The 288,358-nt window shown below is 38.3% G+C and overlaps 7 protein-coding genes across 22 annotated transcripts; 3 read left to right on the top strand and 4 right to left on the bottom strand.

Moving 5' to 3' along the window:
* The first annotated feature begins 60,304 nt into the window (after positions 1-60,304).
* On the top strand, positions 60,305-144,550 carry LCORL (ligand dependent nuclear receptor corepressor like). 12 transcript variants are annotated; one of them, XR_008576847.1, is made up of 8 exons: positions 60,305-60,535; positions 87,436-87,501; positions 94,317-94,396; positions 94,639-94,768; positions 104,039-104,293; positions 112,679-112,731; positions 113,681-113,771; positions 143,455-143,592. XR_008576847.1 is itself a non-coding variant. In XM_054823847.1 (8 exons), exons 1-8 carry the CDS (start codon positions 60,388-60,390, stop codon positions 143,512-143,514), a joined length of 5,709 nt encoding a protein of 1,902 aa, XP_054679822.1. In that variant the 5' UTR covers positions 60,305-60,387; the 3' UTR covers positions 143,515-144,550. The 12 variants fall into 12 exon arrangements, 8 of the variants coding, with proteins under 8 accessions (XP_054679822.1, XP_054679824.1, XP_054679826.1 ...); XR_008576845.1 differs by lacking the exon at positions 143,455-143,592 and adding an exon at positions 122,957-123,088; XR_008576846.1 differs by lacking the exon at positions 143,455-143,592 and adding an exon at positions 115,194-115,249.
* A 3,749-nt stretch (positions 144,551-148,299) lies between these two features.
* NCAPG (non-SMC condensin I complex subunit G) lies at positions 148,300-178,615 on the bottom strand. 3 transcript variants are annotated; one of them, XM_054825459.1, is made up of 21 exons: positions 178,212-178,615; positions 177,385-177,594; positions 176,330-176,558; positions 174,621-174,766; positions 173,600-173,684; positions 170,437-170,629; positions 169,069-169,218; positions 166,587-166,727; positions 165,462-165,585; positions 164,047-164,136; positions 163,718-163,897; positions 163,146-163,256; positions 160,833-160,952; positions 159,050-159,286; positions 158,546-158,727; positions 155,738-155,912; positions 155,171-155,332; positions 154,121-154,289; positions 149,945-150,007; positions 149,402-149,480; positions 148,300-148,698 (listed from the first exon to the last, which is right to left on the bottom strand). In XM_054825459.1, the coding sequence occupies exons 1-21, from the start codon at positions 178,320-178,322 to the stop codon at positions 148,572-148,574; spliced, it is 3,084 nt and encodes a 1,027-aa protein (XP_054681434.1). In that variant the 5' UTR covers positions 178,323-178,615; the 3' UTR covers positions 148,300-148,571. The 3 variants fall into 3 exon arrangements, with proteins under 3 accessions (XP_054681434.1, XP_054681433.1, XP_054681435.1); XM_054825458.1 differs by having other exon boundaries at positions 148,333-148,698; positions 149,945-150,037; XM_054825460.1 differs by lacking the exons at positions 148,300-148,698; positions 149,402-149,480; positions 149,945-150,007 and adding an exon at positions 154,908-154,960 and having other exon boundaries at positions 154,165-154,289.
* Positions 178,616-186,205: 7,590 nt separating this feature from the next.
* On the top strand, positions 186,206-233,687 carry FAM184B (family with sequence similarity 184 member B). 3 transcript variants are annotated; one of them, XM_054823193.1, is made up of 11 exons: positions 186,206-186,544; positions 205,901-206,665; positions 214,236-214,346; positions 222,599-222,811; positions 224,050-224,203; positions 225,372-225,484; positions 225,900-226,084; positions 230,533-230,650; positions 230,842-230,946; positions 231,661-231,863; positions 233,350-233,687. In XM_054823193.1, the coding sequence occupies exons 1-11, from the start codon at positions 186,410-186,412 to the stop codon at positions 233,438-233,440; spliced, it is 2,193 nt and encodes a 730-aa protein (XP_054679168.1). In that variant the 5' UTR covers positions 186,206-186,409; the 3' UTR covers positions 233,441-233,687. The 3 variants fall into 3 exon arrangements, 2 of the variants coding, with proteins under 2 accessions (XP_054679168.1, XP_054679167.1); XM_054823192.1 differs by having other exon boundaries at positions 231,658-231,863; XR_008576774.1 differs by lacking the exon at positions 233,350-233,687 and having other exon boundaries at positions 230,846-230,946; positions 231,661-231,798.
* A 1,475-nt stretch (positions 233,688-235,162) lies between these two features.
* On the bottom strand, positions 235,163-237,678 carry MED28 (mediator complex subunit 28). Its single transcript, XM_054823196.1, has 4 exons — positions 237,470-237,678; positions 237,306-237,372; positions 235,970-236,082; positions 235,163-235,505 (listed from the first exon to the last, which is right to left on the bottom strand). The coding sequence occupies exons 1-4, from the start codon at positions 237,629-237,631 to the stop codon at positions 235,308-235,310; spliced, it is 540 nt and encodes a 179-aa protein (XP_054679171.1). The 5' UTR covers positions 237,632-237,678; the 3' UTR covers positions 235,163-235,307.
* An 848-nt stretch (positions 237,679-238,526) lies between these two features.
* On the bottom strand, positions 238,527-256,854 carry LAP3 (leucine aminopeptidase 3). Its single transcript, XM_054823194.1, has 13 exons — positions 256,686-256,854; positions 255,925-256,040; positions 255,525-255,579; positions 252,548-252,653; positions 251,262-251,421; positions 247,665-247,826; positions 246,481-246,639; positions 245,607-245,731; positions 243,265-243,353; positions 241,769-241,871; positions 239,987-240,066; positions 239,145-239,257; positions 238,527-239,035 (listed from the first exon to the last, which is right to left on the bottom strand). The coding sequence occupies exons 1-13, from the start codon at positions 256,848-256,850 to the stop codon at positions 238,837-238,839; spliced, it is 1,632 nt and encodes a 543-aa protein (XP_054679169.1). The 5' UTR covers positions 256,851-256,854; the 3' UTR covers positions 238,527-238,836.
* Positions 256,855-260,747: 3,893 nt separating this feature from the next.
* On the bottom strand, positions 260,748-268,231 carry CLRN2 (clarin 2). Its single transcript, XM_054823191.1, has 3 exons — positions 266,800-268,231; positions 262,165-262,344; positions 260,748-261,729 (listed from the first exon to the last, which is right to left on the bottom strand). Exons 1-3 carry the CDS (start codon positions 267,050-267,052, stop codon positions 261,464-261,466), a joined length of 699 nt encoding a protein of 232 aa, XP_054679166.1. The 5' UTR covers positions 267,053-268,231; the 3' UTR covers positions 260,748-261,463.
* A 28-nt stretch (positions 268,232-268,259) lies between these two features.
* Positions 268,260-278,702, top strand: QDPR (quinoid dihydropteridine reductase). The gene is made up of 7 exons (XM_054823190.1): positions 268,260-268,434; positions 268,614-268,706; positions 270,137-270,233; positions 271,118-271,258; positions 273,640-273,748; positions 275,759-275,842; positions 277,839-278,702. Exons 1-7 carry the CDS (start codon positions 268,348-268,350, stop codon positions 277,945-277,947), a joined length of 720 nt encoding a protein of 239 aa, XP_054679165.1. The 5' UTR covers positions 268,260-268,347; the 3' UTR covers positions 277,948-278,702.
* The last annotated feature ends 9,656 nt before the right edge of the window (positions 278,703-288,358 follow it).

The following is a 288,358-nucleotide window of genomic DNA, read 5'->3' as shown; positions in this document are numbered from 1 at the left end:
AAGTATCTGGAGCAGTGGCTCCCAAACACTTTAATAACAGACCACTGCCTAAATATTTTTAAGGACTTTCATATACACTTTTCATATCCTCTACTGGAAACACTATAGACAGTAAGGTTGCCGTGGCCAGTGGTTGCATTAGTGGTCTGCAGAGGACACTGACATTCTATACTAAATCCTACTGGAAACATAACAAAATGAAGCTTTCCAAGAAACAAAAGATATTCGCTAGGAGGTCCCAAAATTCAACCGATAATGAAAACATTCTGCACTAATTACAGACACTAGAATACATGTAATATAGGTATCAAATAGTAATAGCTTTGTCCTCGTTGTACAAAGAGCCTTTAAAAACTGCAGTGGGAATCTTTCAGTTACATACATTTAATCAGAAAATGCCTATTCATTTAAATCAGGGAAGAACTGACCTTGGAAAATCTGGAAAATTACCTACAAAAAGTTCAGAACACATCAAAACACTTCGTCCTGGTGCTTTGAAATTTTAAAATTACTTTTCCTGAACTAAAAATAAGTTTAGAATATAATTACAATAAAACAAAAGGTTCAAAAAACCCACAGTCAAATAGAGAAGAAATATTTTAAGCTATTAAATAAAGCAGTTCAATTGACTTGAGCTGACTATTTTCCTTATTTTTGGTTGTGAAGACTTTTTGAGATTTTGATATTTCATTCCTTTCTTGAATAAGACAGATTTCAGGCTCCAAAAATTGCACAGGAAACAAGCAAAGGAACAAAACATCCTTCCTATCCTAAATGAAAATTTATTCTTTAGCGAAAAACCTTATAGCTGTGTCTCCTTGGCCCGGTGAAGGACTACCAAAATGGTCTGTGAAGCTCCGTTGTACTGCAGTGTTCAGAACAGTCCAGCTTTCCCTGACATTCATTGTTCTGCCTTCACAGTAAAAAGCTCTCCGCTTTCTTTGTTTAAGACTGCTTTAAAAAACCAATTATAAAGAATACTATTTTTGTGCTTCAAGTATCCTTCAGTCAATGAAGGTTACAATAACATTTTCTTTTTAACACGGATGCTGAGCAAAAGGCCTAACCTTGCTGCTTCACAGCTCTGGAAACAATTGATCTGCTAGTTCTTTCTGAAAGGATGAAGCTGGCTGAAGCGAATGCAGTATCACGTGGCTTAGAAGTACAATCGACCAGTACACACGCTATCTATGCGAATACTTCAGTGGTCCCTAGCCTTGTGATGCTTAACGTATTTATCTTGTGAACATGCTAACAAAGATGGATAAGTAAGGTTAAGAAACAGAATTACAAGATGCTAAATGACAGACTGACAGAGATAAAAATGCAGATGGACATTTAAGAAGGCCTCTAGGAAGGGGAAGTTCCTAATCTAGTTGATTTCAAAGGGAATTAGGTGCCTAAAATTTATGATCTATTAGTAGCTAGATCCACAAAAGTTTAATTATTATTTAAATGCCTAGGTCCCTCATCTTTGAAAGGGACTTAAAGATTGTGTAGTCTTTGCTGAGCTGCAGGTTTTTGATAGACACTAAAACAGGTTTAAGCAATTTGCCCAAGATCTATGCCCAAGTGCTTCCTTGATCCCATAAATTCCACATGGGAGTTCCCAGCATTGGCTCGCTCCCCTACAAGTTCCTTTCTGAGAGCTCTGTGGCACATTAGGTTAAGCTAAATTATTCAAAAAGGTTCACAAAAACAACATGGTCCTAGAATATCACTGTATTTGGTATGTGATTGCCTGGCTGTTCTATATAAAAGGAACAACAAGAGTTGCAGACCAGGGCAGCATTTGCAACAAGAGAAATCAGACTAAATTGACAGTAAGATTTAGATGATATGCCTACAATGTACACCTGTGTGCTTGCTGCATTTAGTATAAGACGGCATGGCTGATACTACACAGATCATTTAACGTGTCTATTTAGTTTGATTTTCACTGATTCATATAGAGATCAGCTCATTTTTTTTCTTAAAGAAAAAGAAGGGAGGTGATTTTTTTACTAATGTTATGTTCTGGCCAGCATATAACTTCTATATTTAACAAATTAAAGCACAGTCTCATTTACAGGTAGACACTATAACAGTTCCTTATTCAGGAATTTTCCACATCCATCAATGCTTATGTAAAACTGGAAGTTGTCTTGGATTCACTCTGTGAAATTAATCCAAAATACTAAATATATCATTTACTGTAATTATTACTCTTAAAAAAGACCCCTAGAACTGGGACTGAGAAGATTTCTTGTATCAGAGAGTCAAGAGCCACTGGGATTTTTGTTCATATGGAGTGGTTTTTTCTGGGTTCATCTGAAAAGGTCATTTAATAAACATCCTGCTAGTGCACTGACATGACCACGGTCTCTCTTGATCTCTTCCTATGGAACATTTTGACTAAGACTTTCATATTTTATTACAGAGCATGTGTTTTTAATGGGATGAAGAAGTGTTTTACGGCCCATGAGATGTACAGAGTTGTCCTGGTTCTGGCAAGGATCGAGTTAATTTCACAAAGAGCCAGGACAGGTGAGCCAAGCTGGCCGGGGGCTATTCCATGCCGTGTGACATCATGCTCCCCATAAAGGGGGCCGGTCGGGCAGGGGCGGGTGGGGGTGGCTCCGGGACAGGCTGAGCGTCGGGTCGGTCGGTCGTCGGATCGGTAAATTGTTCTTTGCTATCACCCATTGTGAATATCTGTTATCAGTACTGTTGTTGATTGTTTCCCTCTCCCTTGCTGTCCCAGTAACCTGCCCTTATCCCAACCCTCGAGGCTTTGCCGTTGTTTTTCCGTTCTCCTCCCCGTCCCGCCGGGGGAGGGGTGGGTGAGCGGTGCGTGGCACCCAGCTACCGGCTGGGGCTAAACCACGTCAAGAGCGTAGCACAGATGATAACTGTGGACCCTTCAAACAGTATGATTGCTGAGGATTACAGAGAATTAGATCTGATGGTGCAGGTGACCATTTCCAGCCCTGTGCTCTTCTTTTTTCATGTTTGATCTGTGTCTTCTCACATCTCTTACTTTTGTGGAAAAGACGGGTCCTTATACAGCACTTGGCTCAGTTTTAGGGCTAAAGCATTTATCAGTGAAGAAGGTCTTCATTACAACTGCTAGAGCTGCTGCTTCCCCCCCTCCCCGGCCAGTCCACAGGGACAGATCTCACAGCCATGCAAATTAAATCAGTAGCAGTTGATTCAGGACTTTTGAATGTGATTCTCCAAAACGCTGAACAGACTAGACTTTATCCAAGAAATCTTTACTTTGTATATGAATATAAACTATGGTTTTAATTTACTTTAGTGAAAGCTGCATAGTCTAGTGAGAGTACTCTTGTTGCACGATAAAAGCCTGCACTACTTTAAGCACAGATCTATAAATCTTTTGGTGATCATACAAAGCCAATCACTAATGTGGTGGTTTAATGGAAAAAGAAAAAAATCACTTAAACCAGTGAATCTCAGCCTTGGAGTTCAAGATCTAATGGGTTTTCTATATCCTGAACTCTATTAAATTATGTACTCTATATTTTTTAGATTTTCTGCCTTCTGGAAATAAAAAAAAAATTCATTTAAAATAGTATAGAAAATAAATGTAATATGTCAATATGTAAGCCATATTTACCTGCTACATCTGTGGCTGTTCCACCTAATTCTTGGCAAAAGAGGAAATTACTGGTCAAAATGTATTTTAACAATTCATTTATTAATTTTACCCTGAGAAGCATTTCATTTTGTATACATGTCTTCCCTAAATACAGATGGGAATTAATAGTAAGAACTTGGTAAGGTTTTTGTATAACATATGTAAGTATAAGGAGAAATATGCTGACGTTCCAGGGAAGCCTTTGGTGATGTAGCACTTCTCCCAGGGCACACATAATCTTTCCTATCCATCAGATTAAAAAATATGTGCTAGCTATACACAAAGAAAGCTTCCTCTGCATCCTAGAGAGAAAGCACTGCCAGAGAGGCTTTATCTTTTTTGACCCTTTAACCCAAACTTGTGTGAACTTCATGCTTCACAGTCTGTTTGAAAGTGTAGGAAATACGTTAGAGTGATGATCAGAAACTAGTAAAAGTTGTATATGCGTGGTTAGAGCAAATGTTATCATTGTCATGCAGGATATTTCGTTTGGTGTGTTCCCAAAGATTTGCATCACCATATTAAGTTTCTGGTCTAAACTGTATTATTAGCTTCCTTAAGAATGGAACTTGCTTGTTACCTATGAAACATCTTTGCAAATAATTCACGTCATTCTCAAGAGAACTACTTTTGACAGAAATATGTGGAATTTGTAACTGCAAGTTTCATGTTCAGCTCAATTATAACATAAAACATGTAAGAGAAAAATAAGTGTAAGCATATGTCATAAAAATTAAAATGCTTTTAAAAGGGAAAGTCCTCTGCATAAATTTATGTAACCCTTGAGAATAAAGCAATCCACCCTTTCTAAGTGAAATGACAGTAATAACTGTATAGCTCCAGAAATCTCCACTTGTGAATGATTTTTTGGTGAAAAAGAAAAGATGTCTCATAATATAGACACTCAATAATTTGGTATTAAATGTTCCATAAAATGCAACTGTAAAATATCTAATATAATACATTTACTTATTCCTTTTTTAAATCATAAGCCAAATCCTTCAAAAGTACTGAAGTCAGTATCTTAAAAGTCCTTCACACAAAGCCTTAAAAAGTTTATGGACCCAATTTCCAAAGAATTCTGGAACAGTCACATTCTTAGTCAAGTGTACACAAAGGCCAATATTTCTGCAGACATGACTACATAATAATTAAAAAAAATGAGAACCAACTGTCTTGTGTCAGGTGGAAAATTACTTCTTGTGTTTTTTTTAACACGTATAAAAGCTTTGAACAAACTTACTAACCTCAGAAAACACCACTGTCTTTAATGATATTCTTTCAGCTTCTCTGTTAAGCTTTATATAAAATTTTCTCTCATTCTCCTCCTACTTATCTTTTACAGAAATGACATATCTCTTCACACCTTTGCCTACTCATTTTACCACAAACACAGTTTTTAATAAAATTAGTCATTAAGTATTGTATTACAGACCCAAAGAAGTCATCAGCTTTACCATTCATCAAGATCCAGTTACGTGCAGGTCTTTGGTAGTTATACCAACTTTCACCTGATTCTTTTTAGATTTTTCCATTGTATTTATAAACTCCATAAGTAAACTTATGTTCAGCAGATTTAAGACTCCTCAACACAAATATATATCAAAAATTGTTCACGTCCACCTTCTCTCCTTTTAGACAACTAATTCATATTAGTTTGGACACAAGGGCGGAGCAGTTCAATAATTCTTTGAGCAATGATTTTCCTCATTGTCTGAGATGCATGTTGGTAGAGGGGTTGCAGGCACATTCTTGCAATCCTATCACAACCCAATGCTTAGTGTTTGGAACTGAAAAACTTATTTATCTTCTTCTTATGAATCTGAAATTGTCAGAAATCATTTCTTTCATAAATCGCAGAGAGTAAATGAATGCTTTCTAACTTTTCCATCCCCTTATCATACAGAAACATGAGGTAATATCATATCTTCATTCACACAGTTCTGCAGCTACTGTTTTTTAAAATCTGTTGATCAATGTACTCAACATAAAGTGTTTGAATTTTCTCCACAGCTTCTATGCTAGGCTGCAGAATCTGCATCAGTTTTCTCCAGGTCAGGTCTTTTTACAGATATTCATGGATTCTTTCCTTTTTTTACCTCCACCTCATTGTGTGTGGAACACCATCCACATAAGGGCTCACTGAAGCAATAAGTCCACTAATTAAATAGTCTGACATACAGTTCACATTCCCGTATGAGCCTTAGGCGATATTTCACTTACTGTGAACTTGGAGCCAAACCTGGCAGTATTTCAAGGTGGAACCCGCAAGTTTGTCTGCACTGAACCTCCAGACACTCTGAATGATTTTAATAATAGTGGCTTTATATAATCTGCAGCAGAGCAATGTCTTACCTTTCAGTCATCTTAAAAATCACAGAAGTTAAGAGCCACCCTACTGTGTGTCTCCTTTTTTTCATGGTTGCTTTCCCTTGCTGGAAATTATCAAGGCCTTGGGCCCATGTGGGGTATCCCTCAGAGCCCCATACCCTCACTGACCATCCCTCCTGCAGCTGAACATCCCTTGCAGCAAGAAGGGAAACAATTGGGAGCCAAACACTACCCTACCCCCGTGGCATCATCCATTTGTCTCTCAGGACCTGCACAATGTCCCACTGCCAGCACCTGCCAAAGCAACTTCAAACCTGGACATATTATAGAAAGCCAATATGGAGGATGCAGTCAATTAAAATGAAGCAAGGATATATCTGCTATTATATCTATCTGATATAGTTGGAAAAACCAAGAAGCTTTCAAGCACACAGATTGCTTTTCAATTAAAATTGAGATTCTGTGTTTATTATAAATCCGTGCAAACACTGTTTGCTGTAACCTGATAAAGACCTTGTCTTTATGAGGGTGGATACCATATTAATTTGCTCCTAACATTCAACATTTTTAAAAATTGAATCATTGACACTTCAACATTTTAACTGTCCTCTTTTTTTTTTTTTTTAATTTGCTGCACTTGCACATACATGATTCTTATAGACATAAAAGCCACAGTTATCTTCATGTAGCTCACATTTTCTTCTACAGAATTCTTAGGAAGTAACCTCAATTACTTTTGCAGTATGTCTTAAACTAGCATTCTGGTTTTCCTAAAACTTCTTATAGTATTAGACAGTCACCAGCTAAAAGGAATAATCAGAGGCAGCTGTAATTTGATAAGCAATTATTCTAATGTACTTGTTTTTAACAGATTTCAGTTAATTCAGGCAGAGGAGGATAGCTATGAAGCTGTGATTTTTAAATGTGAGAAGTTCTGCATTGTCACATTTAAAATAAAACAGAATTTATATGTTTTATATAACAGTTCAAAGAATGAGAAAACTGGTTTTTTGACCGATATAAAACTGAAAATCTAATATTGCAATTGTGGGAGATCGAGCTTCTGCTAAAGTAAAAAATCACAATTGGGATCTGGGATATAAAATCTGTGGAGTGGGGTTTATCCTGAAATAGGAATTAGAACTTGCCAAGCAGTCACCCAAATCAAAGTAAGGTTTACACAGGCTACATGATATTCTGATGTTATGGAGAACACAAAATACTACAAGAAAGGAACCTGAAAGCAGACAAGCAGACATACTTTAAATGAGTCTTCAAGAACTGCACTAAAGCCACTTGGTCAAACAATACAAACCAAATTATGATCCAATATTTGAAAGAAGATGTAAGGAAGCAAGGGCAAAGAGAAGACCCTTAGCTCAAAGATCACTTCATAGGCACGAGGCACAGAACTTCAGCAGCAGATGATAATACTAAGAGCCTTGTTGCAAAAGATGTGTTAGTTTTCAATTAGTGCATTGGTGATATGGTGCCAAAAGCAGTTACATTAGTTTCAAAAAAGCCTCATGTTTTAAAAATTATATTGATAGCACTCAGGGTTATGAAAAATATTGTCCAGGTTAACAAATAATGTGAACTTAATCTGAGAGCAAACAAACTGGAAAAGATGAAATTTGCAGCAGTACTTCAGGGGAAAGTATCTATTAGTATATTTTTAAATGAATGAGTATGTCTACTGAAGGAAAAGGGGGCTAAAACAACTGAGAGAGAGTTTAAGGTGACTTTCCAGGTGGGTATTTTTCTCATCAGAGTATTGAATATAGGTAATGGAGCCCAAACTTCTACTTTGTCCCAAAGGAAAGGATGAATTTCAGAAGAGACACATCACTCTGGGATCAAAGAGCAAACAAAAGAACTGGTAGATTAGTTGCATGTGCTGACCACTGCTAGAGAAAAAGGAAAAAAACCAAGACGATTCATTGTTTAGGTTAAATAGTAAAATGCATAAATTAGGGATATTTTCCAGCACTTCAAAGAGATTTTTTGAGAGGAGGCTATGGTTAATTTTTTTTTTAATGTAAGAAATACATTGCATATATGTTGGTAGCCGTCCTTCCAAAAACACTGTGTACACCTGTGTATGTTCAATTTAACTTTTAGGTGACCCTTGCACTTCTATTCCCATTACATTCCATAGCCAACATGCTGAAATTTCGAGAGGTGTGTGTGTGTGTGTGTGCACCTTTTATCATACAGATGATACTAAGATCCTCACGAGAAATATTTTCATGCATGAAAAGTGGAAGAAAAGCATGGGCAAAAGATCTGAACACCTATGAAAAGGACCAGAATTGCTGGGCTAGCTTATAGATACAGAAATGTAGACTGTGTTAGGGAAAAAAACACACAGCAAAAGACACAGGTAAGACTGAAACTATCACCTATATACACCATTTTCCAGGCTGAATTCTCCTAAAGTCTCGCCTGAAGTCTCAGTTCACTGATGAACACCTACTTACACTACTCCAGAATAGGAGTATTCCTTAAACAGGTCCAGCTAATCAAGCAATCCAGATTTCTCTAAATGACTGCCAAATTTTCAGCATTATTTACATCTCCATCCGCACATTTTATTATCACTGATTTCATATTTGCTTCCTCATATCATTGCTGAAATGTTGAAAAAACATCGAGCCTAATACCAATCTGAGTAGTACCTCACTAGGAAATCCACCATTTGATGATGATTCACCATTGCAAGCATTTGAAATCTGTTATATATCTAATCCTTAGTCCATTGACCAAGTGCTTTTTTGCTGTGCTATAAATCTAATTTTTCACCAGAATATTATTCACTGTACTTATTACAAAAAACTTTATATGCTCTGTATCTACAGGAAACTTCATACACCAAACTTCATATTCAATGCAATAAAAAAATCAGGCCTGTTTGAAATTATCTATTTCCTTAAAGTCACATTAACAACGATAAATTGTATTCCTATTCTTCAATGTTTTTATCAGATAACACTTTTCACATTATTTCACTTGGTTTTGATTTCAGGATAACCAGAATATATTTACATAGCTATCTATTTTGCCCTTTTGAATTACTGATACAAATGGGGTTGGTTTTCAACGGTATGGAACTTCCCCGGTATTCAAATGTTTATTAAAATTAACTCTAGCTGACTAGATCTCTTAGCCAACTCTTTTCAAACTCTAGACTCCAGTTATTGACGTCAGCAGTGGTATCAGCTCTACTTCTGTGAGTAGGCTAGAAAGTTCTTCCTTGTTCTTATGTAACTCCTGTACATCAACTTTTCCAAATAGGGAATAGGAACAGTTGTTGAACATTTCCTGAGTAATTATCTTCACTTTTAGGCATGTCCAGTTTCATAATGGTCTATCCCATTAGTAGAATCTCCTTTGTTCCCAACATAATTGAAAAAAAAATTAAATTCTATTATGCTTTTTACTGGCAGCTATGACTTTTTTGCAATTTTTATTTTATTACCAATTTTCTGTGCTGCAGGTTGAAGCTCATTTCTCTCTCTTTTGTGTTTCTTCTATTTCATAGACTGATTTTCTACTTCTGTTATCTTCATTGCATCACTGAATTAGAGTGAGCTTTTAAGCAAATTATTCTGTTTCCTGATATGGAATCATGACTTTGAAGATTTTCTGATAATTGTCTAGATTTAATCAGAACGCATACTTTCTAATAACTCTTTCTAAAGGAGTCAAATTTATTAAACTTCCAGTTCAGTCAAATTTAGCCATTATAATGAGGTTGAAAATATTGTTGTTTCATGGTGAATTCATGTGTTATAAAATTACTGCATTTGATTTTAAAACCTCTAACAGTGATTAGAGGTTCTTATAGAATCATAGAATCATAGAATGGTTTGGGTCTAGTTCCAACCCATCTGCCATGGGCAGGGACACCCTCCACTAGACCAGGTTGCCCAAAGCCTCATCCACCCTGGCCTTGAACACTTCCAGCATCCACAGCTTCTCTGGGCAACCTGTTCCAGTGCCTCACCACCCTCACAGTAAAGAATTTTTTCCTTGTATCTAATCTAAATCTACTCTCTTTTAGTTTAAACCCATTACCCCTTGTCCTATCACTACACTTCCTGATAAACAGTCCCTCTCCAGCTTTCCTGTAGGCCCCTTCAGGTACTGGAAGGCTGATATAAAGGTGTCCCTGCAGCCTTGTCTTCTCCAGGCTGAACAACCCCAACTCTCTCAGCCTGTCCTCATAGGAGAGGTGCTCCAGCCCTCTGATCATCTTCGTGGCCTCCTCTGGACTTGCTCCAACAGGTCCATGTCTCTCTTGTACTGTCTCCTAGACTTGCTTTTAAAAGTAATTATACTTTCTCCACTCCACACTTTACAGTTGGATGTTTTCTATTTTTATTAAATGGTCTTTAATAGATTCCCTTTTGTGGCTGTATTTGTTAGCCCTCACATGGAGTTCTCAATACTATGCTAGAGATACACCAAAGTGTGCCTATTTGAATTAAAAAAGTGGAGGGAAAGGGATTGTATGCAGAACTCAGCAGACACTCTTGCAAGTGTCTATTACTGAAAACTGTGTTACCATACAACAGTTTTCAGACATGGATGCCTGAAGTTAAGCACCAGAATAAAGGATGTAAAATGAGCTAAGCACAAGCAATATGATTTTCTTGGAGGCACTAATCAGTAACAGAGGGGTTTTATTTTTTCAGGTGCCTAAGTATAGTTTTCAATGCTTATTTTTTAGAATATTAGATTGAAAATTGTAAGCAATTATTATTAAACTGTTCACTTCAAGACTCTAAAATTTGACAAGGGCTTGTAAATATTGCATGTTGTTTCCTAAGGGAAAATAAAAACTCATAATGTTGATGTACTGAAAATTCCACATCATTCCACATGCTGTCCCACATCCATTTCAAAAGGATTGCCTTTGTCAGGTTTTGACCTCAACTCTAATTATTCTGGTTTCTTAATGGAGGGAGAACTTACGTCTATGGAGTCCAAAAAAGGAATTTTAAAGGAAAAAATATCTGTAATCAGAAAAGGGGTAAATATATTTTTAATTGGGCAATGCCCCTTCCTCACATCTGGGGGATGGAGGCAGTGGTTCCATATTTTTAAATACATTTTTGATACAGTTGAGGAAGCTTTATCATATTTTGTGTCTATTCAATGGCTAGTTGTCATTAACTTTAAATATAACTTAATTCACAAAACTTGTACAGAATAACAACTCACAAGAACTATGTTCCTTCTTAGGCAGAGAAAAGCAAGAAAAACATATTCGGTGTCACTCTACTGACCGTAAAACTGATGTAAAATAAGTATAAGAAGAATCAGATACCCTATTAACAGATCTTGTACAAAAATAGAATATACCAATGTTCATTACACTTTTATTTCTGGTTTGTATTTTTGAGAAATCTTTCTGAGAGCTCATACCAAGGTAAGAGTTTGTTCATCATTTGCAGGAGAGTACAGAGGTTTTATTCTTTCTTCACCTTTTGGCCTCTTCCAAAAAGGATGATCTCATGGAGGACCAGAAACTCAATTTGTTTTTAATAAAAGTGGATATTGTGCACAGTTTTCTTCTTAGTTGTTTATTAAAAACTGAATGCCCTGATAAAAGGCACGATGAAGGCCCCACATGTACTTGTTTTCACCTGCCTGATTTCAGCTATTAATTTGATCTCAATGAAACAGCATGTCTTTGGCAAATACAGCACACAATTAAACTCTATGATCTGGTTCTAATGTTTCTCTGCTCTTGCATACTCACATTTTATTTCAATTAGTTATTTAGATTTATAAATAAATGGCATGTCTTCTCCTCTCACTCCAGGCAATCAGGTAAACAAAATCTAAGCTTAATTATGCTGTGCTTTCCTCTCTCTGCAAACTCTTTTAATCATTCCCATTCCAAACTCTTGTGTTATAAGAACCTGGGTAATAAGAAAAATTGGGGTTGTTGTCATATTTTCTGAACTTTTTATCAGCTTTTTATTACGGATCCTTGTAAGCATATTAAAGGTTGTAGTTGATTGAAAAAAAAGGCTGACCATATTGAGAGGGACCCAAAAATATAAACTTCTGTACTTCACATTTTAAACATGATTATACAAATTCTGTTTACACTATTTGATGTTAAAGAAGGGTGGGATCATGCTATGGTTTAATATAATATAGTTAAAAAGTCAGTTAAATACAAGATATAAAGTTGTAACAAACCGGCCTTCATTAGTTCCACTGTTCATAGAACTATTTATTTAAACATACAGTCAACTGACATTTACCAAGGTTGTGAATTATTCTTGCTACGGATGCAGAACTTGCTGTCAGAAATTACAACAAAGAGATACATTAATCCCAGGACAACTCTTGCCCAGAAACAATTCAACTTCTTTCATGTGATACAAAGCCTGACATTGTAAACTCAGCAGCCCTAATTTTGCTCCTGGAGAATCATCTCAGTGCCTCAGTATTGCACTTCTCAGCACCTTAATTCCAGGAGAGCTTCTTAGATGGGCAAAGCAGCATGTGAACAGCAGAATGTGAGCAGACTTAAGCCCAGCACCCAAGTTACCCAGGGATATGATGAAACGATACCCAATGCACAAACCTAGCACGTATCTGGAAAAGCCAATGTTGACCTTTGGAGATAAATAAGCTTTACTGAGCCCAAAGTAAGTTCCAAGTAACTACAAAAACATTTAGCTTTTCAGCCGGATTCATAATATTCATAACATCCAGATTTTTCCACTAGCCTGGAGCTTCCTAGTCACCTTTCTCCAACATAATCCAGAGTTGATTACGGCCAAAACACCAAAAAAAAAGCAAAGAAGTCCATTACTATGTTTGTTGCTAGATGTAGATATTAAAGTCACAAGTAGTGATGTGTATTTGTCAGAACTATCCACTATTTATTTCTATTCTGTATTTGTAATGAAGCAGAAGGAGATGTTACATCCCATATGATGTTAAGGATGCAATAAAAGTTTACCATCTGTTGACAAAGAAAGATGCGAAGGAGCATTTGCTAAAATTAATTATTTCAGTTAAAGCTGTGTAACTAGCTGGGGAGCTCACTGGAACAGTCTAGGGCTATTCTGAAGGATTGGGGGACTCTCGGTGTAGTTCCAATGTCAGACAAGCTCGAGGGTGAATCAGGGAGTCCAGGCCAGCAATCACCCCCTGCGGCACAGAAGCTCTCCCATGCCCAGCTGTGCAATGGCTCACATTGCCAGCGATGTGTAAGCAGGGGTCCGCGGGTACGGGCTGCCCCGGGAGTGGTACAGATGCCTCTGTTGGGATGCTGTGCTCCAGCTTCTTACGTGCTCCAGGAGCTCTCACCAGCAAGGGAGCAGCAGCAGGCACGTTCGTCCACAAAGTCAGTGTCCCAGGAGACAGAAAAAAGCCAAAGCAGCATGCATGGATACGTGATGGGAACAATTGGGAGAAAGAGTGATCTCAATGGGGGCCTGGGGTTACTTTAGCTGCTGGTAAATACCCACCTGCCAATTTTAATAAGAACTGGAGAACAGTAATGCTGGTTTGGCCTTCATGTAGTATTTTATTTATCAAAATTCATGCTTCAGGGATTCAGTCAGTTCCTTAATTACATTAGGAAGATTTCCCTTCCTTTCCTCTGCAAGGAATGCATCTGAGAGATGCATTCTGAGGGAGACAAAGCTTTTCTTAAAGATATGATATTGGTCAACAACAGAGAAGGTCAATCTGCTTTCTTTGCTTTCATTCCTGCAGTCCATTTTCTTAGCATGTCTGACTGAAGTATTCAGCTCACATGAGCATACCTCCACCACTAGATTTGGAAAGTGTGATCTGCTGCTGCTGCTTGCAACAGATCATCCAGGACAAGGAAGACACCACTGTTTAGTCTCCTGACATTTGGAATCACTTTCGCTAACAGAAATCTTCGGATTATAGGGGAAGATCAGTATGCAACGTAACAGCCTTTGACATACAGAAAGTCACGCTAAGTGGTTAAATGCTATTCTTTGGCAAGCAGATCTGCTGAAAAATCTGACTTGCATATTCCTACTTAAAAAGCCAAGAACTTGAACACAGAAGAAAAATGAAACAGAAATACAGACCCAGCTGTGATGGAGTCAGGGGCTCAGAGGCAGAATGAGTGCTCTATAGAATGAATTTCATGGACCACTGGATCTCTAACAATGGATATTCAATAGAAAAACTAATTCAACAGATAAGCTTTATTCTGTATAGTAGGCAGATTGAGAAGGTTTCAGTCACCTAAACATAGGTGAAAACTTTAGATGCACCAGAAACTGGAGTTATCCACCTTTGACTGGCTGGTAGACTCATCACTTTCTGTAGTTGTAGCCAGAAGCAATAGAGAATCTAAAGTGAAAAATATGTCTGGACACATGAATACCAATAGGTACCAAAAGTCCATTTAACAGTCATAAATTGTTTCGGCTCTTCAATCTTCCTGTTATTCCTCAGGAAAGAGACTGGATTTTCTGTATGCTAGAAATGAAAACAGTGTGCACATCCTCGACATCAGTTTTTATTTGCCTCCACCTCCCCATTTTTTTGTTCAAAGTTTCATATTGAAAATCAAATGGCTAAATTTAGAAGATGAAATCTATGTATTGAAAAACTGCAATGGACCATCTAAATTATGGCAAGGAGTTAGGGAATAGGCTTGGTTTAAAATATTGAGATAAATCAATCAGACATCAAAGGGAATGCAATTAAAGTGGACTGATACAGCCAAAACAAGGAATCCAGCAATGATTTTATTTTTTGGCATGGACTTATATCTGCTTATAGAGCCAAATTTGTTATGAAAATGTGGTGATGCCATACTAATAAGCTGGATTAAAGCAAAAGACAGCATTGCCTTTATTTTCAATCATATAATATGTCCCTACAACCAATCATTCTTCACTACTCATGGAAGTTTAACGTACTGGGTTAGTCATAAGGCAACAAGAGCAAGCCTCCAGCAGTAAGTTATGCTCCTCCTTTTTTTCAGATTAGCTACTCTAACAATTTGCCCTGAGAAAATACAGCTACCATGTATGACAGAACAAAAGCACAATACCATAAACCCTGATTAAGACAGAGCCAGAAGGTATGGTTAACATCGGTCATAATAGGTAACGAAGCTTAAGCAGGACTTGCAGGTCCTATCATGCTGCTGTGGGAGACATACAGTATAACAGTAGAGGGGTTTGATAAGGAAGGAAGATATAAGGAAACCCATTATTTTCTGTATCTCTTATCTTGTTTCTTCCCTTCCACTTACAAGGAAGAGTACAGATAAGTGAGTCAAGCCCGACAAGTCATCAAGCAGACTATTAGCCGCTTTTCTACAGCTCTGTCTGCAGGTTTGTGAGCAGGTGGGGAAAGAGCACTAACTATTTCCCTTCATGCCTCCATTCCTCACATCTCTCCCTCTACAGATCTGCTGAGTAGCAAAGCAAGTTTCCTTCCTCTCTGGAGCCCTCAAGTGAGACTTCCCTCCTTCTTTGGTGCATAGGGATTCTGGAGGAGAGAAATGTTCCTGCTTTTAATTTGCTTTCTCCACTTTCTGCTCTCTGTCTTTAATGTTGCTTCTATCAAGACCTGTGGGCTCCCCAGGGAAGAGGAGTTTGTGGGGTTTCTGCAGTGCTTCCAAGAACAAAAACTGAGCAACATCTCCTTTGTAATCTGTGCCCCACAGTTGCATGAACAACAGTTTTAACCTGCAAATGGAAACAGGGAGTGACACTGTTGATTCAAATGGTCCATATTAGCATATCATGTGTAGTACAAATGGACCTAGCATAAAATCATTTGTTCTAGCCAATATATGCATTAGCTTGCTTTTTTTTTTTTTTCCTCCAGTCAAAGTATTTGTCAAAGCAAGAATAACATTCATCTAAATTGTGATTATGGAAAACAGTTCTCCATATGATATGGTCAACCCTCCCATTAAAATATTAATTAGCAAATGATAGCAGTAAAATTTCAGGTATGTTTTTAATACCTAATTCACACATTTCATGTCCTCTGAACCGTAGTTTACTTTGTAAATATTTGCTAATCTAACAAAATATGTACTGCCAGCCTCAGGTCATAATTCATGCAGATAGCAAAGAGGACTTCGTGCCATTTTATAATGTGACTTCGCCATTTAATTAACTCCTTTAATCTGTTAGTATCAGACTTTTTTTTACCCCTAGGTCTTGTGTTTTTGCTTGTGTGACTAAAAAGCTCTGTGTACCATTCAGCACAGGTCAGCTTCCTCCCTCTCTCATAGCAACAAAATCCTGGCTACCTCTGAAGTGGATATGCTAAATGGGAGGGATTTCACATCATCTCTTGTTTCTCTAGCTTACATGCACAAAATGCCACAGTTATGCTCCGAATGGTTTTTTTCAGCAACAACCATTTTATGTGTGATGCTAATCAGTTTGTTATTGATTGCCACATCCACTCAGTAATAAAAATATATCAATAATATAGCTAGTCTGTTTCATGTTCTTTCCTAATTCGGTAATGTTAGGTATATACAGACATTCTTTTCCCAATTTTTTTGATTTTTCAGAAGCCATGATCAAAGAGCATGAACCTTTACAAATCTACTTGCTATTCTTGCTTAAATGAGAAAGCCACATTCTTCTCTGGATGCTTCACTTCGAAAAATACTTGATGTTAGCAATTTCTTGCACCAATACATTAAGCACCATGTTGAACACAGTAGCCAATTTTTTCTGACACAACTTACACAGGGTCCAGTCCCGTAACCCTGATTCAAATGACCTCATGGGAATAATCTCACTAATTTCAGTAAATCTATTTGCATTGGTGCTGTTCAATATTCTGCTGCGGCTTGCTGAATCAGACCATTAGCAAAGATATACAAATGTATTCAGCCATAGGCAACTTGTATTTCCCTGTTTCTAAATTAATGAGCTTATCCTGCAGCATAAACAACTCTTATTTTCCACAAAGCTTTAAAGGAATGAGCATGGTCAAGACTAAACTCTTCCTTTATTATGACATCCATTATTTTGTTGGGTGCCCTGCAATCAGAGAATGTTTTGTTGCCGAGTTCAGTGGTAAAAGCAATTTTTCTACAAGGCACAACTGAAATATCTCCTGACCAGTTTGATGAGCTTCTGAGCTCCTTTCACTTCTAATGAAGTACCATTACTTAGCAATGATAGAGCATTTACTAGCTCTCAATAGCTTTTATTCAGTGAGACTATTTATGACAGCAGAACTAAAAGTGAGTATAAGCATGTGCAGGGCTTTGACAAGAGGTTCTGCAAAGAGTATTGCTAACACAACACCTTACTCTTGAGAGCAAAGGCAGGTAATGTGGTGCATTGCTGACCAAGCTGCTGTTAATGCTAGAAGAATAATTGAAGTTAGAGGGGGTTTTGACCTAATGGCAAAAGGAAAAATTAAATACATGCACCATTTTGGTGTAGTGATACTGCCCAAATCCAATTAGCCTCATTTACGTTCACCTACATTACTACAGCGATGTTTCTCTCCTTTTATCTAAGTCAAAATTCTGGTTTGACAGCTTTGCTGGAAGGGGAATATAAGAAACAGAGGTCTGCTGCAGCTGAAGAGAAAAGGAAAGATCAGGACCTTCAGTGTGACTGCAGTTTGCATTGCCTGAATTTTCTTTTCCCTCTCCTTGGACAAATAAGAGTGCTTCTAGTCTAGGTTACCATAGTTTCTGGTTTCCTTAGAAACCCCTTTGAGAGCATTCATGTGTTTGTGTCAGTAGGAAAAGGTGTGAGGGGGTCTAAAATGGAATACAAACCTCTCAAACTAGGAGTGAAAAAATTCCAAATTTTCTCCTCAACAAAACAAAATCAAACTTTAAACAAGCAAAGCCTCACTGGAAATCAACTGAAATAATTATAACCGGGTATAATTTAAATCATGATGTGACAAAAGGGCCAATTTGTTCTCAAGCCAGAACCATTTAGGGTCTCCAGGGTAAACCGGGACAGAAGAAAAGTACACTTATCATCCTTGGGATGGGATTTGGAGTTACAAACTCTGACTTGCAAGAATGCTTCCTTTCTAGAGCCTTGCTGCATGGTAGTTATAAAGAAAGTGGTTACCCACTTGAGATGTAATATTAGCAACCAAAACCAAGGCCAATAAGGTGTATGTGTTTTCTAGTAACTTTGTGTAAGTATAATGGAAATGCTGTCATAATAATACACCCAGTAATATTTTGTGTAGTACTTCCTCCTCGCTTAACCCAGTTGGTATTAAATACCAAAATAATGTGGTTTATGAGTTAATGGCTTGATCTTGCTTTTTTTTAACCTGAAGTAAAAGATATGCTCCTTAACTACTTGAGAACTTAAATTTATATTGAGATTTAGAAATCTATTCGTGTTTAAAGAAGACTATTTTTTACTAGTAGCCTTCACTGACCCTTATTGCTGTGCATCTGTCTTGCCCTAGAAAGAAACCTGTAACTAGATTTGCTCTTTTGCTCTTGTTCTTGAAGAGCCCTTTTGTGTTTGGAAGCTATACAGACACTTAACTGAAGCAGGTCTTAGGTAAACAGCATAAAAAATGAATACAAGAAAAAACATTTTTACTGTGAGGATGGTTGAACACTGGAACAGATTGCCCAGAGAGGTTGGAGAGTTTCCATCCCTGAAGATATTCAAAACCCAACTGGAGACAGTGCTGGGCAACCTGCTCTGAGCAAGGGGGTTGCCTAGATCTCCAATTGGAAGTCCTATCCAATTTCTGCTGCTCTGTGACTCTGGGATTCTATGAAGTGTGTAATGGTTCGGAAACTGCCTAAATGCAGATTACTGAGAGAACTAGAAGAAGTCTTCGATTCCTGTAAGGAGGCACCAGCACATGTAAAAATGCTGTTTCACAGATGTAATACTTTTCTAAGTTAATTTATAGCATTTGAGAGTTTGAAGTGTAAGTGCTTTTGAGGATATTTCCATATAAACAATAGAGAATAGTAACTATAACATTGGTATTAAATAGATCTAATGTCCTAACAACAATTTTGGTAATAATAGAATTTTGAATTATAGGACTTTGGGGAAGTTAGACGAATTAGAAGTTAGAGTTGGAAGAGTTTCATTTTTATATGACAAAAGGTACAGCTCTTGTCACATACAACTGGGAGAAAGATGGAAAACGAGTGCATAGACAACTTAAGAGTAATATGAAGGATGAAATGCTGTTAGAAAGACAGCAACATAAACATTTATCAGGTTTTTTGTTCATATTTCCCATTCTTGTCCCTAAGCTGTCATTACCCTGTACTGATGATGGCTTGCTGTGTTTCTGAAGGCAGTAATGGCAAAGCTGTTGATACCACTTTTCTAATTTTTGGCTCCTGTGCCAATGTTTTTTAACTTATAGTAACAGATTGCAAAATACATTTGTTGATCTTTGTCTAACTGATTTTCTAAAATGAAAATAAAAAAGAATGACATAGGTCAGCAATGAATGGTCTAGTTTGTATGAGCTTCTCCTCAGAAGCGGTTTGAAAAGAAATTGAAGGTTTCATATACTGTACATGAATGGAGCATTAGTAATGGCCTCATTCTATATACAACACATTCCATATACGTCTTTAATAAGGTAAGCAGTTTCAGTAGGTGGCTCCTAATGAGCTATTTGCTACATTTCAGAGGTGATTTATTGATTTGGTTTCCATTAATTATCAGTAAGAGCTCTGCCCTTCAGTAGATATCTCCATTGCCCAGCTTATTGTCCTTAAACTATTCTCTGATCTTACCTTTGTCTGATGTTTCATTGCCTTGAATCTTGCAGAATATTTACTTCAGTACAAAGAGAAGAATCAGAACAGTAATGTTTTGCATCTGTTTTGCTGAGATGAAAGTAATTACCTATTGTCCTGTCCTGATTTTGGCAAGGATAGAGGTAATTTTCTTCCTAGCAGTTGGTATAGTGCTGTGGTTTGGATTTAAGGTGAGACTAATGTTGATAACACACTGATGTTTTTAGTTGTTGCTAAGCAGTCAAGGACTTTTCAGCTTCTCATACTGCCCTGCCAACGAGAAGGTGGAGGGTGCCCAAGAAGCTGGGAGGGGACACAGCCACGACAGCTCACCCCAACTGGCCAAAGCAATATTCCATACCATGTGATATCATGCTCTGTATATAACTGGGGGTTGGCCGGGAGGCGGGGCAGCTAAGGAACTAGCTGAGCATCGGCTTGGGGTGGTGAGAAATTGTGTTGTTCATCATTTGTTTTGTATAGTCTATTATTATTATTGTTATCATTATTAATCATAATCTTCCTACTCTGTCCTATTAAACTGTCTTTATCTCAACCCATGAGTCTTACCTTTTTTTTCTTCTTTTTCAATTCTCTCCCTCATCCCACTGGAAGGGTGAGGGGTGAGTGAAAGGCTGTGTGGTTGTTCTAGCTGCCAGCCAGGTTAAACCACAACATGTCCACATCAAAAAACAGTCAGGACCTTTTCCTTTAGATAAATGCCACTAAAAACACATGGGATCACAGCGCACCACTTAAAAGTCTGTCCCAAACCTCAGTAAAATCAGTGGGAATCTTTCTATTCAATTGAATAAACTTAAGATCAGATCCTGAATAGCCCTGGTTTATATTATAGTCAAAGAAATCTCTTTCCTCTAAGAGGCAGAAGTGACTCCCTAGTGACTTCTAATGCTGTTTTTGTAAAGTATAAAACCATAAAGATGAGACTGCAGAATAACAAAGAAATAATTTAAAATAGCATTACCACAGTTTACTACTTAGTTGCTGACCACAAAATTCAAGATTCAGCTCAACTAAAAAAAAACCCAACAAACAAACAAAAAAAGAAAAAAAAAAGAAAAAAAGGAAAAAAAAGGGAAAAAAAAAGAACCTACAGTGAGGACTGTAGTTCGTACGTGTCCAGACTCCTGGGAGGAGAATTTCTCTCCTCATGATTAAACAGTCTGGACCGTAGGGGCTATTTGTAATTTGGCCATCATTCTTGGTTCGCAGACTGAAAATACGTGTTAAGTAGAATGCTTTTAACATAAAATACTAGTATAACATGTTAGTGCACTAGCTATGACTAATATTTTGAGAAAGATACATATTATTGCATATTAATAAATTTTCTTCTTAGTAAAGTGGGTTCCTTCTGGATCTTGATGTTTACTATTCAATAAAATGAAACAAACAAGTATTACTATTTTCTTTCATCTTCTCATTCCTTCTTTTACTACTGGCTTTCAGGTTTCATATGAAAAAAATAATGAACATTCTTCAATAGACAAAAGGAAAAAAAACCACTGAAGTCCTATTCATCGATTAGCAACTAGCTCTCATAATAAAAATAAGTCTTTTCTAGCCCAGAAACATGCATAAATATGATAGTAAGGAATCATGAATTGGATAGCATGCTTGTTACAATACCATATATTTTACTCATCACAGCCACAGAATCATATATGAAGTATCCAGTACAGTATTTTACTAAAATGCCTTTTTTATGCAGATAAGGTTATACTTCAAATATCTCTCTTAAAATACATTTCCATAAAACCTGCAATCAGATGTCTGAGAGGATTAGCAAATCGATGTCTCTACTTTCAGTTTCAGGTACACGATTCAAGTGTCAAAAGGTTGTGGTTATCAGAACTTGTTACCATCTGATGGTGTTTAATAGCTCATATAATGCAGGTCATACTCCACTTTCTTGCAGCAAGTGATGTTCCCCCCTACAACAAGAAGAGATACTAACTGGCACATTGGGTACAACCTCAAGCTAAGGGTCTTGAATAATACAGGCTTAAATCATCTCTCAACACTCGGGGTGCTACCCCAAACCAGGATTTAGGCAAAATGATACAGGGACTTTTCATTAACACTGTCTGGTACTGAAACTTGATCACAAAAATATTACATTACCATGAAAAAGAGCCCAGGGGATAGTCTGTTTTGTACACGATGGCTATTTTTAGCAGTTCTTATTCTTGAGTACCGTATGATACTGATTTCAGCAGAGGCTGTCTAGTAAAGTTGTTAAAGAACCAGTCAGAAAAGCGCCTCATTCTGATTAGACTACTTGTTTCTAGTAACTTTGTAATTTGCTCAGGTTCAGAGGCAAAGAAAGAAATTCATGTTCCTTATTTTCACCCCCAGTAACCCACTGGCTTTGTGTACTTTTCTTTTAGAATGAGAAGCACTGAATTTCCAAGGTAGTATTAAATAGATGCATTGTCAGCAACGCTAAGAAAATCCCTACTCTTATACAGTTAATTAGTCTTGTTACATTAATTGAAAACCATTCAGAACTCAGATCTGAATGGAGGGCGATCTGGGAAAGCGGCCAAGAGGGGTTTTAGAGAGCGATGCATAATGCGCCTCTCCACAGCCCGCTGGAGGCAGCGGACGTCGCCTTCGCAGGGCAGCGGATCAGGCTACGCTCCTATTCAAAAATGTTGCTGAGGAGCCGTGTATTTATTTTAAGTAATCGCATTTAGTAGCGGTTATAATAATGAAAAAGGTGGAAAGGGAAAGCCTTTTAAAGGGCTTTCAGCAATTAAGAAGCAAGGAAGGTATCTTCTTCCAATGACCGTAAGGGTGTACAGAGGGCAGATTGATAATGGCTAAATCCTCTTCAGGAAATAGCTGTGCCCTCTTGCAGGTGTTTGTAATGCTCACAACACATTTTTGCCCCTTTTTCTTTTGTTCCCAGTTTGGTTCTTTGAAAAACAGAATGTTAATAAAATAATGATGGATCATAAATAAAAAAAACTAGATCAAATATTCTGTTTACACATGGAAACTGAACTCTGCAGTGTAGCAAATAGGAAAAATAGGACTAGGATGGAAACATTTTAAAGAACTGGATCACCAAATGTGAAGACATGTTTCCTCAGCTCTTTCTGAGGTTCCACTCTAGAAGAAAAGATAAAATACAGTAACAAGGTATTTTATGATGGCTTTCTCTTACTAAAAGGCAAAAATAGACAAAATTGGAAATTATATGTACATTTTGATTCAAGTTTATTGGAAATTGAATTGCAGTGCATTTGTCTTAAGTAAATTAAATGTGTTTGTATTGGGTCGCCCTTGGCCAAGGACCAAACTCCCACCTGGCCACTCTGTCACTCCCCCTCTTCAACAGGACAGGGGGAGAAAATAAGATGGAAATACTCATGGGCTGGGAAAAAGAGAGGGAGATTGCTACCACTTATCATCATGGGCAAAACAGACACGACTTGGGAAAAATTTAATACCAATTAAAATAGATTTGGGTAGTGAGAAACAAAGACAAAAATCGAAACAACACCTTTTTCCCTCTTTTTCCCGGGCTCGACTTCGTTCCTGCCTCTTCTTACCTTCCCCCAACCCTGAATGGTGCAAACTGCGGAGGGGAATGGGGGGTTGTGGTCAGGCCATAACGGTTCCTCCCTGTCTCTCCTTCCTCCTCACACTTTTCCCCTGCTCCAGCGTGGGTCCCCCACAGGCCCCAGTTCCTCCAGGGAACATCCACCTCCTCTGGCGTGGGGTCCTCCACAGGCTGCAGGGAAGTACCTGCTCCAGCACCTTCTCTGGCTTTGGTGTTCGCAGGGCTGTCCCTCACACTCTTCCCCACACAAATCTATTCTTTACTTTCATAAATACATTTATCTAGTATTTAATTATTATTTTATTTATTAGCCATGCCCTGCGGGGGGTTGGCTGGAACCAGTTGTGTCTGGCATGAGGCAGCCCCGGCCTCTCCTCACAGAGGCCTCCCTGCTGCCCACCCGCTGCCGACACCTCACCGAGTAAACCTGGTACAGTCTTGCATTCAGAAATTTGATTAAATTTAAATATGAGGGAACATGAATATATTATGCAAGGCTCTTGGTAAGGAAAGCCTCTTGTATTACCTTTGGAGGTAATAAAATACTCCTGAATAGTTGTAGGATATTTTTTATATTCTTGTGATACAAGCTGATCCAAATTAAATCCAATTGCACATTGAAAGTTAGTAGTAGCACTTGATTTTCTGACAAGCATATAGTTTTTCAAAGAGGCAGATCTTTTGCTTTCTGGAATATGTTGACAAACTGCTGGAAAAGATTCGTCTCTTAAGGGAAATAACACTTCAAAACAGAGAATGGTGTTGAAAGTATGCGTGGAAAATGCACCTGAAGGCTCTCCTCTTTTGATCGTACTGTGGTTGGACTAGAAAAGGTATCTTAAAAATATTGCCTTTTTATATCACTAGAGTTCATTCCAATGTCCTGTCCAATACCATCAGGTTTGTAAGATGCTTTAGTAATCAAGACTGTTGTTAAATGCTGTTATTCATTGCTGTAGTGTATTTGCTGTTTTCCTCTCCTTTTTCCTCCCATATGTATGTCATAAATTACTCTAATTCCAGATCTCTTATTATAGCCATCCTTATTCATTCGTGTGCATCGTCTTTGACTTTTTGCTACTATGACTTTTTTTCTTTTTAACTGCAGATCACTTTGTGACCTGAGCTCTTTTTGTAATAATGGAAAAAAACTGGGATCAGGGCATGCATTTTGCAAAAATTGATGCTTGAATTATTAAATATAACTCTATTCCCATGTGCTGTGAGAGACAAGTAGAAAATGGAAGCTGTCTATAATTTAATTATAGTACATACAGTAATAATCAGTTGTCATTAGGACCCTGATTTTCACTGTGATGTGCAAATAGAGAAATGCCCAATTCACAACAGTGAGGTGTTATGTGGCTTGCAGAGCAGGACTAGGTCCTTTTTTGTGCAAAACTGGACTTTTTATTTGTTTCTAGTATTTACTTCTGGTGACAACACGTCACCCTAAACTTTTAATTGCATACACGGCACTAACAGGTATTATAACTTAAAGAATCCCTGCCTTGGAAATAAATTTTTTTTTATGCAAATCACAATAGATGGACATATTCTAAGAAAAGGAATCAGAAACAGTATTCTTATTTCTAAGTGATTCCTGTTTAAATTGTGAGCCCGTGGTGCTATTTTGAAATTAAATGCCTTAGTCTCAGCTCTCTAATGATAGAAATTTGTTGATTATTACAGATCTTTAAACAGCACTCAGGCACATACCAAAACAGATTGATAATGCCAACTGGATACAAACTGGAAGTGTTAAATTCTGCTGCCAGTTTCAGATGCTTTGAAATACTTCAAGAGTAGAGTTCTGGTGGCTCCAGATTGAGGACTGTGCTAAGCACTGCACACATATGTAACACAAGGTCCTTATCTCAGCCAGCTTACATCCCAGCGTAAAAAGATTGCCATTGACCAGATGAATGCTCAGGTGACCCTGGACAAAGGTCATTAGCACAATGATATGAAGATATGAAAAATTCAAAGTCTAATTATCATAGCTGTGCAACTGAAGTAAAGACTGGCAGAAAAGATGTCCATAGTCCATTGAATGACAAGGGAAAGTCTACTTGTGGCACTGTGTGGAGAAAGACATGCAGCCTGGGAAATACCAGAAATGGCTTTCAAATATATATCATTTGTCCTGAACATGCGGTGCTATTAATGACTAGGGTTTGTGTACATGTTTTGCATAATAATTAATAAACCAATTAAAAATGCAATTGATGAAAATTATAATCTATAGGATTTTGTGCAAGGAACTGATTAGACATCTATGAAGGAGAGGTATAAGTTTGATTCAAGTTCCTGGACAATTGCCACTATGGTGCCGGTGACGATTAAGCAGCAAACATTCTCATTGCTCTTCAGTTGCCATACAGCCTGAATAAAGAAATTGAAGAGGTGAACCAGGTCATTTTTAAGCCACTTCAGTCAGTCTTTGTGGCTGGGAAAGGCTGAGCAAATCTGGTCCCTATGAGAGCAGACCCTGGAGCAGTGAGTCTGGAAGAGCCCATGAACCCGTAGCACCTGGCAGGTCAGGGTAACCAGCTGTAATGGCTTTTTTAGTGGCAGCTGCGGACATATTTAACTCCTCTTTTCCACCCAGCACCAAACACAAGGAATTTCTTTAAGAAACATCTTAATGTTCTATATTGCATGTTTTGGGAGGTTGGAGGCTTTTTTTTTTTTTTTTAGTTTTCCCCTCAGTAGAGTGCCCAAACCCACACACTGAAAATGGCTACTAGCTCCCACTGAAATTAAGAGATATTACTTTTCAGACCAGTTGAGTTATCCCATTCAGTTGAAAAACCCTATTCAAGACTACCTGAAAAACATACAAAAAACAAACACCAGATTCAAGACTGCATCCCACTGCTAATATACAATGGAAATCACAATACACTGCTTGCACAGAAGCTCGGTTGCTGACAATTTCACAGCCACAAGTCACAAACTTTTAGTACAAAAGAGTTTTTTAAGGCCTTAGCTCTCAAACTACTGTCATGAAATGAGTTTTCAGGTAATCATAATAATGATTTCAGGCTGTCATAGTTGCAAGCACATTCTTGAACATGACTCAGGTGTTCCTTGTGGGCTTAGAAACCAAAATGTATACCAGTTATTTACAGATCTGCTCTGCAGCTGCAGAGTGCTTGGAACTGCCTACCCCAGTGCCAGTGTCATATACCTGAATGCCTTTTCTCTCCCTTACTAAATAAAACTTCAGTCTGAATTCTTAATAGCACCTTGATCCAGCACTAAAATACAGAATTGCATACTGGTGAGACTAAACCCGCCAAGCCCAGTGTCTAAGAGGGACCAGCACACTCCACTCAAGTGTGCCACGAGGAAGGCTTTTACCTCAAGTAAATCACAAAAATGATCCCATGCCTGCTCCTTTTTTATATAATGGCTTTTCCACAGTATTTCCCTACAGAATTATACATTTAAGCCATGCTACCACATATTTTTTTGAGTTACAATTTTTTCTATGTGCTTGCTTTCTTCCCTTATAAGGGCTATCTAATGCTTTTGGTAATATGGAAGTTTTGAAGTAGCTTCAGTAACAGCACAGTTAAACCCTGTAGGCAAAGACTGAGCTCTGTATCACCACAGAATTTCTCTGCTTGTAAGGAAGAAAATTTTCACTAGCCAAGAGACAAATCCACAAGCATTTCACATCTGGGAACATAGACGTTTCAGGATATGGTATCAATAAAAAGCCCATCCCTTTTCATCTAAACATTTGTTTTTACACCTGTCATACAGGACTAAATATAGCCTGATTCTGTGCTCCACCACCATATGTTGCCAGTTTCTGAGTGCAGCAAAAGTGGTTTTAGATTTAAAGGGTTCTATGCAAATTCCAGCTGCTAATGGCACTCATTTTTATGTTCAAAAGGGGTTTACTGCTTTATGTAGATGTTTAATTTCTACTTGTAGTTACTTAAGGTATATTCAGACATCAGATGGCACTTATCTAAATTTTATATGGTATATTCATCCTGTACACCTGCGAAAGATTTTTGAGAAGAATAAAGTACAGCCAACTACTCACAGAAAAGTTAATTCATGTTAATCAGCACATTATGAAAACACGTAAGTCACTGCTTAAGCTCATAGCCTCCATGTATTCAGTCCTTACAGATTACATCTTCTCAAATAGAATTAGAATTATGGCCTCGTTATTACACACTTCTGCAAGCAAAATAGGGTGTTCTGGAAGCGGGTTGAGGGAAGCATGCCTCCCAATGTTTGGGACAGGACTCTTGCTCATAACCTGTATGTGGAAACACCTTTAGGTCGGGCACACAGTAAATCCTTAAGCAAACACCACTCTGCACATAAAGTGATAACTTTTTCCAACATAACTGAAAACTGAAGTTATTGTAATAAGTTCAGCAGAACAAGCCTCCAATGAGTCCCACAGAGTGGCAGCAACAGAAGAGAGCATCCGTGGATGATTAAATATGCCAAACCCAAACACCAGAGCACTAACACAATGTTTAAGGGCACCTCATCTCACTGTTCCCTGCAGGAGAAGAATTGGCCCTTTCATACCCTTAGTCCTACTCCAGGAATGTTACAAACTCATGAAAGGGCTGAATCCCTAGTTCAGTCATCCGTATCACTTGTATTCATCCTGATTCAGCTCAGCTGTTCCCTGGGTGAAGCATTTTCACTGGAGCTCTCACCTCATCCAGATGTTGCCTAATCACAGCTTTTCAGATCTGCCCTGCACCACCTCGCAGACCTTCCTCAGCAGCAATTCTGCCCTTTTTTCCTCGAAAGTTTAGGCCAGGTGGAAAAGCCTGGCTGTTGTTTTGTTCATAGAAAAAGAGGGTAGAAGAACAGTTGTCACTACTACATCCCTTAATGAGTATTTCATTTTTTGGCTTCCAGTTGTCTCTAGTAAGTCTTTACAACACCTTTAATACCTGATGACCTCTCAGAGAATTATCTTTTCATTAGTCTGTAGACCCTGAACCAGGAAAACTTTTATATGCAATCCAAATCCATGTTTATTTTAAACTGTTCAGAGCAGGGAAGAGGATTTGGAAAACCAGTATGACCATCTGACAGCTTATAATCTATAGTCTTTATAAACTGACAAGCAACACCTGAAACATGGCAATTCAAAGTCAAAATGTTGCTTAATATTTCAAAATACTGATTCATCATTTTCTTCAATGATGTGGAATTCCCTCGTGCAAAACAGCAGCTTCGACACCTTCTGGAACCCACACCTGTTTTGTCCTGCAACAGACAGAGAAAACAGGAGAAATGCAAACAGCTTAGAAAACTAAAGGAAAACTCAAAAAAACAAAACAAAACAAGTTCAAAAACTGTTTGAGTGTACTTTATCTTCAGGTTCCCAACTTGAAATGTATCAAGTGCTTCTGATTTTCAGGAAGCCTTAAATATTCTTGCTGAAGACCAGCTCCTGTAGGACAAGGCACATTGGGAATTCCTTGTTCATTCAAATTCCTGTAAAAAGTATTGGCCAAAGTCGGTTTGAGTTTTCTTAGCTCTTCAGCTAAGCTGCAATTTGTCAGTTGCTCTTCTGAAGAGATAAATTATAGGATGATTTGAGATATTGACTTTTTTTGAAACTCAAATCAGGCTCCAGCAAGGAATTATATAAAACTGTTAATCCAGAGCTTGTATAACTAGCGTGTAACTATTAACTTGTGGAACAGTTACATCATCCTATTTTGCATCTGCCTTCTTCTATTTTATGCTATTAAAGACAATGACATGAAAAGACCATCAAATAGGTACAGGACACATAATGATAAAAGGTTTTACAGCCGTGATTCTGGGAAGAGTACATTCCTCACAAAGAAGTTACACAACTCATTCTTACAAGTGCCAATAAAATGTTTAGTCCTCTCCTTTCCCACCCTTTCCCATCCACACACATGCTAGCACAAATTTTTATGCTAGATTTTTGTATTTTATTACATTTTCAGAGTTTGAGCCTGTTTGTCACCTAGTTTATTCACTAATCTGTATCTGTGTGAGGTTTTCAACAGCTTCATATCCATACCATAAATATATTTATATATCTAAATTCCTCCTTTATCCTATCCCTTCATTAGGTATCAGAAAAAAGATTTTTAAATATTTTAGGTCAGGTCTGGAAATATTCACTGCTAGGTCATGCTGTCCTGAACATACTGTCCTGCATAAAACCACAACTGGAAACTTGTAGATTATTGTATTGGACTACTGGGATTCCAGTCTCTCCCAAAACTTTCAAGGCATTTGCAATAAACCTCCTAGTTAGAGAGTCATCAGTCATATAATCAAAACATGCATTTTTAGAGCTAATCCTTTTAATCCATTTTGAAGTTTTGCATTTCACAACAGAGAGCACAGGATGATCTAGTACGGCAGAACATAAACAGCCAAACTGTACTGCAGATCTTGCTAGGGATTTCTTGGGTCAGAACAGGCAAGCAGATTCCTGACTGTCGCACACTGTGTCTTCCTCTGAAGTAATGAATCATGGTTTCTCTCTTTCACAGAGCATTTCAGATTTACAGGGTGCTTTTTACTTTCTCCCCCCACTCTACATCACCCTCTCAAAAATAAAAGGGGGTTTCTAAATCAGAACAATGATAAAACCAAAACTGACAGAATAAAGTCAGACATTCCCATGAAGTTCATTACAACAGCAGGTACAATTTAGCAAAATCCAAAAAAGGATTAGATATTTGGGGACAGAGTTTCTAATATACGTTAATTAAAGTTACCGTAAAACTTTTGACTAAAAGACCTAGGAAAAAACCTAAACTCATGGTTTAAACCAGTCACTGTGTATTAGAAGTTAGGATGACATTTAATGTATGGCAAATTTTTTTACTATAGCTGCTCATTGGAGTTTTTGGTACTGTCTTCTTCAATCTATACTACTGGTCACAGGCTATGGGAAAAGTCTGGCTATGGGTTTGACCCACTGTGTCAATTCCAGTATATGTATTCTGTCGTTTATTACATTGATAAAGTACTATAGCTTCACAGACTGAAAAGATAAAAGTGCTACCTAAGCAAATTAATAACTCTGAAAAAAGCTTAAACTGTATTTCTTAGTTACACTGCTAGATTATGTGCAATACAGGTGAATTCCTCTGAGGTCGCTTATAAATTGGAGACAAAGACTTTGCCTCCTATAAAGTCTGAAAGTTGTAGGTGCCGCCTTCTGCAAATATTAATAATGGCACCGGAGCAAGTGCCACAAGCAAAGGGCACTCGGCCACCCAGAGCCTTCCCAACAAAACCCTCACTACCACATAGACTCCGTATCGCTTGTTCTCGAAGCTTCCTATAAGATTGCAAATGTAAAGAAATTTTTCTATATAGACCACAACAACATGTGGATTAAAGACCGCAGTTACTCCTCCACTGCTACTTGCATTCTGGATGTAGTATTTAAATATTGTTCACAGCAGTCAGGAAAGCTTCAGTGTGCTTTTGAGATCTTGCAGTGACTGACCCAACCCAAACTACATCCGTCCCCCAGCCCTCTCTAAGTGCACTCCAAAATGTACTCTTCAACCACAAACTACTTGAAAGCAGCCGCATTTAATCTCTTTTACAGATTAAGAAAAATAAATAAATTATGGAGCTTTTCAATCACTTTTAGAAGTGATTTTATAAGACAACACCCTAAATTCTGCTGACAACCTGACAGCCGGAGCGGGTGCCCGGCAGAGATGCCTTGTGCCTCGGTTCCCTGAGTAACGAGGACACAGGCTCGGGAATGGAGCACTAACCTGCCAGGAACCACACCGGAGCCATTCCACTTTTTTGCTGCTCTGTCATTTTAAAATATCTCACAAGCGTTCACTGTCTCAAAAGGCGACTTGAAAGAGGCAGAAATTGCCTTGTGTGCATTCTCCTTTTGAATCCAGGGCAGATCAATGATTGCTTGTTTATCCTGAGTGAAGCAAGTGATGGTTTTTCTCCAAATTCTAGCAGACAACGCTCCCATCACTGAACCTGGCACGACACGTGTCACACAGAGCTGGGAAGGGGCACAGGACTGGAGCAGGTTAGAAACTGGCTGCCTTGGTCACACAGAGAGCACAATTACTTAATGACAGCAATTTACCAGTTTTACAGTTTGCAGTGCCAAGGAAATATCGCTTGTGACAGTGCAAACAAATCAAGCCTGAAGTGGTTATTCAGCACAGAAAATCAGAGCTACTTCTTCTAACACTGAAAATCATGGAATTTATTTCAGTGCTTAATTAATGCTTTGGATACCCAGTTCTAAGTAGATTTTCTAGAAAGTTTGGGGCACTGGTCCTTTTGAAGAACTAGAAGTTAGGGATTATGCTGTCTTTGCTTCTTGCGGTTATTAACTTGCCACTGGATTTTTTTCTAATGATTGTTCACTGTATGCCATTAGTCTTCCAACTGTGAGAGTTATTTATTTGTGCTGTTTTCCTAAGCAACCCTGCTAATTCCCTACTGAAAGATCATGCATAAGAATAGGGCTACCGAAGCCAGCTGAAGTCATTCAGTTCACAAGGAGAGGACATTAAGGAAGAAAAGGGTTGTTGAAACCTCTCAAGGCTAGATTAATATCTTCACCTTTCCACATTAAACGAGTGCTTTTCAAATTTGTGTCATCATCAGATGTAACAGGAGTTCATAGAAAAATTATGACTTTTTAATATTTAAAATCGCTTAAAGGGAAAAGACGGAAAGGGATTTGATTTAACAGGTAACGAACTCACAACAGTCTCTCAGGAATAACGTCATCAGTACACAGGAGGGGAAATCCCAGCTATATGTATTTTTCCTGTTGTTTATATACAGCTGCACTGATGATTTCTTAGAGTTACAGGAAATGAATGAGAGTCACAAAGTGAACGAATTGGTAACTAAATTAGGGGGTTGATTTTTGACTAAAAAGTTAATTAGCCCAAAAACTAATACGCAAAGGTTTTTACAGTCGAATAGCTTTCAGACCGAAAAACACTAGAAATCTATCGCTGCTTTCTGACCTACTTTCCATGGTCATCGCTAATTCGATCTTCTTGCCTTTCATATTTCTCTGTCTCTGCCAACAGACAGATGAGCAGTGGAAGAACAGAAGAGGCAGGTTGGGTTAAGAGGCCAGAGCAAGGCAAACCAGAGCAAACAAGAGATTGGAAGATTTCAGAGACCTAATCCCTAAATAAACAGCCAATTACTCTTATTAGCATGAAGTCAAAGGAAATTATTATCACAAATATAGTATTTCTCATAAATCAACAAAAAGTGTCCAAGTAAATGATCTATGCATGGATAATGTAATGTCTGAAACAATTATTATACCACTTACAGTATCAAATCTAAATTCTACATAATGTTAATCAAGACAATTGAATATAAATGGATCCATTGAAAAACGAAACATCAGAAATAGGTGGGGAAATTGACAACATCAGACATTTTCTAAAAGAATTATTGTTATTTTTGTTTAAAAACTATGTATTTGTTTTGAAACAGAAGCAATTTATAAGATGTGATATAACCCCAAAATCAAACATTTCATTTCAATTCAGCTATTCTACCTGACCTGAACAATATAAAAGAATGCTTTTCAAGCATTTCAATTTGCTTTTTTCCCCCCCTAAGAAACTTTCCATATGTCCCAATTTCTATTCTGAGCCCTCCCACATCAATTTTATTCCTGTTTCCTAAGTAAATGAGGTTTATGTAACAGCACTGCCAGTTGTCATCTGTACCCCATGTCTTCCAATAGCTTTTCATCCCACCGGCCACTTTAAAATAGCTTATATGAAGATACAAATTTCTCCAAATGTGTCTGAGAATTGACAGCTGTTTGGAGAAGATAGACTGAAATTCATTCTCTATTTGAAGCAAGACAGTGTAACTCCAGCAGTTTTCTGTTAGCCAGGCAGCATATACATGGACTAAGCCAGCCTCTGCATGAGCTGCTATATGCCCAGCCAAACATGGAAGTGATTTAAGAGCTAGGGAAAAAAAAAAAAAAAAGACGGGGAGAGGACAGAGGCATCAGTACATCAGGATGTTCTGTGAGACGAGAGAGAGAGATTTAAGACACAGATCAACTGAAAGCTAGCCTCCACTAGTTTTACTGCTGACATGACTTTTTTTTCCCCTCAAATTTTTCAATTTAGCCCCCAAAATGAAGTAGTCATTATTTGCACACTCCTAATTAAATACTAATAAACTCTTACATACAAGCTACATGAAAGAGATCCAGAATCTAAACTTCAAATAATTAGGAGGGTTTAGAAGAGAGGTACCTGACATCTAATTACACTGCCTTGATTCTGAGGATCTGCACCCTGTGACCCTGGCCCAAGTGTAAAATAAGCCACCGACTGCACTGATCCATGTCTACAGTTCCTAAAAGCAACTATCATGACTTTCGATGTTTGGTTCTAATAAACACAAAACACCTTGTTTATGGGAGATTTATTGTCTTTCTGAGATGAACAGTTTATTCCTCATTGAAAATTATATTAGGACTGAGACAGATGTAAAACTGGTAGGAGTTTCAAGTCTGTCAAAGAACATGCAGATGTCTTCCCAGTCCCATGTTGTGTATACACCTATGTAATTCTGTTTTAAGGAATGCATTGATTTTTTTCCAACCTTAGAAGAGCTAACTGGATTTTGTGCATTTCAGTTATGACCCTAGGAACCTACGGGACAAATTTCAACCAACCGTCCTAAGCTCTACCCTCTTGTGCTGAGTTTTCGGAGGGAGCTGTGTGGTCCCCACCACCATGAAGTAACAACACCTGTACTATTGTTCTTTATAGTTTTGCAGAAATTAATGTGTATGTTTGTTCTTGTCTACAAATTTCCCTTTTAGAAAGCCGTCAATATTGGAAATGACAAATATTCCCAAAATGCTGTTCAGCTCCATGGTTAAGGTTGTATGGACTATTAGATTTTCGTCTAGATTAAACACACTTGGTTTCACAATTTAATAATCACAAATTTGAAAAAAATTAATTCTTCAGAAGATGACAGAATAAGATACACAATTTTTAATTTAATCTATAATTTTAAAATACAGATGCTTTATTCTGAAATGTTCTGGCCACACAGAGAAAAGGCAAAGGGGGAGTTAACTTCGCTGCAACTTTCAGTATCAAGATTGCTGATAAAATGTATTTCTTTGAATTCAAGAACTGGAGCCATTGTTTGTATTGTCTAATGTTGCTATAGTTTTTAATAGATAAAGTAAAAATAACTGCAAATAATTTGGGAAATTTATATGACAAATAATTAAGAGGAAGTGAACATTTTAGTATAAAACCTTTTTAGGACTGTTTTAATTTTTTTAAAATATTATTTCCTTATACCATATAAGATTAATACACCTAAAAAGGTAGTAAAGTACCAATCATTCAGGTAGTGAAACTCCCTAAGGCACGTAAATCTAATTTAATGTTTTTGGCCTTTATTTTTTCTTTTTTTTTTTTTTTTTTTTTTTTTACTTTACAGCCACTTCAACTGAGAGGTAAAAGTATGTGGGATATTGATGAAATATTATTATAGCCTAATGGCTATAATTTTATCTATATTGAGTAACCCAGCTGTAACTAAATGGGCTTTAGTTACTGTGAGTATAGTCATTCATACACATACGCAGAATACCAGCTTGCAGCATGGGGCTCTACTTCAAATGTGTTTTAGAAAAGCAGGTTCAACTAGGGAAAAATATTAAACAAATATAAAGGAAAGAAAGTTCACTTTTGAAAAACCAAAATCTTTCACAGTGCTTCTAAAATCAAAGAGGCAATAATTTTTTACTGTTATTCAGAAACAATGATTATTTTATAGTTTTCTGCCTCCGTAGGTTTGTTTTTTGGTTTTTGGGGGGGGGTTAACATCTTTGAAGCTGTGCTTTTGTAAGAAAAGAAAACATTTTTCTTTCCTCAGGACAACAGGAAGAAAGTTCTGTTGTGTAGCAAAAGTACAAAGTTCAAGCTCAGAAACATATGATAGATGTTTACTTATTTATAATATTTTACCTTCTATCTTATATGGACTAAAAATATCCTCAGAGTTCTTTCACCTTTTTAAACAATAGAAATTGTTCATGTATTATGATATTGCTTCAATGGTCTTCTAAAAATTGTTTTAGAACTTCTTTTTATATAAAGTATGTGTCATTTTTAACTATAAGAATGTAATAAAACATTTAGTACAAAATTCTATAGTTCTCCACTGAAAGGAATTATGAATCTTCAAAGGTCAGCTATAAATACCTTTTCTAATGCCTTTGAGACTGAAAAGAGTTTCATAATAATGAGTATAATCTTTGTCTGTCCTGATTTTCTTTTTCAAGGAAATCACAAATTGGTAATTTCTACCTGTTAAATTGGTTTCTTTAACTCTCTTCTTTACAGGTGCTCTGCAAGATTCATCCTTTCATAGAAAAGGAGGAAAACAATAAACCTGTTTAAAAGGAGTAGCTGGTATCATTGCTAAGTAGACTGAAAGACTGTCTTCAGCGGGGGGAAAAAAAAAAAAGGCTTCAGGAAGACAAGCTTCAGGGGGGGAAAATCCAGTTCTGCTTCAGTGTGTGAAACAAAAAGTGAAATATTTCTTGATTAATATAGAGAAACACAGGAAAACCAGATTAACAGGTAGGATTGCTGTTTTCATTGTTTCCTTAGAAGGACCTCACCCATCATTGTTCCCAACACCAGAACAGATCTAAAATAAGTCCTGAAGAGCAAAAGAAGCTGCTGATGTACCCTTCAAAATTACAGCCTTCAGCGGGTTTTACATGAAAACAATAGTAACAGGTAGTGAAGTTGAAGACATTGCAGAGTTCTTGCGCATCTTGTCTGCTGTTTCAAGAGATCTCATGGAATGTGTCTTTCTCTGTTTACTTAGTGCTCTCCTCCATGCAATAAACCAAACAAGACACTGAAATATGGAGCTGAGTAAACCAGAGTAAGATCCATGCTAAATACAAGAATTCCCAACATCTAGGGTTAGGAGTTGTTTGGAGTTTTTTAATTATAATTCCTTTCTTAATCTGGAGTGTAAAAATGTTATTTATTTCATGGCAGCTAGTAGAGAGAGAAATATATTGACCTTTGTGGAACAAAAAGTTGTACTGGGAATGGAACTAACCAGTAAGACTACTGGCTATCTAAATCTACATCAACTTTCCTGTGAAGCAAAAATGCTTTGAGATATATGTGTATAAATATCTCTGAGCATTTTCTAGATATCTCAGATAAGTAAGGACATGGGAGGTAGTTATCATATATATATAACTATCACCAGAAGACAAACTGCTCCTAGACCTTTCTTGATGGCTCAAAAAAACACTCCTGAAGGTGTTTATAACAAAAAAAAAAAAAAGGACCTATACAGATAGAAGCAACAGAATTAGGATCCTCAGTTTTATTTGAGCTGACACACTGAAAATAGTTCATTTAGTCTGTATGTGAAGACATGGAAGAACGTAATTTTTTATGCCTCAGCTACTAAGCCTTTAGACCCCCAGGGTACTGGGGTCTCTTTCAGGGCACTGGGTCGGACTTCAGTGAGAATAGGAGTCATCCTTCAGGTAGGTGTGATACGTACACTCATCTAACAGCAACCAAATGAGGAAGGACAAGATTTCGATCCCTTCCCTTCAGTCTGACTCTAAACAGAAGAGTAGGGTTGGTTTTTTTCCAGAAGTAGTAGCACAGGTAATCAGCTGGCCCAAAAATGTTGCTTTTGAAGGCCTGCCAGCAACAAGTAGTGCTCAAAGGCTGTGTAATGAGCCAGATATTAGCTCTCAGCAACCTGCCCCAGGAATGACATGAAAATAGAGCCAGAAGCAAAATAACACACCTCAAAATAACACACAATGCAAGCGTTGTAAGGGCTGAGTGATCACTGACCACCACGTGATGCTAGACACAAAAAGGAAACTCAGCTACAAATGGATCATCCCCAAGCAGAGCCAAAACTTTGGACATGTAAAAAGCAACCAAGGAAGTGAAAATACTCCTTAAGTTTTTAAGTACAAGGAGTGGGGGCTACAAAGAACAGATTAACTGTTACTCTTTTTCCTGAGATAGCTTTGAGGCATTCAGTGTATGGAGCTCTATGACAGAAATCTGAGGATTATTTCACATCAAGGAACTGTAAAAGCGTACTAATTTTAAAAGAGTGCTAAATACTGACATTTCCAGTGCTCAGGTCAATGCGGCAATAATTCATTCTGTCTGAACTGTTGCAAATGGGAATGCAGCATGACGCTTTATGTCATGATTCCCCAATTAGTTTAATTCATTGTATCGAGCCGGTCTCCTTTCCCCCTTCCCAAGTCCTCTCCTCTCTCTTGTACTAGCACTAGCACTCAGGAAGACACGTGGTGAACCAGCGACCTCATCTCCATGAAAATTACATTTGGGGGGTTAGTTTCTAACCAGATCACTGCCAGATCCAGTTCACCTTGCAACTGCATGAATGCTCACGTCTGCTCAAGGGAAGGGGCAGGAAAAAACAAGTAAGGCTGTGCCCTTCAGTAGTAACGATGATTTATGCCGGATAAATTGCTATTGGATCCCCAGGTAATGGTTGCCACAGAAAACCTTAACGTGGAGCAAACAGACTGTTGCCTACTGCAGCTTTGTGTAGGATCAGTGACGGTGATTCCTCAGCCACCTCTTGCAGTTTCTTTTTCTGCCTGACACTTCATATATTTTTCTGTTATTTAAGCTATTCATTTGCAGTAATAATAGTTATTCCAGCCTCATTAACTAATGAGAATAATTGCCTATTGTCATCTTTATTAAATCCCTCCTTTTTCTTTTTTTTTTCCTTTTAAACAGTCATGCTTCTTACAGTACTTTTTCCCCTTAAGTTGAATAGGACAAGTTGATTTCCATAGTATCTGCTAGAATAGGATGTTGGCTTAATTATGGATTAAATCCCTGTCCAAATTAAATCAAAAGCATCTCTCTCTTATTGCATTGCCTCTTCGATTAACCCATTGCCATTCAAATGCAAGGATTCTGCCAGAAGAACTCCAAGCCTCTATTGTTTTCTGTCTAGGAATCAGCATCCTTACTTGTGCTGTAACTTCCCTGAGTCAATGCAGATTTTACAGTGCCTCTGACCTACTGCGAAGGGAGTTGTATTTTCCACCCTGCAAGCACGCAAGTCTTCCCTAGCTGCCCTTACACTAATTTAAGGACACGTGGAGAATTTGGCAGAGACTATTACAGTGCAGTGAATGGAACCACTGTAGTTAGTAAGGGCTTCATGAGCAAGCCCATATTACAGTGTCATAATACAAACATACAACTAATTAACTAAATAATGAAGGGGACACATAAAAACAGTTTCTTATGCCTGGAGAATTATAGAGCCTAAGGCTCAAACGGCAGCTTTAAATAAATATTTCTTTGCTTTTGTTAAGACAGGTTGGTTTATTTTAATATACATTTTATATTAAAATTAATTATAATGTATATTGGATTCTGTGGTTATAATTTGTATTTTCTGCTTTATGTGTCACTCACTCATTAGTTTCCTAAATAACAGAGAACACACTTAGTCAGTTGGCATTTTCCAGTGTTTTAATTGCCTGCTGTGATATAATTATTGTGACATTTTGGGATGTTTTTAACATCCTGAATTAAATATTCTGACATCCCACAGAGCACTTCATGAAAACAGTCAAACTGTATTCAAGTCATTAGGAGTCTACAGTTGTCCTTTAGCATTAATTTTTTTTTTTGACACAAAAAATGCAGATAAAATTAAAGTATTTAACGACTTATATTTTACGTCAGTTTTCATCTTTAAAATTGTAAAATGGTATTAGAATATGAGTAACTATAGAGCTCAAAATACTGCATTATTTTGTATTTTTTCTTTTTTTTTAAGTACCTATCAAAGAATTCTACCTATGCATCTTATCTACAAAGCTTAATTTTCAGTGAATTCTCAGAGTAAAATATGCTACACTTATTTTAAAAAATGAAATATTTTTTCTGATTCTTCTTTCACAATGGTTGTGAAATACTGTACATCTTTAAAAGTGGTTTCACTTACCACAAAAATAGTTTATGACACAACATAAAATGCTTTGACTTCCAGATTAGACTTCATTTCTGCAAACATTCATTGTTTAATGGATCAAACAATGAGAATGACTTATGTCAAATAAAATTTTGTGAATTACCTCCTAACAAGGTGCAAGAATACCTAAGAATAAGATAAATTTACATAATAAACAGCCATTTCCCTGTCTTGGTCTTTTCAGCCCTGTTTTACAAATGGATTGGAAGTTTCCTGGTATGTGCTCGGAGAGCGTGGAAGAGGTTTTGGGACCCACAGAGCCAACAAGGTCAGCTCCGTTCAGCCTTCCACTCCAGTCCAGCCCCTTCTGTCCCTACCAGCACTGATGCAGAAATGCGTGAGTCTTGTCAGGGACAGAAAGAGAAGTCAGGACACTGATGGAGAGTGATATTGCGCACTGGCAATCTCCAGTAATACCTGGTCCCTAAAGGCTCATGTGCTGGCTTGTGCTCAGTGCTATATTAAATGGCACTACGGTCAAATTGGAAAACCAGACAGACATAGCCTGCCATTTAACTTCCCCATGTGACACTATGGCTCTAAGACACAAATTGTGCCTGTTTATTAAATATACTTTTAAAGAGCATGTCAATGTTTTAATATATACATAATGTTTCATTTATACTTAGCACTGATACCCCAAAAACTCAAACAAAATCCTCAATTCATATTTTCACATTTTAAGGCCTAAATAATGATTCTTTTAACTGCAAATTTAGTTAGTCTATAACATTGTTCAAATAAATTTTGAAAGATTGCCTGAATTTTCTTGTAATGAAATTGAGAAATAAGTGCAACCCTGTAACACTGAAGTAATATTCCACAAGTCTTAAACATAATTATGTATGTTTATACAAAAATGTATTGGGCTATTGAGTGACAAAGACATGGTCCATGCAAGACGAGTGACAAGACTTTATAGCTTGTGTGGAAAGACAGTAGTTGCTAGTTATCAGAACTGAAACTAGAAGTGAGGAAGCAACAGTAAACAGCCCTCTACTACATTGGCATCAGTTTGACAGCAAGAATATAGAAAGTGATGCTCTTTCTATTTCTTAGGCACAATACAGCAAAAATCTTCTAAATCAAATCAATTATCTGATACAAGTGAAGAAAATGACAGTATTACTGAGCACAGTGTGTGCAAAATTAACGTCCGTCATAACTTTAGCAAGAACCTGGAGAGAGAGATAATGGAGTTACGACTAGGGGACAAATCTGCAGCAAGAATGTTACTTTTATATATGCGATTACCTGTCTCTTCTATGAGTTATGGCTTTACTTATATGAGTACTTATTTACTTTATACCTTTCTGAAAGTACACTGATGATTCATATTGACTTGAGCATGCCCTAGCGTATTTACTGCAATAAAATGCACTGAAACAATTCCAATTATATGATCAAAATCTTCAATAACCCAGCTGACATTTAGTGCTGACACTCTATCCTCACATCAAACTTCTATGCAGACATGAGAATCTTCTTTTGTTGAAATCATATCTCCACTTTTTATATATCTTTAAAACACTTTAAATGAGTTAATTACAATTCCGAACAGCAGATGTGGGGGTTAACAGCCATAGGGTTTGCACTAACAGGATATTCGAGCAAATATCCGGTTAACAAAGTGAAACTAGCACTCTTGCAGAGCAGCTAGAATACAGAACCAAGAAATAAGAGATTCAAATAACATGGTTAAAATTAAGCTCACAAACTCTGTCTGCCTTTATAGCCAGGAGCAGATCAGCACTGGTCTTATTTTACTCCAGTTCTGAATCATTGTTGAATATAAGATCAGTGCAAGTGACTTCAACCCTACTGACTCTGTTGAAGTCAAAAGTCCTACTACTTGATTTTAGTTGCTGTTTGGCCAGCCATCTAAACTAACCATGCTAAATGCATTCCCATTCAACAGAGTATTTAAGTAAATGCTTCGTGTAGCTGAACCCAAGGTAGTCTTAAGCACCCACTTACAATGAGCATGGTAATACATGGCCCTGAATTTACTTTCCCTTCTACTTGTAAGTATTGCCAAGCATGAAGATGGTGACACATCACTGGAATTGGGAAAAGATTATCCGGAAGAGTTTATTCAACTGTTCATTTTCAGGCACAAAAATCAGAGGGGATGGATTTTTTTAATTTGAAATATAATCAGCTGACATTGTACTCCATTGTGGTGTATTAAAAACCAAAGAATAAACCAAAGAATGGTTAAACACCAGAAGCAACCTTTTAAATAGACTTTCCAAAAGTTTTATGAGATTTTTGGGTTTTTTGCAGAAATATCTACTAGAAAAAAATATGTTTGTGTTTGTCTGTTGAAAGATGCTAAAAGACCATCTCTTCACTTTGTTAGAAAATAAGCACCCATCTAACAGAAAAACCTTAATGCTCTAGTAATTTAATTCATTACTCGCTCTGAGATAGTGTGGAGTTACCATCATATATTTACTTACATAGTACTTTCAGATATATCAAAGCGATACCTGAGGTCATGAGTAAAATCATGCTCATGTTTCAACACTGCCAGATAACCTATTTTGCTATTAATAAATTGGAATTGGATTATTATCTTTACTGAAGGAAAATTATATTGGGACCACCTACACTAGCATTTTAGTTCAATCAAAAGTTAGTGTTTTCAAGCATGTCTCCCATTCATCACCACGTACTATGCACCACTTCATGTTACAGAGCTGGTTTAGAGTGCAAAAGCTGCATTATTTTCAGATGAAACTGAGCTAGAAGTTATGTTCCAGAAGCACACCTAATAGTGTCCACTGCTGGCCAGAAAACTAGTCCATGGGGCCAGATTATGGCAAGTCCAAAGTAAGTCTCCAAAAATATAAAGAACGGGGACATAAGACCTGATCACCAGCGCATAACTCTACAGGTTCAATGGGTGAAGCCACTTGCTGATGCAAACATTTGATGTTTAAATCTACAAATCACTCAAACCCAAGATTTTTAGGAGAAATCATAAACGCTACGATGACTAAAACAGATGGCAGGAAGTATTTCTCTTCTTATGAGGTATGTAATCATTCAGTGGAACATCACGTCCTCCCTTGCCAATGGTTCACCTTCTAACTCTATGAGTTTCCCAAAATATCCAGTGATAAGCCATCCTTGGGACTTAAGCTTCCAGGTTATCTCTGACAAATCCTTCCTGTCAATGCATCTTCACCTCTTAAATAAGAAAACCAACAAGGTGATCGAGACTCCACTCTTGGCTTCATCTGTAGGGATTTAAACCTCTCCCTCTCAAGAAATATCTATAACCACAAACCTGTGGGTAATTTGGGGAAAAGGTGCTCTCTATCCATCCTACTGACACTGTGACATCATGCAGAAAGGAATTTGTGATAAATCGGATAGGAAAGAGAGAGCTCAACTCTACCTTTCTGTTAAAGAGGGCAATACTTGGTAACAGTCTGCAGGCAGTTGTAGCTGCCATTACAGAGAGTGATCCCCAGCATTGGTTTCAAAAAAATATTACCACTGCATTTTCCCAGGGCCCTAATCCTGTAGTAAGTATTAGGTATGCTCTGAGAATGCCTCCCAGATCAAGCTGCTTAGAGGATTTGGTAGAGAAACAGTTCCCAGATTCCTGCCAGACTGAGGTAGAACATAGACAAGCTCAAAGCAGCCTTGGACGTGCACAGAAAAAAAAGTCTAGACACATTTGCACCTTTAAAGGCAAAGAAACAAAAACATTCAAGTGCATCTAGAATGAAGCTGCTACCGAGCAAGGTCTTTTTGGATCATAAGCCCTTTATTCGAGCTACTATCTAATTCCTCTGATTCTGAGGTCTATTAGTACATTCCCTACAAAAGAAATAGCAGGACCTTGGGAAAATAGAGAGAGGCAACTGCTCTGCAGAAACTAGAGCAGACTAACAGAAGGAAGCGTACATATACTGCAAGCTGCGTAACTTAACAGTCTTTACCAAGGCAGCTTGAGCACTGGAAGCAAGTCAGTGAAATCACCCTGAGCGCCAGGCAGCTGTGGTTATAGGCTGTTTCCAGCCCCTGAGCAAGCTGCTTTCAAACTAGCTCAGATAGCTCTGTGCTTTGCTGCAGTCAACAGGCATAGCATGAAAAACAATCCAGGAAAGAACTTTTGGTATGCGCTTAAGTTCATAATTAGGAAAGTGGGTAAGTGGATGCTTGAAGTTAATCACCTGCTTAAGTGCTTTCCTGAATTACAGCCATACACTGGTATAACCGATAACTATATCTTTACACTTTATACTTCTATACAGAAACAGAGAAGGAAAGTATTCAGATTAAAGGAAGGGGAATGAAGCTGAGTAAATTCTGTTCATGCTAGTTTTGTTGGCTTTCTTAATGCTGTCATACCAGTTTGACCTTTATTTAGAAACCTGTTTGATTTTTGTCATTTGAGATTGATATGTTTCTAAGCAATAGACTATTTCTGGAGAGGAAAAATATTTCTTCCCTTCCCCTTTGTTTTTTGTTTTTCTTCATATTATAATAATTTGTGCCATTTCTTACTTCTATTGCTAAATACAAACAGTTGTTATGTTTGCAGTAATTCCAACCATAACTGTTCAGTGTATATGGCAGAGAGCTGTTTCCTGTCCCTCACACTGGTGCAGCATCTTTCTGAGTAAATATTTACAAAGAAATAATTTCAGTGCATTTTAATTAAAATGTTAACTTTTAAAGAATGAGAAATACATAAAGTTGACATGATTAAATCAAATGAAAAAATCAAAATGAGAAAACATGAGCTAGAGTCAGTATAATCCTATTGATTATTGTAAACAACATATTTATTCTTGAAAATGATCATGCAGCACAGAATATTTTAAGTTCACTGAATTCATACAAAAGCCCTTCCACACCTTTGTGTTTACTAAATTTTCTCCAACATACTTCATACAAAGTTGAAACAATAGTTAGCTATTCTGAAAAAACTCCCAGGTTTCAGTAAATGCAGTTTATTCTGCTAACACCAGAATCGAGCCAGATGCAGTTATAACATCAGCAAGGGCAGCTATTAGTCCACAGTTTGATCTTCATTCTCTGAAAGTGTTGTTCAGGTTGTTAAATACTCACTGCATTTCATTTCAGGGGTAGGAAAACCATCTCTGTGCAGATTATATTTCAGGTTTGGTGTTACTCTTTTCTCCAGAACAAAAGATACCATACATAGCCTCAGTCTTACATATTTTAAGCTAAACTTTACTAAAAATTCACCTGTGAAAGGGTGACAAAAATGCCTACAGGATGACAAAGGAAATAATTATTTTGCAGATATAGATCTGAGTAATGAAACAAGAACATGTATATATATATAGCTATATATCTCTCTCCATTTATTTGCAATCAGGTAAGCTAGGATGAAATTTTTGGAAGATTGCTATAAGAGCAAACACTTACTTGTTCACATAAAATTTCCCGCAGGATCAAGGCCTAAACTTACTCAAAAAAGAACCCAAATTCAGCCAGAAGCTTGACGTTAGCCCAGTTTCACCTTTATTAAAGACAAGTTCACCCAAAGATGCTATAGATTTATAATCCCTAAAAAGAGGTTCCATTAGACAAATAATAACATAGTAGAACAAACTAATCCTGTAACTAGAACAAAGTCAGAAACATTGAGACATATGCTTAAAAAATGGCTTGAGAACAAATCTGTCCCCTACCTACTGAGCCCCTAGAGGCTATGACCTTCTTTGCAGCCCGTTTTTCTTACCTGGACCTTTCCCAAACTGAACGCACTCTGCATAATCTTCTCAAGAAAGCCAACTTCTTTCTATTCCATCTGAGACTTAACCCTTTGAGTGTTCACGCTACTGTAATTTAACCGTAACTCTTTTACAAATTTGTTTCCTGTTGCAAATTCACTATATCCTTTTCCTTAGGCTCTTTCTCACACCTCCTAAAAAGGCAAGATTTTTTTTCTCATCATGTAGTAAAGAGATCACTTATTGTAATGATCCTATTGTTTCACTCCTAAACCTTCTCCCAGGTGAATGTGGTTAACTACTCACAGGGGATCTACCTCCCTCTCCCCCATGCACTTCACCTGACTAGAGTGCAACAGCCAGAGCAGTACAGATAGGCAGCTCTTCTCTCTGTGTCCAGTCGTGGATTTGTTAACAAAACATAACATAGAGTAAACTGTGTATAAAAAGTTCACTTGACTATCACAATAGGACTGGTTATAACTCTAAGCTTGGGTGATCAGGTTAGGCAAAAATAACCTTTCTGTCTGACTTTTGAATCTGAAATGTATCTCTTTTAGGAAGAAAGAAAAAAAAAATTGGCTGATGTATAGCCCCCATTTGGGGAGTGATTAGCTTACGGTTTGCATTATTCAGTGCTTGTACTGGGTGAGTATTTGAATATTTTTGTCCTTTGGCCTGATTCTTCTGAAGATGGCATATTAAAGTGTTTTTATTCTGTTTTGGGGTTGTTTAAAAAAAATAAAAATTGCTGATATTGCCTACCAAGCCCACAGTATGTGATGGAGATAGGAGCATTGGTTATGTTAGAGGCAAGTTAGCAGATCCTCAGACAACCATTCTGTAAACTCCAGGATCCTCCTCATGGAGACAAGCAAGATGACTGCCAGATCACTTAATATTTTGAGGAAAGTTGATCTCTAAGTCATCATTTCTCAAGCAAGCTATATCAAAATGAAATGAAAAGCTCACTAAAATGAAACCTAAAAAAACTTATGTAGCTTGGAGGTTTGTGTAGCTTGTACCAAGAGGGTTTCCTTATAACCTTTTCCTCTAGCTGCTCTTGCCTGTCATTTATAAAAGAAGCAAAATTTGTTCTCAATATACAGTAGAAAAAAAATTGTTATAATGACCCTTTCTTTATTTGCCTTTGCTGAATTGGTAAGACCATACTCACCTGTCTCTCTAATTTTGTCATATTTAGAAGCAGCAATGTGAAGGAGAAAAAAAAAATTTTAATAATATGTTTCAATAGTCCTTTCTTTTGACTTTCATTTTCATACTGAGCTTTGCTTGCATAATGAGGGATTGTTACTGGTTTATGTGTATGTACATAGGGATTTGTGTGTGTATGTGTGTATATATATGGCTTTGTTTCTGAGAGAGAAAAATCTGTTGCAGGTCATCCAGATTCTACATGGAGTTGAACTAATTCTTCACCTTTAAGGTTTGTTTGTTTGTTTGTCTTTTATATTACAAATCAGCATTTTAAGGACGCATATTGGCTCCGGAAGACTTGTTTTAAATGCATTTCCCTGCTCCAAGGCATGTTATTGCTTGACCGAATATCTCTGTAACTAAGAGGAATTGTCACTCCGGATGACCAAAAGGGTAAGCATTTTCCCACGTCTAGAATCACTGCCATCACTTAAGTTTGTATCTTTAGATAGATCTACTACATCATCTTTTCTGCTTCTAGTAGGTGCACAGCTGTGCTTCCAAGAGTAAATTCTATCTGTAGATGGTACAGCCAATTCCCATGTTGGCTAGAACAGTTGCATCAGACACTGTATGAAAGGTCACTGTGAAGCGTACAAGAGAAAAACAAAATCAAATTAGATGTGATGCCTTAAACATCTCAAGTATATCAAAAGTTTTTGGCAAGTGAGAGATGAAATAAAGGGGAGAAGGTCTTAACAGATATTGAATTTATTTACCTCATAGTATTATTAAGTCCAGAAGCCCAGGCTTTCAGTGGTGAGTGAAATTTCATGTGTTTTACACTAAAGCATTTTTTACCTGTCTTTTAGATTTTGGAAATTATTTAATGCTCTACTTAATTACCATTCTCTCTACATTAAACCACATATATAGTTACTGACTGTTGAAATAAGGAGAGAAAAAATTATAAATTGTGACATTCTGTACTTTAGTATTTAACTTTGTCTTGAGTGACACTATTTTATTAGAAATACAGCACAATATTTGTAATCCTCATTTGAAGATGTGAAGCTTCTGACAATGTAGTAGTTAATAGGGAATTTTTACTGGATAATTTTGTTTAGTGGACCTGAGTAAAGGTTGACAGAGAGCTCTGACAATATTTGATAACTTCAAAATAGCAATCAATTTTTTAAAGTTTCTTTAATGATTTGAAAGTAAACAGAAAATCCCAAAGATGAAAACTTGCATCTGATGCAAAAATTGTTGCATTTGTCGAGAGCAGTGAGAAAGAACTTATTGCATTGCACCAAGCTTATTAAATAAAATGTAGATCACAGTATAACCAAGTGGAAGACTAAACATTTGTAGGAAAAAAGAAACATAGGCATTTCCTACAAAATGGGGAACCATATTCTAGGCAACAATGGTCAAAAAAAATCCAGGGACAATATCACAGCCCCAGTGAGTTCCTCTAGAAAGGCTAATGTGATTCAGACAGTTCTATTGTAGCAGGGAAGTAATGAGTATCCCTTAACTGAAGTAATTTTACTTCCGGTATCTCAATGTTGGGATTTTTTTTTTTTTTAATTCTGCTGCCTGTTTTTATTCTTCCTTTTTAAGTGCATTGAAAATCTAGAAAACAGGTCAGCAAGGATCATAAAAAAATAAAATAAAATTGAACTCTACAATATAGCTTGCTTTGTGACTGAAATGTAGAAATACCTCTTTGCTTCCTCTCTCACTTATGAGAGGCTTATTATTATACTCAAAATATTTCTGAGGCACCATATCAAACCTGATGTTTTTCCTCTCATCCACTTAATAAACATGACTCTAAAATATAAATCAACATATTTCATAGTGAAGTGTATTTCTTAAAAGAAAATTGCCATTGTTTACTTATTTAAAAATACAATTTTGAGGACTATCTGAAAAATCTGGCAGATGTTGATCATATCCATCAAGTATTTTTGGTCTGAGAGTCATGATGTTCCTGAAATGCTGCCCTCATGCACTTTTAACAAAGGCTGGGGTATGGGGGTAGGAGGGGAAAGAGCAGCTCTGCTATTTGGTCGTTTTCCTTTCAAAATAGTCTATGATGTTCACCCAGATCATGGAAGATGCAAAACACATTATCTTCTGCCCTAGGAAGTTAGAACAGACATCTCTCAGTACTGAGAAGAGCCTGATAAGCTATCATATCATGGAGGGCTTGTCTGCTGGCTCACGTGCTCTTTCTTTTTACAGCTGTCCACTTTGTACAGATTAGCTAAATAGTCGCATTGCCTATTGGTGACTAGCTGTATATCCACGTAGGGTCCTATCATGAGGGCTCATCTTAGTTCAAGCTTCTGCTTCAGCTGTTTCTCCAGCTCGGTTTTGTTTCATACCTTCACCTCGGCTTTTTGTCCTCTACTGAGCATATGTTTATCATCTTATCCTAGACATGGTTCTCGTATCATCTATTACATCACTAACAGCCGCACTGTTATTTTTTTAGAAAACTCCAGGGTTTCACTTCTGTGAAACAAATAAAATTCATCCCAAATAATATACGCTGTACAAATCGGTGATAGAAGCAGTATAATAATAATATTTAAAATTAACATTGAAGTCTCTTCATATCAAGATGTCCTTGGGCAACATTGATTTGTCACTGAGTCACATGCTGTATAAGACTTTGTTTATGACAATTTTGATCAGAAGTACTCAAATTTAACAAACAATCAGGCCACAGATGGCAGTTAATCTAGTCTTTGACTAAATTAATTGCTTTTATAATTGGGTACACATGGAGCTCTTTAAACATTGAGCACAGTGCTCTTAGGTATCTTTAACAAGAGAAAGTATGGCTGTTTTAACCAAATGCTTTGAGCAGCTGAGAATAAGAGGAGAATGCATGTCATAGGAAAAAAACAGAATGCTGTGACTGCATTTAGCTCTGCAGAGACAAGAAACAGCAAGATTAGAATTAGAATGTTTGGTTAAATTTGAAAAATGTTTTGTAATTGCACAAAGGTAGGAAACTTATTACTGTTATCCCCTCACTGGGCACAGAATTAGCGTAAATGCTTGGGAGATAACGTTTTATCAGTTTTCCCTATGCTTAACCCAATTGCCCGCATATGAAAATAAGGGGAGAGGAGTTTGAGTTACTACTTGCACAACACTTCCAGGGCTGGGGTGTGCAAATCCTGTTGAAGCTCTGACATATCTAGCCAGGGACCCTTTATGGGGAGGATGATGATAACCAGGGTGAAAACATGATAACTGTGATAAGGGAAATCTAATAAGCACTAGAATACCAGGGAGTGGGGATTCTGCGCTGGTGAATGTGTACACTTACGTAGCACTCTACACGTAAAGTTACTTGTGCATCATAGCAAGTTGTGCTGACCTTGTCTGGTTGCTACCTGACAGGCCGAGTTCTTTGCTAGGTCACTGGGTAGTTTTGGGGAAATAAATAATTTTTCACATATGCACAAGCTCCTGTCTAGCAACCTCCAGATCTACACAGAGCTTCAGAGGCATTCCCTAGCAGCAGACCAAGCTCCTGTCTTGCAGGTCACACCTGGTAAGGCTACACCAAACACTAAAAGTCCTAATACCCCTGAAAGTACAGTGAAAATTCTGTCACTTAGACTCTATTTATATTCCAGCTAGTATGCACTTCCTATTCTTTCCTTTTCTACAACGGAAATGCAATATGTTTTCAAATATATTATTTTCACTGATAAGATATTGATCCTAGCAGTGAAAAGATGCTATTTCCAATAATATGTTGCCAATAAACATGCAAAACAGTTGTACAAGGTCAGTGTGGAGATGGAGCTGAGATTTATTTTAGAAGTAGCGCTCCATGTATAAAAGGAGCACTCACAGGGGACAAGGCCACTGCTGAGGAGCTTAATGAGTTCTTTGCATCAGTGTTGGAGGTGGGAGAAGCTAGGGAGATCCTTATGCTGAACCCTTTATTTCTGGGAGGAGGGAACTTGGCAGAGGAGTTGTCTGAAATCAAAGTGGCTATGCAAGAGCTGTGGAACAAGCTGCTAAAATAAACACTAAAAATAAATCACCGAGATTTGAGTATTCACTTGAGTTCTAAAAGAATTCCAGATTGAAATAGCTGAATTACTAGTGGCAGCGTATGACCTCTTAGAGCTTTTTTGAATCTGAGGACCAGAGACAGCATTCCTAGAGATTTGCCATCTTGAAAATAAAAACAATATTTTAAAAAGATCAAAATCAAGATAAAAATTGCTTTGGATTTTAAAAGCTTATTTGCTTTCTACAATGAGTTTGTAGCTAAATCTATGCCCGTTTCATAGTCCTGTAGATATAATAATCAAAGATTAGAGCCCACTTTGATCATCAGCAACTGATGCTGTTGGTTTAAGTCATTCCTAGCACCTCCTTTGATTCTCCAGTCTGAATGATGAGTTGAATCACACTGGAATCTATTTTATGGCAGTAACACCTGGTTCATAAATGTTGAGAAAAGCTGATTGTGAGAATGCCTAAAAGCCTAAGAATATGAGAAATAATCTAAATGGAGAGGGCTTGTTACAAGGGTATGAAAAGTACTCAGCATGAAACCTTGTCAACCAAAACTGATGAAGCGGTGGTACAGCCTTGGCTTGTAAAAATATTTGTGTAACGCTTAAGTCTATGGTTAATTTTTTGTTTTTAATAGTAAAACACTACAGTTAAGATAGAGCCCCTACCTTAAAGAACAAAACATTGCCAGCTCTCACACTCATATTACAAATTTGGTTATTTCTTTAAGCTCAAGACTGTAGAATCAATGAAGGCAGGAGCCTCTTGGCTTCGCTTTGAAAGAAATTACATACATAATAGTGCAGAAAAGGTTGAAAACATACCTTGATTCAACCCTAAGCAGAAAGGCAAGAAAAATTGCACAATGGAAAGTAATACAATAGAGAGACTGGATGGAGAAGGAATATATCTGAATCACTGTGGCACTGTGCCCAAATTTGAAGGAGCAGGATCCCAGCATTGCTCTGAAGTGGTTATAGCCCTTTTAGATCCACACGAGCTTCTTGACCATCTTGCTCTGCACTGTGGGGAGGCTTTGCCAGGGAATATAGATATCTAGCTGTGAAAACATCCGTCAAGGCAAATGGTAGGAACTTTAACGCATTTTAAACAAGAGGAGGAAAGGGAAGAAGCAAAGGTTTGGTGTTTTAGGGGAAGTGGACTTGCTTAAGATAGAGAAGGAAAAGATTAATTCTGATTGCATCTGCACCCATGAATACTTGGAATGAAAAAGACCTTTCCAGGGATGATCAAATTACAGGAAAGGACAACAGCAATGTTACACTTTTTCTTACGATGATCTGCAGTAAATCTACTCCGCTGTCTGCTTTTCTCAGCAGGAATCCAATGAAGAACTGTTCAGTCTGTCATATTCAGCCTACTCTGACTTCATTTTTCTATTAGCTGAGGGGATTACTTCATGTAGTCCCAAAAAGGAATACTTAATGTGAATCTATAATTGTTCTGTTAACTTGTTTGAATTAACCTAATACAAAAACAAGCTTTAAAAATTAATGTGAAATGGTCAGACAATGTAAGAAAATCATAAAATCAAGTTTATAAAAAGCTACTTGAGAAATAACATGAAAAAAAAATCATTCCATGCATTTGATTTTAAAATCTAAGTATGAAAAAAGGTACAATAAGAAAATATCTTGGTTATGTTGAATTAACTGCCTTTGCAAAATAGAAATGTTATTTTCAGCCCTTTTGCAGCACTACTGAGATTGATTAAAACCACATGAAAAGATACCTATTGAGAACCAACTGAAAAACCCCCAAACATTTCAAGAATGCAGTTATGTGAAGCAATATAAAGCCATAGCAAACTAAACCCCACGGCACTGATCTAGCTAGTGAAATAGTTGCATTTCAAGAATAACCAGGTCCTTATTTTCAAATTATTTTGGGTCTGAGAAATCATGTTGCTTTCTGTTTATTTTTCTAAACAAATGCTGAATTTCATCCACAGTATTCCTCCTTTCTTTTTCTTCTACTTTTTTTCAATTCAAGATATTTAATTTGAAAATGAAAGGGATGGAATTGGTGGGAAAAGAGTGAGAAGGGTGTTAAGTGGGGGATTCAGAAGATAACATAACCTAAACCACAGACAATTCAGCTAAAAGAAAGGTTATACCTAAAATTGATAAAATAAAGCTTAAAGATGTAATAAAAATAGTTGTTCTAAATCAAACCATGAAGAGCTCTACTTCAGGAGGCAATAACTCTGCAAGTGATGTTACAGGAAATAAACTGCTTTACTCAAGTGACCAATGAGCCATTCAGTGTCATTTCCTACCACCTCCCATGCTGGAAGCTGGTTAGATTGGCTATAAAATTCTAGCCTATGCTGGAAACCACAGCTGGAAACAGTTGCAAAGGACTGCAAAATATGAATTTCTACAGTAAAAACACCTTCCTCCTCCCAGAATCACACACATCCACTCCTGGGGCGTGTGCTGGAGACCTAGGCAGTGGTACCCTACACTCTGCTCCCCGGGCAATGACTCTATTGGAGCAGCCAGCTTGTGTGCAATACTCTCTTCCCTCTATTTAGATTGCAATCCTTCTGGGAGAAGGAACCACGTCCTCTGATACTCCCTGTGTGCTGTATCTTGTCACATGCTCTCTTGGCGCTACTGTCATCCAGGTAAACCCACTCAGTGTGATGTTCCACACAAGGAGGAGAAGCATTGGGGGGATAAAAATTCCTCCTTAGCTTAAATGATAATTAACCTATGGTCTGCAGCAGAACTAGCAGCCCCTGTATTACTCAGCTTCAGTGAGGACTTAGTGTAATTGTAAAAGTCATTCACAAAGACAGTAAACAGTTCTTTGTCTTTTCAATAATAGCCTAAGTTTGGATTACCAGCGCATGCTCTGATGGCTGGCTCAGTATTTCATGTCTATCTCTAATATTAAGCTGCAATTAGTGATCTATTCTCTCTGGGTTTAATAGCAGTATATTTTCAGCTGCAGAGTTGCTCTGGTGATGGCATACTTAAATTACTTGGCCACTTGGGAAACTTTAGAGAGAGTGAGTGACATTACTCAGCTATGTGGAACATAGGATAACAGTTTAAATGGAAGGAAAACCCAGCCATGTTTGATAGATAGTGCTATGGAGACATCACTTAGGAGTATATATTGGATTTTACCTTCCCTCTAAATTTAATTTTAATAGTCAAATAATGACATGTTAAAACAGCAGTCTAATCTATAGAAGACTAATTTGTTATTTTTTGGCATTTCAAGCTGGCTCCTTTCACTTACACACCTTTTTTCTGCCAGGCTAGTATCGGAACATAGGATATATCATCCTCAAAAGAACACTTTAAGAATAATAAATGTTTTTAAATTGTACTGAACAAAAGTTGCTATATTTATAGTTGTAAAGTATTCTAATTGTTTTTTATCAGATAAAACCATAGAGTTTTTCCTGTAGTTTGCATATTAGCATGTGATATCACCTTACAAGCCTGTATTGTTTAAACCCCTATTTTTTCTATCTTACTGTGCGCTGAAATGTAGCTCTGCTTTGAGGAATGATTCTATAAAGTAACATTTTGAATTCCACTCTGATCAAATGTGCTCAGCTCACCATAAAAGTTGTGTGATTGGGTTGTTTTTTTTTTTTCTAGTTCTAGGGGTTTGTCTAAACTTAATGCAGCCTTCATACACATGTGCTCTTGCGTAGCAGATGTGTGTGATGAGACCATGGCCCTTTGGCCACAGTAAGACCAGACCCTTAGCCTCTAAAGAGGAGTGATAAACAAAGAACTGGAAATAACCTATGAAAATTTCACTGTGGATTCTAAAATGGTATAATCTGAAAGCTCTATTCATGTTTTAGTTACCCACGTAAAACCCAGTGTATCTATTTAATAAACGTTTACTGTAGAGTTTTATTACAATGCTTGCTTGTTACAAACAAGGCTAGTTTGATACACGGAAGTGACATCTCTATTAAATCAGCTAGTATAGTTACAGTAGACAGGACATGAAGAATATTGGTGTTCTTGAAAGCTTGGCTGCTTTTTGCTAAGTTAATTAGATGGTCTGATAAGAAAACATCCGCTCAACTTTGTTTTACCTGTTTAGATTCTCACAGCTTTAAGAGCACTACTGCTAGAACATATGATAAGAAGCATTTCCCCATTTTTTACCTTCCTATCCAAGGGATAAAGATGTTTGTGGAAAATGGTCATCTGCCTGCAATAATCATGTTTCATGTACTTAAAGTTAGGTCAATAACGGGCACAAATATAGCACTGACTTGATTGGCTTAGTGCTGCCTTTCTTCTTGAGGAAAGCTGCTTCACTTCATCAATTTCCCAGTACTTTTCTCTAGGTAGAGATTCAAGGAGCAGGTTTTGGCTAAAAAATGATATTGTACACTTAGAAATTCACCTTGGCTAGCTCTCTGTTAACCTGTGCATAGATACAGTTGTGCACGTATGTTGAAAGACAGTGATATCAACTAATGCTGATGAAATCCACAAGCGTAGACCCTGTAATTAAGAGACAGCAGTGCCTGTCATTGCATATATTGCTGAAAGACGCAGTCACCGAACAACAAATATTATACCCCGAGATTTCAGATGTAAACAAGTGCCATTTCTTTCTTCCTCTGTAAGATATTTGGTATTAAATTATAGCCTCTTCACACATCACCATTTGTAAAATATTTGAATTTTATAGGAGCACAAGGAGATAAAAGGCCTAAAACTCAGGAGCCTGGAACGTTTGCAGATCTTCTTCCCAGTGATCCAAAAGCCAGTGAGTAGACCTGAAGTTGCCCGACTTGTCTGCCCTGTTAGAAAGACAATTCTTTCACCTGTGTGTGAAATGGAACCTTCTACAATTGTTCTTATTAGAGTTTGAGCTTTCATTTTCCCTACTAGAACTGATGACAACGCAAGGAAATGTTTTGGGTTTAAGTTTCAAGGCTCACAGAGCCTGTAACCCAGATGTCTGCAACTAACCATGAAGGATTTTAGCCATTTTTAAAATAATTCTGTTTTTTAAAGATATTTTTGTGTAACATCACACTGATTGAGGTTGTTATGAAAATTCAAAGTCTAAACTATTTGATTAGGTATAATCTTTTCAGCTGGGTTGCATTGCTTGCTACCGCAGGCAGGGCAGAGGTGGGTAATGGGACAGCCCCTCTCTCACAGCATTCTTCCTGTACCGCACTACAGCTGCTGGTCCAGCTTCTGCTAGAGGTTACCTTCCTCCTCCACTGGAGGAAAAAGAATAGGCTGTATATCAAACTTGGAATAGTGGAGGTATCTGCTGGCAGTAGGTGAAATAGTAGGTGGAGCAGTAACACCTCAAACCATACAAATCCAGCTGCAGTAGCAAAATAATTATCTCTCCCTAGCTGTCTGTGCTTACCTCTCTTCTGGAGGTTGCCAAGCTATTCAGCCACAGCGTTTTACAGTACAGTGTATCAATTTAAATCTCTGAAATCCACACTATTCTAGCTGATGAGATTGCACTCTTTTGCATCTTGCCAGACTCTCACAAAACCAGCACAAAATCTGTGCTGGCTGTCCACTCATCACAGCCTGAATCTAAGGATGAGATTGTGCCTGAAAATCCTGTTGCTTTTGAACAGGTGTACTTTTCCAGCTCCTGACTTTGAACTCCGCTTTATGCAGGCAACTCTAGAGCAACTTAAATACTTTGTATGAATGTGCCTTTAAGAGTGACCACAGGGATTCTGCCTTCAAAGCGTGAATAACAAGCATATGCAGATCGCTGAACGGAACTGGAGGGTTTGCTTCTCAGAACTTCTCCTATGGAAGCTATGTGCTAAGTTGCCTAGCATTTTTTAAGATTAAGTCCTCAATGATCAGTGGGGAAAAAATGAGAATTTAACAAAAAATGGGAAAATGGCCTATATAATTGATTGCTTAAAATGACATTTTTTCCTACATCTGACACTGCAAAAGAAAGTAGTATATCTTATGAGCATCTCTGAATTGTTTATAATGTGCTAAACTGTTTGATAACAGGTATTGCAAATAGGTTTAAGTAGTCATGTATTGGCAGTCTAATATTCACACTGATTACTAAATAATTCTTACTCAATTTGGCTAGATCCTGTATCAGAATGATCATGTTAGTGTTTATGGTGAAATCTCCTCTAGTCTGTTGTTTTGTTGGGGTTTTTTTACCCTTCTATTTTCTGCTGTGGTATATCTTTCAAGTATGAATGATTTTCTGCAATACTCATTCATAAAGCTATCACACAAGCCATCATTTAACTCTTTCTGTTTTACCAAGAACACTGACAATTTCCAGGTTTACAAATTGCATTCATGTGAGACAGGGAGCTCACCACTTCAGGATGTATTCACTTCAAGAGAGCATCTGTAAAAGGCTTACTACAGGGTTTTGACTGTTCGAGTTAGACTGTTTTAATTACACTTCATCCTTACCCCCAGTTTCCACAAAGCAGTGCTTATGTGACAAAGAGCCATGCAAAGCTGTCTGCACAGGAGTGAATTTCACCTTTGGGGATTAATTATAAAGAGGTTTTGGTGATGAACAATTTTGTGATGTTTCAATAAGATAGTTAAATCTCCCCAATGTCTGTTCAAAAAAAAATTAATTCAAAATGTCAGATTTTGATGGGGTTGTGGTATCAAACCGTAAGCATCTGTGACTATTTTAATTTCTCTTTACCCCAAAATTAGTATGAGATGAAACACACAGAAAGAGCTGCAGTAATAATTCCTGTAGCTTCAAACAAAATTGTACTGGACTTTGCCTCCAGAGCCATTTCAAAGTAACTGATTCTGATCCCATAAAAGTTAGCTAGGATAGGCAGCTAAAATTAACTAAATGGAAGTTATCCCTCACTGCTCCAGCTTCTGCTCTGCATCAGCCTTGGAGTTTTGATCCAACCGTTGCTCAGAAAAGTGAAATCACTTCTGTAAAATCAAGTACAAACCCACGTTAGAAGTGACCTCTTGGCTGGAAAGTCATTTTCATAGAGAAGAGAAACCAGTACAGCTGATGTAAAACTAACACCCTTGACGGTTTGACAGAGCAGTATCCTTGGGTTTCCTGGTTCAGTTTTAAGTTTGGGAGAATAAAAAAATCTCAGAGGGAGGGAATGGTTCAAAACCTGGTCTCTACAGCATTTCTGATGTCTAGGCAGTATTTTCAGAAGCCTTAGGAGTTCAAAATCCAGGCAACTATAAAAATTCAGTTTGAAATTCTTTCTTTCCCCTTCCCTCCTCCTGCTCCCTGAAATCCGCCCACCAACTTCGTTAGCCACATTTACTTCTCTTTTTTTCATGCATGGAGAGGTCTTTCGAATGGGAGGAACCTTGAAACTGCAACAAAAAGTGTGTCAAATGAACAAACAGGGCCGGGGGGGGTGTTGTAGTTTCTTCTCTACTCTTTATGTAATCATGGACAACTCAAAACTCTTCAGATGCAAGGAGGCATTTTTGTCCCTACGAAACCGATTCATGCCAGATAACCTCAGGGATTCAGTTAAATGAATAGTGTTTAAAATTCCTGTGTGTTGAATTTATTAAGCTCGATTAGCTGTTTTACAGAAGAGACAAACTTTATTTTTATGAAAATTCTTTACAAAAAAAGATGTGGCCTGTCATCTGTTACCAAAGTTTTGTTCATTCCAGTGGAAGCAGAACTGATCTTCAGGGCTGTGCTCTACAGACAATCCCTGAATATGTCCTTTACCCACAAAAAAGAACATCTTTAAGAAGTTCATAAGGAAATATCCACCATGGAAGGTTTTCAGGAGAAGCAAATGCACAACAGGGGGTTTTTTTTAAAGCTTATTTTGTGGCAAAAAAAATATTTTTAATGGAGGTTATTACTAGTTCAACACAGATGTATTCTATCCAAATAAGGTTCCATTTTAGTTTGTGTGGGCTTTGACAACACCTTACTGGAGTTGCCTTGGTTTTTGCTGTTTCTCTGAGATACGGCTGGTAATTTTTGTCGCTCGTTGGAAGTCCAGTGCAAATGAGAGAACCAAGGTACTCTCAACAGATCTGAGGTGAAGGAGAAGGAAGCCAGGAGACTGCAAAGCTGCTGCTTGCTATGTAATGCTGGCTGCTGTGATGAAAAGCTGGAGGAAGCAATAGGTTGCCTTTTCGCCTGCACTTCCAGTCTTGTCATTCTCCTGAAATGTTCCACTGAAAGGCGGTAAGGGCTCTGTCCCCAAATAGCCCTGCTTTTGGTTGCACTGACACTCTACGCAGATAGGTAGAGGGATCAATGAGTAGGGAACGGTTTCCCGTTCTTTGTTCCAAGTTGAAGCCCCTCTGCAGCTTTTGATGCAGTATCTCTGGTATTAACTCTGCTCATCCTCTAGCACAAGAAAAAAAAATGTGTCTAGATAGGGGTAACACGATTCTTTCCAGCATTGCTCATTCAACCCTTGTGGGGGAGGAAAGGGAGAAACAAGGGTGTCTCTTCTATGGCCTTATTAAATGCTGTTTTCTATCACAACCTGCAAATAGGCACAGAAAATGCCATTTCTTACAGAAGTAACGCTGCATACAAAGACTGTTCAGAGGAGGGGAGCGTGGGGGAGGAGGAGGCACTCAAAGATGCACCAGGATCTGAGAAAACAGCGAGATTTTGATTTTTCTCTCTGGGGAATTCAAGACTGCTAATTGCTCTCTTGCAAGGCACGGGTAGCAATTGTCACGTTAGGCTGGTGCTGAGGGATGTGTCTTGTGCTGGAGTCCAGAGGTACAGCGTGAGGGTTACTGTGTGTGCAGAGCAGTGAAACTGGCTGTCCCAGTGGCTGTCAAATGCTCCAAGTAATCCAATCTGACGTTTGTGCGTTAACTTTCTTGCCGTTATCTTAATATGAGTTTAGTTCTGAAGTCATTCCTAGGTTGATAGTAAGCTTTCTCAGGCGTGCTCCTAGATACTGAACTAAACTGACTTGCTTCTAGTTTCCGTGCCAGTCTGTTCCAAAGGGGGGGTGGGAGATAATGCTGTGGTTTTGTGATGCCGGCTCCCAGCTCACCCCCCTGTCCGACTCCGTGTGATCAACACCCTTCTAAAAAGTAGGCTGAAAGCAAAGCTGTTAAAAACAGTCTGCTGAACCGAGCAGTAGTTTAGAAAACTTTGAAAATCTCCCTACGGAGTGAATTTGGCAAGCTAATTAGGAAGGTACAGCGATGTGCCTTCCCTCGTGTGACAGCCACGTCCGAGCCGGTGGTAGAATAAGGGATGGAAGGGGGAACAGGCTGCCATGATGGGCAGCAGCCCCGGAGGGTCGGGTGTGAGCACGGAGGTGGAAGCGGCTGCGGGGGGACCGTGGGCCGTGAGCGAGCCCTGCTCCACGCAGCACGCCAGGCAGACCGTGGGATGAGGGCGAGACCTGCGCTGGTGTTTGAAATCCTCTTAACCCAGAGCCGCCTTCGACCGAGCTGCGGTGCTGGGAGGCGTAGAGCGAGGGTCGCCCGGCGGCGCTGGGGCTCAGGCAGCGCGGAGCCGTTGGGAGGACCGTTCGGGGTGCCTTCCCGGTGGGGAAAGCTTCGGGGGTGGGTGCCATTCCCCCTCCTTCTAGAACTACAACTCCCGGCGTGCATTGCTGCTGCCTGCCCTGGCTGGGCTGGAGCAGGTGGCGCGCTGCCCTGCGGGATTTGTAGGCCAGGGGGACATCGATGGGAAACGGGGCGGTGGTGGGGAGAGAGGGCGGGCGGGGGGGGGTTGTCCGTTTTCGGCCCGGTTACCGAACCGGCCCGCTGCCTGCGGGGGAAGGCTGCAGCCCGGGGGGCCCGCGGCGAGGACACGTGTCAATCACCCCGCCAGGCGGCGCGCGCTCCCCGCCCCGGATGCTGAGCGCGGGAGGGGGGGGCGGGGAGGGGGGCGCGCGGGCACGCGCTCGACAAGGCAAGGGGGGGGGCAAGGGAGAGGAGCCGGGGGAGCGCGCGGCTCTTCTGGGTGGCGCGCGCGCTCGTATGTAAATGAGCGGGCGTGAGGTCAGAGGCAGATGGAAAAGGGAACAGACAGAATGGCCGCCGCGGCTCCCGCTCCTCCTGCCGCCGCCTCCCAGTGCCGGAGCCCCCGCTGCACGGCGGAGCGCAGGGGAGTCCGCCGAGAACTCGACTCCTGGCGGCACCGGCTCATGCACTGTGTGGGTAAGAGAGGGGGGGACGGCGGGGCATCCCGGCCGTAGTGGGGGGACCGAGGGGCGGGGGAGGGGGCAGCGGGGTCCTTGAGGGGAACGGGTCGGCGGACGGGGGCTCTGCGGGCGGAGCGGGCGAGGCGCCCTGAGCCTGGGTCTCTCGGGTGGGCGGAGGAGGGGAGCGGGGATGGAGGAGCGGCTCCAGCGGCTTTCTTGGAGGGCGGAAGCGGAGACGGGGTCTGTGGGGGAGAGCGAAGGTCCTAAGCCGCCTCCAGGCAGCAGAGGGTGGGTGGTACGGCTTCGGTTGGGGCCGCTCGGTCCCTCCCTTCGCCGCCGACCGAGACCCTTCCTCGGCTCGGGTCCTTTTGTCTCGGCTTCTCGTCGTTCGCGCGGTGAGTGCCGGTGGCTGCCCCCCTCCTCTCCTCCTCTCCTCCTCCATCGCCAGTGCCTGGGGGGCGGAGGGGGGTGGGGGGGAAGGGAGCCCGCCTGTGTATGTGTGTGTGTGCGCCTTTAAGAGGGAGCCGCTCCTGCACTGACGGTTGGGATTTGAAGTTTTCCCTCCCCCCTGGAAGTTGTCATGGCGACGGCAGTTCTCCCCCAGTTCTTCCACCCCCCCCCCCCGTCCCCGGGGCTGCCCCGGTGGCTCTCGTGCCGTGAGGTTCCCCCCCAGGTCACGTGACTTCCCCGCGTGTCTGGGCGGGGGAGCACGGTCCCTGGCGGCCGCCTCGGCGGCGTTCCCGCGCGGGGAGAGCCCTGCCGAGGGGACGGACAGACGGACGGAGCCGCTCCGCCCGGGCGGGTACCTGAGCCGCGGCGGCCTGCCGGGCTAACGGCTCGCGCTCTGCCCTCGCTTCTCTGCCCCTTTCCTGCGGGCGGGCTGCCCGCTTTGAGTGCTGGCATCTGTTACGTGTGCCGCTGCCGCCTCAAGGCGGGGGACGCTCCGGTTTACGGGGGGGGGGAAGCTGTGTGAACACTTTGATGCCAGGAACTGCTTATTTGTGTCGTTTCAACAGACGTTTCCCTTCTTAGGGAAATAGATAAAATCCTTGATCTTCAAGTAGTATGCTAGTGTCAGTACTGATCCTCCCTGATGGCTGAGCGGTGGAAACACATCTAGATGTAACTGGGAGGGTAAGCAGCAATTCATTCAGTGTTTCTGCGTGTGCTTGAGACGAGATCAAAGAAAGAAGTAAATATCTAACAAGTAGGTACACTTATAATTGCAAGGTGATTAGCTTTGTCCGGATTTGTGAGGTATTTACATATTTTTAAGTAGCATGGTAGCTTCTTCATGCTTCTTGTTCTTGCCGTGTTGTCCCAATAACACTTTTCAACACCTGTTATAACACCTGTGTATATATTATGATACCTGTGTATGCTTGCACTGTCTTTTTAATCCTTCAGGTTATAATATTCTTTAGGAAAACAATGTTTATGTATTTCCGTACATGAGTACGTTAATAATGCTTCTTGTGGAAGGAATGCAGTTTAATTAGAATATATTGGGAGAGCTAGTTCGTTGGTATAGATGCTGTGATAAACTGTTCAATCTGATGGACTGAGATCTCCCACAATATAAAAGTGGCTGCTTCTCTGGTCACCTGTTATTTAATGGCATTTCAGTTTTAAATTTAAAATCATAAAAGTCTGTTTGACAATTAATGACTGAAGTGACGTACGGGTGGTAATGGTTTGCTGCCAGATGTGTTCAAGGAACGCAATTGCACGGCATGACCAACACTGACAAGAACTGCAAAGAAATGTAATGAATGCTGTGTAAGACAAAATTTCACCATAGGTTGGATCCTGTGCTGGGCAGATGTGCTGTGTCTGGGCAACTTCCAAAAAACAAATTTGAAGATTGCTTTTTCACTGAGATTTGCAAAGTGTAAAATCATAACATAATTACTTTAGATTTTTACACTGAATGCACTGTGGTGTTGCTTCATGCTCAGTTTTCTTTTCCTTGGAATAAAAGTTATTTAGGATATGATTTCTTTGTGTGTTCATGATGCAAAATTCCGTTAATAGAAGGGAGCCCCAAAATGATTAGCAACTGCTAAGGAGGAAGGACATTGGTTATGGTTTAGTAGTTAGTCAAGAGCTATCTCGGTTAAGAACTGTTACTTAGTGTGCCTGTTGAGCAGCCCTTATCTGAGAGAAAGTGTAAACAAAATGGCAAGAGTAGTCAGGATAATGGCAGCAGAGTACACTTAACTGGTTTGGGTTGTTGGGGTGGTTTTTTTTCTTCACTCTTGAAATTTTGTAGCTTTAACTTCTGTAAAGTAACCTCCTACATTAGCTCAAATTAACTTCCAAAGTAACAATGGCTAATTGTTCTCACTCAACAAAGTATTCCTAAGGATTTGAAGAGCCTAATAAAGTTAGTATTAACTGGAAGATCTGGGCTGATGGTTGAAACAGCAACATGGTGGGGGGAGGAGTGGTAAACATGATGGATTTGGCATAATTTATTTTTTCTTTTTCCACCTTTCTCAAGAATCATACGTTTGTAGCAAAGTGAGGAAAATGATGTGGTAAAGTAGTAGTCCCCCCAGTTCTTGAACAAGCTTACTGGCTATCCTAAAACAAACAAAAAACCCCACCACCAACAGAAAACTCAGATCATTCTACCTGTACTACTTAATTTAAAAAAAAAAAATGTTGAAAGATGATATGGTTCTGTGGACTATCACTTATCATGCATTATGTTCAGAGAATGAAGCAAGAAAGTAGAGAGTCCTTCAACATGTCATACTGTTTCTGCTAAACCCTTTGGATGATTGACTTTATTTTGATGTCTTATGTCACTTACCATATTGATACTGGATTTGATATTTGCATTTCTGCAGTATAATCACTTTGAAATCCTTTATCTATAAAGGATTCCTCATCCATTTACTTTATGGAAATGGTAAACTGAGCCAGAGATAATACCTCCAAGATTGTGATTGCCCAGCTTGAGGCTCATAGTCAACAGATTGTTCATGTCTGCAACAGTGAGACAGAAATAGTAGTTGCCTGCAGTGTACTGTTTGCCTGAGGGTCAGTGATGGTTAGGGACCTCTGTTCCAAGGGCTGATTGCTGAATTGTTTGTCAAAACCTGGTTGTGGACTTGAATATTTGCATGGGCTTTAGAATTAAAAGCTTGGGTTTTGCCTGCCTATTATGTTAATTCATGACCTGCGGAATATGATTTAAACGTTCAGGTCAAAAATGTTTAAGCACTTAAAGAATTTGAAAAGAAAAACAGTGATAAAATTTCACTGACATTACTAAGAATTCTCTTATTTGGTATCTAAACATATTTGAAGGTACAAAAGACTTCACATTGTAAATGAATGGAATATATTCACAGAAATTCTAAGTAGATGTTCAGTACAAAATGGCTGTTCAGATGGTAATCTTTGTGTGCGTTATGTTGAGCACTAACATTCCTAAGATGCCTAGACTTGTGCTTATGGATGTACCTAACTCTTGCATGATTCTAGCACAGTTCAAAACTAATGCTTTTAGAAGGCACCTGAAGATCTTGATTCTGTTAGTGTTCTTACAGCATGCAGAATATGTGTGAAGAAGTACTGTTTACAGCAGCACTCACTGATATGTTTTGTCCTAGGTACAGTCTTTGTGACATAACTAACAAACAAAATATCCTAATTCTAAATTCTGTGTTTATGGAAAACTGCTGGAAAGCTCGGAGTTGAAGTACCTAGCTTAAGCCAGCAACTGAGTTCCATGGTGGTTTAAATTGCGAAATATAGAGGTGAATACTGGAATGGTTAAAAATTGCTCTTAGGTGCTTTTTGATCAAAACTTTGTAATGTGACTTGGTTAAATGCATTCCATTGGATTGAGAGGCTTTTGTAGTATGGAGCTATAAAAGTGTAGATTCATACTGTGGTCAGCCTTAAGAAACAGGATCTATGCAGTTTTTTCCAAGCAGTCATTGACCCCACTGACCAATTTCATTTGAACTTGACAGGTAGAGTCTTGGCAAGTACATTGAGTCCCCATAACTTTCATGAATAGGCACAGAGGACAGTCCTAGTAATTGCCAGGGTGCAAGAAAAAGCTTGGACATGAGGTGGTGCTTTTTACTATGTTATCACAGTATCCTGTGGGTAAAGTTTGGAGCAGTAACTTGAGGATTTTTAATGGAAAGTGCCAGATAACTCTAGTTGTGGAAGTTGAAATCTTCTTGCTAGGGCCTTATATTCTATTGTGCAAATATAAAAGACTCTGACTGATCTTTTATTGTGAAAATGAAAGTTTAAAATATTATCTCAACTACTTAAAAAAATACATTGGTATTGGGTGGAGGGGAAGGGTAGAAGTTTTACTGTTCCTCTGCTGCAGCTCAAGGGCACACATCTGAACAGAAATAGCCTTGGTATTGCTTTCTTATGAAAACTGAAATTTGATCAAAGTGAAAATCCATTTTTGTATGCTTGTGAAATCTAGCATACAAATACTCCTTTACTCTTGTTACATTTTTTAGACTTTTTTCCCCTCTGAACTAGGATACATTGATGCATCTAATTCTGTTCTGACGGATCTAGACTTTTTTTCTTAATATTTGAACTTCTGCTCCAGCTTACTATTTTTGAACAAGCTATCTCTCAAGTGCACTTTCCAGGAAGAGGAATTCCCCCCCAAATAAAAGATTTGTAGCTACTGCATTTGATATTATCCCCATTCTTGCAACACTCCCTCATTAACTACTTTGTATCTTTATTCCCACTAGTCACAGAAGTGTTTTCACTTTCACTGTGGCTGCAAGCACTTTGCTGCAGGTTAGTGTCACTTTTTTGTAATACTACTGCAGCTGTAGGTGATTTTCTGTAGTTGCCACAGCAGTAGTGGCAGAACTAGTTATTTTACGATATATCTATAGTGTCCTTGTCTATCTGCCAGTGATTGTTCTGATGGCTCGATGCTCTATTACCTGTCAAGCCACTAACAGACTGTATGCGCAAATGATTTCAAAATGATGCCTGCTTTGAACTCTTTTGCTTCCTTGGCACTCCAGCTTCTTTGAACAGCAAACAAACTTGCTATGGCCTTAGTCTCATCATGCAGTATGATGGGCAGTAATACTGGTGTAAGGTATTCTTGTGGATCTGTCATGCTCTGAGCTGTGATTTGAAACTCTTGGTGTGATTCCAGTGTAAAATAGATCAGGGAAGTAATCTCAGTGTTACTGCAAATGTTAGAAGAACAACAGGAATTAAATCTAGATCAGAATCATAGCACAGGTTCACAGGGAGTTTTTGATGCAACAGGGGAAGATGGTATCATGTAAGGAAATAGCTCAAACTAGTATTACAGAGGCAGGTGTTCAAGTCAGCATCAGTGTTGAACACTTATTATGAAACCACAATCTAAGAATACAGTAAAGTGTGATCTTGCATCATCAAGTCTCACAGAACTATTCCCTGAATGGAGAAATCGCAGCCTAGTGCTCCTGCTGCTCGTATGCTTGCATCAGCACTCTGACCCCTGCCTGATCTGATTTAACTCAGTAGCTGGTCAGGTCTCTGTTGAGAGGAGTTCAGGTCTTGCGGGGGGGGGGGGGGACGGGGACGGGGACCAAAAAACAATCTGATGGATGCTGGCGCTAGCACAAGGACAGGGGTGGGACTGTGTGACAGAAGCAGGATGGGTAATAGCAGAAATCAGCCAGTGGATTGGTTTAGCTGCCTATGGCACTGTCAGCTGCCAGGAATGGAACGCAGCCCTGAATGTACCATCCCAATTTTCCCTGAACTGTGCGGGTTAACAAAAGAGGAGAAAAATGGTCAGTGTGTATATGTATGTCATAGAAAGTTGCTGTGGTGTATGTATCACATCTTTAGATTGAAATAAGAGCAAACAAATGGGGTTTGTTTTGCTTGTGTTGGACTATCTTTGTTTCAAAAATGTAGTGTTAAATCAGCTTCTTTTCCGTGTCCTCTCACAATCCGTTTCAACTCATCAGCTTTTCTCTCAGAAAAAAGTAATTGTCTACTGCTGTCATTATGTGTTTTTTGAGGGATATCTTATGTTTGACTCCTGAGAGAAATTTTTACTTGGGAACACAGTACAAGAAAAGTTAGAGTAATGACACCCAGAGGGTTAGTTTAAAAGGCAGGAAGAGGAAGTTCTGTGTGTCTATCAGTAGACACAGTACTAGTTCACTGATCCCTTGTGACCCTGCAATTGTAAGGGTGTATGGAGCATAACTTTTTGTGAAAGACAAAACTGTATCTGCTGCACAGACTAATCCATGGACCATGCAGGGTGCAAGCAATACTTTGTTTTAATTCTTTGCACTCAGAACAGAAATGTGTTGCAGAGCATACAAATAGATATACATATCTTCAGTAGTGTTGATAAAACCTGTGGTGGTGGTTTTGGTGTTCCTTATGTCTGGTATATGGAAGCAGTTCAATTTTTAAGTGTCTCAGGAACTACTGTAATCTTTGTCAATGTTTTTAGGCATGGCTTGAACTTTCTTACTGTATGTTCTTATATAGTAGCTGTTTACTTTTTATGTGGCTGATAGTGAGCTGAGAAATTTAAACTCGGATAGCCTTATGCATTGTAGGCACTAAGAGTTTCTTAAGCTGGAACTTGCGTAAACCAAAAACACAGAGTACAGATATTGTCACTGCAACTCAGTCTCAGTTCTTCCCTTGAATTGGCATTCAGTAACTGTGTACTAATGCTTGAGGTTGGTAATTTTCTGGGTTTCTTTGATGCATAACACAATTTTATTGTTTTTCTTTCTGGACTCACTGTACCTACCTTCATGACTTATGTCAACTGGTATGAGTATTCATTTATTAAACAGTACAACAAACTGGCCTGTAAAGCTAATCTAGCTTAACACCAACCTAGATAACAGAAGGGGAAAAGTGGCAGGAGGAAGAATAGGAAAGAAAAGGTCAGATCAGTTTCCTAATCAGGTTTACCACATACCTGCTTTCTCTCCTGAGTCAAGTATAAGTAGCTTTACTGGAGACGACAAGGCTTCTGATTTTTAGTAACTGCCTATTTTAGCAACAGTTTTTTTGGGGTTTAAAGTGAACTGGAAACTAAGTTGGCTGAACAGCATCCTAATAAACAAGATTGTTGACAAGTCCAAGAATACAGTACTGCTAACAATAACATCTTTCCACTTGTTCTCCCTTTGTAGTGGAACTTGTCTAATGTAACAGTGAACTGCCCTTCTGTTTTAAGTTAGTCTAAGGAGCCTACTGTGATTTTTTTTTTTTTCCCTTGTTGTGCTCTGGATTGGTTTTCTGTTAATTGAGTCTCCTGAACTGTCTTGCTATGGTAATAAGTACTAGCAGTTGTGTAAGAGAAATAAATTGATCAGCAGGACACATTCCTATTATTATCAGATCATTGTATGCTATTGAGGAGCTGTATTCCAGCTACTGGCAAGCAGCCAGGGCTTGTACTGCCTACAGCTAAAATGGGAAAAATTAGTACCTCTTCCCCTTATCCACCGTTGCCTTTTTTATTTTTCAACTGTATTATATGGGTGTTTTGAATAGACAGTTACAATGGATCCCTTCTTCTTGAATATGACTCAAGTAGCAGGGCCTCAAACAAGGTTGTTGTTCTAACCTTTAGAGTTCAGTGTGTTTATGTAAAGTGTAGAGGTCAGCCAGAGATTTATAGACTTTACTAACTTAAAATTCTTCATTCCAGTTAGGACCACTGTCTTTTATGTTATTCTCGAACCTTGCTCTCTTCCATGTGCTTAGAGGGAACTTTGATAAGATAGGTTGAAACACTGATAGAGGTTGGAACAAAACTGAATTTATGTGATTCACATGTATCAACTTCTGAAAACAAGGATGGCATTAAAATCTAGCTACCATACATTTAAAAAAAAACCCCAAAAACCAACAAAAAAGCACACCTTGTTTGAGAGTGTAAAATTGTGTCATATATCTTTTTTTCCCCACTGCTAATCTACCACTTTATCCTTCCATCCACTAAAGGCATAGAAAAGCCAGGAAGAAGGAAGGAGAGAGGAGGTGAAGGGAAGGTGGATGGTAGTGGCTCATCTGTTTGAGCCTGTAAGAGGGTAGAAGATGTATTACAAAGAGTAGGGGACTCTGATTCTGCAGAAATGCATCGAGCAGTAGAGGTTTAATCCCTTTTTATGGGGTGTGGTCAGCAGCATGTGACTCTGCAGATCAAAGACCTGTGTGTCAGGCCATCATCTTTCTTTTTGTCTCTACTTCTGGCACAGACCAGGTTCCTGTGTAATATCTTGAGAAGCTGGATTAACCCTTTCTTAGGCAAACATTTTATTCTTTGAAAAATTCTTCTGGAGTCTCAGCTACCACTTTTAATTGTGTTTGGTTCTGAACATCCATCCAGGCTTGCATCTCTATGGCAGCATGTGCTGTATTGTAGGTAAGAGTGAGAGTTGGGTAAATGTCACTAGACAGGGAAATAACTTTTTAAAGTCTGTTGGTAGACGAAAGCTCACTGAATTTGTGACCTCTTTAACTGTTCCTCAGCTTTTTAGTTTCTGTATAACTTGGTAGGGTCTTGCTTTCCACTTATGAGACAGCTTTTGTGGCACCTGGGAATTGATTACTTGTGTTTAAAGAGTTGTTCAGTGGAAAAAATTGTTGTTTTGCAATGTGTTTTATTCTAAAATGCTACTGACTGATTTTAAAAATGCTTAATTTTCAGATTATAAATGTTTCTCTTCCTCATTCCACAGTTCCCAGCTTCTTCAAATCATCTTAAGTAAAGGCTAGTTAAAATCTTACATATGAATAGTAGTTCTCACCATCATAATTCCACTGCTTGATAAACTAGTTTTAGTGCATTTCTAGTCTGTTGAGCCACTAATAGGTCAGAGGGCAGTGTAATTAATCTAGGGTTAAATAAGATGCTGCTTTTTGTAACTACTGTCAAAAAGCTTGCACATCTTATTTAAAAGTTTTTATTTTCCAGTCTAAAAGCACTACACCATTTTATAATGCCAGGTTAAAATACTACTGGTGCAAAACTAGTGGACATCTTTTGATTAACAGTGAACTAATGCTGCTGCCATATATGATGTAGATTACAGAAGACTGCATTAAAGGACTCCAGCTTGTGATTGCAGCTGTCAGTTTGGCTCAGAGCAGAGAGTGTGTCACAGCAAGGCCCCATTAAATGTGAAGATTTGAATTCACCTAAGTGTGGCTATTAAGCTTCCTAATCTGAGTATGGGGGGAGGATTATCAAATGGTTACTGCTTCGTGACCCGTAGTTCAGATGAAGGTCATCCTGGTGTTTCTTCCCTCTGTGAAGGGGAAGAAAAATAGGATCTACTTAGGATCCACTGCTGCCTTAGACTGCTCTGTATAAGGGCTCTAGTGCTAACTGTGCCAAACTGTCTCAAAAGTTTGCAGTGACCGTAGACTTACCTGTGATTCTGGTTTGTGCTCTTTCAGTTCTCTTATTCTTCCTAGACCACCCTATTTCTCTATCCTTCAACTTTCATAAGCAGTCATTTCCTATCTTTGACTTCTCCTTAAAACCACCCATTTGTCTTTGCTTCCAAACCTTTCCTTTTATTTACTGTCAGTGACATTAAAGTAATTTTGACAGCTTTATCTGTGTCTGCAGTAGTTTTCTCTCAGCTTTTGATTTTTATGTGTTTTTGTATGGAGTATCTTCACAGTTGACTTGCACTACACCACAAACATGCTCACCAAGGCAAATTATACTTTCCATCTTTCAGTCCAGGAGACTTATGTCTTCTTCTAAGTGTCTTAATTCCATTTCTTTCTTTCTATATATATTGCTGCTAGATAGCCCATCTGATAGTGCTTTAGGAAAAGGGGTGTATGCTTCTTCCTACCACCTTACTCGGGAAATGTCAGTCTCTGGCAATCTTGCCAGGTCAAGAAGTCTGCTACCTTGTTATCAGACTTCCACATACTAGTCAGTAGTTGTTTGGAAGGACTTAATTGTTCTTTTTTTTTTTTTTTTTTTAAATGTATCCCAAACTCCTTCTGGCTAGAAGTTAGGACACTTCTAGCCTTAGTTTAGAGTTTTCCCTTAAGTTTTTCCCCTTTCCCCTTCTGTATTTATTCCAATTCAGATGATATCACTTATTTAACCTAGTAAAAACTGAGTGTTAATGGATAATGAGCACTAATGACTCAAAAGCAGCTGTAGTGGATTTGAATTTTAAGCAAGTAATTAACAGACAAGTGAAAAATGTAGCTACAAATGTACAAGCTAGTGCAAACTGTTAATAGCGGATATTGTCCAAAGTTTACTGTCTGCACTGTAGTACAATCCCATTTGCTATAATGAGCTCTCTGTTCTTGTGATCTGTTTGAGTATTTTCCTTTCCTCCTGTTCCAGTTTGAATAGGTTCTACAGAGTCATGCTAAACAGTATTTCAAACAAAGCATAGTCCAGACCATGTTGAATGTGGGTTGTCATAATCTGTCTCTGCATCATCAGATAAGAACAGCTCTACTAGTTCAGAGCAAATCTGTGTAGTCTAGTATCTGTTGTCTGCAGCCAGTGGTGGACTGTTAGGGAAAAAATTATTAATATATGATGAAATTTCTGAAATATCTTCCAGCCTTCAATGATGCTTGTCTTGATCCTTAGAAGAAAAACAGGGGTTTCTTTTTTATAACTGATTTACTACATTTTTCTACCATAAGTTATTGTTGATTTTGTGTGGGTGTGTGATTTTGAAGCAACATAAAACTTCAGTGGATCACTGGTGCCCCCTGGTTATATTGTGTTAAGTGACTCTCCTGTTTGTCCTAAACAGGAAGTGGAAGCACCATATGAAACTATTAATTAAAAAAAGCAAGGGATGACAAAGGTGTTTCCTATTCATGCAGTTTGGGGTTTTTTCCAATTTTCTTTTTTTCTGAAGGCCTGACCCATCTTCCCTTGGCCATCTCTTACATCCCCCAAGCTGAAGAATTCTTACATGTTCCTTGTAGAGAAGCTGTTTATTAAATTTGATTGTTCTTCCCTCCTTTCTTGTTTTTTCTTAGTTCTGCTCTCTTTTTGAGATTGGGAAACTAGAACTACATGTATTCAAGATCACATCACTGTGAAGTTATGTGGTAACAAACCAGGGAACACTGCAGAAGATCTTCCTTTAAGAAGTCAAAGCATTTGATGATATGCCCTTTACAGAGTTCATCCTTTCACAGAACTGTGTATTTGAACCCCAAGATAAAACTTGAGTGCTAAGTCAGTTCAGAGCCCATTACTGTCTATGTAATATGAAGATTTGCTTTCTTCCGCTATTTAGCTTAATACGTACTTGGTTTTGGTAATCATCTTCAATTTTACCACCTCGATACCTCAATATTTTGAAGTTCCCATGATGTTCTCTTGATGATTTTTTTTTTTTTTGCTGCTAATACTAGACTGTACTAGTCAGTAGATTGTTGCTTTATTAGATCATCTATTTGGGTGGAAGAGCAAAGGGAACCCTGTGACACCCTTGTTTGACTTTGTCTTTTAACCAGGTACTTATCTATGCAAGGTCTTCACCTCTGTTGCTTGTGAAGTTTTTAAAGCTTTTGGAGAAGGATATCAATAGATGTCTTTTTGAAATCTTGATTTACTCTTGGTGTCCCATGTCTACATGCCTACTGACATCTTCAGATAACTCAGTCATGTTTGAACTATGACTTCCCTTCACAGAAGCTGTATTGAGTCTTCAGCAATACATTATAATTCTTTATGCATCTGATAATTCTGTTCTTTGGATATTATTTGCCCAGTTATGAACATTTGACTTGCTGGTTTATGAAATGGCCTCAAGTTACACCAAGGGAAGTTTAGACTGGATATTAGGAAAAATTTCTTCGCCAAATGGGTTGTCAAGCACTGGAAATCGTTGAGTTGCCATCCCTGGAGGTATTTAAAAGACATGTAGATGTGGTGCTTAGGGACACAGATAGCGGTGGACTTGGCAGTGTTAGATTTACAGTTGGGCTCAATGATCTCCCAGGGTCTTTTCCAACCTAAATGATTCTATGATTCTATGCATCCTGTTGCTGGCATATAGTCTAAGCAGGTGTCTGTCTGGTAGAAGTATACAGGCCAGTACAAGATAAGCATACACAGTTGCTGGTTGGTTTTTGTTCATTGGTGTTTTGCCCCTTTCCTGTCCTCTGGTGTTGAGGTAATTAGCTCGCTGATTTCTTCATAGTAAGTACTAATTCAGGTGTATTATCCTCAAGTTCCTCTCAATTTTTCTTGTTGTTGTCACTTTCTTTTCCTGTCAATGAGAGGCTGCTATTACAAGAAGCATATTTTATTTACTCCTTAGACAGTCATAGTATGATTGGGTCAGGTAGGCCCTCTGAGGAGCAGGAGAGGCCGCTCCTTCACTGGCATCAACTGAGCTTGCTTGGCAGACGGAAAGTCCTAGAGACTATAGGATGTAACAGACCATCAGGGCAACAAGCTGGGAGCTTGCAGCTTAAGCTGTGAGTTAAATGGGGAGGGTGGAAAAAGGGATGGAGAGAAAGAAGGGTTAGCTGCTTCACCTGAAGACTTGAAAACGATCTGCAGACCAGGCTGTACAGAACTCACAGGTAGTATTTAGCTGACTAAAAACAAGCTTGGAAGTGATATAGTACAACGGCTGTTGGGGAAATAGGGTTTATAAACTCACTTTTACTATCTTCCGTATTTACTTTGGAATTGTGCCACCTGTTGTGTTCCACTCTGTTGTGGCACCTGGCCTTTGAGGCCAGAGACCTTCTGGTGATGCTAGAAAGTTTTGCCAAAAGGCAGATGTTCAGGAGGCTTTGTTCCAAACCTCTCCTGACTGAGCTCTTGCCACACCTTTTTCTGTTGATGCCTAAATCTGAGGAATTGTTCGGTTAATGGCTTACAGTTGTCCGGTGATCTATCAGGAAACAAGATCCTTTGGTCATACTGATTTCAACTGTGCAACTCTTAGAGGGTTCTTTACTTGTTTCCAGGTGTATGTTCCTGCACTTTGAATAATCAGATGTGAAATGAAATGTCATAGGTCTTTATCTTTGAGGCCTACATCGTATTCTGTGCTGATGCAGTAAGTCAGAACTTCAGGTACACTTGTACGCTTCTCTTGATTGTCAGTAAAATGTATTTAGCTGAATATGCCTCTTAATTGGTGACTTTAAGAATGCTTGTCCAGTGGTTCAGGAAGGGGTTTTGCTGGCCCAAGCCCAACTTTGTAAGGCCTTTGCTTCAGGTTATCACATAGAGTAGCATTTTGAGAGCTGGTACTTGATGTAACTTGAAGTCATTTCTAGCACTCTCGTATTGTCTGAGGAGATCTTGGCATCTTTTCAGAATGAGGAATCAAATGACTTTTTGAGGAAACTGATATTAACAGAGCATCTTAAAGGCAGTAGAGTGACTGCTTGTTTTCTCAAGGCTGCCTTATTAATATCCTAGCTAGGAACAATGGATTGCACACCTTCTGCTCACCTTGTCTGCCTCATTCAGCCACTAGTATCACAAACTTAGAGTCAGAGCAGCCTAGGCTGCAAGAGTAGCTACTTGATAGTGATTTGGATGGCATACTAGAAAAGTTAACTGTCCTTGATTCTCTGTGGTGCTGTACTTCTCCACCTGCCCTTTAACAACCAGCTGACCTGATTATGTGGCATACAGAACAATTACAAAGTGGATACTCAACAGCTTTGTCAGTTGTACATCTCTAGTGGTACTCTGGAATTTTCTCTTCCTTCATTCTCAACCTTGCTGATTAGTAATAAAGGCTGTTTTGCTCTTTGTGTGGGGTATGAGTGACCTTGACCTATGAGACTGATTAAGAAGTTTGGTACCAGCTAAGTAACTTCATATGAAGTTTTCCAGAATGCTGGAACTGAGATTTATCTGGTTCCTGCAGGAGTTTCCCTCTTGCTGGAAGTACAGACTGTAATCACACCTTTATTTTAAGAAATCCTATTCCTGTATTCTTGACCTTACAGTTCAGTTGGCTTCCCTAAGTGGCTGCTGTTGTCTTTCTAAATTGTTTCATTAAGAGGGAAAAGTACTCTACTTCCAGATCAGCTCAAAGTGCTGAAGTTTCCTGTTTTCCCTTGCTTGAAACTTGTGGGATATGGCTGTCTTGGGTCCAAGAAACTCACTAGATTGTGAATGGAACAGTAATATCTAGTAAAGGTTCTACCTTTTCTATTTATCTTAAAATTCATGGTCCTTCTGGAAAAAAACCAAAAACAAACAAACAAAACTCCCAAACCACGAAACTAGTAGCTGTTTTGCTTAAAGCTTCTGATTCAAATGCATTTTTTTAGCTGCTTAAATTTAGTACAGAATTTGTGTTGAGTTTTTGTTTGGACATAACTTTTTTCCTTTTTTGCACAGCATAAAATGAAGGTTTATCTCTTCTCATTATTTTTAAAGCAGAGTAACAAATTTAGAACTGGAAATCAATGTCTGTCTGGAAATAATGAATGTTTGCTTCTGCTAAGGAAGAGCCAGTGCTGGAATACAGAAGGAACAGAGTGTTTCTAAGACAGGATAGTCAGCTGTTTAAATGCATCCGCCTTCTGTAAGAGCTCTTGTCTGTTCTCCACATCAGTAAAGTATTCAGAATCTTGCCCCTAGGTACTTGAAATATATATCTCTGTTTTTCCTTTGTGATGTTCCACCCCCTCTCCCCAAGTCAGGTTGGACAATTGTTATTAATGTGTAATTAACTTCTGATTACAGAATTGTTACAAAATTGGTGATGTTGCAGTAAATCTTCAGAGCTGGTATATGGTTTCATTTGAGTACTATGTCAATTCTATTCCATAGTAGATGAGAGTCAGAGTTGCACGCTTTGAATCTTACCTTTTCATGCTTGTTATTGTGCCATTTAATGATTGGGAGGAAGTTTAACAAAAGTTTGTACAGATGTGTGCTAATTGCTTTAAAAAACTCAACAAACAAACAAAAAACCCCCCACCCAAACATGCCTGCTTAATCTTTGAATTGTGTCAAATGCTACAAGCAAAACCAAGAGAATAAATAACTTGTTCCTGTTCTCTTCTTATATCTGAAATCTTTTATCTGATGAGAGTGCTTAATGTGAAGCTAAAATTTGTATTTGAAGTCTCCATTTCTGTATTTCTACTTTCTTCAATCTCTAGTGGGAAATGAGGGAATCTGGCCCTTTTAATCAAATGTTAAACAATTAGAAACTTGTGTGTATTCTTTTTGGTATGTTATGCAAGTTCTACAGAAGTATGCTTAGATGATATGCGTTACAGGTTGGTTGTCCATGACATGTAAGTTGAGGTATGTTACCTATCTACTTTGAACAATGTCATCTTTTCTTTTATGCACTAAGCATATTTAAAAACTGATTTGAAATCACAGTTCTTCTAATCTAACTGGAGCATCTAAGACACTTGCAATTTTAACCTTGAATTCCAGAAAATCCTTTAGAGAAAGGAGGCATGGTTACTACTTTCTTTCAAGTGAACTTTTTACATAGATAAGTGTCTAATTCTTGTTGACATATTGCCAGCTCTAAACTTTGTCTAATTTGCCATAGCAAGTTTTGGCTGGATACAACAATGATGACTGGCTGGGAGTTCCTTGGTTTTTTGTTTGTTTCTTGTTGATTTATTTTTTCAAAACTAGATATAAGTAAAAATAAGCTGTAAGCGAAAGGTGAAAATACATGGTATAGGTATTATAAAATGCAGAAAAGTAAACTTATCAATTAACTGCTAGTTTAGTTTGTCATGTTGCACTCATTTCTTGGTAAACTGGTATGTATAGGATTATTAAAAATACTTTTTAATAAACTGGTTTCAGCATTTGTGTTTAATAACATTTGGAAATACTTTGAAGAATGCAGCACTGAGATTCATAGGGTTGATAGTTCACTTACTGTGTTATAATTTGGCATCTCGATACAAGGTACCTTTCATTTTGTAGAATAGACTATTGTTGCTTCAGCAGATAAGAGATAAGTGTGCTTGTTAAACTTACTGTCAGGCATCAGTTTCATGGAATGCTCGTGAAGACTCACAACTTCGTTAGCTTGCAGTAGATCCACAACGTAGTACAGAATCTTAAGCTTCAGTTTCTTAAAAGCCTAGCAGGCTAGCAATGTTTTGAATTAAACATTTTTTTTGGCTCAGTGAACTGGCATTTTCCGATAACTGTATTTTTCTCTAACAGCTTTCAGCTAGCTCTCCCTTCTTAGCAAAAAGCTTCGTGTTCTTTGGTTCTGATAATCCAGGAAGTGTGCCAGACCTATTTATTCATTAATTGACTGCTAGACTTTCTCCGAGATGCTGGTTAGATGGGTGATACTGCATAGTAGTAAAGCAATGTTGTGACCTATTCATTGTTACGGTTTTGCTGTGGACTTCACTTTTCTGTGATGATTTAGTGAACATCTGACTAAGCCTTCACCTGGAAAAGAAGCCTTTGTCTGGCAATCCTAAACTTTTTGGGTGAAATAGCCAAGCTTTTCAGTTCTCTTGTACATCTTAAAATCATGGTTAAGAAACAAGAACATGCTTCAGGCACATAGTCTCCTGAAAGTAACAGTTGTTTCTATGTTTTAGTCTTGGGCATTATTCTCCTCATGTTGTAAAATGGTTAAATTGATACCAAATGAGGAGGCTGCAAGCATTTTTCCAAGCTGGATGTTATCTTCTTTTACAGTTGCTTATTCCCTCTGAATTTTCTTTCCTAAGTATACAAAGTATAAACTTTTAACCAGCCCAAATTATCACTAGCATGGTTCTGAGTAACAGTTGGTATTTAGATAACTTTTTGATGGAGTGTCTTGAACAAAGAAAGGTAGTAGGGTTAGCTTCACTGTCTGAAGAACACCGATATTTGCACCAAGTCCATATCTAAATGTCCCTGTGTGACAGCTGGGATTATATCATTGTTCAAAGAAGGTGTTTTTGGAACAGAAATTAAGTTCTAGTAACTGTGACTTAGAAGCATTTTCCTCTCCCCCATCCACAGAACAGCACAATCACTTCTGAACTGTTTTCCTTATGCCTTTATAATATTCAGTTATAAATAACACAAATCTCTCAATATCTCGCTACTACATTAGAAATTAAATCTAATTTTAATTTTGCAAGTGTCTGGAAACTACAGTAAAAGGTGTCATGTGGACACAGAGACACAATCTTACTGGCATGAGAGATTACTTTGGCGTGTGCAGATGTTTCCTTTTTTATGGAACCTCATTTTTCTTACTGTGACTTATAAGAACCTGAAAAATAGGCCTGAACTCAGAACTGATGCTAATCTTGGTCTTCACTTAACCTACAACTTTTTTTTTTTTTTCTGTTGGCTGCCACCCTTTTCTTTAATATTATTGAACAATTGAGGGGGAGGCAGGACATTTCCTCCTCTTGTTTTGCCTCTGAGGTATGGCCAATGTCGGTCTCCCTAGCACTGGAATATTACTCCCTCTTTGTATTCTGTTCAACTGCTTAAAGTTATCGCTAGTTCTTTTGATGTATATACTGTTTCTGGAAACTATATTCCATCATTGTCTGTATCTCTTTAATAAAGCATAGCATAGAGAGTTGAAAGCAAGGATTTTTATCTGAAGTGAGAAGTGGCCAGTTAGAACTGAAGCTGTTCTGTAGTCTCATTTCAACTTTTGGTTCCCCTCAGTCTTCTGAGTGGCAGCAGCGGTGTCCTCAACTACATTAATTCTTGGAGTCCTTAGATTTGCATTAGAGAAGGACAAGTATCTTTTTTAGCTATGGTTGGAAATTTGTATTGGAGTCTAAATAGAGGATTTCCTCCCTTTCACATTGGAATTTCTGGTATGTTGGTTCCTGTTTGCTCAGGGATCTGAATCAATATGGTAAAGAAAATGAGTGTATTAAAATATTCTTACAATAGAAAATTCTAAACATTTAAGTTAAGTGTTATAAGCAAAAAAAGTGGATTCAAGCTAGACAAGGTATTCAACAGAAGCCCCCTCCCTATCCCATCCCTACGTGAAATCTGTCCTAAATTATGTCCCAAAAATTTCTCTGTGAGAAAAATGAGCTGTTTTTTACCTGAGAATCTGGCCAGCATTTCATCAAATAATGGATTTTACTGAACAGATAGTCTATACTGACACTACAACCAGGAAAAAGATAACATTTGAATATAGATTTATTAATTTTTGCTTTTGTCATGCTCTATATCTTGAATATTCTGCCCAGCAAGCTAGTTTATTTTTTCCTTACCACTTGTATAAATGGCAAAAAGATGATCGTTTGAGTATTTCCTTGTTGTTGAGGTTTTTTGGTGAGTTTGTTTGTTTTTAAATCAATGTTTCAGTGGTCTCATGATCTGGTTGATCCTTCCAAATTGTTGTTGTAGTAGACTTAACAACAACAACAAAAAAACTAACCTGTGACTTTGAGAATGATGTAAATATATAAACAAGACTAAGATTATGGATGCATCTATGGCTGGGGGAGGAGTGGGGGACAGAGGACAGCTGCTGACCTGTGGAAGGAAGGGAGAGGCAGGAGAAACAGATGGGATGTTAACATCTAATTTAAGTTACTCTGTTAAACACTCTACTCTTATGAACATAACTGTCTTCTCTACAGACTATTTTCCTTTAACAAGTTGTAAGGGAGCTGCTGCTTGTATCCTAATGATGGGGTAAATGTAGCTAGTTGTAATAAAGAAAAAGAGTACAATAACTATTTAATGGTTTTCAAAATTTTGAATTAGTGCTACGGAAAACAAAAAAAATGCAAAACTTACAAGCAGATAACCATTTTTCAGGGGAACCAGTGACCTTCTGCAATGTCAAATATGGTGGAACACAGAGTGCAAGCAGCACCTCTAAAATGGGGACACGTACTTCAGAAGGCTGTAAATTTATAGGATTAGAAACGAAAAGATGACTGAACATGAGCTCCAAATCCCTTTCATAAGAAAGGGACAACTTGTAAGAAAGGCTGATGACTAAGAAGTCATCTTTGCCTTTAAGTAAGCCAAAATAAAATACTACTTCCTGCTCTTGCACCTGTATTTTAAAATAAATATTGAAACACTATTGAGACAGAATTTGAAGAGAAGCAGAAGGTTTTTCTTTCAGAGAAACTGAAAGACTTGGTGCTTTGTCTGCTTGGGTTCCTTGTAAAAAAAAAAAAAAAAAATGGTTCTAATGCTGGATGAAACTAATGGAGCTGAGTTCTGCCTGTGGTATGATTGTTTAAATCCAAGATAGCGAACTTAGTAATGCAAACCACAAAACTTCCTTCAGATATAGTCCTGTACTGAGCCAGACTAAATAATGCAGTCATGAAACTGAGTGGAATGGGGAGAAGTAGAGCTCAAGTTTGTCATTGATACATAATACTTCAAATTACATGTAGTTTTCAGAAGGGATCACTTTTTAGTTGAGTGAAAGAGGGAAAGGAAAAAAATCTTTTAAGTCATTGCTCTGGTGTGGAAGAACCAAGCTTAATATTTTTTAACTGCTTATATATTTTCCACATACAAAGGGAAATCTTTACTTCTCATGGTTACGTCAGTGACTTTTAGCTCAGAACTGCATGTTTGTGTGTTGTACTTTGCCATGAACTTACTGCTATTTAAATAAAAGAGTATGGTGCAAAGGAGGCTAGTAGTCAAGGAGGTTAGCCTATTGGTTAGGGCAATAAACTGGGGTGTGCAGGATCTGTCTTTTGGTCCTTGTCTATAGTTTATTTCCAATGTGATTTTAGTTTCTGAGACTCCTCATATAATTTATGTAATAGTCATCATAGGATAAGAAATACCACCTCAAAATATGGGTTGTATGACTTCAGAATGGTAACAGAATCTATATGAGAACTAGATAACAGTGTTCCTGTGGTCAATGGAAAATGCAGAAGCAGAAATTGAACTCTTAGTTCTAATCAAGTCTCTTTAACAACTAGGTAAAGTAACACTAACCACTATTACAGAACACCAAAAAATGAAAGAAGGAAGTTTCATTTTAATGCTGTGTCTGGCAATACTGTGCCCAATCTCATTAAATGTAATCCTATTCTTTGGATTTTCCTAATTACATTTTAAAGACTATTTGTTAAATTTTACAGTCCTCTAAGAATTGAAATAAGCAATTCTGAACCTACTTTCACATTAGTTTTGATTTTAAAAGCAGCATTAATGGGGTAAACTCCATAATGCTTAGAATGTGCATTTTTTTTTTCCTACTTTAACTTTTCATTCTATTTACTCTGCTTAGAAAATTGAATAAAGGCAAAAAACCAAGGAGGAGACTTGAATCTGGAGATTAATCTTCCTTGCTGATGCATGTGACTTAACAGCATATTTTTCTTTGATAGGAGGAGGGGTGAGGTCTGATTTTACTTAAGAAGCTAAATAGCAAGTGGTTTGGAATTTAGTAAAACAACTTGAACAACCATAATTCAAATGTGATTCTTAGTATAGTAAGCCACAAAGCGCGAGGTGATGGAAGTTCCTGTGATAAGTTAATTTTTAGACATGCAGAAGTTGTGAAGATTCCAACATATGATTCTGCTGACTTTGTTAGGTGGGTTAACAAAGATGTATTTTACAGAGCCTCAAGATCCTTTTTCCTGTGGTGCCTCCAGAGGCTGTAGTACTTTAAGCTGTAAGTCTCATTTCATTGCAGTAAAAATACACGTGCATGTCCTGTCCTTCAAAGCAGTGTGCAGCAGCAGTCTTACCCTATGCCTAACTGCGAATATGCTGGAGAAGAAGGGAAAAAGCAGAACTTAATTTGTACGCACCCAGTATTTTCCAAATTCCTTAACACACAGTTAGAGAGAACCATATGATCTCTTCTAGTGGGTAACCTTTCTGCATTAAGATGAAAAATAGAGCAGTAAATAGCAATCAGATGATCAGTATTGTTAAGCATCTCCCTCTTCCATTTGAATTTTTTCTATCTATGTAAGGAAAATTCATCTACCATTTCTCATATGCATCCAGAGATATGAATAAAACAGTCATTATGGCTTGGAAAAATATCAAACCAAAAAAGCAAATTTATTTAGAAATATCTTCACTGAAAACTTTTTATCAGTTCATCTGCTTGTACCTTCCTAAGCTGGAAGAAGCTGCAGCAGATCAGGGAGGGGGAAGCAGGTATAAGTTAAGGGGTTTTCTGGGTAGCTTATCATGTAGTCCTTGGTGTGATGAGAATTTGAATTAGAGGGTGACTAGGCAGATACCTCAATATGCCCCTGCATCAATTGTAGTTATTGCAGTTTGCTTAAGTCTTGTGAAGGCCGCTCCTTGAGATTTAGTATTATTGTGTTCTAGCACTCAATAAAAAGGTTTTATTTGTTTTTTTTTTTAACTAAAAGGATTAAATTTTAGTAAAAATCTCAAATAGTGACTTAAAAAAAAAACCCACAAGCCCTGTAGCTAAAGCCCTCCAATTGGATTACTTGTGAAACAGAAACATGTAAATGGGAAAAAAAAAAAGCTACTTGTGAAGGAATGAAGAGTCAAGGGTGAATGAAAATATATCTGCTTTTGTGAAATGGACTTTCTTTTGGAAAGAAGATACAAATGCTGGAGTTAATATGGCCATAAGCAAGACTAGGGGAATCAAGAAATTAGTATGATGTACAGTGTACCAAACCTATCAAAAACATTTTAACATACCCTGTGCATATACTACTGTTTTCTTTCCTAACTGTATAGTAATCTCTCCTATCCACCCACCAAGTGGCACATTGAAAAGCAGTACTCAAATGTCAGCTTCCATTTATTACATGATATTTATTCTTTTTGGGCTGTTCTCCTAACAGATAGTCTAAGTCATTCAAACAAATTTGATGAAAACATACTTGTAGTCTCAGTTGTGAACACCTAGAGGATGTGGGAAGGGAAAGAGGAGAGGGGTGGTTTGAGAAGGTGTTGAACTGGGATCAACTGTGAGGCTAAAATAACTATTTCCTCTCAGAAACATTATGGAGGCGCAGCTTTTGGAAAAGCAACAGCCAATGTATGACTAAATCTGCTTGACCTCAATTTGTATTGTAGAGTTGTTCAATTAAGATGTCTGTAGTGGTAATTGCTCTTACCTTTGCAATTTCTTTGACTTTATAAAGAGTTGGTAGGATAGCTCACTAAAAACCTTGCCGTAGGCCCTTGGCCCACTTAAGACTTGTCTGGTTCAGACAAGACAGTACAGCAGTCCTGCTTCTAGCTTCACTGCACTTCCCCTCTCCTGGGGAAGGGGTGTAAATCAGTGACTGCTTAAGCCCAGGGCCGTTATTCAGCTACTCAAGTTCTTCACTTTCCTTGGGATCTTAAATTCTATTGCATGGCTGCTGTGGCCAAAGCCGCTGTTAACTGTCACATCACTCATCAGTTCTTCCTTAATAATGACTAGCAAGTCTAGCAGAGTGCCTCCCCTGTTGAGCTTGTCCACCGCCTGAATCAGGTTTGTCCTCCAAGCACCATAGAGATCTCCTGTGTCGTTTGTGCGCTACCATGTTGCATGGTGATATGATGTTTTTCATGAGAGCTAAGGCCTGTGAATGTGCAGCATTTTTTTTCTTGTGTTTTTTTGAAGATTTCATCTACTTACCCTTGATTGGGCAGACTGTAACATGTTTGCCATTATGTTCCCTGGTTGAATCCTGACCCATGGATTTTCAACTATCTTGTAGCCCGTTGCACGCTAAAGCTCCATTTGTTCAAGTTCTTTGCATAAAGTGTAAGCACTGTTGTCCTTGACTTTCTCACTTCTCCTTTCTTAAAAGCTGGTATCCATCCACTGCAGTTCTCCAGTTGTGTGAACTATCTCACCATACTGTGTACTCCCAGGGAGTGTTACGTGCTGTGGTTTCTAATCCCTTGTGCTTGCTTCCTGTGCTGAATGCATTCATGTACAGCTACTTAAGATGTGTCCCTGCTCGTGCCACTCCTTTGGGGGACTGTAAGATCCTCGCTGTTGTGTTGTTCTGAACAGTTGCCCTGTCTGCTATTCTCCCATTTTCTGAGCTTCAATCTCTACTTCCCTGGCAAACCTAGTTTGAAGCCTTCCTTATGAGGCAAGCCTGTTGGCAATGATGATTTGTGTTATCAAATGGATCCTGTCTCTCTCAAGCACTCTTTGTTTCTCAGAGGATCTTAATGTCTTAAGAGCTGAAGTCCTGCCTGCAGTCATGTAGTCAGATGTTGATCTACAGGATGTGTTTGCTCCTGTCAAAGCCTTTCCCCGGCTTAATACCTGGGCTCTGGTGTTATTCGCTGTTGTCCCTGGGCTCCTGTAGTTAGCTTTGATCTGCTGAAGATTTCCTTTGGCAGTATCATGACAGCCGTGTAGATGGACAACAAATGATAATATTGCAATGGCCAGATGAGCTGTAAGAGTTTCTTTGCAACATCCCAGATCTGGACCATGGGCAAGCAGCAGAGCTTTTAGGACAGCCGATCTGGCTGCTGAGCAGAAGCTTTCATCCCCCTGGGAGTCTGCAATTACTGTCAGTCACCCAGTGCTTCCTTTTAGTGACACTGCTGTGACCCATGGATCAGGCTTAGATCCCAAACCTGACAGAATTTGTTCCACCTCTCCTGTTTCCTGGGCCTTTTCAGCACCTGAATAGCTACTGATGGAAAAAGAGAGCCCCCTTCCACTTGTTGGAGGTCACAACTTCCAGCCTCCTTGGTCCTGGGAATCTTCATCCTAGCCCTGAGTGTCAAAAGCAATAGATTTGGTAGAGGGTGGTCATGGGATGGGGGGAGAGCAAATGTGAGGAAAAGAGCTATTTACAACTTTATTCAGGAAAGCAAACTGTGGAAACTTTTAACTGGGTTTAGAGACTTAGCTGTATCTTAAATTTCTGCTTATGAAGACTGTTGGAGGAACCTGACTTGGATCATACAGGTTGTCAGGTAATGAAGAAAGCCAATAATCTTTTTACATTGCAGATGCAAGAAGACAGACAAATAACTAGAAGGAATTTATTAGAAGTAAAGGGAGTTTGACAAATGGAGGCATTGCAAGAAGTTAATAGAGCCAATGATGTTTCTTTTCAATTTGGAGCTAGAAAGTGTCAGGGCTCAAGTAACAGTAGTTTTGAAAGGTAGCTTGGAATCAAGGAGGCAATTAGCCACCAACAGACATGAAAAATTATGTAAAATTAGTTTAGAGCAGATTTTTTTTTTATTGGTGAATCACAAGAGGTATAAGCAAAGTATATTTCTGACTGGCACCTGTAGGCTCCTCAGGTTCTGAAGAATTCCAAAACTGCTACAATTATTTTCTTATGCATACTGTCTCATGAAGTAAAACAAAGGTTTACTGAAATCCTGGGTTCAGGGGGTTACATTGAATGGACCAGTGCCAACATGTGTTCATCACTAGCTGTACAAGAAAATAAAATGTATCTTCCTGTTTAGGTTAAATTAAAATTGTATCAATCCTGCTGAAAAGCAGAACAACAACTTTGTAGGAAACTCCACAAAGTGGAAGTAGCGCACAGCTTCTGTGGGAAAACTTTACAGCATGGGCTGGAAAAAGATTCTATCTATGTTGTTAGGTTGTACAAGTAAACTTTCTTTTAAAAGATCTAAAAATGAGGAAGCAGATGATCACACTGAGTAAGTCTAAATTGTGGCTCCATGGGGAAATTCTGGAAGGACTTGTAAGAGAAGCGTTGCCTTGGGTGGGAAGGAACTAAGCTTGGTGAACTAGCAGAGAAGGGAGTTGGTGTGCCCTTTGTTCAGGGGGAAAAAACCCACAGTGTGCTAATTGCTATCTTTAATATAAGCTGTATGGAAGCCTGTTTGGAAATTGCATTCTTCTGAAACAAACTGCTGTTTCACAGAGCTGGATTTTCTGCGCTTATGTTTTTGCATAGGCAGGGGCAGGCAGTAGGGCAAGAAAATATGTTTAAGTACAACAGTAAAGGCAGAAACAAGTAACACCCTCCATGGTGGTGATGGTGGTGGGGAGGTGTGTGGAGAAGGGAGGTGTCCAAAAAACAGAGAGGTTTTGGGTGCTGACTGGAATGGTAAACAAGTTTCCTGTTTGATTTACAAAGTGCTAAGGAATGGGAGTTAGCGTTTGTTCTTTCGGAATAAGTACAGCTGTCTCCAAGAGACACTTCATTCATGTCTTTATTCAGTGACAATAACTTGCAAGAACCGAAGTATTGGCTAGCTGCTGAGCTAAACTGGCTTGCAGTTTATAACATGAATGATCACAATAATACACAGCGTGTTTTATATTTCCAGACTGTTGTGCTTGGGGAATTGCTATCTTAACTTCAGACTTCATCTCTCTTGCTTTTTTTGTCCATAACCCTTTGAAGCCAGAAGAACTGGGAATTTATGCAATGCTAATATGTGGCTTTATATTACATTGAATCTAAGAGTCGGTGGATAATGCTTTAAGGTAATTTTTAGTGTCTGTTTGGGACTTGGATTTTTGCTTTCTAGTTCTTGTAGATTGTGTTTAAAATGTGTGTGTATATGTATTTGTGAGAGGACAGTGGGTTTGTCAATTTATGTTCTCACATAGGACTATTACAAAGAAAAGTGGAAAATTAAAATAGAAATAAATACATTTATAGCTGAAATCATAGATTTGTAGAAAGTATAATTATAATCAATTTAATAATATACATATAATTCATATATTAAAATTATAAAAATAATACAAAATTGTTAAAATTTACCTTCCAATGTGACCTGTCAAGCTGATCAGCTCCTATGTGTTAAGATAGCTTCTCTTATCTATGTTAGGATTTTAATATATTATTTAATGTGCTACCTAAGATATGATACATATTTATTCTTCCTTATACCAGCGTACATACACTCTAAACCAAAAAGTAAATGTCATTTTTTTATGAGAACAGTATATTGTGTTGTCTTAGAAGACATCACAGCTGATGAGCAATTTTTATGATTCTAAATGGTCTTTATTGATGGTAGTTAGTTGTTTCCTGAAGATATTAGTATATTTTATGTGGTGTGCTGATAAAATAGTCTTGCAAAGTACTGGAAAATAGCTATATCTATAATATAGACAGGTCTTGAGTATGAAGAATGAGAACCTTCAAATGCTGCTTTGAATTATCCTCTTAGTTGAAAATAAGCTTATTATTTGGAAGGAGAAAAGAGGGGGCACTTGCAAACTGTTTCTATATTGACCAAAACTTCTGTTACATTGATGATGAGGTAAATTCTCACCATATTTCATCAGCTGTCATGCATCTCCCCTTCTGATTTTTTTGTTGGGGTTTTTTGGTTTTTTTTAATCATTTGGTTTGCTCTGTGTCTCTTCTCCCTTGTTACAGTATGTTGTTTTACCAAATACCTGAACAGACTAGCTGTTAAATCTGGAAAATAACTGGATTTATCTAATCCTTAATTTTAAAACGTTTTTGTACATATACAGAGGACTAGAGAGAACTGTTACCAGGCAAAAAAAAGCTTTCTTTTTTATATTTGTAGAAATATTAGCATGCTCAGATTATGTAATTTCAGGTGATCATAAATGAGAAGTTTCTGATTTTGAAGATTTCCTCCATTTTTCTTCTATTTTCCCTCCCTTGATACATGATTCTAATTCTCAGTGTAAGAGAAAGACTACTTCATTTGTGTAGAGCTATGAGGCTAACTAATCCTCCCACCTTTAAGATTCTGTGGTAGTTTATTTTAAGTCTAATGAGGTTGTTGGGGCATGGCTTAATAGGCTGATTGTGTGCAGATGGCAGTTGCCTTATTTTTATCTTCTAATTCTGTTGAATAGTACTAGAGTGGAAGGAGTAAATATTTGTGTGATAAATGTAACAATTTTTGGAATTGCTCTCAGAATTTGAGAATACTTGTTGCTGGTGTTCTGGAATTTGCTTTCTTTTAAGAAACTTTTTATTTACTGTTTTAAACGTTTCTTTTGTCTCCAGGTTTTGAAAGTATTTTAGAAGGGCTTTATGGACCAAGGCTACGAAGAGACCTCAGTTTATTTGAAGGTAAATGAGACAGATTTTAGTGCAATGACCTTAATTTATTAGTTGTTCTTTTAGTTAAAGATAGTTTAAAGTATATATTGAATTTAAAAAAGGAAATCTTCAATTGTTTTTCTTTCTAATGTTTATTTCATCATGTTCTTGTCAATACTGTGCATAGGCAAAATGTATTTAAAGTGGTACCTAGGTTTTGTTCCTATGCAGGGAAATTTTGGGTTAGCTAAGCTTTTCAGAGAAGCTCTTGTGAGAAAGATTTATTTTTTTTGGAATACTGCATCTCCTACTTCATTTTTTGGACAGCTTTTAGAAAGGGAAGACAAGCTGCTCAGCTTCCTATTGACCTTAATTGGGAAAAGGAAGGTAATGAATGCTAATTTGGTTTTCTTGTAGTGATCAAGAAAATTTAAGCTTTTTTTAATATTTAAGTGTGTGTATATAAATATATACATATAAATATTTTTTTTTCTATTACCACTATAAGACCTAGCAGTATTCCAAATGGGTTTGGTTTTGCTGGAATAGCTGTCAATAACACCTGAGTCTTTAGTTAGTTAAGTATTTAGTATTAGTATTTAGTCTTTAGTTAGTTAAGTATGAAATTATTTGTCTTTAACAAAAGCAGAGGAGGAAAATCCAGCACAGAACTGCTTTGAAGTGTTGAAAGAAGTGTCTGTCAAGTTCATTTTCATGGCTTTAAAAAATATTGTTATCGAGCCTTCAAAATGTTTCATTTCACTTCTTTACAATTTATTATCTGATAGTGTAATTTGTAAACCATGTAACATATATAGTGCTAGTACATGAGGCAGAGTGGCCTATACTATTTACTTTGCTTAGAACAGGTTTGGAATGATTGTGTTAATTGGTTATGGTTTTGTCCTCTTCATGTTGTGCAAGTTCCTGGGACTGTATCATATGTATAACACAATATTTTCAAAGGAAAGGGGACGAACTTGAAATGCTACTTTACTGATGTTTTAAAACTATATTTTTTGCCACTTATAAAGCTAAGCATGCCACTAGTCAGACTTAAAAACGTTTAAGAAATGTGCGAATTTGGGTTAAGGTTTATTTTCATGAGTAGTACCCTCATCTAGGTCTTTTCCAACCAAAATGATTCTATCTGCTGTGATAAGCAAGCACATTAATAATGCCCTGTTCCCTTTTCAAAGTAGTATAGTAGTGTACAGTATTGTTTTTCTTTTGGGTTTTTTTTCTGGTTGTATTTCCAATGGGTTGCTATGTATTGGGCTTCACACTGATTAGTGATTAAAGCTTTATTATTATTCTGCATCAAAAGGTTTATGGTTTGAAAGAAAATTCAGGACACTTTTTGCTTTTGTGTAAGACGACAGAAGTACTGAGGTAATGACCAGAATTACAAGTGTTACAGTTAAAGGAGCCTGATAGTACACAGTAAGGTATTATATTGCTCCTTTAGAGTTCCTGCATGTATATATTTGAGCTGTCTTATGGGAAAAGTTTTAGGTTATTTGCCTGATGCTGTTGAAGACTTCTTTTAACCTATTTCAGATCTGCTATTTCCATTGCTTGCAGAGGACCTTTTGATATTTGATGTCCCAGTGACTTTGTCCTGCAAATTAAATTCATGTTTATCTAAAATGTAAAGTTTTAAAAAACTAATTTTTTTCCAATTTGCAAGAATGTATGTCAGTAATGTGCCTGAATTTTTCAGTGGTTAAAACCTGTTTCCATGTTTGACACATCTGTAAAATTGATTTTACTTCTGGAGCAACTGCAGAAGAGATGAAGGAGCGTTAGGTTGGGATGCCCACCTTATCTTGCTATCTTTGGTTCATTTTTATGGATATAGTATCTGTAACTTCAATAATCCCATTTTGAAATTGCCATGTTTGATACAAACGTAGTAGAGGTAGACCTTACAGTACAGGATGCAAGGCTATTTCTGTTTTGAGGCCTGAATTGCATTATAAAGATTAATACAGAACTCTTGACTAAAATTTGTGATAAATCTTTCCACTGTCAATTTCACTTTGTATCTTAGTTTCATTATCTGTAAAGTAAATAATCTGCCTTAGTTAACAAAATACACAGTTGGTAGAATCAGAACCCAAGTTTTTAGACTCTTAGTAACATGCCTAAATCACTGCATCTTGTAAGATGTCCATTTTTGTCATCATAACCACTGAACCAGTACTGTCAACGTGCAGCATTATGCCTCATTAGCAAAAGCATATGTTTCTTTGAACAAACCTCAAGAAATTACATGGCATTCTTATCCAGAAATGTGTGGGAATCTGCTGAAATACATGCTGCTTAGCTACAATAACATTTTTTTCTTTTTACATTGTTGGATTTATGTATTGTTTGTAACATAGAAAAAAAGTTAATAATGTGCATAAAATGTAACATGAGTGTGTCAATTCATATATTTCCTCCTTAGTTCTGTCTTGAAATAGTATTTAATCTATAGATTAAATTATTGTATTGCATTAGCTCGAAGTTGCTTGAGAGAATAATAAATTCCAATGACAAATTTAAATGGTAGAAGATACGCTTCTGTTTTAATAAGTTTTTCAAAGAAAATATCTTGTAAGCCTCAGAAATTATCTTGCTGAGAAGCCAAACCAATTAAATTGAAATAGCCACCTGTAACAACAGATAGTTACATGAAGATGGCAAGATTTTTCATTATCTTGAAATTCTTGTATATGTAGGATTTACCTTGGGCTTGCTTAAATGGTTCTTATCACCTTTGTGACAAGTCAGGTTTTTTTGCTAACTGCTTTGATAATGCAGCCTCAGATAGCAAAGGTGTCAAGTTCTGTATCTTGGCATCTGACCTTGGTCATGTTCTAAACGAGCTCAAGACTTCTTGTGTTATTGAATCCTTAGGGCTTTCTAATCCCTTGCTTATACCCATTTTCAGCTAAGTAGATTCACATGGAAATTGTTGTTCTTTACATTCTACTTACAGATATTTAGTTAAACTGTTAGGAAGCTTTTCCTCTAATTGTCTGGTATGTGTGTGCTTTCTTTTTTGGGATTATTTGCTGGGGTTCTGGTCTCTTATGGACAGAGGAAAAACGGTGCCTTGTGGGAGAACAGCAGCTCTCATCATTCTTTCTCTGCCAGGAAAAAACCTCTTTATACTGGATGAAAGCTTTATTTGAGGGTGTGTTGTTTTCTCCTTAGGTTGTTCTGAAATGTTTATTCATCTATACAGTAGTGGGGTGAAAAATTATATTAGGAACATGAATCTCTACTATCGTTCAAGTTTTTATGAAATGAAAAAGACGAAGGAACATGATAAACACCTCAGATATTCTAAAGTACTTACTAGGAAGTAGTAGTGCCATATAAAAAGGAAGGAGATAATTTGTTCAGAATTGTGACAAATAGCTGGAAAACTTATTGGAATGTTATAATAATGCGGAAAATACTGGAAAGTAAGGGCTGAATTTTTTAAGCTGTCTCATTTAGATTTACTAGACAATTATTTCACATTTTAAGAGGTAAACATGGAATCCGTTCGGTACTACAGATGTCTGTATTAATTTGTTTATTTCAGCATGGCTCCTTAGGAAAAATGGTTTGGGGAAACAAAGATTTGAATGGCTTAAGAAATTAAAAAGGTAGTACTTTTTGTCAAAGTTCACCTTTTATTCTTACATAGAAACAGGTTTAACAGTGTTGTAGTAAATTACTTAGGTTTCAAGTAATAATCTGTACCATACGTTGTGCAGGAGCATTTTAATACTATCTTAGCAACTTTTTCTCATGAGCTGGCTAGTGCAGGTTGTCAGCAAATCTTTCATCAGCTGATCCCAAGCAAGAGAAAATGGGGAGGGGAGATGATCATGATTCTAAATTGAGTGCAGCTAAGAGAAAGTTTGTTCTGCTTAAAGTGCAATCTGTGCCTCTGATCCTTCTGAGAGTATGGTTGTCTATCTGTAGTTAAAAACTAACACTGGTCTCAGTATGTTCCTGTGGTAGTGACCCGAGACAGTTGGATGCCGGGCATTTGATATATCTGGTATATATCTGCTGTCTGACAGCAGTTTTGTTTAGCTCACTGGCATACTTTAATGTGTCATGTTGTATGTGGTTTATACTTCTTTGAATAAATTTAGTGTTAGATAAAGCTGAGGTTTCTCAAGGTTTGCTTTTTCAGCGACACACAAGGATTGCTCTCTAGTTAGAATTTTAGCAGCGGAACTTCAGGATTCCAAGGCAGAATTTCTCTGAAAATATAAAACCTGTCTTGGAGTTATGCACACAATTCCAACATTCATAAGTAGATCTATTGTGGTTGCATGGAAAACTATGAAAACATGAGCTTGTTATGAAAGAATAGTGCAGGTTTTTTTCATCTGTGGACATCTTAAACAAACAGCTCTAACAGGCTGGGACAGCTAGATTAATTCAGCAAAAATAACTCATTTTCTTTTGTTACTGGCCAGTCAAGAAAAATCCCTTGTCTGTTTTTGATCATCAGCTGTCCAACCTGTCAAAACTGCTGGTTTGCATCCCTGGAAGCATATGACACATTAATACAGAATTCTGTTCTAAATTAGCATTTTAAAGCTGAGTAAATGAGATTTAAATAATAATACAGAGTTACTTGTGTTATGTTCACACTCAAGAACCTCATTCTTTTCAGATTCATTTTATTTCTGATGGTGCCTCTGTGATAATATATTTAAGAAAGAGTGAAAGCTCAGTAGTTGCAGGGGGGAGTGGAAAACAACCCTGCAGACAGCAAGGTCAGAGAAGGAAGAGGGAAGAGGAAGTGCGCCGGGCACCGGAGCAGAGATTCCCCTGCAGTCCATGGAGAGGACCATGGTAAAGCAGGTAGAACCTTCAGCCTGTGGAGGACCATGTCAGAACAGATATCCACACTACAGCCCATGGAGAACCCCACACTGGAGCAGGTGGAGATGCCCTGGAGGAAGCTACAGCCCATGCTGGAGCAGGCTCCTGGCAGAAACTGCGGCCCCTAGAGAGGAGCGCACACAGGAGCAGGTTTTCTGGCAGGAACTGTGGGCCTGTGGAGCAGTCTCTTCCTGAAGGACTGCACCCTGTGGAAAAGACACGTGCTGGAGCAGTTTGTGAAGGCCTGTAGCCAGTGGGAAGGCCCCCATGCTGGAGCAGGGGAAAAATGTGAGGAGGAAGGAGTGGCAGAGAGGAACTGTTATGGACTGAGGACAGCCCGTGTTCCCCATCCTCTTTGTGCTGTTTGGGGTTGGGGAGGAGGTAGAAGAGTCGGGAATGAAGGCGTGAAGTTGAAGCCTGGGAAGAAGGGGGGTGGTAAGGTGGTTTTAGTTTTGCCTTTCTCATTATGCAAATCTATTTTTATTGGCAATAAATGAACTAAATTTTCCCCAAGTTAAGTCTGGCTTGCCTGTGATGGTAACTGGTAAGTGATCTCCCTGTCCTTATCTTGACTGGCAAGGTTTTCCATTTTATTTTCTACCCCTGCCTGTTGAGGCTGGGTGAGGGTCAGCAACAAGCCAAGGTCAACCCACCACAGTGTGTTATTGAAAGTTGATAACCTCAAGAACCTTCCTAACAGAACTGTGATTGTAACTTAGTGGTACAGAGAAAAAGAGGAAACATATTTGGTAATTCATAAGGAGGTGGTGGGGAGGGAGAGTTGTTTAGGTTGCAAGTGCATGAACTGGAAATGAATGGGATGGAGAGGACCTTGGTGTTGTAGTGAATCAGGTTCATATTTGCCTGCCAAAATGCTGCAGCTGTGTTAGATGCATGCACAGCTAGGATACTGTAGGAAAAGTACCATCTACAGTTTAAGGAAGTCTGATGTAAATGTAAAAGAAAGGCACCATCTTGAGATCTTGGTCACCTGTGTTCAGGGAACAGGTGCTCAAGTGAGAGTGGTGCAGAAAAGATGGGGTTGAATCTCATGACAGAAAACTGGGTAGACTAGCCTAGCAAAATGAAGTGTAAAGGGGATAATGATACTCTGTAAATACATCAAGGTGCTCAATACCCATGAACAATAACTGTTTAGGTATAAGAACAATGTTGCCACAAAAGCAAACTGGAATAACTTTCCATGAGTAAATTTAAACAAGAAATTAGAAGATTAATTTTAATTATTAGCACAGTCAGTTTGGGGAAAGCTTTAAAGCATTTGGTGGCTCAGGAACAGAAGAGTATGTGGTGGAAAACTCTTAACTTTTAAAATGGAGCTTAAAAACTTGTTTAAAGAAAATACATGGCATGTCTCTCTTCAGTAGGAGAAGACTGGACTTGATATAGGCAATCTATTTAACTCCTATATTCCCTCAAGACCAAAGTATGTTTTCTGATAAAACTTATAAAGTTATTTTAAAGTCTTCTGAATAAATCAAGTGCTACAAGTGAGTATAGGGGTTTACTTGTAGCGATGGTATAAAATAAAATATTGTAAGTACAACACATGTAGCTCAAATGACGAGGAGTTCATATCCTCATTCCTAGCTTAGTTTGCTACAAGTTTGCACACTTTTGTTAAAAGGAATGATGACTGGAATTCAGAGCTTTATTACAGTATTCAGATGCCTCCAGTAACTGAGATAGGTAATCAACTGAAATGTATGAGTTTACCTTTCCTTTTTAAGAAAGATGTCCTCTGCTGTTCAAAAGTTGAGCCATGTAAGCCAGATAAGACTTTGGAAATATCTGAAGAATTGAATACTACTGATTACATTGTACCAATAAATGCATATTATATTATGATGGAATTTATTTGAGAATTGTGGGATGTATATTTTGTTCTCAAAATCTATTTTTACTTGTTTAAAACATCTAGCTTTTTTTCTTCTTTTAAGACTGTGAGCCAGAAGAGCTGACTGACTGGTCTATGGATGAGAAATGTTCCTTTTGTAATTTACACAAAGAAACAGTCAGTGTAAGTATGAACATGGTATCAAGCGTGACTCCTCAACGCCCAGTTTTTGGTATGAAAGTGAGAATCAGAGAATTGAATTTTGCAAAAGACAGTTTGGCTATGAGAGGGAGTGAGGTGGTTTGGCTTCATAGTAAATACCTTTTCAGTGGTTTTTTTTTTTTTCACTCAATAGCTCAATTTAATTGCATATTGTACTACCAGTAGACTAACTTCTAAAAGATATAATCTTCATACTCTTCTAGGATCGTGCATCAGTTATCGGTTCTTCACAGTCAACGCCTACAGAGGAACTGTCATCTCAGGGCCAGTCCAACACTGATAAGATTGAATGCCAAGCAGAAAACTATCTAAATGCACTCTTTCGAAAGAAAGGTAATAAAAGCCTGTCTTCTGCATTAAGAGATATGACACAAATCCAGAAGAATCAAATTATTTAGGTTTGGTTTTGATTCTTAAGTAGTCTTTATTTATTTACTGAATGCTGTTTCTCTTCTTTATTCCTTTGGTTTTCCTTAATCTTTTTCTTTGCTTACGTGAATCACGAAATGAAGCACAAGGCTTCTTACTTGCCATTGCTTTTAGTCCTATAGTATTGTGCGTTATTCTCCTGAATCCCTGTTCATTATGTCTGTTTGGGTTTTTACCATGAGCTGCTACTTTGTTTTCATGCCAACCTCAGGTGCTGTTCTCTGGAAATTTAAGCATTTAAAAATTTTCTGTTCCTAAACTCTCACCTCTGTTCCTAAACTCTCACCTCTGTTCCTAAACTCTCACCTCTGTTCCTAAACTCTCACCTCTGTTCCTAAACTCTCACCTCTGTTCCTAAACTCTCACCTCTGTTCCTAAACTCTCACCTCTGTTCCTAAACTCTCACCTCTGTTCCTAAACTCTCACCTCTGTTCCTAAACTCTCACCTCTGTTCCTAAACTCTCACCTCTGTTCCTAAACTCTCACCTCTAGTTTTCAGCAGAAGACTATTTTAGGTGAGAGATTCTGTCTTACAGACTACACAATGGTATTTGAGATCTTCTTGCACAAAAGCTGCTACTTCAAATACATCCAAGTCAGAGGTTGAAACTTCTTGTCAAAACATAGTATTTAGTAGTAACTCATTAATTCTTTCACTATCGTTGCTCTTTGGCACTCAGCAAATTATAGCAGTACATGAGTGACTGACAAGTCAGTTTGGTTCATGTAAGTTACTTAGCTAGTCACTGTCAACAGCAGCAAAAATACTCATTTTCTGCCTTAAATGTCTAAGGAATGTGAATGCAGCTCTACTCAGTAACTTCAACTTTCACAGGTTTTTCTTGGGTTTAGTAGGTGTCCTTGGATGTCAAAATAGCTGAGCATGACTAGAGGCAGCCCTCTCTTGTTCTAACAACGAATTAGTCAGACACATTCTCTTTCTTCACGTAGGTGGGAGAAAAAAACAAAGTTAATTTTCTCACCTTTACCTTAGTGTAGCAGGAAGAGATTACTATGCCCTTGAACGTGGTGTGGGTGGAATTATTTTCTGTACAAGTCATGTGTCTCTTCAGCCTATGGGCTTTAAAGGTTTAGGGCTTTAAAGAACTTTGAATGGAGTGCAATAGTATTTTGAGTCCGTCTTTGTTCCTTGACTTTCTTTAAAACCAACTATTTTCCATTTGAAATAAAATGTCCAGTGAAGTTGCCACCTCCTTACTTCTGAAATTCTTATATTTTCATCACAGGCCCAGTTGCATGGCATCTCCTTAGGCAGGTATTTTTATTCCTTCAAATTTCTACTTTCTCAGATAGTTTTGTGGTCTTGATGTACAGTGTTTTTCCACATTCACTTGCTTTATGCTTCTGCTGGAGATGCTGTCTCTTGATTCTCCTTGAGAGGAACTTTTATCATGGGAGAAGTAAAACTTGGCGTGACCTCACCTTACCGGACAAAGGGACTTTTGTGAAGTTTTTCACAAAGAGCATTTGGCTTTTAGCATCTTCCTTATGTTTTTTTAATCTGTCAGATCAGTAATGCTAGGTTAAAAAGGTTTTGTCTATTGAAAAAACAAAACCAAAGTATTTTCTGATTGTTTTTTGTGATTGGCTGAAGGACTTGTGTATTCTTGGGTAAGTGGTACTTTGCTGAAGAGTTTTTTTAAGAATATTGCTTCAGTTTAGGTTCCAACAAAATCTCTTAAGTTGTTCAAATTATAGGAAGTTGAAAGGAGATAAAATTTTGCATTTGCAAAGGGCATGTGAAACCAATCTTAGTTATTTAAGTAATTGTCTTGGCTTTGTAGGCGGAAGGTGAAGACTTTTACTAGGGAAATTCCAAGTCTGCTTTCTGAACTCTTGTAGGTTTTTGAGATCAGTTATCAACTTAAGGAAAAAAATAAAATCAATTTCAAGTAATTGTTTAGCTAAGGAATGGTTCTTATACCTGGTACTGAAACAGATGCCCTTTCAATGTCAAAAAAAAAAATGACTTGGTTGACTGTCTTTAAAATGGAAGTAATGCTTGTTTCATTTGTTTGGATTGCAGACTCCTCAAGATCATATACTGTCTCTTACTATCGTAATGTTTCATTTAGGGCCTCTGTGAACAACTTCTGAGACTAGTGAGCAAATTTGAGAGTTGTGTTTATTGGTCTCATCCTTTTTTTTTAGAACAAGTTAGTATATGGCTGGGTTTTTTAATGTGCAGGCTGGTTTTTGGGTTTGGGGGGGGTGGAAACTAGTTCAGAAGATCTCAAAACATGCAGCCATGCTATATCATTGTCTACAGCACACAACCTTCAGGCATTCATAGATGAAGATTTGTCTGTAGAATCCCAGACAAAGATGATTCCTCTTTTCTTTTAAGAGGATGATAGAATTATTGCCAAGATGGGTGAACTCTTGAAAGGCTATAAGTAACAAAGTCTTCCTATTAGGAATCTATCTTCACTATGTGTTAGTGAAAGACCAGTTTGGTAGGTGGTTATCTGTAGGAAAGGCCTATTCTTGGCAGACACCTCAGTAAAGCTAAAGTAATTTTTGTCATCAAACATTGATTGTTTCCATTAAACAATATATCTGAAAACTAGATGTTTTCTTCCTAGGTATGACATCTCTCTTTACCCATTTGGTGTTGTAAGCAGAGTAGACTGTGATACTTTTCCACTTAGATAACATTAAAATACATCTATTTTCTTTTGTCAGAGAAGCAGTTACAAGGAAAAAACATGATGTGCTCTAAGAACTACATATTAGGTTTTGGGGGGTTTTTTACTATTATAGAATGTGGCATATGTGATCAACATTTCATGGCAGAACCATAGTTTAAGAGGTTGATCAGATATTTTGATCATGGCTTATTAACTTTCTGGGTTTCTATTGATCCACATTAATATTCCATGTGGGGAAAAAAATCTTCCAAGAATATACAATGTGACCTCTTTAAACAAAACAAACAAGTCATTTTAAAAAAGAAAAGGTCATTTAAATGCATTCACAGTTGTGAATCAGGTTCTATCTTCAGTACATGATCCACCGTGAAAAGGTAGAAACCTGAAAAACTTTTGCAGAAATTAAGAGATGGAAGTACAAAATTAGAGGGAGTAAAATGGTTGGGATGTCTTGAATCTTGCCAGATTCTCTAGGCAGCTCTGTCAGTCATCTTCAGTGCTATGTTTTCCATACCAAAATAATTTCCCTGTAAGCTTTTTGAAGTTCTTCCTTGTTCCTAGGTATACGTCTCTTCCTAAAATAATTTCAGTCATAACTATGGCTTTCTTACACCATACCCTATACCTGCATTTAACTCTCTGTGTTCTCCCATTCTTTGCTTAGTTATATCTCAGATGCATAGATGTCACAAGCTGATTATGCGTCTTGGACAGTGTATATATAATTTGGCAAACCTATGAAATGTCATCTTGCATACATAATCTCAGACTACAGAAAAAAGTGTTTCTTTCTGAGGTGTAGTTTTGAGATGTACATGCTACTTGATCCAATATCTGCAGTTCCTTATTAAGAATTTTATGAAATCTGATTTGTCCTTTCTAAGTCTGAAAGGTTTTCTGTAAGAACTGAGAAAGATCTCTGTCACAGCGTGTGCAGTAAGCTTATACGACATCCTTGCTATCCCTCTTCCTCCAGTTCATCAGGAAAGAGTGTTGAGCAGGGTGTCAGCTATTTTCTTAAGGAAGTAAAACATACTGATTGCATTGACTGACTGACTGCCAGTGTTGCTACCTTGACTGACTTCTGAATTTCTTGATCATTTTCAACTACGTTTAAGAAAATTCTTAGAGATATGACCATATATAGAATAATGAAAACTACCACCTGAGTAGAGGAAGGAAAAACATTGAATGTTTAGAAGAACAGAAAACTAGAGTGAACTTGACCCTTATTCCTTCTGTTTGATCAGTCAATTTAACTAAACTAATGATACATGGCTCAGAATAAATTGCTGTATTCTCTTTTAAACTTGCTGGTGATCTAACAGCTGGACAAGTTCACGTGTAGAGCTAAAAATATTGCTGGGACAGTTTGGTGGCTGTTGAGGTGGGGTAGTTCTAGAAAACATGGCCTTTTTGTGAAAAGGAGAGAGCAGGAATGAATACAGGAAGCATGCTGATAAGCAACCAGGTGCTCTTAGTCCAGCTACTCACACAACAGGATTGTAAGGTACAAGGGGGCCTGTGATTCCCTGCTGATGTCCACTGCTTTTTGGTATTGTATTAGAGGAGAAATTAAGTCACTATTCTGACTTTTTAATGAAAAAATACTGTTTTTCAAGAACTAGAATACTATTGTGGAGCACTACTTTGGGAGCTTCTAACTCTTTGTCCATTGTCCTGCTAACTACACATGTAAGTCTGAACTGTCAGTTAAATCGGTCGTTACTTGGTATGTTGCAGTCTAATGGTCACACATAGTATTAATGTACAGAATAGTTAAGAGTATGGATTTGAATAGTTACAAGGTGGTACAGTACATAAACCGAGGAAGTCTGAAACCTAAATGTGAGCTTTGAATTAAAATAAATCATTGCAATTAGTCATAATTACACATCATCTTTATTACTGCCTTCTCTTGCATTCTGACTGTAATTTTGACAATCCGAAGCAGAAAATATCAGATTGTATCATACAAATGTGTCATTTAGCCTTCGCTTTTTCTAATAATATCAGGAGATCTACAGTGATCTGAGAGAAACTGTAGGTACCTTTTCAACCAAATCCTTAGAGACTGTTCTGCTGGGTTTAAAGTAGTATGTATGTACATACATGATCCATGGAGTAAATACAGCTCCCTTGTGTTGTAAATCAACTATGTGAAAAAATAGAAGTTTAAACAGATACATGCATGTAGATTTAAAACTTTGTAAGTAGTTATAACCGTGACTCCTAATAAAACATCTTAGAATAAAAACTTTTTAGGTCATACAAAGTATATCTGGTGCCATCTGCTGATAATAATTAAGAAATATTTGCTAGTGATACTAAGCTCAGAGACCTAATACTTTTCTTACCCCAAAATACATAAAATGGATTTAAAAATTTTATATGACTAATTACAAATTTCCTATATGTAGTGAAACTTTGCTACTGCGAACTTAAAATTACAGGTCTCTACATGTTTTCATTGCATACTTGTATAATAATACAGACTTAGAGCCATTGAATGTAAGTGATTAGACTTTATATAATACAATTCAAGTGCATGTACCCGATTCTGATCACTCAGGAGTCTCATATTCATAAAACACTATATAAAAGTTGCATTTACCCTTAAAAAATCTCTTTTCTTTCAAAATTCTAATGTGTAAAAAGAAAATAGTATATGAAACTACATCACTTTTTCTTCTTTCCTGTGAATGTCTAACACCTCTCTCATTTCTGTCCTATATCATTTGGACAGCTGTGGGAAATTATTTCTAACTTCAAAATAATCTAAAATGCTACTTCCTCATAATACAAGTTATGAATCCACAGCTTCGTTCTCCACTAGGAAGCAAAGCAGCATTAATAGGAATGGATCAAGAGCAGTTTTCCAGTACCTCTGTGAAGGGGCTGCTGAGAAGACAGGGTCAAACTCTTTACAGTGGTGCATAGCAGAACAATGGAAGGTTACAGACAAATTGAAACAAGAGGTTCTTTTTTATGTAAGAAAAAATGAGGACAGGCAAGGAGTGGAACAGGCTACCCAGAAAGATTGTACAGTCTCCATCCATGGAAGTATTCAAGACTTTACTAGATAAAACCCAGAGCAACCTGATTTGATCTCATAGTTGACCATGCTTTGAGCAGGCAGTTTTACTAGAGACCTCCCAAGGTCCTTCCAACATGAATTACAATTTAATGACTTGCACCATAGAACAGTTGATACTGAAGATGTGATAGCGACACTATTTGCATTTATGACAGTGAAGCTTAGACTAACTGTGGGCTAGCCCTGTAGATTGAATATGTGTTAGCAGTAAGAGCACTTCATGTGCCCTCCTGGAGCACGTCTTCCAGATTATATGCTCCCCCCCCCCCGCTTTATTACTGTTTTAGAGTAAATAAACTGAAAATCTGTAAACTGCCAGTAGCTGTAGCAGTTGAATATATGAGAAATTCTGCTTCATTTATTCTTCCATAGGGAGTATTTGGAAAATATTAGAAAAAAATAAAACTAATACTAAAGAAAATATTATAAAAGGAAAAAAAAATCCTTTGTTATTCCAGCTAGGTGAAAAGATTACTTTGCTCGTAATGGAAAAGCAGGCTTCTCCTGCAAGTGCCTAAAAGCAATTCATGCTTGGATATTACCAGCGTGAAGAGTCTAAAATGGGATAGGAAGGCAATAGAAACTTGGCAGTTCTGAAGGAATTTTGTCTTGCAGTTTTGTAATAATTGGTGATGGTGATTAATAAGCAGAAATTTATTCCAGACTGCTGTGTCTTCCAGTCAATGGTAGGTATCCCCTGTGCTCTATGATCTTTTGCTTTTTAAAGGTGCAGATCATACCAGAATGTAAAATAACTATCTTTCCCATTTGCACTGATGATCACCTGTTCTAAGAAAAACTTCTTAGAAGATTTTTTGAGGTGCATGCCACAAATTAATTTCCTCTATATAAGCAGAGTCATGCCAGACCATTTATATGGTAGACTATTCAGTGTTGATGATGTTTCATGTATTTCATTTTGTCAGAGTTTCTTGATTACTGACTGTCAGATTTTTGTTTGCTTGGGTTTGGGTTTTGTTTTGGTTTGTTTTTTTAAGCTAAGCTAGTAGTTTTCATTGTCTAGAGCTACAATTCACCTCTCATGCAGAAACTTCCTTTTGTTCCTAGATAATTCAGTTTTTCAATTCTATCTCTGAACTTCCATTGTTCTTTTGTTATTTCTGCATATATGTTAGCATTTTTACACCTGTTGTCTTACTGCTTCCATATCTTTTGTTGAATTTTTTTCTTTCCTTGTAAGTGTGTCTCTAAGATGATAAAATTTCAGTTGAACATTTATTGGATTCGTTGTTTAGGAATCAGGAAATATCAATAAACAAAGAATACCTGTGCCTGGGTGTTACATCATGGGGAGAGATCTTTTTCTTTGTAGGTATCCTCCATCGTTTAGAATTTGACCCTATACCTCTCCTTCAGAAACTCCTATCAATTTTAGACATTTTTCATAGAGATCTGGTTGAAAGATTGTCAGAAGATAGAGCTCCAACCATAAGCAGACTTGTTTTGTCATGCCTCACATAAAATCTCTTGAAGCCAAGATGTCTAGCATATACTGTCTTTGAAAATGGTGGAGCTTTACCTTATCTCATAAAGTATTGCTGAAAGGCAAACCAAAAGGTACTGACAACAAGCATCTGAACAGTCAGCTGCTCTCTCATATACTTTAGACAGCAGATCACATACATGCATGTTTGTAAGTCCTTGTAATGCTCTGTTGGTGAAAATGAATTCTCAAAATGGAATGTTTTGAATAAACCTGAAAGAGGGAAAAAAAAAATCTTCTACACGTTCATCTTAAACTTGAGCAGCATTCTTTTATCTCAGTGGTCACTCTCTTGCTAGTAGATGGATAAAGCTTCATTGGCACAAAATACTTAAGCATATATGCTGTGTGATCCTCCAGACTACCTATTAGGAAATTTACACTTTGCATGCAAATGCCTTCCTGATCCAGTCATCTCGGTTTCTCCACTTGCATGAAAACAAAACTCAATTTATTGTCTGGCTTCTCTGTTTCAGACAAGTTTAAGTATCCCAGTAACTGCCAACATGTCCTTTGGCATTTCTTTCAGGGAATCAAGGCTGACCTAAAAGCTAGTTCTCCTGTATCACATTCACACTTGCTTTAAATCTTTAAATCCCTGTCCCTTCTTGATGAAATCTGTTTCACTCATTACCTATAAATTCAAGGATGAACAGCGGTTAAAATGTTGAAAAGGTTACTTTTGCTTTGTGTGTATGTAGAGTTGAAGGAAAGACAGACCAGTGGGATAGTGAAATTATTACTAGTACTGCCACTTTAAGGAAGAGCATAGATCTTTGGGCAATGGTGCTTGTCTTGTGAAATGAAGTATTGCAGTCATCAATGCAGTATTGCATTGATGAGTAACACAGCTTTAAGTGAGTTTCTTAATTACATTGTTATCTATGCTGTTACATATCTTTATTGATCTTTTGCATACTTCTGTTTATTAGGATTATTTTTCAGTGATTCACAAATGTGATTTCAACTATGCTTTTAATAAGAGGTTTAACTTTTTTCTAGCAGCCAGATAATATTGAAATAAAATCATAAGTATCTCATGTTTAATCCTTTTTTATTTTTGTATTTTTAAAATAAAACACTTCCTTCCATGGGACTGTTACATACACAAACAAAAAATACGGTACATGCAGTTTAGACTAAGAAATAAAGTTTTCTCCCAAATGTTTTCATTGGTAGCACTTTGAAAATGTCCTGAAAATCCTGTAAGATTTTACAATAAAAATTTACAACTTTATTGTAAAATTCAATTGCTTGTATTACTACAGTTTGTGTGGGACATTGCAAGTAGCATCATAGCAGTTTTGACTCTGCAATCCTGAATCAACAATGAGGATTATAATCTAATGTGTATATGAAACAATTTTTTTCTTTTTTTAAGATAAACTCCTCGAAAGTCCAACTGTTCTGTGTTATGAAAACGACTAATCTGTAGAACTGCACTTTACAATTAATTATTTTTGTCATAGTTATTCTTTGAAAGTAACTTCTTTATGTATTAATTCATAGCTTTATTTAACTTCACTGTTTTTATTCAAAATTCTTTATTTTCAAAACTTAAAATTAACAATCTGCAAATGAAAATTCAACTCATTTAACAACAATAAATACAGATTCTGACTCCCCAGACTTGCATTATTTCCTCTACCCACCTAGTTTGACTTGCATGCTATGACAGAGGAATAAGATAAAAATTACTGAAGTGTGCTAAACACGTACTTCCAAGTGACCTCCAGTTAAGAATGCTCAAGAAAAACTGACTAGACATCTGAATTAATGTGTTAATTATACATGTACCTATTACACACATTTATTGTGCTTATAGGAAGTATTTAAAGAAAAATCATTTTGGTTTTTTTAATACATCTGTTGCCTGTGTTGTTGTTGGTTTTTATTCCTAGATCTTCCTCAGAACTGTGATCCTAACATTCCCCTAGTTGCTCAGGAATTAATGAAAAAAATGATCCGTCAGTTTGCGATTGAGTACATTTCAAAAAGTAGCAAAATTCAAGAGAACAGAAATGGTTCATCGTTTGAACCAAGTCTGATATGTAAAAGTATCCAAATGAACCAAACGGAAAACTCCCTTCAGGAAGAACAGGATAGCCCTCTAGACCTCACTGTGAATCGAACTCAAGAACAGAATACTCAGCAAGGTAAATTTCTCTATCTGCTTATCTGTGTTTTGCTGTCATTTATTACTTTATTATATCTTATTCCCTTCAAAAATAAATATGTCTGTCAAATATATATATGTTTTGTCTTTCCAAAGTAGTAATCAGTATATAGGGGGGAAAAAAAATTATCCTATGTGATTAATATACGGTTGAAGGAAAATTGGCATTACATCAACTTAGCACTTAAAGAAAACGAATACATTTTTCTTTAAATGCCAGGAAAACTGTTATAAGATAACTGTTAAAAAACATATTCTTTCTGAAAACATTTTTCATATTGGGTGTTAGTAGATAAATATTCTCATTTCTGAGTGCCTGCATTAAATAAGTGGTATTGGAATTTCTCAGCTTTAGAATACTGAATCTAAGTCAGCTCACCTGTGGCTGTCAGAGGTAACAGTGGTTCCAAGATTTTGTTGAAGAAATGACTGTTAAGCCTTCTGAGAAAAAAGGGAAAGATACCAGAATTTTGGAAAGCAAAGGTCATTCTGTCTATGTCAGTCCTTGGACACTTTGATTCTTTAAATACAGGCTGGTTAGAATGATGGAAAGATTAATTTGGGAGGAAATTTCCATACTGCATGTCTTAATCATTATAGATCAGTGCAACTTTCTTAATTGAGAGTAAAGCTAGAAAAAGAAAAATAGTCTGTCTCTCTATCATTTACAAAAAGGAAATAATTTCTTTGCCTTGAGCAATATTGCTGTCCAAAACTGATAACAATATAATCACAAGAGTGTTTTGGACTTTGAACTTGATTTGGATTAGCAGCAATTTTCAGGAAGGGTTGTGACTGTCATGTGTAACTGAAAGCAGTGGCAAAAGTAGCTTTTGTTTTTTACAGACACAAGAGTCCATGTTAATCCTAGAATACTGCTGACCAAGGGGAAAAGTTTACCTGTATGTCATGTATCATATTAAAAAAGTTAAAAGAAGGTAGAATTGCAGAATTAAGTTGTGCTTTTTTTTAGATGTACAATGGTCAGAATGAATGCAAGTTTTGTATATGTGTACTTAATGCAGTCTTTAATTAGATGATGCATCCTGGGATGGGGCGCGGGGGGGATTCTGACATGGATTTACCTTGCTAAACTTACCTATTCTAGATTAAATTTTAAGCATCCTTTCTCTTTGACAACAGAAACATTAAGAAATTGTGGAATTCCTGCTTTTATTCTGTGTGGTTAGCAGAAACCAGTTCATGCTTTGGTTTAGTGAATACCTTGTGGAGATTAAATCCTGAGAAAATGTCTGTTGTGCTTTGACATACCTCTGCTATGGATGAATTACAGATTTTAGAGATTTACAATTGGCCAGGTTGAAGCAGGTTTCTTTTGCGAGGGTAATAAAAAGTACTTTCCTGATATCAAAACTATAGCCTTTTGCTTACTTCAACAGCTGGTTATAAAGAATAACTAGTTCAAAATGTCCATGAGGGAGCAAAGTCCTTAAAAACAGGTTCTGGTCCTTACTGAACCCAAGTAAATCTTTTAAGGAGTGAATGGGAAGGCAAAGGGTGAATGAGGCAGGGACACGAAGAAAGTTCTGCCACCCTCAGCTATTTGATAATTCATTGATCTTTTGTCAAAAAAAAAAACCCTTAAAGTATTGAGAGATTGAGGTATTTCAGTCTTTTTTTATATCATTTCAATTGCTCCTCTAATGAGGGTAAACAGCAAGTTTAGAATTGTGTGTCTTCAGCAAAACATCTGCAGCTAAAACAGTTGCTCAGCGTACGTAGTTTACTATGTAAAACTTGTATACTGTGTAAGATATTGTCAGTTCTCAGAACTTGCACTTCCATGTTTGCTGGAGTGCTTTGCAGATGTTAAAGATACCAATCCTGCTGTGAAGTTTAGAGCTACTGAAGTGACAGGAAGTATTGAAACAAGACTGTAGCTTCAGAGAGGTTTCAAGCCATTTTATCTTATCTACCAGGGAAGTTGTCTTGCACTTCCTGTTTCCCACAAACATATAAATTTTGAGCTATCTTAGCTTTCCACCATAGTGGTAGCAACACAAGCAAATACAATCAAGATGGAAAAAGTCAGCCTGCTCTTTTTATTTGCATTGTGTTCTAGGTACAATGATTCATTAAAAGTTCTTTCCATTAGCTATTGTCAGGGACTATGTATTATTATTCTACCTACCCCTCATCTCTGTCCTTTTCCTGAAGAAAGCTTGTATATATTGGAGTGTCACGTGGTTACAGTAGGGAATTGTGACATTTTTAAATTGGATTAATTTTTAAAATATGTTATTCTGTATCTAACATAGTATACTACTTCAGTCTGGAGACTTGTAAAAGCTATGCCACGGTTCCCTTCTTAGTAGCATCTTTTAATTGTTGTGCAACTCTTTGCTTTTTGTAATTCCTTTTACGATTTCCAAATGAAGTGGCAGTAACAGACTAGGAAGTTCAAATTTGTACATTGGCCTGTACATTATCTAAATAATAAAACAGCCTTGTTCCTTTACTATGGAATGATTCTTGGACTTAAGTTGAGAGGAAGGAGTAAGCTTTATTTTCCGGATCACTAGAAGCATTTTTTTGCATTGAGCAGATCCAAGCGAAGTGCTACCTCAATACTGAAAAAAGATTCTGCCACTGAAGATGTCTGGATGATCTTATCTCATTTAAGAAAGCTTCTTATTTTCCTCCAGTATCTGCAGGCCATCTCTGTGAAGTACTCCCAAGATACTCATGTCTGACACTTGCAGGTCTGATAGCCCTGTGTATTGGGTTTACATGGCAAGGTTTTGGTACTTGAGGAGGGCTGCAGGGGTGGCTTCTGTGAGAAGAGGTCAGGGACTGCACTGTGCTAGGCACAGCCAGCTCTGCAAAAGACCTACAACAGGCCAAAGTGGAGCACGTCTGTGAGGTTTGTGGTGCCTCTGTGAAAACATTTTTAAGAAAGAGCAAAAATGCTGGACAGGCCAAGGAGTGTGAAACAGCAGGGTAAACAACAAGGTCAGAGGTGCTCCAGGCACCACAGCAGGTATTTCCCTACAGGACATGGAGAGGACCACAGTGGAGCAGATATTCACACTGCACCCTGTGGAAGACCCCACATTGGAGCAGCTGGATATTTCCTGAAGGAGCTGCGGCCTGTGGAGAGCCCACAATGGAGCAGGGGAAAAGTGACAGGAGGAAGGAGCTGTAGAGAGGAATTGTACTGACTGTAACCCCCATTCCCAGTCCTGCCTTTGCCACCTGAGAATGGAGGGAAGAGGTAGAGGAGTTAGGAGTGAAGTTGAGCCAGGGAAAAGGGGAAGGGGGATGAGGTAATTTTTGTATTTTTCTCATTATCCAAATCTATTTTAGTTTGCAATAAATTAATTTTCCCTAAGTTTGTTTTGCCTGTGATGGTAATTGGCAAGTGATCTCCCTGTATTTATCTTGATGACCTTTTTCATCATCATCTCCCCACCTCCCTGTTGAGGAGGGGGAGTGAGAGAGGGGCTGAGTGGGGGGTCTAGCTAATGGCCAAGGTCAATCCATTGCACCCCTGGTACTGAATCATTCAGTACTGAGTATTTAAGCACTGGCATCTAAGTATGTCCAGGTGGCACCTGACTGATAGCAGTCCCAAATTATGCTTTGCTTTCTTCTACATGTGGAAGTGTGGTAACTTAGCAGGATGCTTTAATTCCCATGTATCAGGCAGTTACTTCACTGTCAGTCAATTAGAAGGGACTGCCTCCAGAAATACCTGGTCAACTTGCTCTTTTTTCCTAATCCGTGTAACTCTAAGACTGTCTAGGCCTTGAAAAGAAAACTCTGTATAGTGAAAGAAAATTTGTGTGCACTACATCTAATAAAAGTAGGCTGATATTATGTATTTTTGCAATATTACTCCAAACTAAGCCAGGGGAAGAGCAGCATCCTTGCAGAATAAAACACTGAGTGAGGAACAGTCTTGGAATATCCTGCAGAACTTATTATTTTCTTGTGCAGTATGATGCTGAGCTCTTTGGGGAGTGTTTCCCAGCAGGAGCTAACTAATGCAGAGGCTTCTTTCTCTTGTTAGATACAGGAGAGATGATCGCTTTCAAGCTGCTAAGCAAAGTGACTTACAAGAGGCAGAAGTATAATCTGTACAAATAAAATAATTTGAGAAGACTGTTAGTTTAGCTACATAAGCTTATTCGTGTTGCTGTATCTTCTAGGAACAAGGGTAGTGTGTAAACATAGCAGAAAAATGCAAGAGAATTTGCATAAATTTCCTTGTTTCATTGATCCATCATAGATTGGAAGACATCAGAAGGTAGCTGCCAATGTGTGACACTTTGCTGCATGAACTTTTTACAGCTGTCCTGTAGCTTTCTTGTTGTTGGCTATTATTGAAGTAGGGAAAAGGATAACCCAAGTCAAAAATTCTGTTTAAAAGATTTAACATAAAATTTTATTATCCAGTTTAACAATGTGCATGTGATTTCACCAAAATTTGTAGCAAAATAAAGATTTCTGAATAATGGTTCAGAATTTGGAAACAAGTCTTAATTTTTGAAAAGTGGTTTCATATCTCTTGAAAAGCCACACTGTGGTTAGTATGGCAAACTGGGATCACAGCATGTGTGCTCTCTTGATTGCTATGTTCATGGCTATTGAAAGAATTTCAAACGCTGACAAAAATAACTTTTTTATTTTTTAATATACTGTTCTTATATGTATTGGGGAAAATACTACACTTATTGAAGGTACGCATGCTCTGTTCCTAAAGACAAATTGTATAAGTTGTAAAAATATTCAAGAAATGGTTTGTTTAATACTTCTGCATGAGAAGGTCACTCTAAAAAGGTACATTTTTTGAAGGGAGTAGGTGTTTGTTTTTTTTTTTTTTTTCTTGACTGTCATAGTGGCTAACAGTCAAGATCCTTGTCAGATGCTTGCTTGCTTTCCTCTCAATGGCACAGGGGAGAAAACAGGAAGAACAAGGAGAGCTCATGAGTTGAGCTGATGACATGGTCATTGCTTACCACTCGCTGTCATGGGCAAACCAGACTCGGGGGAAATTTAAGTTAATTTTTGCCTATTAGAATAAACAATTATAAATGTGAGTAGCAGGAAACAAAAAGACACATTACAACATCACCTTTCCCTCCCCCCTTTCCCAGGCTCAGCTTCACTCCAGGTTGTCTTGTGACCACCACCCCCCCTTTCTTAAATATGTGTTCCCAGAGGCTCCCCACAAGTGGCTGTAGGGCTCAGCGGTGCCCTGCAGTGGGTCTGGTGGAAGCAGCTGGAACCAGCTGTGTCTGGCACAGGGCAGCCCCTGGTCTCTCCTTACAGGTGCTGCCAAGACCTTGCCATGGACACCCAATATGTAGCCATAGACTTTTCATCTGCAAGTCTTCATTTTACAAAACACCACGTCTGGTCAGCAAAAATGGGCTAGTCAAAGCGGTAGTGAAGAATTAATAAAAGGCTCTGGCGTTCTTATGGTTCTTTGAAAACATTGTTTCTATATGCTGCAGCACAGAAAGCAGCCAGCAGAATGCAAGGCATCATCAGGAAAGGTACTGAAGGCAAGACAGTGTCATTTTGTTGCTATGAAATGCTTTATTGAGGTTTACCACAGCATGTTAGATAAGGAAAGGGAGAGTTGTTATTTACTAAATCTCATAGTATTAGAACTAGACAGGGCTTGATGAAATGTCTTATAAGGGAAAAACAGATAAAGGGCACAGCAGTTTGTGAACATCAGGAACTGCTGTGACAGGAGGTTGTGGAGATGAACAGTGTTGCTGGCTTCAAAAAAGGCCTTGGACAACTCCTAGCTAACAGAACTAAGGCCAGAAACTGAAGCAAGAGTAGGCGGGGATGTATCCGAGATCCCTAATGCAATGATAGCAGGTACTGGGGGAGCAGGAGAGAAATGAGCTGCAGGTAGTGGCCAGGCTGATGTGCTCTCCCACACTAGGAGTGGAATCTCCCATGCCTGGAAACTGAGGACTGAGTAGGTTGTCTGACTTAGTAAGGCAGCTCATAATAGCTTGTGAGAGGTTTCCTGCAATCTAGACAAAAAAAACCCAAAAAAACAACAGAGAAGTTTGCTAGAATCAGTACAGAAATACCAACTGTAGGAACTCAAGGGTGATCCATACAGTTTCTGTTACTTGCTCTCCTTGCGCGTGCCCCCCCCCCGGTTTCTCTAACATCACTAGTCTGGAGGAGTTTCAAGTAATTGTGGTCCTGATTATTTTGAAGATGACCTTTGATCACACTTAGTTACGTCTTGGTATTGCTGCACCTGATGATCTGGTGCTGAGAAGCAAAGGCCAGAGGGCGAGCTATTTCTTTGAAGGTTGAAATAATTTAATTTGCACAGAAATAACTTCATTAGAAGACCATGAGCAGTAGACCTGAAAACCTTATAATTTTTTTCTATATTATCCAGTGTTACATAGTATTGTTTATGAAGACTGTTGTCTTAGTAGTCATGGCTTCAGCTAAAGAGTGGAAGTAATTCCATGTCTCTTGTTAAAACCATGTTACAGAGTGTTTTTTCTATTCCTGATGTCATTCAGTTCCTGTCCAGAATTCTTGCTTAAATACCTGTTTTGAGTGATTTGATAGAAATAATGGAGAGTTCTGGCTCGGTTTAAAAAAAAACTTGTTCCTGCCTTGCAAGTAACAGGCTTTTAAGGTTCATTGTCCACCTACCTGTAGGATGCGTCTTTGCAAACTTTTTGGTCTTGTACCTAATGAATCAAAGTGAACATCTTTACTGTGTATATATACATATATTCATTTCATTAGGTAGCATTTCATTACATCCTAAAGCTTTATAGCAAATGCTGTCGCTTTCCTACTAATTATAGGTTCTACTTTGTTATAATAATTGATACTACTACAAAACAGGAAGATCTACCAAAATGAGGAGCTATTGTGGTTTTTTAATGAATCTTTTTGACTTCTCAACCCTTTCTGCATCAATTTTGGGGGTTTTATGTTGTTTGGTTTGTTGGGGTTTGGGTTTTTTGTTTGGTTTTTTTTTTTAATTTGAGTGAAATCACTGAATAAAAGCCTGGTGTATGGTGACTTTATCTGGTATTTTGTATGTATATCAAATTTCTTGCATGGTTCTCTTTCACTATTTTTACTGAGGATCATCTTCCCGTAAAGCATTGTCTTCAGGGAAGTATGATAATGATACATTTGCTGTGTTGAAGGAACCAACTGTCTTGAACCTGAAATGACTCTTCAGTTCTGCGTACCCTTTAGAAGCCCAAAATGTATCTAATTTTTTTGTTTCAGGAGCCTGCATTTTTAGTACTGTGTTCTTTTTAGTCAAGTTTTTTTTCAAGTTATTGGTGACCTTGTGTTGTCAAAGCTGATTCTGAAAGATTGGAAATGAAAATTATTTTGGTTAGATTTTGTTATGGAATCTTGTGAGAGTCCTTGGGTTTTGTTTGTTGGGTGGTTGGGTTTTTTCCCCTAAAACTCTATTTAGCTTCATTTTTTTTTTTTTTGTAGATTGAATAGAGATTAGCTCTTCATAACTTGATGGGTTGTGAAATTTGAAGTAATTTTTTCTCCAGTGACTTTGTCCAGTGATCTCTTCTAAACTTTTTTTATCATAGTGCCTATGAATATCAACTGAAGATGGAGAAAACTGTTGTGAAAGGGAACACACAAACACTTAAGAAAGGGATATGTACTTTGTATGGCTGACAGAACACAACAGATGGAATCTGTCTGTTGCACAGGACTTGGGGACATTGTGAGCTTAGGTATTCGGGATACTTTACAGCTGGGTAGGCCAAATAGTCCCTGTGGAATATTTCTGTAGTGGTTTTTTATTGGCTTTTCCTTCTGGAATATCACTGCAGCAGAACGGTTGATCAGCATTAATTCATCCTTCATTTAACTTTCTTAAGATAAGGAAGACTTTGAAAGGAACGCATTCAGGAGAAAAAGGAGCATCTTTGACAAGTGGAATAATTCTAAATATTTATTCTATTTATGCTGACTTATGATGCTACTTGTTATCTCTTTACCATTCTTCAAATAATACAAAATAGTTGAGGCAAAACAGTCAAAAACTGTTAAAAACAGTCCAAAACAAATAACTGGATTTTATTATTGGACAAAACTATTTCTTTGCAGTATTGGTATAAAGGAGTTAGCCTAACAATTTTTCTAACTTCTTATTCGAGTGTTGTTGGCATTTGGACTACTCAGCCAACGCTTCGTGTCTGCATCTGAGTATGTGTGAAAATATATACAGTTGATTGATGTTTTAGAAATAATACATAGTAACATGAAAATGACATTGATGTAAAAAGGGGCTAGCATAAGGTTGCTTTGTAGAGTTGAATGTTGAACTACATGTTGAAACTCAAAATTGGATTCACAGAGCTCAGGCACACAAAACAGCCCAAGTTTGACACAGAGAACCAAGGAAGAAAGGTATGAAATTAAATATATTTAGGGGATTTATCTATAATTTAAATGTGATTTAAAAAAAAAAAAATGAACTAAAAGGAGTATTTCAGGTGCTAATTAGTTTCTTTTATTTTCAATGTTCTTAAATATTGATTTTTTTTTTTAAAAAAAAAAAGGATTTTGTATTTCAGTACTTCATAGACTTCAACAGCCAACTATAAATCTTGAATTTAACATTTGCCAGTGACTTAACAGAGCAGACCCCAGTTTAGGTCTAGGTCTTTCCATTTCTCTGGTTTCATCATTACGTATACGTGGGGATGGCAGGGGGAATATGTATAAACAATCTGTTAGAACCTTTAATGACATAGGTCTCATATGCTTAAAAGTGTATATTGGGCTCGAGCTCTCTTCCCAGTTACTGTGGTACTACTTTCTCATCCAGTAACCTGGTCTGATCTCATAGCTGACCCTGCTCTAAGCAGGAGGTTGGTCTAGAGACCTCCTGAGATCCCTGGTAGCCTGAATTCTCCTGTAAGCCAATGATTTAGTTATGTCAATTTTAACTTGTCTTTCAGGCTTGTTTGTTTAGAGTATGTAAACATGAATACATGAAGAAGAATAATAATAAAAGTGCATTGCTTTGGTTGCCTTGAAAGTAAACAGTGCAATATAGATGCATATGTGGTTTTTAAAAAAGCAGTCACATGTTTCTGTTTAAGACAGATTCTTTTAAATTTTATTATTTCTGAATGGGTTTTGGGTTTTTTTCCTTAATTTTAAAAAGTTTTGTTGCAAATCAGATTTATAAAACCATTTTCTGACAGCTGACATTGTTAAAGGAATAAGATGTCGGAAATTTTACAAGATAAAGTAACTACTTAAAAATTGTGCCATAGGTACAAACATTTGCTAACAAAATTTCTGAGATTGTCCTTAAACAACTGCTATCATCACTACTCATTCTTTGCAGGGGATGGAGTGCTAGATCTCTCTACAAAGAAAAGCGCAAGGTTGGAAGAACCAAAATATGATCCATTGTGTTCTGAAAACTCAGTGTCTGGGTAAGCAATGTTTAGGACTCTCTTTGGCTTATGTAAAAGACAATCCAGGTTTCTCTTCTCTGAAGTCAGGTTTTATGTTCATAACCTATTTGTATATACTGACACACACACGTGGTTCCTATTTTGCTTTCAGAAGAATTTTTGTCACTCATAAGTGTGTGTCTATGTATATATCATATGTTTCATTTGTCTTTTTCTTTTTTTCTGTTTAAAGAAAAGTTATCAGAACAATCACCAAACTTTAGTTCATGTTACTAAAAATGAACTGAAAATTGATTACATAACACCTGAAAAAGTAATAGGATAGTAGAAGAAAATGTAAATATATTCTTTCAGAGTTTATTTAGGAAACTTCAATTTTGGACAAAAATGACCATTTTAATATTTAGATTTAAAATATTCTTCAACTAACATGAACGAGTTAAATGACTACTATCTATAATATTCCTTAATATGAGAGAGAGAGCAAGCGTGTGAGAGAGAGAGCTCTTAATGATCATACTTATACTTACATCATGGTTCTGACTATGGTGTGTGGTGGCAAATGGTTAAATTTCTTTATTCAGCAAGAAAAACGTTACTGCATCTGCTGAAAGCTACCACAAAACTAGTGAAACGCATTGTTTTGTTGGATTTTGTTATGATCTTGGCATCTTCCCATCCACTAGCCATAGCAGGACCCTTTTTGTCACCTGTATGTCTTACCAAATAACTTATTACAAAGAGGACTACAATAGCAACATTTGTTGAATGATGTAAAATTGCATTTTATTAATTTGCTGATATGAAGAAGTTTTAAAGTGAATATGACTTTGTAATTAGAGAGCTGTAAATAGTGGGTAGAAGTTTTTAAAACTGTGTTCTATTTTGCCAAAATGGACTTGATTGTTAACTACAGCACTTTATCTTATTGTTGTAGAAAGCCTAGTTTTGTGTAAGTCTGGGACGTTTGTGTGTAGTTATGTACTTATTGCTGCAAGTTTTCTATGAGGGGGTTGACTCTTTTATTACTTGTTTAGCGGTAACGTCACGTTTCTACTAACAAAAACTCCTTCAGGATTTGGGAATTTAACGGAACGTTAATTGTATAATTAAAATTATAACAGTGTTGCTCTGCAAGCATGTGAACAAGGGAATATAGCAAGCAGATGAGAATATTATCAAATACTGAGCTAGGATATAAAGTTCTTGGAAGGGCTGCTGTAGAAGCCACCGTATGATTTTTTGACGCACTGTCCTACCAGAACTGTAACATTTTGCTAGGATAATCATTTAACTACCACATCTCAAAGGCTTAAAAGTATCAGAAGCAGTGATGTTACCGAAGCAAGGAGTATAATAAAGGAGTGGACCCTTCCCTTCCATAGCTGTGTGAGAGTCTCTCATACATCAGTTTACCATCGTTTCATTCCATCCATCCAGGAGACTACACAGACACAGAGAGGACTATGTGGAAAGAAGTGCTGAGTTTGCAGATGGTTTGCTCTCAAAAGCTTTGAAAGACATTCAGTCTGGAGCACTGGACATAAATAAAGCAGGCATACTTTATGGCATACCTCAAAAAACTTTACTTCTCCACTTAGAAGCCTTACCAGCAGGAAAGCCTGCACCTTTTAAAAACAAAACTCGAGATTTCAATGATAGTTATTCATTTAAAGACAGTAAAGAAACTTGTGCAGTCCTACAAAAAGTAGCCTTGTGGGCAAGAGCTCAAGCAGAGCGCACAGAAAAAAGTAAACTCAGTCTACTTGAAACCTCAGAATTAAAATTCCCAACAGCTTCCAGTTACCTCCACCAGTTAACTCTACAGAGAATGGTCACTCAATTTAAAGAAAAAAGTGAAAATCTACAATATGAAACTTCAAGTCCTACTGTACAATTAAAAATTCCTCAGCTAAGAATAAGTTCTGTGTCCAAACCACAGTCTGATACTGCTGGTCTTCTGGATGTTATGTACCACGTTTCTAAAACCTCCTCAGTCTTAGAAGGATCAGCTCTTCAAAAATTGAAAAATATACTCCCTAAACAGAACAAAATTGAATGTTCTGGACCTGTAACTCACTCAAGTGTTGACTCCTACTTTCTGCATGGGGACCTCTCTCCTTTGTGTCTTAATGCTAAGAATGGGACAGTAGATGGAACCTCAGAAAATACAGAAGATAGTTTGGATCGTAAAGATAATAAGCAACCAAGAAAAAAACGTGGCCGCTATCGGCAGTATGATCATGAAATAATGGAAGAAGCTATTGCAATGGTAATGAGTGGGAAAATGAGTGTTTCCAAAGCACAAGGAATTTATGGGGTACCTCACAGCACTTTAGAATATAAAGTAAAAGAAAGATCTGGAACATTGAAGACTCCGCCGAAGAAGAAACTCCGATTACCAGATACTGGCTTATTTAATATGACAGATTCAGGGACTGGCAGCTGCAAAAATAGTAGCAAGCCTGTGTAGAATAATTGTTAGCAAATTGTTTTGTGTGTGTGTATGTATGTCTGTATACACACACTGTGTGAGAAATACATATGCTCACTCTGACAGAAGACGTGAAATTATACAGTTCAAAAACCACATACATGCCTTTTGAAAAATAGTTTTATTCAGGGTTTTCACTGTGGACAGAATTATAGAGTTGCTCACTTAATTCTGATAGTGTGTATTTAATATAATCCTTGTATAAATAGGTGAAAAGATTCAGGTTTTATTTAGTAGTCAATAGCATAAAGATGTTTTGGGAAAACAAGTATTTGTCATGTGAAGCATAATTTTTAATTGGTGAAGAACCACTCTACCCATTCAATAATCCATCTTATTATGGAAATACACGACCAAGGGTTAGCAGACTTTTATACTTCACAGAATACTTGCAATAAATTGTAAGTAACTCAGATTATACAAATCAAGGGATTTTTTTAAAAAGCTAGTTCCTTACAAGGAAGTGGATTTGTGAAGTATTGGTAGGATATAGTACATTCTGTGAAAGAAAAAAAAGTTCATTGTTACTTAAATATCCAATACAAGTAAGAAAAACATTTCATTACTAAAAATGTGTGTTTAGCAGGCATAAACTGCATTTTTTATCATTTTAAGAAAATTTTGTTGTTGGTTTAGAAAGAAATTGGTGTTTACAAAGTGTACACTTATAAAACCTGAGAAATTACTGTAGTTATAGAATTATTAAATATGAAATAAGATGGAATACTAAGAGCATAAAATAATTTAAACTTTAACATAATTTTCCTTTTTAGTTTGACAAATAAGGTAACTTGTAAGGTTTAAAAAGAAAGTTGGAATGCAACTTAGAGCATGTTCATAATGTGCACAGAATGAGCTTGAGAACGGTTTGGGTTTGTTTGGTTTTTTTGTTTAAACGTGCTGGCTAGTTGATGTTATGACTACTTAAAATTTATTTAAGGATAGTGTCACACTCCTATTGAAAAACCTCACTGTAACTGTAACGTATTTGCTGCTGTGACATTTCGAAACATTTTCAGTTTATCAAAATGAATACCAAGTTACATTATCATTTTGCTAATAACCAAATTTGCAGTTCAGGGTCTTGATAGAAATACAAATATTAAACAGTGAAGCTGTTTTGAACTTTCAATAATATAAATTCTTTATAAATTTGGTAGTTAGAAGTTAGGCAGTTCACTTTAAATACGTAACTTTTAATAGAATTTAAGGGAGACCAATTACCTTCATATTGCAGTTTTTACATGAATTTTGAAGTATTCACATTGGACTTTATATCATAGTTAATTTTTTTGTGTAATATCACAAAGTATATGTCTACATATGAAGAATGGGGGCTTGCTTCATACATTCAATATTGAACATCAATGCCCTTTTCCTCTCAAAATGTAATTTTTTTCTTTATGCATCTAATTTGGCATAGAAAAAGACTTTTCTCCAACTTTCATACATCTGCACATGCATACTTTTTTTCCCCACTTAAATTTGCATGTGTATAGGCTAATTATGAAACTAAAAATAAAATCAAATGGGACATTAGATACATATGGGCCACATCAGATGATCTGATTTATAGATCAACTTGCCATTACATTCAGTAGAGAGCATACTGCAATACTGATGGCAAAATCTAGCCCATATTTATTAATGCTACTAAAAAATAACAATTTCCACTTTAAAACAGAATAATCCTTTGAAACTGTACAACCAATGTCTCAGTTCTTTGGTCTCTCAGATCTATACTGAATCTTCTTCAGTGATTAAGGTTTACTTGCATATTACAAATGAATCCTTTTTTTACGCAGAACTGTACCTGTTAACAAGGAGGTCACAAAACAGCAGATGTCAGGGTCATCTTTCATTTTAAAAGAATTAAGCCATATTTTGTGAGGGCCAGAAGGGTTAATTTCTGAATATATCCCCAGTGAAAAATGAAGTTGAAAGAACCTTAAATGTTTCAAGATCTGTCTTTATACAGTTATACTTGCAAAAATTTTGGGCTTCAATACATTGCCTAATATTTGTACCATACTGATGTTTTTCTACTCCTCAGACAACGTTATAAATTTGGGTCAGAAGTTTATATTGAAGGCAAGTTACTCTTTTTATATCATTTAAAAGATGACCTGACCAAAAAATTAACAGGATTCATAAAATCAGGGATCATTTTACTATTGACTTAACAGTACTCAGTAGTTTTGTATGTAATATTATAATTAATTTTCAACATTTTAGTACTTGTATTTATTTTTTGGTCAGAAATAGTATATTAAAATATTTTTTGATAGTTTATAGATGATACTCAACCTGTAAGTGTTTAAAGGAACAGAATTATTTGTTTCTAATTATTAGGCTAACCTTTGATTACACAACTAAGGAAAGGCAGGGAAACGTGTAGATTCTCCTTCCCCAACCCCTGTGTATTCATTAAATGTCATTTAAATTACACATTTTGAACTGTTTTGTAAATTCAGTTACCAGTCACTACTTAGTAATTGACAATTTCTGAAAATTCCTGTTTCAGCAGAATTTTAAATGAAGGCGAAAGCAAGCCCTACATGCTTTCTACTTATTTGAATGTTTCTCAAGTATTTTATATTAAAAAACAGTGCCTCTGTTTTTAGAACTACTGCTCAGTAAAGCTGTTTAAACCATTTCTGGTAGCTAATGACAATTTTATATTAAATTGTATATTAACTTTAGTGAGACTGATTTTTTTAGTTGTTTACAGTACAAATACTTGTATTTGTTTTTTAATTGCAGTATTTCCATTGTCGCAGTAATTTAGTAAAACTCTGTGGCTGCCTTGATTTTTGACAGATTTTTGTTAACAACTGATTTTTAGGTAATTAGTTATATTTATGCATAAATCAATTGCACTATAATTCATGAATTATTTATTACAATATTTTCTAATGAATTCCATGTATTTGTCTTGTGTTGTAAATGTACTGTAATTCTGTTTCTTCTTTGTGTTGTTATATTCCTAAATCTGATTGTATGAATTTAATTGTTTAGTTAACGTGTTTCTACGTTGTAATTTGTAGTAAAGCACTTCAATGCTTTTGCACATAAATTTACAACACTGATGTGTGATTGATTTGCTCATTCAGTAAAAAAGAAAGAAAGAAACAAAAACCTGTACACTGACTCATTTGACTTACTCCTGAGGCACAAGTTTATTAGCAGTGGCTTAAGATCAAGAACTGTACAAATTAAGCATATAATGGCTAATTTACTAGAAGAACTTTATATATCAGAAATAGTAGCTTTAAGGAAGGATGACTTCTCAGAATTGTGCATTACTGAAAAATGAGAGGAAATTCAGAAAATTAATTTTGTAACAGTTACATACTTTAGTTTGCAGCTGAAAATTATCTATTATATATTACAGATAATATATAGCTTTTTTTGAGGGATTTATTTACTTAGTAAAGGCAAACATTTATATAAGACAAATTTATATTTCTATAACAGTTCTATGCTGTTCATACAAGTACTTGAAAGTTCTGTTCCCAGTTTTGTTCCTGTTCCCAGTCTGCAAAGAAGTTGCTAGATTGATCTATTTTGTCTGTGGCTGAGACAACAGAGGTTAGAACACTAGGGAAGGAAATCTTTTGGCAGTCCTCTGATAGAGCTCTTTCCTGATAGTTTTTTGGATTGGTGGAGGAGGCGAAAGTTTACTTTTTTATACATAACACGCTGAAAGGCTAGTATGTAACCTTATCACATCTCTGCCTTTGTGCCAGTTTTGGACTCCAGTCAGTCCCCACTCCATGGTATTAACTGTCCCTGCCCTCCAGCAGGGAAATAGTGTCATTCCATGCTTAACTTTTGTCTTCAGAGAGATTGTGCACAAAGGTACTGGGGGAGCAGCGCATGTTGATCTCAACCCTCTGTTTCCAATCCACTCTCTAGCCATCTTTTTGTGTGTGATTTGTAGGAAGTGTAAGACACTTGTGTGAAGGAAGTATGCAATTGTGGAAGTGATAGCTCTTCCTTCTATGAAATTATTGTTTAAGTCTTTTATCTTGAGGATAGTCTAAACTATTATGTGACAACACAAATTTAAAGGACTGTAGGAAGGAGTTACAGGAAACTGAAATACAATTCCATAATTGTATTGAAAAGCTACTAAAAAATTAGTTTGTTTAAATATATGGACATCTCTACAGACACGTGAAAGAAAATGCATTGCTTTAATGCTTTAATTTGTGTGCATAGTAAGCTTTGCTCCCAAATGGCAACCGTAAGGGGTGATGTGTCTTCACCAACTTTGGAGTGCAGTACTATTACAACAGAATAGATGAAGTTGTCCATCAACTTTAGAAACTAACATACGCTAAGGGAAATCAGATTATAGATGTTACACAATGGTAGATAACCAGGAAATAAATCATATTAGAAGAATGTCCAGTATGTCTGTCATAACCAGGATATTACTTTATACAACAGGTTGATATCCACATAGCAAATTCCAAGCAGTTTTTGAGGCCTTTGGAAATTTTGGTTACTGACTTTGAGAAGGCTTTAGGGCTCTGGAATTTTCTTCCACCAGTGAGCATATTTTAAATAGCAGTTATGGGTACAGGTCCTGTCCAGTGAAACTCCTTTAGATGTACCTTGCAAGTCTAGACAGACAGAAAGGTATCTGTATAGAGATGCAGCCTAAAGACTGTACTGTAGCCAGCTTTTTAGCAAACTGGTACTTAACAAATTAACTGTGATGTACAAACAAAATATTGAAGACCTAGTGCCATGATCGTTTTTTTTAATATATAGCCTTTCAAAACATTATTTAATTAAAGTAATGGTGGTGGGGAGGGCAATTAGTTTTTATCTTGAATTGTATTACTGGAATAAGCTTTGTTTTCACAAGTGTAGTAATACATTTCAACACCTTGTGACTCCTGAATTTGTCAGATTGAATAACACTCAGACTCTTCTCAGTGTAGTGGCATTTCAGAGAGTTACATCCTGACAATGCCATGACCTTGAATAATGCTGGTTTTACTTTAGAAGTTCAAAGAGAGTTTGTTTTCTTTGTTTAAACTGAAGTCTTAAAATCACAATTTCAACTAGTACCATCACAATTATCTTATGCTTTTATGAGTTAGTGTCATGAGATGCTTGATTTTTGAATATATACTGTTTCATACTAAATATTACAGAAGGAAAAAACATGAGGAATTATTAAGCATAGTTGGCTGGTTTTAAGCTCTAAACTTTAAAATCTATGTGGGACAATAAAAGTACAAATTTGTATGTATAACTTCCAGTACAAAACCTGAAGCTTAAAGTTATTAATGATGTTAATAACATTGGGTATGAGCTAATTACAGAATATGTAGCTTTATATTAATACAGCACATTAAACTTTAAATATGCTTGTTCCTTGATCAATACTGTTGTAAACCCAATCAAAATGAATTTTTTTTCCAAAGTACAGGCCTAAACGCAAAAAATTACAGGAGGTAATAGCAGGGCAAAAAGTTAGTGTCATGTTCAGAGTTTGGTGATATGTTTAAACAATACATACTTTTCTAAAACAGAATTCTTCTAACATTTTCTGCTTATGCAATTGGTTTAAGTAAAACATTTGAATTAGGTGTTAACTATCTGTTGATAGTTGCTATCCAGCATAAGGATTTTGTATTTAATTGAAGAAGTATCTGTATTAATTTCTACCATGGAAAATTTTCAGCTTTTCAATATAAATGATTGATTAGGTAAGTGGTGACATTAGTTTTAATAATTTATAAGAAATTAATTAAATAGTTAAGGTAGTATTTTATAAGTGATTTTATTTTGAGTTAATATCTTTAAGAAAAACTGCTCAAAAGCCTTATTTAGATATAGGCCTACCCTATATTGGAGATTTAAAGGATACTAACCTTTGTCACAGAAGTTATTTATTCCAGTGGTGATTATCTCTGTTTCTGTTTAATGAAGGAATCCGTGTGTGTGTGTGCGCGCGTGCACGCACGTGTGTGTGTATGTATGTGTGTGTAACATATTGCAATGAAGAGTCTATGATGCACCACTGCAATTTATTTAAAAACTAGAAGGGAAACATCTGTCTGCAAAGAACAGTAACAGTAGCAATTGGCTATTTTTTCCATTTTCTGTTGGCCTACTAAGCATTCTTTTAAAATAAATATATAAATAAAAATGTCTTTAGAAGGATCTTTAAGAGTATCCTGAAAAGCATTCAATACACTTTGGTGTATGAATGTCTTAGGGTGGCGATCAGGAGAGATGGATCCATTCTTGCCTCTGCCGCAACCTTGAATTGTGACCGTAGGCAAGTCACTTCCCCTCTCTGGGCCTCAGTTGGTGAAATGGGAGTAATACTAAGCTCCCCAGGTTCATGGTGAGGTTTTCCTTCATTAACGATTAAGGTAGTTTGAAATATTAGAATGTTGACATCATTGTAATTACACTTAGATATGAGAAGCTATGTTCCAAACTATTCTTTTTGTCACTTAATTTATTCCTGATTATTTTTCTTATGGTAGGACTATCACTACTAAAGATAAGATGCACATCATTGCTAGTAACACTTGCAAGTATGATTGAATAGCGCAAATAGAACAGAACTGTCGTGCAAACTTCAGGTTTTTAGGTTTGAGTTTAACCATTATAACAAACATTAGATATGGTGTTTTACTGTAATTTATATTTTGTTTTGATTTGTTTTCATTTTCAGTTCAAGCTCAACAGCTGATGCAAATTCAGAGGAAACAGCTAATTTGGAAAAAGGAAAATCAACATTAAACAAAGTTTTGGAGTCTTTTTGTTCATATCACTGGCAACAGACTTTGGCTATGTTAAAATTTTTAATACAAGAGGAAAATGTTCCTATAGTTTGCAGTTGCAAGCAAACACATTTGGTCCACTCTGAAACTCCCAGTTCCCTTGCTGAAGAGGATGTTCATGTTTCATTTTGCAATTGCAATGGACATATGCTGACAAAAAGGTGCTGTTTACAAAATCAAAGACCAAACACTTGTTTACCACCTCTGTCTGTTTGTATTAAAGATTTCCATTCTTTGTCATGCCAAGCTGTAGCGATTGGATGTATTAAGACAATGGTGAACAAAGCATGTAGTTCTCATAAGTATTGTGCTGAACAATTGCAAAATTATAACAGGCATTCTGGGAAAGCAGCAGCATGTACATATTCAACTAAGGATTGTGATCTCTTGAACAGCATTAAAAATTTGAGTAGATCTCGCAGCCCATCACCACCTCCACTATCACCTGTACAGAGTAAAGAATTTGAATCATCGGAAGGATTGGTTATAGATTTTCCAACTTTAGACAATAACAAGCTTGAAATATCCATCAACCAGCCTCCATCCCTCTTGCCAGCTGAAGGAAGCAAAGGAGAATTTGAATATGAAGGTAAAACAGGCAGAGGAAAAGAGGCCGAATATTCAGATGGAACGTTGCTATCAACAGACCAAGAAAGCAATGATTATTATGTAAATTCTGAGAAGGCTGAGAAAGGTGAACATTCTGCCATTTTTCAAGATTTAATGGACCGTATTAATGAAAAGTTAAAATCAATAGATACTACAGATATTGCAACAAATCTTGTAAAGCTTTCTAGCAGTGACAGGGCACCAGAAAATGATATCAAATTGGGAGACTTCATAACCTCTCTCTTGCATAATGCTAAAGCAAGTGATTACAGCTTTATGGAATTACTTCACCAACATGATAAACAAATGGAAAATAAAATTATACAAACACGATTTCGCAAGCGTCAGGAAACTTTATTTGCAATGTATAATTCGCCTGATTCACCATTCATTCGACGACAGTCTTTGCAAATCAAGAGGGAGCTTGCAAGCCTTGATGGAACTCTTGTAAGAAAAAGGTCAATTTCAGAGAGAAATGCAAAGAAATCTACAAAAAAAATCGATAAAATATATCCAAATAAAAGACACAGTTTTACTGTGATAGAAGATGAGACTTTGCAACATCTTGAAAGTAATCCGTGTGTGAATTGCCAAACCAAACCGATGTGCTTTCCTGTACACCAAACAGAGCCTTTCAAACTACCTCTTACTAATTTTCAAACCAGCTCCGGCTTTCTAGTTCTTTCAGAAAACAGTCCTATTGCAGCCAGCCAGCCAAAACTCACAAAAACACAAGGAGATTGCGCATCCTTAGGAGAGACTGATCAGATTCCTCTAAAGGATGAGAGTAATGGAATCTTGGGCAGAACTAAACGTAACATTGTGCCTCCTGGATGGTACTCGGTGTATGTAACGAACAATATTGTGTTTAGAAAGTCATCCAATGCAAAAAAGTCTTTAGAAAGTTTGGAAAAAATGAAAATAAAGAAAGATGGTCATGCTGAAAGATGCAGTGACATAAATATAAGCAAAATTGTGAGAGACACAAATCTGCAAGTTGTTGTAGAGCGTTTAGAAGATACAATAAGCTTAGCCAGAAAGACTAACAACTCATTGCTGGACAGTTACAAAATAAGCCAAAAATTAAAAGATAATGTTTATGAACAAGTTATGAACCCAGCTGCTAGAAGAGGCTTACCCTTCACTCTGAGTGAAATGGGATGCACAGGACAAAGCTTCCTTCCACACTCACATGTGCCAAGCAGCAGTAAAACCAAAACTCTGAGTGTGACAACAAACAAACGAGAAATGGTTATAGATCAAGAAATTAATGATAGCCTTTTGAAAACTCTGACCTTTGATTCATCCAGTTCGACTTCTAATAATGAGGATATGCATACAACTTCTGTAGCTGGGGAGATCTCATCTCCCTTAAACTACTCTAGTCCTATTAAGCTTATGTTTGTCTCAGAGGTTAATAGTAGTGAAGGAGTCAAATATACATTGACATCTGCAGCTGCATCTTCTAAAGGAAGCACAGATATTTGTTTGTTTCAGGGGCACGTAAACACTTTGTTAGACAAACAGGCCGCAGGAGATCTTTCTCATGCAATCTGTGTCAAGGATCGTGATTACAATGAAAATGATACGAAGGAAGAGTCAAGTTGTGTTTATGCAGAAGCAATTACAAGCTCTTGTCCAGTTGGTCAAACTAACTTAAATGACTCAAAACAAAATGACGAAGTTGTGGAGAAATCAAGCAGTAGCAGTGAATCAGTTTTAAAAAGAAAACCTGGCAGACCAAAGAAAATAGGTCCTCAAGTTGTTAAGCAGGTTAAGAGACCTATTGGACGGCCCCCAAAACCAAAAATAGATGTGACTGAAAGCACAGAACGTAGACCTGAACTGAGCAGTGACGGTAAAAGTACCAAATCTGGTGCAGCAGTAATAGAAGAAGTTAACAGCAACAAAAATATTACTGTGACAGTTGTTTTCGGAAGGTCAAGAAGAACTAAGAGACATGTTTCTGAAGGTAATCTAAATGTAATCGGTATTCTGCCCACACAACACATTGATTCTAATTTTGCTAATCACCACAGCAAAGCGAGGCACGATGCAGAAAGTGAAAATGCTCTGACTGAAATAGTAAAAGCCTTACAGAATTCTTCTACTGAAAATGAGGTGTCTGGTTATGACTATGTCAGACCTATCAAGAGTAACCTAGCATCACCACATCCTTGCAGCAATATTATACGGCCAATTAAGAAACCGTTAACCACCATTCGAAAACCTGGTAGGCCAGCAAAAGTAAAAATCTCCGGCATATCAGTGACTGTTAATAGAGTTTCACCTCAGGAAAGAAAAGTGAGTATTAGTAACTGTTTGCCTCCTTTGCAACAGCAGACCGTGTTAGAAAAAAACATACCACAGGAGAGAAAAAATCAACTGTGCAATAACATAGGTCAAGTAAAGAGCATGCAGAAAGATTCTAGAGAGGATGGATCAAACAATGTCATTGCAACAGTGTCAAGAAAACGTGAAATTCCGTTGAGACATTCTGCTAGAGACAGAAAACCCTCACTGCATTTTTTACATTCATTAGCATCTTCTAGTGCGTTTACTTGTAGAAGTGCCTTACTACATAAATCTTACAAACTCCATCTGAAAAAAGCTAAAGATCGCAAGGAAAAACATAGGCAATCAAATCAGAGCAGAGCATCAAAAGATACCTCAGAACTGAGAAATTCAGGAAATGCAAAAAAGGATCTTAAGGATGGTGGTGAATTTGGGCCCATTAATGAAGTATCATCGGATCCCATTTTTTCATCAAATCCCTCTCTCAGGTGGTGGGCTACTTCCACTTCAAGTGACACTTTATTGGAAGAACTAAATAATAGATTTGAACAGATAACTAATACCTGGTTGCGAGTGGGGGGAAATGAGTTTGATAAATGTGTATGTGAAAAAAGGGATCCCATTGAACAAGAGTGTAATACTGAAATGTCAAACCATTTAGACTCCTGCCTTGTAGAATTTGAAACATCACCTATAAAAATGCTTTTTCAGAAAAAGTGTGATATGAATGAACTCTGCACCTGGTTTATGCAAACTACAGAAACACAGTCGCTCTCTCTAGTGAGGAAGGCAAATGCTCGCAATCCTTTAGAAGTAGTTAGTACTAGAGAGATAAAGATGGAAACTAAACAATCTGATCTTAGTAGCTGCCCTTTCAGAAAGCACTTTAAAAAGTTTGCACTATCCTCTCCTTCAAAACCAGCAGGGAAATTACAAATATTACATAACATGGTGAGGTCTCCAGTCTTAAGCATGAAAAATAATTTCATGTTAGCCAGATTAAAAAGAAATGAATTTAAGAAGTTACAGTGTGATAGGTGGGGGCAAACAAAAAAACTATATAATCAGGCTCCCGGAGGCTGGAAATCAAAAAAGAAAAATTTACCGTTCTTTTGCCAAAGCCAGTTGTTTAAAAGTCCAAGTGGGGAAACCAATGATGAAATGCCCAAGCTCCAGGAAAAAAATACGGTAGAAATCCAGCCCACTCAGACTTTGGTAGACTCTCACAGTATCCTCTTGCCAACTGAAAATGAAGCCAGAGATGTTCAACAGATGATGGGATCTTCTGACTTTAACCAACATCCTGGTTTAGCAAATATACTTAAGTCACATGCAGAGACAAATGGAACAATTTGTTGCCAACAAAACATTAGAAAAGAACAAAGCCAAGATAAACTGTTTCAAAATACTTGGAAAGCCAAAACCTTTAAAGATTGTAGAATATTTCTGAGAAAAATCAACCATATTGAGCAGCACAATTCATTTAAGTTAAATAATGTCATTTATTCTCCTGAAGCTGTTGAAAGTAAGAGCAATCAGGCCTATATGGAAGAAAAAAGACATCCTCTTTTAAGATCCTATTCTACTAAGCAAAATGCATTAAAGAAACAAGAAAATGAAATGGAAACAACTAAAGGATCTAATTCTTCTAAAGTGACTGAAAGGCTGGATGACCAATTTCACAGCAGAAAATTTAGTGGTGGTGTAAACCATGATGATAATCCTGCTGGTAGTTCTGAAGTCCTTATCAGAATAAACAAAAGAAAAAGTCCACAATGGGATACCACTGACACAAATATAAGAAAAAGGCATAAGAGACAATCATGCAGTAGTGGACAAATGGCAACTTATTACCCAAAGTACCAAGTAGGTAAGTTCCTGTTCCCCCCTTCATCTTAAAATTGCAATCTTAAAGAATTGGAGAAGTCAAACAACTAAGCACTTTGGATTTATTTTTTTTATTGCATGATACTCAGATACTAATTTCAGCGAAGTCATGAAATTAAACATTGTATAGCATCAGAATAATGCCAAAAGTGCAATTTTAAAATGTATATGATATTTTACACAAATCGTTTAGCTACGGTAGGTGTGTTACATTCTATTACAGCTGTAACACACCAAGATAAAAGAGAAAGAGGTAACTAATACAGTTCAGACAGACAACAAATCAAATTCTGACATATCTGAAGTCAGTCGCAACTGGTTATTAATTTCAAAAGGAATAGAATTTTATTCCACTGCGTAGTTTCTCATATTGTGAGGAAGGGTAAATTCTAAAATGAAGCAGAAATTCAGTGTATTAACATATAGCTGTTTAAAAAAATTGTTATTGAATGATTTCTAATGTAAATCTGTAATGGTTTTATAATTATACAGCAAAAGATAGTAGTATGTACTTCTAAGAAGTATTAATTCAGAGATCCGTTTTAGTATCCATTCAGCGCTGACTCGAAAGGATTTGCGCATTGAATCCTTAGAGAACAATTTAAAATGCAAAATTATTCTACACAAATACAATATACAGTTACTATGCTAAAGGCATTGGCTTGGAATCTTTTTAGGCTAGTGTGAAATTAAATCCCTTTTTAAAGCTAGATATTTATAATACATTGTAATACAACTGTGATCTCAGAAAGGCCATTATATTACAAAGAGGGTACACTTGTGAAATTATTTCTTTTGTTGGGTGAAGAGATCTCTTGAAACAGAAGTCTCAACTCATTTCAGTAAAATACCTAAGGTGTGAAATACTCACCAAGTTAAAAAAAAAAAAGTTCTACAATGGGAATTAAATTACTGCAGAAGCAAGAAGCATTCATTTGTAGAAACAATATTGTATTAGCTAATCTGATTATATTGCCCGAAGAATAAAAAAAACTATTCAAAATATTAGAGCGAAATCTAATGTCCCCCTTTGTATTCCACATTGTAGAAAACTGTCCCTGATAATAAACTGAAAAGTTAATTTAAATTGTAATATAAACAATATTATGGCTCTTGTATACTTTATTTCTTTTGTGCTTTATGTCATATCTAAAATTCTTCATATTAGGCTCATTCAGTGTAACCCTGCTTTTCCAAAGACGAGCTTTTCCTATCTTTAGATTATTATTTTGTATTTTAATTCACTGATTTGGGGCCAACCTCAACATAAAAAACTTGGTTTTAAGAAGTTCAAACCTTCACACAAGATTGCTGTAAAAAAGCCGGAACTAGAAAAGGAAAGGGTAACATCTGTCTGGTTTGGGGGTTTATTTTACAAATTAAGAAAGAGCTCTCTCGTACTTTTATGTCATAATTTTGACAGTAGTTGAGAAAATTTTGCATTCAAATTATATTTATCTTTAAACATTTTCTTGCTATGGCAATGTAAGAGCTATTGCTGTGATACGGTCTCATGTTAGTTTTAATTGGGACTCAGTTTTATTTACCTGATAACTTTCCTCCTTTAGTTTTGGATCTTTAGGAAATCTGATAACTGTTTTAATATTTTACATTATTTCATTTACAGTTTTTGTTGTTTTCCCTTTTACTCATAGTTCCTCATATCAATCGTTGTCCTTAGAAGGGATATGACAAAACATTCATTGATTAAGTAAATGTTAAAAGACAAAGATTCTGGCATTTTCTCCACACCTGTAACCTCAAACCTTTTTTAGGGGTACTGTTGCAGTATTAGGGGATTGTCCGATACAGAAAAGGATGTTGTGTTTCAGCATGTTGATTCAACATTGTGTACTGTCTGCACTAGCAAAGGAAATCATACAAACATTTTTAGTCTAGAGTATAGCTACTGACTAAAAAGAAATAACATGATTTCTAGCTGTGCATGCATGTGTTTTCAAACATATTTCCTGCATCTGGAAGTTTAATGCACATGAAAACATCATCATTCATTCGTATGTTCTTTCAACTGTATTTTTGTTGATGTGGTATGCTGAACTTTATCATTGTTCTGTTGTCATGCTTGAAATGTTCTTATATACACATTTATGGTCAATATTTAAAGTTTTTCTTCAAGTTTTACTGATCTTGGTGTCTTACCAAATACTCTTGAAAGACAGAGGTGTTATGATGCTGTTTTATTGTGAAGCATTGTGGCAGGTAGGCAGAATGTTGTTACTGAATTTTCATGTATACTCAATTTTTGTTAGAATGTGCAAGTGAAGATAAAGCAATTGAGTTGTTACAGCTCAAGGTAGTCTTGAGCAACTAGAACTATCCATGTACTCATTGTAGTAGCAGAAGAGAGTCCATCACGTTTTTGTATTGCCTTTTTTACTCAGCATAATGTGGGTGATAGATACGTTGGTCCATATGCTGTTTGTTACTACTTGACTTCTGAACTGTTGCTTCAACAATGCATTTGATGTGTTGAGGGGCAGTTCCCTTTTTACTGTAAATCTGTGTGCTGACAGTTTTAATTTCTTTAGCAACACTGAAACATTATTACTGTCTGTGGTGGCAATGAAAATTACATAATTATGTTTTCAGGAAAGCATTTATGTTTCTTTCTGTGAGGGTGGTTCAGTGTGTTTCCTTATAATGCTGAAGACCACATTCACATGCTTTGGACTTGGCCAAACTAGATCCAAAAATGCTTCAAGAGAGCCAAGCTAAAATAAGAGAAACTATTATCCAACAATAAAACGGGACACAATATGAAACTCCATTTTAGGAACTTATAATCTACTGAATATTTTAAAAATCTGCTTTAGAGGATGTGGATTTATCACAGGTGCCAAGGAGGCTGTGGACCTACTACAGTAGCAGGCAGTACTGCATGCTGTGATGACAGGGCATACCTGTCTACTTACCCTTTGTGTCAAGGTGGGAGTTCACATAGAAAAGCTTTTAAAAATCAATTCCAATCACTTGAAGCTAGGATCTTTTCTTCATCTAAAATGAACTTTTTCATTTTCTCCCTTATAATATGGCTTTTCTTCAAGTAGTCTGGAAGTTTTAGAAGAAAATCTATTGTATTTCTTCGCAGAGAATATAAATTTTCCATTTTAATTTTTCCTTTTATTTGAATGCTGTTTTTAAATGCTATCTTAATGAGATCAAGTTAGTGTAGTACTTAAAATGAGAATTTGCTAATCTTTGTAATTATTTCAAAGTTGACTACAAGAGTTAGGAGTCTAACTATGAAAATGGTATTTTTATGAGTCTAATTGGTATCTTGATTCTGCATGTAAAATAATACCTGTTTTAATCTGACAACAGACAAACTTTTCATAAACTTTCTATTACCGTAAATTTTCTTAAAATTGGGAGGGAAAATTGTATGAACTCTTTACACATCTATATTAGTATAGCATTAATGCTCCAGTATTGTTGCTTATTTGCCTGATGGTAGGGCAATCCAGTAGCGATAAGGCTACACAATGTGAATCGCTTTCTTACTACTGCAGAAGACGTTAGTCTCACACCAATGATCCAGTGACAAGAAAGATTGTTTTTACCAAGTCCCTTCAGCTTTCTCTTTCATGAAGGAGCACATTCTACACTCCTAACGTGGAACAAATTTAAAACACTGACTTAGGTCAAATGCAAGAGGGACATAGTGTAACAGTCATTCTGTCTGTTGATTTTGAGAAATCCTTTTCAACCACCATCTCTTAGCTCTTTTCACAAAGGCTTTTCCTCACAAGGTTACTTGGCTTCAGAATAAGTTTCACCTGTGATGCAGAGTAAGCAGATACAAATTTTCATCACTCTAATTGCCAGACAAGAAGTCGCTTTTTCCACAGCCAACCATAAAACAAAGTAAGAAAATTAATAGAAAATGTAGAAACAATATTGAAATGAATGACTATTCTCAGTAAGTGGGCCATTTTTAATGGCAGAATTATAAAAGCAGAAAGGTAGACTTGATATATAGTTGTCTATACAGGTATAATAAATCCTGACTCATTTAATGAACTTAATGGTCTCTGCCTCATTCCCCTTAATGCAACAACAGCAGCTCCGATACCACACTCTAATACACTCTGGAATTCCACTTGCCAAATGCAGTTATATAGTCTGTCCTTCCCTTGTCTTTCTCTCCCATCATATGATCTAGTATGAGGTGTAAAAATTTTGGGTGGTGTTTTCCTTTTAAACTGTGGTCATTCACATATTGCCTTGTGGTACGCTGTTCCTCATGTTCTTTTGAGGATTCTGAGCTAAGGATTTTTACTTTTCCTTATTTGAATAGTAGGCGTCTTTTGAAGAACTCCACCCTGAAGTCTTTCATTTCCTTTACCTGCAAGGAAATTTCTGTAGTTCAGTGTCATGATCATTAAGCTTTTGTGTAGGATTTATATACCTAGTTTTATACCTAAGTGGGGGGTTATTCTCATCATTTTATTCAGTATTGTTTTGTTATCTCTTTGTAATTTGATTTCCTCAAAAACAGAGAATATCATATTCATGCTTTCCTATTTGTTCTCAGTCCTGAGGAAGTGGTTAAATTTTTCAGCTTTCTTTAGGGAACTGATAAAACTATATAAATATAGATATGCTTCTGTCTTTCTGCTTAAGCCTTTCTCCAGAAGACAAAATAGTAGTTTTCCTAGGCTTGCCTAGCACTTTTGAAAAGATGACAAGTACATATCGTTTTTAAAATCCTCTCTTCTGTTAAGAGTTTACTGCCTTAAAGTGGAGCTTTGGTTGATGTTAGATAGAAAAGTACACAGCTTGCGACGATGTTACTTGTAAATGAAGTATTTATGTAGGCAAATCATCACAAAGTAGGGTAATTATACTGAAACAATTCCACATGTTGGTATTGAGCTCAGGGAAAATAGTCCTGCTCAAGAAAGATGCTTTCATTCATAGAGGTATGTGTATTGTGCCTTCATTTGCATTCCTCTATCATGTATATGCTAAAGCTAGTGGTGGTTTTTTTCTCTCACCAAATTTTTGTAGTGTCTTATACCAGAATCTTCAGTTGGTTACATTCCAAGTGCTGATTCTAGTCCCAGACTCAAGGGGAAGATTTACAGTGGTGTGAGATGACTGGGCTGTTCTTTGCATGTACTCTTGGGTAGATTTTCCTTCCCTAATTCCTCTTCAGTCAATCAAAAGATAGTTGTAGTCTGTCCTTTGGTGATTCGACACCTTCTTCAGATTTTCAAGCCAAATATAATGCCACAGTTATTCACTGTTTATCCTTTTGCTAGCAGTGTCCTTTCGTTTTGCTATAATGACACAGCTGTGCCTTAAAGACATTGTTTAAATTTGAGACTAGTAGAAATATGTTCATTATTTTAAAGTATTTCAGGAGAAACTCTAAACATTTGTTTGCAGGGCTTTACAAAGTTATGCTAAATATTATTAACTTACTGAAATTTTGTTTCAATTCTAGGGAAACATTGGGTAGCTGTTAGAAATTACATTTCATTTTTTATGTTCCTTCCTTGTCTTCATTTTGTAACTGCATATTAATTTAATACAAATGATATTTTTGCCCTATTTTAAGGACAGCATTTTTTATCATAAGACCTTTTTTCTCTGGTGTTTCCTACGTCAACACGAAAAAGACAGACTCTCTGCCCTTTAAAATGGCCTTGAATCTTGAGCATTACCAGTGTACTGAGTGTTTCTGAAAGCTCTTGACAGCCTTCAGATCCTAATTAAGCCAGACATTTTTACAACTATCAACAACTCATTAGATGGACATATCTGAATGGAAATTGTTTTATATGGGAAGCCCAAGATTTTAAGAGCAGCATTTTGCATTCACATGCACACACCACTACGACGTCATAGCTTGACGGTTTTGCCCTGAGTGGTAATGGAGGTAGTGCCATGCGTCGTGGTCTCAATGTAATATGAAACATGACGGTGTTTTGGGTGCGTAATCTGGCAAAGAAAGTTTATGGAGGCCTCATTGACAAAGTTTACTTCCTAGTTATTTAAAAGATATTATGAGATAGTTTAAAATAAATCAGAAGAAAATGTTTGGAAACCCAATTTATGTTTTTTAACAAATACAAGTTTATAGAAATGTACCATTTACAGACCTGTACCTATATATATTTCTATAGGGATATGTGCTACCTATGAACTGAGAACATTTCTAATGTACCATTTTAAGAGAAAATCAGTTCTTTGAAATACTGCAAATAAAACTAGATTGAGGTCTCCATTTAGAAGTTAATTGGCATTTTTAATTACTTTGTTGTTTGCAAGAATTTTTTTAATAGTGCTTTATTAAAAAGTAGAAAAGAAAATAGAAATTATTTCACTTAGTCAAATAAAATATTAAAGTTATTGTAACTGAGCAATAATTAAAATGGACTCCGCACATCTCTATCATGTTCCTAACTAGATTATGACTCAAAATAATGTTTAGATTGGTTGCAGTGTACTTCTTTGACAAAATAATGCTGCTGTTGAGACACATCTCTCTCCATCTTCTTCTGTCGTCTTGAATTACTTCAGTTTTCATATCTCCTCCGTTACTTCTTTTTCCTCCTTAACGGATTGCCAGCTTTCAGCTGCCTGACTTGTTTTCTCATCTAAATGCTCGTTTTATTTCTTTTTTCTCAAGGTGTGATTTTTGTCAACATGATTTTTAATATTACTTGCTTTAATAAGTCAGACTAGCTATGTTTTCCCTGCAGCATTCTACCTTTTCTCCTCTCTCACAGAAGCATAGGAAGTGTGCACACTTTTTCAGGGAGGCTGAGGAGCCCAGACAGGATATCTCACCACTTCCCATAATGGTTTAGCTTGCATAATGAAAATTACACCACCTTCATTGACTATCTCTTCCAATGTTAGCTATTCCACTGCTTTTTATATATCATGGTACGTACTTGTATATCCTTGTATTTTTACAGCAATCTAGCATTGACTTGTGCTTCATATGTGATGCACAATAGCCGCCTGCACCTTTGTTAAAGAACTGCCTAACCTGCGTTGGTACTTTGCCGTGCTTCCTGCTGACCTGTGGTTTATTTCACACCATTGCTTTTATTCATTTATTTTATTCAGATCCATGTCCAAACCACTGTTTGGATCATTCAGAGCCTTACACTCTGGTTGTTCCACATTCATCTGCATCTGCTCTTCATACTTTGCCCTCCTTTAGTGCCAAACTTTAATTGATTCTCAGATCACGCATGAGCTCTCTTTTTTTCCAAGCTGTATCTTTGTGCGTACCAAAGAATACTCTCAGGAGCACTGCAGAATGACTGCAGCCCAATTTTGTTCTCTTTTTTGTTTTTTACTGCGTATTTGTCGTTGTGTACTTCCACTGGTCCATCCTGTCTCTTAGACCTGAGAAGAGATTTATAGTATCATATGAGCAAGAAAGATGTCAGTCAGCTTTTGTCATAGATTTCTTCAAATCCAGGTATGGAAAATCTTTTCTAAATAGCCATGCCTACTTTTTAATCCACTGTTTCTTATTGAAGACCAGGTAACTTTTAATTTTTTTCCTACAGTGTAAAGATACATGTATTTTCCAAAATCAGGATGTATAAACAGACTTTGTCTTCCTAGCTCCATGCTTTTGGACCAAAAGCTCTACACGTTATAATTCTAGAAAAACTGCTGTCTCTGCTCCCATTCTTGTGGCAAATTGCACATTCTGTTCTTGTGGAACAGGTCTAGCAATTCCTATTTCTCTTTCCATTTTTTCATAACTGAAGGAAGGGGACCTTTTCCTGATGCTGATTTCTCATGTTCTAGACATCAGTAAAGGCTGCTTAGATTATTCTTCGGTGTTCTTTGGAGTACAAATAAAGCTAACTATTGCTTTATTGAGAGGATGTAAATCTTTAGTGAGAAACTTGATGCTTTACAAAGACCTACGCTTTTTTTCTGTATTCTTTTCTTTGCTTTTGTCAATCTGACAGATTTTACTGTCTGATTTGTTCTTTCAGCAGCAGAAATTCACCTGACTTATGTCTGCATTCAGCTTTATCAGTTCCTTACCACAAATTAAATTTAGACAGCAGTTTCAAAACTTCTCTTTCGATGGCTGTGCCAGCTCACCTCCTCTCCATCCTCTCCTTACAGGCCTGTGCTCCTTTCTGTCTCCACTTCCAGGTATATGTAAAAGGAATCTGTGCTTCTGTCTTTTATTGTGGTTTATCCATAGGTGGGGCAGGTAGCTTAACTTGGCTGTAGCTCTTTCTTCAATGATGATCGACTTTAGACCTGCTTTTCTTATTGTGTGCCTGCCAGTAGAAATGGCCTTAATTTAACATTGGCTTAGGACTTAAAATCCTTTCAAAAGCATAAGCCTATGCATTTCTCCTTGGTTTTGAATGTTTTATATCAGTTGTCAAGCCATTAGTGAGTAATGTGACTACAGTCTTCATGGTTTTCCAAGCAGGTCTTAGGCAGGTGTTCCTATTCTGTTTTCACTTTGCAGCTCAGGGTAGAATATTTCTAAATTCTAGTCCTACTAAGAATCAGAATAATAAGATTTTCACATTTCATATTGAAATACTTGCATACACAAAAATTAAGATGCTTAGGGAAATCAGTCTTCTCAGATAGATCTTGTCACAGGTTCCTCTTATCTAAGGTGTGAATTTCACAAATAGGCAGAGATTATACTTGGTATTTTACTGACACAGGCTTGCCCTCAAAGTTGTGTATTTCAAACTATTGACATTTTTATTATTTGCTTCAAAGAATGAATTTGCTTCCTATACATGAAATGGCAGTCTAGCTGAAATTCTTGTCTAGAAGCTGTAAGAATAACATATTTTTCTTAATCAAAAAAAATATTGTCTTATTTTCACTTAGATGGTGCTTTTTTATCTGTGTCATGTTTTCCATTTGGAATGGAGCCCAAATTCGGGGGGGATTACTTAAAGTTAGGTTTCGGTGTTCTTATTGGGGGACTTAGTATACATTTCAAAATACTGAGCAACAATCTTTTTAAGAAATTTATTTACAATACAAATATAAATTTAAAGGCTATATTTAAGGTGTCCATTCTTAAAACTGTGGCAGTGTTTCTTACCTGCCTTTCTAGTTTAAAGTTCCAGACATGCGTGTTTGAAGAAATTCTTCTTTTGTATATATTTGTTCCCGAGACATTTCATATTTATCAGTTTACTACTCACAGCTGTTTTTAAATTATATTTAAGTAGTAGAAATCTCAGAAAAGGAAATGACTTATTTGCAAATTATTGTTTGACCTTCCTTAATTCAGAAGTCTGGTGGCTTATAAACCACCCTGGGACTGTCTCCTCATATTTCTGAGAAGATCTCCCTCCATAATATGATTGCATTTGTAATGTCAAAAAATTATTGTGAATTAAAGATTTGAGATTAATCTAGCTCAAATGACAAGATTTACATAGCTGCATTCATCGCAGTATTGAGATGGTGGCAGAACAGCCCGAACCAGCACACTCTGTTCTGACCCTCCAAGCCTTATTGTACCTTGTTCGAGAGCATTTTTAATTATGAATAAGTAGAATAAAAAACCTTTTTCTGTTACAGTAGGTTTCTAAGGCCACGCAACAGTACTCATCTGCACAACAGGTGTTTAGGGTTTTTTTCATTTATTTGCATGCTTCTAGCTTCTAATAATTCATAGAAATCAGGTAGCTTACCTTCATGGAACTGATGATCAGTGGCAGACTTGTTTCACGGCAGTGCCTAGATGCTAAGAATTAATTATGTTCATCATAAAATTAGTGGTGCTTCCTTTCAACTGTTAGATTCTTAGCTCGTTTTTGTTTCCAAGATCTTTGAAGACAGTATGCTATGAACGATTTGAGATCATAGGACTATTTTTTTCCTTAACAGGGTTAATACTATCATCACTAGTAAATTATGCCCTCAAATTTTATCACTTCATACCCATTTCAGTGACAGCTTCCTTGTTCTTTAAGAACCCTGTGCCTTCTGTGGACTGCTAAATAATCTGTATTACCACAAAACATAGTGATTCCTGTCAAAAAGATCACAGTTCTAAATAAGTTTCTAAGTCAGGCTGCTTTAATTAATTCTGACTTAAAAAGAGGACAGGAATGGTGCCTGGACTTAAACTTGTCAAAAATGACAAGAATGCATAGTGTATGCTGTATGGTCTTACTGTTGTGCCGTGTTCTTTGGAGACGAATTACTGATGTAAAAAGTGCAACAAAGATCCACTGCTATATAATTTTGTCTCTCTGCAAGTTAAACTTAAAGCTTGAACAGTGTATGGATGTTTCAATATATAGTTTCAGGAAATAGCTACCAGTAAGTAACCCTCTTTCGCTGATGTGCCACAAGTGCTCAGCAAATCCCTACTAGCCTCTCTTAGCTGTATTTCTCATGCATTTCATATGTATTTCATTCCTAGTTCTTCTTTCCACCCTTACTTTTTTTCCCTTCAAACCAAGAAAACATTTTTGAGTTAGTGTGAAGAGCAAAAGAAACTTTTCCACCATAATTTCAGCCTGGGACTATGCCTGGTTCTGACTTCTCACCCCATCTTTTTGTCTCCATTCAGTTCTCCTCTTGTCTTGGGTTCTGTCTTGCATACTGTTTTATTTGTCTTAGTGTTCCAGCTGTGTTTGTTAAACCCAGCTCTTACATCTCATTTTTAAAAGACTCCCTGAATATTGCTTATCATCCCCCCGCTTGCTTTGATCTAGTTGAGTATGCCATCTATTTCCAGTACATTTCTTTCTCAGATTCCCAAATGGGATTCCATCCACTCAGCTGAAAAACAATATTTCTTATTGCAATGAGAATGCACTTGATAAATGGAAATGAGACATTTCTTTGTAGATTTCTTTGTTGTTGCATTTTGCCATTGTGGAAAGATGAGTTCAGATTTTAGAGACAATAAATCTGCCTGTGTGTGCTTGGTTTACTTTAATTTCAATGTATGTTGCATTATCAAATCAATCTCTGTTTGAAAGCATGCCGAGGCTGCTGTATTCATTGCGGATTTTAACCTAATATATTCCACTATTTCCTTGTCTGGGAAATGTTCGAGTAGTTTGTACAGAGAAAAAATTTCTATGCTGCTAAAGGTTTACTATTTACAGTATTTTTGATACCTCTCTCTAAAAGCCTCAGCTCCGTGCTATATATCACAAATGCTTTTATGCTTTCTGGGCTATAAATTTGCACATTGGTGATGGTGCAGTTTAACAGGTTCAGTTTGTACAATTTTTATCAGACAGGAGGGTAAAAACGCAGTTTGACCAGCTCTCAGCTACTTGTGCAGGAGACATGTTCATTCTATTGAGCAAGTGTTGCAAACGATTTGGAGAAACATAACCCTACAGTGATACTTTCATCGTCATTTTAGAGCATACAAACACACATGTGATGGTAATCTCTTTGAGAGGAAATGCTGAGGAGCACCTAATAGATAGCAAACATTTATCCCTATTGGTACTTTTTCTGTGTGGCCTTGACATGTCGTAGGCACAGATAAACTCAGCAAATCTATGGACTTGAGCTAGCCAGATTCTTTTTAACTTTGTCATTTTCGTACAACAGGTATCAAATTCCTTTTTTACCTGAAGAACGCAGTTCCAAACTGAAAACAAGAAGCTCAAAGAATATTATTTTCTTTTTGTGCTTGGCAGCCTATCAACTTACGTAGTGAGCTGACATAGCTCTCACGTCCTATTAAAAATCAGTATTTCTGTTATCATAACAATAAGTTGAGTAAAACTAAAGAAGGAAAAGCAAAATTTCAGAAAAACTATTTGTATTCAATTAGTTTCAACTGGAAGTATATAAAAGAACAGGGTTTTCTTTAGCTTTTAGGAGCATGGGAAGGCCTGTTGTTTGCTCTAGTGGAGGGTTGAATTCAAAGACCTTTCTATTTAATTCCTTTTGCTTTAATGACAGGAGGAAGATTTCTTCTGAGAGAGACAATTCTTTTAGGTCCTAGCAGGCCTGGAGACATAACCACGCACAGGGTTGGCTGCTCAGCCAGGGGAGACCAGATAGGGCTTCAGAGTCCGTTGGCGTTGCTGTGCTTTGTTACAGTAACGTGGGCAATTACCTCTGTTTTCCAATACTGTTGAAAGAGTGAAATCAGAGATGATTTAGTAATGGTGACTTGGGCACTGAGAGTTACAATACCTGGAAAAAAATATCTAGGAGTCAGCACTTAACAACCAACTGACCTGTTGGTTGCCTGTGAGGGCATCCTCAGCTTGCATTGGCAAAACAGGGTGTGATGTCACTGTACATGCATGACCTTCGTGTGACCACATTCTCGCTGCTCTGTGCAGCACCCAGTGCCTCCTGCCATTCCACTAATTCACAAATGCTCACTCACAGAGAAGAGTCAAAGATCTTTGTAAGACTGAACATGGTCCTTATGCAGAGCAGTGATATAACACATGCTAAAGGACTGCAGAAACACACAGTTTACATCTCAGGGAGTTATTTTTTTTAAATTGCTATTGTTTCAGGTCAAAAAGGTATAGTTTGTTTTTTTTTTTACCGTCTAAGAAGAGACAAGAATGATCAGGATCCAGTTATTGTACACTCTGAAATATGAAATCTTTCAAATTAAGCAGTAAATATGTTACCAGCACTTCAAGAGTAGTTAGAGGATAAGGGTTGGTAGAGGGTAGTGTAATGAAAGATGAAAAAAAGCATTTGAATTTGCAAGAAATATCACTAGTTTATTATACATTATTAATAAAAAAATAAAGACTGTTTTCATCTTTTTGACTGAGCTTTTACCACTGTTGGCCTGTCTTTGAATTCACTACTGAAAGCAGAACTATTGAATGTGCCACAGCTGGAGTTCATGTTCCATCTTACAGCAGCACCTGTAGCTGACTTCCAAAAAGCTGACTGAGTCAATCCCAAATGAATAAAAACAAAACATGATAATTGCTGGACTAGTAAACAGATGGCTTCAGGTTTGGAAATGCCAACCTTTTTAGAGACCATGATGTAAGATCAGGAACTGCCTGTTGTCCAGGAAGTTAGAGGGACCTCCACCCTCTTACCGGGGGTGGAGAACTCCAGGAGGATGTAGAGTAGAGATACTCTACAGCCTAACTCCAAGCTTTACCCAAATACGCTGCATGGCTTCTGGTAACTTCAGTCTGTAACCTGCAGCTCTTCCTGCCAGGAGGGTTCTGTAGGAAACATCACTTTCTTTTGCTAGGCATGCTTAACACACAGTGCACCTTTTGTAAGCAGAGCAGAATAAAACTTAAGAGTAGAATCTGTTGATGGATCTGGCTGGAGAAATTCAACGGCTTCTATTTAATTTTACACCTTAATTATATTCTTTGCTTTAAAATTACTATTTAAATACACCATTTTCATACCTTATTACATCAACAGCTAGAAAATAAATTACTATAGGTAAAAGAATGAAGAGTGACATGAAAGACTAGGTGGTTAACAAATACATTCATGCAGATTTCTAACTGTATTCTTTTCCACTTTATTTTTACAAAGGTCAAATTTCCTAAAATACTTGAGCTTTTTATGTTGATGTTACCCATACTGGGGAACTGAAAAAAACATTAATTTTTTTCTATTCCTGTTTTTATGCCTTCTCGTAAAGTGCCACACTATCAAGTTTCCTAGAGTTCTTTTCTAAGAGGTAAATTACTGCATGACAATTACCAGCATATGCTTCAGTTCTAGTTTTGCAAATTCAGTCCTGCCTTTTACATCTTGTACAGAAATCTACAAAACCTGAGAGAGTAGGACAGTCCCTCCAAGAGGGAAACCATTATAGTCAACTACTTGGAAAGCGCTGGTTGGTAGTAGTGCAGCACGCCGCATTTTGATTTGCAGTGCAAGCACTGGGGAAGGATTTATGGTCACAACGACACCAAATCCAAGTATGCAGGATAGATAGATAACAGCAGTCTGTTACCGCTAGCAGTGGTGGTTGGAAAACAGGCCGTACCAATTTAGTACAACAACTAGTTTATCTACAGAAGTAACATGCCAAATTGTTGGAGAAGCCTGAAGCTTTAGCTTTTTCTGTCTGGCAGTTGCCTAGCATTAAATAAGTTTTATGTATCTACTGCTTTAAAAAATCAGTAGAAATACTGCTCTTTAAAGCCCTTTCCAGGTATATACTACTTCCTAGTTTGCAATTTCCTGATCCCCAAAGCATTTTTGTTCCTTTCAGATAACAAAAACCACCAAAAAAAAAACCCCAAAAAAACCAAACCCAACCACCAAACTCCAAAACAATATTCCAGGCCTCTCTCTTCATTTAGCTGTTGATTATTTCTGTTAAGAGTTTAAGTTTTGCTCCCTGGCCATGCCTGGAAAGCAGATAATCAGCAGGGGTGAGCAAAGCTGCAAGGTGGCAGAACTCAGCCCTAGCCCCATCTCATCTACACACTTAATCCCATGGTCATAAGGAAAGGCTTTGACTTGCCTCACAGCAAGCGAGAACAAAGGTTCAAGTCTGAAGAGGTGGTAAATTCAAGAAAGTAACCTTGCTGACTAAAGTCTGCTGTCACCTACCTTGCGCTCCGGGTTTCCTATGGGAAGCAAAAGATCAGAGCAACATGACTGTGTGCAAACCAGGAAAGAACCAAGGAAAAAGGCACAAGGCAAAACCAAGACAAAAAGAGGCAGAATAACAAGGACACAAGGAAATGCAGGGCACGGGAGCAGCACCACAGTTATGGAGGGTTAGGAACTAGGGTTAGTAAATTAGAAATGCCTGTTTCACTCCTGTGTCAGGCACACAGCTTTCGAGAGAGCATGCACAGAACTGTAAAAGAAAAAAAAAAAATTGTGTTTCAGATGATCTGTGAAAAATAACAATGACTTGTCACTTTAGCTGTTACATAAGCTGTCTTTCCCTCGTGCAATGACACAGGAAAAAGTTTAATCGGTCAATAGTATTTCAGTAGCACAAGCTAATACATTTTAGGTTATAGTTTTATAATTACTGAATGTCCTCAGCCAGACTGTTCACCCATGTGCACACTACACTTCAGGAGATTCAGGTCTTGATAATTTGCACCTGGTTTCCTGAAACACAGCAAGAAAGAGCCATGAAGAGCTATTGTTGTTGCTTAAACACTTCTTTGATAGGAGAAACGGTGTGCGGGTAGCTTATAGCATGATCATTACCTCCTACCCTTAATTACAATACAGAGAACTTTAGTATCTCAGTAATTGGAAGTATTTCCACCTTTGTATCAGTTTTGGAGTTCTTGAAATCTTTGAAGAGGATGGTGAGAAAGCATGAATTGCAGGTAGGAGACAGATCTCTGCAGGAGGTAGGCAGTAAAAAAGAAAAAAATAGTAGGGATGGAGCCTGTGAATTAACTCAGCCATTCCACTACAAAAGCCCAACTACAACATGGTGAGCACAGCACAGTCAAGTTCTGCTCTCAGAACGTAGTGCAGTAAAACAAACAACCAAACCAACTGTGTACACAATCTGCCACCACCTCATCTCGCCTCTTATCAGTTTGCTTGTTTGCAGGGGAAGAGGAAAGCGTACTAAACTTTTTCTCATTTTTTTTCCCCTCTCCCACCCCCACTTCTTTTCTCACAGCACGCTACAAGTGAAAGTCTCGGAGCCGCAGAATTCAATAGACATGAACACAGAAAATGAACATTTGAAGTCCATAAAGATGTGCCTTAATCAGCCCACTGAGTGGAATCTGAGTTTTTCAGCAGCATCTCTCGCCAGCTGTAAAGTTTTTAACCAAAATCTCAAAACTGATGAGAACAAATAGATTGCAGCTGTTCTTGCACTATTATTTTGTACATTGTCCTGATTTTTTTTCTGCTGAATAATAAGCATTTATTACATTGATCTTGAAATGATCTTGTGTGATTTGGCTTTATATTACTACTAGCATTATTCATTTTGATGTACTTTTTCTTTTTTTAAAGTTTCACATCTGACCATCATGAAATTCTTGCAGTACAAATTTATATCAGAATCAGATGTTCCCCTTTAATGGTATTGTGATTTTTCTATGTTAAGTTTAATTATTATTTCCCAATTTTATTTTTGTGCACGAAAGTTAATATATTATGTAATTTGTGGCATAGGTCACCATGTAAAGATTTATGGTAATGACAATTCAAACAAATCTGTAACAGGTGGAGACCGACTACCTCGAAGCAAAGCAGTAAAAAGGAAATTATCTGAGGAGATCTCCTTCACAAGTGGATTGAAATGTATCGAAGCACCAGTTTGTTTCTGCAGTATGCTTTCATCTTCATTTATCTTGAGAACTTTTGTGTGACAGTGTTTAATGACTGTAATATCTAAAAGAAAGGCCAAGCCTGCAGGAGAATCTCTTGAAAGATTGTCATTCAACGCATCTGTATCTGCACTTTTTGAGGTTTCTGCTAAATGGTCCTTCTTCCCCTTTTGTTTTTATGAATTTATGCCTGCCACCAATTAAAATGGATGTAAATGCTCTTCCTATTTCATTTTTTCCCCCCATGTACTTTGGAAACTCAATGTAAACATCAAAATTTTAAACTCTACTCAATGAAGTAGTAAATGGTTGTAGCTGACAACATTGTAGATGATCCATGCTTAGATCAGCTTTAGCAAGGTTCATGTACTTCATTCATCACAACTAGAGCTATAACAGCAGTTAGCATAAAACCATATATTTCTCTTTCCTACAGTCATACATTCAATAGCTAGAATAGAGGTTTCTTAATTCAGCTTCTTAAGATTCTATCTGTCCTGTACTTGCCAAGAACTAATTTTCCAGAAGGAAATTTCCTTAAAGACACTGTATTTTATAAAACAAAAGTTTTAAGGATTCACTTAAAATTACCATCTTACTTAACAAAAATGAAGATGCAATTCTTCTTTACAGAAGCTTGTTGGTTTGCAGGTGCAATCCAGTAACCAAAATAAACAGAGTCCTGTGAATGCTGGTATGTCTCACAAGATCCCACAAGGATTTTGAGTCACTGAAGTGTCAGACAGTGCAGAACATGATTAAAGAATGAACATTCATTATCACACAAAGCCCCTCTAGACAGTATGGTAGCTTGACTAGTTAATGCATTTGGGTTCTATGGGGCAAGAAAGCCAAAGAGAACATTAAACTTCCTGGGGAAGAGACGCTGAAGTTGGCTTCAGCAGAGCCCCACCAAGGCACTGTAAGGAGTCAAGGGCTATCCAAAAAGGGACACAACAGTCCTGCCAACAGCGGAGCTAATACAGCTGCTATCTTGTTCAGGTGCCCAGAGGAGGAGATGCCATGTGGATTTTCTCATTTCAAAGGCAGAGTTCAACCAGAACTCTTCTGTTGCAGACATGTCTCACCTCCAAGCAGCTGTTTTCATTAACTTTTAGCAATTAGGATGTCTTCTTTTATGTCATACTGAGTTTCAGTTGGCTGATGTGTTCAAAGGTTTTCAGATGGGAGTCAGATACAGGCATAACCCAACCTCACTACCACTTCTCTAAGTCACACGATAAACCAAACTATAAAAAGAAATGTTCTTGGTGCAGCACTCTTCATCTTGAGATAGCAACCAGCCAAAGGAGGTTCTTAGCAAGAGAAAAATCTTTTAGATTGTAGTCTGAAGAGACTGATGAGGCAAGCAAACAAAAACAATCACAAAACTGGTTCTAAGAAACAAAAACTAGTGTAGGAATAAACATCGGATCATTTTAAGTTTGACAACAAATGACCCCTGCTCTTTTATCATTATTTAATATGGAATTGAGTCTTCTAGTCTAGGTCTAGTTTGGCTCGTGCGCTCTGGATACCTTGTTGTGTTTAGCCAGCAAAAAAGAGAGAGGATGCACAGTAATTGCTTCAGAGCAACAAAGAGGCTGGTTTTAAGTCAATTAGAATATTTTAGGGATTCACATTTTATTCCCTAATTAAGCAGCCAAGAAGTTATAATTAAAGTAAATAAAAATCAGCACCATATTAGCCAGAAGTAGTAACGCATATTAAGTCAAGAGTTGTCACTGCAGGTAGTAAGATACTTTGAGACTTGGCTCCTTATCACCTTTGGCTCTACTCTATTGCTACCATATATGACTTGCTGAGAAAGTCAGCTACATACATTTAAACCTTGATTATTGCTAACAATCAGCGCTGAAAAATACAACACGTATTTGATGATCCTACCCTGCAATTAAGCAACCATCCCTCCTCAAAAGATGAAGTAATTTTGTAAGAGCATACCAAATTTTCTATCACACAGAAAACCCTTCCCTTGACAGTGAGCAGGGCAAGGGAAGAGCCCAGAGGGGCTGGAAATTACCTGCCAGTTGCTGGTCAAGTTTCTAGCCTGAAAGAGAATCACAGAGTAATTGAGGTACCAGAGGACCTCAGGAGGTCCACAGTTCTACACCCCACCCCAAGGCAGGCCAGCTCTGAGGGCAAAGCAGCTGGTTCAGGACTTTACCTAGTCAGGTCTTAAAAACCTCCTAGGACAAAGCCTGCACAGCCTCTCAGGGCAACCTGTTCCAACTGTTCCCAACCTGTTCCACTGCCTCTTTCTCCTTACAGTCTGGTCCAAGTTTCAACTTACGCCCACTGATTTTTATCTTCCCATCACGTGCAACAACAAAAAGCCTGTCCCATCTCCTCAAGACACTCCTTGTAGGTAACTGGGGGTCCTCTCAACACGCGCAGGCTGAACAAGTCCAGCTTCCCTCAGCCTCTCCACACAGGGCAAGCACTCCAGCCCCCTGACCAGCGTGGGGGCCTCCACTGAACTCGCTCACATTTGTCAGGGTCTGTCTTCTATTCATACACACCCATGAAACCATCCCACAGCAGAGACATCCACCGACTGAGAGGTGACTTCAGGGAAAGCTGATCTTTCCAGTACAGTGTTCCCGGAGAGATGCCAGAGGCAGAACCTGCACGTGTAGCAAGGCAGAACCTGCACGTGTAGCAAGGCAGAACCTGCACGTGTAGCAAGGCAAGGCACAACAGAACAGCAAGGCAGCAAAACTGAAGGTCTTTGATTTATTCAGGAAGGCATTCCCAGAGAAGCCTTTATAAATTTCTATTGCTCCTGCTCCAAAAGTAAGAGTGGACTAGGCAGCAGTTGTTGAAAGTGTATTAGTGGTAGAACAGCAAACCACTCACGAGAGTGAAGTTGTAACTGAAATAATTTTTAAAAACCCCTAAACTTTAAAGCACAAGGGAAGCTCTGATTGACAATCAGCTGAGAAAAACTGAAATCTATACTTCACCTTTTCGAACTACATTCAGGCAGCATTCAAGGGGACAGACAGTGTCTGTGGTCTCAAGTGGTCACATATACACAAACTCACACTAGAACACAAGTTGGGGATTTGAAGAAAAGAATTATCAAAAGAGGGAGCCCAGGACTTCTAAATTCTGTTTAAAGCGATGAATAAAAGTAATTCAGAGTTACATAAGTTTCTGAATAGCAAATATCAGCAGAAAAGTGTGCCATAGCATTTTGCGGTTTGACAAGTTTCCAACGAAAACTGAAAGGAAGGAAAAGCAATACAATCCTGTCTGATTTCTATATGCAAGCTTGAAAATAGCATAATAGTTTGGGCATTACACTTTGGGAACGCTGCTTTTCACTTGTGGCCCTAAGCCATTTCTGAGAATTACCAAAGATCATTTACAGTATATTTACCTTTTTTAAATGCAAGTTCCTTACAAAGCTACATTCGGCACCAGTAGTCGAGATGCACGTGTCAAGCAATCAACAGGACTTTTCTACGACTGCCTTGGAAATTCCCGCTATTGTAACCAAGACAGACATGACTGACAAGAGTGTTGCCAAACCACAACGCTAGCATTTCCAGGGTGAATCTGCTCAACCACCAGTGACTACTACATGCAGCTTAATTGTCTGCTGTCTCTGTAAAACTTAGACTATTCCTAGATATGTCATTAGAAAAAGGTTTGTGAACTTCAAAGCTACAAAGAAATCACAGTTGTACGCCACTTTCAAGACAGTACGCAGACCTTATAAAGTATTTCATTCTTCTGTACTGAAGTATTCCTTTCCTTATTGGATCTTATTTTGTACCACAAATATTTTTATGCTTTTCTAAAAGCACATTACTGATTTTATGTAACAAGGTCAAGATCAGTAGCAGACTTCCAGGCTTAGGTTTGTAAAATCAGTAACTCAGTTTTAGCATTTTGACATTATTTAAAATAAAATGGACACATATCTGCAGGAAGCAGAATTCACAAGATGAATTCTAGTTTACATTAATGCGAACAATAAAATCTGGTCAGCAGATGCACAGGCTAATAAATGAAGAAAGTAGGTGTGTGAAAGGTAGGTACATTTAAAACTGCTGCCATCACAAGCAGCCACTCCAGGTCAAACATTCTCTCTGAATAATGTTAAATATCAAACCAGCTTTAACTATTAAGTACTTACCACCAACAGCAATATTTGTAGCTAAAAAGAATTCTTCTCTATAAAGTTAAAAAAAAAAGCCAAGTTTTGTTCAGGTAATACTTTAATATGTTTTCATTACATGATGGACTTCATATCAAGAAAATCATCTAAAGCATCTATTTTAAGAAAAAGAGTTCCTAGAAAAATATAGAATTATAAATGATCATAACATAAGAAAGAGTTAAATATGATTAACAACAAAGCAGATCTTATTTTTCAAGTCTGAGGTTAACTACTAGCACTAACAAACTTTTTCTCCTTTTGTCTTCATTGATCTGCTTCCCTGTTAAAAACTCTTGAAAGATTCATTCTTGTTTTTTCAAGGGCCACTGTTTTTGCTCGTCTTGAAGGCCTTGAACTTGACATTGGTACTGATTCTGGAATTTCATCAGCACTGAAATGTAAAATATTTTAAAGTAAGGCCAAAAAGACCAAGGAAACTGAAGAGTTTTTATATTAGCAAACTTGAAACATGATCTTAAAGAAGAAAAGTACTTCTTACTAATGGTAAACTTTTTAGAGAAGAATATATTAATGTTTTCCAAGTGATAAAGCAGTATCAGTAAAGATAACCAAGTGTTAGCAGTTGCAAAATAAGCAAAAACCCCAAAAGATTAGCCAGTATCAAAGTAAACCCGCCAAATAGGCAAAAGGCAACTACCTGTTGACAACCAAGCAACAAAAGTGTGAAGGGGGGGGGGGGAAGAATTTAAATTAAAAAATAAAAAATCTGATTCGTCCATAGAACAGTTACTAAAAAAATGCAGAAAAAGTGACTGGACAAAGAATAATAATGCAAACCAAAAACCTAACTTTTGTTGACTAGAATGTATGTTAACTCTACGCACAAGAGGTATGTTAAAAAAAAAATATTACAGGCTTTTAGGCAATGATAATCAAATGTGCAGCTGTCAAACTTGCTATTGTTTCGAAAGTACCGGTTTGAAGAAATTCTTTTTCTTAAATATTTATTAGGAAATATGTATTAGAAATAGAGGATGTTAAAGATGGAGGTTTGGGGAAAGAAAAACATTGCAATTAAATTTCCTTGCTAGAACAGACATCACAGTTTTGATGGTGGAGAGAAAAGGATTTACCTTTCACCACCGCCTTTTACAGTTGTGCCAGTTTTTCTTCTGCTCACAGACCTCACTTCTGCTGCTGCTTTCTGTTGTCCTAAGTATAAGCAAAAGTCTCTTTTCATATGATGATAGCATCTCTTGTCTTAAACTAGCTTTGTATCTTTCTTCAATGTTTGATATTGCATTGAAACGTACAAATATTCAGTCACCACAGATAGAATGTGGTGGCAAAACAAAACCAACAACAAGAAACCCGCAGCATACCACTTCTCCCATGAACACCTGTATGTTACTGTAAATGACTGTGACTAAATTATCTTGAAATCCCGTAGTTGGACTTTTTTTTCTTTTTTAAATCTGTGTTGTTGGGAGAGGCTAACATCACAAAAAAATTCCACAAAACAGACTACTTTAATCCTTTAACAAATAAAATTTTAAAAACTACAGCAGAGTATGAAGACCGAATGTTTTTTATATCTATACGTTCACAAAAAGTTAGTGTAAATTTATTTTACTACAAACAACTAGTATTGTAGCCAGCAAGAAAATAGTGCATACCTTTGCCAGCTTTGTTTCTTGTGGATTTCAGTTTTGCAGTTGATTTACTTTTAACTTCATTAACTGGAATATGAAGTGCATCTTTACTATTTTCTGTTAAACAGAATAGCACATGCAGAAGTCACAAATAATCAACTTTTAATTTAAGTACCGATATTTTAAGTTTTGACTGTTATATAAAAAAGCCATGCAATTTTAACCCCACTTTTTCCCTAAACTAGAAATTGGATGGAAGCTTAAAACATCACTCAGCTATAGTCCTGCCCTAACATAGGTCAATCACATGTCAACTATTCCTGATAACTGTTTAGCCCCTTCCATTGCGTTGGAAGTCAAGCAAGGGGGCAGAAGACCACCTCGACTGAACAGGAAACTCCTGGTGGAGCTCAAGAGGAAAAAAAGAAATGGTATGACCTCTGGAAGCAAGGTCAGGCTTCGCAGGAAGATTACAGAGCTGTGGTTCATATATGCAGGGAGAAGACACAAAAGGCAAAAAAGCTCAGTTAGAGCTGAAACTGGCCAGTGTTGTGTCAGATAGCAAAAAGGGCTTTTTTAAGTACATTAATAGCAAGAGGAGAGCTACAGAAAACATTGGACTGATACTTGTTGAAGATGGTCACCTGACTAATAGGGACGAAGAAAAAGCGGAGGCATTCAATGCTTCTTTTGCTTCAGTCTTTAATAATATTGATGGACCTCAGGCTGCCTGGTCCCCCGAGTCAGAGGGCCACAAGCGTGGTAACAGTAACATTCCATTTGAGGACACTGAAATTCTAAGAGACTAGTTGTATCAGCTGAATGTCCGTAAGCTGAGTATGAGCCAGCAGTGTGCCCAAGGGGCCAAGGAAGCCAACAGCATCCTGGCTTGTATCAGGAATAGTCTGGCCAGCAGGACTAGGGAAGTGATTGTCCCCCTGTACTTGGCACTGGTGAGGCCACATCTCAAGTACTGTGTTCAGTTTTGAGCCCCTCACTACAAGAAAGACGTTGAGGTGCTGGAGCACGTCCAAAGAAGAGCAAGGGAACTGGTGAAGGGTCTAGAGCACAAGTCTGATGAGGAGCGGCTGAGGGAACTGGGGTTGTTTACCCTGGCAAAAAGGAGGCTGAGGGGAGACCTTCTTGCTCTCTGCAACTACCTGAAAGGAGGTTGTAGCCAGGTGAGTGTCAGTCTGTCTTCCCAACTAACAAGCGACAGGACAAGAGGAAATGGCCTCAGGTTGTGCCAAGGGAGGTTTAGATTGGGTATTAGGAAAATTTTTTTCACCAAAAGGGCTATCAAGCACTGGAACAGGCTGCCCAGGGAAGTGGTTGAGTCACTATCTCTGGAAGTATTTAAAAGATGGGTGGATGTGGTGCTTAGGGACATGGAAATGATTCCATGATTCTAAGTCCATGCAGCCTGAGAGGATTCATCCCAGAATACTGAAGGAGCTAGCGGATGTTATGGCAGGACCTCTCTCAATCATCTAACAAAAGTCTTAGGAGTCTGGGGAGGTCCCTGCTGACTGGAAGCTTGACAATATTATTCCCATCTACAAGAAGGGCATGAGGGAAGAGCCAGGAAACTACAGACCTGTTAGTCAGACCTCAGTTCCTGGGAAAATTATTGAAAAGATCATACTGGGTATTACTGAAAGGCATTTAAAGAATAATGCAGTCATCAGGCACAGTCAACATGGGTTCACAAAGGGAAAGTCCTGTTTAAGCAATTTGATATCCTTCTATGATAAAGTCACCCATCTAGTGGATTAACAGAAGGTGGGGGATGTAGGTTTTCTGGATTTTAGTAAGGCTTTTGATACTGGCCCTCACAGCATCCTTCTGGACAGTGTCCAACTGTGGGATGAGAGGGTTCATGGCGTACTGAGCGAAGAACTGGCTGAAGGGCAGAGCTCAAAGGGTTGTAGTGAATGGGGCTACATCTGGCTGGTGACCGGTTACCAGCAGTGTTCCTCACAGGGTTCAATTCTAGGGCCAGTTCTGGTCAATACATCTGTCAAGGATCTGGATGCAGGAGTTGAATGCACCATTAGCAACTTTGCTGACGATATCAAACCGGGAGGTGCTGCTGTTTCTTGAGGGACAAGATGCCTTGCAAAGGGATCTAGATAGATTGGAGCATTGGGTAATCATCAATGGGATGAAATTTAGCAAGTCCAAGTGCCAGATTCCACACCTGGGATGGAGTAACTCTGGGCACAAGTATAAATTGGGAGAGGAGTGTCTGGAGAGCAGCCCTGCAGAAAGGGATGTGGGGGTGCTGGTTGACGGCAGGCTCAATACGAGTCAGCAGTGGACCCTGGCAGCCAAGAGAACAACCCTCACGCTGGGATGCATTTGACCAGCTGGTCAAAAAAGGTGACTGTTCTGCTGTAGTCAGCATTGGTGTGGCCTCACCTTGAGTACTGCATGCAGTTCTGGGCCCCACAATTTAAGAAGGATATTCAGGTACTCGGATGCGTCCAGAGCAGGGCAACAAAGCTGGTGAAAGGTCTGGAAGGAATGTCCTGTGATGAGCGGCGGAGGACTCTGCGTTTGACTAGTTTGGAGAAAAAGAGGCTGAGGGGCGACCTCATGGCTCTCTACAGCTTCCTGAGGAGGGGAAGCGGAGAGGGAGGTGCTGATTTCTTCTTCCTGGGATCCAGTGACAGGACACGTGGGAATCATTCAAAGCTGCACCAGGGGAGGTTTAGACTGGACTTTGGGAAGCATTTCTTTACTGAGAGGGTGTTCAAACAGTGAAACAGGCTTCCTAGAGAGGTGGTCCATGCCCCAAGTCTGTCAGTGTTTAAGAGGCATTGGAACAATGCCCTTAATTATGTGCTTTAACTTTTGGTCAGCCCTGAATTGGTCAGGCAGTTGGACTAGATGATCATTGTAGAACCTTTCCAACTGAAATATTCTATTCTAGTCTTAAAATTTCTACCAATTGTAGGAAATCTTTCTTCAGCAATCTGTTATTGCTAGGAAGCTTTTTTCCTAATGTCAAATCTCAATCTCCCGTGCGGCAATTGAAGGACAAAAATAGCGTCTGTTGCCCTTTTTGCCCACAGCTATCATTTATAAGTTTGAAGTAGTAAACAGTGCTTTATTTTTAATGATCCCAAATGTATTTGGGGAGGTGTGGGAGAGGGGAAGGGAACAATGTTTTTCTCCTACAGCCTGCTTTTAGAAGTGCTCAAAAATCCTCTTTCATGAGAAATTTGTACCAAAAAGTATTATCAGATTAGCAGAAAACAGTACAACTATTTTCTCAAAAGCGTACTTCCAACTTCCCATCCAATAAATATTTGAAGAAATAAACATAGAAGATTATAAAAAAATCAAAGTATTTGACACTTACAGAAACAACAGATTAAAGCCCTGAAATAATCCACTAAAAATAAATATAAACAAATAATTAGAAGAAATGTTAAAAGAAAATATGATCTGCTTAAAACAGTTGCATGTCAATATCTTTGCAAGCAAACCTAAACAAGCTTTTCTGCTGAAAAATGCTAGACTTTCTGTGCCACCAGCACAATGTACGCTGCTAACACACATGCAGCTGCATAAGCTGTGCAGGCCATGGAAAGTCTACCAGCTACTAACCCTGCAAGCTCTTAAACAGCAATAAAAACCAAATCTGGCTGTGACATAGAAGCTCGTAACAAGGACGGAGTGGTGTCAACACCAAAGATATCAGCTACATACTGCTGTAATATAGTCTGCAAGAAGCACAGGCGTGATAACTCCAAAGTCTAAAAACTCCACAGAGTACTTGTTTCTTCCTCCAAGTTAGCAAGTCACATTCTAAAGAGGAGTTAGTTGGCACTAGGATTTAACAGGCACATGAGTGTGCCAAGCAGCTAAAAAAAAAAAAAAGCCCATTTTAATACTGTCTTTGTTAAAAAGAGTGAGCTGCAGGGCAGAGCTTAGGACTCAAAATACAGCACTGGTTATACTAGAGTAATATGGAGAATTAGAGAACATAGAATCTGATCAAAAAAGCAATAAAAATGGAAAGTACTTCAGTACAAATATTTTAAACTGTAAGCATATTTACCAGATGTTAACTTTTCCCACATTTTCCAAAAAGTAGTTTAATTTAATGGATGAAAGAGAAAACATATTTTCATATACATCTAAACAAGTCAGTTATATACCTACTACTAAACTACACCTGTGCTGAATTACCTTCTTCATTTTGAATAGTATTTTCAGATGTGATGTCAGTTTCCTGCGTCCTTTCAGAGAGGCCTGTTTCCTCAGTCCTTTCAGAGTGGTCTTTGCCCACATTAGAATCTTTGGTCAAGTTCATCTTCATCTTCTCAATAGCTCTTTGACAAAGTTTATCTTTCACTTTCTGGGGAACAGACATTTAATGTTAAATGCTACTTAATTTTACAACTATTTCTTTTATCCATTAAATTTACCCACTAATAGGATTAGTTACATTTACTGTACGAAGGATACAATGTGCGACATGAAGATGATTAGTCAAGTTGAAAGGAGAAACACTTTCTCCATCAACACCAGGCACTGAAATCCCCCAATTTTTTTTTTTTTTTTTTTTTTGAAGGAAACCTAAAACACATTAAAAAGCAACTGGAACTTTCCATCTCAGTCCTCTGGATGATATGCCCATAGTGGATCAGCATTCTTTTTAACATTTCTATATACCACTGTCTTCCTCTGTCACACCCTCAAATTTTTACTTTATTTTTTCCATTTTAATTAAAGCGTCAACGTAAAAACTTTCACATCACTCTTGTAATCCCTTCCCATTTCATCTTAAATCAAGCACCCTTTTCATGTTGCCTAATGATCTCACAGTTACATTATAAGTTTAGGCATAAAATTTCAGCTGTTAATAATTAAAGGTAAGCCATCCAAACTGTAAGAGACTTAATATTGCATTTTATTTTAATGTAAAAAAACCCCACCCAAACAAAACTACACCACAGTTATCAAAAGAACTTACTGTACTGACGTGTATCAAGTTGAGCACACTGTTTCACACTGGTTTTACTCTCCCTGATAGCCAAAATATGTAAATTATACAGTGATACCAGCTCAGATTTTTATGAATGACTCATCAAAAATTAATTTTCAAAGACTAGTTAAAAGAGAAATTGCAGTCACATTGTCATAGTAAACAAAAGGCACTTCATTTTTAAGCATATCAGAATATTAGATTGCTAACAATTGAAAAAAAAAGTAAGAACCATGTTATTTATGTACTACCTCTAGAATCTCATTGAGCAGGACCAGAAGATTCTCTGTGGAAGAACTACTGAGTTCTAGTGAATTTAAAGCTTTTGCATAAATACGAACATCTGGTGCAGTTGGGTCCATCAAGATTTCATTGCAAATTTTCATTGCTAAACTGTCATGCACTGTTAAGTCCTGTAAAGGAAAGGAATCAGCTATCAAAAATTTCGCTGTGATTTATTTACAAGAGACAGCAATGAGATCATTCTGATTTAAGCAGCTAATGACTAATTTTACATAGTAAACATTTTCCTAAAATACAGTATTTTGAATACACACACCGACTGATTTTTATAATTAGTTGTCCCAATATAGACAGTCAGGCATGATGCAAGTTCCTACCAGCATTTTTTAATTGTCGGGGGGGTGGGGGGGTGGAGGTCAAGCTAAAATATTTAATTACCTGAACAGTCACGCATTAAATCCAGCTTCTGACACTAGGAGTCTCAGAGAGGCCCAGACAGCTAGCAGTAAGTGAAGGGGGTCAGTTTGTAAACTCTAGACACAAATACTGCTTTCCTCCAGTTTAACACACTGTACCTGATAGTCCTGAGACTTTTTAGACTGAGGTTTCAGTCCACTTGGTCTGGTCAGGTCCACTAACAGTTCAGAAACATTACCAATATCTATTTCAGCCAAAGGTGAAGTTGCAGGAGCATTTAACAGCGTTTGCAGAGTTGGAAGATAAGCTTCTTCAAAGCATTCCTGGTTAGACCTGTTTCAATTGAGTCAAGCATCAGTAGCATAATGAGACAAAATTAAACCTTCATTCACCCCTAAATTTTCTCTTCTATAATGAAAGTTCACAGACCCATTACAATACATCAATCAAAGCAAAGTGGGAGCAGCCACCTTGGTAGAGACAGCTTCTGCTTCAAAGAACCTACTTCTTTTAAGTTTTAGCACACAGTATTTCAAGTAAGTTTTAAGTAACACTTCCTGCCTCTGAATAGTTTGAAAGTTCATCCTTACTACTGAAAACGTGACTGATGTGTACAGACATATTTTCACTTAAGAGACGGAAATACATTTCTCTAGATCTTATTTAGATTAATCTGTCTTCTGCTCATTCCTCCTTCCTGCTATCATTTTTCTCTGGGGATATTTCCCATTGTGTAAGAACACAAGGAAGCCTGGCAAAAAAATGCAATGGTTAACAAGATTTTTGGAAGAATTACTTGTGCTTTCTTTTCTCAGAAGAGTTAATAACTCCTGCTCAAGCAAGCCTAAAAATCACGTTGCACTTGGTTCTGCAGCAAGTTGTCCAAAAGTGTAGTTCCACAAGACAGGTCAAAACAATTTAAAAGGTAAGGTGTGAAAAAGTACAAGGTACTAGTTAGTAAAGTGAAGCCTTTTTTGTTTGTGATACTTGCTAACCTCCTACTTGAACCCAAATAACTACAGGAGAAAACCAAAAAAGTAAATAGTTTTAAAAAAGCAGATTGTTTGCTGCTGGGTTATTGAGCCAAATCAGCTGACCAAAAGACCTTTTGAGCACTAAAACTGGGGCAAGAAAGAATGGGAGGAAGAACTCTCCCCTTCAGCAGCTTTAAGGCTTTAGATTGGCTTCAAGCATAACTGAAGTATCATTCACATCACTTCCCATAAAATCAAATCAATAAAAAGTCGAGCAGCATATAGGCACAAAGCAGAACTTTCTCCTCTTAGGCTGCCAGTGTTTATTACTCTTTAGAAAACATTACAGGATCCTGTCCCTGTTATTAGCGTGCCATGTCACTCTATCAACATAACAGAATATTTATAGAAGTCAATATCAACAATTTTGCTCACACAGAGTTCAAATATTTAATTCTAAAAAGTCTCTTGATTATATCTGTGACCAGATGGAAAGGTTAACAGAGCAACACCCAGAAAACAAACGGAGTTTTAAAATTCAGTGAGAGATCAGTACCAAAATTAGGTTTGAACCTCAGCCAAACTCTGCAGACAGTTCTGAATTACACATGATAATTAATAATTCTTTTCTGAAAATACAGTATTGGTAACTGAAGACATTCCATGATTAATCTTAAAATGAATGGTTTGTGCTGCAGAATGCAGATAATGTTTTGAGACAGAAAATTAATGAGGTTTCCTAACTAAACAGAGATTCCAAATCAATAAGCCAGATTAAGATTTAGAATTTTCTCCACTGATTTTTCTGATTTTTGCTTAAAGCATACACCACATTTTTCTTTTCATGAAAAAGATCATCTATGGGATGCCAGAAGGAGTTGCCTCTTTGCAAGTGACTTTGAGATACACAGAATTACTCAGGTGGGCAATCATTAGGAGTCATAATAATAATTTAAAAAAAAAAAAAGATTCAGAGGGTCAGAAGATGATATTCACAGGTAAAAGATTATCAATGTTAAAAGCTTAAATTCATTACTCAATATCAGAGATACTGGAAGCATATGAAATTAGTTCCTGTTACTTATTTTCAAAATAATTTAAGTAGGGAAAACCCCATTCTAGAGACTGGGTGGTGGGTTTTTTCCCCTTGACAACAGCAAAAATACATTTGTTTGGGTTTTTTCCTCTCCAGACGAATGAACTACTCCTCTTAATGTGCTAATTTGTAGGCCACAAAAAAATTAATTCTATTTGTTTTGAAAAAATAGGTAAGGGAATACATAATATGCCTAAATTAAATCGTAACCATAAAAAAAAAGGCAGATAAAAATTCAGCTAGTTCAGACTGGCTAAAACCACTAAGAACAACTGAAAAGTCAGTTAAACTTACTTTTTTTAGTTTGAGCAAGTGAAAGGAGATGAGAATTACTATTTAAGCTCCTATCCCCTTACATAAGCTCTCTACCTCCTTTGTCCACTACCAAAACAAACAGGAGATTTTGAATCTGCTGTGAATTTAGGTTTGATTATTCTTTGGTTAAAAAACAAAACAAAACCAAAACCCAAACCACAGTCAACCAGCCTGCTGCTTTGATATTGGCTGGGCACCATTTATTTTCTTTTGAAGCACTCCTGCAAGCTACTTTTCAGTGACACTTCAAAGTCTACCTGTAGCGCTCAACAGCACAATAAGTAAAGCACATCTTTTTAAATTAATCTTTTATTCAGTATCTTGAAGAACAGTTTCAATTATAAGCTTAGGAAAGAAAAAAAATGGCAGGCCACAGGGGTAAAAGGGAATTAATGGCAAGTCTTCAGAATAGTCACAGGTTGAGATTAGGTACGTCTCAAAGTAATATGCATAGGAGGCTGAACTAGACCTTTTAGGTCTAATTTGCATTTGTGCAATACCTATTTGTGCAAGATCAAAAACGGTTCCTAAAGCTGCTACACCGACATATATTTTCGCATAATAATTTACAAAGGCCATACCTATTTGCATAAGCAAATAAAGGGAAGAAAACTCCCAAACAGTGTCTTAGCCGAGTATCCTCTTCAGTCACAGGATTATACCACAACAAAACAAGACGAGAAAGAAGCTTGGCACTAATCAGCCTCCCAGAGAACATCAGTTTGGCTATGCCTTCTGCAGCTTCTGTCCTAAGTTCTGAAAACTGAAGAAAGAAATAATCATATACACAACACACCAACCACAGCATTTGTCACTAATACTTTCTAACAATGGTATACATCCTATTTTGACAAGCATCCACATATTTGCTTGCACCTGCATAGAATTCAAAGTTCACTCAAGTGTAGTGTTAGTCTCCACCAGTGACACAGTTGTGGTCATTTTCTGGGACAACTATTTTAACATTAAATCATTAATTTCAATTACACATCATGTAATGTTCACGTGCAGCCTAATGGGATGGTAAATCTTCTGCAAAAATCGTTTTAAAACAAAATTAAGGCAGATTTTATAGTATTTCTTACCTCACTGTCTAAGAAACTAGAAAGAAGCTGCAGGAGGCTGTGAACTGTAGCAGTCTCTTCTTCCTCCTCTACTGTTTCACTTTCTTCCTCACAATTTTCAGTTCTAGTATGTGCATCTTCACTTTGAGAGTCATTGCCTCTTCTGGCTTTAAATGGCTCAATCCCAAACAGCATTAGTTGATCAAAGATTGCCTTTAAAGCACTGAGCTTTACCTTTAAATTATCTATTTGTAAAACCTAGGTTTAATAAGGAAAATACATACATCATCTAACTGTAGACCATCATTGTTAACATTAAGCATAATAAGATTTTTCTGCTTTAATAAGATTGTTTAATTTGGGAAACTTTTTATAATACTTGGGACAAATTTCAGACTTTAGGAAGGTGTGATACGAGTTTAAACCTGGATTTATAATACAGTCTGGGAAAGGATTTATCAAGTCATCTGTGCAATTTCCATCACATAAAACCAACTGAATTTCACTCACAGAGCTAGCATGTATGCATGAGATGTAATTTTATTGTTCAACTTCTGAACAGACATTGGACGAACAGAAAGTCTATTTGACTATAGTGGCTCCATAGTGCTAGGCACTACAGAAAAAAAATACTTAAGACAATCCCTGCTCTGAAATACTGTATAGCTTGATTAAAACAGACAGCAGGGAGCAAGATAATAATAAAAGTCAAAGTTGCATAGGTTACTATATGTATTAGAGTTCAAATTAACATTCAAATAAAACCATAGATAGTGGGCTAGCCTAGAGATCCTAGATGTGTTTAGCCTGATGCCCTGCTTACAGGGCCTACACAAAGAATATGGGGTTTAGTACCTACAGGAATTAATTACTCAAGTCAAAACTCTAAGCTGCTAAAACAACTTAAATCCTCCCTAAACAAACAAACTGACTTCTAATGAGACACACTTAAAGGCAGATTAAAAACAATAGGGTTTGCTAACTTTTTAGAAACCCGAAGTTCTCCTGCTGTGATGACTGACAGCTCTGTCATCGTGTCTGCACTGAGCGTATCACCTCAACGCCTGCTGACAGTTCTCTTGAGTGTGTACATGAACGCACTCATAATAAAGCACAATGGCCACTTACACTTCCTGCAAAGTCAGGTCTGAAAAGTTAACAAGTGTCATCTTTTATATAGTTAGCTCAACATCAGAACATTTACCACAAAGGTGGGAGATGTGGGTATTATGGCACCCAACATGTTCCATATTCATAGATGTTTGGCCATGCTATCATTTGTTTGTTTGAATATTGCTTTATCCTCTAATTAAGAACTCTTACTTAATCCATACAAAATTAATAATTCAGAAATTAAATTGGACACCCAAGATCACTGGTAAATATGTAACAGAAATGTAAAAATAGTTAAATTTTTAGTTTGGTTTCCCAAGGAAAGCAGGCTTACAGAATCCTACAGTTTCTCTTTTCTACATTAATAACATGAGTACATTACCAATTTCATCCGGATCCGGAAAAGAAAGTGAGACCTTATGGATAAAGAATTCCTACAGACTTTCAAGACAACAGGTGATCTTACAAAAGAAAGGCATGCTACTACCAAGATACAATATAAGCTTGAATATTATTAGACATCAGAAAAATCTAAATAAAACCACACTCTTCAGATCTAGAGCTTTAGGACATTAGGAGACACTGTTGCTCAGATAATGTAATTATGTAGAACAGCTTGTTATAGATGCAAGAATAGTTTTATTTACTTAGTCACATAGGCCATCGTTGCATTTCCCATCAGATGTTTTACCTGTAACAGCAATGCAAGCTGTTTTCGGGCAAATTCTTTGTTCTGAAGGGCACAGCAACCCAAACACAGAACTGCCATATTTCTCACAGCTGGATGGACATTAGTTACGCCAGGAAGTATCTGGAAACAATAATATTAGACTTTATAGTTGAAATACAGAAATTGAAAATAAAAAACTGACTACTAAAATGTGCTTACCCTAAAACTAAAAATAACTTAGATTCATACGGGATGGGAAATTGGTAACTACTATATACTGTGTTTATCTAGATATAAAGAGAAGCAGATTAAGAACGTTGTTTGAAATCAGCAATAAGAGTGGCAAAAATCATGAGTGTTTTGCTTTATGTTTGTTTTTAATAAATATTTGTTTTCAAACAAAATTGAGTTGACCCCTCATTGTGAAATTAAAAAAAATAAAAAAGAAACCAAACCCACCAACAACAACGCTACACATTTCTTCATAAAAGACATTAGCATTCTTGCAGAGAAACACTACCCAGTTCCAAGTTGCAAAATACAGAAGCCACTTTCATGTACTTCGAATAGTTTTGAGAAGACAATAGTAAAAATCCGCACAAAAGAAAAGTCAGACTAGATATAGGGTGAATGCTACAATGGGATCATTTTATATTTTTGCATTTACTAAAGAATTCAAGTTTAAACAACAACCAATAAGATATCCTGAATCATGTAATATGTGAAAATGCAGCACGAACAACAATACAAAAGGAGGATCTTAGAGAAAGAAAAGTGGAATCAACAAGTATGAAAATTAAGGAAAGACCTAATGAAGAAGAAAAGGTTTCTGGGGGACACATCAACACTAATTAGGATTTCTAAGAATACTCTATACATCTCAAAGAAATCAGGTGTGGTTCCACTACATTTAAGCTAATCTAGATTGGTGTTGCAATTTTCTTTGTAGTTTGAATTCTAAGAATGCCCATACTGACACAAGTCATCTAGCCCATTGTCTCATTATTAAAAATGATCAAAACCAAATTCCTATGAAGTATTACATAAACAGACTAGGCAGATACTTCCCAAGAATTCTTGTCAGGTCCCAACAATTTGCCACTGAGAGACACCAGAGTTGGTAGGCTGTTCCTTGTTCCTGTCTACCTAATCATTCCATAATATTTATTTTTCTTAAACTTGCTCAGTCTTCCTTGAAATTTATGCAAGTGTTCACCATGCACCCATGCTGCGACAAGGAATTCCACAGATTACATATTAAATGAGTTGATTCTTTACGTAATTTGTTTTGAGCTTACTGGTTTGTAGCTTTATGGAGTGATCAACCAATCCTGATTCACTTTCTCTATAACGCTCACATCTTATGATTTCTGCCCTCTCTCAGATCCCTAAGTTCTCTCCTCTCCAAATTACGAAGATGTAACCTATTTAGTCATTCTTCATATAGAACCCATTCCATACTTTTCCTTGCTGGCCTTCTCTTGACCACTTCCAATTCAGATATAAACTTTCTTCATAGATGGGATAAGAATTACACAGGGTGTTCAGATGTGGGTCCACCATATATTCACACAATGGCATATTACTTTTTTCCATTTTCTTTGCACAACTCAGTAACAGTTAAAAGTCTGAGATGTTTAGAAACATTCATGTTAAAATCTATACTCTTCACAATGAAAACTAGAAAGTGTATCTTGTAGAGTATGAGGCCTACAATACTACTGCCTTATTTTTCAATACAGAAATATTTTGCTCTTCAAAGGTGCTACGAAAACAGAGGGGGCTGGGGGGAAAAATCCTCCCACACATCTTTCCTTGTACATGGAAGGGATGAAAGAAAGGTCTATATGAGTTCCAGTCTGTCTTAGATTAAAAGCTTTTAACTAGCTTAAAAAGAAAAAATAAAACCAACAAAAAAAAAAACCCTTAAAGTTCTCTATTAGAGACCTCACAACTTAGGTTGATAGAAAATCCAAGTAATTAAAGTACCAGCAAGGGCAGCAAGCAGATGCCTAAGCACCACACTTGGCACAGTATAACTCAGCACTGTCCAACGCTGTCATACGCTAGTCAAATATTTACCATATTCCTGTTTTATTTTAGTATCCGTCTGCCACAACCAGTTCTGGCATAAAAGCTCAGAGCTCAGAACAGCATATCTGGACTGCCCCTCCAAGACACTAGGTCCTGGGAAGGCTTAAAAGCACCAGACACAGCACTACAGATACAGCAAAGTGATTGTGAAATAATCACAATCCATCCTGCCAGCACCTAAGGGCCAGCTATGATATATCCATTTTTATTACAACACAAACAGTATTTATTCCTACATACCAGAGATTCAATGATTTCATTAACGGTTGGATCAATTCCTTTAGAAAGGGACATGATCTTCAGAAGCTCATAACATATCATCAGACACTTCAACAGTGTTTCAGGATCATTCTTCAAGTGGGTCAGGGAAAAGAGAAAGAGGTTATTAATACAAATGCTGGCTGTGATAAGGAAAATGGGGACATTAATCATAATTTTCCCCTACCCAAATAAACATTTCCTGTCCACTACACATTTGCTGTGCAAGAATATTAATCAAAATCCGTCTATAAACTATGATGAAAAGATATTCAGGTTCATGTTTTCAATTAAGACTAAAAGCAGTAAGAACAAGACCTTTTTAGAATTCTTCAGTAATCAAAGACAAAAGAGTTGTTTAACTGCAATTCGTTTTTTTGCTAGAGCATATCATCAGCTTCTATACATTCAGAAGGAGAACACTAATACCGGAAATGTTCATTTTCAATTTTAAAAATTTAGATGATACAATGCCAAACTACACTATCTTTTAAAACTACGAATAAACTTCAAAACATAACCAGCACTTTGGAATACAGGAAGGGAAGACAGACCTTCTCCACACGCATTTCTTTAATTTCAGGTTGCTCTGCTTTTTTTATGAGATCATTTTTTGCCTGTTCCAACTCAGTTATTTTCTCTTTTAATACTGATGCTCTATTAAAATCCTGCAGAGTAATGCATTCTTCCAAAGCTTCTTTTGCTTCAAAAAGTTTCACTTTTATTTCAGCCAACTGAAATATAAAGTAAAAAGAAAATTAATATAATACCATAACCTCCAACAATACACTGTTGACACTAGCTAATAATACAGTACTATATAAAAGTCTTATTAGATGGATATGCTTAAAAATATTTTTCTTGTTAGCCAAAATCTGCTTACCTTAATCTCCTGCTTTCTTATTGCAGCAACATCAACAGGCTGGTCGACTGTAACAATTGGCTCACGAATTTCTGATATTATTTCTGCAATCTATTGTTACAAACAGTATATTAGTGCCATTAATTTCAGCTGAGATGTCAGATACTAAGCATTTAACTTTTCAAAATTTATAATACCATCTTTCTGTAAAAGTATTGAACATCTGTGCAGTTTTCCTTAACAGCTAATTCACTGCAAATAAATCCTCAATTTGACAATACATAGTCTAACCATGAAAGTCTAGTGTTTTCTACCATTTAGCTAGGTAAGCAAGAAAATAGAAGACTGTATATCCATGAGTAAGTTAAGCAGTTTCTATGCCAACAGTTCACAGGCACCATTTCCTCTAGGGCTGAACACATGCTTTAAAAAGAATTACTGGTAACGAGAGTAAGGTTTTTCATCTGTTACTACTTCAATCAAAATACAACTAACACCACTATCATTTAAACCACCACATGTAGTATAGGAAGGATGTAAGTAATTTAATTTCAAGCCAAATACATGCATAGAACAGGAAGCAGAACTAGGATGAGAGTTTTTCAGTTGGTTAGGGTTTTTCCTTAAAGTCAGACCCATTGCACTAATAAAAAAAAAAAAAAAAAAAAGAGATGGAACATGAGGAAAACTAACGACTGAATGAGATAGGATAGTCTTAATTTGATTTATCTTGTATCAGATCACCTCAGTTTTCCTCTCAAGCTGTACCCAAATCAACAGAATATCAGTGTATTTCACTAGAATAATAGAAATGCACACATTTACTATTACTATTGTACTATAATGCTAAGATTACCATAGTTCTTCCATTGTAATCATGTAACAAACCTATATCCTAGCTTTACCCACTGGATTGAGGTTTTCCAAAAGTGGTGTCTGTCCTTAAGTTCAGGTTCATTTAAAATATTTGGGCAAAACCAAGGGTCCATTTTTCAGGAGTCACGTTTAAATAATTATGTTGCATATAATGACTGTACTATATAAAATACTTTTCTTATAAGAGCTTTTAGTACCCATCTCAGCTAAAAGGAGGGAAGAGAAATTATCTTCACTTTGAATGTTCTAGTCAAAACTGTTTGGATCTAATATGACAAAGGATTTTGAAACAGGCTGTCAAAGTGTAATACTTTCCTAACTGGAGGGTTACATTTACGACTCCAGCCAAATATTCTAAAGATCTTTAGAAAACCACAGCAGCTATGCTAAAAAAAAAAAAAAAAAAAAAAAAAAAAAAAAAAGGAGAGGGGGAACATAAATGTTTTTCCAAACTAAAAATATTTCAATTCCTGATATTTCTGTTACAAAGCTTTGTAAAGGCTCTTTGATATACCAGGAAGGCAGAGCCTAGAAAACAATGAGCCTTTAGAATTACTTACAATTTGAATCCTTCCATCATCATCCTTAACAATACTGAGTAATTTTTCTGCAAGCAGAGGTATAAGGGCTGTTGATGTTGCAGGTAGAATGAGAATCTTTTGTAAAGTAGCTAACAGATGCTTTCTGCATTAAAGAGAAAAAAAAAATCAAACAATCTGTTTGCTTATTCAAGAAAATGGAAGACACAAGAGTTAATATTTTACCCACTTTTATATATTACAGTCTTCATAACACAATAACCCAGAGAAACTTCTCTATAGCTATATTAACTGCTGAATACATTTTCTTACTTAGCACTGTTGGTTTTTTCCTGATTTTACCTCATTTCTGTTGACTAGAAAATGATTAATTTTTTAATTAGGTGTCACTACTGTCCAGTGAAAGGTCATACTAGCAGAAAACAGTCAATCAATACTGTAGAATGCTTTCATAGAAACTATCTGGCTAGAAACTAAAAAAAAATAAAATAAAAAAAATTACAAGTTAAACTGTCCTACCAGTACAGTATTACATATAATGCATTCCACTAAGGGTTTGAAATTATTGCTGTGTTTGTACTATCATAACTGCAATTTTTGCTAAAATGCCTTTGATGGTATGAACTTCCAAATTTATTCACTCTTATTACTTCACATCAAAAGGCTTTTCAAATTATAGGAATCACTCAGTTAACACAGTCCAATTCAGCTTGGCATCTGAAACATCTGTAACATTTTAGGCCTTAGCAGAGTGGGCTTAAAAACATAAGAAACACACAGGCTACTTACTACAAGTCATTTGCTAAGAAGTAACCCATTTATCTCCTTTGATTTTTTTATATACTAAGTTCCAAATGAATAGTCTTGTAACTTCATCATATCAAGAATACGTTATTAAAACAACTATTTGTTCTCCCCAAACAATGTTGTATCTGCATTAAAACTCGTTTTTCCATAAAAGTAAGCAGGCAGTATTTGGCACACTTTTGGGAACAATTCCATTAGAGAGACCATGTCTTTTTTTCCAGCTAGCATTAGAACTGTATTTTGTTTGTTTGATGAGGTTATTTTTCCAACAAAGACTCTATGCTTGTCCACAGGCGTAAGTGCCATAAGCTTAATAACACAGATTTTATATTTGTTTACCTTCCTCCCTCTTCCGTGGTGTCCATGCAGCCTAAGATAAGAATCAGTTGCTGGCTTATAAATTCTTTTGTCATCAGGTTTTCAAAACAAGTAAAGTCTTCTCTTTGTTCTTCACTAAGAACTGGCATATTTTGAAGGTAACTGAATCCAAACAGAACAGCTATAATTACATTCAGAATCATTGCTGGAAAACACACACACCCCAAAACCAAAAAAAAAAACCAACCCAAAATAAAAAAACCCACCTGCACACAAACCCAAAACCCCACCACTTTCCTGTCCTGTGTAAACAAGTGGTTACTTTAGTTACAAACATTAAAAATTAACATGTGTTGTCCTTTTCATAGATTAATAGCTCGAGTTTATTTATGCCAAATAATGTACAGCTTTAAAATAACACACTTCATTAAAAAAAACTGGTTTGAAAACACAAAGCAGTAAGAAAGAGAAAATGACAAGTTATGCGATTTCAGTTCTGCACCTCTGCATAAAGGCAGCATCTTAGGAATAAATGTATACGTGTACCATTTTTTATATGTAAACCTAGTATTTTTCTGCATATTTAGGTACTATGTATTTTTCTACATGTTCAGAAATGATAAATTGCCTACAAGGCAAAATACAAGAAAAATCATTTAAGTGTACAGTGAATTTTAAATTCTTTATCTGATCAAGGATGCCATCACAGAAAACCAACAATCTATTGTCAGATACACTCAGCCACATAGTTTGGAAAATGTAATCAGTTTGTTCCGTTTCCTTCTTTTTCTATAATCATTGTTCTTTTATAGAAATTTTATCCATCAATGAAAGCATGCAGGTTCAGAGAATCTGAAGTGAAACATATCATGTACAAAATTCAATACTGAATATAATGCAATATATAAAATACAAATACTGATATGAGCTGTGAAAAAGATGCTTATCTTTACCACAGCTTTGCAGATACTTTTCAGCAACAGCTCATTAAATTTAGCAAATTTTAAAAATTTCTTCAAAGTTAAGACAAAAACTTTGCATGTAGCTACCATTTAAGAACATCTGAAATTACAACAATGTAAGCAGCTGTTTCTGATCATTCAACAATAACATTACCTGCACCACACAGTTGTGAGATACCTAACTGAAGCTTACAATTCTGCATTTTTTCTTAAGTATCAATGACTTGCAGTTTCTTACTCCTAACTGATACTCGCACAGTGCAACTAAAGGCTTGGATTGTACAATTGCAAATCTTACCTGAAACAACTGGTGGCACAGCTCACCAATGAATAGTTTAACAGTTGATACTACAAACAAGTACCAGCAAACCTAATTAATCTTACTCAGCCTCTTCCTGAAGGGGAAGATGATTGAAAGCATTTTGAGTAAGATCAGATGGAAAAAAAGAAAACCTTTTTTTGAAGAACAAATGTTTTATGGACTCTTAAATTAACTATGAATGAATAAGTTTACACCCACCAGTCTGGATCCACATTTCAAAATTAAGGAAGCACTGATGCTTCATTTATTAAAAGTTTATGAAACATGTTAGCAAATTCCACATTGAAAAGTAGCAACGATTTCTCTAAGTACCACTAGTATACTACACGACTGAAGTGAGAAAAGAATACGCATATTTTTAATTGGAAACATTATCAAAACAATGCATTTTTCAGCAGACCTGATTTATAATAATTTCAGGAAGCTTCACTCTACATTTCACAAGTACAATACCTCAGTTAAGATTTCTCAGCATTCTCTGTGCTCACAAACATAAATTCTGTTCAAATTTTATGTTAAGACTAAAGTATCCTGCTGAAACAAAAAAAATTACCTTTCTCCACTTTGGTAAGAGATTGACTTAACAAAACCTTTCCCCCCCCACTCCCCTGCCAATTAAATGTTCTTGTAATTGGCTCATTTAGCAGTTCTGTCACTGCCTTCAAACATAACTTTTTGGGAAGCATGCCTGCCTGAGCAGAGGACAGAGAATGAACTTTCCATTTCAAAAAACACTTCTCTTGGGGACAGCAGCCAATTTTACTTTATTTTCACAAATTACAACAAAGAAAAAATTATTGGCTTGTGTGAGCTCTAAAAAACTATTTCTGCAAGTTCTGCAAACAAACAGCAACCTACACTGTAACAGATGGACAAAGGATAGCTGCATATTACAGAACAATTATTCTATAACCTTAAATGGCAAAGAATTATATGCTATTGATCTAGCAGTCAATCTTGCTGATAATTCATGATAAAGGACATTCCAAAATTTGTTTTCAAGTTATAAATTTGCTTTTTACAGTTTGTTTTTTTTTTTAAAGAAGTAAATCCTGTTAAAAATCTTTTTTAAAGAAGTTTTTTTTAAAAAAAAAATCACTGTTCAAGCATAACTTTGGCTTTGGAGGAAACCTGAATAGTTGAATAAAAGAAATATTCTCTACTTTAAAAAAAATAATCTATTTTAGTGGTAAGAGATTTATTTTTAAATAAAATGTACCTTAATAAATAATCTACATATATAGCTGGCTCTGGCAACATCTGTTCTAGTAAATCTTCACCTTCTTCACCTTTTGATTTTAGATATTCACAAAGACATCTCCAATATAACACATTCTCTGCTGTTAAGTCTTCCAGTGGAATCAGTTTTCTAAACAAAAAATAATTCAATAATTACAGAGATAAGTAGAATAGGGTCAAAGACAACAAATGTATAGAAATAGATTATTTCCTAAAATGAAAATAAAATTCTGTCAAAGGTATTCCCCATAGAAATACTTAAAAGACTGACAAAAATAACTTCCTCTTTCTTAAGCAAGAACACAGAGCCTATCACTATATTGCACTTTTCAGTATTTTAAATCAAGGCTGTTCAAGTCAGTTTGCAGAAAAATTCTGCTCAACCCTTCAAGACCTCATAAAGCAACCACCCAAGTACTGTATGAAACATTGTTATCACTATACAAGTCCAGAAAACTGAACTCCATTAATCTGCAGAAATGCAATGACTGCATTAAATTATTTTTCAGCTTCTGTTTATGAATTGTTTCTTCTGTTCTTAATACAAGACCTTCACACAGTACTCAAGTAGCAATCGTAGTATGTCAAATGCAAAAAGTAATAGAACTGCTTCTCAGCATTCTGTAAGCTCATCCTCCGTTTACCAGCCATAGGACCCCACTCCTTTCTATAGTCTTTTCCATGCTAAGCATGGCATATAATCTTTGTTTTCAGAAGCAGAACTTTAAGTTGTCTCAAAACAGAAAAGACAGGGTATCACTGTCAGTAGTACTTCTCACTCCCTCAAATCCCATTTTACTTGCAAACTATCAATAACAATTTTGTTTTTCTTTTAGGTCACACACACACAGAGAAAACAAAAAAACCCCAGCAACATGTAGATTAAAACTGACCATTTGATGGCTTCCCACTAATCTGACAAGTCTTTATTTAAAATTAAATTTTATTGTGAGCTGTACTGACAGTACAGGAAATAAAACAAATCAGACTGTAAGTTGTTACTCATAGAAAAGCTTGTTTAGTTGATTAATTTACTCCCTTCTCTTAAATTCTAAGAGTGTGATTTTGAGGTGTTCAGTAAACAAGAAGTCAAAGACATTTTTCATTTTTTCCTCTTGCTTACCTGGCACAATCATTTTCAGCTGGCAAACACAAATCTTTTAAAGAAGAAAAAAAGCATACCCAAAACACTTAAGTACACAAACACCAGGGAGACATCATGGCTTACACCACAATACCAGTCTTATCACAGGTAATAGTTACTCTGCTCCTCATTTAGATATAAACTTTAATTTAATATTCTTATACAAAATATTCATCTTTTGGAAATGCAAACTGATCTGCATACCTGCTGTCAAGGTTTTTACAGTTCTGAACAGTGTCATGAAGTGGAGATAATGAAAACATAGCATTTAGTACTGGGATGGCCACTTCTGGGCAGTTTTCCACATCCAATCGATGAAGCAATTCTAAAACATCCCCTTCAGTCAATCGTAACCAGGCTTGAAGCAGCTTCTTCTTCATCACCTCCTTGACAGCATCTAATACAGAATTTAAATGGTTTAAAACATTAAAGGTCAAAAAATATCACGTTTTCAACATACTTTCACAAATCATTTTTCTAGAGAAAGCTTTTTGGAAAGAAGTTGTTATATAGTTGAACATAATATTATCTTAAAAAAAAAAAAAAAGAAAGAAAAAACCAAGTTAAACAAGAATTACCTATGGAGCACTACTACATTTTTGAGGCAAAATATTCCCCCCCCACAGGGAATAAAAAAACTTCAAACAACTCCATCTGAAACCCGTTACATGTAAAGACAGAACTTCAACACAGAAAATCTACAATGAACTCTTGTGGAGCAAGGAAATATTCTGGGGAAGCATTGTTATATACTTGCTCTGTTTCAGACATTTAGAAATTGGCCGCTTTTGGAGGCAGAATACTACTGTACAGACCTTTAGTCCGAACACAAGAATTCTGTGTGGCTGTTAATTCAATTATTCAACTGGATTATGAAATTTACATAAAGATACTTTAAGTCCCTGCTCCCCATTGCCGCAATGAACAAATAGTTTCTGGATCGGTAGAGTACTATTTAATCAAGAAAAAAGTACTGATGGGAACATCTAGACTATGTACATCATTAATACATACACGTAGATTTAAGCAGGGAAGTAGAAAGGCTAATAGTTTGGTGGAAATAAAAACATACTAACTAGAGAGTGATACAAGAATGCTCTTAGGACCTTTTAGAAAACAAGATCCAATATAATGGAAACAATAAAGACCACACACAATGACAACATTCATCTTTCCTCTCATGTGTAACTTACAATAATAAAGACTGCACTTAAATATAGTCAAGAGTTCAAAAAGAGCTGTAAAAAGGTCTTGAAAGAGCTAAATTAAGGTCCTAAGAATGAGAAACCTCTCCAAAAAGCTGAAAAGTGCATACTAGTAGAATGTAGTAGAATAAAAGAGAATGGCAGTGGAGAATTGACAGCTGAATGCACCCTGAAAAGTAGAACTAAGCAGAATCTGGATTGTGTCTTCCAGGTCTTATTTAATTACAAACCCTTGTTCTGAAGCCGATATGAAAAAAACATCCAAAATTTCAACCTAGCAGCCTTGAACGAGCAGGTTCTTCTCTTGTTAGCTTGAGAGTTACTCAGATAAACAAATTTAGTAAAGATATAGATATTCAAGGTGATAGAATTTGCAAATGAAAATGAGGGAATATTGGTGGATGTATATATAAATACAGCCAATTTGGAATATAAACCTCTTTTGCCTAGCAAAAAGCACATGATATCAATCATACTAGTGAGGCTACATACCCTGGCAGATATTCTCCCTTTCTCCCTTGTGATTCTAGGTGTCAAGAAAAAGAGCAAGTCCTCAATAGCTGGGATGAAGAATCATCCTAAAGAAGAGATAGAGACCAACAGAGAAAGTATCTGCTCTGGATCGTAAAAGAAGGCAGTCCTTTGTGTTGAGCATGTCAATGTCACTGAAATATAGCCATGTAGAAAGGCTGTACCTTTTCAGTAAGGGAACACAACAAATGCTTGTTCCTGACAAATGAAGGATCACAGGAAAAAAAACAGTGAAGGTAGCCTCCCCCTCAGTTTTGAAAGATTACTAAAACAGAAACACATTCACCCTAAGACAAAAGGGTTATCTGCCAAGAACAAGTATTATTGGGGCAGGGTAGGGATGGCAGACAGCAGACAAGAAGCAGCTGGTTAGGTCAAACAGCAAACTAGTAAACTGGTAAGAAACAGTAATTCAGAACACGGGTTTTTCAGTGCTGGACTTTAAAAAAAGTCTGATAAACTTCATTAGACTACTATAGATCAAATCAGGGTCGGTGGGGGAAAAATGCTAATTAACATTTATTAAAAAGAAGTCCTCCTTCTGTACAAGTGTAGTTCTATAGAGCATAAGAAAGCACTCAGCTAATCCTCTTTTCCTTTGCTGTCAAGAACATACTAACATGATTTCCAACTAACCAAAAAGAAAGGTAGATCCAAAAAAATTACATGCATACATGACAGACCTTTAAGAGCTCCAGTTACCAATGAACACAGTACTTTTGTCTTGTTCTCTAAGTGAATATCCACATAGATCATATTCTCACAGTTCACAAGCAGCACATCACTAAGCAAGGAAAATTCTCAGAGTAAAATTCAACAGGGCTTAGTACAGGTTTTCCAAACAAAGTATGTGGATAACACAGTAGCACTTAATAAAACTGGCAGCTTTTATTATGAAACTCGTGTATATAACTGCTGTTGTTGGGGGAAAAAAAAAAAAAAAAAAAAGCTGTAGTCTATGTAGGCAGGCCAAAATTGTCTCACTCAGATGCATGTGACCTTTTGATCTTTTGGCAACAACATCACACACAATTATGGGTACATTTTGAATGGATCTTTATATAAAAATGACGCAGTACAGAAGACATCAAAAAGATTAAAGCTGCTTCATAATGAAATGAATGAGGGTCAATCAAAAATTCATTAAAAAAATTCAAGCTAGTTAAAAGGAGAGAAATTTTCTCAGCTGATTAGTTTTTCAAACACACAGAGGAAACATTTTCAAACAATTATCAAATCAATATTAATGTTTGCATTTCAATTCTTTAATATATTTATTAGCTACAAAAATATCTGTAATGAAACATGTTTCAAAATACACTGAATTAATTACATTTTTCTACTTCTGTGTTTAATTACATTGTTGGTTTTTAATTTTAATAGCATTTGGTCCTATTTTAAAGCCCAGTAGCTTTCAAGTTTCTTGAAAGTGCAATCCTTTTCTGGTTTGTCCATTATAAGGGGACTGGAAAACCAAAGCAGCAAGCAGAATTTCTTGTGCTTAAACATTTTCTGGTACCTCGTGACTTCCTTTGAGTTCATTATTATTATTGCCATCACAGTTTCCACATAAGTCATCCCCAAAACATCAGAAAGTATTCTTAGACATTTGTATTAAGATGTTAGCTTACCAGATCTGTCATTAAGTCCTTGTTGCAACAATTTTACTCTTTGTGCTATTGACAGAGCTCTCATGTGAACTTTTTCTGCCAAAACCTTAAAAAAAATTAAGACTTTAAAATACATTTATATAAATGATAACAACAGTATTTATTAACTACCTGTGGGTTTAAACTCTCAGTTTTATCAATCCACAGAAACCGTAAGTCAATAAAGGCCTGTAATACCTATACCATCAGCATTGTACCAATACATTAACAAGTAGATTATTGTGCATGGAAGAAAATGTAAACTAAAAATAAAGAATAAAGTTAATAGCTTAAAAGTTTGGCAGCTCCATTTGAATGCAACACCTGGATACAAAAACTGTTCTCTCTTTAAAGCCCCAAGATCAATGAATATCTGCAATGAAATGATTAAAGTATGTACTTTTCTTAAAGCCTACTAACACAGAGATTCAGTTAAAAAAAACCCATAACTTAATCTAAGTTAAGAAAGAACAGAAGATGGTTCTGCGTGAAAAAAATGAGTACTTTGTCTGAGGGCCTTGCCTAAGATGCTTGCAAAAGAAATATACATGCTAGCATACCTTCTTGCCCTTAGCCCTACATGTAAACCGTAAGTAATAGTTAATAATTCTAAAAATTGGAATACCAAAAAACGCATTTTTTTTTACACTAGTATTGCTATGATCCTAACTTTACTGTATTTATTATCTAGTAACAGAGAAGAAAAATTGCTTCACAAACATCACAAAATGCACAGATAGAAAACAAAAGACTCTATACATTATCTATACTTTCACTGTCTGATCCTGAAAAGCCAAGTTCTATCACAAAAGTAATTTTTATCAAGCAAGTTCAGGGGTTTTAACTTGAAAACTTGTATTAAATCACTCCTCCTCAAAATTCTGGTAAGTGAAAATAAATTATTTAACCATTCTTAGTGTTTAACCAATGAAATATAATAAAAGATTTAAAGCCTTTTTCCTAAGTCAGTCTTTGAAATTAATATTAATTGATCCAAATTTACCTCATATGCTAGCTTCCTGACAGCTTCCTTTATATCCATAGTGCGGCCTACAATTTTTGGCAAAGTCCTTGCTGATGGAGCAATACATGACAGCACTGCACGCCTCACTTCTGAATTTGAATCATTTTCAAGCAATGTGTTGTAAACTGAAAGTAAAATAGTCATAATAATGTTTTCATAACAGTTTGAAACATTATAGAAAAAACAGACAATGCTTAAAAAAAAAACAACAACAAAACCAGCAGCTGTTATTAAAACCCCTCCTCTGCCCCTGTGTAGCTCATAGGGAACAGCTTAGGGTCACAAACCCAAGATTTTATGGCAATTACAAGCTGAGCTATGATCCCAAAAGAAATACAACTATGAAAATAATATTTGCAATCATAAGTAGGATCTTCAGTTAATAACTCTAAAAATTGCTACTCTAGAACCCACCTATAAATAACCACGTTGTCATTTATTGGACAAAAAAAATAAAAATAAAAAATAAAATGCTTCCAAATGTTGGGTCCTTAAGACCTCTATTCACTGGCTATACATCTTCATTACCTTTGAGGTAGATCCTCAAATTTTCTTATAAATGGAAAACTGCGATCTCCATTAAGCCAACCAAAAAATCAAATAGTAAATCTCTCACGTAATGCTTGTTGTTATATTCTTGACCCTTCTTCAAATTTAAAAGCAACGACAAAAAGAATTTAACCAGAGAATACATGAGTTCACCTTCTTGCTCTACAAGACAATGATTGACTATGACATTTATGTGCTCCTAAATAAGCAACTTATAAACAAACACTTAGAAAATATAATTTCAGAGAAGGTGCCTTAACAACAAAGAAAATCCAACTAACTTACTCTCTTCACAGAAGACAGTATGTAAAGTTTAATCAAGGCACAATTCCCACAACAGCAGCTGTGCTAGTGCAAACCTAGAGACTGTCTACCTTGAGGCAACGGAAGTAGAGGCTGAGGTCAAGAATCATACCATACACAAAGAAACCCACAAAGCACACAAAAACAGTATCAAGAAACCTGGATTCTTGAGGTGCTCATCTCTTAGAGAAAGTGATCCATGAACAAGATAAGATTCACACACACACAAAAAAACCCATAGGTCAACAATGTCAGTAACCAGTTTGCCTCTCATGGAGCAGCCAGCCATGATTTGAGGCAAAAGAAGTTTTTCTATCATAATTTCTACTCCTTTAAGTGATTTTTTTGTAGAAGTTCAATTCAATTAATAGTACAAAAGGGTCCTTAGAGGGTAAGAACTGAGCAAGCATGTATATGCTTTACCAAAATGGTTGTCAAGCACTGGAAGAGGCTGCCCAGGGAAATGGTTGTCACCATCCCTGAAGGTGTTTAAAAGACATGTAGATGTGGTGCTTCGGGACATGGTTTAGTGGTGCACTTGGCAGTGCTAGGTTAACGGTTGGACTTGATGATCTGAAAGAATCGTTTTGGTTGGAAAAAACCTATGATATCTCCACTTCGCAACACACCATTGTTCTCATCATCCTTCAGTTGTTTTTTCCCCTTGAACATACACAACTCTTGTATCTACAACCTCCTCTGGCAAGGAACTCCACAGTTTACAAATAATTACAAGAATAACCTCTAATATTTGTTAACTCAGTGCTTAAAAATGTTTTAAAGTAACGTAAATCAACATATGTTGTTCTTAAAAGAAAAAACCCAGTACTACTTACTATTAACAACAGGACAGTCTTCATCCTTGGGATCTTGAAGTCTTGACAGGGCCAAGACAGCTTGAATTCTCACATTTGAAAATTTATCTTTAAGTCTAATCAGCATAGCTTCATTAATTTTATCAAATAAATCATCATCAATCTGGGCATTCTCTGGCATATTTCCCAAAATCTTATTAACAAGCTGGCACGTTCGAAACCTAACTGCATGGCTGTTCGCATTGTGAGACTTAGGGAAAGAAAAAACAAAAGTACTGTTATAATCACACATTTCTCATTTTCAACGTACAGCTATTAATATGCACATATAAGTAGTTAATATTCTATACAGTACATGAAATATGCACTTCTATATTTCAAAAGCTTTTCCTATTTAAGTTTATTTTTAATAAGATTAAATAAAATAAGATTAAATAGTCACAGAACTAGAAAACAATTATGGCCCATCACTTACAGCACTTTACATAATTAGCAGTCTTTACACTCAATGGTACATGAGCTAACTTACCCCTTTGTCTCCATAAAACATTAGATGGGAAAAAAAAAAAATATTAACAATGATGACTAGTGATCTTGGCGTGACCAATAATTTTTCTGTGTCAAAACACTAGTTTAAGATAGTGTAATTCTACTTGTGTTTTCATGATATGGGAACTGTCAATCTTCTTTCTACATAACACTTGCAATAAGCAGAAGTAAATAATACATATGCCAACCATACTTGTATGAAAGATCTTTTAATATTTTTACTTATCAAAGAAACAGTATAAATTCATTTCCACACTTCCAGAATTTCACACTTATAAATGCACCTATAGTAAAGCCTATAACAACACATCTGACAGCCAAGTAAGAAAACAATTCGTATTTTCTCACAGGCCTAACTTTTGAAATCCGGTTGTTGGGGGCACGGCAGTGTTACTCGTGAAGCACTAGCTTTGCCTTGCTTTCATTTTTTAAATTCTAGTTTGTAGGTATCATCTTGAGTGCCAGCAAGTTTTCCCCAATGCAAGTTTCCATTTATATTAAAGATTTAATAATAAGTGTTACTGTACCTCAAGCAGAAAGTTAAACACATAATTCAGAAGCAAATTATCTTCTTCTCCCTGCTCGCTACCATCCTCTTTCTCCATTTGATAAAATGAAGTAACAAATTTAGCCACAAAATTGATCACTTGTTCCACTGCTGGTTCCCGTCTGTAGATTATCATAGCATACTTAAGGAAATGAATAAATTTTTCATGAAAATCTTCCTTATCTTCCAACTGAAAAAAAAAGTAAAAATCAAACCACAACAGAAGCTAACTACCTGGTTCAGCTTTCAAAAGCAGTACCACAGAAAAATAAAACAAATGGTTTTATAACTGACAGCTTCCACTTAAATTTGAAAGCACTAAAGCCGTAAGTTTGGGCACACCCGCTGTTGCACACTCTTCACTGGGTATTTTGCTTTAACTCCACAGCAGGCATCTGTGTGGACCGCTGGGCTCCATTCTGGAGTTTACATGTACCAGCTAACAGGGCAATCGACACCCTCACCATTATTATCCTGTGTCACAACTACTTCTCGGGTATCCAAACACCTCCCAGCAACATCATTAATACCTGCCGTGGGCCAGTATTACACCCACGTTCGCAGGAGAAAACAGCGTATAACAGAGTACGGCTTTCTTTTTTGCCTTTTTTTTTTTTTTTTAATTTAAAGTCGCAAGGCTCTTCTTAAGTCATGACCTCACCAGTTTTTTTAGGGGAAACAAGGCCGAAGAGGCCCCCTGAACGAAAGGCAGAGCAGACCGTGAGCGCCCTCATTTTCCCCTCGGCTCCTCCCAGCCCCGGAACGCCCCGAGGGCGGGCATACCGGATTATAGGTGCTCTTCCATACCTGATTATAGGTGCTCTTCAAAGCCACTACGAGTTTCGCCTGGTTCTGGTGAGGCTTCTGGGCCAGCTGAAAGGCTTCTCTGACTTGCAGAAGTTTCTTTTTTGCTCCCATGGCTGCAGAGAAAAGTCACGTCGCGACTCTCCCGCTCCGCACTCCCGTAGCGCAGAGCCGCCGGGGGAAGACGGAGAGCTGTTGCGCCCGCACCGGGCCCTACAGCAGCAAGGCCGCTTCCAAGTGGCAAGGAGCAAGGAGCGCCCACCGCAAGCGGACCGAGGCTCCCGCCCAACAGCCCAGCCAAGCCGCTTCTCGCCTCCTGCTCCAGCCGCGGGGCCGCCACCACAAACCAGGCGCCGCGCGCACACCAGCAACGGCCGCAGCGCCCGCACCCCCAGCTTCAAACTCGGCGCGAGTAATGCTCCCGGTCTCGCGAGAAACCCGAGGGGGGGGGGGAGGCGCGTGCTCGTCCCCGCGCGCTGGAGGCGGGGCGGGGGTTGGGCCGTGCTGCGCTGCTGACAGGGCGGGCAATGGCGGGCGGAGCGGCCGTTAGCTGGGGAGCGCGCGGAAAGCGCCGCCATCTTCCTCCGGCGCGGGCTGGGAGGGAGAGGGGAGCGGCTGGGGCTGCGGCCACTGCGCCTCCGCCTCCGGGGGCGCGCTCACGGCAGGAGCGGCTGTTTCAAAGCCGGGTCGGTGTCAGCCCCGCTGCGGCTGAGGAGAAGCGTCGGGCGAGAGGATTTCCAGAATGTGCGTTGGCGCAAAAAGAGTTGAATAAGCTTGACAGATTCTGGTAGTGCCCTTAGCCACTCTCCCAAAGTCGTCTCCGGACGTGATCGTCTGGAAAAAATTAGTACAGTTGCATTTTATAAGCGGGAGCCTTACATCGAAGCAATTGGGGTAGCAAACCAAGCAAGCTCAGCCTGTGCCTAAAAGTAATAAAAGCCTTTTGCAGAATGGTCATCCAGTGAGACAAAAAATGCTCAGCTACTCTAGAGCAAGATATGTTTGCCTGTTTTAAAGTTCACTTTTGCCTATTTTAAAGATTTAAGTAACAAAGGGGATTAACTGCACTAGGTAACCGGTTAAGTAAGTGTTTAGTTCTCTGGGTGCACTACCTAAGCTGAATCCAACTTGCAGACTGTGTGTTTCTTACTGAAATATCCTCCTGTTTTCTATCAGCTGTAAGGGAGGTTGAAAAGATGGACAGTATGGATAACTGACTTGTTGGAATGTCTATTTGTGTTCCTTCCAGACTGTATCTTTTACTAGTGCAAAATTTTACCTAAATTTTCAAGCATTTGTTGTGAACCTAATGTTTTCCCAGAAATTCTTTAACTTGAGAATAGTAATAGATTCTGTATCTCATTTAAAACAGGAAAGACAACTGAACTCAAACTCCAGAGACAGGTTACAGAACATATTGTGACACAGGGACTGAGATTTAATGAGAAGCAAGGCAAGGGATGATTAGCTGAGGGGAAACATTCTGGGCATATATTAATTACAGAGTTATAGACAGCATTCAAAAATGTGAACAGATGTAGTTAACTGTGGACACTAGAACCTTAAGGTATTTGGGCTTTAAAAAACAGTGTCTGATTATGAAGTAATGACAGTTATTTAGTAAGGACAGATGACATACCATCAAATAGGCAGAACCTGTCCTGAAGAAGGGTCATTTATGGCTAAGGAGGGGGGAAAAAAAAACCCAAACCAAACCAACCCACCACCTAACCAATAAAATAGTTAAGCACTAGGGGTCAGTCTTGTTCCAGATCTGAATCTTCCCAGTGTTTTAAGAAGCAGATTTTTATCAACAAAATAATGGCATGATTTTCTCTTTACAATTGTGTCAAGGATTATGGCGTGTATGAGATGTATGTGAAGAATGGAGGGCAGCAGCAGGAGGAAAAAGCATTCTATTTATAGATTAAAAAAATTAAAAATCATTTATATACATTTTTCCTGATGTACTACCATACATTTATGTATGTTTAAAACAGATACCTGCTTTTTAAAAGTGAGTCGTTTGTATTTTGCATTAACTTTTAAAACATATGTATCTGGCCTAATCCTTTTCTCCTAGAGAGCAGGAAATGGATTCAGTATGCACAAGTACAGTTGTAACGTAGAATTTTATATGTTAACTTTTTTCTAAAAGTTTTTATTTTATGTTGGGGAAATAGTCAATCTACAAAAACACTATAATCAACAGCAAATCCTGTGGTTTGTTGGTTTTGGGATTTTTTGTAAGGTTATATTTTCTGGGCAAATACAGTGTGTAACCATCTTTCTATTTAAGATATTTTTACTGGACAATTAACTTCATCTAGCCTTTTTTCCTGCTATAGGAGTCTGTGGAGGAGAGGATGGAAACAGGAAGAGAAGGGCTGGTAAAACTTTGTGATTCTTGTGGCTTTAAAAACCCAGGACTTTTATTTTAAGTGAAACTAATAATGCAAACTGAATTAGTTTTGATTCACATATGTTTGGCAGCCCATTTGTGCCTACCTACATCTCAGATCAACAGATGAGGATTTTCCCTGGTGAATACCTTGCAGTCCCTTATGATGGATTTCATCCAGGATGTGAGATTTATTTCTTCCAGTCTGCTTTAAATATCTATGCTAGGCTTTGTATTTCTAGGTAGAAATAGAAGTCAGCCTTCTGTTATGACAAATTGAAGTCTAACCCAGTAAGACATACAGGGTAAATATGCCACAGGGGTACAGATTTCCAGTATTATAATTGGTATTGGTATGTATAGGTATATAATATGCTGAAGTAGGATCACAAATGTTGGCCATTTAGACTTTGCTCTGCATAAAATATAATGGTCTCCCTGTGATACCAGATGACTTTGTTCAACTGATAGAGGTGTTTGCTGTCACAGTTTTTACAGGTTATGTTTCAGGGCCTTGACTGCACTAATAAGCCTTAATGGCCTGTGACCAGCCCCACTGGAGGCCTCCAGCCACACCCCTTGCCCATGGGCTCAGGAACCCCATTGCAGCTCAGCCCTGGGCCTGCAGTCCTTTTTAAGCTAACTCAGGGCTCAGTAAGAGCTAGCGGCTTCCCGAGGGAGGGATACAGTGACTGACTGGGAGGGCAAGGACCTCTCCAGCAGCACAGGCCCAGAGGTCGTGGCCAGTGGGTTTCACAGTTCTATCTGAAAAGGAGAGGAATGATGAAACTCAGAACCTTGGATGGTGCTCCAGGTTCTGGAGGGAAGCATGCTTTAATAATTCAAGATTATTTTTTTCCTGGTCACTTTGACCTTATCTGCTGTGGTCTACTTCTGGTGGTTTCTCTCTACTTCTGACCCACTGTTGCAGATCCTTTCTCTTTCCTTTGTCAGTCCTGTTGTGTGAGAAATACACAGTGCCACAGGGTAAGCCAAACTTGCTGCATGCCACTTACGTTGTGGTAATTTTAGATGTAGGTCACTGGGTTAAAACCAAGTAAAAAAAGGGAAGTTGTTGCTATCCTATTTACTAGGTATTCAAGGGCTTTTATAACTGATGCTTCTGGTTGGTTCCAGTTTCCGTATTAAAAGTGTAAGCACAGTAATATTTCATCCATAATCAGGCCATCATTATGCAGTAGTAATCAGAGGTTCTGTTCACCACATTCCTTCAAAACTTATGTATATGTAAGTCGGCTATAAAAGTGTATATACTTTTTTTATTAGTTTGAGTGTTTTCAGTCAATGAGGAAATCAGTAGCACTTCTGGTGGTTTTTGAATTACACTCTCAAATCCTATTTGCTTTATGAGATGGGAAGAAATGAAAATTATAAACTAGTTATATATAAAATACTATATATATGTAATTACTTCAAGATGTACCAGTGGCAGAACCACTTTATACTTGTGCTTTTTCTTGCATTCAATCCCAAAACAAGCTTCATTGGAAGTAGGATAGTGAATTAGGTGAGCAGGATTGCTGCTCTTAGGAGTCTTCTGACTACTTTTTTTTACCCCTATTTCTTTTTTTCTTCCCCTCCCCCCCGCCCCCGTAAGAAGGAAAAAGCAATTCCTGAATTCTGTACTCTGGGGTCAAAAAGCTACTCTGGGACCAAAATGAGTTTAAGTGGAGATCAATAATGAGGATATTAACTTAAGAATTAAATTAGAATCTCACTTAGGGATGCATCTTCCTTTGTTGAGACACTAACTTGAGAAGTTTTAAATCCTTTTTATTGATACAGCTTTGTCATATGAAGCACAATGTGATAGTTAATTACTAACTGTATTGTTCTACCAATTTCAAATGCAAATTTCATTGGCCTGCAGAACAGCAATAGAGTGTAATCTGGGGGATCAGTTTAACTTTGTCCCCGTGTATTAATAAAAAAATAATAAATCCTACTGACTTCAGTAATACTGGTATTCAAACAAAGTATGGAAGAATTGGGGTCTGTATTGTGTTTTGGAAAAACTGTTTGTAATATGTTAAACAAAGGCACAAACTTATGTATTAAACATTTGCAACAGAAATATCTTCTTTATGTCTTGGAATTTGGGATGTGTGGATCTTTTAATAGTACCTAGTCTGAAGATTTAAGAAGCTGTATAGTCTGCATGTTCAACAAGCAGGAGGTACCAAAAATGGAAGGCTTATAGTCTTTTACTCATATGTAACTTGGGTTTTTATAATAAAAAGGAAATTAGTTAATGTATCTGAGTGGTAAAGCTATAAACCTGTGTACAGTTACTCATAGACTTATGAAGACAGTAGTGACAGGCAGAATTTACTTAAAACTAATGTAGCAAAGATAATTCAAGCAGAGTGTGTGTGTTTTCTGTTTATACTTTTAATATTTTTTTAAATTGCCTTTGCCATATACTGCCCCAAGTTCACGAAAATTCTGTAATCTACTTATGTGTTCCATTTGGTTCTCACAAAACCCACATTTGTGTAGTACACTCTTACATTATGCTTTGTGACATCCTTGCTTTGTTGCCTTATCTATAGGTGATCCCTAGAACAATTAGAAGAAAAAAAATAGGTCAAATTCTCATTTAAACGCTCTGGTATTATCTACTGAAATTTTGTTACTGAAATCAGGTGGGGGTTTTGAGTAGTGGAACTAATGAACTTGAGTCACCTATAAATTTATGTTCTGTGGTTGCATTTTCTGGTACATGAGATCTGATTGAAGCTTTTCCAGCATTGACTAACAAGTCTTGTGTGGACTCAGAATACTTTACCAGTGACAAATTATGACAAAAAAACCCATTGTGTAGCAAAGCCTCAAGTTTTTCCCTCTAACCCCCCCAAATACATAAATAGCCTGCTTGAAAATATCTCAGTGGTTTATTCCTCTCCTGGTGTACCTGAAGATCTGTGCTCCTCTGCCTATGTTAGTGTCTCAAGTCTCTGTCCAGCCATGTGTCCTCTGCTGTTCAGTAGAAAAAACATGAATGTTACTATCTGTCTAGTAGAACAATAACACAGGTAACTTATTGTAAGTACTTGTAAAACCTTTTGCATTTTTCTTAATTTGCTTTCTATTTTCACTCAGTTATGTTCTTTTTCTGAGGAACCTGGGTGCTAGGAAATTGCTCTAGCCCTTTTTGTTCTCTTGATTGCTCTAATAAGCTTGTCAATTTTATAAAAATTTTTCCATATAATTAAGTTCCTACACTTTTTTCTCAAACTGATGACCATGTAGAGAAGATATTATAACCATATTAACTGAACTAAACTTAAGTGTGAGTACATGTCTTATCAGATACCAGACAATTGACAATGGCATGTCCTTATGCCCTAGTCATAGAGAAGTTTTGGTCACAGGCAGCAGCATCTTGGACACTAACGCCAGTGAATGCAGAAACTATACTTAGTCGTTCCTGTGTGCAAGGCTCTATTTCTTACCTTTTCTTATTAATGTTCTGTCTGGGCTAAACTCTTCCCTGCTTAGCATCTCCCAGCAACTGTGACCATCTTCATTTTCCTTCCTGGTCTTTCCCTTCTCCTACCCTGCATTTCTCAGTCAGTCTTCATTTCCTCTCACTCCTGGAGTGAAGATTCTTTCCACCTCCGGAGACAGAGTCCTTCCTTTTCTCCCAGCAATTAAAGGGTTTGGTTTCTCTGTCCCAAGGTCGTCTTGCATCTTCTCACTCCTCCTTCTCCCCACTGCCTGCAGGCATTCTTCTGCTCTGATCTTTTTCCTCTTGGAGTGTTTATTCTTAACAGTACTTTATCTCTTTTTGCCCTCACTGAAGATTTCCCTTTTTCGCTGATGATTTTCCCTTTTTCCTTTTGCCCTGCCTATATGTGGTGGGTTGACCCTGGCTGGAAGCCAGGTGCTCCACAAAGCAGGTCTATTAATCCCCTCCTCAGCGGGGCAGGGGAAAGAAAATATGACAACAGGCTCATGGGTCGAGATAAGGGCAGGGAGATCACTCAGCAATTACCATCACAGGCAAAACAGACTCAACTTGGAGAAAATTATTTTAATTTATTACCAACCAAATCCGAGTAGGATAATGAGAAATAAAACCAAATCTTAAAAACACCTTCCCTTCACCCCTCCCTTCTTCTGGGGCTTAACTTCACTCCCAATTTTCTCTACCTCCTCTCCCCCAAGTGGCGCAGGGGGACAGGGAATGGGGGTTGTGGTCAGTTCATCACATGTTGCCTCTACTGCTCCTTGCTCCTCAGGGGGAGGACTCCTCACATTCTTCCCCTGCTCCAGCGTGAGGTCCCTCCCACAGGAGACAGTCCTCCACTAACTTCTCCAACCTGAGTCCTTCTCACAGGCTGCAGTTTTTCACAAACTGCTGCATTGTGGGTCCTTCCCACAGGGTGCAGACCTTCAGGAACAGACTGATCCAGCATGGGACCCCTCACGGGGTCACAAGTCCTGCCAGCAAACCTGCTCCAACGTGGGCTCCTCTCTCCACAGGAATTTGCTCCAGCGCAGGCTTCCCACAGGGTCACAGCCTCCTTCAGGTGCATCCACCTGCTCCAGCGTGGGGTTCTCCACTGGCTGCAGGTGGATATCTGCTCCACATCATCCTCCATGGGCTGCAGGGGGACAGCCTGCATCGCCATGGCTGAAGCAGCCTCATGTCCCCTCTGGTGGGCTGCAAGCCAATGTGAGCTGAGATGAGGCCCTCAGCCTGTTCCACGGGGTCTCTTGTACTGGCTGCAGTGGCACATCAAAGAGGTGTTAAGCAGCTCTCAGCTTCTCTTACCTGTTCTTTCTCCCTTTTCCTCTTCACCTCTCTTACTTCACACTACTTTGCCTTCTCCTCCTTCCCTTTTCTCTTCTAGACTTGTTTAAACATGTCCGCTAACCATTTTCATCTTGCATAACACTTCACTGAAGCATTCTTCTTTAAAAATCCCATTATCTTAATAGCTTGCCTTTTTTTGTACCCTTTTCCTGTCTTTTCTTGTCCTTTTATTTAGTTTTACATGTACAAGCCTGGTCTCTTTGAAGAGAGGGAACAGCTTGCAGATGAAAAAAAAATAACCTGTAACACTGTAATTTTTCTTCTGGCACCTTTCCAATGCCTGTAGTGTAACTGAGGGGAACAGACCAGTCTCTTTGGATAAGGCAGGCAAACCGGATCCTGGACACGGCTCCCGGGCTCAGCTGTGCTCAAGTGTGCCTCTCAGCTGGGAGAACTGCTCCATTCTGCTTTCAGCAGAGCAGCAAAAATTGAACAAGGTTTTCTTCATCACTTTATTGGTCCATCCGGACTTAGGATTGCCAGAATAACAGAGCTTATGAAAGGTGCTAACACCGTTTTCTCTGATGACCTCTGCAATCCTTTGGCAGCCCAAGAAGGCAACATGATTTAGTCTGCAGGCGATCTCTAGAACAGATCCTCAGCATGTCTGTGCTGCTGCCTGTATAGCTGGCTCAGCGTCTCCTGTGGGGCATTTGTAGCATCCAGCCGCTGGCATCTTCTCCTGGCGGAAGCTCAACCATTTGAAGAGAAGGGGAGGGAAAAAAAAATCCCAATCAGGATGTTTGTACATGCTGTTCTCTGCCTCCTCGCCTGGGTGTTTTTCTGAAGGATTGGGACATCTGCACAGAAGGCAGAGCGGCGGCGGCTGGAGCTTGCCCTGTTTGGGGCTGAACTTCCTCCAGCGCTATGGGGGTTTGAGTGCGTGCAGCGCGCCGGGGGAGGCTAGCAGCAAGGACAGAATCGCACACAGACAGACTTGCTTAAAATTCAAGCCTAATGGCCTCTGGCATAAACAAGATTCATCATCCCAGGACTTGCAGTGGATCTAAAGCCGCTCGCAGCAGCTCGGCAGAGGAATGCAATCAGGAAATGCACGTGAAAATGTGCAAGAAGATTGCCCAGCTCACTAAGGTAAGTGTCGCTGTTGCAGCCTTCCCAGGGAGGTGAGGCAGCCCTGGCCGGGGGCGGCGAGGCTGCCTCCTCTGCCGGCCCCTGTCTGAGAGGAGGGAAGGGAAACTGTCCCTCTCTTATAAAGCGGTGTCTGAAAACATCGGTGTGCACAAACTTCCTTTCAAACAGTTCCCCCGCGGGTGCTACAAACCAACCTTAGCGCGTTGTCTTTGTGGCTGACGATCGACGTCTCGCACCTAACTGCTCTAATTAGCATGCAACGATAGCGAGAAGAGCTCAAGCTCTGCGAAGACATTGGGTTTGTCTGTGTGCTGCTCGGAGGGATTGACGGTACCTGCTTTTTTTTCCCTGAATTTGGAAGACGGCAATTAATTTGCGTTTTATGGGTTCTCGAGTAATGTTGCAAAACTGCAGTGGAACTGTAGTACTACAGTATTACTTGTTGTCTTGTACTTAATTGTTCCTGATGTGCGTAAGTAGAGGCACTTTAAATGGCATTCGTGAAAGACAGGAGTTGGAAAAGAGGTAGGACTAAATATTGTAGTAAAACTTCTAGTCAATACCGAGCTACACTACAAAATATTTTGAACATTTTCCACACCGTGTTAAGAAATAAGAGAAAATCTGTAGGAGGTGGCAGTTATCTTTTAAGCTATTTTTATGCACCTATTTCCTACTCTTGTTTACTAATCCAGCTTTTACATGTTCTGTAACCTCACTGCAATTGGTGAAGACATTTTAGCAATGAAAAAACACTGACTAAAAATACGGGTCAAACCATAGGACATCATAAAGGTGTTCAAGGTAGAATGGCTTACTAGTTACAGAGCCATTGTTCTCATCTAATGACGACTGTATGTGATAGTGTATATCGTGTATGAATACACACACACGTGCTACCTATATTTACACATATACTTGCTATGTTATACTTACTGTACTATGCCATACCAATACTTCACCAGTGCTTTGATCGTATGTTTGTATAATAGTATTTGTACACAATCTTACCCTTACTTTTTGCCCATGAATGCACACATTACTCTTTAAGGTATGTTTTCATTCTATAATATTTGAAAGAAAACTATCAGATAAACATTTTTTTATTATTTTGAACACTGATATGTTTGAGCAGTGAAGTCTGTAAAAATTCTTAGAGAGAAGCACTTTCTGTTTATTGATAATATTCCTGATTCCTCAACTACAGTGAAATGTACATGAGAGATGACTGTAAATTAGATTAAGATGTCCTGAGTCATTTCCTTGTTTTCTGTGTGGTATTTACTTGCTATCTTTGATCAATTTTGCACACTAAGTAAAATTTGTCCATAAATATCACTCAAATCACAGTTTTACCTTTTCTAATAGAAAAGCAATAGCTGGGTCTCTATTATTAGATATGGGTCTCTGTTATTAGGTACCTTATAGTTCACAGTAACAAAGAGTTGAGGAATCACCAGCTCCTTCTTTCTGGGTGATCCATTTCTCAATGCAGACTTGGAGCATATTGATGAGATCTGTGCAAAGAAACACTGTTCAGAATTTTCAGCTCTCAAGCTAAACTAACTTTCTGCAGAGATTTCTGTGCCTTGCTTTTTGTATAAAGTGATTCTTGTTAAACTCTCTCTAATCTCAAATTTTGAAGAAAAAATATCTCATTCCTTTCTGAAAACTCTTCTGTTACTTTCTAAAGCTTGTCTCTGGGTTGGGGAAGAAAGTTCTGCTATTTTAGCAGCAAAAGTGGGGAAAAAAAATCACCCCAGTGCAAAGGATCATGGCAAAATTTTATTGCAGTGTGGTTTTTTTTTCAGATGCTTTTGCTAAATTTCCTCTATTAAAATGTGGATGGGATGATTTCTTTACTTTTAATAGAATTTCCCCTCTGGATACTTTGCAGTCATCTGAAATAAAGATGATTTATACCTGAAGCTCAAAAAAGTACTTCTGAAAAGCAAGTCATTCTGTTTTGGAATGTGGCCTTTAAGAACCAATTTTCTGTGCAGTAACACTACACTTAATAGAGAACTCATGGCAGAATTGGAATTTTAATCATAAGCTTTCCTTTCTAAATTCTGGGTAGACCAATGCTGTACCAACAGCAAACAGAAGCACAATCTGAGACCAGCTCAGCTGAAAAATGGCTATACGGAAAATTTGTTATAATAATTTTTGGCCTAGGAACTTGGAGAGCTCCCTTTCAAATCACTGTTTTCTTGGCTGTATTACAGTCGAGATAATTATAATAAAATCCCTCCTAACTTTAAATTGCCTGTAGTACTTTCTTTTCCCATTTTTAACCTAGTATGCACTACTGCTGTCTGTTGTTATACAGCAGCAACTTCTTGTCCCAGTGATGTTAGATTTTCATTGTTGAAGAGATAATGATCTAATTACTCATCCACTCCACATTGTGCCAGGAGAAATGGATACAAAATGTGTAAAATAGGTGTAGGATACAGAACTTGGCTTACATTCTGTTTCCTTGTTACATGATCAGTTGTGGCCTCTTCCTGCTCTCAAAGGCAAAGGAGGGGTGTGCAAAGGCATCAACAGCAGAACCAGATTGGGTGAGGAGGTTGAGTTTCTATCATTACATGAAGGGACGATCACATGTTAAGATATGGGTTGGTACAGGGAATCCCCATAGGTGATCAGGACACAGCAGTCCTGAAAACTGCTCCCATTCTACTGCCCTGCTATTTCTGCCTTTGGAGAGATAGAATACAGTAAGTTTTCATAATTTCAGTCGTGCATTTCTCTGTTCCGCATCTTTTTGGCTATAGGAGCAAAACCACAAACCTTGTGTTGGGTTTGCGTGGCAAGGTTTTGGTAGCTGGGTGGCTACAGGGGTGGCTTCTGTGAGAAGCTGCTAGAAGCTCCCCCTGTGTCTGATAGAGCCAATGCCAGCCGGCTCTAAGACGGACCCGCCGCTGGCCAAGGCCAGGCCAATCAGCACCTCTGTGATAACATATTTAAGAAGAAGAAAAACACTTAGAGAGAGAGAGCTTTTGCAGCCGGAGAGAGGAGTGAGAAGATGTAAGAAACTCTGCAAACACCAAGGTCAGTGAAGAAGGAGGGGGAGGAGGTGCTCCAGGCGCCGGAGCAGAGATCCCCCTGCAGCCCGTGGTGAAGGCCATGGCGAAGCAGGCTGTCCCCCTGCAGCCCATGGAGGAAGGATGAGGGGGTGTAGAGATTCCACCTGCAGCCCGTGGAGGACCCCACGCCGGAGCAGGTGGAGGCACCTGAAGGAGGCAGTGGCCCGTGGGAAGCCCACGCTGGAGCAAGTTCCTGGCCGGACCTGTGGACCCGTGGAGAGGGGAGCCCACGCCAGGGCAGGTTTGCTGGCAGGACTTGTGACCCCGTGGGGGACCCCACGCTGGAGCAGTCTGCTCCTGAAGGTCTGCACCCCATGAGAGGGACTCCATGCTGGAGCAGGGGAACGATGAGAGGAGTCCTCCCCCTGAGGACGAAGAAGCGGCAGAAACACCGTGAGATGAACTGACCGTAACCCCCACTCCCGTCCCCTTGTGCCGCTGAGGGGGGGAAGGTTGAAGCCGGGAGTGAAGTCGAGCCCGGGAAGATGGGAGGGGTGGGGGGAGGTGTTTTAAGAGTTGATTTTATTTCTCATTCCTCTACTCTGTTTTGCTTAGTAATAAATTAGATGAATTCCCTCTCTAAGTTCAGTCTGTTTTGCTCGTGACGATAATTAGTGAGTGATCTCTCCCTGTCCTTATCTCGACCTACAAGCACTTCGTTATGCCTTTTCTCCCCTGTTCAGTGAATGAGGGGAGTGAGAGAGCGGCTCTGGTGGGCACCTGGCCCCCAGCCAGGGTCAACCCACCACAACCTTTAGAAATGTTTCGTTTTCTTTGGGCAGCAAGCTACTGCTTTTTGTAGCCCATTTATCGGTATTTTTAGGTGCCTGGCCCTTCTCACAGAGGTTGACTTTTTCCACTGTTGACATGTTGAACATACATTGTTTTTCCACATTGAGCTATCACACTGAGCAAAACCAATGAGCATATTTGTAAGCTCAGTCAGGCTCCCTGTTCTGCTCTGTCCCCCTCTTTCCACGAAAGTAAGGTGGCCTTTGCATTTCAAGGCAGAAGTGGCCACAGATCCTTGTTTACCATTGGACATCTGTCTGCCCACATTTGAAGTACACTAATGAAAATATGGCAGAGTTTTGTTATTAATTGTACAGTTTAGGTTTTGCTTTTAAAGCCTTATCTCACAGTACTAAATGAATATGTGTGATGACCAGGTTTTGTTTGAAAAAAAAAATATAAAAAGGGTATATTAAAAAGTGCAAACTGAAATTTTTTGTTCCTATGGATGCAGGTAAAAAGTTTAAAAGCCCCGGTAAGATGAGAGCTGTCTAGGCCTTCTGAATTTTGACTTTAAAATCAGATAACGTTGCAGCTATTTCCAGATGAGCTATGCTTTGATTTGTAAACTTAGAGAAATTAAAACAGAAACGTTCTGCTTGCAAATGGGAATGTCCATCTGTAGTTGTCATTCACGTATATGAATCACATATTCAGTTGATAGGTACTTTTCTGCAATACCAGTGCATCCAGATTAGTAGGGACTTGAAGTTAGTGTATTATGATTGTAGCAGAATGCATGACTTTGTACCAGTAATTAAGTTTAGACTTCTCCATCAGACACTGGACCCTTGGCATGCTGTTTTGTGCTTGCTAATTCTTTGTGTTTCTGATCTGTTTAGCAATAACATGGAGTTTAAAATGCATGGTGACTTTTCTGAGACTCTCTGGGTGTCACTCCCCGCTGCCTCAAGCTAAGGATTCCTAACATCCATTGGCCATTACAGGATTTTCATGTGCTAATGCATTCTCAGGACAGTCCTTTTCACTTGAGATACGATAGAAATGCAAATGAACTCTTGGAGTGCTGAGGAGAGTGGATCAGCTTGCATTGAAAAGGCAGTTCGGGCAGGGCTGGCAAGAACTAGATACACTGCAGATATCCGTGTCATTCAGGCTTCTTTTCAGACCTCTGCCAGCGGGGCTTAAATTGGCTGTTCTGGACTGCAGTGCTGGAACCAAGCCTAATACAAATAACTAGGATGGTGACATTACCTGGTATCAGAGCTACCTAAGCCACAAACCGGTTCTATTTCCTTCTTGGATACCAATGGAGGAATGTTTTTAATGACAGTAGGTAGTTACCCTCAAATTCATTTTCCCTAGGGGTTGATCTGATGTTATATTGGGAATTTGGGAGCCTTGTTGTAAGAAGCTTATTTTAAATTGCAGTATTTCTGGTCAAGTAGATTGTTAGTCAAAAAAATAAAGCAGTCTGGTAAGAATTTTGTGTATGTATGTTGGATACTGTGAGTCTTACAATGGAAGAGAGTGCCAGTGCAGGGTAAAGTTAATTGCTGGTAAAACACAATTAAGAACCCTTTTTTCTTTCAGGGGAAAGAAATGTCAAAGGGGAGCAAGTGTGTTCCTCTTCTAGAAGCAGCAGCATAGGCAGATGTTCCTTAATGACTCTATGTGGAGCAGTTGAAAATTGTACACTCTCTGGCTGCTTATCACCACTAGTCACCAGGAGGTTTATTGCCCCTCAGCTCAGTCAGTAGCATAGAAAATATGAACATTATTTAATAAGCTTCAGTGGAAAATCAGCCAGATAAGCAAAACCCGCTTTCATTAGTTATTTAAGGAAGGATGTCTGAGTTTTGCACAGAAGTGTGTGAGATATGCTCATTTTTAGTTCTATTAGCTTCACTCTATGGGTGGAAATTTACAGAAGAACTAGCGAGTGGCCTGGTACGTGTGTGAGGGCATAGACTGTTTACATCACTTCAGAGTTTTGCAGCACCTTCCTGTTTTATTTGCCATTTTAAAAAATGGCTGATAATGTTTAGGAATGAAATACAATCCAATTCTAATGGCTTAGTCTGGAAGCACCTATTAGCTGAGCAACTGTAAGGAGGCACTCCAATTGTCTACTGATGTTTCTAGTTGAAATATGTTGCCTTTTCCACATAGTTTAAGCAAGTTTATTGACCTTATTTACTGTGATGTGTTAACAGTACTCAGTAACCAATGCTTACAGTGGCTCAGCTCGTGCAGTTAGTTGTTAACGCTGCCAGAGCTTTCCTGTGTGCTTGAGGCTTTTTGATCTCAGTTCTCTAGAGAGGTATTCAGTATTCTACAGAAATGAAGCAAAATGGAACAGCATAAAAACTAGGATCATGCTTTTGGAGCAACAATATTGTTCCTCTGGGCAAGGAGTATAAAAACTGGTTTCCATATAGGCAAAGAGAAAGCATCTTTTTATAAAGCTGCTTACATTTTGTACTAACAAGGCTAACAAAATCAACTATCAATATCCCCATATACTTTACTTGACGATGTATTTGTTTTCATGATTTTTATGTACAGTTTTCTATCAAGATTTCAAAGCTAGCATTATTTTTATCTACCAGCTGACAAAAATGTGCAGACTGAGATTTCTTAACTTGTCATCACAATGTTTTCCTTACAGAACTAAAAGGAACTCTTGGATCATAAAATCCGTGTGCAGTGTCATATAATTGTGTTGATCAACTAGTCAAAAGTAGTATTAAAGCCACTGTTTCTGTTAGGAAGTAATCCAGAATCATCTTATTTGGATGGCTAGAAATTGTGACTGAAATTAATTTAAGGTATAAGAATGACAGCTAGGTGTTGGAATTACCTTCTTACCATACACATTTGTCACTGACTATACCAAGTTTGCAGAAAATCTGGCAGCCTCAGTAATCGACAACTCAAAGCTACTTTATAATGGAAACTATATACTAAATTCAAGTTACTTTTTCAAGGAAACCTAGTTAATGTTTATATACAAAATGTTGTATGTTTCATTACTATGTGCATTACAGGCAATAGGTGATAAAATATCTAGTGATCTATTAATTGCACAAAAGAAAATTGCAAGGTTATATTTTTTCTTGTCCTGTCTTTTCTTTATCGATAATGTATAAAAGTACGCTTTTCAGTGACACTATAACTGTACCTCCCTCCTAACATTTTCTTTAACCAGTATATAGATGCCAGTATTTTACAACTGAGAAAATTATACTCCAGTTAGAAGTCAATGCCAACTCAGCTGAAGACATTCTCACTTAAATATACTAAAGCTGTGTATTTAGGCTTTTGAACACTTCAGCATTGTGTGTAGTATATGAAATATTTTTTTCCATGAAGTATCCTGTTATTTTTTCCCCAAAGTCACATCTTCATTAGGTAAAAGACTATGTTTTATTGAAACAGCTGTTACACTGAGGTAGAACTACCTCTGTTGCCACCTCTACAGTCAGATATTAAACACATTAGCTGTCTCACTGTAACAATTAACTTGTTTTTCCTGCCTGTACGCAACCGGACTGTCTCTACGTGGTGCTGAAGACCACTTAACCTGTGCTTTTAGTAAGAACAGATACAGATAGGCATGTGAGTTTTTCTTGCTTGTGCTTAAAGCCATGAGGAAGTGTGTGAATGTGGTTAGTCTAGTACCAAGACTGGGTTAATTTATCCTGCCTCCCAGTGGAGCACAGTAGCTCAGGCTCAGCTGTGCTGGTGCAGACTTGGCATTTTACTTAATGTATATTCATTTGTCTTCCAAAGGGCTCGGAGGCAGCAGAACACACATAATCCTATTACTGAGGAAATACTGACTATTTCATAAAGGAACTACAAACAGACTGTTTTCAAATGGGGGTTTTTTTCTTAAGTTAATGACCTCACTGAAATTCATCTGAAGTAAGATTGTACCTTTTTAGTGTAGTTATCATTCAGAACTTTGTATGACTTCATCTTTAGGCACTTAAACACAGTTTTAACTTAAAACAGGTTACTACCAGAGAAGCCTCCTGTTTTAATTATCTTTGGAAGCTACAGCCTTTGGTTGTGACTATGCAGTGACATTCAGAGGGTTATATAAGAGCTACCTTTATATGTAAATATGAGATTACAGTTCAATATTTTGCTTTTTTTATTCAGGAGGACAGAGCTATTAGAATGTGATAACACAGCTGTTAAGAACTATAGCTGGTACTTTTAAAGGTTTTTACAATGTTTAAAGGTTTTTACTATGATGCTGATATACCTTAGTATTTAATAAAAATAATGAATTGTCTCAAAACTACAGGACATTGCAATGCAACTACAGTGCATTCCCACTACACTCTTGGCAATGCACTTCACAGTTCTTGGCCCCTGATTTTCGAGATGAGGAATGTGTATTGGAGAACAGTACAGCTCCCTGCCCACTTGTGCACCCAGAAGTGTGAATGCAGTCAGGGTGCGTGTGCCCAGGGAGCAGAGTCAAGTTGGAGTAGTGACAAGTGCCTCTTGGTCATCCAGTGCAGTCATTGTTCACCATATAAACATGATGCTGTCAGAGACTTGTGAGGCTTAAAGCTTTAAATTTTAATGCTTAAAAATTTAAAATCAAAGCATAATTAAAAATGAGTGTAAGCATTAATATTTGGACTAGGGTCTCATCATAGAATCAAAGAATCATAGAATCATAGAATGGTTCGGTCATCTAGTCCATCCCCTACAATGAGCAGGGACATCTTTGACTACATCAGGTTGCTTAGAGACCTGCTCCATTTATTCAGACAAATTTAAATTTCACAGACTGTTTCTACTTTTTCTGAGAATAAATGGTGGTTAAATTTTCTTGGTTTTGTGATCATCGATGCAATCTCGGGAGGTGTGCAGCATATGCTTAATATGCATATGCTTAGTAAGAACGTCTTCCTGAAATGGGACTGTGAGTAGTGGCTGCATTCAGTCTAGCTCCATTTTACTGTTATGAGTATTTGAGTAAAAATTACATTGGTATATGAGTAATAGTGTAGTATTATGATGTATATTATTATGTAGCCCTCTAACTACATAATAATATGTTGATTCTGGCTCCTGTGATACTACTTCAAAAGGAAGGAGAGAAACTGAAAGAAAAATACCTTTTAAAAAACACTGTATGCTGAGGTCCATCTGAGCCTGTAGCTTGTCTCTGACGGCACCCAGAGAACTACAGGAATGTGGCATGCCTCTAGTGCGCTTGTGTGCAGTGTTCTCCTTGCCTCTAGTGATTTGTGCAAGTTTTCCAGAGACTGACAAAGTGTCTTAGTACTTAATTGCCCTGATTGGATTTTTCTTCAATAAATTCATCCAATCACTTCTTGAATCCATGTGACCTTTTAGTGTTACGGATTCCCATGACAGGACATCTGTACTTAGTTGAATATAACATGATATACTGTCTTCTGTTTATTTTAACCTGCTACCTCCTAACTGTTTTGTAGTTCATATATTGAAAAAGGGTAGAGAATATCTGTACCTGAGCGGAGAATATCTTTAGTCATAAAAAAATAAGAGTATGAATTGCATATTATTTGGATGAGAACACTGCAAAGTAACTGAAATCTCCACAGCCCCTAGAATACTGTGCTTTTCTTTTTTAAAAGTGCATACATAATAAACTGGCAAGAGAAAAGCTATAACTATTTTGTTAACATAATAGAGGCAGAGGGTCTGTGGAACTTTCACATGTATTCCCACGGTTGAATTTGCTTACAGCAGCAAAGAACTTAAATTTTGGTGTCTGCAGTAGTAGAAACTAGTATTATTAATTCATGGATACCTGAGGGTTTTGATGGTTACTTTTATTAATTAGCAAAGTATGTAGAACATATAAAGAACTCTTTTTAAATTTTAAAAATTCTCTATCAGTATTTCACCTGCAGACTACAGGAGGGTAAGTATTTGATCCAATCTGTATAACGTTTTAGTCTGGATTAGGAAGAAATAGACCTCTTTTTATCTCTGTTTATCACAGATCTATATTGAAGGCAAAACCTGCAATAACCATTGTTTTTTAAATAAATTATAATATTTGTTTCCACAAAAATATGTATTTGGTTGGGAAAATCTGTTTTACCCTGGGCTGTAATTAAATCAATGATTGTATGGTTTATAAATGCAAGATTTCCAAATTCTACTGTATTTAAAGTAAGGAAATACTTTGAAAAACAGGAATCAAGTGAGAATTTACAGGATGAATTTGCTTGTTTTCTGTATATATTGTAAAATTGGACAAGGTTGCTTTATCATAATCTGTACAAGATTTTAAAAGATATATTGGAAGGATAAAGTTTCAGATAAATATCTAGAATCATAAAGAAACCCCAAACCTAACCCTTTGAAAGCACTGAATATATGTCTGCAATTTTAGACTCCTTAAAGATCTTTAAAAATCTGGGATGCAATGAAACATTTTCACAAAATTGAGTGTTAAATTGGCAAATGAATTCTGTTACCACTGTATTTAGATCTGGTTAATGAGATGCATTAACTCATATTTTTGAAGCATAATAGAGATCAAACTTCTGGGATATAAACCTATCAAGCTCTCCTCTAAGTTTTAGACATGTAACAAAATCCAGACAGCTAAATTATCAGTGAATTACATGGAAATAAGGCCTTTTTATTCCTTCTGTTGACACAGAATTGTTGACTTCACTTCTGCACTAAAAGTTTACCTAGACTACAGTGACCTTAAAATGGACAGACAGAGGGCATAGATATCAATGTGGCTTGTGTTGAACAAATCTTCTATGTCTTGCATGTTATCTATCTGAAACAGCTTCCTAAGATGGATTTGAACTCATTCAAGCCTGTGAAAGCCAAAGATTTATGGGGATATTTGAAAACTTAAGGAGTTATGCAAGAATTTCACCAAGACAGCGATTACAAAAGGTGAACAGAAAGGACTCTGGAATCAAACAATTTGGCCTTTCTACTTGTCTACATATGTGTGTGTGTTGATTTATTGTATCAATGAATAAGTATAATCTTTTTATGTGTTTTCATCTAGTTCTGTGTTTTTTATTAGAAATTTTACTTAATTTAACTTTTACTGAAAAATAATTGACCTTCTCTGACAGCATTTGTGTTACTGGAAAGCGGCAAAATAATTCACTCTCTAAGACTTGTTTTGAAGTTTTAGAAAGCAGGCATTCTTTATTGCAGCACTGGGTGCACAGGGGATAACTCCACTTAACGTGCTCACCCAAAAGACAAAACTAACAAGTATTTATACTATGTTAATATACATATTCATTATATTTCTGAGTAATGCTTATCACATTCATGGATTTTCCGGGGACTCGTTAGCATATGCTAATGTCCTTCACGCATGTTTGTTGGCACCTCCAGGTGGTCATCAGGGCTTTTCAGATGAAGGCTCATACTCTTCTTGACCTTTACTTCAAAGCAGACTCAGTCCTGGTATCACATATACCTTATCCTTCAAGGCTGGTTTTGTGATCATCTTGTAACTTTCCTATCTTTGCACATCTGTTCTTCCAAGGCCGAGCTGTTTAAAATGAGATTGTTCCAGCGCTTCTTATCTTACAACTAATTATTTTCTAAGTTGCAATGGTTTCCCATTTGTTTGCTTACATCTATTTAGCAATGGCTCTGATTGCTTGAATTGATCTTAATATTTCAATATTCACAGGTATCATTTGAATACAGCTTAACCTGATAAATACGCTCAGGATGAATTTGATTCACCTCAGGGAGAACAAAGAGATGAAATATATTTCATGTAGATGTCATGATGACTGATTTTATTTATTCTAGTTTTTAATTGCATACAAAATCTGCAAAAAATAATAGTGCTTTTGATATTTAAGTTTTGCAAAATTATTTCAAAGTTACATAGAGAAGGGTTTTGATGGATAAGATACATGTATCAGGAACTGTAAATAAAAGGTTTATAACATCATATTGTAGGGAGGCAGATGCTACAAAGATCTGGGTTAGAGCTTGCAGTATTTCACGTATTAATGATCTGGAAGTAAAAGTAAACAACGTGTTAAAATTAACAGATTATACTGATTCAAAGGGAATCATAAACACCTAAACAAGTTGGAAAGAAAAAGGAATATAGATGGAAGACAAACTGCATTCAATTTGGAAAAAAGCGTGTTTTTCCAAAATCCTGTATCAAAGCAGGTGTGCATGGTATCTGTATGCCCATGGTATCTGTATGCCCATGGTATCTGTTTTGGCTTGTAAAGTGTTGGTAACACAACATGAAGTGGGTATACAGAAATGAAGACAATATGAAGTGAGACATTAGTGCAGCATGGAGAGAAGCCCCAGAGAACCAAAGGAAAATGAATCAGTTTTAGCCTCTGAGAATTAAAACTTGTCTTTTCCCTCTGTGTGGGACTCTGTCTCAGCTCTATAGAAGGAAGAGCTGGGAAGTTGGATATGCAGAAGAAACAATAACAAAACAACCAGTCAAACACCTGAAGCAATTCGCTTCTATTCCCTGCTTTAGACACCTATATTGGAAAAGGAAATATTGTTCTTTGGAGGCACCTATCTTTCTCCATTGATTAACCTAGACTAGATGTGTAATGATTAAATGGACGATGTTAGGTGAGATGAATCCCATTTCTTGTATACAGGAAACATCCTTCTGAGAATGAAATGCATAGGGTTTTTCTTGTCATTTCCTTCCAGTAATTACTAGTGGCCTCCTCTGACCTGCTTCTGTAGTAGCTGTGTTTCAGAACAACCAGTTTCTATCAAAATTTCCATGTCAGAACTGGGGGAATCTTTAATATTTCCATGACTGTCTAGGAAGACCTATTTCTTGAGATGCTGAGGAGGCACTGCTTACAACCAGAGTCATAGCAGGTGGATTTGTGACCAGTGTAAAGAGAAGAGATTACAGTTGAGTAGATTTTATAGAACAGTTCCAGAAGAAATTTCAGTAATAAACTGCATGTGAGTTTCTCAGCAGAGGAGTCTCTGTCTAGAATTAACTTTTGTGATTCTACAGTATATTTTTTGCTTTGCTGAAATTGTTGGGATGTGGTATTGGTGCCTTTTTTTAGCACCTGCTCTGCTTGTGGAAACATTCTTGCAGTGTAGTTTAACTTTCCTAATTCTTAAGTTGCCTGGCAATTATTCTGCTTAGCTTATTAGAAACTATAAAATACAAATGAGGGACAGCTGGATGTCTCTTTAGTAAAATTTAGGCCAGGGCTAATTTTATGTTTGATCACACTTGAGAGATCAAGTGCAGTACATAGGCCACTAAACTAAGGTTTTCTTTGTTCAGTATTGTACCACACTAGGAAGAAAAATAAACAAGTAAAAAATGGGAATGAATAAAATATACCTGTGGGATTTCTTTGTATAAGATTTAAACTAAAAGGGGGGAAAAAAACAAAGGGAGAGGCAGAAAGAGGCAAAAAAAACATGCCAAAAGAGATAAGAAACCTGTAGACATTTTATGCTTACAGTTTCTTGATACATTTTAGTACCTCAATGTATTTTTGGACTGACTGTAATACATGGTACATGTAGGAAAAAGGGCAATATGTTCAAATTTTAAGAATGTAAGATCAGCTTTCCCTCTTCTAGTGCAAATCTCTAGATAAGGAAAACCACAAATACTGTGGATACTGTGGGACATTTAGAAGGGTGAGACATTGGATGGTGAGCTTCTGCCCAAGAGACATCAGATCATCTAAACACAAGTGGATTCAATAAAGAGCCACTGGCTACCTCTGTGCTGTGCCCTCCTCCCACCCCTCCAGGATCTGAAAAGCTTTATTAACATGGTTGGAGCAACGGATGAAAGGATTTAAATTGACCGTGCACTAAAAGAGCATCTCCTGAAGCAAAATCCTTTTTTTAGTACAGTAATTAGGATTCATTCTGGTGCAGGACACAAGCAGTGCAGCTCTTCTGAAGCCTGAGTTGCTGTGGAAACCATCTTGGGTGAGAGCTGATGGAGCTTCCTGAACTTGAGCTAAGACTATGTCAAGCCAGTTGCATATGTTTGCAGCATGATGCTGGGACATCTGATCTGGCTTTTTGTAGAACTTGCATCCTCAAAGCTCATTAGTTTCTGGTTATAGTTTCCAGAGCTAAAAGCAGACATACTGTTTTTGGCGAGCGACTGGCACTGTGAGCTATAGGTGAGTTCTCAGCTCTGACTTTGAGCTCATGAATGCCATTAAACATAAGTTGGCCCTGAATTCTTTGCACCTCTGACTTTGTTAATTTGTTATCCATGCCCACTATGCATGGATAGACAGAAGTTTCAGGGTTGGGAAATTTTGGAAAAATATTTTTAATAACTTGCTGACAGTGAAAGGCTTGGAGTAACATATCTTTACTGTTTTATAAGTGATAGTCAACACTGTGTTGGTCTGTGTTGATTCAAGGTAATTTTAATGTACTGTCACAGTGAGTAGATCAATGAACCATGGACTGTATGTATTTCTTAGAAATGTACTTTATAGCATTTTTCTAATGAATGGGATGGTAGTAGGCTATGTAATCTGAAAGCTCACAAAAGAAACTTTTGGTATTTCTCCACAGAACTCCAGCTTTTGAAAACAAAGTTAGTTCAGCTGAAGCTGAGCTTTCATTTCAGAGAAAAATAAATTACTTCAGCTTGTGTTTTTGCAAGGTGGTGAAGGCACACCTGGAAGACTAAAAAAATCATAAAGCAAATTTAAAAAAAGAACCACAAAACTTTAAAAATATAAACAAAATTCCTTGTGATTCTAAAGATATTTTTGTAATTTTAGGTTCTGAAAGACTGCTGGATGTTTGGAGTGCCAATTTTTTTTAAGACTTCTCTCATATAAACACAGAAATGGGTAATATTATCAATGGTTGCTGCAACTGTTTGAGTGCACAGAATTATTCTTGTGCTTTCAGGAAGCCACAAAGGACACAAGGAGAGGTATGAAACTTAATTCGTAAGGTCCCTGTTCATATGTTACAGCAGTATCATTCAGATGAAATCAGCATAGGTATAAAATTGGATCTGCACTGTAGCTAATCATAGCCTATGCCTGTACCTTAATTAAAAGACATTCTTCCTTATTCAGTGTTATAAAGAACAAAAGATACTTATTAGACTACTAATTAATAAATTGTGAGAGTTGGTTATATTTTCTAATCTGCATAGTTACAGTGACTGAGGAGGCTAAGGGATACAGAGCTATTTCTTTCAATAACTGAACTTTTAATAATTTCTCTGTTCTTTGCTTTAAAAGAGACACTTTTAAGGCTGACATATTTAGATACTTGTCATGGTTTAACCCCAGCCAGTAACCAAGCACCACACAGCTGCTCACTCACTCCTCCCTTCCCCCCAAGGGGATGGGGAGGAGAATGGACAAAAAAAAACCTGGACTCATGGGTTGAGATAAAGACAGTTTAATAGGGTAACAAAGGAAGAGAATAACAACAACAACAATAATAATATATAAAACAAGTGATGCACAAATGCAATTGCTCACCACATGTGGAAGGAAAAAACCAACCCAATGCCCAGTCTGTTTCCAAGAAGCAAATTCCACCTCCTAGCTAGCTTCCCCAGTTATATACTGAGCATGATGTTACATGGTATGGAATATCCCTGTCTGGGTCAGCTGTCCTGGCTGAGCTCCCCCAGCTTCTTGCGCACCTAGCAGGGTGTGAGAAGCTGAAAAGTCCTTGACTTAGTGTAAGCACTATAACTAGAATATCAATATGTTATCAACATTATGCTCATACTAAATCCGAAACACAGCACTGTATCAGCTACTAGAAAGAAAATTAACTATCCCAGCCAAAACCAGAACAATATCTTACTCTGGTTTGGTCTGCTTGAGAAGTAGACAAGTCAGAATTCATGGAAACAAATTCACCTGCTAGTGAAGATAAGATACTACCACTACTAGTGAAAAGGAGATGATGTGGTCACCTGGTATCAGTGAGCCTCTAGCAAGCTAATTAGCAAGCAAAACTTGTCTCCTTCTGTGCTTGGTTCAGGGTGCTACCAGGAATACCCTGTTTGGCACCCCTCTCCAGGGCCTTTTCTCATTTCTGTGTTCCTTCCCTTTCCCTTTTCTCCGTAAGGAAGGATTTGTGCCCACTAGCTTGGGCCTGAAGGAAGAACACTTATGATCTTTTGCCTTTCTTTGACTCTTCTTATCATCCTCAGTCCTCACTTTCCATATCAAACTGTCTCACTTCTTATTCAGCTAGTAAAGCAACCTGCTAGAACCATTTTTTCCATTATGATAGTCAAGCTCCTGCAAGAGTAGTGTTTAACACAACTGTAGGAAGATAGAACAGTCTTTTTTGGTTTGAATGCTTTAGCTTTGTCTTCACTGATGAGGTGAAGTTGAATGGGTTTTTTTGTTATTTTACATGACTATAAGGAAAAGAGAAGGGAAATGCCATTTAGATTTGGAGGATAAAATAGGAGTAATAAGATGTATTCATATTCACTGCACTGTTAATGTTGAAGTCTATGTGTGTAATAGTGTTTTTACCAACCTGTCAGATAACTCTCACTTGCTGTAAAATCAGTACAATGTTTCCCAATACATTCAGTTTTGGAGAACTGTAAGGAGGCAGTAGCCATTAGTATTAACGCTAGCAACTCAAAGAGTAATGTAGTGCTCTTTTCATTTGAAAGCAATTCTGTCTGTATTGTCAAACTGATCAGTTTTGGAGCTGCTTTTAAAAAGCTGTTTATCAACACAACTGTTAAGAGGTTTATACCACATTAGCCAGCAGTGTGTGCACTCACTAAGTACAGATGCTGAAATAATTTTTCAGTACTTTTCCTTCCAGCACACAAAGTCCCAGATTCATCTCACATAACTCCAGTCTCTTAAATGAGGTATCTGGAATAGGAATATAGTAGCTATATTCAGTAGGGAGTGAAAGGCATGTGTGAGGGGCTTAAATTTTATAAAGTACAGAGCAGCAGCCCTCTAAAAAATAAATCTCTTAAGAAGGTTAAGATATTGAGGAATCAGTTTCAGCACTCAAGCTTGAAGATTAAATTTAAGGGCATGCATTTTCAAGTGAAAAGTCTTCATTGTGGTTCTAGCCGCTATTGAACTGAAGTGTAGGAATAATAGAGCAGGGAGGCCAGTTTCTTCCATTCTTTTAGATAACTCACTTAAGATATTGGTGATGGTTAATGCTCAGTGGAATTTGGGAGATCTCTATGATGAAGCCAGAGTTTAGAGGAACCCAAATTCCATCATCAGCCTGAACACAGCATAATATGAGACAGGCACTGCTGATTTACTAGATAAATTAATCATTAAGAGTGGAAGTCTTTGAGTCACAAAGGCCACGTGCTCATCTCTGTTGTGCCGGTGGAATGAAACACAGAAATGTGATCATTAACATCTGACCTAGTTAAATGAAGAGTTGCCCAACTAATTACTGGTCATTCTAAACCCATGGGCAAAATTAATCTTCTCCTTGTACTTTTTATGTCTGTCTCCTGAACAGTTAAGAAAGGTTCATAGAACAATTTAGCGAGGAGAAGGAATCCGCTCAGTATTCTGCAACTATTTCTGTTTCAGAATGGAAATGGTTAAAAATAACAGAGAAAAATTAACAGCATGTAATCTAAGGCCCAAAAATACGCATATTTAAATGCAGACAATGACTTCTTGTCTGCTTGTCTTCTGGAATATAATGCTGTTACTCTCTTTTGTCACATGTTTATCCAGAAATGTATCCAGACTGTGTTTTGCATTTGTGACTTTTTGAGATTTCTGTACTTAATTCATTACTGCCAGGGAGGAAGTTGAGTACGCACAAAATGTATTTGTGTGTTTGCTTTCATTTATGGATGACTGAAATTCAATGCTATTCATCTACAGATGGCACAAAAAATGGTCAGACATAGCTAAGCAAATTCAATAATTCTGGGACATCCTCAGGGCTTATACAACACAGACTACAGACTTGTGATGCTTATGGTGGTCGAGACGCCTCTTAGTCTCTCAGTTGAGGCTTTCCCTGAGGAAATATTGAAGATTACAGGGCCAAAATTCTAGCATAATTTAAGAACTGGTTGTGACCTTGCTTCTGTATTTGTTTATGTACTTAAGACTATTATTTTCTCAAACATTGTCTAGGAATCTTTTGGTTAACCTCTGTGGGCTCAGGTCAGACTGAAAGTATTTGTCATAACTTGTATACAAATTCCAAACCTAGTTTTGTAGAGCAGTAAGTTCTCTTAAAAAAAAAAAGATCAACCAAACAAGTGGGAAACTTTCACACATACATTAATACATAACGTGTTGTTCCCCTTAAGTTAGATAACTATTCCCAGTAGAAACTGGATTAGGCTCCCTGTGTTCGTTCTAATAGGGGCCTGAAAAGACAAGCATGTGTCTTCAAGGCAGTTACTATGTTTTGCAATGATATATAACTGTCTTGTAACCTCAACATGCAAAATCACCAGTTTTGACTCTGAACTTTTCAGTCTACTATGGGCTTCTAATAGCATTTTCTTTTCAAAATGATTGTAGCCTGCTTGTACAACAGCTTCTGTGAGAGGTCTTTGTTGTGTATCGTGTGTGTGGATAACTGATGAAGCCTGCTTGGCGTAATAATTTGTCTTACAGTCATGAGAATTATTCTGCATTTTGTAGAAGAAAATAAAGCATCAAAAGGTTTAAATCAATTGTTTGAAAAAATTGCTTATTGTCATCAGAGGCTTGCTTGAATCTGCTAAAACCTGATTTCTGTGATTTATAGCTGTTATGAAGTGAGGGTAAAAAAAACCCCAAACATTGCCTGAACACTTCTCAGGATCAAGTCAAAAGGTGCTTGCAGTCAAGTAATACCTATCTTGAAATGCTGACCAAGCTAACTTGCCAGGCATATGGCTTCCAGGAGTGCATCTTCAGAGGTGTGTTAGTTTGAGTCAGGAGTGCAAATTTTAATCCTCCTTACAAACTTTCCTGTCGTTTACATCACTGAGTGATTTTGGTCCATATGAACTGGATGTCAGGACTTCAGTTTTGATTCTACAGATCTGCCACTACTGGTCCCCAGCACTTGATAACGTTAAAGGCAACGTGGCAGGTAGTCCTCCTGCACTGAAGGCTAGGTGTAGTGGACTACATATACGGAGGCACTTACCTAGAAAAGGGGCCTTATTTCATTCCTTGTATTAGAGGTCAAACTAGGGACGTGAAGTGACAACTTGCCAAGAATAAAAAAGGAAATTTCTCACAGAAAGTGGAAAAAAAAAAGTTTCTCACAGTATTGTCTTCTTTCCCTATAAGGTTTTGCAGTTTATAATTGTCCTTTCTGTTCCTAGTGAAAGAAAAAAAAACGCAACAAAAAGAAATAACAACAACAAAAAAGATTAAGCTGTAGCAGTAATTATCTTTTAGCATTTAGCACTTTGATAAATATAGTAACTGCTACCATTTACCAGATACTTTAATGTCCTGTTATTTTTCTCATTCTATAGGTGATATATGCCCTGAACACTAAGAATGATGAACATGAGGCTAGTATACAGGCTCTGAGAGAGGCTCATGAAGAAGAAATTCAGCACATTCTTGCTGAGACAAGGGAAACGATTCTCCAGTGTAAAAGCAAAGTTGAAGAAGAACAGTTGCTGAGAAAACGTATTCAGGCCCTTGAAATTGCAGTAGAACAACACAAGAGACTAAAGGAAGAAGCCTTGGCAGAGTTAACATTGTGCAAGAAGCAGGTGGAAGAGAGAGAGCTGAGAACAGAAGCGAAACAAGCACAGGTGGTCCTTTTGACAGACACAGTGCATACTGATGCAGACTTTGAAAACAAGCTCCTACGTTTAAGTCAGGAGTCTGGTGGACTGCTAAGTGAATGTAAAGCATCTAGGAGAGCAAATTTAGATAAAAAAGTAATTTTAGATGAAAAATGCAGTATGGAAGGACAAGGTCTAATAAATGAGATGGAAAACCTGAAGAGTGAGAAACAGAGAGTAACTGAAGAATACACTCAGAAAACAAGCAAACTGCAAGCCTCTTATGAGAGAGAAAAAGAGGCTTTGAAAAAGGCTATGCAGCAATCTATGACAGAAACAAAGAAGAATTGTCAGCAAGGAGAAATGGAGCAAAGGAAGAGCTCGGAGACTGAGAAATGTTTTTTGCTGCAGCAGGTAAAGAAGCTGGAGGCAGACCTAGAGGAGAAAAGCCAGAAGATAAATGAGAGGAAGAAGCATTCGCAGAAGCTGAAGGAGAGAATACAGGTAGAGCATGAGAATGTGATCCCTATCTCTGCCTATAAAAGTACAAATTATCAATTCTTCAAAATTCAGGGGAGGAGACAATATTGTCATGTTAAGACAAATACTTTGTAAGCACTAAAGGAGTTTTAGAGGCTTAGAAGAGAAACAGAAGGGATATAGTGCTGAGAGTTTTAAAGAAAGAATTAAGATGATTAGTAACTCATTAGGAGAACTCTTTGAACCCTAGACTTTGTATTCCCTGAGGGGGAAGTGAGGTAAAATTTGTCTGTTGACTGAACAGAGCTTTACCTTTCCTGCCCAGAAATGTGAAGAGAACACCAAGCAGGCCTTAATGCTAGCAATGAGTATATACAGAGTACGTTCTCCTTTTCCCTTGTGGTTGCCAACAGCTCAATGCATGGATATAAACAGGGCTAGATAAGAGACCTGAGCTGGCAGGTTGGGAGTCAAATGCTTTGTATTGTATGGCTCTTGGAACAGTGGCTTGTACCAAGTGACATTTAAGGGATTTTCCTTTACACCTGTGAAGTTTTATGTGCTGAGCCCTGAGACTTTCAGCATTAGTTCTCACCTCACACTTTGCCTGTCTACCCCAGCTGGTGTATATCTCATACATTTGCAGCACAGCTCTGCAGCCCCTTTCTGCTTAATTGCATCATGTGTCGGATGCAGTTTCAGAGGTTGGCACATCATGGGCAATCTGTCAACCAGTTGCATTTGGTATGTAAGGTCTGGATGTGGGAGAGACACCGATGAACTGCACTGAACCCAAAGCACCCAGCCATGCTCTGCGCTCAACAGTTCCACTTCCTTCTAATACTATTGGTCCTTCCCATCACATAAACTCACCTACCAGACCTGTCCGCAGCCCTGTGACAGCAATCTTGCATATTAGATAAGAAAACACCTTGAAGGTCTGGACTTGGAGTATTTCGGAATAACAATAACTGTTTTCTGATGGGAAAGGTGATTTATCTCCTTTAGAGTCAGAGAACCCCAGAATCCTGGAGAGAGCAGGGTCACCCCAGTCAGCTGTGTTCCTCCAAGACAGCTCTGCCCCTTTTCACCATCTGCCCTCACATCTTGCCTGTCAGTATCATTTTGCTGATGGTACAGAGTTCTGGGCCTCTTTTTTGAGGATGTTCTTGGAGGGAGTTCAGTCTTCAATACAGTTGCTGCCTTTTTGTTTCACAAGATCAGAAGCTGAATTGAATATGCCTTCCCCAACATTATTCAGACTCCATTCTCTCAGTGTGTAGATCTGTAGCAGAACAACCTCTAACTTCTGCAGAAAAGTGGAGAAGATATAATGAATGCAGAGATGGAGAAAAACTATTTTTTAAAATTGAGTCAGGGAAATCCATAATATTTTTCAATACGGAAAAGTGTCCTGGCTCTGTAGAGTTGGAAGTGATAGAGGGGGAGAGGGAAACTACGATGCTGATTTCTTGTGGGTACTAGAAGTAACGTTCAGGAGAAATGAGGAATGGAGACATGAAAATTTATGCATGTGGTTTGCTGTTCTGATTTATTGTATAAGAAATGCAGTCTTTTAGGAATAATGTAAAACATGATAGGAACTGGAAATAAGGTGGTGGTGTTATTAGCAATTTAATTTCTAAATTCAGTATCAGCTGGATAAAAATAAAATATCTTCTGAGGGACATATGCTTAACTTCTACGTTTCAGAGCCTCTAAGTCTATGGAATGAGGCTGATTAACGTACCACCAGAGCATATTGCCTTGAATCTTTGAAGAGATAGCCTCAGACTAGGATAAATCTGGAGGAAGGAAAACATTTAGACACAGTGTTATTCTCTGTTTCTTTCCAGTTTAAATAAAAAAGTAGAAGTTTCTCCTATCTAAATTGGCTATTTCTAATACCACCATTAAATACCACATTTTTTTTCAGAATCCTGTGGACAGTGTCAGTCTGGGAAACAGAAACTTTTCTTTAATCAGTAATACCTCTGATTATTAGTAAATACTAGCAAGAAAAGCTATTGTAAGGCCTGAAAGATAAAAGGACTGATGTTTAAGCAAGATGAATTTTCTGTTTTCTCCTTAGTGTACGCCAAGAGGTTTGAGACCTGTAGATGAAAGGCATCACATTAGTGCATGTTCATTATTAGTACTGTGGAAGAAACAATACAAAGGATGACAAGTCATTATGTCTGATCTGTTCAGTCTGGTTTTGGAAGAATTTTGGCATATGCCAGAGGTAAAAGGAACAAGCTTACCTTTAAGTTTTCAACTACAGAGAGTGTTAAATACAAGTTAGTTTTTACCCATGAGGTTTTACCCTATGTTCATATAGGAACAAATGGCAATTTTGTCTGAGTGAATATTGCAGTATGATGTTAGACATCTGGAAACTGAGACTAGAACCTCCAGAAATAGCACATTAAATATGGTTCAAATTTTTGCCTTCAGTTATGGACAGACAAATCCCAGCAAAGTCTGTAGGAGCCAAACTTTCTGGTTTTAGACATCTGTATTATGGATTATGTTACAAAGTATTGTACTTCAGCAACTAGAAAAAACCCCAAACTAATATTCATGTAACTCGTAGCACAGGTTGTCATAAAATTAATGGAAGTACATCCTATTCCAAGTTTAGGATAATTTCAGACATCTTTTAGATGATAACTCTTGATGACTCTTCACTTTATAGCAATGCCTACTACATCTGAGGGAATGGCTCCACATTACAAATATTCTGGCAGCAAACACAGTTTAAGGGTATGGAAGAGCAAAAAATGCATTTAAACGAGCTCTGTAGGTGAAAGATTTATATTATGGAACTACACCAAGAGAGAATGACCGTTTATTTCAGATGACAAAAAAAGAACATGTGTAATAAACATAGAAGTAATATCATGCATATTTTTAGGATTTGGAAGTGTAACTTAAGGGAACACAACAAGAAATTCTGGGATCAAAAGATATAGTCAAAAATAGTAGAGGAAGACATGTAGTCAAAGAGAGAAATATACTTCCAGAGAAGGAAATCCTGCAAAAAGCAGGTAAGATACGCATTAATGTAATTCTAAAGTATTTCCCTTGTTAGTAGTCACTCACATTGGAAATTTCACAAGTTATTTATGCTATTTGAAATGTAAATTTTGATAGCACAGAAGATATGGAAACTATATTAAATTCCCAAAGCAAAGCTGTTAATAAAGTAGATGAACTGAAACATCAAATACCACAGCTGCAGCAGAGGACTTCTACCAAACAAAGCCAGAACAAGAGTGGCTTTTAAGAGCTTGAACAGGTGATTTGGTCTCAAATATTCAAAGGCATGGGATGCCAAAAGTACTGAAATCAATGTCATTTTCCTTTTAAGATTAATGCCTTTTGAGTTATTCCACAGCAGTCAATTCTGCAAGATTCCCAGATCTCTGACCTCATCCAGTGGAACGCTGACTCATGTTCATAACCTGAAGTACATGAGTTGCTGCAGTGACAACAAAGAAACTGCTGACATCCTTGAGCTAGATCAGGGCAGAGTGTTCAACTTCTTCTGTAACCAAAATCTTAAAGAGAACAAGATCCAAGGCAGAATTTCTTTTGAGGTCAGGTTGGAACACTGATTTTTTTTTTTTTAATTTAATTTTATTTTATTTTAAATATAGAAAACAGTTCTTGTGAAAATCTTTTCTGTATTTTTTAGTTCTCTTAGAATAATATTATTCTGGCATTCTGGAAAATTCGACCTGGCATCAGAGACATAACAAAACCCAAGTTGTCCTTTGTACTTTGTCACAGAACTGAGGTTGTGCTTGAGGAAGCCTGCATGGTTGGAAGAGAGTCACACACCCAAACTCAAACCAGAACAGCAAAAACCCCCCTATCCCTAGACTGCAGAAGCCTGCAGTCCTGAATTACTATGCTACTACATTGTTAACTAAAATAAAGCCAGTATTTTTCAGTGGAGTATATCCACCTAAATAGCATATTCACAACAAAATAGACTACTGTGACCCCAGAATTCTACCCTGGTTTTGTCATATTATATAGCTAGCGTGTTTTATAGACTATGGAAATTGTAGCTATTTAAAAAGAGGGTATGAATAAAAGACGCAGAGAACTTGCTTTGTAAAGGCAAGCATCAGTCCCATAAGCAAAAGATATGTCTGAAGGAATAGCTGTTAAAAGGGCAGGAAGATCTTGTAATGAAGCATACAAAGGAAATCAAGCCAGTCTAAAACTTCATGGAAGCTGAAAGAAAAAATGCAGAAGGTAGGAATGTTCTTCTATTTATAGATGCTCTAATTCATCTGGTTTTAATCTTATTGGTCACAGTGATATCATTTGAATTATCCTCACTGGAGGCACTTTGAATTAACATAAAATGTAAGGATTTTCTTGCTATGGTCTTACTAGAAGAAAAAGAAAAACAAACCTGATGTATTTCTGTAAAAAGCTCCACAGGCAGGAAGGTGAATTTATCCTTGATATGATAAACTGCCTTCTTAGCAAGGCTTACCCTTGCATGCTTTGCATGTGACTTTTGGAGTGATTCATTTTCAGGAAGAAAAATATATTGTAGGTGTATTCAAAACTCTGACTTAAATTTCCATGGATTGCTGCTGTGAAATGCTCAAATACATTGATTTAATCAAAATTTTGCATTGTTTAGGCAGAGAATCTAATTCTGCAAAGTGTTGGTAAATGGATTCAGAGTACAGGTGTTACCAATGAAATGATGACTAGTCACAAACACACACATGCATATATATGTCCTTATTTAACTTTAGTCAGAAAAATGCTTATCTTCTCATGGACCCAGACAAGTTGCCTGAGCAATACCTTCTCTCAGTGTGTTTTAAATGGCTGAGCTGTATTTTTTGATCTCAGTATGCATTAGCAGCGATTGTCTTAAGAGATTCTTCACTGAATTCCACTCTCGTGAGAAGTGCTGTCTGTGGCTGAATCCTTTGGCTTCAGGAAATTTGCAATATGTCATGTTTCTGTGCAGTAGGAACCTAAATGTGAGCTGAAATGTATTCAAATGGAGGAAAACCTTCAAATGTGTTTAATTTTAAGCACATGCTTTAATGCTTAGTGAAGCTTACAACTCAGCGTGTGCCCAAGTGGTTTGCATAAACTAAGGAGGAATTTACTTTCTGTCTCCTAATGTACTTACGTGTTTGTCAGACATCTTCTAGACAAAATAAAATTTTATTAGAGCAGTTTGTAGAATTGGACAATCAGACTACTTACTGGTCAAGTGTTCTTTAGAACCTTTTTGGTGCTAAGAATATACTTGTACCCATTTTTCCCAGTTTTAATGCTGCTGTACCTTTCTGAGTTCAACATTTACTTGAGAATAATCAAATCGCTTGCTGACAAGTTGTGAAGTCATAAAAAGCATGCAGCTCCTTTTACTAAATGATGAGCTTCATAGTACCTTCCAGATTTTGCAGACTAGGAATTGTGTTAAGTGCTCGTCAGAAGAATTCATTTCTGCCTATGAAAATGTTGGAGTTTATACATTTATGCAATCTCATTTCTCAGAAAGGAACCTGTGCGAGTAAATTATTTTATCTGATTGTGAAAGTGCTCATGTTTGATCAGTATGTGAAGATGCAGTACTTCAAGTTACAGTTACACTATCAAGTATAAGCCTCATGAAAAGGACTTTGCCGTTTATATAGTGTACTTTATGTGAATAAGTTTGTACAGGTGTACTTAAAATTATGTCGGGCTTAAGCTCTTCATGTGAGTCAGATCAAATTTAAATATCAAATACTTTATATTTTAGTAAAAAAGGCATAAAGTAGGCATTTATTGCTTATAGGCAATAAATATTATTGCTTATAACCATCTCTTCTTAGAGATTCATATTAATTAAATAAGAAAAATCTTGAGTTAGTAAAACTGAAAATTACAATATTTTTAATTACTAATGCTATTTATATCCTCTGATGCAATTAAAGCCTGTAACAGCTGTTTGAGAAGTATTATATCTGTTTTCCAGATAAAAAAATTAAGATATAGAGAAGGAAGTCAGTTGGCAGAGTTGCAGTGGGAATGCTGCAAACACGTGATCTTCAGGTTTTAATCAAAAAGACCATTATATCCTCTCCTTTTCTTATAGGCAAAACTAAAGCTAATTTCTCCCTTGCAATATTTATGTATTCTCCTTTATTTAATTATGAGTTGGAAGGAATATGTGACTATTGCCTGTGCTTCTGTTTCCTAATATCATGCCATCCTCCCAATGATCACCGCTTTCTTAGTTTTTAGGTACTTTTTCTGTTATCTCAAATTCCAATATTCCAGTATTCTGGGTAATTCCAGAATTCCAGTATTCTGTTATTTTGTATTCCAGTACCTGAAGGGGGCCTACAAGAAAGCTGGAGAGGGGCTGTTTACAAGGGCATGGAGTGATGGGACAAGGGGCAATGGCCTTAAGCTGAAGGAAGGTAGATTTAGATTAGATAAAAGGAAGAAATTCTTCACTGTGAGGGTGGTGAGGCACTGGAACAGGTTGCCCAGAGAAGCTGTGGATGCCCCCTCCCTGGAAGTGTTCAAGGCCAGGTTGGATGGGGCTTTGGGCAACCTGGTCTAGTGGAGGGTGTCCCTGCCCATGGCAGTGGTGTGGAACTAGATGGTCTTTAAGGTCCCTTCCAACCCAAACCATTCTAAGGTGCTAGGATTCCATGGTAATTCTTAAGTCGTTGTGCTATAAAAATGGGGGTGGGCTGTGAGAAGGGGCTGTATAGGATGGGGAAGGTGTTAAATTGCTATTTTTTCTGTTTTTCTTCCATTTGTGGTTTCTGAAAATATGGTAGAATATTTTTTTGAGTCAGCAAATTGACACAAATTGGAAGAGCAAGCACACGTAAGCTTGTAATATATATCACTTCAGTACATTTCTAGAAGTTGCACATTCAGTCTTTCTACAATAAACAATTGCTCACATTTGGTACAAATGATTACTACAAGCTCTTGGTCACTGTCTTGCAAGTGGTATTATTGATTTTTCAAAAACTGTTTCCAGCAATAAGGTGATTGTATAGTCTTCAATTTTTTATTTTATTTTATTTTTACTTCCTCACTGGGATTTTCTTTATGGATGCTATAAGATTGTGCTTCCTTTGATTCCCTTTTCCACTAATTGCCCATTAATTAGTCATCTGGTTATTTATATGGTCAATGTGTATTTATGTTTTTTCAGATCTTGTGGGTGACGCTTGCATACTAAATTATTTTTGAACACTAACACCACTCAAGGCAAAACAACCTGACTCTTCATGCTTTACAGTTTCCTACTTCAGGGAAGCTTTCAGTAGAAGATTAGGATTATGTGAGCTGTATTGTCTAATATTAGAAAGAACCAAACCAAACTGTTAACACTTCTTTGATTGAATAATACGAGTGACATGAAAAGACAGTAGCATGTATTATTGTGTAAACAGTAGCATGTATTACTGTGTAAACTGCTCTGTTATCTAGGTCAATGTAGAAGAAATGTTCTTTCTTTTTCATGCTGCATGTTTTGTCCCAGCTATTGCATGCTCTTTTCCTTTTTTTTTTCCCCTTTTTTTTTTTTCTTTAGGAGCTCCAGACACAGCTAGAGGAATTTAGAAGAAAATCTGAGTGTGAACTAAAACAACTAGAGAAAGAGAAAGAAGTCCTAACTGGGAAACTTCAAAACTCTTCATTTGAGGTAAACTGGGCATAAATGTAACTCAGTAATAAAAGGGCTCTAAATTTTTCCTCTGATCTGAAAGATTCTTGATTAGATTTTAATCGTATTTGCTGTGAATATGACTATCATTCAAGAAAATATGCAAGGACTTTAGATAGAAATAACGGAAATTACTGCTCCTGAACATCTATGAAGATTTTGACAAGCCTTTTTGATAAATTTAATTTATCACTCTTTGGAGATATACTAAGGCTTTTAGGTGAGGAGTTTGGCTGTATCAGAATTGGATGGTGACTCTGACTGTTTGTCTGTATGTAGAGCTAAGAAGGCTAAGAGAGATTAGAATCTTCCTTACAGCTCTTGTTGACTTTTTGTGTGTGTGTGTGTGTAGACATATAAAAGGGCCTGCTTTCTTGCTCCCTTGAGCAAGACAATTGAATAGAAAAAAGGTCAAACAGATCATTGTCTCTGTTCTACCTGCTTGATGGTAAGCATGGTAACTGAAGCAGATCGGAATGTGTAATAATTTAGTATATATTAGTAGTTAAGGTATGCCTCCCTTTATGTTCTCAAGATCAAGAATGAAATAGAGAAAGCATTGTGACCCCAAAGAAGCTTTGAGGATGTCATAGCTTATGTACTGTTCCCCACTCTGGTTACACCTAAGTCATAATGCAAATCTGTGGAGATAGATTAATTTGGACATAATTACCTGAGATGTGGTAGATTCGATTATCTGCCTGTAACAGCTGTAATGTATAGTCAGTTGCAGGCCAAGCGATGCACATTTTTCAGATTAGTACATCTGCCAAAATATTTGTACAGGAAAGTGTCATTATTTGAAAAGCTGTAACATGTTGGATAACTAATTTTCTGCCAAAACAAAAGCAGAACCCCTTCAAGGCAATTATTTACCCAGGTAAACAGTTCACCTTTAAAATTTCTGGCAACTACGATTATACATTTTCTCCCTCTCAGGTGCTCCCCTTTTGTGTTGTTCAGTTCTTTTCGGCAAATGCTATCAGCTTTAAAATATTATGTACAGGATATTTCCTTTTCTTCAGTGTGATCATGTGAAGTTTTTGCCTGTGAACATTTTGATACTTTTATCTCATGGATAAACTATAAAAAAACTGCTTTAACAGAACCAAAATCAGTGCCCTGGTGAAAAGTTCTGATGATGCTCAGTGCTGCATTTCTTTTTCTACGCCAGGTATATCATTGCATTTGGTACCTTTTTCAGAAGAACAATGAAATTATTTGTGATTGCCCATTCTAGGAGATTATGGGTGAATAGACATGTTTTCACCATAAGAATTTGGCATCCATTTCTTTGTTTTTTTCCTGCCAATCCAAATTTTGAGGCTCCAAGTTTTTATTAAGCAAAATGAGGATATTCCCAAATATACAAAATTTCTTCAGTCTAGTTCAAGAAAAAGCAATGAACAACAGGAATTAGGTAGCTCACACTGTGGAACTACTGAATTACAGATAGCCACTGTTGTTCTAAGTGGCAGTCTATAATTTCCATTGCTTTATATCTTCATTGATTCTAACCACTTTCACTTCCAGCAAGTTCAGCGGGAGCTTGCATGGCAACAGCCCACAAAAGTTGAAGACCTAGATCTTTCTCAGCTGGCATTTGTAGACTCTGAGTGGTTGTCATAAGCTCTTTTTGAGTGTTCAAAGACAGAAAAAGGCTCACTGGGGGCTAAGGAAGATTTTGGTCCCCCTCTCCTTCCTGCTTCCACTTTCCCGCAAGCCATTACTGCTGCTTGGTGTGGCACGTTCCAGCAATCAAGGCATGTGTTGCAGTCGTTTACTATGTAACACCTGCTTTTTCTCCCATTCATGCTGTACTAGCTGTGCTAGTTCTGAGTGCAGCATGGTCTTTTCCCTTTCATTTCTCCTGTAAAGCAGATTTATCCATTCTGGTATCAAACCGTTGCATTCTGACATTCTATCCTTTTCCCAGTCTTAGAAATACAGAATTTAAGTGTAGTTCTTAATATTCTTAAAGTTCTGGATAAATCTCGTTTTTAGGTTTCATTACACATTTCTGCATGCCACTGTTTTCTACAGTTTCTTCTCTGAGAGAATTTCAGGTCAATCCAACCCATGTTGACCTATCCACAGTGACTTCTTTGCACCTAATGCAAACCATGGGTTCTCAGAAACCAGTTGTCTTTATTCTTTTCCAGATTCCTCTAAATGTACATATTTCTACAAAAATATCTTAGTCCATTCAAAGCTGAAAATTTACCATGATATTCTGGCATCCCTGGGAAATGTCTGAAAGTTATACTGGTTTGAGGTATGAGAGGAATAGATGGAATGGAGGAGTAGTGGCACACTGTCTGATCTCATAGTATTGTGTATGTGCATGCAGGTGGTGTATTCCACTGAAAGGTCTCAAAGAAATCAAAAGGCTTATGACATGAAGCAATTATTATTCAGGTTTTGCAGATGGAAAAAGTAAGGCAGTGAGTCACCAAATTACTATTATTGAAGTCACACATTCAGGACAGAAAAATAGGAACGACACCTGTGTTTCTTAACTGCTAGTCCTCTCATATCATAAGATCATGGTAAATGTAAGGGGTAGTGGGAAATTATTGCCACTATAAACATAAGCATAAATAATATAAAATAGTACATATCATGCCATATGTTATGTTCACAACACCATAGTAAGTATGAATAGATACACTAAGAAATGTTTTAGTGGATCTTAGAATCTGATAATGCTCCCAAAACGGAGGAAATGCTCCCTCTGAAGATAAATTTTGCATTTTTCTTGGTACTCTATACATTACTTTCTGAACCATTTACTTGGCAGTATTGCGGGGAAGTGAAGTAATTTCAACTTATAATACTTTCATTCTATAAGTATGTGAATATTCACAGCCAAAAAACCACCATGTACTATACAACATTACGTTTCATTGAGGGAAAGATTTCCAGCTGGGAACCTTTGCAGTGGCACAGCCCAGAGCTTCCGCCTCAAAGGTTAGGCAATGTGCTGTTACTAATCCAGTTCTAACCTGGATAAAATTTCAGATCTAAAAATAGCTTCCTTGGCTGCATAAGGCACATTTTTGGTCGGGCTGACATAGCTAAAGCACTATGCAGAGTAGACAGAATCATGACAATTTCATCTCTCTGGGGACACACTTCAAAGTGGCGTTACTTCTGTATTACTGAGATTTTTCTGCATAAAGAAATCGCATTCACACCTATTTCGTCCTTTGGAAGGAAGGATGTGAGATCCTGTGTGGGTCAAATGCTAATTCACTAGAGTCCTCCAGTTCCTTACTTTTGCACTACAGGATCTCTTCAACCTGTGTTAAAGGGACTATTGTGGAATTAGAAAGTAGATAAAATGGAAGCACAGGCGTCACCTTGTCATGATACATCTTTGAACAGTGATAGCACAACAATGCCCAGAGCCTTCATGGAGACCTTATAAGTACAACCAAATAGCAGCAGTAGAGGTGTGCCTAGTGTGCTCACACCTTTCCCTCTGGTCAGGAATTGCCATAAGTTTAGGAAGGCAGTTAAATGTGAACTTAAGTAACTGTGAAATAAGCTTAAAGACAACAGTAAAATATAATTTCATTATTTTGTTGTTACTTATACTGTGTTACCATTTTGATGTAATAGCGTCATAGTAGGAGTAAAACCCTGTAGCATTTGGATGCCTTATTTTGACTCTGAACAAATTCTTAATTGTGGTGACTCTTCTATAATACATCAAAAGGCAGTTTTAAGTCTTTTATGTAAATTCATCCCCTAGCAATGCATTGGGAAACTCGGGCCTTTCTACTTAAAAGATACAGGAAGTGAAAATATTCTCTCTGATTCCAACTTTAGATCTTGCCTTTGAGATTTCACACTTCTTACATACAATAAATAAAGGAAGGGGAGAGCAGACATAAGATAGACTTCAAGTATTCATAGTGCTTGCAAGCACAGTGAATTAAAATAATCAAAGCAGAAGTCAAACAGGGGAGCCAACTGTGATGGCATGCACAGCCTTATACTTGCCGAGTATTTCTGCCCATGGGCTATCAAAGTCTGAGAGGTACTTCTTCAAAAGAATCAGGCCATCCTTCCCAGGAGAAGGGCAGTAATTATGGTTAGAAAAGAATGGAACTTGAAAGACTTTTGAAATATTTCAAAACTTATCTGTCCTCTTTTTAGTAATAGTTGTTCATTTTTTCTTTACTTGGAAGACAGTTGGAGGCAGAATCAGCGGTCGTAAGAAAGTGCAAATATAACCCTGAAATTTGAAAAGAATTCAGCAAAGCCTAGAAAAATACTGTTGCCTAGAGTTTATACTGTGGATAGTTATTAGTTGCATCTTTAAGACCACTTTATGCAATTCTGGTGGATAAAAGTGAATGAATAATGGTATTAGAGATACAGTTTTTTCAAGAGGTTTTGTTTTGCAGCAGGAAGACACTATAAAACACAAAATTACATAGTGTTGCTGGTTTATTAATAGGAAAAGGAGCAAGATAGATTCTGGACTGATATGAGTTGGCATAGTTTCATTGGCTTAAATGCTGCTTTACCAATTGAAACAAATTGAGGGTCTGGCTATCTGTTTTGAAGTAATGAAACACAATAAAATGCCTGGGCACTGTAAAATATTCCAGAGAAGGATTTGCAGTGGTGGATCTGAAAGCCCTTTTAACTGAAAGACAGGAAGAGAAAACCTGATGGGATGGAAATGTTTGTTTCTTAACCTCTGATACATTAGAAGTAGCTGGATTAATGAGAAAGAGTGTGATTGTACGCCTGATATATTTGTGTAGGTCTTTTTCCCCTAAATCATTGAAAAACAATGTTTTTAGAAATACTTTTCCATCTGATTTCTTATACATTATGTTCTCTGTTGCTACCAATTTACTGCTCAGCCAGTTTCTAGTTAGTATGATCTTATGTTTCACGTTAGTAGTGCTTTGAACCAATAAGTGTCTATGAAGAGAGTCTGGAAGGTTAATAATGTTGTGACCACAGCTGAAGCTTATATATACCTCTTTCATCTTCCCTGCCTAGATGAATATTTAATTTGCAAAAGAAATATTTCAAGAGACATTTTTCCTGTTTCCAATTTTCCTATTAGAAAATATACAGCCTACTCTTATGGCACATCTTTTTTACTCACTGGCTTACTTTCAGGAAAGCCAGAAAAAAAATGCATGCTTGAGTGTAGTAATGCTAATGCATATTACATCAGCTGACACAGGGGACTGTACAGCGTTAAGTATTTCACATCAAAGGTTAGTTTAATAAGGAACTGCAGTACCTTAAAACTTCAGTGTTTCCTTTCTTTATATAGGAAAACATTGGCTTGAGTTCAATAGGTATTAAGACAAAGTAAATGTTTTACCTGTAACCAGAAGCCAAAGTGTCCCTTTGGTTAAATTTTGCTATTTAACACTTATTTAAAAAAAAAAAAAAACCAAACCCAAAAAACCCCACCAAAAATTGCAGCAGCTCTGGAAACAAAGGTATGGTTGGCAAGTGGCTCTGGCATCTGCCTGTTCTTGGAATGTATCCAGGCCACAGATAGATCCCATCACATTAAAGACAACAAATGTTTTTCATTAAGAATAATATTTAGCAAGTATTCTTCACTACTTTGTTCAGACAGATAGTTTTCTGTGTGTTTAATTGGATGACACAAAGGAAAAAGCCAAGACTGGATGATTAAACTCACAGTTGGGGCAGCTGAAGCTAGGTGCTCTTTCAAATTTGATAACTCAAATCAATTTTGTTGGATAGCTTCAGTGAAGTTCAAATGTACCATGTTGGTTTGAAGGTTTGGAATTGTTTAAGAAGTGGTAAAACTAGTATTTCATTTTCTGGCACTTAAAAGAGAACAAAATAAAAAACTCGATTTGCAAAACACTGGGTGAAGGAATGTTTGTTTTCTTCTTATCTACCAACCTAGCATTCCTGTGATGTGTGGGAGACCTGGGCTTGGGGTTGGTTTTTGGTTTTGTTTTGGGGGGTTTTTTCCCCTTCTTCTGTCAGCTTTCTCACCATTTAAAGAATTCCCTTGTCACTGGGCTATAGGATAAACCAAGGTGAGCTACAGTGTGTCACCTGTTGCCACTTCTTCGCTTGTATATTGTCATTGAACAACCAAGCCTTTCATCACTAGGATAGGTGTCTCAGTTACCTTCATATGCGCACGCACGTGCTCTTGCTCTCTCGGTTTTTCTGTGCCTCCATGCTTCCTTTCTCTCTCTCTCTCAGACACAAAGCAGTACCACCACTGCCATCTCTTCTTCCCCTGTGTTCTGTGAATAAAGCCATTTGTCTACCTACAAATGATGAAATAATTTAAGTTTTAAAAACATTGAATTCAGTCTGGAGGAAATACTTTTCCATTTTGATGTGTACATTCAAAAATGTTTCCTTTGGATTGATTTGACTAGAAGTTTTACTGACTGCTTGGTTTGGCCACCAAATAGGAGGAAGTCAACTGCTGGCAGCTTTGCTAAAGAGTTTTTTAACAAGATTAATCTCTGCTTGTAGATTTCTGTCATGTCTAAATTATGGATGCTCTTGTAGATCTCAGAACATGTGAAACATCAGTTATAAAGCTGAGGTACTTTGACGTTTCAAACACAGCACACTACCCCATCTGTAAAGGAAATCCGTGTTGATTATAATAGTGAGCAAGCCATTGGAACGGGTTCAGAGGGAAACTGAAGTACAGGATTAATGATGATCAGTAATGACCACCACCAAATAATTGGAGAAAAGGAACCTGACCCCTCAGGAGAGGGAAAGGAGAAAACACATCCTTTAGAGGAGAGGAGCCAGTATGCTCAACCAATGTGAGAAAGAAGAGAACCATGAGCTAGCAGGAGTACGTTTAGCCATCACCAGAAAGTTTTCCTATGATTTGGAGAGATCTGGCATAGCTCATGTGTATCTCCCTTTGGATAGTGCAATGCTGACTGTGGCCATGAAGTTAATGAGAAGTAAGGGCTTTGCACATCATGCCTCCTTTTCTCTTATGTAATACAAAATGTACTGGAAGGTACTACGAGAATGAAATGTGGAAGGATATAGACACCTTAGCCCACTTAGTAAATCTTCATCCAGCTTTTGTGGTGCATCAAAAAGGACCACAAGTGTGCAGTTGAAGTTACAAGTGACTATTTAGCTAAAGCGACAGTGCTTCCTCAGCTAACAGTCTGTCTCCATTATGCATGGAAGAAAATGAAGGCAACACTGAAGAGAAACAGAACATGTATTAGTGTAGAGGTAAGAATAGGATGGACTTACAAGTTATCTGTATCATATCCAATTTGCACATGTGCGTAAGATCATTTGAATCATTTAAAGTCACGTGAAATTGTAAGGACGCAAACTTCTTCCTTTCATAGTTTGAATTCCGTTTCTCTAAGGCTCAAAAGTACAAGTATATCAAAAATGCAAAACAGACCATCCTCTTTCACATGTTCCCCAAAAGAAAAGGCAAGAGACATAGATGTTTTGCAGGAGGCATGGCACAGCAAAAAATCTGACCTGGAAGTCAGATACAGCAGAAAAAACACTAATTGGCCTTACTAAGCATGCATGCTTCTTTTACGCAGAAGGCAGTTTTTCAGAATTTCACAGCTATGATGTTTGGAATGGCAAATTTAAGAAGAATGGCAAATAGAAATTTTTGCTGAAAGTTGAGACAACCTACCAAATAGAAAAGAGAACAGACCCTTCCTTTCCCACCAAAACAAATCCCACTAAGTTATTCTTATAAACAGGGTTTTTTTTGTTACTTTTGTGTTAGCCATTGTAGACATGTCTATTGTATTTAGTAATTAAGCTAAGAGAGGGGAGAAAATAAATAGGAAGCATGATGTGCAGAATTCTTGTTTCCATTGGTTCTAATCTACCGCTTTATATAAATGGACTCTGCAGCATTACAACTCCAGGATGACAATAAGCAGAGCCTTAGGCCTGCCTTATGGTTTATGCCATAATTATTGTGCAAATTGATTGTATGTGTGAGATGGAGACAATTTAAAAAGAAATAACTGAAGAAAAGTACTTGATGGGCAAAAGACAGTATATGCAAAAGGGATGTCATTCTTCACTGAAAAAATGGCTCCTTGCATGAAACAAGCATCTTTCTATTTTTCATAGAGCAACACAAGTTCATGAAATGTACTCAGATTTACATAATTCCTCTCCATTGTGAATGCAGCCATTAATCCTATCTCGCTGACTTACTTTTCTGGAAGGTGGCTCAGCTGAAGCAAATATTAGACCAACAAGCAAATAATTTCAAGGAGTCACTGAAGAAACATAATCTACAGTCCAACAAAGAAAAAGAGAAGCTTTTGCAGGATCTTCAAAACATCATTAAAGAAAACCAGAATGTTAAACTGCAGCTGGAGGCATCACATCAAAAAGTCTTAAAAACATTGGAGAAAAGCAAAAATCAGGAACTCAAGGTCAGTTTACAACATACTAGCGTAAAAAAAAATCATATTTGTGGAATAAACCATATTAGCTAGAGCTGATTATCAAAACTCAGTTATCTCTAGGTATCTTAATGATGGGTTGCCATTGTTGCACATAATGACTTATTCTGTGATTTTGAAACCTCGTCATCTTCAGGTTGGGTTGTTTGGGTTTTTTTATAATTTTAACATTTGAACTTAGAACACAGTGTGAATGAAATAGTTTCATAAAATAATATAGCCTACCCTCTACACTTAGGCTGCGACGAGTACAAGCTCCTCTAGCTGTGCTCTTGCTTCAGAAATACAAGGGAATTCCTAAGTATTATTAACAGGACTCAGTTTTATTCTTTTTCATCCATTATTAATTTATACTTAAACACTTTTAAAAGCAGTATAATAGACATGTATAATGATGTGTATTGCCTTACATACCATCAAGAAATCAATTCTGTAAGTGGATAACCAAAGCTTTTAAAGGTTCAAGTGGATTTATTTCAGTGACAAAATGTAAGTGCAATATGTTAAGGTTCTAAAGAATGTTGCTGTTTGAGGAAAAAAAATCAAATTAAAAAATCTACATGTGATTGTGACATGGAGTTCAGATGTCCCTGTTGATATCACACACCTTACAGAAAATCTCCTTATAAAACCTATGTAGTAAAACCACCCTAAGTAGAATTTAATATCTTGTTTATATATTCAGAATAAAATCCTAGCTTTAACAAAACCAAGCTGCAGGCAGTAAGCTGGTAAAAATGAAACTAAGGACAGGAGTTTGCTTTCAGAGCCACTACGGAGCAATTGCTCCGTCATTTACAGCGTATCGGCAGCACTTCTAACAGTGGAAGTTTTACCCAAGAGGCCTTTATCTGACGCACTGTGATAAGTAATGACATACAGGTCAAATCTGAGAGGCTTTTTATGTTGAATAATAAAACATCTTTCTAATGTCAAATAATGCAAAGATGTCAGTGTTGTTATTTCATGATGTATAACAAATTTAATAGACGATATCTTGATGATTTCTCTTGTACCTATTAAGTTTTATTTTTTAACCTCAGCTCATTTTTATTCTTGTTTTGATGAAGTGTCATGTAAAGTGGTGATGAAAATAAAAGTTCTACAATGAAACACTAGATTCATCCTGGCATTACAAGTAAAACAACAAGGTGATAAATAGCCTCCAACTACTTTGGTTTTTTTTGGGGGGGGACTTTTGCTTACAGGAGGCAGAAGAACGTTTGAAAAAGGAATTTAATGAGACTTTCAAGATCCAACATCAGTCTCATAGGCTGGAAATACAAACCTTGGAAGAGAAAGCAAAGAAAGAATTACATGATGAACTTGACCAGATACAGAAGCAGCAAACCCTGTTGCTAGGTATAATGTCTCATGTCATGCACAGCTCCTACTGCTTGATTATATGTTGAGAAGCACTGACTTTCCTCCCATTCATTTTCTTTCCCATCTTCTGGGAACTCAGGTCTTTATGAATCTTCTTTTCCATACCCTACAATTTCAGCAATACAGATTTAGTATTCTTTGTTAACCTAGCTCTTAGCTGTCAGCAGCAGAATGTTGCTGGGAGAGTAGTCTGGTGTACACCATTCAAGTATGCATTATCAGGTATATTAAATTGGAATGCTGTAGTTAGTGTATACAACTTTCCTCTTTTTTTTCTGTGATGTGAAGAATTATTATATGTGGTTCAAGTCTGTTCTATTGAGTTTAGCAGTGGAGATCAGTTACTGAATATGTATTGTTTAGTCAGTTTAGAAAGTTCCCTGAACTGTTCAGAACTTAACAGAACACTGCATTAGGAGGACCTGTAATATCTCTGGGTTTGAACTCAAGTTATTAAAGTCCATCTATAAAAGGTTTTTTAATTAAAGAAAAAATAATTTGAAAGTACTTTAAGTACAAACTGGATTATGTTCTTGGGGTTTTTTTTTCAGTAATTCAAATTTGCTAGAAAGATTTGTTGCTCTGTAAAGTTTGTATGTTCAATAGATAACAAGAAAATTTGTTATGAAAAGAAAAATTGTATGGGGACAATAGAGAGAAAAACTTCTTTCTCCTTGTACTTGATCCATCCTGAAACTTGTATGCAATATACACAAAAGTTGTGGTATATGACAGATCTCCTTACCTAAATGTTGTACTTCTCTAACACAACCAGAGCTCTCCGCACCCTGCCCTGTGGCCCTCTATAAAACACCAGCAGACTTAACAGGGAGCTCAGGGGTGCTCCAATAAAGTTCAAGGTTAGAAGAAGCAATTATAGTGATTTAGTCTGCAAAACAACTGCCACAGAATTACCTCTCTGATTCCGATGTTGAATCATTGCTATTGTAGCTCCTATCTTCTTACTATTGCTCAATGGAGTTACTTCTTTAGTAATAGGAAGCCATTATACTTCAAGGTGAAGGAGTTGAGGAACAAAGCAAAATGTAATGTGTTAATATTTTCATCTACGTTGTCTATATCTACCTTCCCCATCCAGCTGGCCTCTGACTGCCTTAATGATTGTCTGTCTAATCGTTACTAGGATCTCTAAGGATGGAACTCTCTGAGCAACAGACATTGTGCACTAATCTCAAGAAACAAACAGAAGAACTCCAAATGGAGCTGAGGAGTGTGAAGACACTGAAGAAGCAACAGGCAAGAATCCGGTTCCTACTTCGTTGCCATAGTGTGTTTTGTGAAAGCAATATTACCAAATTTCTCTCTTCAGAGATAATAAAAGTGTACAGAAATGGAATGGGTTTCCTTCCCTTGTGTCCCACTTTAAAATGTTAGCATTGTTTATCATCTTTTCTCTATGGGCAGGCTTTTTTTCCATTTAAAGATCAGAATCTGCAACACAAGTAAACGAATGAATGTTACAATAAAATAGATTTTTATGGAGACTATAAAATGTGTTCAGGAAGTTTTGATCACAGATTTTGTCCTGCACATAGAATTGCAGATAAAATTGAAAAATCAGTTCACAAAAATTCAACACACACAGTTCCAGTGAGATCTTCAGGTTAAATAATAAGAGGCTGTGAATAACCAAATTTGGCCTTTTTCTCAGGAAGGAAGTAGCCAGAGCCAGATCAGATCTCTTCATGATGAACTGGAAAAATGTCAGAGTGAAATTTCCGAACTCAAGAAAGAGAATTTACTTTTGAAGGACACAATGGAGCTACTCACTGCTGAGTTGGAATCACAGAAGCAAGAAGCTACACAGCTTCAGGATAGGGAGAAACAGCACAGAAGGTTTGCCTTAAATTAACACTTCACAATGCTATCTAGAGGCAATAATAATGCCAGTATCAGAGGTGTTCTAAATGTGATGAGTGTCAGAATCTCTCCTTTCTAAAGTACTAATTTTAGAGGTTAGGAGTTTTGTAAAAGCAGTAGTTCATTTCACATTTCTCTCCAGCCATAGTAAAAGCATTTGAACTAATCGTTCCGTACATGTCACAGAGAAATATGTCTAGTGTGGCCCCACAGGAGTTACCTGCGAAAATCTGTGTAACATCAGTCTTTGAAAGGCACTGGAAGATATAAACAAATCCCGAACTCACACAAGAGCTATAAAAAAATTGTAGAAGTCTCTGAGAATAAATACCAGGTTTTTATACTTACTGTCTGTAGTTGAAATCAATGGGTTGTTAACTCTATGGGGACACTTGAGAATGCCATATGCACTCTGTAAGACTGCATTGGCTGTAACAGCCAGCTTTGCACTGGGGGAGTAATGGCAGTGATAGCGGACGCTAACAGTGTCTCCGGGCTGATGGAAGTCTGGAGCTGTAATATGCTGTCAGGGCACAGGAAATGCAAGCTCATGTGTAGTCTTGGCTGTCTTTGTAGAAGGTGGACCACATCCTCTTATTGTAGCCACAGGCTTGGAGCACGTGTTGCATTGCAGTAATGGCAATCTTCCCATTTCTGTACAGAAAAAGTGCAGGACCTACCTTTTACATGGGAGACAAGACTGGGGTTTGCTGTCCAGTGCATTTGTATGGCTGTTGAATCCTTTGAAATTTCTGGATGATCATACTTAACGTATTCTCTTTGCGGAGAGATTGAGAGATCTGGTGCATGGGTACCTTTCAATTAATTTCTGCAATGGTGTAGAATGTATACCCCTAACTACTCAAGCTGTATATATAAAAGGATATACCCTTAAAGGAATCTTTAAAATTATGTCCTATATAGTCTAGAGAAAAGCACTCAAGGGTTAGAGTGTCTCTCAGCAGACTGTCAGAGTGGCCAGAGTAATTCCATTACTGCCTACCAGTCAGTAGATACTTAAAGAATGAGAAAGAAACATTTTTTTTTTCCTTTGCACTTTTTGGAGAGGTACTTGGAAGTGACTTTCATTTCAAGCTTTTGAAGCAAGATAAACAGAAAGAATTGCAAACCAGAGAGTTTCATCGATGACCTCCAGCTACCTTGAAGGAATTTAGAGCCTCTGTGCATGAAGAGAAGAATTATTCACGTGTCAGTCATGAGGTCTAAAAGGTCTTAAATGCTAAAGCTGCTGGGCTGGAGGATAATCTTTACAGGGGATAAATGGTGTAGGTCTCCTACAGTAAGCATTTTAGAAGGAAGCATTAATGGAAAATATCTAAGGAGAAATCCTTCATGTAACAGGAGGTAGAACCAAAGAGCTCAAATGGTCCAAGACACCTGATACAGTCTGCTCTGAAATTAACCCATGGAAGATTTGGAACATTAACTTGCAGCTTTTGTTTTGCTTTTGCAGGACCAATAATTTGTGTAGGGGAATAGTTAAATTGGTGAGTGCATATAAATAACAGCTTTTTTACTGTTAACTTTAACAACAGTGACATTGTCTTATGCTATATAGTTGTTTCTGATTTGAAAGCTGATAGTGGCTTGTTATTTGCATGTGCCAAATTTTATAACCAATTATTTAAAATTACTATTCCTACTGTTGCCAAGTAAGTGAAACCAGTAGACAATGGGTTCTTTATGGGAAGAGAGGACAAGTCCCAAAATGGCTATTCTGAAGGAGAGCTTTTATTCTGTCCCTGAAGAACCATTTCAGGGATCCTTCTCCCATTTTTACTCTTATTCTTCTGCTTCTTATTTTGTGCCAAGTGTCAAATCAATCACTCCCCTGGCTGTGCTCTAATTTCAAGGGCAGAAACCTTTCATGGCCCTTTTGGCCTTTCCTGAAGCATTTCAGAAACAAGTGAAAGGGGCTTAGAAATACATTAAAAAGGAAAAAGAAAAAAAAAAGGAGGCAAACCAAATATCTTTTGTGAAAATTACAATCATTAATCTTCTAAGTTTGATATCTCTATTTTAATTTGTAAACAAGAGAATATAGTCTCTGCATTGACTTAATGAAAAAGTTTTTCCAGGGTTTAAAACATTAGCAAACAAAAGGCAACAACCTAACAATGATTCTTCAATAGATGTCTGTTGATTTGGGGGTTGGTATCAGAAAGCAATCTTATGGCTAGACTTGAAAAAATGTTAGGCATTTTTTAGTTTTCAGTTGATGGTGTTAATCAAATAGCAGTATCTTCCAAAATATATTTTCTGTTAAAGACAAATGTTGCAGTTAAAGGCATTGTTATAACATTTCTTATTTTCATTTAAAAAAAATATTTTAGGATGGTGGTAGGCAGTATTAAAAGTTTCTGGTGCCATGGTGTGATGAAATACAGCATCAGAGCCTCATATTAAAATCCCAGAGATTTCAAAATAATTTTGCTTAATACAAGTGAGTTCCTATGATACTTTATTGTCATGTTTGACCATTAAGATTGATGTACAAACTAGCCATAGATAGAATATGAATAGCATCATTATATAGAATAGACCCTCCATTTCCTGAAGGGTGAAGGTCAAGGACTTCTCCAAATAATTTTCCTTTTCCTCAGTGTTAGAGTAGTTCTGCTTCAGACTGCAACTGAAGTGTCAAAGTCAAATCAGTAAGCAGAAGCCCAGAACCATGCCTAGTTAACTACCTTTGTAGTCAATAAAAGACCTCAAAACTGCATGCTTTGATCAATGATAATAAACTAGTATTGAAATGTGAGAATTCAGACATATTTTAATACCAATGAAAGGCTACTGGTAGAAGACCTCAATATCAAGCATAAAAAAGAACTGGACATACTGAAACAAGATCATCGGATGGAAATTGGAAACATACTATCTGATTTCAGCAGCACTCAGGCACATCTCCAAGCAAAGATTTTCTCCTTAGAAACTAAGTCATTTAAATAAACTCTGGCTCATGCTGGCAATGAGTTCTGTTTGAAATTATTATTCTTAGTATATATAATTTTTTATTACTCATAGGTAGACTATTATAAGCACTGAAATAGAAATGTATAGGTATTTCCTTTGCAAACACAGAAAGACCCAGATATATTGTAATAAACTCTGAATATTGTTTAATGTTTAAATACATAAAAGTTTTACAATGCTGAATTAAAACCTGCACTTAGCATCTTGCCATTTTTTGAAGTGTAAAATCATCTTTGTCACAGATGATACCAGAGGCCTTGATCCATGATCTTGTACTTAATTTTGTTCAGCAGAGCAGCATCTTTGCAGTTAAGCTCTTGCTCATTCTCACTCCCAGGACAGCCCCCGCTAACCCATGTAAATAAATGCACTTTGCAGCCCCCTGTGGAGTTAAGTAGTTCTGTGGTGCTTCAGACTGTACTGGAGAGGCCCCTCAGAAATAATCCCTGTGATTATATATATATATATAGATATATGTATATATATCTATATATATTTCATCCTTTTCTCTTATCCCAACTGTGTGGCATAGGTCCAGAAGAGAGACCTACTTGATGTAAGCAGGTCTCAAACTATTCAGATGTTAAGATTTATCTTTTTATCTAAACTCTGAGATACACTAATTTAAGAGTATAAAATTGGGGGGGGGGGGTGTAAGTCCTCTCAAAAATGTTTACCCTCACCAAAAAAAACCCCCACAAAATGGTGGTTTGTGTTCTGTGATACATTTCTCAGTATGGCAGGTGAACTTCATAGCACTTAGTTTCTCAAGCAGCAAAATTCATGAACTTGACTGATGAAATAATGACTTGTTTTCTCATGGGTCACTCAAATGTATCTTTCCACACCATCTCTAAGAAGGCGTATGTTCTCATTTGAATCTTTTCCCCTTTTTAAGGCATTTAAAGAGCTGAACTCACACTACAGGTTTTGACTTAGAGGGTTCACTAAAGCAGCATGTGTATCCAAGCCTCTCTTCATGAAAGTCACAGGGATGGAGTATTTCTGAGACCTCTATCAAATATGGTTGGAATTAGCCTGTGGATTCTAAAGTTATTGGGTCAGAAAAGAGGAAAAAATAGGTGAATACTGACATGCATAGATATTGTGACAGATTTTTTTCTCTAGGAAACTAGACTAGCAATCTGATGTGTAAGCTTGTTAGTATTTTATACCAGGGGCTGGATTTTACATTGGAAAGGTGTTGTGGGTTAACCCTGGTGGCAATTTATTTTGGAGCTCCACAACATTCTATACTTATATGTAATACATGTACGGATGCCAGTTTTTAAAAAATGTTGTTTTATCAGAAAGGCCTGACTATGTTCCTGTATTTTAAGCTTGTAATTTAGAGCCGAGTACAGCCCAAATATCCCTTGAACAAGGTCTGAGAAAGTTTTTTCCAGTCTGCATTTTCTTTGGTACAGACTTGAAGAATTAGAAGAAAAGTCAAGAAAGTGGGAGTCCAGATCAGAAGATACACACCTTATAAGCTGTCTGCAAGACAAATTAAGTGAGAGAGAAGACATTAGCAAGCAGCTGACAGTAAGATTTCCTTTGATATATACATATATATTTTGGAATCTGTTGGAAGGCTCTATTCAGTGTTTCACACATTGCTTCACACTGATACTTTTCTTTCTGTTCTGGAATACTTTGACAAATAGATGTTTCCATACCAATTTCCAACAAATAGATGTTTCCATACACATAACTTACTTACTTTTTCTCCTTAGGAAGGAAGAAAATTTCAGCATTCACTTTTAGCCAACACTGAATCTCATAGGAATCGATCATTTTCTTTCAACCGTAATACAGGATGCTTGACTCTTTCCATGAAGGTAAGATGGGCAAAGCAATTAAAATCACAAATCATGATGTTTTATTGCTATTTGAATCATACAGATGATTAGGACAGTGACGGTGCTATTAATTCTTTATGGTAATATGTTATTCAGTAGAATTCTTTCCAGTAAGCCAGCTTACAATCAGGTGCTGAGTATAGCGTAAATTCAGTAGAAGTATATCTGCACATACATACAGGTGTTTAAGCAAATATAAAACACTACAGCCCCAAAATGCTCAATCTTCCACTGGTATAAATGCAGCCATTGCTTGCAGATTTGGGAGTTGTTATCTGGGATATTGCATGCATCAAGCAAATTATGAATTGGGTTTGGGCTGCTCGGGATTTGTCCTTTGTCATTCCAGCACCTCTGTATGATACTGTCTATAACTAGTCATGGAAAGAAGGGGGATCAAGTTGGTGGAAAGCACCTAACTGAGCTCTCAGTATACCTGCAAAGTTATCGGCTTTGATGTATCTAAAACCTCAAGGTCAAATACACAAGTTGTTTTAATTGGATTACCTAATCCATGGATCCTCACAGCATACCCTCAGAATTGATTTTAAATGACAATAGAAAAAGATGGGAATGTTGATTTTTGAGTCCTCCTCACAAGATATTTAGGAATGAGGTTATGTTGAGGTTTTATAGTATAAATTGTTAAAAAAATGTGTGTATAATGAAGTTTTCTGTTATGATAAAAAGCAGCAGAAGAAAGCAGTTGAGGTGCCCAGTCGTGTTGTCAGTGTTCCGAATTTAGCTTCCTACGCAAAGAGCTTTTTGAGCTGTGACTTGAGATCAAAAAGAAGTGCTCCTCAAATAACAAAATCTACAAGCTTAGACCGGAGTCCTGGCTGCCTCAGGGTGGGCTCTCCATCAGCACAGTCCTCAGACAGCAGTGCTGCCACAAGGTATTGGTCTGTTTTACATTGACTTGTAAGATGATAACTGAATTGGTATTCAGAATCTTGTAGGCAATTCAAACACATTAGACATTTGGAAATAAACAGTGATGTAAGGTTTCTGTCATGCAGTGAACTCCGTTCAGTTCTGTGCAGATGAACCCAGAACCTTACTGCAGAAGTAGGCTAGCATCACTGCCCAACAGAGCTTATGCTTGCAACCCCTCCTGGTACAAAAAAAAGAGAGGAGCTGCAAGTATTTAACTAAGAATGTAGTTAATAGTGAACATGGCTGTTTAAAATTTCCTATCTGTGGCTCTGTTAAGGATGTGTTTTCCTTCTTTTGTTTCCTCGCTTTGCACTCGGTAGATGTAGATGGCATATTTTTATTTTAGGAGATATTTGAATGAATCTAGGCTAATCATTTGGCAAAGGGTTTAGATACTTAAAAATTGATTAGCAGATACTTAACTAAAAACTTCTTAGTTTGATAGTTTTTTCTCTGAAAAGTTTGAATTTTTCTTCACATTTATGAGTTATTATTTAAACAATATTTAGTGTTTTATAAACATGACTGAACTATCTCTTAAAGAAACAGTTAAAAATGTATGTAGTTAACATTATACAGAGTTATAATGATAAATATAAAAAAAAAAAACCCAACCCCTACCACTATACTTCAGGACAAAAGCCAGCCTTCGCACCTATCTCGTAGCAGAGATTAGTTATCCTCTGAATTGTGTGCTGGGGAGTTCTCTCCTTGAAGGCAGATGGGGCTGACTGCTGCCAAAGACAATAACTTGGGACACAGGCTTGGATCCAGTTTGGCAATTCCTACATCTTAAAGATAAAAGCATTCTGTGTCATGCCAGATAACTGCCCAGGCACATCAGATTTGGATTTTAAAGGGAAATACACAGGGAGACTGAGGGTAGCCTGGCTGATACTTACTTGCTCTTTTAAATCAGTCGTTAAGTGAAGTCATATTTGCTACTGTAAGCTAACCAAAATTAACATAAATGTTAAAAAAGCATCCTGAATGCTGAAAATTCAGGGACTAATAGGATTGCTTATAAAAGCCAGTTGATATTCAGATAAATCTTTCAGTTCCAAATAAAGCTTTTACCCAACATTTTTAATGCATAAATTGTATTTCATATTTTTAAGAGTTGCAGCTGCCATTTTCTGACTTTTCAAGACTTCATTATTCTTGAAACATCTTTTTTATTTTTTGAGATGTCAAGTCAAGAATTATGTTCAAACATTTCTCCAGAGCTGTTCGGCTCTCTTTCATGCTTTCCTTTGTTACTGCCAGTGCTGTTAGCCCAGCTACCTGGCTAGCACAGATCCCACTGGAAATTTCAGCTGCCACCTTTTGGCCTCATCCAGTTCATGTGAGCACAGATCCATTCACAGGATCATGAATTTTTCCAGGAAAAAAGTATTAAATATTGATAAGATTGTAAGTGATGCTAATGCTTATTTGTTTGCACAGGACACATGGCAATGAACCACAACAAACCAAAGATGACCAAAAACGAGACCCTCGGCATCAAGAATGGTTTACTAAGTATTTTTCATTTTAAAGAGAAGTATTTCCATTCTTCTCAGAATTACTAGAAAAGCTGTTCCCATTTTCTTTTAGGGAATGACAATCTAATATATGATTTAGGAAAAAAAAGGATGTAATTTCCAAGTAAATAATTAGGAACAAGTGTACTCTCTTACATCTAATTACTGTGGAGTTACAGGCATGGATTTCAGAAAAATGCATTTTTTTTTAACAACCGCTATAAAAAATGAAGAAAAAGCAAAATTCTGTGTACTGTTACGTGAAGAGACTTTTTAATCAAGACACTGTACCACTCTATAATTAAATTAAAGATGCAATTTGGTCTCTGATACATCTTGTCAATCTGGCTCCAGCTGAAAAAAACATCTTCTGTTGGTGATTTCAGGTTTATACATTTGCTTCATCAGCTGTTCAAAATAATTTCTGCATGTAGTAATTATTTTTTTAAGTTTTTAATAGATTTTTGTTAAACATTTTAAGCTATACAGCATGCAGTATACCTCCATGAACAGCATGTTTATAGCGCTGATTTCTTAGGAAGACTTTCTGGTTTACTTAATGACCTGTTTTGTATAGTCAGCATTACAATGTAACATTCCTGTTGCACTTCAATACATGTAACAATCAGCCTGATAAGTTAGGATAATATGTAAGTATGAACATTAAAACTTGCTTGTCAATCATCCATTCCCATGTTTTGCAAAATAGTGCTATGTTTTGCTGGTGTGAGTCAGACTGATACACTGAGTTCCAGATTTACGGGAACTGCCTACTTGTACGTTTTATCTCAATATTGTTCTTATGCCCACCAAAATGCAAAGTAGGTGAACGACTACATTTATCAGATCACACTAGCTATCTCATTACTGGGAGGGAGGGGACCCACGGGGAAACTAACCCTCAGGTAATTCATCAACAAACGTGAAAAGCAGGGAATCGTGCAACCAGCAGCCTAGTGTTTTAGGGTAGTTCATGTTCAACTGCCCCAAAAACTTTTAAAGTGCACTAGAAAGTTCAGTACACAATTGCTAATTCTAATTTCCAGGGTTACAATATTCTAATTAACCTTGTTCCCCAAATGGTGTCCCTAGAAAGTGACTTTCCTGGCTGCATGGATATATTAAGCTTGTTGCCTAGTAATAGAGACAGGAGTCCTTTGCTAGTTCGACCTCAGAAATCTTTTTCTGGCTATATTTAGATTACTAAATAGCACACCCCAGCAGAAGCTAATTCTTTCAACTGGACAGTGCTGGTAACCCAACATCCATTTTAGGGTAGGTGTTCTGGACCATCCCCACACCAGTAACAGTGGGCCTGCATTATATAACCCCCTCCCTCAGGGGTATGCATTTTGCAGTTTCATTTCATCTTATAAGAATCAAATTTGTGTATCCTGAGATCCTTTCATGAGGTGAACAAAAGCCCAGCGGAAATGGACAATTCACTTCAAAAAAGTACACTCTTGATCTGACCTTGATACAAACAATTCTAAGGGTGCTTCTACACTGCTACTTATGGATAATTAGTGCAACACAGACTGTTTAAATCTTCCAGTAAAACCAAACAGTAATCTTTGCAAGTATTTTCATCATACCAGCAGAGATATAGTTAGGGGAAAGCTATGGCTACCCTATCTAGGAGGAACAGGATGCATTCTGGAAAACACACTTCTACCAGAAGGCATCCTGAATAGCAACTCTGCATATTTTCCATTAAAATATAAAACCAATCCATGTTTTTGCAAAAAAAAAAAAATTATTTCACTTGTTTATTTATATTTGTAGTACAAATTACATTATACAAAAAGTATACTTTTACAAAGTAAAAAGAACACCGCTGCTTTGCATTGCTGAAAATACTCAGATACGTAAAATCAAAGATCACGTTTGCTTCATTGGAGCAGGAATATTAGCAGATGCTTGTTCTAGGTAAGCTAGTGGACCCTGAGGCATTTCTGCAGGCTTTTTGTGCTGCACACTGATATCCTCCAGGACCTGTTGCCAGTGTCGCAGTTTACTCAAATGCTTCTGAATTAATGCTTCTTTTCTCTGCAACTCATTTCTTAATTCTGAAACATCCTATGGACGAGAAAAATGTGTATTAATAAACTAGACAGTATTCATAGGAATAACCACCTTACATAAAAAACATGTAATTTTTTTAGCTTGAGTTTTCAAGCTGATCTTGTAGGGATTCTGGTAATGGAAAAGCATCTGATGAAAGACAGGGGAAGCACTGTGAATGCACTAGGTCCGTTCCCCTAGGTCACACATATTTCGGAGATCATTACTTCCAGCAACATTTGACTCACTAGTTTCTTCCAATGAAACTATCATCTGTGTTCCAATACTCCACAGAGCAGCAGGCAACCAGCTTCTCCAGGTTCATGGTGAGCACAAGCTATTTTAACAGTCAAGTTCTATGAACGTAAGACACAACATCGTGTTGAGAAACCCAAAATTACCGTGAATGAGGTGATTAACTGTACTGGTGTACAGCTTACCTGACCTAGCACACCACAGATAAATTAATTTAAACATACCTCTTTAATTACTTGCTCTGGTTTCTGGACTGATAGCTGCAGTCTTTTTTGTAGGAAAAAGCATTCAGTTTGTCTTGCAACATCCAGAAACTTCTGGATGCACTGATCAACACCTAAACATAAAATAACAGAAAGAACAGATTCCAAAAAAGAAGTTATCAGGCTGACACTGAGAGATGTCTGCAGGCTATTAAAAACACTTTTCACAGTATCTTCTGGAAAGAAAATCTTCAGATTTACTACGATATATTTATAAAACCAGGATGTGCATTAAGTCTGTGTATAAAAGGCTGCTTTGCAAACTTTCAGAAGTTCTTTTAAAGGTGCAAGACAACAACTCTTTCTCCCAAGTTTTACTACATTTCTGACAATGACAAAGATACAATAATTTGTGGAACTTGGCTGAATAAAGAAAACATTTCACTGCACACCCAAACAAGCAGCTCAATGTAAGGTTCTAAAACATGGGCATATTTAGGAGAATATTCTGCCTTTATATATTATGCACTACTATTCTGATAATAAAAGCTGTCCCATTCCAGCATATGAATATGACCCAATATCCAGAAAGGACTTTTCAAAAGCATTTACGCTGTTTGCGAAACGGTGCTTGAGAGTCAAGCTTCAAAATTTTTTCAGGGAAAAGTACACTGCTAAACAGTAGTCAAGGGCCGTTTCTTAGCCTCCTATTTATAGCAGTTCAGTATTATATATATAGCAGTTCAGGCACCCACAGAGGTGCCTAACACAGGCCATAAAGCATCGCTACTAAGCGATCTAGGCTTTCCTTTCCCACCTTTTATTATTGCTTCATATAGCTCCATAATGCATCACATTAGCTTCCTAGCTTTTAAACCATGTGTTTCATTGCACATCAATATAATCCCACATAACCCCAGATCCTTCCACAAGACCCCGATCATTCCCGGGTGGGTTTCTTTCCGTGTGAGCCTCCCACTGCTGTGAGCAGCCTTCCACCTGGGAAGGGGCGAGCAACGCCGAGTTATGCCAGAGTCACCGTTCAAAGACTCTGACAGTTTTTAAACCTCTTTTGGCCTCAAATGACAAGGCACACATACCCCCGGCGAAGCCCAAATGCATCTGCAAAACTCCACAAGAAGTTTTAGGGGAGGCTGCGCGCAGATTTGCAACCCCAGCCGCGCCCCTCAGTATTTCAGGCCTGCAGAATAAAACCGCGGCTTTTATGAAGCCCAGCCGAGCTGCAGCATCTTCGGCAGCGCCCGAAAGCCGCCGAGGGGTCAGCCCGGCCCGGCGGGCCTGAGGCGCTGGGCACCGCGGCGACGCACCGCCTCCACTCCCCCGCCCGGAGCCTTACCGGTGCGGATCTCCTCCTGGTCCGTGCCGTTCACGTAGTCCTGGCTCACCAGCGAGGCAAAGCAGGCCTGCGAGAGAGGGAAGCGCGGCGGTAAAAGGGCCGCGGGGGGCCGGTGCCGTGAGGGCAGCGCCCACCCGCGGCCTCCCGCACCCCGGCCCACACACCTCGAAGGACGCTTCCAGCTCGTCCACGAGAGTGTTGTTGGCATTGCGCGGCCCCGCCGGAGGCGGGATGAGACCAGCCGGGCCAGGCCCGCCGGGAGGCCCCGGCGGCGGCGGCGGTCCCGGCGGCTGGTTGGCGAACATACCGCTGAGCGCGCCCGCCATGGCGAGCGGCGGTGGGCTGAGCGGCGGCCGCGCATGCGCCGAGGGGCGGGAAGCTGAAGGCGGGTCTGGGCACCGCCCCGCCCGCCGGCACCTCAGCGCCAGCGGGGCCGCCCGCCTCCTGCGGCCTGTTAGCTCACGCCACTGCAGCCCGGAGCCGGCGCCTCACCGGGGGCGGCCTGGGCTGCTGGGTATCGCCCCCGTGTTAAACGGTAAAGAGGAGGAGCAGAGAAAGCAAAGCCATCCTTCCCAGCCCGACGCTCCTGCTCCAGCCAGTGCCCTCCCGCGCCTCCCAGAGTCCGGCGTGGGTAAGCACCAGCTCAGCACCCCTTGTTATGCACCAGCCTTTAACAAAAACAACCACCCTAAACAAAAAAACCCACCTTCTGGGCCTGGATCCCCAAATTCTCAAGAAAACCTCACCCCACGTTATAAGCATTAAGTCTGTCTGACGTTTGAACTGATTCTGGGAATACTGTCCCTGCTTGGAGGCCGGCAGCCCCCCACCAGTAATGGGGGGAAGCAGCAGGATGACAGAAATCATGTCAGATGGTGGCAGGTTCCCCCTAAGAAACCCCACCAAACCCTAATTTGCATTTATTAGTTTTGTAAAAGTTACAAAATACACTCTTATTAGCACCTGTTTAAGACTCACTGCATAATTTAGTGCTGAAGCTATGCTAATCACACTAATTGCAACAGCCTAAAAAGTCTGATGGTGCATTATTTCTACTGCAATACACACCAACAGCAGTTTTAGTTTTTCCTAAGGAAAAATGTTAGAATAGCATTTTTATAAACAACTTTGCAGAGTTACCTTCCACACCACCTACGATTCACCCAAAACTGAGGCACAGCTATGATATCCATCTGTTGTTAATCCTCTCAATCAAAACACACACCCAAATAAAAGATTTATTGTTTGCAATAATTATGCTTATTTTACATATAAAATAGGAGTTCAGATGTTTTCCATCATCATGCTTTAGTACTAAGTATCTCAATAGTTCAAGCAACATTTTTTTTATTTTAAACTGCATAATATGAGATGACAAATCTCAACGGTGCGATATTCCTTGGGTAAGAATGATTTATAAAATGCATGGGTAGCTCACTGCTATAGTGAAAGTATGCTTGGGGCATTCATTTATGAATAATACTCAAGGTTTTTTTCTTAAGGCAGAGTGGATAATTTTAGAAAGAGTATTTTATTTGGTATTCTGACTGTCTTGACTTAATCGAGCTGCAAACTCTACTAGTGTTCTTGTAGGCCGCCCTGCCATGCCTTTTCGAAGATAGGGCACCTCATCTTTATTCGACATCACACCAGCTATATCTAAATGAGCCCAGTGAGAGGCAGTCACAAATTCCTTCAGGAATGCAGCAGCTGTGCATGCTCCTCCAGCTCTGTGGGAAGCAGAAAAAGTATATTGTTTCTAAAGCAACACCAACAGCACAAACATTAAACAAATATACTGAAAAAAAGGGGCATGTGAAGGATATTGGTACATCTTACCTGCTGTATTTTCCAATGTTACTCAGATCTGCAAGAGGACAGTCTGTTACTTGTTTTGTATAATGTTCAAAAAGAGGCATTCTCCAAACTCTGTCTCCTGTCAAAATGCTGGCCTGAAAAAGAAACAGTAATAGTTTTGGGGTTTTGTTTTTTGGTTTTGGGGTTTTTTTGTTTTTTGTTTTGGTTTTTTTGGGGGGTTTTTTGTTTGTTTGGGGTTTTTTGTTTGTTTTGTTTGGGTTTTTTTTTAATTGCATGCTTATTTTTGTTTGGCTTTGATCAGTCTAAAAATCTTTAGCTCAATATAGTATTAGGTATTTGTAAATACACTGCAAAATAAAACAGTGAATTTGCCTTTTCACTAATGCTAAAACACCTAAAAAGTAGAAATCTAAAGACCGCTTCCCCCCCGCCCCAGTTTTTTTTCCTGACAACACAAATCCTTCCCTTCAGAGACTTCCTTTACCATCACACTTCAGCCACTCATGAGGCCTCTCTGAGTTTCTGTCTCAGTGTTGTTAAGCAAGATCAATTATCTTTTTAACATGAACTAATTACTGTCAGTAGTCCAGAGCTTATGCATTTGCAGTAAGTTATCAGAACATGCAGATCCTCAAGATGATGTCCCTGGTGTTTACTGTATGGTATTAAACCTCACTCAAGAGCTAGTAATTAATAGTCAAAATTAATTATTTTCAATTAAATACAATACTAACACCATTCCTATGAGATTTCAAAATATAACATACCTTTTAGATTTGCATAAAGACTTTCAGTAATGCACTACTAAGTAACAACTATTACTGAATTATTATTATGATTTACTAATAATGCAGATGGCCTACCTCATAAAGGTGAGTCCAAAGCCAAGATGAGTTTGTGAACACTCCAGTTGCAGCAGACCCCAATGCAACATCCATGGCACCTACAGAAACACACCTTCAGGGTTTTACAACAAAGGCAAAGGTGGACCTGAGCTATTCCTCTGCATCCTCACTCCTCACAGAGCTTCCCATTTTTAATTCCCATTATCAGTAATTTCTAAAGCCTGCAAAACCTAAAGATTTTAGTACACTTGCATTTTTAAAAGTTTAAATGTTGTTAAAACATTTATATAATCTACAGGACACAGAATATAATTTTTATGAATTCTTATATCATGAAACTAGATTTTCTGTTTTCAGCTTGATGCTTCTTAGCAATATTTCTAATATAAAGCATTCAGCAATAACAGTGACTTCTCAGAGAAAAAATGTAAATTTTATTGTTTTCATATAGAAAATAACAGTGGGCTTTTTTCCAATTTACAGACCTCCACAATTTTTGAGCTGATACTTTCCCTTTTGTGAATTTCACTTGCATAGATTTTTTCACAGCATATGTGAATTCACTTTAAATTAAAATAATCCTTATCAAAATACTAAACCATGTACTAAGCCATGCCTAAACTAGAGAGATTAGATACATATTTATTTATTTGATGCCATAGAATTGCTTCTCTAATGCCAATCCTCACTAACATAAAAAAAGAAGAAAAATAAGTAGTTTAACAAAATAGTATGTCAAAGAAATTTCTACAGGAGCTCTCCTCCTTCCTGCTTGGTACCCAGGGATCTACAGTGGGAGTAAACTCCTCCTTCTATCATGCCCTTTATATGGGAATACTTTTATACAAGCCAACAATCTTAAAATCGGCTTCCTTTCTGTCTACTGAAATTTTCCACAGCACTTGAACTGGTAAAACTGATGGAACATAATTTAAAGCATGAGTAGAAAATATATAGAAAGATAATTTTGCTTAGCATATTCATTAAGCAACACAATTGACTCCTGTCTGAACTACTCTTCCATGTTTGCTCTCATTTCAGCTACAGTCACTTCACCCATGACAGCTTGTTACTGCAGTTCATGAAATGCATACACAATGCTGTTTTTAAATTTAAAATTATAGCCTCATTCATATACAACTGCAGGGATGAAACAAGGCACATTTTATTATGCCTGAAAGTATGCAAACTTCGAGATATTTCAGTGAAACAAATTCTTGGGAAGATGATGATGACCCTTCTATTCTATTACCTAGAATCATGGAGACCCGAGCTAGCTCACATAATGGAAGAACTGGTGCTGGCTAGGTCAGAGCTCAGGCACTGAGGAAGCCATTCCCAAAGAAGCTATTTTGGCTCCAGCATGGCCGATGCCACACGAACCTGGCAGGATTCTTCTACCACCATGCCAGTATCTCTGCATCACACAGCCCCAAAAGCTGGAAAGGCTTAGCTCAGAAATGGAAGCACTAGGAAACATTGTGCAGAAACATCAAGGTCCGTGTAGGTTTTCCCACTCTTTTCAGTTCCAGCTTGACTGGGCCGACCCAATTTCATCTACGTTGCTGACCATGCACCCTGCATGCCAATACCCTCCCTCACCCCAGAGACACAGTGCAGCTGTACAAGTTGTTAGAGCATAAACCGTGCTAGCTGTTGTCCTACAACATGCAAAAATAATTTCAGTTGCTTTCAAATTCAGGTTGGCTTTATATTCATTGTGCAACTAATTCACAGCCCCATTAACGAGAGTAACAAAGAGCTGACTTGCAATATGAGCAGGGAAGGGAGATTGCTTACCTGTTAATGTTGCAGCATTCACAATAGCCCTTGCATCAAAATTGTGGGCATAACAGAGAGCATCAGCTAACAGCAGTCTTCCTTCTGCATCTGTGTTATCTACCTGCAGGTGCAAAATTAGTAAAAACAGAGAACTACTGAAAACATCCCTTTCACTGACTTAGTTCTTACATGTTATCTTAAATAGCTGTCAGATCGTAAATGCACTGTCACAGGCCCTAGGAACTTCAGGTAATCAAAATTTACTCAAAATAAACTCAAGAAAAAGAAAAAATATAATACTGATATACAACTATGTTTATTTTATAAAGCATATCTGTAGCTGAGGTCAAGTCATCTTTCAGCACTGCATCCTCCTCTGCATGCTGGGTCTCTGTGCTGCTGGCTCCTCAGAAGAGCCTGGAGGCTGGAGAGGCACCCCAGGGGAGTACAGGGGGCCAGTTACCATTCCCAGCAAAGCCCCAGGAATCCCAGGGACTGCTTCTGAGCAAGCACAGAGATCTGGCCAAAGGAAACCACAGAGGAGGAGAGGGTACTACAAAGAAGCACAGATGCGTGCCTGGAAACAGTTCCTTGTTATACTGCTTTCTCTTTGGATCTTGAAACTTTCCCCTCTTAAATAAATCAATAGCCCCTTTGCTCCTTTCAGGGAAAAATCGTGATGAATTCTACAAGATTAATTGTATGATGTGCTCTGAGCTACCAGCACTTTCTTGCAAGTTTCTTCTAGGTGGGGGAATATGTGCCCAGTCTTTTGCCTCAAAGCAGAGGGTGACTGAACTCAGTTTTGGGAGGAGAACCTTAAAGAACTGGAAGGTTCAGCAAGTCAAAGGTGGCAGAAGTCAGAAATCCAGACAGAGAGAAATATTAAGCCATCTACTTCTGCACAAAGTCAGTGGTCTACAGCACAATGACTTTCAGTACCACTTAATCTATTAGATGAATATGGAACAGCTTGGATTAAATATGAAATATGTATTTTGGGTACTGATTTGGCAAGCTTCTTTGAACCAGTAGCCCCTATGACTCAGAGTTCTGATTGTACAGAGCAGCTTGGCAGTGTAAAGACCTTGGTTACGTCAGCAGGAAACTAATACTCTTATGTCTTACTCTAGATAGCAGAAGAGTGTCCTGAATGGTCTACTGGAAGCAATTAATATATTATTCATTCTGACTGAGAACCTGTATTTATGAGCATTGTAACCACCTCTTGGCTAAAATCAAGATTTTCTAGCATGTTCAGTAAATTATCATACTTGTCAGCTTTTCCTAGCAATTTATAAAACATTTAATCTCTTTAGTCCAGATTTATATTTGAAAGAATCCTATAATACCAAGTTCTAATTAATAATATGCTTCTTGCAGTTTTAAAAACAGTACATTTGCACTGCTTATCTTTTTAAAGGGTCTTTTCAAACACATACTTTGACTGCAGTCATGTAATTGATTAAAGCAATTCACTAAAAGCATTCAAAATCCAAGTTTCACATGCCCACCTGTATTGTTTTTCCATTCTTGGCTCTAACTACATCCCCAGGCTTGTTTGCCTTACCACTGGGCATATTTTCACAGAGAGGTGCCAAACCTCAGAGAGAAAAAGAAAAGTATATTAATTTCTTTCTCAGAAAAGACCTTAGAAAATCTCCTTAAGAAAACAGTGCTATTCTCATCTTGAATTTATGCTCAAAATCCAAAATCTTCCTGCTTACTGAAAGACACATGGTCACTTACAATGAGGGAAACTTCTCTGCATGTTGCACCACCACATCCTCTCACCTATACCATTTTACCACTAGGATTTACTTCTACTTTATGCCTAGACAAGTGAGATCAGAGGAACAAGTATCATCTTCTGTCTTCCATATATGAATAATTAGTCACACACAAAGGGATTTCTTTCTTCCTGAAAGTATCAGCTTCTCAAATTAACACTCTGAGCCATTCAAGCTCTGCTCATTGTAAATCAATATTGTGTAATGTCAAGAGGGCTCCAAGGACTTGCCATAGAACTCCAACCGTAACAGCAGCAAATAGAGATGAGCAAAAAACAGGGTCAGCGTCAAAACTCCAACTATAAACGGGATGAGATGAAAGGGGAAAACCTGCTCCTGGCACAAGGAATAAGCGAATTGTGCACCACCACTTTTCAGCAGAATTATGTACGCACACTTTTGCTCCACTGCCTTAGCCCTTCCCATTGCATACTTTTAAGTGAGGAAAGTCTTGAGGCTGTATGTTTCGCTGCCCTCTGCTGGTTGAAGCATAAAAGTGACTAAAATAGTAGTTTCTGACAGTCAAGGTTCTCAAATGTAAAACTTATCCTAGAATGGATTATGTCATCAGCAACTCGTTTTGCCATGGTTCCTGAGTCAGCTCGTTTAATTTTAGCTGTGCGACATTTTTCAAGAAAAATATAAACACTGCTCATACTTAAAAATACTATCAGCAGATTGGCTTTGGGTTTGTTTTAGAATCATAGAATACCATGTTGGAAGGGAACCTCAAGGGTTATCTGGTCCAACCTTTCTTGGCAAAAGCTTCACGTAGACAAAAGCACCATCTAGACAAGATGGCCCAGCACCCCGTCCAGCTGGATCTTAAGCATCCAACGTTGGGGTATCCACCACTTCCCTGGGGAGATTATTCCAATGGCTGATCGTTCTCATTGTGAAAAATTTTCCTCGTGTCCGATCAGAATCTCCCCAGGAGTAACTTGCACCCATTACCCCTCATTTTTAACATGTTCAATTTACTCCCTTGTAAAAAGGGAGTCTCCATCATCTTTGTAGCCACCCTTTAAGTACTGGAACATGGTGATAAGGTCTCCCCTAAGCCTTCTTTTCTCAAGGCTGAACAAACCCAATTCCCTCAGCCCTTCCTCATACAGCAGGCTTCCCAGTCCTTTGATCATCTTTGTGGCCATCCTCTGGACCCTCTCCAGCCTGTCCACATCTTTTTGGCATAGTGGGTACCAAAACTGAACACATTATTCCAGGTGTGGCCTGACAAGTGCTGAGTAGAATGGGATAATGACTTCTTTATCTCTGCTGGTGATGCCCTTGTTGATGCAACCCAGCATCCTGTTGCCTTTCTTTGCCACAGCAGCACACTGTTCACTCATATTGAGCTGTTGTCCAACAGGACCCCCAGGTCCCTTTCCACAGAGCTGCTCTCCAACCAGGTGGATCCCAGTTTGTGCTGCACTCCTGGATTATGTTTTCCCAGGTGCAAGACCTTACACTTCTTGTTGAACTTCATAAGGTTCTTGTTAGCCCACTCCTCCAGCCCATCTAGGTCTTCCTGCAGGGTGGCTCTCCCTTCCAAAGTGTCCACTTCCCACTCAGTTTGCTATCCACAAACTTCATCAGGTTGCACTTGATCCCATCATCCAGATATTAAACAGCATTGGGCCCAGTATTGATCCTGATTTCTGCTGAAATATTCACCTAAGGAAACAAAACCTGATCCCTCTTCCTGTTCAGTTGTGGCAAACACTCATGGAGGTAGCTCAGCTAGCTCATTTTCATTTTTAATTGCTTTTATGGATATCCACAATCTTTCCTGTAACAAAGGATCAGAACTTCCAAAAAAATTTGTTGAAAGTAAGTTTATTGACAATCATTTCTCACCTAAGATCTAAAAATCATGCCTTCAAAATTTCAATTCAGCAATTTTTTTATAAGCAAGTAAAAATAGAAGAGAAGCTGAGACAAGTAAGTCTGCAAGAGTCCATGGCATTTCTGTAAGACCATTACCAGTGCTGATACTAGAAAATTGCTTTGTCAACAAGAAATCTTCTAAGATTAAGATTTTTGGATTCTTACACAAACATACTTACCAATTATGTTAAGAGGTAGATTTAAAGCTGCAGCTGTCACAATGGCTGAACAGACAGTCGCTGCCCCTCCCATATCTGCTCTCATTGCATCCATACCCGATGACGGCTTCAGTGAAATGCCACCACTGGAATAAATGGAACAAATATCACCCAACATGTAGGGGTTCAAAGTTGCACACACTGATAATATTCCGTCCATTAGTATGTTGTAGAGCCAAATATCAGTAAATGTGTTTTCAAATATTCCCGCAACCCCCTAAAACAAGCATATTGAAAGCAAGGTATCTAGGTTTTCATTTCAGATAAAATATGTCCCTGAATTATTTCCTCATAATTAGGACACAAAAATCTGGGTAACGTGCAGCAGACTAACTCAATGGTCTTCACAATCACAAAAGAGGACAAAACAAGAAGAAAATAGTACACGTGGTAAAATCAGCATATGGAAGGGGAACAGTGATAAATTCTTCAGTAGTTATGCAACATGAAAAGCTGCAAAGAATGAACTATTTTCTCTTTCCTTATGCATATCTAGATGTCCAGTAACAGATTGCACTTCTAAACATGTAAATTCTTCATCCAGAAGTTTGTTCAGGCCAAAAAAAGAAAAAATAGCAAGTTCTTTGTTTCCCCCTCCTCCCCCCAAATTTCCATTTTCCCCTTACAAGACAAGGGCATATCGATTCCTACTTTGTCCAACCACTCAAGCTTGTTCTCTCCCCAGAAAAGGCATCACAGTCTACTATATAGGGCAAGTCACTGGAATGGCATTTAAAGATGCTGAGCAAAGAAAAAGCATCTCCCTGTTGAACATGAATAGCAGGAAGGCATTCCCCTCCCTCCCCCCTAGTCATTAAAATATTAGCATACATACCTGTCAAATGTCACTCCTTTTCCTACAAATACCAATGGGGAGTCATTTGTATTAGCACCACCTAAATAGTGAATCTCCAGAAAGATGGGTGGTTCAGCTGAACCCTTAGCTACACTCAGGAATGCTCCCATCTGTTGTGTTGCTATCCAAGACTCCGGTCTGTAATAGAAATATATATTTTTTCTTTTAATTGGACACTTTGACTAACATTATTTTGTTTGTTTTCAAAAAATCACAATTCTTGAAGGTTTGTACATAAACTATTAATTCCATTTTAGTTAGCTATTTTGAAAAACCATCATTTAAATTCAACCATTATTACTTTTTTTTCCTGAAACAAAAATAGTGCCTCAAAGTTGCTGTTTTGGGTTTTGGTTGTTTGTTGTTTTTTTTTTTTTAAAGGCAAAACAAAACAACCAACCACCAGTCTACACTTTCTGCATCAGAAACATTAAACTTTCACTTGCCCATCAGGCTGTAGTCTCTGAAGGCATATGGAGTAAAAATATTGCAGCAGGTTACAGTTTAGCTTTTTGCTATCAAGATGGTTAGCTATAGGCAAAGTTGATTTCCCTCAATCTTTGCTTGTCAACAAAACAGCCTCCAACATTAGCACAACCAGTTAGCCTATTTCCGCTAAAGTACAGTAACTAGAAATGCCAAGGCAAGAAGCATTAGCTATGCAAATTCAACTGCAAGGGCTTTTATGACTCCATCTCAACATTTTTAAAAGTTAAAAAAAAAGCCCCAACAATAACAGCAATAGAGGATGTTTAATTATCACATCCAGAAAAAAAAAAAAAGCCAAGGTATGTCTCAAATCCACTTGGGAAAAAACCCAAAAGGTATTAGAAAAAAGGTACTTAGTATTTGTCCTTTATTCACCGGTCTTCATCAGGCTTCCTCTTTCACAGCACGTGTCAATTAAGCAGTAATTGACTGCATGACTAATTGACAGTTAATCATTTTACTGTGTCACAGTATCCTGCTTACTCTGCTAACTAGAGGCTCACCTCCTAATACTAAGAGCAGCTTGCAGTCTGGGCACCTCTCATCCCTTTTTGCCAAACACTTCCCCTGTTTTTGTTATTTGAAGTAGCAGAGTGAAAATGAGAGCATACTGCATATTTGAATAGCCTGGAAGGTATCTTACCACATAGAGGAATCATTTCAATGGAATTTACCTTATATGGACCTTCACATTACTGAAACTTCTGAGCTTCTGTTCAATATGTTCGGCAAATTTGATTGGAGTTATATAATTAGCTGGAGCCTCCATAAGATACCGAGCGAGGTTCTGACCCTCAGCGTAGGTAACACCTTTCTGCCAGGCTTCGCGTTCAGCACTAAACAGCACCATACAAAAATCAGGATCATAAATATTTGCAAAATTAAGGTGTTGTCAGCATTTATCTGTTCTCTCCTGTTTGAAAATGCAGTATCATTAATTTGGAGCAATTAAGAATATCATAGTAATCTTACTACGAGGAATTCAGGATGACATCCAAGGTGCATCTAAGTCTAGTAGCTCATCTCTGGTTCTAGTCAGTGCCAAATGCTTCACAGAAAGCAAGAAGGATCCTAGAGCAGACAGATGTAAAGTTATCTGTCTAATACATTAGGTCTTGTCCTAATCCTTAGTAGTCAGAGATTGGCTTAAATCCTTAAGCACCAGGTTTAATATCCCTTCCAAAATTTGTAATTGCATTAACTGTAACAGCCCTGAAAGTTTTTATTTACCATATAAAGCCTCCAATTCTGTTTTTCACTTTACTGAAATATCATTATGTGATAAGAGCGGAATTTGGATCTCATTTCACAGTGCACTCAAGGCGTTTCACTAATGAATGACAGAACAAACGTTCAAAGAGCTGCCTGCATAGGAAATGGGGATCTCTCTCTGGTTATTTTGCAACACTGCCAGTGCAAAACCTTTCATTTTACTGAGACAGAACAGAAAAACTTACTTGCTTTAAAAGATATCACAAAGCAGGGCATTAAGGTGGATTCAGCCTCTCAAAAGAGCAACAGAGTGAAGAAGGAATCCAGGAAGAATATAGAAACATTGCCTGGCTATGGAGGGATGGAATTAAGAAGCCAAATCTCAGCTGACACTGCAACTAGCAAGAAGTGGGAAAGGCAACAAAAGGACTTCAACAGGTACATCATCAGCAAAAGGAAAGTCAGAGATAATGCTGTCTCCTTGCTAAATGGGGCAGGCCATCTAGTGAATACTGAGGATACTGAGGTTCTCAATGCCTTCTTCACATCAGTCTTAATAATTACAAAGGTCTGCTTCCAGATTCCCCAGATCTTTGTGCTTAGTAACAGAGTCTGGGGAAGAAAGGTACTACCCATGGCAGAGGAAAATAGACTTCGGACTGCTTAAGGAAGCTGGACATACGCAAGTCCTTGGTAGAAGGCAGGATGTATCTGAGGGTGCTGAGGAAGCTGGCCAGCATCATTGCAAGCCTGGTCTCTTTCAGTTTGAAAGGTCATGGTAATTGAACGTGGTCCCTGATGATTCAAAAAGGAAAGTCCCCTATATCTTTCTTGCCGTTCTTAAAGATGGGAACTACAAACCAGTTATCCTAGACTAATCCCCTAAAAGTTTATGGAGAAAGTAATCTTGGAAGCCATTTACAAGTACATGAAGGACAAGATGGTCACTGGGAACAGTCATTATAGACTTATTCGGGGCAAATCATGCCTGACCAACTTGACTGACTTATGATGACAGGGTTGGTGCGGGGGACCAGTGCAGTGGATGTAATTTATCTTGACTTTAGCAAGGTTTTCACATAGAATCCTTGTAGACAAATTGGGAAAAAAACATGAACTGGAAGGGTAGACTACAAAATGGGTGAAAAACTGGAAGAACTGTTAGGCTCTGAAGATAGCAGACAACAGTTGAACAGTCTAGCTGGCACTTAGTTACGTGTGATGTTCCTCAAGGGTTGATACTGAGGCTGATAATCTTCATCAACAACTTGGACTATGAAATGTACTGTCAGAAGTTCATGGACAGTATCACGTTGTGGGGAGCTGCTGAAATGGGGAGGGTAGGGCCACCATTCAGAGAGGCCTTGGGAAGCTGGAGGAAAGCACCAAAAGGAACACTGTGAAGTTTAACAAAGGCTGGCATAAATTGCCTACTGGGACAGAACAGCTCTGTGCAACAGTCAGGCTGGACACTGACTAGGCAGAAAGCAAAGCTGCAGAAAAGAACCTGGACATCCTGGTGGACAAGTTGTACAGGATTAAGCAGCACATTACCATGGTGACAAAGGCCAGCCATGTTCTGGGTTGGATTACAGCACAGCCAGCATGTTAAGGGAAATAATTATTTACCTCCTTGGCATTTGTGAGGCTGCATCTGGCTACATCTTTCGGCTGCATCTAGCTATGTCCACTTTTGAGTTCCTGGATATAAACCAAATACTGATAAACAGAAGAAAGTCCAAAGGAGGGCCCCTAAGAGGGGTAGAGAGCTGGAGCACATGGCATACGAGAAGCTGAGAGAATTGAGTTTGTTTCACCTAGAGAAAAAAATTTGGGAAAGATCTAATTGCAGTCTTTTCTCTACTTTTAAGTAGGGTTTATAGAGAAGATGAAAACAGACACATCACAGAGCTGCACAGTAAGAGGGTAAGACACAATGGGCTCAAGATTCAACAAGGGAAGCTGCAATAAGACATAAAGAAGAAAAATTCACCATGAGCATTGTTAAGCACTAGAACAGATGGCCCAGTGAGTTTGTGGAATTTCCATCTCAGGAGATATTCAGAACTGGACTAGACAAATGCCTGATCAACCTGATTGAGCTTTGAAGTTGTATGTAACTTCCAGGTTATCCCTAATCCAAGTTGGAGCTGGACTAGATGAGCTCCAGAGGTCCTTTCCAACCTAAATTATTATATACGAAAGTTACTTCCAGTGTTATGAGTGGCCGTAGGACCACCTATTTTTTCAGGAAATGTTTACTTAATATAATCAACTTCCAAACTACCTTCTGTGTTACAAAACAGGAAGAATGTTGCATGTAGCTTATCAAGACATGCTTACATTGAGAGGGTTTTATTTTATTTCACTAACTTTCTCAAAGAAAGACTTGTTCCTGTATAAAGTACATATGGGAAATACCTCTCCTCTGCATGACAGCATATCCTATACAGAAGGTCCAAAGTCCCCTGTGATAGAGTAAAAGGGGATTAATAAAACTTTGTTCTGGAACCAAAAGCTCTGATACTACTTTCTGCTCTCAAGTAACAGTGATGTCTAGCGGCCAGAAGCACCCAAGTTTCTCTTCTTGCATTATATTCTGTGAATGAAAATACAACAAATGAACTAGGCAAAGTGGATCCATCATGGCATGGTCTGGTGTCAGTTAGCATTTCCTGATTCTCAAAAGGATTTATGCATATATAGAGTTTGAAATACCTCTGCTCCACAATTTGGCACGTCCTTTCATATCACAACTATGCTTCAAGTAATTTTTTACTCTTTTTTTTTTATCTTGGGCCTTCTTTTCTATGAAGCAGCATTTATTTACCCTTAGCCTCAGAAGATGACATACTAACAAAACATATCAAGGAAACACTATAAATATACTTGTAGTGTAGAATACTTCAGGAAATTCAAAGGAGTAGGAAAAGTTAAGAGGGATATTGCTGATAGCCCTATTCTTTCAGTTTTATGTTTTCCTCATGCACAAGCATGCATACAATTTTATAGATAAACAAACAGATAAATAAGTAGTCAAGTTTTTCTTTTGCCATCACCTTCCATGAAGCTGAGGAGTAACCACAGGTTTCTTTTTTTGCTTCAGCTCGTTATATTCATGCAATCCAAGGACAGCGCCTTCTGCAGCCGCCTGAGCATCTCCACAGGGGTCTACTTCAACACAAGGGATCTCCAGATCTTGGATCTGTCTACAACCAACTGTAACATACAGTATGGAACTAGTAGGCTGAGTATTGCACAGAACAGCAAAACAGGTATCTGAGGTGATCAGTATGACATTTCAAGTTAAAAATAATTTTAACTCAAGGTATCTGAGTTTATAAGTAAATCAATTTAAAAGATCATGCAGCAGAATAATTAAAAATATTAATGACCATACACTGACAAATTTTGACTAAAAATATCTGTTGATGAATTGTAATGATTAAGACATTTCACAAGAATTCACTTTCCATTCCACAGTTGTTCCAGTTGCTTTAAGCTCACTCTATATCAAAGAAAAGCTCTATTCTTCTGGAGTGCTATGGATTATGACTATCTACAGGTATCAGAAACTTTCTGTAATTTAGTTTTTTTGCTAAGAATACATGACTGCTCTTTTCTTCCAAAAGAGTTTATACACACACTTTTATAAATAAATAAAATTATATATTCCATAAATTCTATTTTGTACCCAAATAATTTCACAATGTTTTGGCAGCTGGTGAGACAACACGGGCTAGCACTTTGGACATACAGCTGTCATACATGTGTGACTGACCTCCATTCTCAAATAATAACTCTGCGGTGAGAACTCTTTTTATTCTTGTTTTACACACACTTAGATGTAGCAGTCATCCTTGATTAAGATAGAGAGGTCCCCTCTGCCCATGACAGGTAACATACTGAATCATACTACTGATGTTGTGAAAGATACCAGTTTATAACAGAAACATCTCAGTTACAAATTAAGTGGCAAAAGTAAATATATGTGCATACTTAAGTAGAGCAGGAGCATAAAGTGAATCAGTGATGCTCTCAGGCTTCAAAATAGTAGCAATTAAACACATGCCTTTTCAACATCACACTGTTTAGGAAAGTTACTCGTTATAAATAACTGGAGTTACCTATCTGCAGATTGATTTACATGCCCTGTAACTCCTTCCTTGCTAAGGAAAAACTTCATGAATATCAGTGACAAGTAAATGCATTTACCAAACCATGCAGTAGGTTTTGCATTTCAAAACAAAATCGTATCTAGGCTCAGTCTTCAAAAGTGGAACATGCTGCACCACTGCAATAGTCTTACAGACAAAATGCTTAAGAAAATTTAAAAGTAGTTAACCTGCAACAGCTGCACGAATATTTTCTTTGCCTTCATTCCAGTTTTCTTGGTCATTTACTCCAGCATTCTTCTTACCCAAGCCAACCACAACCACACCCGCAAAGTCCTAGATGAAGCCAACACACAAATGGATTAACTTTCTTCATTGTTACAGCCGCAGCAGAGAGCTGTTAGAGAGACCTTACTTTCCAAATCAAACCAAGCACAGCATTAAAATACATTCAGTACTTTCTCTACATTACACGCACTTCTACGTTAAGAATGCCAATATGGTGCCACTGCCTTGCAATCCCAATCGTTTTCCACAGACATGCAATCAGTCATTCTGTTGTTCAGTTAATATGTGTATTGCAGCAGATGGGGCTTTATGCTCAACACATAGCAAACTTGATACTTCTAAGGGCAAGTCTAAGAGTCCTTTGAAAGCAGATCCAGCTTTCCAGCTGCAACAAAGGCCAGAACTGAGCTGGAGACTCAGTGTAACCCTTTTTGGCACAGTACTACGTTCAAGGAAATACAGTCACTGCAAAGGCTGAGCCTATCAGCTCATCTCAGGAGTTGAGCTGGCATGATTTGCCAGGTAACAAACCAAAGCTGCACATAGGTACACAGTTCCAGAACTCAGGAAAGCAACGTAACACAGCAGACAATGCTTGCCTTATAAGCTGCAAGTGGAAAGCAAAAAGGAAGAACTAATGATTAAAGGAGCCTTTTAAGAATGAAGTCAAATTTGTATAAAACTCAAGGTTATATATTGTGTTGGGTTTGCATGGCAAGGTTTTGGTAGCTGGGGGGGGCTACAGGGGTGGCTTCTGTGAGAAGCTGCTAGAAGCTCCCCCTGTGTCTGATAGAGCCAATGCCAGCCGGCTCTAAGACGGACCCGCCGCTGGCCAAGGCCAAGCCAATCAGCACCTCTGTGATAACATATTTAAGAAGAAGAAAAACACTTAGAGAGAGAGAGCTTTTGCAGCCGGAGAGAGGAGTGAGAAGATGTAAGAAACTCTGCAGACACCAAGGTCAGTGCAGAAGGAGGGGCAGGAGGTGCTCCAGGCGCCGGAGCAGAGATCCCCCTGCAGCCCGTGGTGAAGACCATGGCGAAGCAGGCTGTCCCCCTGCAGCCCATGGAGGAAGGATGAGGGGGTGTAGAGATTCCACCTGCAGCCCATGGAGGACCCCACACTGGAGCAGGTGGAGGCACCTGAAGGAGGCTGTGGCCCGTGGGAAGCCTGCGCTGAAGCAAGTTCCTGGCCAGACTGGTGGACCCGTGAAGAGGGGAGCCCACGCCAGGGCAGGTTTGCTGGCAGGACTTGTGACCCCGTGGGGGACCCCACGCTGGAGCAGTCTGCTCCTGAAGGTCTGCACCCTATGGGAGAGGGACTCCATGCTGGAGCAGGGGGACGATGAGAGGAGTCCTCCCTCTGAGGATGAAGAAGCTGCAGAAACAACGTGTGATGAACTGACCGTAACCCCCACTCCCCGTCCCCCTGTGCTGCTGAGGGGGGGGAAGGTTGAAGCCGGGAGTGAAGTCGAGCCCGGGAAGATGGGAGGGGTGGGGGGAGGTGTTTTAAGAGTTGATTTTATTTTCTCATTCCTCTACTCTGTTTTGCCTAGTAATAAATTAGATGAATTCCCTCTCTAAGTTCAGTCTGTTTTGCTCGTGACAACAATTAGTGAGTGATCTCTCCCTGTCCTTATCTCGACCCACAAGCGTTTTGTTATGCCTTTTCTCCCCTGTTCAGTGAATGAGGGGAGTGAGAGAGCGGCTCTGGTGGGCACCTGGCCTCCAGCCAGGGTCAACCCACCACATATATGTGAACAGATTTCCCACTGCTCTGAAAAAAACCCAAAATTAATCTTGCAGTTTCCCTTCCATCCAAAATAGCTGCTGTCAGATTGTTAAGAATCAGCTCTCAAACTGCTACACCATAGTAAAATCTTTTAGTTCACGAGATGCTGAAACTTGTGTTAGCTTTCCAGAAGATCAGTGATTCAAGTTAATGGGGTTTTTTAGTTATTATTTTACACTTAGAAGAGGGTGTAAGGCCAAGTTCTACTGCCTTCTCTTGCAGAGATTTACTACTCTCTTCAGAAGCCATCCTCTATGCAGAACTGGGATAATGCGACCTTCAGCAGATTCAACTTCCATGAAATTTCCAACAGCCTTTCTACTGAGTTTGGTGTCACCTGTCTGGGCTTTCCGCACAGGAATTTATACATGGTAAGCAATATTAATATTCACTAAAAATTTATTTATTTAAAATTAATTAGCCCTAACGTAAGATTGTTACTCATACAGGGACACCTAGTGTCATATTACATGTCTGCCTAGCCTCTAGCTACTACTCCAAAAAGGCACAAATTGTAGCATATTTGCCAGCTCCATGTAGGTACATTAGATGTATTAGTGCTTCTCAAATGGCACCAAAAGCCTAACTTTACGCAGATGAATCCCCATCTCATACCCTTGTGATATATCATGTCTGGGCAGACAAAGCCCTGCCTGAAGAACAGTCCCATGTCTTGTTTTCAGAGGTTTCAAACACAACTTTAAAACCTGATTAAAGCCTATGATGGGACCACCTTGTGTTAGAACCATCAAGTCTGGAAGGTCTTTGCACATGTGGGTACATACTCACACACTCACTCCTGAACACAGAAGGCACAGTAGTCTGATCCAAAGCTGCCTGTGCTTCAGCTTATTCAGTAAGCAGTTATTCAGAGTACGTCACCTTTGGAGCAGACCTGTTTACATCATCTCAGCGTGCAGCACAGTGGAGGGAGTACAGGGTTGTGCAAAAGGCCATGCAAACAGGGGAGTGTGGAACAGGAGGTTTCAGTAAGAACCACATCTTTTGTTGAGGGGGGTGAGAAGAGCAGAGCATTTATACAAGCACAGCACTGAATTCAGCTTAAAATAAGATATAAAGGCAAACCTCACACATTAATCAATATGCACACGAAAACCCAAAGTTCATACCTGATGCAGACCATGGAACATGCGTGTTTTGCCTTTCTTCAAAGGTGGCCCACATCTAGGACACAAAGAGATTCTTTCAATAAAGAAGTCCTCATTGATGATAAATCTTATGGTACTGCGTTCACTCCACAACCACACAGCACTCCTCAACGCTGTACTGGGACACTTGGCTCAGTGCTGACTGACAGGAAGGGACGGTTCCCATGAACATTTTGCATCTGTTTTCTCAGTGCTTGATTTTTCCACAGGAATTCCCCTCCAAACCCCTTGGCCTAGTAAAAGCAAATACCAGGCTGAGAAGTGGTATGGATACAAACACTAATAATGATAAAAAAAAAGATCATTCTTACTGGTGTTTGTAGGTACTTTAATTCATTTCAGAAGCTTATCACACACTTACACAGACAGAAGTTCTCTTAGCTTTCCAGACACAAGTCTATCAAAAGCATCTCCTGCACTCGTGAACTGGGCAGCACCTTCATCCTTTTCACTTGAGTAGATTCCCAGAACAAGACCCTAAAAAAGGATGCACATTAATACAAATACCACAAAATTTAGAGACCCTTCTGAAAGACAAGCAGCACACTGTTCAAACCATAGCTACTGCTGAATATATTCATCTCAGTGTATGTATTTATCTAATGTGATGCACAGCGCAACACTAGTAAACCAGGATGAACTATTACAACTGCATCTAAGTGTGAAAAAGAAATTAGATACAGCATAACTAAATTTATAATAATTCTGCCTAACACATAGAGGCAAAAACCTCTTTCAGCTTGCAATTTTAAGTAAAAAGAGCTTCCCTCCCGCCCCCAACACCAATCTCCCCCAGCCAGGTGCACCCAGGAGCACAGGGAACGGCACCACTCCTGACTCAAGCTCCTCAGCAGGGCAGCGAGGTGCCGGGGCAGGGAACTGCTCCGGGGCGCAGCCTCCCGGCGACCCCAACACGGCCCCGCCACAGGCACGGCGCCCACCCCGCCACCGGTTCACGGGTTCAAGCCCCAGGCTGGCCCTAGGAGGCACACAGCGACCCCAGGGCTGGGCGCCGGGCACGCTCAGCCGTAAGCTGCGGAACGGGACACCCTATGCCCCCGCCGCTCCGGTTCACCCCGAGCAAGAGGGGCCGTGAGGCAGAAGCCGCCCCCGCCTCCTCACCTTCCCGCCCACCCCGCGGCTGTAGCCCCGCGGCGAGGGCCCCTGCACCGAGCAGCTGCAGGCCAGGGGGAGATCCCAGCCGACGCGGCGCGCAGCCACCCTCCGCACGCAATGCAGCAGCATGGCAGGCAGTGGTGAGGCAAGCTGGCGCGCCGATAGCCTCATCAGCCAGCGCCGGGCGGTGCCCGCAGCGGAGGTGAGAGGAGGAGCTAGAGGGCGGAACGCAGGAACAGCTTATAAACCAGTGGCTGAAGGAGCACGGGATGGTAGGTTCTTGTTTACTTGTGTGTGAGGCTTTGTTTCACAGCGGGTTTTTGCCCTCTTGTGGTATACTCTAGATACGTATTTGCACGTGCTGCTGAGGATGAAACAACTTTTCTGGTGGGCTTATCACAGACCTTAAAAAAACCAGCTCTGGTATGCATACAGTATATTTAATTTGCATGTCAAAGATTAAAATGTAAATAGTTTATGAAAAAATAATGAAAACTTTATTGCAAATGTAAAGACAACAAGTTTATGTTATTTTTGATGTAGGATGGTGGTTTACTTGTATAATATCAGCATGTCTGCCTAGGAAGAGTTGAATAGGTTCTAAGAGAAAGCAGTAACGATCCCAGAGTGAAATTATAAAAAAAAAATAAAAATGTGGTAAGTGAATGTAAAACACCAGTGAGAATGACTATTGTTATATTTTATCAGGAAAATTCACACCAGAATACTGGGTCGTCAATGTAACAGAAGAAATACGTTTATGCTTTTCTAGCAGAAGCACTGTACAGAAAAGGACTGTTTGGAGTTTGCTGACATTTATTATATCATCAGTATATGGCACTGAACATGCACTGGATTTTAATGTCAAGTGATCCAGGGTTGGGTTTTTTTTGTTTTTCCAGAAATGTGAAACATTGATTATAAGTAATTTGCTTTTTTATGTTAGAATGTGACACCTTACCACACTATGTATAACAATTATTTGCTTTTCCATACATCTGTAACTGAACTTACACTGTTACATCAGCAGAACCTGATGAAGAAGGGTACCTGGGCAACAATATATCGCATATATTTGAATATCTTGGAATCCAGTACAAAAAATCTTTAATCTTGTCCTTACGTAAGTACTCCCATGGCTCTTACTCAATAACTATTTTAGGGGAGAAATTTGGGGGGTTGTGTTGGGTTTGCGTGGCAAGGTTTTGGTAGTGGGGGGGTTACAGGGGTGGCTTCTGTGAGAAGCTCCTAGAAGCTCCCCCTGTGTCTGATAGAGCCAATGCCAGCCGGCTCTAAGACGGGCCCGTCGCTGGCCAAGGCCAAGCCAATCAGCACCTCTGTGATAACATATTTAAGAAGAAGAAAAACACTTAGAGAGAGAGAGAGCTTTTGCAGCCGGAGAGAGGAGTGAGAAGATGTAAGAAACTCTGCAGACACCAAGGTCAGTGCAGATGGAGGGGGAGGAGGTGCTCCAGGCGCCAGAGCAGAGATCCCCCTGCAGCCCGTGGTGAAGGCCATGGCGAAGCAGGCTGTCCCCCTGCAGCCCATGGAGGAAGGATGAGGGGGTGCAGAGATTCCACCTGCAGCCTGTGGAGGACCCCATGCTGGAGCAGGTGGAGGCACCTGAAGGAGGCTGTGGCCCGTGGGAAGCCTGCGCTGAAGCAAGTTCCTGGCCAGACTGGTGGACCCGTGAAGAGGGGAGCCCACGCCAGGGCAGGTTTGCTGGCAGGACTTGTGACCCCGTGGGGGACCCCACGCTGGAGCAGTTTGCTCCTGAAGGTCTGCACCCCGTGAGAGGGACTCCATGCTGGAGCAGGGGGACGATGAGAGGAGTCCTCCCTCTGAGGATGAAGAAGCTGCAGAAACACCGTGAGATGAACTGACCGTAACCCCCACTCCCCATCCCCCTGTGCCGCTGAGGGGAGGAAGGTTGAAGCCGGGAGTGAAGTCGAGCCCGGGAAGATGGGAGGGGTGGGGGGAGGTGTTTTAAGAGTTGATTTTATTTTCTCATTCCTCTACTCTGTTTTGCCTAGTAATAAATTACATGAATTCCCTCTCTAAGTTTGGTCTGTTTTGCTCGTGATGATAATTAGTGAGTGATCTCTCCCTGTCCTTATCTCGACCTACAAGCATTTCGTTATGCCTTTTCTCCCCTGTTTAGTGAATAAGGGGAGTGAGAGAGCGGCTCTGGTGGGCACCTGGCCCCCAGCCAGGCTCAACCCACCACAGGGGTATTAAGCAGTTCATTAGCAGTGTGAAAAATGTGTTGTAATACATGCATATTAGTACTACTGAAAAGCATTTCCAAAGCAATCACTTTATATGGAGGACTTTAAAATCTGCTTCCTTTTCACTTTCCAAAGAGAATTACATTTAGTAAAGGCTAAGTTACATGTTACAATATAATTCTTTCTGTACAACAACTACTTCTAAATTATATGTTCATAAAACAATTACAAATGACAAATATTTAATTTTCTATTTCTGTAATTATACTGCAGTTTAAGGTCTTCTATTTCAGAGCCACTCAGAATTTTCTTGAAGGTGAAGGTGGTGCTACCACAGAGGCCTCTGGGGACAGTTTTCTGGACAGAACTGTGGTGTTACCACCTCAGGTACCTTCACAGACTGGGTGGTTTGCTGCCTGTCCATGTACTGGGTATTGCACCATCTTCCTGGAGTCGTGGCCCAGGGTAGAGACTGAGTGAAAGCACCAGTAAAACTGAAAGAACAGTGAAGTATGTGGGTGGTATAAATTAGGAATTGCTTTTTCTGCCTTATTGAGTCACTTCTATGCTAAAATTCTAACAGTACTCTAGACTTATCAAAACTTTCCAGCTGTCTCTTAAATTTTTATGGGACTTTAAAAAAAATTTAGTGCTCCTAAAAAAAAATGTGGCTAGCACTTTCTTGTAGATCACAGATTATTAGGGCCTATTGAAGAAGCACCCTCACAAATTTCTATTTCACTCAGAATCCTGCTAAACTTGTAGGACCAAAACCAGAAATGGTACGGACTACAGTGACAAATGCTGCTCATTACATCTGTAGGTTGAGTTTGGCTAATAACATTTCTTCTGAAATTAGGCCACTGATTGCCAAATGCCTGCTGGTCTTGCTGCACATGTGCTGAAAAGGACATCAATAATTTTCATTTCTTACATCACACAGAGCTTGTACATAAACTGCTGAAGCATTTAGTGCACACAGTGATTTGAGTCTGCTATGTAAATGGAGTACTTTGAATAGAGTTTTACAACAGCAAAACTGATTTTATAAGAATACCAGGTGAAAGTAGAATTTACTACATAAAACATCTGTTTTCATTGGTCTTTAGATGAAAACAAAGTAAAAAGATGATGCCAAATAAGTATTTGGACCAAAGACAGTAAACTCATAGGCTTAAGCTGAATTATAATTCTTTATTTAAATACCTAAATAAGTGATCTAATCAGCAAACATGTTGAATATCAGCTGATTCTAGCAACTTTCTTTACTGAGTGTTGTGCACGCTTCAGTGATAACACTAATAATTTGGGTACATAAAATATGGCTTTATGTACTTCTGAAAATACTTGACCCTTACAATACTAATTTTGTGAAGAGGTTTTTTCAAATAAAAAATAAGTAATTTTTGTATATCATGACGTTCTTAAAACACTTTGAATTCCTTTTCATAAAAAAGTGCCTATTTTTTTCAAAGAACTTTTCACAAGAATAGAGTTACACAACCTAGTGGTCTGATGAAGAGTAACTCACTGCAAAATAATTAATCTAGGTGATAACTTCATTCAAAGTCATTCGTCAGGTATGTGTAGGTTCTATTGCTAAAAGGTTAGCATGTGTTTGCTATAGTAGTCAAATTCTTAAAATGACATGCTTAATGACATATTATTTTCTCTGAAATATTGATTACTTGTGACCCAACAAATGTTTGAATGCCTGTCAAAATTATGGTACTTCCAAACAAAGTAACTTTTCCATCCATTTAACCATTTTTATTCATTTTAATAGTTTCATCATACACCACTTGATTTCAGATAAACATAAGAATTGACAGGGTTCTGAAGACAATCTGTCAGATTATTATTTTCCAGGTTATCAAAAAGCACTATTATTTAGATTCTGTTTACTTTACTTCCAGAAGCTGCAATAAAACCTTCGTCTTGGAGCTAGTAATTTTTTTTCATAGTCTACCACCATCCCATGAACTTTACTTTTCTCACTTCTTTGTGGGGTTTGATTTCTGTTTTAAAAACATTTCACATATACTTAGCCTGTGCTTCCCCTTAAGTTTAGCCTCACAGATGATGAAGTTTTCTTTTTCAATGCAATATAATATCATCAAACATATCTTATATGGCCCTCTCAATATTTTCCAGATAATTCTGTGAAGGTAATTGGCAAATGTCCATTCTTTCTGTTTTAAAAATAACCTTATAGTATCAAAGATTTGCGATACACATATTTTCTTTCTAAACAAAGAAGATGGTTTTGATGAAATCATATTTCACCTTAGTTTTTCTAAAATATCTGAAAATGTGAATTTTCTAAAAACTGTGACCAGGATATATTCACTGCAGATATTGGTCAGTTTTGAGAATAAAAATATTTGCAGCATTTGTTTTTCTCACTTTCCCACACATGTTAATTGCTGGTATTGTAGACCGACATCTTTACTCATGTTTATACCACAATCATCCATCCAAATCAAAAGCTGAAGAGCCAAGAAGCTGTTTCTATCATGACAGTTCACTTGACCAAAGTAGTTTTGTGTAGATTTATTAGTACATGATATCTTCTGCTGTAACATTTGCTTCTTCCGTTTTAGTCTTAATTTTAGGGAAATGAATCCCACTAATGGCTATTAGCAGCAAATTTACTGCATGTGCTGTGGCACTTGCCACACAAAGCCAAAAACAGTCTTCAAACCGTTCTTCTAAGATAACAAATTGAAAGACATTTTCCCGAAAATTGGCAATTTTTTCTGTGAGGTGATGAAGTTTCACAGCAGCCATAAAGCTGGTGACTGCAAGTGCTATAAATCCACCTGCAACAAAATGAAAGAAGTATTCACCATTGTTGTCAAAACCAGACAGACATTTTGGTTGTCCTTCAGAAAGGCTTACTGAATACAACAGGGAGCGTTATACAGAATAGGGATAGACTTAGGCATGGTTTAAACACCTTCCAAATGCTTAGTCTTTATTGTATGGCCAAACATCATACCAGCATTTGTAATAAAGTCCTTTTATCAGTGATACGGAACCTAAAGACTGGCATTCACGGCTCCTGTAAAAAGCTGACAAGACACAATAAGCTGAGATGCCACCTGACAGTTCTGTTTTGATAGATGAGAATTCACTACTACCTTCATTTTATTCACAATTATTTAAGTTGAGGGGCTATTTAGTAAGGCAAGAGAAGGAACTTCTAACATTTTGTATGAATGTGACTAATGAAGAATACCAATAAATGATTTTACCTGCAAGGAAGTTCCAGAGGCACACCCCTGCTGGACCTTTAATAGCCCGATAAGGAACTTTTATTGCGTTAAGAATGCAGAATCCAAAACTGACCAGAGAAAAGAAAATGGCCACACAGAGGAACATTATAATCATCACGTGCAGGCCTGTATTCAGCTTTTTCACCATGTGTGGGAAAACTGTCAAGAAAAAAAAGATCTATTCAGTGTGTAATTTTTCTTGACAACAATGAACATCACACTGTACTGGTGTTGCAAACTTAAATTATACTTAAACAAGACTTTTTTACAGAGGTGATTAATTTAGGTAATTACACACATTTTAGTTTATGATGCTTTATTTGTCACTACATCAGACAAATCAGGGATATTCTACTACAGGAACAATCATTCACACAGGTTCTGTGAATAAGGATTCAGGCTTAAGTGCTTTTTTATTTATCTAGTTGTGTTAATGTCTTTATCTCTGCTGCTGTATCATCTGCTGCATTCTTTTCTGTCTCTTCTCCACCTCTGCTCTTCATCCCAAAGTCCTTTTTTTGAGCTTTCCATTCCGGCCCCATGCTCTTAATCTCATCCCTTTGAAGTCTGATAGTCCTTTAGGCAGCCCCTTGCCACCTAAAATAGTCTCTCTCCTTTCTGTGTTTATTTTCTCATGTTATTCTTCTTTCTGTCTCTTCCTCTCTTTAGTAATGGCTCCAGTGAGATCTACTCTGATTTCATACTTCCTAATCCCACAGGTTTCCACTTTCAGATTCCATTCTTGGTTTCTCATCTAGTCTTTATGCCCCCTTTATGCTTCTCTGGGTATCTGGCAGTGTTTTAGTTACATCTGTAGGAAGCTTATAAAGTATTGCAGTCGGGTGGGCTTTAGGTCAAGTGCTCACATGTTTTGCTATAGGCATGAGCCTCAGCAGCCTGTCGCTTGCCTGCCTCTAAAGAATGGTAACTATCTTGGGTTTGTCTTCACAGCCAGAGTTACTCTGTTGGAGGGCCAAATTGGTCAGCAGCAGGGAAGTGTGCAGCACCTGGATAAGCATATCCTGCAGCCTTTCAGTAACAGAATTAGGAGAAATGTGAGTAAGGAACTGTAGCTGACAGGCTGAGGGACAGGAAAGAGAGAGGCTTGTCGACAAGAATCCTAAAATACAAGGTGATCAAGAATAGCCCTTCACGTAGTGTAGCGCTGCACACTCATACATGTTTTGAAGAACTAACTGCCTAATTACTAAAAAGAAGGTACATTATATTATAAACAAATAAACAGAATGCTTCCTATGCTGCATAACTGGAAAAAAAATCCAAACAAGCCACATAAAAAGTAGGCGGCAATAATTGGTAGATGTCACAGTGAATATCAGACGTACAGTTTGGTCATTGTGACATGACAGAATTCTAGTAGATGATGTAGAAAACTTCAACTGTACAAATTCCATACAAAAAAAAATAATGATTTGACAGTTCTACCTTTTCAGAAGTTCATTCTGGGGTTGTAGTTGGGTCTGGTATACATGGGAGCTACAGAAGAGACTCCGACAACAAGAAGAAAGGAGGGAAGTAAATGAGAATCAGAAGTTTGTATGAGAAATGGGAAGCCAGAAACTAGCTTGCTTTCTTAACTGGCTAAATGGCAGGGCTCAAAGGGTTGTAGTGAATGTATATTTGGCTGGCAACCGGTCACCGGCGGTGTTCCTCAGGGTTCAATTCTAGGGCCAATACATCTGTTCAATACATCTATCAATGATTTGGATGCAGGAGTTGAATGCACCATTAGAAAGTTTGCTGATGATACCAAACTGGGAGGTGCTGGTGACTCTTGAGGGACAAGAGGCAGCTTCCTCTGCAGCTTCCTGAGGAGGGGAAGTGGAGAGGGAGGTGCTGATTTCTCCTCCCTGGTATCCAGTGACAGGGCATGTGGGAATGGTTCAAAACTGCACCAAGGGACATTCAGACTGGACATTAGAAAGCATCTTTACTGAGAGGGTGTGCAAACGCTGCAACAGGCTTCCTAGAGAGGTGGTTGATGCCCCAAGCCTGTCGGTGTTGAAGAGGCACTTGGACAATGCCCTTAACAACATGCTTTAACTTTTGGTCAGCCCTGAAGTGGTCAAGCAGTTGGACTAGATGATTGTTGTAGGTCCCTTTCACCTGAAATACTCTACTCTGAAATAACTGGCAGCGTAACAAGGCACACAGGATTTAGCTTTCTTACAAACCAGCAGAGTTTTTAGGGTGGTTGTAAAGTTTCTCTTGCCTTTTTTCTGAGGCTCTCAGCCAAGTCCCAAAGACTTGACCAGTGAGCCTGACTTAGTACGCAGAAATAGAATCCTCTGGAAGGATATTGCCATGGAGGCTCCTAACACATTCCAGCTGTGTTTGCTATGCACAGGGAAAATGCCTGGCTTCCCCAGCTCGTTCTCAGGGCTTGATGCAGTTGTGAAAACAAGCATCTTATGCCAGTTTAGATGCCATAGGGCTAACAGAACAACCCTGTGGGTCTAACATACATGCCACACTATCTATGGGACACCTCCAAAGCAGCTGGAGGCCAGGTGATACACCCTGAGGAGTCTAAAATGACACTGGACACCGATTACAGCAACTGAATCATGCTGTCACTGTCCCAGTTAAAAGAGAGCGTGCCAGCTGCAGGCCTACTCTAGTGAAAGTTAACGCAGTGAAAGGCCATGTACTAATAACCGTATATTATTGTGATTTGGAATTCCAGAGTGTCAGAGCTACTGCAGTACTGCAGCCTATGAGGTGCTAGCTTTCTGTCTTCCTCTGTGCTGCCTGCGCAGTCCATTTATGCTAACGCATTCCACAGGAAAAGTCTCCCATGTCTAGCTCCCCAGCAAGTTCAGAGTGCTTGGTGATTAAGGGGGACATTCAAAGCAAAAAAAGTCAAGGCAGACCCATAATCCCAGACGTCCTGTTGGCCATTGTGCAAAAGTATTTAACAGCTTTGTGTACTCTCATGATACCATTTTGAAACCAGTATTGTGAAAGTTTCAAACATGCTAGACCTATTTAAGTATTTAAAAGGGAAAATCTCTGGCACACTTATTTACCTAGAGGCGTGGTTGTGCCCACTGCACTTAATGACCCAATTTTACAGTTCTAACAGGAAGAATTGTTACTAGCTTCAGTGGGAGCTTTGTTTAAGGAGTATAGGATCATGTCCTCCAAATATGTATTGATGCAGTCTGGAGTGATGGTGGGACATTAGGCCTTCCTCTCAGGTTACACAGTAATTAATCAGAAAGTTTATTAAAGAGTCCAGAAAGTTGTACAGACATTTAAAGGGCATTGGCTACTTTTTCCTCATTCTGTCTGACAGGATAGGGTGAAAGAACTGGGACTGTATTTCCAAATGTCCTGAAGAGAAGCAGAGCTGGAAGAGCTTTGACCTGATGGCCTGTCTGCCAGCCCTTCAAACTCACTAGACAAAGCATTTGAGCATGACTGCTATGTCCATGTCATGAAGTTGCAGCTGCAGTCAGAGCTTGAGAAAGACTCGATTATTGTAAAAGCGACTAGCCCAAATTCACCACAGCTTAACAACTGGTCATGCTGATCTAAGCTGAGGTCGCTCTGGTCCTCTTCTCCATTCCCTCTGAACTCCGACAGTCCTGCCTCCCTTCAAGTTTTTATAGTGATGCTTGTGCAGTTGTGTAGTCAGCCATGATCTTAAGGGAAACTATTTTTTTTTTTTTGGTAGGTTAATTTTTTGGCCAGGTTGAGTTCCTGAACTACCTCACCACAATAACTATCAGAACCATTGTGAAGAATGGGGCAGGACAGCATTGCTGTGGGCCAGGGAGAGGGTGAGACTGCAGCAGCTTCAACTCATGTTGGCTTAAGTTACAGTGGATCTGCACACCGAACTAAAAATCTTCAATGCAAAGTATCATTTTCACTGCAGCACAGGATGTGTGAAAACTGGACATCCAAAGTACAGATCAACATCTGAGTGCTTTTGAAACCTCAAGAAAATCTTTCAAGTTGAAAGGAATACATTTATAAGAGTTTCTACATCTTTTAAGAGATAAGGATTTTTTTCTCTCCAAAGTTACCAGAAGAGAAGGTAAAAATTTCTTCAGCATGTTAATAAAGTTAGGAGTATCTGCTATGGAAGACATCTGCATTAGGACAGCTACAGAAATACAGAAATGTGGCCAGCTAAATAAATCTCTACTTCTTAAAGGAAAAAAAAAAGTCAGGAGTTCAACAGAGAAGGCAAGGACAGCTGCACAGAGAGATTGCAGGGCAACACTTGGCATAGGAAAGTGTCAGTCAAAGGGAAAGTATGATTTACAGGTCATGTCCAAATTATTTTCACTCCCTTCACAAGACTAAAAGGAAACCCTCAGTCTAGCCGTAGGGATTTTTTTCCCCATCTTGATTCCAGGATTACAGAACATAACTAGAAGAAAAAAGCTAGCCTGACATGAAAGAGATTTTACATTCACACTCAGATCCCAAACCATGAAGACCACAAGTCAGCCACAAATAGAAATTTAATAATAATAATAATAATAATAATTCGCATTCTATAAGTTCTGTAAACAGAATAGACTGCTTTTAAAGTTGAACTAGACATTAGGTTAATGATTCAACCAAAATTGTACTTACTTGTGAATTTGGAACGCCGCCCACCCAACCCACACTGGCGTAGTTTGCCGCCCTGAAAGAGTCCGTAGTAAATTTCTCCAATGAACTTGACCAGCTCTGGATCTGTGGCATTGACCAAATCAGCTCCTGTTTTGCAAAGGATCTTTCCTGTCATCCACTTTGGGATCCCCATTGCAACAACAATCAAGAGAAAAGACGCAAAACTTATCAGAGAAGCCAAGGCAAATAAAGTCTTTTTAAAGCAGCCAGGCATCCTAGTGGTTTCAAGGAATCATCTCCAAGGCCTCTCTGCAGTGATCAGGCATGTTTCCCATTTTTCCTCATGCTCCAAAATCCACAAATGACTAGCAGGAATTTCAAAATACATCTCATTGTATTTTGTAGCTCCAGAAATTAATCTGTACGATTAAAAATCAAGTCAAAAATATATTTTGCTGCAACAACATCCTGTAATGGTTGCAAGTAACAGCTTCAGTACACCGTAGTGCAGCGATGCTTGTTTCTGCAGAAAGTAATCCTATATCTATTCCCTGGCTAATGTTTCATCAGAGGTTTAATTGTCCTGCTCAGATGACATCAAGTTCTTTACTGTAACCTCATGGGAAGAAAATTAGGAGTCGAATCCAGGTTTTCAGATTATTAAAAACGTGGGTAAATAGCCGCGTGCGAGGGACAAAGCATTAAAACCACAGAATTTGGCAGTCGGATTCTGCTGGCGTCTCAGCCTTCTCCCAGCGCTTACTCCCGCCCTGCCTCTAAATGTCACTGCTCTCGGCGCTGCCAGGGCTGTCCCTGCGCCCCGGAGCGCTGCCCTTCCATCTCTAAGCCTGTTAGCCGAGATACGCTAATGATGTTTCACGATGCCGAGGTTTCACGTACGAGTCTTCGGAATTAAACCGGGACGCACGCGGCTCCTGGGCCGTACCTGCCCAGGGGCTCAGGGACCGAAGCAAGCGGCGCAACTCAAAATACAGGTGCGATCCAGGGGTGCTAAAGGAAACCGGCTGTAATTGCCTGCACTTCTACGGTTACTGCTACAGAAGACCTGCAGGGACCTTTATGACCACTAATTAATTAGTCTCGGCAGTATCCCTGGGGGCAGGTAACACAGTCCGCCGCTAGAGCTCAGGCCAGCTGGGGAGGGGCAGCGTGCGGCCGGGGGAGGCGGGCAGGGTTCGGGTGCCCGCCCGACACCCGCACTCCGACACGGGCACGCCGCCGGCTTTCGCCCCGAGCCAGGCCCAGGGTCTGAAGGCCCGGAGGAGCCGCGAGTGGTAGTTTTCCTGAGGCGAAAGTCTCGCGGCGGTACCGCCTGAGCCCTAGGGCGCGGGCGGGCTGGGGCTCGGCCGAGGTACCGGGATTTTCCCTCCTCCCGGCTCCGGCAAGGCAGCAGCAGGATCTGCCCCCCTCAGCCATCTACGGCCGGGCGCTGCTGCCCTGAGCCCGCCCCCCGCGGGGAGCAGTCCGCATGCGCGGGCGGGGCCGGCCGGGCGGCGAGCCGAGGCAGTGCCGGAGCTAGAGGCAGACCGCGGCGGGCCGGCAGCGAGCATGGCAGCGGTGGGCAGGGTGTTGGTGTATGGGGGCAGAGGGGCCCTGGGATCCCAGTGCGTGCGATACTTCAAGTCCAGGAACTGGGTAAGCGCCGGTCCGGGGGGTGGCGAGGCGGGGAGCCCCGCCGAGGGGAGCGCTGCTACCCCGCTGGGACGGGGCTCCCACGGGGGGAGCCAGCCGCCGGGAGAGCGCCCGAGCAGCGGGGCAGCGTGAGGCGTTCCGGAGAGCGGGTCGCTGACGCGCCGTTCCTCTCGCCGCGGCAGTGGGTGGCCAGCATCGACCTGGCGGAGAACGAGGACGCCAATGCCAACGTGGTGGTGGGGGTGATCGACTCCTTCCCCGACCAGGCTGAGCAGGTGGGTCAGCGTCGGGGGGTGGGCCGGGCATCCGCTGCCTGGGAGGCCTGTGGCGGCCCTCTCCGGGCGCGGCTGTGGAAGGGATGCATCCGGCCTCCCGTCGTGTTTTCCGCCATTCGCCCCTTGCCCGCCACTGTAGTAACCGTAGTGAGGAAGGCGGCTGTGGGGATGGGTCCGGTTTCAGGCACCAAGCCGCCGCTGTGGGGCTCAGGAGCCTGGCCGGTGGCGGTCCTGCTGCAGTACCCTGACCCAGAAGGTCCCAGCTTCTGCTCCTTGCTTCTTTTTCATTTTTTGGTAATTTCCTTTTGACTGCATGCATGTATGAATGAGTGTGCAGAAGGAGTTTGACCTGCGATTATGGAGGTTCAGCACGTAAGGCAGTTCTGCATTGCTTTTCTCCTGGTGACTTGAAAAGTCACGGCCTGAATCAGACAAGTATAGTGAAGATGGAGTAGGACATGATAAAATGAAACACTTCTTTCTTGTCCTAAACGTGTGTAGGTAGACTGTATACTCCAAGCATGCAACCCTAAGCCCCGATGGGATCCCTAGAGAGTGCACTGGTTTCCACCAAGGTAAACGTGGGCAGACTCAAAGCTAGCTTAAAAGCTGGTTTGCTTTCTTCTCAAGATACAGGATTTTAAAAAAAAAAAAAAACTTTAAACTTTTGAACCTATTTCTCTAAGTGATGAACTGAATCATTAGCCAATATGTTTTCTTTATATCTACACAACTCTTAAGGCTTTTAAAGAGTAATATAGAATGTTTACAATATATTTTTCAGTGCTAAGCCTTTGTAAAAACCAGTGGATTTTTTTCTTTTTTTGAGCAATGGATTGTTTGCTTTTCACTTTGACAGAGAAAATTCATAGCCAACAAATTCATTACCGTCTGTGAAGTCTTATATTTGAAAAAGATACTGGATATCTAAAAGCATACAAACTCAAATTTAGGGGTCAGGCTCAAACTGGTGGTTGTGGTCTAGATAGAAGCAATAAGAAGGCTGATCTTTAGTTGTTCATTTCTTGCGCTGTCATCAAAAGTGACACCAATAGTCCTGGTCAGACCTGGAATTTCATTTCCCATATTAAACAGCACCATACCCAGAGAAGAACCTGTCAAAAAGTAAGTCACAAATAAAATTTTTTGTGAATGATATAGGTAAGGGTTAGATTTTTCAATTCCTCCTCAAATCAGTTATTTCCAGTGACACCACACACTGTATGGTCTGACTTTCATCTATAGTTATCTTTCAACACAATTAAGTTCATGGATCACAAATGTTAATTTTCTGCAGCTGTTTAAACTGCTGTGTGTTGAGTTACTCAGCTACGTAACTGGAAAAAAGCAACTTTAAGGCAGTTTTGATATTCACTCCTTTACTTTATCAGTCCAGTGTTTTCAATATGTTTTTGTTCTGTGTATTGAAGGTGACAACAGAAGTTGGAAAACTTCTTGGGGAAGAAAAGGTGGATGCCATCTTGTGTGTAGCAGGAGGATGGGCTGGAGGCAGCGCCAAAGCTAAATGTAAGCCTTTGGTACACGCATGCTAGTCAACACGTAAAATCCGAGAAGAATCCTTAAAAGTCATGGCAATACAGATATTTGAGATCATCTTTCTTCCTGAGTCCAGAAGAGGACATGAGCCTAAAAGTACAAAATAGCTCAGTCACAATACTACTTAGAGCTTCTCTGAATTTTTGCTGTTAAATTTGCACAGTGCTTAGTATTCTCAGTAATACGTCTTGATGCACCGACGTTCATTGGAAAAATCTTGATGCGCTTTATGAAGGAGTTCAGAGTTGTTATCTATGAAGTAACTTTTGCCGAGGTTCCCTGTGTCAGGCAAGTTACATAAGACAGTGGCTGGTTAGGAACATTGATGTTGTTTCCTAATTCATTGCTTTATGCATAAAACCTCAGTTTCCTCCTGCAGTTCACTGAGCTATTACTGTGCAATACAGTATTGGAAGGAGCTGTCTAATGACCTGAAATCATGCTACAGAAAAAAGCCTTTTGTTTAAAAACAAAAAAAGAGCTTTTAAACATGTAATATTCATAATGAAATTTTATACTTTACCCACTAGTGTAGAGATACAAGCAAAAAAAAAAAAAAAAAGCCTGTTTTCTATCTGGAGTAAATCTGGTAAAAAGTGTCCTTTTTTTCCCTTTCCAGTTGAGACATTCCAGGCAAAGATTTCTTTTTAAAGACAAACAATATAACGTACACACTTAGACCACAGTGAATATGTTTATAGAGTTGCATTATATATATTGAAGTAGAAAATGTTAGAAAGCATGTTTTCGTAGTCGTGTTGCATAGTGCTGTTGCACTCTGTGCGACAGTGAAATTAACTAAAAGATAGAAGACTTCTAACTTTAATTTCCTTACTAATTGTCTTCCTAATCAGCTTTATACAAAAACTGTGATCTGATGTGGAAGCAGAGCGTTTGGACATCCACGATTTCCAGCCACCTAGCCACAAAACATCTGAAAGAAGGTGGCCTCCTGACTTTGACAGGAGCTCAAGCTGCTTTGTCTGGAACCCCAGGTAAAACACAATGCATGATAACCGCTGGGACGTCAGCGGTTATAGCTATCTATTGCTTCACAAACAAAAATGCTCAGACTAAGTCTCACTCCCTGTTTTCTTGACATCTAGTGCAAATGGAAAATTGCTGCTGAAACACTTCAGGAAAGTGTAATTTTACAGGTAGCAATACTGAATCTCTTGAAGCTGGAGTGCAAACAGATAGAATCAGTATTTAAATAATATTTGACGTGCATTGGTGAAATGTACTTGGCTAATACGTGATACAGCATAAAAAAGTTTGGAAAATAATGAAGAGTAGAAGCACATAGCGAGCTTTAAGTACGGTGCTTGAATAAAGTTAAATCTCCTATTCGTGTTCTGAAAGGCAGAGTCCTTAATTGCCCAATTTTTTCATTGCTGATGACTCGGCTGATTCTGTTAAATGTACTTGTCCTGTTCGTGTTCTGATTCCATTCTACCTTTGCTTCAGATATAGATAAGCTTGTTGACCTTTGGCTTTGCCCTCCACTAGCTACTTAATGTGAACTTTATTGACTTTTTTCATCTCTCTCCTCGCCACATTGGTCTGCATGGAGGAAGAAATCTGGGAGCAATTTACAATTAAAAAAAAAAAAAGCACTGGCACACAAGCCTACAGGCAAGGAGAGGAAAGTTTTTTGAGGCAAATACTCTTATTCCCCGATCTTTTATTAGTGTGACTTCAACAATATTTTGATGAGACACAGATACTAGCATTTTAAAACTTACTATAAAATTTATGAATATTCCTGAAAGCTGTGTCTAACACTGTTCAGGAAAAATATGCTAGGTAATGATTTATCTTCTATGTTTACAGCTGTATCTGGCATAGTCTGAAGATAAAAGGCTTATTTTATGAGAATAAGCAGATGAATAATTTACTGTGTACTACTGACTGACCATAGACAAATGAAAAAAATGTGAACTCTGGCAAACTTTCATGGTTTTGTTTGGGTAGTTTTGGGAGGTAGGGACCACAACACAGGAATCAAAGTGATTTGCTTTCATGTTTTGAACCAGCTGGTTTCAATGAGCCTGGATTTTTTATAAAAACACAGCAGTGCTTTGGGCAAACACATGCAATTTATTAACATCAGGAAGAATTGGGAAAGAACTGTTACTCAACTTTTGCAAATATGACTTGTTAGGCTTGTTACTACCAGCCATTATGGAAGGAATCATCTTTTTCTTGTTTGCTGTTAGTGTCATTTTTCTTCCCCTGTGTGAAAATGTTGACTTACATAATACAAATTGAAGAATACTGAAGATTATATAAATGGTTACAGAAGCAGTCTGACAGGGATGGCTAAGAAATGTAGAAGCATGAGAAGGTTTAAGAAGTCTTGCTATGTTTGGTCTAGATGAGACAAGGGGAATAAAATTGAGATGCAAATATTTTTATCGTAACAATAAAATAAGTTAGCTACTGCTGCCCATGATTCCTCCTCATAAAAATGGATGTTACACTGTATCTCTAATTGAATATAATGGAAACACTTCTGCAATGCAAAATTACTTTTGTAACTTTGATAGAAAATGCTTCCTCAGGAATGTCAAAAAGAGGTTGTGTAGTTATATAGATGGGTAGAAAGGCATCCAGTTTTAGCAGACAAAATACATTTATTTTTTCTTATGTGCTTCATCTGTGCCTAGACTGCATGGCAGATAGAGACTATGGGACATCTCTGATGTGTGGCACCCTGATTGTCCAGATTTTGTACCTCACCAGTGTACCTTACGCTCGCATTCCTGTTGTTCTTACACTGCTAAATGCTGTCTGCCTAGAAAGCAACAGCATTTAGGAAGAAGTTTGCTTTACCTGCAGGTTATCTAGTAATTTTCTACCATGAGAGGTTGTTTGTAGTTTTCTCCAAAGAGCCTGTTGGACTTGGGATGCTGACCCAGCGAATTACAGTTCTGGAGAGAAGCGAGCTGTATCTGTTTGGGTCCAAACCTGCAAATACCTTAGTTGTATGATTAAAATTAATGGATGATTGCCTTATTAGAGACTATGAACATCTTCACGCTTACTCTATTAGATTAGTAAAGTTAGTCTTGTAGGTCCCAACCTTCAGGATACAATAACTAAGCATATTTAACTCGCTAAGCTGCTTATTTCTGCAGTGCTGAGTAAACAGAGTTCTGTGGTAGTTCCTGGATGTTTAGTATGAGCTTTCTGTCTTCTTTTTTTCCTTTTTTCTTTTAATATGTATGTTTTGATATGTTTTAAAAGTCTGATTCTGTTCTGGCTGTGGTAAGTGGTCTTAATATTCATCAGACAATCTGAGTTTCTATCATACTACTGATGATAGTGAGAGCTGTTTTGATTGTGCTCTAATGTGCTTGTTTTTAATTGTTAGGGATGATTGGCTACGGCATGGCCAAAGGAGCAGTGCACCAGCTTTGTCAGAGTTTAGCCGGGGCCAATAGTGGTTTGCCATCTGGTTCTGCTGCTGTTGCCATTTTACCGTAAGTGGTTGCGTAGTTGCCTCTGCCTGCGTTGTTTTGTTTAATTACTACTGTGACCTAGAGTCACGTGGATATGTTTGCGGTGTCCTGTTCACAGTACACAAACAGCTTCTCAGACCTGCTTAGTTTCACAGAGAAAGGAGACATCTTGAATGTATGAACATAATGATGTGCAGGCCACCCTAGAAGTGATTCAATTCTTTTCTTCCCTTTGCAAAACAGTAGTGGATGTTAGGATTAAAATTTGATTCACTTTTAACCACTTTATAGCCATGCATTAACATGTGATCTATTTTTTTTTTTTCCCCCAGTATAGACAGAACTCTGAAAATGAGATGAGCTATTCAGCACAGCTTTAGACTTAGCTGTGTGATAATAATAAAGTAAAGGATTACTTGACAAGTTTTGACTTGGTTAAAGATGTTTCTTCATAAGGTGCTGCATATCTGTGCTTGATCAGTAAAATTGGGTCACTCTGAGAATCTGTGAAAAGAAAAAGTTTAGCTTGTATTTGCCTGTTACAGCTTTCTTTTTGATGTGGAAAGCTGGTAAAAAGTGGATGGCCTAGTATGTCTTCACTATGTCTAAATTTGTCAGTTCTGCTGCAAAAATTAAAAGTATTTTTCTTGCCAGGTCCATATCTAGTTCAGGACTCAAAACTTAAGACTAAAGAGTTGCGTGTAGGGATTTGGAACACCACCTGCATTCTTCAGGTCAGACAGCAATGACATTAAAAGTGTTTGGATAATTAACATCACTTTCTACAGAGCTTGACAGACAGACACAAAGATGGCTGGACTTTCGAGCACTCTGTACCTTCTCATGCAAAACTGTTCTTGAGTGAATTCTTGAGAGCATAATTATACTTTGGATTGTTAACAGCATCTCAGAGCATTGTGAGAAGTTGACCCGTTGATATCATTGTATGTATACATATTTACCTGTAGTAAATATGTATCATCTAAGTCAAAACTTCCTATGCTTGTGCACTGTACCTCTGCACTTGCAGCTGGCATGAGGCTGTTTGAAAGCATGGGTGTAGTGCGTACGTGCTGTGCAGTCACAGATTCACAGAGCGGTAGGGGTTGGAAGGGACCTCTGGAGATCATCTAGTCCAACCCCCCCGCCCCGCCCCCGCTAGGCCAAGATCACTTAGAGGATGTTGCACAGGATTGTGTCCAGGTGGGTTTTGAATATCTCCAGAGAAGGAGACTCCACAACCTCTCTGGGCAGCCTGTTCCAGTGCTCTGTCACCCTCAGAGTAAAGAAGTTTTTTCTCATGCGTAGATGGAACTTTCTGTGTTCCAGTTTGTGCCCGTTGCCCCTTGTCCTGTCACTGGGCACCACTGAGAAGAGTCTGGCCCCTTCCTCTAGACATCCACCCTTGAGATATTTATAAGTATTGATGAAATCCCCCCAGTCTTCTCCAGGCTAAACAGTCCCAGCTCTCTCAGCCTTTCCTCATACAAGAGATGCTTCAGTCCCCTAATTGTCTTTGTAGCCCTTCACTGGACTCTCTCCAGTAGTTCCCTGTCTTTGTTGAACTGGGGAGCCCAGAACTGGACGCAATATTCCAGATGTGGCCTCACTAGAGCAGGGAGGGATGATAACCTCCCTTGACCTGCTGGTCATGCTCTTCTTAATGCATCCTAGGGTACCATTGGCCACTGTGGCCATGAGGGCACACTGCTGGCTCGTGGAGAGCGTTGAACAAGCAGCCCATGTGAACAAGCATATTACTGCTGTTCCCTGTCTGCGTGATGGAGACTGGGAGGGAGCTGCGGGCTGGGCGATTGGCCTAGTGGGCTGGATGTCTTCAGCCAGCCAGGAAGGTGAGGAATTATAGGTTGAAACTGATGGCTATATGCTGTTAACACATGTAGAGGATGCAAGGGAGATCCATACCATGTGGTATAAAAGTCAAGCATATGTTACAGCAATGAATAGAAGCAGGTGGTGCTTATCAGACTCATGATGTATAAATAAAAGAGTTATCTTTTTTAATCACAGGGTTACCTTAGATACACCAGCAAACAGGAAATCAATGCCTGACGCAGATTTCAGCTCCTGGACACCCTTAGAATTCATTGCTGAGTGAGTATCCATGTGATAAGCAATTCCCCACTGTCCCTCTTGCTGCTGCATCTTATTGCATGTTCTTTCTAAAAAGCCGTCTTGGATTTGGGTGGATTTTCTTCCTCCCTCACCTCCCCATTGTGTAGGTTTCTAAATCAGATTGGGTTTATTGCACAGGCCTCTTAACTGGACAAAATTAGCCCAACTCCGTCAATTTCAGTGTCTCTACACCAGTTATTCTGACAAGGGAGATAGCCTTAAGCAGTTGGAAGCCAGAGAATCTCATAAAGCCTGTAGACAAATTAAATTGCAGACAGCAGATGCAGGAGACAGTAGTCTGGCTTAAAGCTAAACTGCAAAAAGGCATGTAAAGTTTGGTGGGATTTTTTTTTTCTTTTAAACCCTTTTCACTGCTCAGTCTATGGTGTGTAAGTTCACCACTCTCAACTGGCAAAATCCTGGCTCTTGCTTAGAAAAATTGAATCAAGATTTATTTTTTTTTCCCATCATCCACAAAGGCTTGTCCTGAATGACAGCAAAATGCTGAACTTCAACTGTAGCTTAGGTAACAGCAGGCTGAGATTATAAGGCTTACTGCTTCTGATTCCTCTCAGTTAGAGAAGGTGCAGCGTAAGTAACTGCTTTCGGTGATGTGATGGAGAGTAGCAAAGATTCTGCTGAGGGTGAGCTGTCATAAGGAAGAAAATAAGGACATAACTGTCTTGCCTCTTTGAGGAAAAAAAGATGAATTTGTGTTCATACATCGTAAAGGGCTTTACTCTTACATGTTTAAAGTCTTCCAGAACTGACACTGAAATTGGATTTCCCTATTGCTAATTGTTCAGAGAGTAGTTTAGTTCTGACATGAGATTTCCTTTTTTTGTTTGTTTTTTTTTTTTTTTTAAAGTTGGATGTCTGAGTGGGAAATGGTTCTTGTTGCTAGAAGCCTACGCAGCTGTTTGATGTGGGCCATTAAAAGGGCCCCATCAATTCAGTTTTGTTGGCCTAAAAATGTTCAAAACAAGATCTTTAATTTATTGTGCTCCAGAGACTGCTTAGCCAGATGTTATGTTTTTACAAATTCATTTTTTTAATTTTAACTTTTAAGTATTTTTTTCTTATTGGAGAATTAGGTTGGTTTGTTTTGTTTCTTGGGTTCCAATTCCCTAAACTTTAAATCCATCTTTGAAAACTGAAAATCTCACTGGCTGTGGAGGAAAAGCATCCAACATTGTTGTGTGTTGGTAACATCTGCATCTTGGGAAGGATGCAGGAAATCTTTTCCTATATGGCACTTGAATTTTGTGCCCTGGAAGCCATTATGTCAGGTACCAGGATGTTCCAATATGGCAGTTGCTATGTCTGCAATATTGGAAGGGTTGACGGACCTGAAAAATATACTGCACTTTGTCATATTTTGGGTAAGGAGTTTGTATTACATTTTGATAAGGAACGTACTGGTGTTCTACCTACTACATCTCACTTGGCACTATTTTGGATGTCTTGGGGCTTTCTCTGCTTCTGCCAAGATCACTTTCACAGTTAAATATCTAAGTGTTATAATGGCCTGTTGGCAGAGTAATAAGTTTAGCAACTCTGTTTTAGCCAGAAACCTGTGTTTCTGATATATACTATAAAGGCAATGTAAGTAGCCTCTCCTTCCCTTTTTCAAGTTGGTTTTTTTTTTTTTTTTTTTAACTTGGAAAAAACTTGCCACTTCAGCTTGCCACTTTGACATTTTAAGCTCCTGGCCTTTTCCTTTTGAGATGTTCTGAAAATCCTGTGTGCGCTGTAAAGTGCTACGGATTTCTTTGGGCCTCTGTCCAGCTCTGAGGGTCTCAATCCAGTGATCTCTTTGCTAGCTTCCAACACACATGGAAATCACTAGAGAGGGCAACAGAAAAAGAGGGAAAAGTAATAGGCTTTTATTTTATGCTTCCCATCAATGTACCTGATAGTGGTATTTATTCTTGTCCTCCTCCTCACCCTGTTTTATCCATTTATTTTAAAACAGAACCTTTTACAACTGGATAACAGGAAAGAATCGACCAAACTCGGGGAGTCTAATCCAGGTGATAACTACAGGAGGGAAGACTGAACTAGTTGCAGCAGCACATCTTTGATGTCAGTCACTTCAGGCAGTGGAACCTCAGCAAAGGAGAAGCTATGGAAAATCTGTCTGCCAGTATAATCTGGATGGTCTTCTGTATCCAGTGATTGTAGTTGTGTCACTAATGGAACCAGATTTCAAGTAATATTTCTGTGCTGTCAGTTGTGAGCTATCAGCATTTGTTTACCAACAAGTATCAAGTATGTGTCTCTAAATGAAAGCTGCAGGCTTTAAAGTCTGTAGGTGTCCTAATTCTGAGCATTATATGTCGTCTTACCTGTTGTCTCTGAAATGGGAATTGTGCTTAATTATGTACGTAATGGTTGAATTTTTTTTCTCAGTGTTTCTGGCAATTTATTGTGAATCTTTCAGTAGTCTATCTGTCTTTTTCTGTCTGAGAATATAACACCGCCCCTGCATATTATGTTGGCTGTAATTCTAGGAAACATTGCAGTCATAGATAATGTCCTAGTCTTGTAACATTTTTCTTGTGGATGTTCCACTTGAGTTAATGGAACTGTATGGAGATTACTCACGTGAGGAGGAGTTCTTGACTTGCCTTACAGTTTATAAGCTGCTGTCAGGCCTACAGTTGTAGGATAAAACAGTTGTTCTGCCAAATGATTAGTATGTCTCTGTGTTAGTCATAATGGTTCTTTACTTTTTGAAGAAGCCAAGTGCTGTAAAGAAGTACTAGAAAAAGCATACACACACTTCTATTTGATTATGGAACTTTTTGTGCTAAATAAATGTATATTGTTTTATGTACTGGGGTGTCTCCATCACTGTAATCCAAATATTTGGATAACAATGAATTTAACTGAACTTGCAGTTCAGTTATGGCAAAGGACTTAATTTTTTACTTATTTCCTTTTGATCATGCTGCGTAAAATACACTTCTGTGGTAGAAGCGCAGGAGAGCTACCAGCCTTGCCAGAGGCAGGCCTCCAGCTGGAGCAGATGTTTTCTTTAATCCAGCTACATCATGTGGAAATACGGTTTGGTTGCAGAGTGAAAGTATTGCCTGTTCTGAGTGTAGGCTTACATGGAATCAGTACTGTCAGGTGGTTTTGGAACACCTTGAAAACAGCTGAATGTGCAAACTTGTATGTACATTCTCTCTATGCACTTCAGGGTTGTGTTGGGGACAATTTATTGCCATGAGTCAGGAAACCTTCCCCTCTTCCCCCTCGGAAAAGCTCGTGTGCCCATGTTGATTTTAACAGGGTCATATGGCTGCCTGATTGCCTTTTCGGGTATGACTGTCCTTTTACTCATCTTGTTTTGCTGGATGCAAAGGTAGAGGGAGGAATTTTTGTCCTGTCAAGAACTGTGAATTCATGAAGCTGCTTTTGATTTTTAAATGGAAGACTGGCAGCCATGCTATTTGGCCAGCACTTTCTACAGGCTAAGGGTACAGACAAAACCCATGAGGCACTGATCAGGAATGAAACACTAAGGTGTTACTGGATTATTCTGGAAAAGGGCAGAGCCATCATATGACAAGCTTGCATGATTTGAAGGCTTCCTTGTGCCATGCTAGCTGAATTTCCAAGTTGCATTCAATTGCTGTGTTTGTCTTGTGAACAGCTATTGAATTGCACCTCAGAAGCTCCTTGAAGAGCAGATCAAACTTTCGAATGGTGAGGGGAGCACAGCTGGGGTTCCAGATGTGCATTTGTACCACTGGATAACAGCACAGGGCCAAGGACCTAGCAGGCTGTATGGCTCATGGATACTTTTGCAGAACTTGCTATGGCAGAAGATGGTATCACAGCAAATGGGACTAAGATGAGCAGAGAATCTTCTATTTGCTAAGGGCTACGGGGGGCTTTTAATTATTAATGGCATCATTAACAACCTGGTGAGAAAAGCAAATGGCTGGTAATGGGTGACATGGAATTAAGTTGAAGGTTGTGACTAACCAATCCTGAGATTATACAGGAGGAGAGAGGGAAACCAGGTTTAAATTTTGGTAGAGAATAAAAGGTCACAAAAAGACGAGGTACAATGTGTGCATTTCAGAAGCTAGATCGATTCCTCGTTCTTCACAAGAAAGACCTGATGGTCCCAGTAGGAAAACGTGAGGCTAGTCTGTGGTTCTGACCTAGATGCTTCAGGTATGCTCTGCCAGTGTCAACGAGGGAGAGGGCCATGAGAACAGGGTAGGTGTCTACGCTATGCCAAGGAGAGGGTGGCTGAGCTCCTGGAGACCTCACCTGGGTAGTTAATGTGAGCAATTTCTCCATTCCGTGAAAGGTGTCTACCCCAGTGTCCTCATTCAACTTGCACTGGTGCCTACTGGATGAGAAGCCGTAATAGAGCTATTGGAAAAAATACTGTGTTGACTGTAGCAATGTAAGAGTGGTGGAATATGCTAACTGTGAAACAGTGAATAGTGTTAAATATAATTGTGAATGGAAGGCTGTTGACTGGATTGTTAAATTTTATCGGTTGCAGGTATGAGCGGAAAGATACCAAAATGGCATTATTGAAGCTTGAGAGTGGGAATGAAGGCGTTTGCACGTGTATGTCAAGCTTGCTGCTAGAGGTGAGAGATTTAACCTGGGGAGTTGAATGGAAAGGAGGCTTTATGTGACCAGCTCCGTCCTGTGTCTCTACAAACTTTATTCCAGTGAAGTAATTGTCTAGGAAAAAAAGCCACTACGTTCAACACTGCAAATGCCAGGCTTGCCAGGCTCAGAGATCTGTTGGTGCTGCAGTGAGGAGGAGAGATGTAGTCTGTGGGAACTGCCAGGAGTTAATCCACACGGAACACACACGCTGACACGCAACTGGAGACCTCGGGTCTGTCGTGAAGATTTTCACAGAATCACAGAATGGTTTGGGTTGGAAGGGACCTTTGTAGATCATCTAGTCAGCTTACAACTTCCTCACGAAGGGGAGCGAAGGGGCAGGCACTGATCTCCCTCTGGTGACCAGTGATAGAACCTGAGGGAACAGAATGAAGCTGCAACAGGGGAGGTTTAGGTTGGATATCAGGAAAAGGCTCTTCACCGAGAGGGTGGTCAGGCACTGGAACAGGCTCCCCAGGGAAGTGGTCACAGCACTGAGCTTGACTGAGTTCAAGAAGTGTCTGGATAACGCTCTCAGTCAATATGCTCTGATTCGGCTGGTCCTGTATGGAGCCAGGAGTTGGACTTGATGATCCTTATGGGTCCCTTCCAACTCAGGATATTCTATGGTTCTATGATAGTCCAACCCCCTGCCACGGGCAGGGACAACTTAGTGCTTCTTACAGAAATACAGTACCTGATGAATTTCCACTCCAGTGTTGCTGAGAACCCCTGCATTGTTCAGCGTATTTTACTATTTAGGTGGCACCATCAACAACGATGTAATACCACAGAAGTAGTTTATCCTCCTTTAATTTAAAGAATGCAATATTTATTAATTTCTTCTATAAACAGCTAAATTTACCATTTTTTAATTTAGGACTGTACAGCTGGTGTCATATTAAAAAATTTACATGTATAGTAAGGCACTTTTCTATACAACCTTCTTTTGAAGATGCATACTGCTGTTTACTAAAGAAAATGATCAGTGAGGTCTGAGGAGAAACAAAAGACAAATCGTGCCACGCAGATCAGTCCTGCCCTTATGCTCTAACCCATTTGTGCTTAGCATTCTGGTTTTTACAGGAGTAGCAGTCTACCCCTTGTTCTCAGAAAAGGGATGTTTCCAGACCTGAGCCAATGTGTCTTTGAAAAGATGATGCAGTTACATGGTACATCATACACGCATAGATGCAATTACCCCAAAGCGGGGCGGCTGTTGCACACAGCATCAGATACAAACGTGCAGAGACAAAATACGTCTTTGCTAGAATGCTGTGGCAGCAGGGACAGTCCATTTGCTATGCATATTTTTTTTCTCCTACAGATTTAGAAAAAAGTAGATTTTAATAAAGAACAAGTAAGTATAAAAGAGACTTGTACAGAAGAATATCAGTAGTATCATTACAAATCCAAAGACATCTGAATACTGGGTAAGAAGCTGTTTTCAACATTTCAGGCTATGGTGGGTTGACCCTGGCTGGATGCCAGGTGCCCCCCAAAGCAAGTCTATCACTCCTCTCCTCAGCTGGGCAGGGGAGAGAAAATAGAATGAAAGGCTCACGGGTCGAGATAAGGACAGGGAGATCACTCAGCAGTTACTGTCACAGGCAAAACAGACTTAACGAGGAAATTAATTTAATTTTTAACCAATCAAATCAGAGTAGGATAATAAGAAATAAAAACTAAATCTTAACAACACCTTCCCCCCACCCCTCCCTTCTTCCTGGGCTTCACTCCTGATTTCTCTACCTCCTCCCCCTCCAGCAGCACAGGGGAACAGGGAATGGGGGTTGTGGTCAGTTCATCTCACGTTGTCTCTGTCGCTCCTTCCTCCTCAGGGGGAGGACTCTTCACACTCTTCCCTGCTCCAGCCTGGGGTTATTCCCATGGGAGGCAGTCCTCCATGAACTTCTCCAGTGTGGATCCCTCCCATGGGGCGCAGTCCTTCAGGAACAGACCACTCCAGCGTAGGTCCCCCACGGGGTCACCAGTCCTGCCAGCAAACCTGCTCCAGTGTGGGCTCCTCTCTCCATGAGTCCACAGGTCCTGCCAGGAGCCTGCTCCAGCATGGGCTTCCCATGGGGTCATGGCCTCCTTCAGGTGCCTCCACCTGCTCTGGTGTGGAGTTCTCCATGGGCTGCAGATGGGTATCTGCTCCACCATGGACCTCCATGGGCTGCAGGGGGACAGCCTGCTTCACCATGGTCTTCTCCAGGGGCTGCAGGGGAATCTCTGCTCTAGTGCCTGGTGCATCTCCTCCCCCTCCTTCTTCACTGACCTTGGTGTCTGCAGAGTTGTTTCTCTCACATCTTCTTACTCCTCTCTCTGGCTGCAATTGCTCTTGGTGTTTTTTTCCCCTTCTTAACTATGTTATCCCTGAAGCACTACCACCGTTGCTGATGGGCTTGGGCTTGGCCAGTGGTGGGTCTGTCTCAGAGCTGGCTGGCATTGGCTCTGTCAGACACCGGGGAAGCTTCTAGCAGCTTCTCACAGAAGCCACCCCTGTAGCCCCCCCCACTACCAAAACCTTGCCACGCAAACCCAATACACAGGCGTAAGTGGGTGAGAACCTGAGCCGCTGTTCAGACCGAGGCTGCCGTCCTGTGAAGCCTGACCCATGCATGGTCCTGTTATTTGCAGAACCTTTGGTTCACTGCAGGACTGAGTCTGAAATTTGTTCAGATTTTACTGTGAAGTAAAATTTTACCACAGGTTTAATTAGTTTTTCAAAGTTATATTTTTATGGAAAAATTAGTTTTCTACCAATTAGCTAATACCAATTGCCACAAAATCAAGGTTTAAAATTATGCTGTGCACCCAAGGAAAACAGATGGAATGGTTTCCAAATACAATAGTAGCTGAGTCATTCAGCAGTTGTTCTACATTAACTTAAAATTGCACTTTGAAACCTTTTGTTGAAATAATCCATTATGCTAAACAAGCACGACTTTTTTTTTATAGTGGAACAAAAAACACTGCCACAACAAAAAGTAACATTTATTATCTTGTTTCTTCTTCCTTGTATTGGCTCACTGGAAGAAAACAGATGGGGACCGTAATAGCATGCGGAGATACTTCAGACTAACCCTTGTAGTGTTGAACAAGGTGAGAAGTAGGCAGACATCTGAAAAGCATTGCAGAAGTCAATAGCAAATGTCACTTGAGATTTAGGTCCCTGTCAGACACTGTCACTCTTGCACTTGCTGAAACACCATGTTCTAAAAGATTTGCTTTATAAATACGGCCAGTCTCAACACTGTCTGCAAGGGCTCCTGGGGGTATGATCAAGCTCCCACAGCTGAGTTGAGGCCGATCTTCAGCAGTGCCAGTAGAGGGCAGAGACTTCCAATACATTGGGGAGATTACTCGGAATATGTAACTGTGCATTTTGGCGGTGAGGATTTTAATTGTGCCACAGCACAATGAGAGGCTCATTCTCCTTTCTTGCTTTATTGCCCACAATCCAAGCTTTCTGGCCGTTCCTACACCAAGCACATGCAGCTGATTATGTATACCACTGCCTGAAACTGTTCCATCTGTTTCAAACAAAACAAAACAGAACACAACAACAAAACCCAACAAAACCCAGCAACACACAGAAAAAAAACCCCAACAGAAAAAGAAGCCAAGGCTGTGAAGGGAGTCCTACAGCACGGTGGAGCATTACTGCTGACATGTTATCAGCAAAAGGATTGTCAATCAATATTCTGTAACACAGCTTTAAGGGCTTGGACACAATAGGAAGGGAAACAGATTATTTAAGTTTTGTACTGCACATAAAGATTGTAAGAATTTCCTAACCCAACCAAAAGAACCAGCACCTATTCAGACCAGACTGGTATTAACAAAGGAATGGAATTTGGAAACATAAAAAATAATTACTATGGGGGTTTGAATGTGAAACTTTTAACTCCTTTGCCTGTGAAATGAAGGAATAGATAATATTAAAGAAAGTGTTATTTAGGAGGGAATGAGAAGTAGCAAGCCACATGACTGTCATTTCTATAGTTTAATATTCATTATCCAGTGCCTCCTGTGGATATGAACTACACCACTAATCACAGTATTTTCCTTGTATGAACTTCCTCTTAAATACTGTTATTAAGTATGTATTAGGACATTCTTACAAATGAAAAGTATAGAAAAACCTTAAGATTGGAGCCCCTGGTTTCTGTTCCTACTTTGGCTACTGGTCTGCTGCAAGACTTTGAATACATGTCTGCATCCATGCCTCATATCCCACATATATATGAGACCATTTTGAAGTGCTTTGAGATCCACTAATGAAAATTACAACATATGAATGAAATACAATTGTCTCTCTGTGAGTGCAGTAATAGAAGCTCAAAATACCTCTTTCATCATCGGTCTCATTGAAATTAATGTAAAATTGTGACAACAAACCAAAGCCATATCACTTTGCTACCAGTCATATTCGGTGATTTGTGAAAGAAGTACTAAGCCAAAGATTACCTCAGCCAGGTAATTTGGACATCACTACCTGTGTATCTGGTAGCAGGAAGTGGTATTTTCTATCCAACACAACAGGAATTAATTTTTCCTGACTATCACAGCTGGAATTTAAAAATACAACGCTGTTTTTAATTTTGAACAAACCAGTTATTCTTTCTGCCAATGTATCCTTACATCTTAGTGAGACAGGGCTGAGGAAACAATACAAACAGGCCCCATATTAGATTCTAGATCCACATGAGTTAGCATGACAGTTAGCTTTTTTATTTAAGCCCATACACAAACATCACCTGGAAGTGCATAAGTGCCTCATGCCTACAGTATTGTACTGATCAAACGAAGCAGTCCATAATGGAGGATGAAGGGTCTAGAGTACAAGTCTGATGAGGAGCGGCTGAGGGAACTGGGGTTGTGTAGCCTGGAGAAAAGGAGGCTGAGGGGAGACCTTCTCGCTCTCTGCAACTACCTGAAAGGAGGTTGTAGCCAGGTGGGTGTTGGTCTCTTCTCCCACGTAACAAGTGATAGGACAAGAGGAAATGGCCTCAAGTTGTGCCAGAGGAGGTTTAGATTGGGTATTAGGAAAAATTTCTTCACCGAAAGGGCTATCAAGCACTGGAACAGGCTGCCCAGGGAAGTGGTTGAGTCACCGTCTCTGGAAGTATTTAAAAGACGGGTGGATGTGGTGCTTAGGGACATGGTTTTGTGGTGGGCTTGGCAGTGTTAGGTTAATGGTTGGACCTGATGATCTTAAAGGTCTTTTCTAACCTGAAATGATTCCATGATTCTATGATTGTATAATCTAGCAGGTGTTAACGGCCTACTTTATCCACATTACCTGATAAATAGTTTTAACTTGTCTAATTTTTGTGAATAATAAATTTTCTTTCTCCTTACACCCCCCCCCCCAAAAAAAAAACTTCCTGTTTGCATATTTAGGCCTATCTTTAACCAAAGTGTGACCCTGCAAACCTTCACCCCATCTGTATAGCTAGCACATAGGGCAACCACATCATTAGCAATATGAGGCTACACAGATGCATAACAACATGTATCCTCCCCCGTCCCGGGTCTCAGCTTCCCTTATTGTTCCTGTGGATTAAGTCTCTCAACCCAAATTTCCTCAGAGAGGTGTCAGTCAATGTAGGAGGTTGAGGTGCTGTGTGCCTAATGGTTTTCTGCTCTGCTTTGCCTCATGGTTTTCCTACTTCTCTGTTCCCTGGTGTCCCTGCCCTGGTGGGGGATGTCCCTGAGGGGGTGGAGGACACTCCATGCCCTGAGGGGATGCTGCTGGCCCGCCATGGGGTGTCCGCTGTCCCCTCCATCAATGCACATACCCCCTTTTGGCATACAACCACCCCCTCAGGAGTGTCCCCAAGCTGCTACCAGTGTCTTTTAAAAATAAGTTTCAGCCAGGGCACCCTATGTTTTCCCAACTTGCCATGGTTTTGGTAAACAGTGGGTTCGTCCCCACAGGTGTCTGAGCTGGATGGAACCAGTTCTGACTGGCCCAGGGCGGTCTCTGGCTGCCTCTCTCACAGGGCACCAGGCAGCCTCTGTGAGTTGCAGCTCCTTGTTGCCTGTTATGAGGGTAAAGTGGGGAAAAATATCATGGGCAAGGGTCAGAAAAGGACCAGCTTGGAAGGAAAAGAGAATAAAAAAGGTAAGTTTGTGTTGAACTTTTGCCACCTTGCCACAGGGTGGGTTGAAAGACCTGTTTGATGTGACTGCAGGCATGGACCACGTTCCTGCTGCCGAGAGGTTTTGTCTTCATTGTGCTGGTAGAGAAAAAGAGCATTAAGTCATGTTTAGCATACGAACATCTTGAATGCTGTAGAAAAAAGCATGAAGATCATGGGGAAGATATATGAGGGGAGGGGAAGGACATGTTATTAATGATGTAAGAACTGTTTAGCTGGCATGCAGTCATGTATTCACTTAAACCATTTTTTTCTTGCTGTTTATTAGAAAGGCAAAGGAGTGTTTGCCTTTACAGTCATCAGGTGGTATGAAATGCTGTTTGAAGGGATGGGGACAGCTTATGTAGGCTGCTTGCTGGGCGCTGGGTACACATGGCACAGGGCTGGGTATACCCGGCTGCAGCATACCCAGGTACATGCCTTCTGAAGCAAATGGCTACCAAGGTTACATAAATATGTAAATTCAAAGCCACAGAGATGGATAAAAGTATCTTTAGGAGAGTAAGAGTTGAATTTTCAGACACAGTAATAGTTAATTCTTTCATGAGGGTCCGATACCTTTTGAAATACTGTTTAAAATTGGAACAAAACAGGAATTGTCAAGGTGCCCACTGTTCATTTCCAGTGGCGGCTGAATTTTCAAATTCACATCTTCTCCTTAACCTTTGCACTTTTAGTTAGTAACTTGCCAAAAACACTAGACATCAGGTAGGAGATACACCTCCTGTTTCTCTAACTTCTGGTTTCGCAGTTGTTAAGTGGTTTAAGTCAATACTTTCTATTCAGAGATACTACGTGCATCAGCTGTTAGGTACATCTGCTACAACAAAATTACTTGGGTAAGCAAGACTTTCTAAAAGCTGCAGCAAATTTGAGTTATATTCCATTGTTTAATGCATTCATTTCACCTGAACTATAGTCAACAGGGAACAGATGAAAACAGAGCAATTGCTTTGTTCACAGCTGCATTCTGTGGATTTCTTGCAGAGACTTTGAATGCAGCTAAACATGTCATGATTAGGAAAATTCGTAATGTTTAGGGGTTTTTTTTTCCCTATAATGATTTTTCACTGAGGGTGGCATTTACAGGGTAATTTTGAAGTTCAGCAGGAAGAAAGGGGGATTGATCTTAAGTAGTTTTGTTCCACTTACTCGTTGTTAAACTTATTATTCTTTGTCGTATTAATTTTTTTGAGATCTCAATCAAAAATGCTTTATGTGAGGCATGATTCCAGCCACTGTGATTATAGGTTGCTTTGGATTGCTGAGCAAAGTGGAACTGTTAACAACAGAGGGTCTCTGGTGTGGGTGAACTCGTGCTAGAGCTTTAGAGCACAGTTTATTCTAATGGAGAGTAAGTAGGAGCAGTACTGGGGGATACTGGAGACTGGCATAAAATGAATCAGTGAAATGAGAAGAGCAAACATGGACATGAGGAAGAGGAGGGTTACTCTTCAAATTGAAGGTAAAAATATGAGCCCAGAACAACAGTATATGGCAAGAAGCAGAGCTGTGCAATACCCGTTTTCTTGTTGAATAACAGAGCAAACCTAGGGTTGTACTAGCGCTAATTGGCAGGGTTTGGTGTGAGGATATCATCAACATCATACCGAAAGATCAAGGTTCTAGGTAAAGATGCAAATCATGGATTTGTGAACAAGCAAGGAAGAAGACC

This window comes from Grus americana, chromosome 4 (assembly GCF_028858705.1).
Source record: "Grus americana isolate bGruAme1 chromosome 4, bGruAme1.mat, whole genome shotgun sequence".
Taxonomy (NCBI): domain Eukaryota; kingdom Metazoa; phylum Chordata; class Aves; order Gruiformes; family Gruidae; genus Grus; species Grus americana.
The sequence above is the reverse complement of the archived record's forward strand: the minus strand, read 5'-3'. Positions and strand labels throughout refer to the sequence as shown.

Excerpts from the sequence above, each read along its gene's own strand:
- LCORL (XM_054823847.1), top strand. The coding sequence starts at position 60,388 with ATGGAAAAGGGAACAGACAGAATGGCCGCCGCGGCTCCCGCTCCTCCT. Across the intron at positions 94,769-104,038 it reads TGCACTCTTTCGAAAGAAAG|ATCTTCCTCAGAACTGTGAT; the intron begins GTAATAAAAGCC and ends TTTTATTCCTAG. Across the intron at positions 113,772-122,956 it reads TCTGAAAACTCAGTGTCTGG|TTCAAGCTCAACAGCTGATG; the intron begins GTAAGCAATGTT and ends TTTCATTTTCAG.
- NCAPG (XM_054825458.1), bottom strand. The coding sequence starts at position 178,322 with ATGGGAGCAAAAAAGAAACTTCTGCAAGTCAGAGAAGCCTTTCAGCTG. Across the intron at positions 170,630-173,599 it reads AGGACTTAATGACAGATCTG|ATGCTGTCAAGGAGGTGATG; the intron begins GTAAGCTAACAT and ends ATTCTGTATTAG. Across the intron at positions 159,287-160,832 it reads AGCTTGCATTGCTGTTACAG|GTTTTACAAATAGATAATTT; the intron begins GTAAAACATCTG and ends TATTAAACCTAG.
- FAM184B (XM_054823192.1), top strand. The coding sequence starts at position 186,410 with ATGGCCTCTGGCATAAACAAGATTCATCATCCCAGGACTTGCAGTGGA. Across the intron at positions 226,085-230,532 it reads AGGGAGAAACAGCACAGAAG|ACTTGAAGAATTAGAAGAAA; the intron begins GTTTGCCTTAAA and ends TCTTTGGTACAG. Across the intron at positions 230,947-231,657 it reads GCTTGACTCTTTCCATGAAG|CAGCAGAAGAAAGCAGTTGA; the intron begins GTAAGATGGGCA and ends TATGATAAAAAG.
- MED28 (XM_054823196.1), bottom strand. The coding sequence starts at position 237,631 with ATGGCGGGCGCGCTCAGCGGTATGTTCGCCAACCAGCCGCCGGGACCG. Across the intron at positions 237,373-237,469 it reads AGCTGGAAGCGTCCTTCGAG|GCCTGCTTTGCCTCGCTGGT; the intron begins GTGTGTGGGCCG and ends CCTCTCTCGCAG. Across the intron at positions 235,506-235,969 it reads CAGAGCAAGTAATTAAAGAG|GATGTTTCAGAATTAAGAAA; the intron begins GTATGTTTAAAT and ends TCTCGTCCATAG.
- LAP3 (XM_054823194.1), bottom strand. The coding sequence starts at position 256,850 with ATGAGGCTATCGGCGCGCCAGCTTGCCTCACCACTGCCTGCCATGCTG. Across the intron at positions 251,422-252,547 it reads TATTCGTGCAGCTGTTGCAG|TTGGTTGTAGACAGATCCAA; the intron begins GTTAACTACTTT and ends TGTATGTTACAG. Across the intron at positions 246,640-247,664 it reads AATGTGAAGGTCCATATAAG|ACCGGAGTCTTGGATAGCAA; the intron begins GTAAATTCCATT and ends TTTCTATTACAG.
- CLRN2 (XM_054823191.1), bottom strand. The coding sequence starts at position 267,052 with ATGCCTGGCTGCTTTAAAAAGACTTTATTTGCCTTGGCTTCTCTGATA. Across the intron at positions 262,345-266,799 it reads GCGGCGTTCCAAATTCACAA|TTTTCCCACACATGGTGAAA; the intron begins GTAAGTACAATT and ends TTTTCTTGACAG. Across the intron at positions 261,730-262,164 it reads CCTCTGGAACTTCCTTGCAG|GTGGATTTATAGCACTTGCA; the intron begins GTAAAATCATTT and ends ATTTTGTTGCAG.
- QDPR (XM_054823190.1), top strand. The coding sequence starts at position 268,348 with ATGGCAGCGGTGGGCAGGGTGTTGGTGTATGGGGGCAGAGGGGCCCTG. Across the intron at positions 268,435-268,613 it reads ACTTCAAGTCCAGGAACTGG|TGGGTGGCCAGCATCGACCT; the intron begins GTAAGCGCCGGT and ends TCGCCGCGGCAG. Across the intron at positions 268,707-270,136 it reads TCCCCGACCAGGCTGAGCAG|GTGACAACAGAAGTTGGAAA; the intron begins GTGGGTCAGCGT and ends TGTGTATTGAAG.